General features: G+C 44.7%; 1 protein-coding gene and 1 long non-coding RNA gene across 3 annotated transcripts; one reads left to right on the top strand and one right to left on the bottom strand.

Moving 5' to 3' along the window:
- Positions 1-6,302: 6,302 nt before the first annotated feature.
- TSPAN5 (tetraspanin 5) lies at positions 6,303-150,705 on the bottom strand. 2 transcript variants are annotated; one of them, XM_083179062.1, is made up of 9 exons: positions 150,069-150,705; positions 132,341-132,464; positions 69,907-69,957; positions 50,379-50,525; positions 43,674-43,844; positions 34,015-34,140; positions 32,263-32,310; positions 27,122-27,238; positions 6,303-7,215 (listed from the first exon to the last, which is right to left on the bottom strand). In XM_083179062.1, exons 2-9 carry the CDS (start codon positions 132,392-132,394, stop codon positions 7,150-7,152), a joined length of 780 nt encoding a protein of 259 aa, XP_083035188.1. In that variant the 5' UTR covers positions 132,395-132,464; positions 150,069-150,705; the 3' UTR covers positions 6,303-7,149. The 2 variants fall into 2 exon arrangements, with proteins under 2 accessions (XP_083035188.1, XP_083035187.1); XM_083179061.1 differs by lacking the exon at positions 132,341-132,464 and having other exon boundaries at positions 150,069-150,704.
- Positions 117,487-118,707, top strand: LOC146026941 (uncharacterized). Its single transcript, XR_014454588.1, has 2 exons — positions 117,487-117,578; positions 118,530-118,707. It is a non-coding gene; the product is annotated as an uncharacterized LOC146026941 (long non-coding RNA).
- Positions 150,706-249,621: the final 98,916 nt, after the last annotated feature.

Below are 249,621 nucleotides of genomic sequence, written 5' to 3'. Positions count from 1 at the left end.
ATACTGATTAGACAAAAAGTTTCACAATTAGTAGATTCAGATCTTTGGCAAGCATTAGTTGGCAACACTGTGACATTTTAAATAATAGGCGTCAACTTGATGCTGCTGTGAGCTGATCTCAGAGCACTTATGGCACTGTGCCCAAGCTGGGCCGTCAATACTATCTGTGAGAATAACAGAAGTTTTTGATATGCTTATAAACGTAGAGAACAGTTTAATTCAACATGCAGCGCTAGAATTGTGCAGGATACTAATATATTTCTTTACCCATAAACAATGCTACTATAGGCTAATATATTTGTAGATTTTAAGCAGAATGTGCTGCAATCCTGTCACGGATTGATGACAAATATGTAGTTTAGAGTGCTACTGTGAGCTGATATAATTAACAACCCTGTGACAGGTTTTATGACAGATATTAGAGTGAAGCCTGTAGGGCTAAGCGATACAAAAATTGCTACTGTAAGCTGATGATCATAAAAATGCTAGGCAGATTAAATAACAATTTAAGCGATACAAGAATTACTACTGTAAGCTGATAATCATAAGAATGCTGGGCAAATTAAATAACAGTTTTAAGGTGATGCCTCTCTGGGCTGATACACTCACGATACTGGACCCCAGGCGGTTGTCACGCAAGCAGTAAAAGATCACGGCAATAGATCCAAGTGAGATAAAAAACACTTGAGGCAGGGAAAGAGACACTGATGTCTGGGCAATAAACGCTGGCAGTCAGAGCGTGTGTGGCTTTATATCCCAGGTGACGCGGTCCAGACACTGTGATGGATGAGGGGGTGCTGATATTCCGTGTATCGGCACCAAAAGTGGAAGTATGTATTGCCGTTCTGTCCCAGCGTTAGGGTCACACAGTTAGTACTGTGTGTTAAGCCTGGCCCGGCAGAGGTAATTGTAGGTGTAAATGCCGCGATCCCACGGGCAGCGCTGAGTGTCCAGCCAAAGCCGTCAGGAAATAACCTGGATACAGGGGCTCGTGCTGCAGGTGTCCTTGGGCGGAGATAGTTTTAGATGTAAGTGCCGCTGACCCACGGGCAGCGCTGAGTATCCAGGTGGAGCCGGCGGGAGGTAGCCGGACTGCAGAAACTAGTGCTGCGGGCGTCCTGGGGCAGAGATCGTGTAGGTATATTGGTGTTTATGCCGCGATCCCACGGACAGCACTGGATGTCCAGTCAGAGCCGGCGGGAAGTAATATGGAAGCAGGCGCTGGTGCTACGGGCGTCCTGAGGCAGCTGTAGTCCCTGTGAGGCTGTGACAGCTGGCAGTGAAAACCTGCAGTGTAGCAGAGAGCCGCTGATTAGGATGTCCGTGAGCTCTTAGGGTAGGTAGAGGATATACAGGGGAGCAAGGTAGCAGGTTAATGGGGCGAAGGAGGGTCCCGCTTGTACACAGCGGAGACCGGTCCGAGGTCCGAGACGTACGTTTCACCAAAAGGCTGATTGAGAAAGCCTTTTGGTGAAACGTACGTCTCGGACCTCGGACCGGTCTCCGCTGTGTACAAGCGGGACCCTCCTTCGCCCCATTAACCTGCTACCTTGCTCCCCTGTATATCCTCTACCTACCCTAAGAGCTCACGGACATCCTAATCAGCGGCTCTCTGCTACACTGCAGGTTTTCACTGCCAGCTGTCACAGCCTCACAGGGACTACAGCTGCCTCAGGACGCCCGTAGCACCAGCGCCTGCTTCCATATTACTTCCCGCCGGCTCTGACTGGACATCCAGTGCTGTCCGTGGGATTGCGGCATAAACACCAATATACCTACACGATCTCTGCCCCAGGACGCCCGCAGCACTAGTTTCTGCAGTCCGGCTACCTCCCGCCGGCTCCACCTGGATACTCAGCGCTGCCCGTGGGTCAGCGGCACTTACATCTAAAACTATCTCCGCCCAAGGACACCTGCAGCACGAGCCCCTGTATCCAGGTTATTTCCTGACGGCTTTGGCTGGACACTCAGCGCTGCCCGTGGGATCGCGGCATTTACACCTACAATTACCTCTGCCGGGCCAGGCTTAACACACAGTACTAACTGTGTGACCCTAACGCTGGGACAGAACGGCAATACATACTTCCACTTTTGGTGCCGATACACGGAATATCAGCACCCCCTCATCCATCACAGTGTCTGGACCGCGTCACCTGGGATATAAAGCCACACACGCTCTGACTGCCAGCGTTTATTGCCCAGACATCAGTGTCTCTTTCCCTGCCTCAAGTGTTTTTTATCTCACTTGGATCTATTGCCGTGATCTTTTACTGCTTGCGTGACAACCGCCTGGGGTCCAGTATCGTGAGTGTATCAGCCCAGAGAGGCATCACCTTAAAACTGTTATTTAATTTGCCCAGCATTCTTATGATTATCAGCTTACAGTAGTAATTCTTGTATCGCTTAAATTGTTATTTAATCTGCCTAGCATTTTTATGATCATCAGCTTACAGTAGCAATTTTTGTATCGCTTAGCCCTACAGGCTTCACTCTAATATCTGTCATAAAACCTGTCACAGGGTTGTTAATTATATCAGCTCACAGTAGCACTCTAAACTACATATTTGTCATCAATCCGTGACAGGATTGCAGCACATTCTGCTTAAAATCTACAAATATATTAGCCTATAGTAGCATTGTTTATGGGTAAAGAAATATATTAGTATCCTGCACAATTCTAGCGCTGCATGTTGAATTAAACTGTTCTCTACGTTTATAAGCATATCAAAAACTTCTGTTATTCTCACAGATAGTATTGACGGCCCAGCTTGGGCACAGTGCCATAAGTGCTCTGAGATCAGCTCACAGCAGCATCAAGCTGACGCCTATTATTTAAAATGTCACAGTGTTGCCAACTAATGCTTGCCAAAGATCTGAATCTACTAATTGTGAAACTTTTTGTCTAATCAGTATCTTCTTCTTTGCTACCTGCCTACTATTTCTTGCACGATACCACCAGCAGCGTATAGTGGGATCTCTAGGGTGTATTCCCTCTGGTTTGCCATTTATTTGACAACAGGAGAAAAACCTAGACAAACCCTGCCATCCCCAACCGGTGTGCAGTCTACACTTCTTTCCACACCTCACCAACCTGGGAAGTATCGCTCAACCTCTGTTCACTGCAGTCATCCCTGCACACAGAGGACAGCAGTATACACCAGGGATAGAGTGAGGGAGTACTCTTTACTTATTGCCTTACCCACTCAAGGTTCTCTCATTTCCAAGGGACCCGAGACCCGACTCTGCACTGTCTAACTGATAACAGAGCCAGGCAGGTCACCCTTGAAAACAGCAGAAACCATCTCACCTACATTCTGACACCTGTGACGCTCTCGGGGTCCGCTCAACTGTGCATTCACTGACATTTGTCACATGCACAGGCAGCAGCCACTCCCTTAGCACCCAAAAAGACTCAGGTACCTTTACCAATCTTTTCTATTTTTTCTACCCACCGATACCTTGGTGGCATCTCTCATCTCACCACCGTTTTTTACAGGGAGCATTTGTATTCATTCTCAATTTGAGAACATGTATGGTTAATGGAGGCGTTCTCTTGTCTGATAGGATCATTTAGAGAATTTATTTGCCGTTACTTGTATTTAGAGGTTATTTCCTCTCCCTATCCACAGACATAGAGAACATCAGATTTAAGGAACCCATTATATTTCACTACTTTCTCTTATATATTGGCTAAAGTGTTATTCGTTTGTCTGTCCTTGTCTTTTTGTCCATCCTGACCCAACTATAGGGTCATGTTTTAACTAATAAAATTTAGTCTTAACAGTTATAAATCTATAGAAGGCTGTGCCCCACCCGGGAGACTTCTTAGATATCCTCCCTTGGATATCTTACCCTTTTTTGTCGACAATGTAAATGTTGACAATTTGATTTGTCTGCATTTTAACTGTGGGTCAATATTAGTCAGTATTTTGACTAAGTAATATGACTGCGTACTCACAAAATGTAACCAAATAGTCTTAAATCCCTGGCAACAGATTAACTGTTCCCCAGTGTTATCAATCATTTTAGAAAACTGATACTGTCTCAGCTTGTAGCCTTTAGGATAGATAACACATTTATGTATTTTTAGGTTTCATATTTTATTAACCCCTTGTGTTGTAGTGACACCTTTATATTTTAATCGCATTATATCAGTACAAATACTGACAGTTAATTTTAATAAAATGTTCAGAAGAAATATATTCCATGGTTGGTTTGCACTGATGGAAGGGTGTAGTCCCAAGATACTGTAGATAAATATTTATATTTAAGAAGTAATTTAATGTTTGTGTATATTTCAGAAGCATAGAGAGAGAGAGAGATAATGAAAAGATTTCCCATTTATATACAAATCTTGATTTGTGATGTTAGGTTAGTCATCGTCTTGAATATATACCTATTTGTAGAAGGAAACTTGCGTCATTTGGCAATAAGTTCATATTAACACTTTGCAGTCCAAATTGTGGTCTACACTATCATGTACTTCCAAGGGGCGCAGTTGTGCTTAGCTCAATAATAAACAATATGTTTCAATAATAAAATTTAATAAAATAAATAATTTTTATTCATATTTCTTTTATTAAATTTTATTGAAACATATTGTTTATTATTGAGCTAAGTATAGCTGCGCCCCTTGGAAGTACATGATAGTGTAAGATCCATGTCCTTTTCCTTCCCCTTTGTCTTGCTTGAGGTGCACAACCTCTGACAAGGAGCTGCAGTAGTGTATAGCAATTGGGATCTTTTAAATACTTCGAACCAGCGGCCTCTATTAGCCCTAGGGCTTCTTTTTGTCAAATTGTGGTCTGGTTTAAATTAATTGTAATTTTTATTTATTTTTATTTAAAATTGTCTACATTGAATGGTGAACAATGTTAATGTTCTTATTTTAAAGTGGCTCGCCACTGAATCTACTAATAGCGCTAGGACTTTTGAGCCTGACTAGATGTTGGACCTGAAAGGGTTAATGAACGGTGTGCTTCAACTGGTGGCTGGGTTACGGGGTTTCTGATCCTGCGTGCAGGCAGCATACTTGCTGTCACTACTATGACTGCCACAGAAAGCAAAGGGTCAGGAGAGACATTTAAGGCTGACTTGTATTCATATTTTGCCTTGCTCTTTATTTCAAGGGGATATATTTATTATTTGGGCTGGGCGCCTTAAACCCCTAGGTAGGTCTCAGATTATCAGTAATTTGTTGGAATAAATAGGCTTGGATAGTCTAAGGGCGGGATTCTCTAACCCAGAAATGCTGTAAAAACCCTGTTAGCTGGGTTTTTACCACATTTCTATATTCTCTAACCCCCTCCGCAGCGTCAGCGCTGCAGAGGGAATCTCCAGCAAAAGCTGGGGTACTTGTGTAGTTTCACGGCGCCAGCATGGCGCCGTTCTACTTCCGGGTTGTACGCTCGCCACAACTATCTAAAATAAACCTCCACTATCCATGTTGGCATGGAGTTGATTATAGATAGCGTGATTATAGATAGCGTGGCGAGCCACCGAGCCCGCAGCGTGGGCGAGAGAAGCGAGCCCGCAGCGTGGGCGAGCGAAGCGAGCCCCGCAAGGGGACTCAGATGCACGGCGCCGTGAAACTACACAGGTACCAAAGCTGGTGATTCCCTGCAGAAGCCGGATCCCTCCCAGCATACCAGCGCCATGCTCTGTGCATGTGCAGACAGACCAGGAAGTCCAGCATCACAAGGGACAGCTCTTATCGCAAGAGATGTCCCTTGTGTTAATGATCGCATATGTTAGTGCATATGCGATCATTAACTATGCGAAGCCTGGCGGAGGGGGGCTGCGGATGTCAGAACATCCTGCCCTAAAACCTTCTCAGAGTTTAAGGGTATTAGAAATGGCTAATGTTCTGTAGCGAAGTCAGTGCTTGCTCATACGTACCATACTCTTTGATTAGCGCTGGTTACCAGCATTTTCACTGGTGATAGCTGAAAATTGCATAGTTGTTAAGTTGACCCTAAAGCTGTGACCTAGCCCTTATCCTTAAATAACTTCCAATGAAATTGGAATTTGTAAGAGATTTACCTCCTGAACAAAGTTGGCTTATAGGTCCTTTAGGGTTCTAGGTCCTGCCATCATAAAACTTTCAACTTTTTTAGGGACGTAATGGAAGAGGAAATGTGCAACAAATTATTTATTAGGATGTTTCTTAAATAACCAAGGACCCATTGATTATGGAATAAAAAGAGAAACTATTGTCATCTAAATGGTGGTTTGACAGCTAATACCAATACAACAGACTGTAGTGTCTGAGGATGTAACAGCATGACATCATTTCACACATAATAATCAAAGTTTTGCCTTTAATTCTTCTCTCAAACATGACGAGATCAAATAAGTATTTTTTTTGTTTCAATACATAGAAGACATTTTCAAAGTAGCAAAGAGACGTGATTGCAGGTGTGTACAACGTGGTACTGTACGTTCTAGGTCTGCTCTCTCCTTTGGTGATACACTACACTTAAAAGGAAAAAAAAATAGAGTTCTAAAATGAGCGAATGTGAACCGTGGAAACTGTTGTAAATAAGTTTCAGTTGGGCTTTCCGGTAGTCCGCCTCTGTCCATACTACAATGCTTCTCTTTGTCACTGCACAGTCTATTAAACTAGACTGAACCATATACTGTACAAGTAAGAACAATGTAACATTTTGGTGTAATATTTACAAAAAGTCATATTAAACATACCGAGCTGATACAAATACATGTGAGTGTTGTGCTATCAGTAGAAGAATAATGGATCTGCTGAAACATGTGCATTCAACTTGGTAGCTATCCCTGCATAAGAGAACACTGTCCAAGGACCTGTTCTGCGGAACAAAGAAAATTTCACAATGAAGCTGTGGCTTTTACATGCAATAAAAATGAAAAAACATACAGAAAAACTCCTGGATTGTCCATTTTCACATTAAATTCTCGGTAAGAAGGACCTGCGATCGTTCTTGCATAGAAGAGATACATGCTGCGAGCTTGTGCCATTAGTTCTGAGAAATCTGCCCAGGAAATCTTCTACATTGCTCGAGAAAACAAAACAAAAAGTCTTGAACATTCGTGTCTGGTCTACACTATCGCACTGCCAGGCTGAGGATCGGCTTCCAGTGTCTCACATAGAGCTTGCTCTCCAGGCCAATAGTATTACCAGCTGGCTCGGACAGCTTCAATGTCACTCACCAAGTTCTGGGCCAAGCATATGCCGAATATCTGGGAGGAAAAACAAATATGGGAGTGAATCTGTGGTATTAACCATTTCAGTGCCAACATCTCTGTGAGTGATGTTCAAATATCTGTAAGAAATGTCAGCGCCACTCACATTTGTAATATAAAAACATTTTTACACAATATTTTATTTGCATTTATATTTCCTATATAAGGTAAACATTACTGGTCATTATAATGAATAAAAAGGTTTTGCTTGACATATTCACTTGGCACTAAAAGGGTTAAGAAATCTTTATTCATCTCATCAGCCACAGCTGTAAACTAAAAATGAATGACGAATACATTTTAACATGTCATTTTAGAAACAGACAGGTCTGCAAAACAAGTGAGCTGTAGCTGACAGACAACAGATAAACAATTCAGGCTATCCCTGTCCAAAAAGATGTACATTTTATCTGAGGTAAATTCATGCACACCCAAACCACCAAGACATATATGCTGACTGAGAAGTTCTTTATACTTTAACTCATTGTGGAATTTCCTGTGCCGATGACAATGTACAGATATGTTCTCATATCTAGCCTCAATACGCCATGCAGCACAAGATGTCTTGCATGAGTGACAGCAAGTCCCATACAACTCTGCTATCACTGGGTGTGTTTTTTCCTTTTTTGATGAAAATGTATCTTAATCATCATGCAATGAGACTAGGATACTGGAGGGTCGATTAATGCAGCAGTAAAAATATCAGCATTTATATACTATACTTGCGAAATGTTACTTCAAAGCGGATTGGTTGCCATGGGCAACTTCACCACTGGCTCACTACTCCTTTCCTTTCACTGCTTCATGAATGCAGTGATTAATTTGATATGACACTTGTATATGGGCTAGACAAAAGGAATAAGATATTTTGAATATAATATAATAGCGCACACACTGGGAGCCTAATATATCAAATTAAGACAGAACATCAGTCTTCAGTACAATTGGAAAGCAACAATATGATATACATAGGTGCAAAATAGGGCCTTTAAGAGCAAAAAAAAAAAGCACACACATAATACCCATGAAATGGGATAAAGCATAGATTACCCGAATAATTGGGAAATAAACAGAAATCAATGACAAATGAGTATAGATCAGTGGATGGAATGGTAAAGGTGGTGGTTGCAATGGGTGTTAAAAAAACAAAAAGCACCGTAACAGGCTAGTCCAAATAAGGTGACGAATCAAGTCCCATCCACAGTCTGCATAATCCATGCAGATTATTTGGGTAATCTGTAATTTTTTATTATTATATTTGTGTGTTTCGCAGGACTGTACAAAGGGCATACAATAGAACTGTACAGTACAGGGAGACAGAATTTAACATGACAGTAAATAAATAACAGGTAACAAAGAGCACCACAATTCAATACACTATACAATTTAGATGTATTGTAAGTAGCGAGGGAGTTATCAGCATACGTCTAGAGGCTGACGATCAGTTCACAGGCAATATATGTGTGCTTTTATTAAATGTTCCTGTAATTTTGGTTAATTTTCTTGCACTTCGGGCTCTATTTTTATCCGAGTGAGTCTGTATATGGAGCACAGTGGAATTTATATATATTAAAAAAAAAAAAAAAAAACTGTAGCTGCTATATTGTAACACTTTGTGTACAGGATTATTATTATTATTATTATAATTTTATTTATAAGGCGCCACAAGTGTTTCGCAGCACCGTACAAAGGAACAATACAGGGAAACAAAACTTGGCATAACATTGAATAAATAACAAAAATACAGTACAAATAAAGAGCGCCACAGATCAATACACATTACAGCTTGGATATAAGTAGTGAGGACTCAATCAACATACAACTAGAGGCTTGAGGCCAATGGTGGAGAGGAGTATGCAGATGAAGATGGTCACTGAGTGTTGGAGTAAAGGAGAGCTGTGAGTGAAATGTGAAGAGAAGTGGGCTTTGACAACAGGAGGGAAGAGGGCCCTACTCGGAGGAGCTTACAATCTAGTAGGAAGGGGAGACAGACAGATTACAAGAGGTGCAAGCGAGGGGGTGGTGGTTAGATAGCAGGATGTAAACAGGAAACAGGCAAGGGGTCGGAGAACCAGCTGGTTTATGCAGTGGAAGGGTACGCTTTGATGAATAGGTGAGTTTTCAGTGCCCGTTTGAAGCTTTGCAAGGTCGGGGAGAGTCTAATGGAGCGAGGGAGTGCGTTCCACTGAAGGGGTGCAGCACGGGCAAAGTCCTGTACTCTAGCATGGGAAGCAGTGATCAGGGTGGAGGAGAGACGACAGTCGTCAGCTGACCGTAGAGGGCGGGAGGGTGTATGAATGGAGATGAGGTTAGAGATATATGGAGCAATGGAATTAGAGATGGCCCTGTATGTGAGTGTGAGGTGTTTGAAGAGGATTCTGTAGGGGAATGGAAGCCAGTGCAGATTTTGTTGAAGGGGAGTAGCAGAATTAGAGCGGCGGGAGAGGAAGATAAGCCTGGCTGCAGCATTGAGGACAGATTGGAGAGGAGCTAGTTGGGATTGAGCAAGGCCAGTGAGAAGAGCATTACAGTAGTCAAGCCGTGAGATGACCAATGAGTGGATGATCAGCTTAGTTGCACTCTGTGAGAGAAAGGGCCTGATGCGAGCAATGTTGCGTAACTGGAACCGGCAAGAATGGGCCAGCGTTTGGATGTGGGGTGCAAAGGAGAGGGAGGAGTCAAGAGTGACACCCAGGCAGCGGAGTTGGGGAACAGGGGAGATGATGGTGTTGTTAACAGTGATAGAGATATTAGTAGGGGGCATAGCTCTGGGTGGGGGAAAGATAATAAGTTTGGTTTTGTTCATATTCAGCTTCAGAAATCGCTCAGACATCCAGGTAGAGATGGCAGCGAGGCAGTTGGAAACTTGAGAGAAAACAGTGGGGGACAGATCAGGAGAGGAGAGGTAGATTTGGGTGTCATCTGCATAGAGGTGATATTGGAAGCGAAAGGAGTTAATGAGTGCACCCAGAGAGGAGGTGTACAGAGAGAACAGAATGGGGCCAAGGACGGAACCCTGAGGGACCCCGACAGGAAGGATAGAAGGTGGTGAGGTAGAGCCAGAGGCAGAGACTGAGAAGGAACGGTTGAAGAGGTAAGAGGAAAACCAGTTGAAGACTGTGCCAGAGAGGCCAATGTTTTGGAGTGTGTGGAGGAGGAGAGGGTGATCCACAGTGTCAAAGGCAGCAGATAGGTCCAAAAGGATAAGCAGGGAGAAGTGACCCTTGGATTTGGCTGACAGCAGGTCATTGGTGACTTTCACTAGGGCAGTCTCAGTGGAATGAAGTGGGCGAAAGCCAGATTGAAGGGGATCTAGGATGGAGTGGTCAGACAGGTAGCTGGTGAGACGCCTGTAAACCAGCTGTTCTAGTATTTTAGAGGCAAATGGGAGAAGAGAGATAGGGCGGTAGCGTGTGGGAGAAAAAGGGTCCAGGTTAGGTTTTTTAAGAATAGGCGAGACCAGAGCGTGTTTGAAGGGTGAAGGAAAGATGCCAGTAGAAAGAGATAGGTTAAAGAGGTGAGCAAGGTGGGAGCTGCCAGTGGGGGAGAGGGAACTGAGGAGACGGGAGGGGAGAGGGTCCAAGGGACAGGTAGATTGAGAGACTGATTGTGATTGAGCTTTGTGCTGAATCACTCAGATTGCTCAGCACATAAGGGGGTTATTCTGATCTGATCGCAGTACAAGTTTGTTTGGAAAATGGGCAATACCATGTGCACTGCAGGTGGAGCAGATATAACATGTGCAGAGAGAGTTACATTTTGGTGGGGTGTGTTGAAATTGAAATCTAAATTGCAGTGTAAAAATAATGCAGCCAGTATTTACCCTGCACACAAACAAAATAACTCACACAAATCTAATTCTCTCTGCATATGTTACATCTGCCCCACCTGCAGTGCACATGGTTTTGCCCATTTTCCAAACAAATTTGTACTGCGATCAGATCTGAATAAGGGCCATAGGGCTGCACCAGCAATGTGTGCTAAGCAATATATCACTGCCCGTGTTCTCAATAGAGTGAACATGGGTGATGATGATATTTCAAGCATGCTTAAAATATCTAGCCCGGCATACGCACAAAGTGATTTGGGCTTCATTTCTAAATGATCTAGTCTAGTGTGTATGCTCCATCAGTCGCACAAAGATATACAAGTGTCATAGATCAGCACAGTCTCCTAGGGCATCTTAGCCACATCTCGCTACTAAAATGCTTTTTGTGGAAAAAAGATGCCCATCGTTAGCAGAGTATCACAGGAGCTGGTACGCTGTTTGGCAGGACTGTAGCAATGATGAAGACACATCTGTACTGTCATTTTGTACATCCAGACCGTTCTTGCTTATTAACAATATGCTGTGGGAAACCTTGCAAAATGCCAAATATTACTTGCTCCTATAGGGTCAGATGCACTAAGCTTCAAAAGTGATAAAATGGAGAGTGATAACCAGCCAGCGAATCAGCTCCTACTTGCCATGTCATAGACTGTGTTTGAAAAATGTCAGGCAGGAGCTGATTTGTTGATTGTTTATAACTCTCCATTTTATCACTTTTTGGATATACAGTATGGAGACAATTTACCCAAACCACCCAACATTGTGACCAAGCTGGTCAGGATGCTTGTGCCAGAAAGGGAGGTGTGGCATCACATGGATGCCACGCTCACAAATCACACACCCTGTTTTCCATTACTTTGGGGGCAGGGCCAGCACTGTGTAAGCTACTGGCCATGCCTCCAGCCCATTTAACTGAATAGATGCTGTGTGACTATTGCTCTGCTGAGCAGCGGCAGGCAGGCGGGACTCCTAACTACCCCTTACCATGGGACACTGCCGGGTATGGGACAGTTCCAAACAACCGGGACTGTCATGTGAAAATCGGGCCAGTTGGGAGGTATGATTTACCTTGCTTAATATCAAAAGGTTTGCACATTTACAGAACATAAGGACCATTTGTCTTTTGCACAAGAAATTAATGACCATTGTTGCTATAGGGGAGATGTGTTAAAGGGGTAGGGTTGGAAAAAATGTGTTACTACATGAGCAGGCATACCATACTATCACTTTAAATTGAGAAAATCATGAATTATACAGGTTTTGTGACTGGTCTTGCAATACAACCTGGTGTCCTTTTTTGCCAGCATAAATCACAGGCGATCTCTCCAAAACCTACCCCTCTTCCTGCACAGTCTCCGCTGACGAGCTGCCCTCTTGCTAAAACAACAGTGCATGCAGTAACGAGAGCCAGCAACTCATTGAAGCAAACACCTACTGATCGGTGACTGAGGGGCAGATTTATTAAGCTTGGAGAAGAGATAAACTGGAGATAAAGCGGAGAAAAGGAAAAAGGAGATAAAGCACCAGCCAATCAACTCCCAACTGTCTTTTTCAAACACAGCTGATTGGCTGGTGCGTTATCTCCTTTTACCTTTTCTCCGCTTTATCTCCAGTTTATCTCTTCTCCAAGCTTAATAAATCTGCCCCTCAGCGGCTAATTTGGTTCCTGCTTTCCCCTCCAGCTGAGGCTGAGTGGCTGAACAGCGTTCTTGCTCCCCACAAATTGTGAATTTTGAACTGCCATTTTATTCTAAGTGCCATTTTAAATAAGTGCAGAGTTATATCCAAGAAGGAGTGGTGTGTTTAGTAGAATTTTGCTGAAGGTGGGAGTGGTTATCTGCTCAGGTGGGTAGCTGATTACTACCAGCAGTATAAGAACAGCAGGGGGCAAGTGAATGTAATGAACTTGTGAATTTTGAACTGCCATTTTATTCTAAGTGCCATTTTAAATAAGTGCAGAGTTATATCCAAGAAGGAGTGGTGTGTTTAGTAGAATTTTGCTGAAGGTGGGAGTGGTTATCTGCTCAGGTGGGTAGCTGATTACTACCAGCAGTATAAGAACAGCAGGGGGCAAGTGAATGTAATGAACTTGTGAATTTTGAACTGCCATTTTATTCTAAGTGCCATTTTAAATAAGTGCAGAGTTATATCCAAGAAGGAGTGGTGTGTTTAGTAGAATTTTGCTGAAGGTGGGAGTGGTTATCTGCTCAGAATTTTGCTGAAGGTGGGAGTGGTTATCTGCTCAGGTGGGTAGCTGATTACTACCAGCAGTATAAGAACAGCAGGGGGCAAGTGAATGTAATGAACTTGTGAATTTTGAACTGCCATTTTATTCTAAGTGCCATTTTAAATAAGTGCAGAGTTATATCCAAGAAGGAGTGGTGTGTTTAGTAGAATTTTGCTGAAGGTGGGAGTGGTTATCTGCTCAGAATTTTGCTGAAGGTGGGAGTGGTTATCTGCTCAGGTGGGTAGCTGATTACTACCAGCAGTATAAGAACAGCAGGGGGCAAGTGAATGTAATGAACTTGTGAATTTTGAACTGCCATTTTATTCTAAGTGCCATTTTAAATAAGTGCAGAGTTATATCCAAGAAGGAGTGGCATCCAGGAAGGGGTTAAACCAGGTTGCAAGAGGCTTCTGTCCCTTCTGTTTTTTTTTTTTTTTTTTTTTCTCTTGCTTGAAGCCCAGGTGCCTGACCTGTTAAAGGGTCCACAAAGTGCAGATAGTGTGCTGCATGATCTGAGAGTGGGGCCACTGAGGAAAAAGTGCAACTGGAAGAAATTACAGAGGAAGCGGACAGATACAGGTGTGAGGACACCAGGAGTGTGACACAGCTGCAGGAACAGATAAGTATCAACTTTCTTATATTTTGATAAAAATTAACTTGTAGTGTGTAATTGCATTGTAATTTAACTCTCTACTGTATACTAGGGGGTTAGTCGCAGGGAGGTAGATAAAATGGGTGGGGCCCTGATTGAGAATCTCACTCAGTGCATGTTGTGCAAGATGTATGCGCACCTGGAGCAAGAGTCCCAGTGCGAATAAATCTGCACGAGATGTGAGCGAACGTCCGCCCTGGAAGCCCAGGTCACTGATCTAGAGCGGACCGTTCAGCGACTGAGGGATATTTCCAATCTTGAGCAAAGCCTAAATAGAACGGTGGAGGAGTTGCAGATGGGGTCACTGGTAGAGGAGGAGGATCAGGTAGCCAGCTGGGTCACGGTTAGAAGGGGAAATAAGAGGGACAGGAGGGACAGGAACGACATCTCGGATCTATCACACCCGAACAAATTTGCCCGGTTGGACGAAGTTTCGGGGGAGGATGGAGACGAAATGACGGAGCTGGAGGAGACGGCTCCCTCTAGCAACCAGAGGAGCGGTCCCTCTAGCTCAAACGGGATGACAGTTAGTGAGGTACCAAGGCAGATAGTGGTGGTAGGGGATTCCATCATTAGGAGAACAGACAGGGCAATCTGCTATCGGGACTGCGATCGCCGCACGGTCTGTTGCCTCCCGGGTGCTCGGGTACGGCACATCGCGGATCGAGTCGACAGATTGTTGGGAGGGGCTGGGAGCAACCCGGCGGTCTTGGTGCACATCGGCACCAACGACAAAGTCAATGGTAGGTGGGATGTCCTCAAGAAAGAGTATAGGGAATTAGGTAAGAAATTAAAGGCGAGGACATCTAGGGTAATTTTCTCGGAAATATTACCAGTGCCACGCGCTAGCTCAGGGAGGCAGAGGGAGATCAGGGAGGTAAATGTGTGGCTTAAGGATTGGTGTAGGAAAGAGGGATTCGTGTTCATGGAACACTGGGCGGACTTCTCGGTCAGGCGCCATCTTTTTTGCCATGATGGATTGCACCTGAACGAGGAGGGGGCTGCGGTGCTGGGGGGAAGGATGGTTAGAGGGTTGGAGGAGATTTTAAACTAGGCGACGGGGGGGTGGGGGCAGCAAGACATTATGGGACCATCAGGGAGAGAAGCCGGACTGGGATCAGGAATCATATGGGGGAAGGAGATGGGGGGGGGGGGACGGAGACATAGACAAAGCCCTGGGACATAACAAGGGTATAATCGGGGGTAACTCTCAGGGTGCATCAGGAATGTCATGTAATAAAATGTTATGTTGTAACAGTCACGTTACCCCATTACAGTTCTTAGGTACAGATGATCTTAGTATACGGGAAGGAGGGAATGACAGAGGAAGAATTCCCGGAACTATGGAGAGGGCAGGCAGTGTGCATGGTGGGGAGGCCTGTAGAGAGTCTATTGAAGGGGAGAGGGGAAAGAGGAAGCTAGTAAAGAATTCAAATGGGTCCTGGGGTGAAAATAATCACAATATTAGAGCCATATCTAAAAATAAACATAAATTAAAATGCTTACTGGCTAATGCAAGAAGCTTAGTGAGTAAAATCAGGGAGCTTGAAACGGTGATCAGTAGGGATGACTACGACATCATTGGTATTACAGAAACATGGTGTAATGAGTCGCATGACTGGGCATTAAACATGGAGGGATATACACTCTACAGGAAAGACAGGGAAAATAGAAGGGGCGGGGGGGTGTGCCTATATGTAAATAATAACTTAACATCATGTGAGAAAAATATGAGCACAGACCTGGAAGACGACAACTCGGAGACAGTGTGGGCAGAGATAACCGACAATAATAAGAAACCAAAAAACAAATTTATAATAGGGGTATGCTATAGACCACCAAATATAAATGAAAGGGAAGAGTCTCTTCTTTTAAACCAAATCAAACAAGCATCAAATCAGGGTCAGGTATTAGTTATGGGGGATTTTAATTTACCCGACATTGATTGGGAAAACGAAACAGGTAAATCAGCAAGAAGCAATGGGTTCTTAAGCTTACTTAAAGACCAGTTTATTACACAAACGGTAGAAACTCCAACTCGTGATGAGGCGCTCTTGGACTTAGTATTAACAAATAACACAGACTTCGTTTCAAACACAAAAGTAATTGAACAATTAGGGAATAGTGATCACAATATGGTTTCACTGGAAATCAACTTCAGTAAATTACATCAAAAAGGATCTGCAAAAATACTAAACTTCAGAAAAGCAAACTTTGAATTATTCAGGGAAGCCCTTACAGGAATTGGGTGGGAAACGGTTATGGAGGGAAAAAATGCAGAGGAAATGTGGGATACTCTAAAAAAGGTGCTTGATTCACTAACTATTGAATACATTCCTAAAGTAATTAAAGGTAAATTCAACAAAAAAAAGCCACCATGGTTGGACAAAGAAGTAAGGTCAGCTATCAACAATAAAACCAGAGCCTTTAAATTCTATAAAAATAACTTGAATGAGGAGGCGTTCGCAAAATACAAAGAATCAAACAAAACTTGTAAAGGGGTAATCAAAGCAGCTAAAATATTATATGAAGAGTGCATAGCCACTGAAAGCAAAACCAACCCAAAGAAGTTTTTTAAATACATAAATAGTAAACGTTTAATTAAGGAAAACATAGGCCCACTAACTGATACTAGTGGAAAAAGTGTTACTGAGGACAAGGGAAAAGCAAAACTGTTAAATGAGTTCTTCTCATCAGTATTTACTAAGGGAGAGCAGACTGTGGAACGAACATTTACCACAAATGGGACAAATAAGCCAGATCTCATTGTGGATTTCACGCCAAAGGAAATAATACTGAGGCTAAGCAAACTCAAAACAAATAAGTCACCAGGGCCAGATGGGATTCATCCGAGGGTATTAATGGAATTAAGGGATGAACTAGCTACCCCCCTACATTATATTTTTAGCAAGTCACTATCGTCAGGTATAGTACCAAAAGATTGGAGAATAGCAGAGGTAGTGCCAATATTCAAAAAAGGAAAAAAGGAAAATCCCGCTAATTACAGACCCGTTAGTTTAACATCAATTGTGGGTAAACTATTTGAAGGATTTTTAAGGGATGGTATCCAGGAATATTTAGATAAGCACCGTCTACTCAGTACTAACCAACATGGGTTCGTGAAAAATCGTTCATGCCAAACTAATCTACTAGGGTTCTATGAAGAGGTGAGCAAAAACCTTGATAATGGAAATGCTGTAGATGTGATTTTCCTAGATTTCGCTAAAGCATTTGATACTGTCCCACACAAGAGATTGATTAATAAAATGGGGAACCTAGGATTGGGTGAAAATATCTGCAGATGGGTAGGGAATTGGCTATGTAATAGAGAACAAAGAGTGGTTGTGAAAGGTGCCGTATCAGATATGATACCGGTACTAAGTGGAGTGCCCCAGGGCTCGGTTTTGGGGCCCATTTTGTTTAACATTTTTATTAACGATATTGGGATAGGGTTACTCAGCAATGTATCCATCTTTGCGGACGATACAAAACTTAGCAAAGTCATCAAATCACCAGAAGATGTCACCATGCTTCAAAATGATCTTGCAATTCTAGATGAGTGGGCTAAAAAATGGAAGATGAGGTTCAATGTAGATAAATGTAAGGTTATGCACCTTGGGAGACACAACCAGTGTGCAAGTTACAACCTTAGCGGAGAGGAACTGGGTAATTCCATACTGAAAAGGATCTAGGAGTCCAAATAGACAGCAATCTAGGATGTAGTGCCCATTGTAATGTAGCTACAAAAAAGGCCAACAAAATTCTGGCATGTATTAAGAGGGGAATGGAAACTAGGGACTCAAGGGTAATTATGCCACTATATAAAGCATTGGTGAGACCTCACCTAGAGTATGGAGTACAGTTCTGGGCCCCACACTATAAACAGGACATCATAGAATTAGAAAAAGTCCAAAGGCGAGCAACAAAGCTTATTAGGGGAATGGAGAATTTAAGCTACGGGGAGAGATTAACCCCTTCCTGACAGAGCCAGTTTTTGCGTTCCTGACAGAGCCCTTTTTTTCAAATCTGACATGTCTCACTTAAGTGGGGATAACTTTTTTTTGCTTTTACTTATCCCAGTGGTTTTGAGATTGTTTTTTCGTGACACATTGTACTTCAAATTAGTGGTAAATTTGGGTCGATACAGTCTGTGTTTTTTTGTGAAAAATACCAAAATATCGTGAAAAAATGGAAAATTTAGCGATTTGCAAAATGTTAAATTTTCTGCTTGTGAGACAAATAATCTTACCACTCAAAATAGTGAATAACTAACATAGACCATATGTCTACTTTATGTTGACATCATTATTTCAACTTCCTTTTAATTTTTTGGGACACTAGGAGGCTTACAATATGAATAGCAAATTCTCAAATTTTCAAGAAAATTTCAAACACTGATTTTTTTAGGGACCAGTTCAGTTCTGATGTGACTTTGAGGGACTTGTATGTGAGACACCCCCATAAATGATGCCATTTCAAAAACTGCACCCCTCACAGTATTCAAAACAGCATTTTGGAAGTTTGTTAACCCTTTAGGTGTTTCACAGGAATTAAAACAAAGTGTAGGTGAAATTTCAAAATTTCTTTTTTTTGCAGATTTGCAATTTTAATACATTTTTATAAGGAACACAGTACATTTTACTAGAGAAATGTGACTAAAAATTGATTCCCCCAATTCTTTTGTTTTCATAAATATCCTATATGTGGCCCTAGTGTGCACGGTGACCAAACCACAGGCTTCATAATAGAAGGAGCACCTACTTGATTTTGGAGCCTCCTTTTTATGAGATTATTTTTTAGGCACCATGTAGGTTTCAAGGCACCATAAGATGCTAAAAGTTAGGAACCCCCCCACAAGTGACCCCATTTTGCAAACTACACCCCTCAGGGAATTCATCTAGGGGTATAGTGTACATTTCAAACCCCCAGGGGTTTCACCAATTGTGGTACAACTGGGCAGTGAAAATGAAAAATTATTTTTTTTACACAAAAATGCAGTTCTGGCTCCAAATTTGTCATTTTCAGAAGGTATGAAGGAGACAAAGCACCCCAAAATCTGTGCCCCAATTTCTCCCGAGTACGGCAATGCCTCACATGTGACCAAAAAATACCAGTTGGGTGCATGGCAGGACTCAGAAGGGAAGGAGTGATTTTTGGATTTTGCAGCTCAGATTCTGGTGGAATTTTGGTGGGTGCTATGTCGCATTAGCAAGACCCCCCAAGCACCAATACAGTGGAACCCCCCCACAAGTCACCCCATTTTGCAAACTACACCCCTCAGGGAATTCATCTAGGGGTATAGTGTACATTTCAAACCCCCAGGGGTTTCACCAATTTTGATACAAGTGGGCAGTGAAAATGAAAAATTACATTTTTTTACACAAAAATGCAGTTCTGGCTCAAAATTTTTCATTTTCAGAAGGTATGAAGGAGAAAAAGCACCCCAAAATCTGTGCCCCAATTTCTCCCGAGTACGGCAATGCCTCACATGTGACCAAAAAATACCAGTTGGGTGCATGGCAGGACTCAGAAGGGAAGGAGTGATTTTTGGATTTTGCAGCACAGATTCTGGTGGAATGAATGGTGGGTGCTATGTCGCATTAGCAAGACCCCCCAAGCACCAATACAGTGGAACCCCCCACAAGTCACCCCATTTTGAAAACTACACCCCTCAGGGAATTCATCTAGGGGTATAGTGTACATTTCAAACCCCCAGGGGTTTCACCAATTTTGATACAAGTGGGCAGTAAAAATGAAAAATTACATTTTTTTACACAAAAATGCAGTTCTGGCTCAAAATTTTTCATTTTCAGAAGGTATGAAGGAGAAAAAGCACCCCAAAATCTGTGCCCCAATTTCTCCCGAGTACGGCAATGCCTCACATGTGACCAAAAAATACCAGTTGGGTGCATGGCAGGACTCAGAACGGAAGGAGTGATTTTTGGATTTTGCAGCACAGATTTTGGTGGAATGAATGGTGGGTGCTATGTTGCACCAATACAGTGGAACCCCCCCACAAGTCACCCCATTTTGCAAAGTACACCCCTCAGGGAATTCATCTAGGGGTATAGTGTACATTTCAAACCCCCAGGGGTTTCACCAATTTTGATACAAGTGGGCAGTGAAAATGAAAAATTATTTTTTTTACACAAAAATGCAGTTCTGGCTCCAAATTTGTCATTTTCAGAAGGTATGAAGGAGACAAAGCACCCCAAAATCTGTGCCCCAATTTCTCCCGAGTACGGCAATGCCTCACATGTGACCAAAAAATACCAGTTGGGTGCATGGCAGGACTCAGAAGGGAAGGAGTGATTTTTGGATTTTGCAGCTCAGATTCTGGTGGAATTTTGGTGGGTGCTATGTCGCATTAGCAAGACCCCCCAAGCACCAATACAGTGGAACCCCCCCACAAGTCACCCCATTTTGCAAACTACACCCCTCAGGGAATTCATCTAGGGGTATAGTGTACATTTCAAACCCCCAGGGGTTTCACCAATTTTGATACAAGTGGGCAGTGAAAATGAAAAATTACATTTTTTACACAAAAATGCAGTTCTGGCTCGAAATTTTTCATTTTCAGAAGGTATGAAGGAGACAAAGCACCCCAAAATCTGTGCCCCAATTTCTCCCGAGTACGGCAATGCCTCACATGTGACCAAAAAATACCAGTTGGGTGCATGGCAGGACTCAGAACGGAAGGAGTGATTTTTGGATTTTGCAGCTCAGATTCTGGTGGAATTTTGGTGGGTGCTATGTCGCATTAGCAAGACCCCCCAAGCACCAATACAGTGGAACCCCCCCACAAGTCACCCCATTTTGCAAACTACACCCCTCAGGGAATTTATCTAGGGGTATAGTGTACATTTCAAACCCCCAGGGGTTTCACCAATTTTGATACAAGTGGGCAGTGAAAATGAAAAATTACATTTTTTTACACAAAAATGCAGTTCTGGCTCAAAATTTTTCATTTTCAGAAGGTATGAAGGAGAAAAAGCACCCCAAAATCTGTGCCCCAATTTCTCCCGAGTACGGCAATGCCTCACATGTGACCAAAAAATACCAGTTGGGTGCATGGCAGGACTCAGAAGGGAAGGAGTGATTTTTGGATTTTGCAGCTCAGATTCTGGTGGAATTTTGGTGGGTGCTATGTTGCATTAGCAAGACCCCCCAAGCACCAATACAGTGGAACCCCCCCACAAGTGACCCCATTTTGCAAACTACACCCCTCAGGGAATTCATCTAGGGGTATAGTGTACATTTCAAACCCCCAGGGGTTTCACCAATTTTGATACAAGTGGGCAGTGAACTTGAAAAATTACATTTTTTACACAAAAATGCAGTTCTGGCTCAAAATTTTTCATTTTCAGAAGGTATGAAGGAGAAAAAGCACCCCAAAATCTGTGCCCCAATTTCTCCCGAGTACGGCAATGCCTCACATGTGACCAAAAAATACCAGTTGGGTGCATGGCAGGACTCAGAAGGGAAGGAGTGATTTTTGGATTTTGCAGCACAGATTCTGGTGGAATGAATGGTGGGTGCTATGTTGCACCAATACAGTGGAACCCCCCCACAAGTCACCCCATTTTGCAAACTACACCCCTCAGGGAATTCATCTAGTGGTATAGTGTACATTTCAAACCCCCAGGGGTTTCACCAATTTTGATACAAGTGGGCAGTGAAAATGAAAAATTACATTTTTTTACACAAAAATGCAGTTCTGGCTCAAAATTTTTCATTTTCAGAAGGAATGAAGGAGACAAAGCACCCCAAAATCTGTGCCCCAATTTCTCCCGAGTACGGCAATGCCTCATGTGTGACCAAAAAGTGGCAGGACTCAGAAGGGAAGGAGTGATATTTGGATTTTGCAGCACAAATTCTGGTGGAATGATGGTGGGTGCTATGTCGCATTAGCAAGACCCCCAAAGCACCAATACAGTGGAACCCCCCCACAAGTGACCCCATTTTGCAAACTACACCCCTCAGGGAATTCATCTAGGGGTATAGTGTACATTTCAAACCCCCAGGGGTTTCACCAATTTTGATACAAGTGGGCAGTGAACATGAAAAATTACATTTTTTTACACAAAAATGCAGTTCTGGCTCAAAATTTTTCATTTTCACAAGGAATGAAGGAGACAAAGCACCCCAAAATCTGTGCCCCAATTTCTCCCGAGTACGGCAATGCCTCACATGTGACCAAAAAATACCAGTTGGGTGCATGGCAGGACTCAGAAGGGAAGGAGTGATTTTTGGATTTTGCGGCTCAGATTCTGGTGGAATGAATGGTGGGTGCTATGTGGCATTAGCAAGACCCCCGAAGCACGGTGAAATTATGAACCTAATATTCCATAGATGTGTGGTATATTTTAAAACACTCCTTTATACATAGGCCGGGTTTGTCGGGGCAAGTGTCACACTGGAAAATAGTTTGCTTTCTTATTCCCTTTTTATAGCAAACTTTGCACCTTTTTTGTGTCCTGCCCTTTTTTCCAGTGGAGGGGATTTCATCAGGAAAATGCTGCCCTGGTACAATACGGGGGCCAGTACTAGAAGTACTGGGGCCCTCTGCCTGCTGGTTCCCAAATATTAGGCCCTTTATGACTTCCTCTTGAAAGTGCATAAATGTCCCCCTCTGGCCGGTAGAACGGAATAGCACGTAAGCGTTATACAGTGCCATCTGGATGATATACACGGCCACCTTCTTGTACCAGATTTTTGTTTTCCGCAGGGCACTGTACGGCTTCAGTACCTGATCTGAAAGATCCACTCCGCCCATGTACCTATTGTAATCCAGGATACAATTAGGTTTTGAGGTGTGGGTACTGGTACCTCGTACAGGGACAGAGGTGGTACTGTCTCCGTGAATTGTTGTCAGTATAAGGACATCCCTCTTGTCCTTATATTTGACCAACAACATATTTTCGTTGCATATTCCCCTGCTTTCACCCCTTCTCATTACTTGGGCAATGTGCGTTTTTGGGAGGCCTCTTTGGTTCTTGCGCACAGTACCGCAAGCTGCTGTACCTCTTGAACCAAGGGCCTTAAACAGGGGGATGCTGGTGTAAAAGTTATCCACATAGAGGTGATAACCTTTATCCAGGAAGGGGTGCACTAAATCCCAGACAATTTTCCCACTAACACCTACGAGGGAGGGGGGGCATTCTGGCGGTTCAATTCTTGAATCCTTCCCTTCATATACCCTAAACCTGTGAGTGTACCCTGAGGTGCTTTCACACAGCTTATACATTTTTATGCCATACCTTGCCCTCTTATTGGGAAGGTACTGGCGGAATTTAACCCTTCCTTTAAAATGTATAAGGGACTCGTCGATACAAATAAATTTTTCAGGGATGTACACCTCTTCAAATTTGGCACTGAAATGATCAATGACCGGCCTGACTTTGAATAGCCGGTCAAAGGTGGGATCATCTCTGGGTGGGCACTGTGCATTATCGGTGTAATGTATGAATTTAAGAATTGTCTCAAATCGAGTCCGGGGCATGGCCATACGGTAAAATGGAGTACTGTACAGAACATCTGTACTCCAATATTGCCTAATTTCTGGCTTTTTTACTATGCCCATATGAAACACCAGACCCCAAAACGTCATCATCTCTACTGCATCTACAGGGGTCCACCTAGCAAATGATGACGTGGGGTTTTGAGCAATAAACTGCTGGGCATATAAATTAGTTTGGTCCACCATTAAATTTATAAAATCATCAGAGAAAAATAATTTGAAAAAGTCAATTTCTCTGAGACCTGTGGAATCAAATTGGATTCCTGGCATGCCCAAAAACTCAGGAACCTGGGGCTCAAAATTGTCTGGTGGTGGGGTCCATACTAGATCAATTATTGGGGGGGGAATCTCAGCTGATCTACGGGGGCGTCTTTGAGGGGGTCCCTCATCAGCAGAGGAGGAAGAGGAGCTTAAGGCAAATCCTTCAAATTCCCCGCTTGCATCACTGCCTGTGTCAGAGTCAGAAGCAAGCATGGCATATGCCTCCTCCACTGAATACATTCTCCTGGATGATTGGGAGGACATTTGGGAGGACATTTGGGAGGACATTTGGGATGCCATTTTTATTTTTGTGTTACCGGTAGTGAAATGTTTCAACACGTGTATAGTGTAGGGGGGGGCACAAACTTTATTTCAATCCGGGGGGTATGTAGTGTGTAGTGTGTATGTGGTGCAGAAAAAAAAAAAAATGCTTTATACCAATAAAAAAAAAAAAAATGAAGGGGTTAAAAAAAAAAAAAAATGAAGGGGTTAAAAAAAAAAAAAAGGAAGGGGTTAAAAAAAAAAAAGGTCCTGCGCCAAAAATTGAGCACAGATGTTGGTCAGTAACGTCTGTCACTGAACAGCGCTCAAAGGCAACAGGAATTTGATCAAAAAAAAAAAAAAAATAGATCAACCCTGTGCCGAAAAAGATGATCAGTGATGTACGTCACTGATCAGCGCACAGCGGCCACAGGACACCCACAAAATCACAGTGTGTGTAAAAAAAAAAATTAAAAAAATACCCCACAGCACACACACAAAAAAAAAAGGTGATCAGTGATGCGACACTGATTACCAGTGAGGTGCAGCAGGTGCACAACCTTTGGTGCAACTGACAGGTATATATAAAAAAAAAAAAACCTCTGTACCCCCAAAAAAGTTGCTGATCACCTCAGATATAGTGATCAGCACAAAAGGCGGGGACAGCAGACACAAAATTTAGCACTCTCTATCACTATCTCTCTCTATCTCTCTATCTCTCACTATCTAACACTATCTAACACTCTATGACACTGCAGCAGCAGCACTCACAGGTATATCTATATATAAAAAAAAACCTGCGCCCCCAAAAAGTTACTGATCAGTTAATTTATACTGATCAGCACAAAAGGAGGGGGCAGCAGTCAGTTATATAAAAAATATATAGCACAATCTGTCACTATCTCTCTCTATCTCTCTCTATCTCTCTCTCTCTATCTCTCTCTATCTCTCTATAACTATCACACTGCAGCAGCACAAAATATAGCACTCTGTCAGTAGGCCTCTCTCTCTATCTCTCTCTCTCTATCTCTCTCTCTCTATCTATAACTATATCACACTGCAGCAGCACAAAATATAGCACTCTCTGACACTATCTCTCTCTCTATCTCTCTCTATCTCTCTCTATCTCTCTCTATCTCTCTCTATCTCTCTCTATCTCTCTATCTCTCTCTATCTATCTCTATCTATCTCTCTATCTATCTAGCTAATACTAATACAGTGCAGCAGCACAATATCACAGTATGGCACAATTATTGCACAGGATCCAGGAAGCAATCAGCAGCGATCAGGTAAGTATTGCAGCAAGTATTTCTGGTCAGTATGGCGGCAGGGGGGTACGGTGACCGCACTGCACGCTTTCCAGACCGGAATGGCGTCTGCAGTGCAGTCACCGTTAGTTTAAATCTCCCTCCTTGGCTGTGATTGGTCCGTCGGTCCGACGGACCAATCACGGCCTTTGGGGGCGGGCGGGGTGAGGTGGGGTGACACCAGTGTCACCCTTACACCCCGCGGTGATTGGTGCTGTACTTTACAGCACCAATCACCTCTGATCCCGTGTCACCGGCGAACGTTATTCGCCGGTGACACAGGAAAACGCTGTGAATGGCTGTTCACACTGAACAGCCAATCACAGCGATCGCCGACGGGGGGGCGGCATCGCAGCCCCCCCGGGGCATGCACGGACATGTCTGCTGTCAGGGACAGCAGACATGTTGAAACTGTCACCGCGTCTATAGACGCGGTGACAGTTTAAATCCATGACGTACATTTACGCCATGTGTCGGGAAGTGCTTCCCGACCATGACGTAAATGTACGTCAAATGTCGGGAAGGGGTTAAGCAATTTGGGACTATTTACATTAGAAAAGAGACGTTTAAGGGGGGACATGCTCAACATGTACAAGTATATCAAGGGCCAATATAAGGAACTGTCACACGCCCTATTTTCTACTAGAAAGGAATCTAGGACGCGAGGGCATGAGTATAGATTAGAAGAAAAAAGATTTCATTCAGCTAGTAGAAAGAATTTCTTTACGGTCAGAACAGTCAAACTCTGGAACTCTCTTCCCAGAGAGGTGGTAATGGCTGGCTCATTAAATGCGTTCAAGGCAAAGTTGGACAAACATTTACTGGAGAAAAACATCCATGGGTACAAATAAGAAATATAATTTGTCTGTAAAATACCAGAACCTACCAAATCAGCAATGGATATCTATACCAGGTTAAACTAGATGGACGCAAGTCTTTTTTCAGCCTTACCTACTATGTAACTATGTAAATTCAGGTTTCACCTGTCTGTGACAGCACTACATGACATGGATTACAACATTACAGCTTCACCACTCCCTGCCAGATAACGTGCAAAAAAATGGCAATATAAGGTACTGTAATTGAGCCATACTAATTTATTCTAATATTGGTAGCAATATACGGCACTTGTCACCAGGAGCCACTTTGTATACAACAAGGAAAGTCCACGGGACATATGCATTCAACTTAAAAGGGAGATTTATTGGAGCGCTAGGGATGGCTCGTTGGAGCAAATTTTGCAGGCAATACCACACCAAATGAAACTGCTACTTGCGGACTTTATATTTCATTATAACAGTGTTGTATTTGTGACCAGTGTGTGTGGTTTTAAAGTGATATATCACAATTAGAAATAGTATTTATTTTTCAGTAATGTTGTGTATTTTTTATGTCTGATGTTTTATCACATGTTTTATTAATAAATTTAAAATAATCTACTAGTTTGAAGCACTCAGTGCTTAAATGTCTATGCTAGCTATGTATTGGTGACCAGGAAAACCATATGGGAGCTGCTCTTTGAAATTTTAGACATCTAAGTGGTAAATATGTTTATAATTTGTATTATCCATATACTAATTTGCGTCCGTTTGTTTCAATTTAATATTTATTAAAAAGAACTCATGAAATATGCAGATGTGAGGTCAGCCAGCCACAAAACCTGTATATCACCTATGCGTGTCCTAGTATAAAGGGATAGTATGATAAGCATATAAATGAGTGAGGGAAGGTAATAATTCAGCCTTAATGTACTGCTTTACCAGAGCAAATGTTTTATTAGTGTAAGTGCTTGGCATAGGTATTATTTCAGAGCTATCACTGTTCTTCCTATTATGAGTTCACTTACCTGTAGTAGGGCAATGCCTATGAAGACCCCGGCCACAATGGTTAGGTTGTCTTGTAGCCACTTCTCAAACTGCGGAACACAGCCCTTGGTGTGAATGGTTGCTTGCTGGTCTAGTTCCTTTATGTTGAGAAAACAACATTATGAGCACAAAGCAGCCAAGACTGAAAGCCTACATGGATACAGCACCCCCTCTGCCTCTATTCCTTGTGGTAAATGTTTCAAACCTAAACAGTGGAGAACTTGCGAATAGCAACCAATCATTTTGTACTTGATTTATGCTAGCTGGAAACTGATAGGTTACCGATAGACTTCTCCATCTCTCCACTTCTCCACTATTTAGAAGGTTTGATAGGTGTGGTGCTTGGTTCAGACATCATTGTTATGAGCAACACACTGATGGCGAGATGTAATAAGCCTTAAAAAGTGATAAAATGGAGAGTGATAAACCACCAACCAATCATCTCCTGTCACAGCCTGTAACATGGCCGTTTGGAGCTGATTGGCTGAAGGTTTATCACTCTCCATTTTATAACTTTTCAAGCATAGTACACCTGGCCCTGACTGAGATTGAGGAGCAGCAAAAGAAACCTTTACATGCAAGAAGCAGGCAGCATAAAAAATTCTTAAGGGTTTTTATTATGAAAATGGGGATCTGTTCAAGTTGGGATGTTGCCCATAGCAACCAATCAGAATCTAGTTATTTATTTAGCAACTTCTAGAAGATAATAGATCTGATTAGTTGTCCATACCAACATCCCATCTTCAAAAGATATATCAAGCTTCAAAAAGTGATAAAATGGAGTGATAAACAGGCAGTTAATCAGCCCCTAAATGCCATTTTACAGGCAGTAGATGCTCCAAAGCGAAAATGCGGAAACCCCTGTTATCTGTGTTTTTACCGCGTTTTCGCATGCTCTAGTGCCCGAACGCCACTCAGCGCTTTGGAGGGAATCACCAGCAACCTATAGGAGCCTATGGGCTTCTCTCGCAGTGCTGTGTGAGGGATCCATCACAGATCCCTCCCAGCATGCCCCCGGCCGGCGCTGTCACTGCGCATGCGTAGTGGGACTCCCGGGTCCCAGACCCAGAAGTCGAGGGACCGCGCCCCATCGCAAAGTGCAGCTCTTACCACAAGAACTGTCCTTTGCTTTACTAATCGCATATGATAGAGCATTATCGATTAGTATTGATGCGGTAGCCGGCGGAGGCGGTCAGCAGGAGTTAGAACATCCCGCCCTGGGTTTGAAAAATGACAGGAGTTGATTTGGTGGTGGGCAGAGCAAGCCAGCTATGGGGGCAGTCAGTAGACAACAGATGGGGAAGAGGCAGCAGTCTTCACCCCTTTTTCTTCCATCACCAGTCTCCTTACACAATCTTTTAATTTTTATGGAGAATTGAAACGTAAAGCTGAGCTTTCAGAGCTTCTATGAATTGCTCTACCCATAGTAGTGTATGGGGAAGTGTGATCTACACTAATCCTAGGCAGTGCTGGAGAAATCTGTGAATAGGAGGAAGCAATGATAACATGTTATTACTAATAGATGAATGTACCGCTAAATAATAATCCACTCCATGAAAACTAACCTTTGTACAAGGCTATAAATTACTCCAGACATGTCCAACTTCCTGTAAGTTGCGATCCAAAAGGCTAAATATACTGTAGTATTAACGGCACTATAATCTAAAGGAGTAGGTAAGGGATCTAGGAGTCACTATTTCAGGTGACTTAAAGGCAAGGAAGCAATGTAACAAAGGCTATGAAGAAGGCAAGTCAGATGCTTGGTGGCAAAGGGAGAGCTAATTCCCTCACACCAATACGCATGTATGAGGACACATTTGTATTGTACGGCAGAAGGGCCACAGCTTAGTAGGTTGTCCCAAAATGATTTTTAGGTGGAGTTATTTGGGACATACCGCCTGGTTGTAGGGTGTATGACACATCTGGTCCAGGTTTTAAGGTTGGCTGATATCAGCACCGAGGCATTAGCACCTAAAAGTTTTGCTTAAAGATTCACCGGGGGTAAGGTTCAGTGATTCTGAGCAAGTTGGCCAGGTGATAGGCTGGGTGAGAGTGGGTTTAGTGTCAGGGTGCCAAGGTTTTTCACTGTTCATGTGTACATTCACTGTGACTAGGGAGGCCAATCCCGGGATCGGGATTGGCGGGATCCCGGGATTTAGGCCTAAAATCGTCAGGATTTGAATCCCGGGATTGAACCTTTCAATCCCGGGATTTCGGGATTAGTATCCCAGTGCTAAATTTACTTTTTTTTTTTCAAAACCCGGCAGCGCTGAGCACTTTAGAATGGCTCAGATGCTGTCTGCTGCGTACTGAGGCGGGACCCCATGTGGCCGATTGGTCCGCTTTCACTGTGTGCAGGTGCTCTGTGAAGACAGGCATGACGGCGCCCAGGCTGTCACCCCTGACATCACGCCACGCTGCGCAGCCCGTCTGTCGCCATGCCTGTCAGTGCACTTCAGAACTAGCACACTCGCTCAGCCACATGCCCGCTGTACTGCTACCGCCTGCCTGCCCGGCCACTGAATGGATGGACATCGCTCCTGCTGCTGCCTGTCACCACTACCTCTGTAAGTGACAGTGCAGGGCAGGGGGATGGGGAAGAGTGCCGGGCAGGCAGGCGGGGAGGAGTAAGTGGGCATTTATATTGATATTTGGGGGCGGGTCATTTTTTTTTTTTATTAGGGAGGCCAATCCCGGGATTCCCGGAATCCCGGGATTGAGCATTTTTCAATCCCGAATCCCGGGATTGAAAAAATGCCCCAGGATTGGCCTCCCTAACTGTGACCATAGGCAATACACCACTGCTGTTATTTTAAGGAACATATTTATGACCTACTGTTGTTGAACACCTGATAATTGCTATGCAGTGGCTGCTGAGTTGCAATGAATACATTTCTACTGCCAGAGGCGTTTTAAGAGAGTAGGAGGCACATGTGCAGCCTCCTCTGGCCAGGCCTCCTCCTTTCTGCCGGGAGCAGTGCAGCATTGCAGTAGTCTGCGCACCCTACTGTGCATGCACAGATCACTGAAAAAAATGGCACAGAGGCCATTTTCCCATGGATTTTATCAGCGTTGTGGTCGGCGTCGCAGGACTCCGGAGGGTAATTATTTAAAAAATTGGGTGCAATGTGGGCCCCCCTGGGACTCAGGGGCCCGTGTGCACACTGCACCCATAATAAATATGCCACAGTCTACTGCACTTAACATACCTATTAGATGTCATTCTAACAAGTGTTGCAAAAGCTGTGATCTAGCACACCTTCCTAAAAAACATTCCTAATTTTAAACAAGTCTATCGGTCTGAGGATTTTTATTTTAAATGTAATAAATGTTCAGTTGTTGAAATATAAAGTGGCCCTAATAAATGTAAAATGAATGTGTGCCCATGACCCATATTAATGCCATACAGTCCACAGAATGTGGAATGGTGGGCATGTAATGCTGCTTACCACACTTGCTGCTAGGCTGGCTCCTCCACAATCTCCCACTGTCTGCAATGTTGTGCCACATAGTTTGGGCACTGTTCCTTGCAATACAATGTAGTGCAGGAATAATCTAACTCAGATAGGGTGGGATATACTAAGGGGGAAATGCGGTAAAATCCCTGTTTTACCGCATTTTTCTATGTATTAAAACCCCTCCGCCACGATATCGCATAGTAGGGTATCGCCACCTTTGGGTGGCGATATCCTGTAGAAGCCTATGGGCTTCTTTTTGCCGCCCGACGCCATCCGCCGCAAACCCGCCGACCCCCGTGTCCTCCTTCCTCTGGCTTACCTTAGTCCAGATCCTCCTGGACCCGGAAGGTGAGCCCTTCCTCCCCCTAGTAATGAAGACGGACGTCCTTCCGGCTGCAGGGCAGAGGAGGAGGAGGCGCTGGGGACAGCCTGCTTAGCTGTCCCCGACGTGAGGGGAGAAGCAGGTGGCAGGGAGATGACACAGACCCCCGCACACCACAGTACAGATATCGCTGGAGGTCTCCGTCTTAGCACCGCGATGCTAGCCGCATATGTTAGTACTTATGCGCTGGCATCGTGGCGGGCGGTGATGTATTTTAATACATCCCGCCCATAGTGCTGTGAGCGAAGCATTGGATATCCCTCACAGGCAGTTTAAAAGGAGTGTGCAACCTCCATACAGTCCCTTCCTCTCTGCGGCATAGAAACTCTGCACTGCACCTCAGTCTCCCGCACATGCCCCTGCCAGTGTCTCAGCCACATCATTTTCCGTGATTTGCACCACGCCAGTATGGACCTCCAGAGAGGTTTCACTAAATTAAGGTACAATCTCTGTATTACTCTGCGGGGGGGGGGGGTACTTGTGTACTAGCAAGGCGCCCGATTTTACTACGTACCCAAACGTAGTGAAATCGCATCGCATTGAATCCCATGCCGTTATGATATGGCATGCGATGCGATTTTGACGCTCATAATGGCATTTAATGTACTATAGCATTAAATGACATATAATATCATTTATTAAGGCCCCCCAGTATCGACGTGATCCCGAAGCGTGGCGAGCGCAGCGGTACGCGTCCGACCGACCTTTTCATACCCCCCACTATCCACGTCGGCGTGGAGTTGATTTTACATAGTGTGGCGAGCCACCGAGCCCGAAGCGTGACAAGCCCCGCGAGGGGACGTGTATTATATTACATGTATTACGCGTCCCCTCACGGGGCTCGCCACGCTTCGGGCTCACTGCGCTCGCCACACTATATAAAATCAACTCCGTGCCGACGTGGATAGTGGGGATATGAAAAGGTCGGTTGGACGCGTACCGCCACGTTTCGGGATGACGTGGATAGTGGGGGGGGGGGGGCAAAATAAATGACATTACATGTCATCTTACCATTAAATGGCATTATTCTAGGTTCCATCAGAACCGATCTCTCTCGCATCGCATGCCATACAATAATGGCATACGCTGCGATTTTTTTTCGCATACTATGTTTTTAATGGATTCACTGACACAGAGCAGTGAATAGCCCTCCATGCAAATGGAGTAGTGGGCGCCGTGATAATACACAAGTACCGAGGGGGTACTTTATTTATAGAAACATGCATAGTTCACTTTTTCAGATTCAATAAACACTTGTATATAAGCAATCACTGCTACTTACGGGCTTTTGTCTGACATCATAGCCACACTGAGTGTTAATAACATCTTCCTAGACATGAAAGAAAGTAAGAACAACAACATATTAATGTCATGAAAACAATACCACACAGTATACACAATCACCATTTGCCTGTCAGTATACAGTCTAACTACAGATGTGTCCATATACATCGATCTATAAATCAGGGGGATGAGGAGAAGTGTTAAGCCACCCATACAGAGTGCATTTTGGGCTGCCGACGCTCCCGCGCACATCACGTCCTACAGTCCAAAAAGTGCTGCATGTAGTTTTTGAACTAGATTGTATAGTATCTAGCACATCGCATGCGTTTTGAACAAGATGCGATGCAATTTACTTTAAAACACATGGTGCACATAGCAGCAGCATAAATCAGCTGGTGGCGAGTGCGGGTGTGCTAGAGTGCGCACCACTACACGGCAGACATTCAGCAAGCAAGTGTCCTGATGATGATGACTGAGATCCTGGAGGCTGTGACAATCGGAGCTGGTAGATCGCCGAGTATAAGTAAGGTGCTGCATAGTAGGGAGCTACAGCGGCGTGTGGGAGGGGTGTGCTATATGTAATTTATACATGGAAAGGGTCAAGCTCTGCAAGGGGGGAGGTGCTGCATAGTAGCGGGTTATAGGGTGGGGGGAGGCATGCTATAATGATAGCATGAGCAATTATTGGAGACTGTGCATGAGCACGCTGTCCGTACGTAGACAGCCTTTGCCGGCAGATCGCAGGGCGATATACACCCTGCGGCCGTAACCATGCATTTTCTAAGATTTACCCAGAAAACGCAGGCGTTCCCTGGCCTTTGATAGGGAGGGCTGATGGCATCAGGTTAGTGGCCTCCTCAGTGCTGAGTAAGTTCAGACTTACCTGGTGCTTGCAGGGTCTAAAGACTGATAGCATTGTTCTGACCCAACTACTTTAAAAAATGGACAGTTTGGGAGATATAGTATTGTCTTAAGGGTGTCTTGAAAAAGTCATGGAGACCCAAAGGGTGCCTTGGAAGGAAAAAGTAACTCAATATTTGTAAGCCGGCATGCAGTGTTAGGATTAGTATTTTTTTATCATTTTCAAAAGAATGAATAGAAAGCAGTAGATAAAGCGTAAATACACTATTAGCGAATTTAGTGCACAATCTGGGTAAAATGATAAAAGACAGAGGTAAACTATTAGTGAATTAAATCACAACATTTTTAGATCATTTCTATCCAATATGCAGGGCAGTGGAAGAGCATACTCCACTATATAACTTTGTAATATTTTTTGTTCGAAAATAAATATTGATAATATAATGCAGATTTAACCAATAATATTAATGCTTATAAGGGGGAATACAGCACATTTCCGCTTGACGCTACCCATAAATCATTTGGTCTTCTACAATCAGTTATTATTGTTGTTGAGCATCAGCGGCAATCTCAGCAAAAATAGAAATGAGGGGATGAGTGGACAAACACAAATGCAAATGGATGTCTTCAATTCATAGAAATAGCACACATAATGGTAATTGTCAAATGGTTTCTTTGTGTCTTTCTTCTCACCCTTTCCTTGTGTATAAATAATAGCTGCACCATCAATATGCATGATGGGTCAGAGATGATGACAAGAGGATTGACACCAGTTTTGAAGACTAAGACATCGCATCCCATAAGTGATTCAAGTAAACAGAGGTGGAAGTGAAGGACAAATACCTCAGCTATGCACTATATCGGTATAACAGAAAAAAAAACAACTTACAGCAGGGTCTTTAGTGCAGCAGGAGAAGGGGACTCCACACCTCTCCCGGCTAGCATTGGCATCCGTGCAGTTAAAGTAAATGTTCAGGTTCCAGTCATCGGCGCCAAATGCCCCACAGCACTGCCACTATGGAGAAGTAAAGAAAACAGCTTGGTAACTAACCAAATACTGCTTACCATTTCATTTCTATTCTATATAACACCTATTATACACTCATGTTATGTGCTTGCCTATAAATGTAGCTGATCTTGCTTTTTAGAGACTTTGTACTTTAGGAAAAAGTAAACGGTCTTCGCATTTCTGTGAGGTGACCGCAGATATTAGGACCTGAACAGCAGACAACAAATAAACCTAAAAGACATGCCTCATTTACAGCCTAACTCAGTGGTCCCCAAACTGTGTGCCGTGGCACCAGGGCCGGTGCCAGGTTTCTTGGTGCCCTAGGCAAAGCTAAATAATAGCACCCCTGCTCCTTTCAAACACTCCCTGGCCAATCCCTCACATACACATAAATGGTTTCCAGTAATTAGGTCGGGAGTGTCTAGATGGAAAGTCACTAGGTCGACAGACAGAAGGCCAACATATGAAAAAGGTCAACATGCATTAGGTTGACATAGTCAAAGGGTCAACACAATCAAAAGGTTGACATGGGAAAATGTTGACATGGAAAAAGGTTGACATCATTTTTCGTGATTTTTCTATTAAACAAAAGACTGGTCATACTTTACCCATCCCATTGGGCATAGCGTTAGATTATAATAGTGTGTTGAGCGCACACTAGATGGTGTCCATGTCGACTTATGTTGACATACTGTAGGCACCAAAAAAGTGAAACACTTATTCCATGCCGACCTTTTGTGCCACAGATTGGTAGTCTAGGACCAATTCAAACTATTTAATCATAACTATTTCATCATAAAATATGTGGACAAACAGAAGTGAAACCTGTCCCTCACCACATAACTGACCCTAATGATAACACAAACAAAATTTACTTCATTTAACATTTTTTTTCTGATTTAAAAATCTTTTGGACCAGGGGAGTCATGTAAAAAATTTCTGATACTCTTCGGCGCAAAACATTCAAAATAGTTTGGGAACCACCTGCCTATTTAATACTTATAGGCAGTGGTGGCTCCAGAGGGGCGCTGCAGTACAGATCAAGAATCAAATAGGGGAGAAACACCAACTGCACGAGTCAGTTAGAAATGACAGTTGGTGTGGCTCCCTTATTTGAATTTAGAACTGTGCTGCAACCCCTCCTCTGGAGTCGCCACTGGTTATACGTGAGCTTATACAACACTTATGAATCCTATAGAAAGACCAAAGTAAGTAGTAAAAATTCATTATGATATAAAATCCTCAAGGTAATAGAACTATTATAGCATGAGCTGAGAAAATAAAATTGGTTGTTAATAGTTCCTTGGGATCCTACTTGATGAAATGACTTCCAATCCCCCTTGAGCCATTCGGGAAGGTGGTGGATGTTAAACACATGCGATTTGGGCCCTGTTCATCCGAATGCTCAGCCCAATGCCTCCGAATCTGATGAAAGTGCCCCAAATCACACTAGTGGATGTACTCTTCTTACAAGATGGATGTGTAGAATTAAAATATAATATATATAATATGATACATAGATATCCCAAATCAACACAGATGCGTATGATACCTTTTAGTATGGTACATAGCAGACCTAACACTCTTCTTTATTGGATAAATCCCCTTCATGTACTGCATGCTTGGATTTAATGGTACACCATCTTCTAAAAGGTTCCTAATGAAACCAAAACATTGATGGACTTGTCTTCTTATTGAGGTATTAAAGCTAACATATACAAGATGTCTGGGATAGTCTCAGTGACTGGGAGACTGCAGAGTATATCAGGTGTGCCAGTGGAAGTGACCTGAAGATACTCTATATACAAAACCTCTTATACAGTATGCCTACATTTATCATCTTTGGGAATGATGTGTTTTATATATATACTCACTTAGAAGTATTACTTTGGCTTTAATTGTTGTCTTATCTAGCGTTTATTTGTAAATGTATTGTCTTTACTAGTTACCAGCCGATCAAAATGTCAGTGCCGGCAAGTGTGCTCATTCTAATGGTGTAACACTTGAATTACTCCTTTGGCAGCATCTAATCACTGCTAGCGCACAAACCAGTGAGGTAACACTATATAACTAACGTACAGTAAGTGGCAGCTGAATTTTTTCTGTGCACGACCATTCACTTTGAACTCACACCCAGAAGTGCACCACCCTCCATAGCCTCATTTCTAGGAATATTAACTACTGTAGCACCTTGTTTTCACTATGCCCATGACTGAGGGTTTCTCTTATTTTAGTTTTGCTCCGTCTATTTGCCTATATTATCCTTTCATACATTTATAACATTATATCAGTGATGTGGTTAAATAAGATGTTAATATAATGCGTATGAGGAAAAAATTCTCTAATATCCGGACATATCATTTTAAAGTTGGCTGATGAGATTAGAGGATTCTTTCTGATTGTGTCTGATGATGAAATGACCTCAATGTCTGTACAGTCATCACTTGCAGTATGACTCATGATGCCCTGTAAGGAAACTATTAGTATGCCATGATACCATGGCTGATTATAGCTCAGGGGTTATGGCTATTTACTGACCATTTTTAAAGAGCAGGAATTGCAATAGATGACCAGAGTATTCTGCATTTTCTTAGGCTGATGGCCAGGCATGTTCTGTACCAGGTCTTTTTATGGGAAATGGAAATATACTTTATGCTGGGAAAAATTAGGGAACGGCACAACAGATGGAAATCCCGTTTCCTGATACATAATCAGCTTAAACTTGGAACATTATCTGGTACTCTTTACCTAGAACGGCGCCCATCGCGGTGATCGTGACATCGCGGGCAGTACATAAACGGCCGCGACGCGATGCCCGCGATCACCGCGATTTTCCCATAGGGAACAATGTTAAAAAGCCAGATTGACCGCGATTTTGCATTCAATGCCTCAATGCCCGCGATTTTCACATAGGAATCAATGTTAAATGGGCTACAGAGCCCAAATAGGCAGAATTAACCCTTAAATGTCCCCCCAATTTTTGTACGCCACCCCACGATCCACGCGAACCCGAAGCGTGGCGAGCCCGCGAGGGGCGGCGGTACGCGTCCTCCGACCTTTTCATGCCCTACTATCCACGTCGGCGTGGAGTTGAGAATAGAATAGTGTGGCGAGCGCAGCGAGCCACCGAGCCCGAAGCGTGGCGAGCGCAGCGAGCCCCGCGAGGGGACGCAGATACCTTCACAGGTAAACGCGTCCCCTCGCGGGCTTCACAGGTGTCCGCTTTTCGCCACGGATACCTGTGAAGCCCGCGAGGGGACGCGTATAACTGTGAAGGTATCCGCGTCCGCTCGCCACGCTTCGGGCTCGGTGGCTCGCTGCGCTCGCCACACTATTCTATTCTCAACTCCACGCCGACGTGGATAGTAGGGCATGAAAAGGTCGGAGGACGCGTACCGCCGCCCCTCGCGGGCTCGCTGCGCTCGCCACGCTTCGGGTTGGCGTGGATCGTGGGGTGGCGTACAAAAATTGGGGTGACATTTAAGGGTTAATTGTGACTATTTGGGCTCTGTAGCCCATTTAACATTGATTCCTATGTGAAAATCGCGGGCATTGAGGCATTTTAAAGTAAAATCGCGGTCAATCAGGCTTTTTAACATTGTTCCCTATGGGAAAATCGCGGTGATCGCGGGTACACGATTTTTATGTACCCGCGATTTACCCGCGATGACCGCGATTTTTTACCCCCGACGCCCGCGATTCTAATCGCGGGCGCCGTTCTAGGTAAAGAGTACCCATTATCTAACAGAATGATTGATGACTGCAAGTACTGTAACTACTGTATCTGAAAACTTTGAGGAAACAGAAGGAGGACATCACTTTATCTCACATTACATAGCGTTTCTGCCCATACACAAGCACAAGAAAAACGCTGCAGTTTGGAGATATGTTCTTTAACTCCGGAGTCAAAAAAAATAAATAAATGGCACAGAAGGAAAGTTTGGTTCAACAGTTAATTTTTCCCCAGCAGATGTGACATCACAGGTCATGTGATGTGACATCACAGGTCATGTGATGTGAGCAGTGCACCACAGGTCATCTCTTTCTGCTCCGTAAGCACATGGTAATGACGCAAGAAAAAGACCTTCAGTTTATATCATTAAAACAATGAGATAGCAAATACATTAATAAATACAAGGGGTCAGTGCAGAGTTTTACACAAGTGTGATGTAACTGCACATTGCGTGCACAAAACCAAGGGCCTAATACAGCATGGATCACTAATGAGGAAATGTCAAAATCGAATGACGGCGCATGTATCCCGTACATAAGAGGGGAAATAGCAACTGAAAATGTGTATGGATCATAATCGCAATGTGGCCGGAGTTTGACTGACAGGAATTGGCGTTTAGGGGTGAGAACATGAAGTTTCTGGGTGTGGCTGAAAAACCGCAGGTGTGCCCAAGCATTTTTGAGTAGGGTCTGTGACATCAACGCTGATCACTTTCACCCTGTCTCAGTCACAGGTTAGTAGAAGCCTCAGACCTATTGCTTAAGTATTTAAATAGTATTCATAATTCGCTCTCAATTTTGCAAGGGGAGTTTTTCTTTCTGTCTGGGTGGTGGCTTTATCCTTGTAGTCCTCTGCAAATTCTCTGAGTAGCAATCCATGCTGAATTAGGCCCTACATTTTACCCAGATGCACAATTGTACATACAGTACCTCCACAGCCAGACCACCCTATCTGTATACTGACTGTTCTGTATATGCATGAACATCCCTGCATTTTACTCTCCTGAGTGCATCTCCAAAGGTCTATTGGCACCTACAGGCATGTTATTTAGCTGTAGATGGATTGGTGCTGATTTATTTAGCCTGGTGAAATTATAAAGTATTCATTGATAACAGCTCGTGTCTGCCAAGTTACAGGCTGGATTTGAAAAATGACAGATAGGAGCCAATTGGCTGCTGCGTTATCACCGGCCACTTTATCACTTTACCAAGCTTAAAAAAAATCGTCCCCATTATAATATACTCCAATGCTTATTTCACCATTGTTAGGTTATTGGGCTGTGCCAAGGAAGAACTTGTAGAGGGAATGTAAATTATTAATTTAGCATCTTAACTCAGTTTCTCAAACTCTGCCATTACAAACCAGGTTTAACCCTTTGAGTGCCAAGTGAATTTGTCAAAACTGGTGTGACAATTGCCAATCCAACATTTTTATTCATCATAATGACCTGTAATGTTTACCGGTACTTGTGTAGAATCACGGCTCCCACGATGGGCATCGTATACGGAAAAATCGCATCGCATGCGATCTGATGCGATGCGATGTCATTTTTCACTGAAATTATGGGCATGAGTTGAAATCATGTAAAATGCACCCCAAATGTCATTTTTCACACTGTACCACGCCCACTATCAATGCCAACCGGAAGCGTGGCGAGCGCAGCGAGCCCGCGAGGGGCGGCGGTACGCGTCCTACGACCTTTTCATACCCCCACTATCCACGTCGGCGTGGAGTTGAGAATAGAAAGTGTGGCGAGCGCAGCGAGCCCCATGAGGGGACGCAGATACCTGTGAAGCCCGCGAGGGGACACAGATACCTGTGAAGGTATCTGCGTCCCCTCGCCACGCTTCAGGCTCGGTGGCTCGGTGCGCTCGCCACACTTTCTATTCTCAACTCCACGCCGACGTGGATGGTTGGGGTATGAAAAGGTCGTAGGACACGTACCGCCGCCCCTCGCGGGCTCGCTGCGCTTGCCACGCTTCGGGTTGTCGTTGATAGTGGGGGTGGTACAGTGTGAAAAATGACATTTGGGGTGCATTTTACATGATTTCAACTCATGCCCATAATTCTGTGAAAAATGACATTGCATGCGATTTTTAACAAAAATGCATAAAAACAAGGTAAAATTGCATCGCATGCCATCGCATGCCACTACATATGGCATGCGATGGGAGCCGTGATTGTACACAAGTACCTGTTTACCTTATATAGGAAATATAATTTTTTTTCCCAAATTTTTATTTGCATGTATATAACAAATGTGAGCGACGCTGGCATTTTTAGCGGATATTTTGCATTTCTCTTACAGAGCTGTTGGCACTCATATTTTGCGCATCTTTCACAGAGATGTAGACATTTTTGCATATTTCTCACAGAGATGTTGGCACTCAAATGGTTAAGAATTGCTTGAGGGGTGCTGGACGGGGTCCCGACAGTCATTTACCCGATGTCGGGATCCTGATTGTTAAAATACCGACGCACGGGTTCACGATGGCCACCGGCTAGTCTCCCTCGTGGGGGTCCACAATCCCCAAAAAGGGAGAATAAAATAGGTGGCGAGCGCAGCGAGCCCGCAAGGGGCTTTGTTGCGCTCGCCATGCTGTCTGACTGCTGACCAGTCGGGATCCCGATGTCAGGCTAATGACTGTCGGAACCCTGTACCACATATCCTTAAAACCTGGACTACAATGGAGATGTTTGAGAAAATTTGTCATTGCTTCATGTCCAAAAGATTTTTTTATGAATCACACATAAGAATGTTATTTATTTATTTATTTATGTCTTTTATAATAAATATTAGAGACTGATAATGGGTTAGGAGCAAAAAGGAGCAATTTGCACCTCAGCAAAAAACACTTTTACTGCGGAAGGGGTAGATTCAAAATGCATGGAGATTTAAAGCTGGGAAGCCTGGCTAACTGGGCTTTGTTTTTGCACTTCAATTATACACATTTGTAAATGTGCAGCTTGAGGATCCAGGGGTTTCATACAGCTCACCAGAAGGAGAGTATGGAGGTACCGGGTAGTGGTGCAGGATGTAGGAACAATGGTTAAATCAGCAGGTACAGTCAGGTCTCACTGAAGTGAAATGGTAGATTACTGTATTCCATTTTGGCAATCTTGCACAGTCCCAAGACGGCTCAGAAGTACAGAGAATGAAGCTTCCACGGAGCAGTAATATGGGGTCTGCTCTCCATTATCAGCAGTAAAAGTACCACAGGATGCTAAGACGGGCTGAACCAAATTGAATTTCAATGCACTAGAGACAAGTAGGTATGAGGAAAAAAGTGAATTGATAGGTTACAACTAACCAAGCCCACTAAATAGCTGTCTGTACTTTGGGGTCGCACATATGGTGCGCAGTGAATAGCATCCGGAGCTCCTGCAGCTATTCTAATCAGCGTGCCACTGACTCCGTCAAGTGTTTCTGCTCGCACCGCTCCTACGTGTCCGCCGACTAACCGTATAGCCACACCAGGAGCCGCCGATGATCGTCAGCTCAGCATGTGCCACCCATTTGGGCTGTCGGTCCCGATGGATCAGGCAGTTTGTGTGGAGAACATGTTGACCATTCCATCTGTAGATATATCTGCAGATATATCTACCAGTGTGTACCCAGTTTAAGAGTTCCTCTGCAAGTGAGAATTTTTTCATCTTTGTTTGTTTGCATTCAACATTTAAAACATAACTTTTTTTCTTGTTGTACACCAGGCATGTCCAAACTATGGCCCTCCAGCTGTTGTGAAACTTATGCTGTGTACACACGGTCCGATTTCCTTTCCGATGTTGACGAGTCAACATCGGATCGGCATAGGATTGGAATTGAATGCAGATCGGAAGGGTTTAAACCCTGGCGATACCGATCCGATCTCGACGCGCGTTCACGTATCGGAAGACAGAAAGTCTTGGCTGCCTTGTCTATATAGTGCAGATCTGCACTATATAGTCAAGATAGGATGCAAATCAGATGTGCCTTAAGATCCTATCCACGATCTTATCTGATCGGATCGTGGATAGGATCTTAAGGCACATCTACCGTGTGTACACACCATAAGAGTCCCATCATGCCTTGCCACAGTGTTGCAGGCAAGACAATTTTGACTATATTGTTTATAGTCTTGTGTTAGTATAATCAAAATAAGCAAATATAGTCAAGATTGAACGGTTCTGGGATCCATGGAGTTCAAGGAAAATCGCTTAGTCAAAATCGTACATAGCCCAAATCTCATGGTGTGTATGCATTTTAGGTTGACCAGTCATCTGTCATAAATAATACATTTACCAGCTGCAGGAAAGGATACAAGCTATGTAAAATATTTCAATCTTATCAAAAGCAGTGCATTTTGCAATACTGAAACAAGGATCTCTCTCACATTCCTAAAGAGCTCTGCACCAAGCTCCGAAGTCATAAATCATGCATGTATGTTATCTGCATCCTGCAATGTCATATTATATGTTAAGCCATAGTATGCACCAGGAAAACAATTATGTTTTATGGCATAATTGTGTGTGGCTACTTTCTGTCGTTACACATTGTAAATACATATTGGGGAAAATCCTATAATTTATCATGACAATAATAAATTACTTCTAACCCGAATGCATCACAGCAAATACAAATCAAAGTTTATAAATGGCCTCAGCATAAGACCATGAACCATTATAGCAAAAGTAATAATTTAATAAACAGGAATATTTTTATACTATTCTAATCTTATTAAAAAAAATAAAAAATTTGTAGACATGATACAGAATTATTTTATGGCACCAATTGGCAATATTAAACAAATATACACTTGATGTTCCTGAAAATGGCTAAAAATAACTTAAAAATATCAAGTGAAATGTTAAATGTGTGGTGAGGTTACTAGTGAGGACAGTACAGGTCGGGTATCCAGTATCCGGGCATCCCGTATCCGAATTATTCCAAAAACCGTGGTTTTTTGGAATAATTCAAATTTTTTTTTTTTTTTTTTTCCCTAACCCTCTTTTAATACTTACCAAGTCCTCCGGCGTACACGGCAGGCCTTCAGCATCCTCTCCGGCGTCTCCAGCGGTCCCAGGAGTGCTTTGCGCGAGTGCGCGCGCGCCGGTGACGTCACCGGCGCGTCTGGGAACTTGCGCAAAGCACTCCTGGGACCGCTGGAGACGCCGGAGACGGTGCTGGTGGCCTGCCGTGGACGCCGAGGGACCATCGGGGACCCACCAGGGGCAGGTAAGTATGGAAAAAAAAAAATATTCCAAAAACCGGAATTTTCCCTTATCCGGAATGCTCGTGGTCCCGAGCATTTCGGATAAGGGATACTCAACCTGTACTACATTTAGATAAAATTAGAGTAAGTGTATGTATAGATAGAAGTTTTATAATATCATATTTGGACAGAATGTATTCGATCTTTTGGTGCCATCAAGATACAACAAAATTACATTGCTACATAAGTTGAAAGAGGAGGAGCAATAAAGGATCGTAGGCCAGATGTACTAAGCTTCAAAAGTTATAAAATAAAGAGTGATAAACAGCCAGCCAATCAGCTCCTACCTGCCATGTCACAGACTGTGTTTAAAGAACATCAGGCAGGAGCTGATTGGCTGGTTGTTTATCACTCTCCATTTTATCACTTTTCAAGCTTAGTGCATCTGGCCCCATGGGAGGGATAAGAAAATTTACCTCCCACCCTATACAGTTTTATAAAATTCTACCCAACTCACCAGTTTCTTAAAACTTCCATGGAAATAGCACTGGTATACTGTATCTACCCTATTGAAATGTGCACTAAAACCAACTGCATTTGTGCATTATACATACGTATTCTTGTGTGAAGTCAATGAGGTTCTGCAGGTCAATGTCGTCTCTATAGGCTTTGATGTTGCTATTGATAAAGAAATACAGCTGATCCTTAATCCAGTCTTTAAATACAAATGCTAGGACACCGGCGGTGAGTTCCAAGAAGAAAATTATTCCCAGGAACACAGAAAACTGTAAACCAAATAAGAATTAAACATACTCCATGCATATGTACTTTGTGTGTCTTATTACACAACATAACGAATATATTAATCGCATGTTCAACTGTATTAAATGGTGATTAATAGGCTAAACTTGTAGATCATTTAAATGCAACAGCCACTGTATCATAAAGAAGTATAGCATAGAAACATTTTTTTATAAACATGGTAGAACTGTGGTTGGCATTGCGGACTCATGCCAAGTCCATAGGTTTATATACAAACAGAGAGTTTACATGTGTCTCCATAGGTTTCATATCGTAAACAGCAAATTTTTGGACCACAGTGTAAAAACATACTAGCTGACATAAACAGACCATAGTATTTGTACAGTGTTACATAATATGGCGGTGCTATATAAATAATTGATCATTTAAATAGAATTCAAATATTTTAGGTTATTTGTGCCTGAAAAATCTTTGTGCTTAATGTGACTGCAGTAAATGAGAGTCCATGAGAGCAACAAAAGTAGGTACATATGTGCACTGGGACTGGTTCAGACCTGATCGCGCATCTTCTAATTTGCAGATGACTACGAGAAGAGAGCCGCCACCCAGTATCAGCAATTGGCAAATATATAAAATGCTTTACAGAAAAACCAATGGGCCTGATTTGGAGTTGACTACTGATGTGCACATTTGAAATCTGTCCGGGTACCGAATGACTGCGCACGCTCGCATAGCAACAGAAATTGCAAAAATAACTCATTACAATCCCCTCGCAATTTGACAGGAAGTCACCTTTTGGGAGTGGTAACCTCACATTTTCTGTGTCAGAAATAACGCAAGCATGCCCAGGCATTTTGAAGGAGGGTGTGTAAAGTCAGCACTGGCCTCGATCAGCTTGTCTCAGTCACAGAGTTCTGGAATGGTCACAGTTAATAACATTTGCACAGACTGGGAAAAACATTTATTGGTGAGGGAATATGAATAGGAATGGAGGAGTATGAATGTGCAACAGGAAACCGGACTGTAACATTTTCACATTCACTCGCACATTTACCAGGGCGGGTTTTCACTCTGGGCGGCGGCTTACCACTCACAGTTATGCAAATTTGCAGATGAGCGATGAGGTGTAAATCAAACCCAATGTACAATAGTTGTCTCTCTTCACAGAATAGGGACCTTTTTTTTTATAATCTTTTTTTATTGAGGCATAAAAGGGTACACATCTTATACAACAAAGAACAGTCGTTGTTATACATGGGTCATCCATTACTAAAGTTAAAATGTGCATCAATTTCAAGTCCAAAGTTCAAAATTGCAATAAAAAATATCGGTGCTTTAATGGTGTTGAAATTAATATCATTGATATTTAGTCTTATAAATAGATTATGTATATTCTGTATAATCTGTTGTGTCTTAAATTTTGTACAGTGACTACATCTACAAATTGTAATATAGTTATGCATACAGTATATTATGTACAGAAGATCATTATACAAAATATGTCTTTGAATATGCATATAAACAATAAAGTTGGCAACTGTAAACTAAAGAACATCTTACTTGGTTTTCTTTTTATTTTATTATATAGGGATATTGTAAGTGTCAAATATTATGTAAAGTGTAAATTGGGAAAGGAAGGTTAGGGTATAGATGTTTAAGTAGGGAGGATATAGACAAAGTGAGATAGTGGGGGGGATGGTGGTAAATAATAAGAAGTGGTGGGTTTATCGATTTGTAATTAAGACTAGTAGTATATGTATGTAAGAAAGAGAAGGATAAAAAGAGTTGAGGAAAAAAGGAAAGGAAGGAGAAGAAGAGTAAGAAGAGCACGAGTCTGGACTGCCCATCCGCAGTTCTCAGGTAAGAGAACATGGCAGAAGTATAGTAGTGCCTCTATATGCGATTAAAGCATATATTGATCTGTCTCATCATTTCGGGTGAGTGAGTGTTAATATAGTTATTTCAAAGGCGTAAGAATTTGGTTATGTGGGAACCTTTTTGTATAGAAGCTTCTATCCACGAAATAGAGGAAAAGGGTTTTCTTTAAACATATTTAAAGATGGTGGTAGGTGTGAGGCCCTTTGTTGTAATATGCATTTACGTGCACCATTAGATACAATAGTTATGAGATGTTTATTGTCAGATGAGAACTCCATTATGCCACAATTGGGACCTTTTAATGCAGAAAGAAAATGACCATACATAATAATGACCATCCAATTCGGATAATCTCCAGACCAAAATCATTAACGTGCCTGATAATGCAAAGGCTATAAACTGCAGCGTGTGGCCGGCTTAAGATTCTGAAAGTAATTTTTCCTTTACATAGGAACCTTTCACAGTAACATCTTATTCGAGAAGCCATTTATTCTACAAGCTATGAGGAAATTACTAGACCCCTTGAAAGCTATTCTCCCGCTGTTCAGTCAGTGTTCAGTCACTATAGTGCAAAAAAAGCAACATTGTATTAAATTGTACTCTTGCCATTCCATAGTTCTGTAAGTAACCATATATTACTTTCCCAGAGATGAGTTGCAGACAGACTTTTGTTTCTTGTAGAATAGAACCAAATGTCTCACGATTTGCCGTGAGCCTGAAAGTAGCCTGCAATCATTCCGGTCATACATCTGCCACAAGCCTCATTTATTCCTGCTACCCAAGATCAGCCACTAGCCTGCATTTATTCCTGCCACTCAGGTCTCCCACAAGCATGTATTTAGGGGTTATTCAGAACTGATTGCATGGCTGCAAATTCACAGGCCAGGCAATAATGGAACGATGGTACATACATGCAGCTAACAGTATACATGTGCGATGCCATCCTGCGATGAAATCCTGCTCATTTTATTTTTTATTGCTGGCCGTACACAAGTTGGTTGAAATAAAGCCAGCGTATGGTGTTGGTAACCGGACGTTTTCTTGAAGTGCCGGGGAAAATGCAGGTGTGGACAGGATTTTAATAAGAAGTCATGTGACGTCAGCTCTGGCCCCAATCAGCCTGCTTTTATCGCACCCGCTTCTTAGTAGGTACTTGAAAAATCATTAGATGGTGAGCAGCTTGCAAATGGATTTGCTGCTAATCACCAATCAGTGTAATTTTCATAAGTCATTTGCAAGCCATGCACATCAATTCGGCTTGCACAGGACAACATTTTACTCTGACTGGGCAGCATATTCTGATCATAGTGCTTGGCAAATTAGCAGCCCAGTGATCAAGTCTGAATAACCACTTTAATTTGGCCACAAGGAAAGCATTGGTTCCTGTCAGGCATGATCTGCCACAAGCCAACACTGAATCCTGCCACAAGGCATCATTGGATCCTACCACAAGCCTGTATTTATTCCTGCCTCACCAGTTCTACTAGCAGCCTGTATTTATTCCGGTCACAAAAGGCCTACCAAGTCTTTCTTCATATCTGATAAATACAGGCTAGTGGCAGATCGTGTGTGGCAGGATTAAATGAAGCTTGTGGCAGATCTTCCACAAGCTTCATTTAATCCTGCCACACACAATCTGCCACTAGCCTGTATTTATTCATGCCACTCAGATATACCACAATCTTGCAGTTAATCCTGCCACAAGGCAAGCATTGGTTCATGTCAGGCAAGATTTGCCACAAGCCTGCAGTTACTCCTGACAAAAGGCATGCATTGGTTCCTGTCAGGGAAGATCTGCCACAAGCCTGTATTTAATGCTGCCACACAAGGACTACCATAAGCATGTATTTATTTCTGCCATGCCAGGTCTACCACAATCCTGTATTTATTTCTTCCACACAAGATCTACCACAAGCCAGTATTTATTCCTGCCACACAAAAAGTACCCAAAGCCTGTATTTATTCCTGCCACACAAGATCTACCACAAGACTATATTAATTCAGGCCACAGAAGAACTATCACAAGCCTGTATATATTCCTGCCACGCAAGGTTTACACACAAGCCAATATTTATTCCTGCCACACAAGATCTACCACAAGCCTGTATTTATGGCTGCCAAGAAAGCATTACCATTCTTGCCATGCCTACCACCTTAAAAAAGCTGACAGAGTGCAGTGAAACGTGTTGGTGGCATAGTAAGCAGACCCATAAGTGAAGTTCTACTGGCACAAAAGACTGTTCCTCTACAAGGCTGCAAGAACACCATAAGTCCGGATTCCATTTTCCTTTTTCACAGCTAACCATCACCAATTCTCCACCCTGGGAAGCCCCACAAGCGGCCCTTTACCATCATTGAACAACCGCATTCTAGTGAGGACATAGGACCCAAGCCACAAAATCCCAACACAAAATTGGTGAGACGTTTAAAAGCTGTTGTTTCCAACCATCCAGCCAAAACATAGAGGACTAAACGTTGACCAGAAACCTCCCCTTGGGCTCACACAAAGCTGCTCTAATAGAATTAATTTGTTTTATTGTTTTAATTTTTATCTGTACTTTTAATAAATTTGTTACATTATTGCAGGCAATCCCATCCCATTATTGTAAGTGTTTAAATGTGTTAGCGCTGCTTCATGTATATTTTATATATTTTGTGACTTTGCTAATAACTCTACAGGTTTACTATAAACCTCACCAAAGCAGCTGCTTAGTAATGGAAGCAACTCATATCAGCGCCTAGTTCCCACTTCTTCTTTGCTACCACAAGCCTGTATATATTCCTACCACACAAGATCTACCACAAGCCTGTATATATTCCTACCACACAATATCTACCACAAGCCTGTATATATTCCTACCACTCAAGATCTACCACATGCCTGTATATATTCCTACCACAAGCCTGTATATATTCCTACCACACAAGATCTACCACAAGCCTGTATATATTCCTACCACACAAGATCTACCACAAGCCTGTATATATTCCTACCACACAAGATCTACCACATGCCTGTATATATTCCTACCACACAAGATCTACCACAAGCCTGTATATATTCCTTCCACACAAGATCTACCACATGCCTGTATATATTCCTACCACACAAGATCTACCACAAGCCTGTATATATTCCTACCACACAAGATCTACCACAAGCCTGTATATATTCCTACCACACAAGATCTACCACAAGCCTATATATATTCCTACCACACAAGATCTACCACAAGCCTGTATATATTCCTGCCATGCCAGGTCTACCACAAGCCTGTATAAATTCCTGCCATGCCAGGTCTACCACAAGCCTGTATATATTCCTACCACACAAGATCTACCACATGCCTGTATATATTCCTACCACACAAGATCTACCACAAGCCTGTATATATTCCTACCACACAAGATCTACCACAAGCCTGTATAGATTCCTACCACACAAGATCTACCACAAGCCTGTATTTATTTCTGCCATGCCAGGTCTACCACAAGCCTGTATATATTCCTACCACACAAGATCTACCACAAGCCTGTATATATTCCTACCACACAAGATCTACCACAAGCCTGTATTTATTTCTGCCATGCCAGGTCTACCACAAGCCTGTATTTATTCCTGCCACACAAGATCTACCTGCCACATAATATAACAGTTTGGACTGTGGAAATAACTGGTGGTCCTTGATTTGTTGTTATCTCAGATAAAAACACATAGTACCCACTAGTATTATTTGCACTTTTACCCAAAAGTAGTTTGTGCAAGGTAAATCTCCCACATATACGGTAATATAACCATTCCCATCTGATGCCATAAGTTACCAATAACATACTGTATAGTGTATATTATTTATTTATTTATGTCTCGGTCCTTTTTTGATGGCATACAGAACTTTATTTGACAGTACATAACATTAGTATCTTACATTCAAACGAATTAGAAGAATATTTGAGCTTTATAGAGATCCGTGGAAGAGTCTAATGGAGACTTAACAGTCTTTTTATTCTTACTTTAAGTCCCACTCCAAATATATACAAATGGAATATCCAAATGTAATCAAACTCATCTGAGGTACTGTATTGTAGATATGAGAAGGTTTGACCCTGCTTGTCTTAGCCCTCCTCCCATTTTGTTGTGGCCAGCTTTACATGGTGTCTTGTTCTCACAGTAGTAATTTACAGTAGGAAAGAGTGGCGGTGGCAATAGTGGTGGAATAGATGGTCAAATCTCCTTCACATTAAGGGCTTTGCCGATGGACCTTTCCAGGGATCATTGTCACTACCTGGGCACGTGGATCCTCATTTGATGCATGATATTGAGGACACTACCCAAGTGAATTTGTAGAGGTCATTGGTTAGTTGCATGGTTTGTCAGTTTTCCCTGATTGTTGCCAATAAAAATGATGATCATACCCATGACTCCTGTTCTTATAGTTTAGCATTAACTTAAAAGTTATTTCATAACCACTAAAGGTGTTTATCTGCCTTGATCTTCATGGATCTCTGGCTGTTGACAGATCTACTTGGAGAACTTGAGCGATATATGTTAGAGGGGAAGATTGTACAAAGTTTGGAGAGAGATAAAGTGGAAGCTGTGCTTGATAAAATTGAGCAAATATTAAAGAAGAAGGGTATCATAATTATGAAATAGTGTAACTACTGACAAATGTGATACTTACAAATTTCAGGAGGAAGGTGTTTTCTCGAAGAGCTCCAATGCATCCAGCAAAGCCAAGGATGAACATCACCCCTCCCACGACCAGGAACAGCCACACAGGATCAAAACCCCCAAGGTCAGTTATGGAGGAGATGTTGGACAGCACACCCTGAAGAGAAAGAGAAGACATACTGTAAGGCACATGTATGAAAGATACCTGCATTATAAATACCACTGTCCTCACTTTCCAGAAACAGTCCTTGAGTTCAAAGTAGAGTAACACCCAAAGCATAATTACTCTAATAGCCATCCAGTCTCAACACAAGTAAACACATAAGGGATTCATGCCAAGTGAACGCTCAAGAGCCTCATTCTGGTGTTACTCAAAATGACACCAGCCCTGTCAGGGGCGGGCTGGTGCCATGTGCCCCCCCGGGCCGCTCAATCGTATTGTGTGCCACCTGCTTGCTCTGAGGCTGCTGCTGCAGCCACAGCTGACCTGTCTGGTTTCTGGTCTCTAGAAACATGGCCGCTGGCCTCCTGCACTGAGGACATGCCTAGTGCAGGAGGCTGATACAGAGCGTGCACGGCCCTGGTCACTTGTATTACAGTGCAGGAGCAGAGTACCAGGCTGCCAGCCCAGCGGTAAGGACTTGGCCCTTTATTGCATACTGAGGCAGCCGCAGCCCCCCCCCCCACACACACACCCGGAGTAGTGACTGAATGAAGTCACTCACCACCCGGGGAAGGTGGTGTCAGACTAGTGAGACTGCGGAGGGCAGGGAGGGGGGTGTTTATATATACATATGGAGCAGTACTAATGTATTAATGGGGGTAGTTGGTGTTTGCAATTGTGTATTGTTGAGGAGGGGGATGGTGGTGTTATATATATATATATGTATGGATTTGAATGAGGTGTGTCAATGTATATATGATTGGATTGATATAAGAGAGCCAGTGTATGTATGTATGTATGTATGTATGAAAGCAGCAGTGTGTGTTTGTATGTATGTATGTATATATGTATGTACCGTATGTATAAGAGCAGCAGTGTGTGTGTGTGTGTGTGTGTGTGTGTGTGTGTGTGTGTGTGTGTGTGTGTGTGTGAGAGAGAGAATAGCAGTGTATGTATGTACAGTATGTATGCCAGAGTATGTACAGTATGTATGAAATTGCCAGAGTATGTATATATGTATGTATGTATGTATGTATGTATGTATGTATGAGAGTGCCAGAGTATGTATGTATGTATGTATGTATGAGAGTGCCGGAGTATGTATGTATGTATGTATGTATGTATGTATGTATGAGAATGCCGGAGTATGTATGTATGTATGAGAATGCCGGAGTATGTATGTATGAGAGTCGCAGAGTATGTATGTATGAATGAGAGTGGCAGAGTATGTATGTATGTATGAATGAGAGTGGCAGAGTATGTATGTATGTATGTATGAGAGTGCCAGAGTATGTATGCATGAGAGTGCCAGAGTATGTATGCATGAGAGTGCCAGAGTATGTATGTATGTATGTATGTATGTATGTATGTATGTATGTATGAATGAGAGGGCCGTGTATGTATGTATGTATGTATGAATGAGAGTGCCATAGTATGTATGTATGTATGAGAGTGCCAGAGTATGTATGTATGTATGTAAATATGTATGTATGTATGAGAGTGCCAGAGTATGTATGTATGTATGTATGTATGTATGAGAGGGCTGTGTATGTATGTATGTATGTATGTATGAATGAGAGTGCCATAGTATGTATGTATGTATGAGAGTGCCAGAGTATGTATGTATGTATGTATGTATGTATGTATGTATGTATGTAAATATGTATGTATGTATGAGAGTGCCAGAGTATGTATGTATGAATGAGAGTGACCCTAAAAAAAAAACATGCGTCAACCATTGCCATGACGACCTTTTGAACTGGATGACCATTTGTACCTGTTCGTCATATGGTGTCATTCTACTGACTGCCAACCAATACATTGTTGATCTATCATCCAGATACCTCATGGTATGTGTAGCTCTGGTCCCGAATGTGTACATCCATTTTCCACCAGGCCCCATATTGGCCGCTCTGCGTGCAGGTTGTGTCCTCCCACTAACCGTCAAAGCCGGATAAACTGCTGTGCTGGCACTGGGATCAGGTATCTGCACTAATAAACCAGGGTAGCTTGTAATGCACAATCTGCAGTTGAAGAACGGCAGCATGTGTTGCTATCTCAATGCATACACTTTAGTTGCATCAGGAGATTCTGCCATGCTAATAACGGTTTTATAGCAAATATCCTTAATTTCATGCTATTTATTAATGAATTATCCAATATAAAACCAAAGCTACAGTACAAGTTACTAATAATTATGTATGACCAAAAAAGTACTCCTAGAGGCTATGGGGATATGCAATCCAGGATCACGGCTGTCGATCCCTCCCGACAGCCGTGATCCTGGCCCGTTTGCGGTTTGCCCGACAGCAAATCGGCAGGCGGGATACAATATCCCAACTGCCAATCACCGAAAAGAGGGCATGGACGCAAAAGCGGCAGTGGATTGCCGATCTGCAGCCGAGATCCTGACAATCCACACCTTTTATCAGCAGAACGGGGTCGACAGCTTCTAAAGTCTGGCTCGTTCTGCCGAGATTTCCTATTTCCGCCATCGGGAATAGCGGTGGAAGATTGCATAACCCCCTATGGCTACATATATGTTTATACTTGAACAAAAATTACAAGAAACTATGCACCATTGATAAAGCTGCATAATAATGTAATATATATATATATATATATATATATATATATATATATATATATATATATATATATATATATATATATATATAGCATCCCTACTTGCTACCACTATTGGAATAGCCATGTGGACAGTAAATGCTGTGAATAAACATGTAGGTATCAAACCCTTTATTTCTTTCCCTATCTTCAAAATTCAGAAAAGTGCAGTCAGACAAAATTATATTCTGTATTTAACGCTTTAAGAAAAAAAGGAATAAGTCATCTGCAATCCTGACAGCTCCATAAATACATAAGCAGATGAGAAAAAAACCTGACGAGAGACAAGCTTTTCATCTTCTTATTTTGCAGGGATAGTTTTAAACTGAACTTCAAATGTAAGGAGTGCAAACCACATACTAAAAAGAGCCAGCAAAGAGGCAACAAATAAATGAAATGTCAAGATTAACTGTGATTCTATTAGATGTCCTGAACAAAGAGCCTGATTAAAACCTGATCGCACAGCAGCCAATCTGCCGCAAGCTTACAATCTATAGGGAAACATATCTGAGTTATATATGCACAGCCACATAGACACAGCCCTAGAATAATGACGATCCCTGAAATGAGGAATAGCTGGAATTGCTGGAGGTGTTGGGTGTTGCAGGATGTCTTTGTTCTTCTGCAGAGATCATCTAGGAGCAGATGTAGCGATTCATTTTTGCACAGTGTACACATTTGATTTAGATCAGTGGTTCCCAAACTCTGCGTCTAGGCTCCCTGGGGTGCCTCAGGTTGGTGGTCCAGAACCAATTCAAATTGTTTATGGTCAATGTAAAAGGCAAAATCAGTGCTTGTGGCTTTTAATTATAAAATATGTGGATAAACAGAAGTGAATCATGTTCCTCACCACATAACTGGACATAAGGATAACATTTAAGCACAACTTATTTAAAATTAATTATTATTATTTTTTATTCTTGGTAACAAACTTTTGCCCTAGGGGTGCCCAGAAAAATACTCTGATACTCTAAGGTGCCGTGATTCAAAAAAGTTTGGGAACCACTGATTTAGACTATAGGGGAGATTCTCTAAGCGAAAAATGCGGTAAAAACCCGTTATCTGGGTTTTTACCGCATTTTGGGATGCTGTAAGCATCCCTCGCCGGGTTACCGCGGCGGGGGGCATTGCCAGAAAAATCTGGTGATGCCCCATAGAAGCCAATGGGCTTCTACCGCAACCCTCCGCCGACCCCCCGCCGCCACGCACGGACCCCCGCCGCCCCGCATCGCCCCTCCCCCCTCACCTGTGTCTGGGCAGCACAGCGCAGTGCTGCCCGGACCTGTGACCTCCTCCCTGCGCTGATCCTCTTTCGGGTGCAGGGAGGAGGAGAGCCCAGCGCAGCAGCGCCGGGTGTGTGAGGGAGGGGGAGCCGCCGGTACCTGCTGGGACCCGGCGACTCTCACCGCAAAGGACAGCTCTTAACGCAAGAGCTGTCCTTTGCTATAATTATCGCATATGTTACAACATATGCGATAATTATAAATGCGATGGGCGGCGAAGATTCTTAGAGAATCTCCCCCTATATAGTAGATCTGTACTATAAGGTTTTGCCTGCACAGTCTATTTTTCTATTTGATTTTGGGGATCGAATCAGAATCAAATGCGGCTGAAAACCGTTCAATTTCATTTGGACTATATAAGCAAAATCGAATACAAAGTTAGTCGAAATCAAACCGTGTGGATGGTGCTTTAGTGTGTGTGGGAAAAGGTTTTCACAAGTTTATTGCTAGAGAGAGTTTATTTATCATTAAAGGCATTGTGGGAAAGTAAACTAAAACATTTTGTCACCAATTATATAGGCGCTAAATTAATTTTCATTGACTGTTTTATATTAAGTCTTCGCTGGAACAATGGGGCAGATGAATTAAGCCTGGTGAAGAGATAAAGTGGAGATAAATAGGAAGTAGATAACGCACCAGTCAATGAACTCCAAACTGCCATTTTCAAACACAGTTTATTGGCTGGTGCTTTATCTCTTCTCCAGGCTTAATACATCTGCCCCAATGGTTTAAAATTGTAATGTGTCTGGGAAATCAGGTGCACAGTAAATTTATCACTTTTGCACATCAGGTTGATGAGATTAAATTAAAGTTGGACAGACTTAGTAGTGTACGATGGAGGTTAATAAGTACAGTAACCCCACTTCCCCTCATGGCCTTTAGCCTGTGCCTCATATATGTGTATACCAAAATCTATACAAAGAATGCATTTGTGTGTCATATGCACAGCCTGAAGATAATTGGATACAATATTTGTAATTTTGTACACTAAAATAAGGTTTGTGCACATTGAACCATCACAAAACAAAAGTCTCACTCAGTTGTGATCAAAAATTTGGGGAATATTCCGTATTTCGGAATTTTTGATATGGAGACTCAACCTTTAAATATAAAAACAGTAGTTTAACACATCAAGACAATCCCTCTAAAATATATTTACCTTCTTGGTTCCAATTAAATAGAGTTTAACTTTTTTTGACATTGATATTCTCTCCCTCATAGTGGAATAGTATTACAGAACTAGTATATTCTTGAGCTTAAATGAACTCTTCTTAACAGATTGTGCTATTATCACTGATTGTATTGCATTCTTCAATGCATATTTTGGGGGGTACGCAATCTGGGATCACGGCTGTCAATGCCCGCTGACAGCCACGATCATGGCCCGTTTGCGGTCAGATCAACCGCATAACGACAGGCGGGATTCAATGTCCTGCCTGCCGATGGGAGCAAAGGGGGCGTTACCACGAAAACGGCCGTGGATTGTCGATCTGCGGCCTGGATAACGGCAATCCACGGCCATTATCGGCAGAACGGGCCCGACAGCTTCTGAAGTCGGGCCTGTTCTGCCGTGATCCCGCATCAATGCTGTCATTAATGACAGCATTGAATAGGGAGCCGCCACTATTTTCCACTTTGGAAATAGCGGCGGCACATTGCATAACCCCCACAGACTTTAGTGTCAGAGTGACGTCCACTCTGATGAGCAAACTTGGAGAGCTTCCTGTAGTTACATATACCTTTACTAACAGATTACCAGACTAATTGAAGACAGGAAGGGACACCTGAATCATTTGCCGCATACAAAGAATAAATAAGCCACAGATAGCAAATCCAATCCCAAAAAAATCTACAGTTTTAGAAAAGGGAAATGGTTACTGAAGGAAATAAGTAGGGTACCCTGGTAATAGAAGAAAAAGAGAAAGTGGATTATTAAATTAATATTTTGCTTCAGTATTTACAAGGGAAGAATCTTCCGAGGTTCTACCACAGATTGAATGCTCGGGTCTTGATTGCTTCCAAACTGGATGTTTCAGTGAGAAAATAGTAAAAAATTGATTACAGAACCTAAATAGTAAGAAATCTCGTGGCCAGAACGAAATACACCCAATGATACTAAAATAATTGAGTTCCGTCATAGCAATATGTACCATATAATGGAATATGCAGTTTAACGTTGATAAATGTAAAGTAATAAATTATGGAAACAAAAATTAACAAGCTAATTATAGGCTAAATGGAGTTATTATAGGGAATTCTGCTGTGGAGATGGATTTGGGGGTTATCACAGATATACAGAAAAATTGGGTAATAGTATACACTGCTCAAGTGCAGCAGCAAAAGTAAACAGGACACTGGCATGCATTCTTTCAATTCAAGAATAGATTCAAGGGACGCCAATGTGATAGTGCCTCTTTGCAAGGCATTGTGAGACCACACTTGGAATACTGTGTTCAGTTCTGGGCACCACACCTTAAAATGACATACTGTAAATGAATTGGAAGAGGTTTGTAAGCTTGCAGCAGGGCCCTCTAACCTCCAAGTCTGTCTGTTACCCAGTTTGTTTTATCACTGTCTACTATTGTAAAGCGCAATGGAATCTGCTGCGCTATATAAGAAACTGCAAATAAATAAATAAGAGGTACAGAGAAGGGCGACTTATCTAGTAAAAGGTTTTGAATCACTAGCAAACAAAGATTGGTTAACCAGGCTGAATATTTTTGTCACTGGAGAAACAGAGGTTGAGAGGAGATATGATTAGCATGTTCAAATATAGAATTGGGAATCATATGGAACTGGGAAGTGATTTGTTCACTAACAAGCCTATACTTAGGACACGCAGGCATGTACTGAGGCTCGAGGAAAAGAAATTCCGTAATGAGAGGATTCTTCACCCTTAGAGCAGCAAAATTCTGGAACTCATTGCCGGTGGGGGAGGTTACAGCAACTACTGTTAATGAATTTAAATCAAAACTGGATACATTTTTGGCCACTAAGGGAATCCTATAGATACAGTATGACTTATTAAAGTCAGTAGTTATAAGTTAGATAGGTTGAACTCAATGGACTTACATCTTTTTTCAACCTTAATTACTATATTACCTTTGTATAAAAAAAAAAAACAGAAATCCAAGTTGAAAATATAGGGGATATTTAATTCTGTCCGGTTTATTTTTTTCAGCTAGCCAAAAGAAATTAACAGTACTTACGGTATATGTTAGTTGGGCGCCCATTAAGCTATTTGCTTAGTTTTCCGCTACATTCGCCACGCTTCGGGCTCGTTGGCTCGCTGCGCTCGCCATACTATATAAAATCAACTCCATGCCGACATGGATAGTGGGGGTATGAGCGTACTAACTATAGTGGGCGCCCAACTAACATATAAGTACCAAATTAACTTTTCTATTCAATTGCTTCTGTTTAAGACCAGTCAAAACTGCATTGGCAAACCATGACTAAAAACAAATACTCAAAAATTGATGCAGTTTCAACAAAAACAAGTGGATCTGCTGACCCTTTCACCTTATCAACAATATGGGGTGGAATTCTCTGCAATATTCTACTGCCGTGTTGGTCTCTGATTGTAGTTTTCAGAGGTTTCACAGCATGTTTAAAATGTATACATCCAACCCAAAACCCACTAAATTATTATTTTATGTCATTTTTGTAACATGTTTTTTTTTCACCGAAATTTGATTTTAGGATGAAACAAAAGCTGACAGATGTATTTGTGCCATTCCCAGTTCTTTGTAATATTTTGTCACTTCAACCAAAGTAGATGATGATATTGATGACTATACTAGTAATACTAGGTAGTTACAGAGTTTGGCTTCCAGCGCAATAACAAATAAAAAAAAGAATATGTTTTATATACAGTTTGTCATTTTAAAAATCTCAAATAGCAATACTACCTGATTGCTAAATAAATATTAGAAACCTATACCATGCACTTGAAATAAATAGGTACACAGAGACATGATTACATGGCGTCTCAGAACTGAATTCAGTTACTACCATCTCCCCTCTCCCACTAGACTCATCTCCTCCTGGGCCCCTCTAGCAACTGTTTCAAAAACGTCACTTAATAACTTGTGCTCTGGGGTAAGATGACTTCATCTAAACACAATTTTTGAAGATCACATGAAAATCTCATGCAAAGTGCTGCAAAAACAGCCAATGCTTTCAAGTTTACATGCACTTATTGATGTGTTCTCAAATTATTCTTATTGATAAGGAATGTAATTAAATAAAACTTCATAATACTGCCGTCACTAATTTAACTGCATGTAGCCTTAAGCTTGTACCCAGGAAGTCAGCACCTCTTATTGGGCGAGATGTACTTAGCCTGTCATTTTTCATACAAAGTCTATAGCATGGCAGTTAGGAGCCGATTGCTTCTGGCCCATTAACTTCTAGTTGATGTTGGAGCTTGAAATCTATGAATCCTGAACCCCAATGTGGAACGCAGACAAGAGACAAACACATGTTCTTGCTACAGTATTACCAATCCCGAAATAAGATCAGTGTCAAATAATATTTGGATAACGTAATTGAATTACAGTACATTGCTCTGGTCCCTCATGTTAAAGTTTTAAGTAATCTTTTGATGTGTTCAACTTCGCAAGGAAATGAAGTTCAGTAATATTTTATAGTATAATAGTCTTATTATACTGCTGTTCAATACAATATTATTTAATTATCAGAGTTTCTCAAGGACCATTTAGGGACACAATTATACCATTCATTAATTTCAGTGTAAAGGGCCTTTTGATGATATATCTAAATCAGTGGGAAACAAAGCCCACAAAAAGTGCTCAGGACGTGCCCAGACTTCATCAGTATTATGTTAAAGAGAATTCATCTGACCGTGCTGCACTTCCCTGCACTACACTAAGTGCTGTCTCCCTCTGCCTCACTGGTCTAGCGATGTGATCTGCCAGCTGCGATAACAGCTTTCTGCACCACATGAAGGAAAGCACTTGAAAGACATTTTCTACACTCAGACAGAAAAGGTTCAATATTACGTTAAACATGCAGAAAACCAAGTAAAGTTAGATCAATGTTTTATTCTCAAAGTCGAAAAGTAAAAAAAAAAAAAAAAAAAATAGGTGTTAGTCTATAAAGCTGTAAAAAGAAAATAGCATAAAAGGGAATCAGACTGGGACTAAAAATGCAAAAGCATTTAAAATGGATGTTGCAAATGCACATTATTCAAGGTCATTGCTCCATGATGCTACTCTGAGCTAAAAATGATTTGTCGTATAGACACCACCTGGTGCCGACAGTACAAATCTCATCAAGGCCTTTAATTGTCACTTACTGTATCTCCATGGGGTACCAGTCTAATTGTATGCAGTATTACTGTATATGATGTGGCTAGTCTGCGAAGGTAACCATAGCACACTTTAGCTTTGGAAAAATCATTTCACTATCATTCATATGGTATACTGGGTTCTCAATACATTGGGGAAGAAGAGGTCCTACGCAGGAGACAGGCACATAGAACTCTGTACAGTGGGTGTACTGGCTCCTCCCCTCTACTTCCTGCTCCACATCTTCAGTTTAGAAAAATGTGCCCTTGGAGAGGCTGCACTTACAGAGCTCCTGAAGAGAGTTTTTCTTCATTTCATTTTGTTTGTTATTTTGGGGAGCCTGTTTTGGACTAAACTGCTCCCTGCTTCATGGGAAGCCAGGGGAGGGTTACAGTTGCTGGCCTTTCAAGGTACCGAACTGTCCCTGCTGTTATTGTCGTGGTGGGCATTGCACTGCAGCGCTTCACACCCCCAGCTTGCCGCATACACTCCTGGCTCAGTCCGAAGACGTCTGTGGTGAGTGTGACCTGGGGTCTCCTCTAGTGGGGAACCCCGGTTGATGTGCGGCATGATGGCGGCGGCAACGGTGGTGTCCCTGCATGGGAACCGCACAGCCCCCTGTCCACACTGGATGCTTTACACTGCTTCTGGACCATCAGGGCAGGTGTTAATGTGTTTGCTACGAATAGCAACAGTGCCAGTGTAATGATTAGTAAAAGCACCAGCACCATTGTGAGGTGAGGGGCTTAACATCAATTTCCTGCTTCTCTCTGTATGCTTCTGGCACCAATTTACAGCAGCAGACACCCCTCAGCTCCAGACAGAGTGGAAGAGAACTACAGCAGAGACAGCAAGTGAAATTCATCTTATAAAACGCTCATTACAGTGTTTATAGCCTTGCACATACTTATGCTGCTTTCCCACTGCCTACACGGGTAATGACCCGTTTTTTTTAAACGGGTCTTTAAACGGGTAAGAGCCATAAGACTCTTTCCCACTGCAGCTTTTAAACGGTAAATTACCGTTTAAAAGCTGTTTTTGTCACATTCCCACTTACCCGTTTAAAAACCCGTTTAAGCAGTGTAAAGATAGGGGGGGGGGGGAGAATTTTAAAAAAAAAAAACGGCGTGGGGTCCCCCCCACTGCCGTAACCAGCACCAGGCTGAAAGAGCCGGGGCTGGTAATAAAAAATCAGGAAACCCGACAAATAGGGGTTCCCTGATTTTTTACAACCAGCCCCAGGCTCCAGGTCCGGGGCTGGTTCCCAAAATACGGGGGACAAAATGACTAGGGGTCCCCCGTATTTTAAGAACCAGCCCCAGACCAAACAAGCCAGCAGGGTAATGTCACAGCCGGGGGACACTTATAATATAAGGTCCCGCGGCCAAAACATTCTCCCTACCGACCAGTCAGCCTGGCCAGGGGCCCTGGGGGAGTGGGGACCCCCCCAATAAAGGGGTCCCCCCCCTCCAGGACTTACCTGACCAGGCTGAAGCCTGGTGCTGTCCCCGATGCCCCTGGGCGGTGGGCATCGGGCTGATGGAATGGTGTAAAAAATAGAATAAAAACTATTGTCTTTTACTGGTGAACTATGAGTCCCAGCAAGCCTCCCCCGCAAGCTGGGACTTGGAGAACCACAAGTCCCAGCCTGCGGGGCATTAAAGGGCCCGCTGGGTCTTGTAGTGCCACAGTAAAAGAAAGAGTTAAATAAACACACTGACACACGTGAAAAATAAAAGTTTAATACATACATAACACATACATACTGATACTTACCTATCTTGAGCCCGTAGGTAGCCCTGGTCCTGATCCGTGTCGGCGTCTGTATCCATGTCGGCATCCCTGTCGGCGACGGCGTCGGCGGTCCGGAGTCCGAAGAAATCCATTTGGGAAGCTGTGGAAGGAAACCATACTCACCTGTCCCAGCGCGACGTAGTCCAGGTAAGGTCTTTGCAAAAAAAACGGTACTTATGTAGTATCTGGGCTGCCGATTTTTTGATTGTATGCCTTAAGTTAAGGCATACAATCAGATGCGATGCGATGCGATATCGCATCGCATCGCATACGACCATGCGATGCGATGCGATGCGATGACCCGATTTTTCCATAGGATTCAATGTTAAAATGGACTGAGTCCATTTTAACATGGAATTCAATGGGAAAAAGGGGTCCCTTTCATACCCCTACTATCCAAGTGGGCATGGAGTTGGATATAAACCTGTGGCGAGCGTAGCGAGCCACCGAGCCCGAAGCGTGGCGAGCGAAGCGAGCCCCGCGAGGGGACGGTATTCTGTGTACGCTCGCCACGCTTCGGGCTCGGTGGCTCGCTACGCTCGCCACAGGTTTATATCCAACTCCATGCCCACTTGGATAGTAGGGGTATGAAAAGGACCCCTTTTCCCATTGAATTCTATGTTAAAATGGACAGAGTCCATTTTAACATTGAATCCTATGGAAAAATCGGGTCCATCGCATCGCATCGCATCGCATCGCATGCGATATGGTCGGGTGCGATGCGATGCGATGGACCCGATTTCAAAATCGGCAGCCTAGTTACTACATAAGTACCAAAAAAACAAACCGACACCCGAACCAAGCGGACAGCTGAGAGACGCACGGTGTGTTTACATCGTGTGGCTCCGCCCCCGAATGCCGCTATTGGCCGCCTTGCGGCCTAGCGGCCAATCAGGAGCCGCTAGGCCACAAGGCGGCCAATAGCGGCATTCGGGAGGCGGAGCCGCACGATGTAAACAAACACACGTGCGTCTCCGTCAGTCCGGTCTGGTTTCGGGTGTCGGTTTGTTTTTTTTGCAAAGACCTTACCTGGACTACGTCGCGCTGGGACAGGTGAGTATGGTTTCCTTCCACAGCTTCCCAAATGGATTTCTTCGGACTCCGGACCGCCGACGCCGTCGCCGACAGGGATGCCGACATGGATACAGACGCCGACACGGACCAGGACATCAGGACCAGGGCTACCTACGGGCTCAAGATAGGTAAGTATCAGTATGTATGTGTTATGTATGTATTAAACTTTTATTTTTCACGTGTGTCAGTGTGTTTATTTAACTCTTTCTTTTACTGTGGCACTACAAGACCCAGCGGGCCCTTTAATGCCCCGCAGGCTGGGACTTGTGGTTCTCCAAGTCCCAGCTTGCGGGGGAGGCTTGCTGGGACTCATAGTTCACCAGTAAAAGACAATGGTTTTTATTCTATTTTTTACACCATACCATCAGCTCGATGCCCACCGCCCAGGGGCATCGAGGACAGCACCAGGCTTCAGCCTGGTCAGGTAAGTCCTGGAGGGGGGGGACCCCTTTATTGGGGGGGTCCCCACTCCCCCAGGGCCCCTGGCCAGGCTGACTGGTCGGTAGGGAGAATGTTTTGGCCGCGGGACCTTATATTATAAGTGTCCCCCGGCTGTGACATTACCCTGCTGGCTTGTTTGGTCTGGGGCTGGTTCTTAAAATACGGGGGACCCCTAGTCATTTTGTCCCCCGTATTTTGGGAACCAGCCCCGGACCTGGAGCCTGGGGCTGGTTGTAAAAAATCAGGGAACCCCTATTTGTCGGGTTTCCTGATTTTTTTAATACCAGCCCCGGCTCCTTCAGCCTGGTGCTGGTTACGGCAGTGGGGGGGGACCCCATGCCGTTTTTTTTTTAACGTGTAAGGGCTACCCCTTTCCCACTGCCGAAAAAACGGCTCTTACACGTTAAAAACACTGCTTTTTACACGGGTAACAAAAACCGGTATTTGTTACCCGTGTAAAGCAACCTGGAGCTTTCCCACTGCAGCTCTAGCCGTTTAAAAAGGCTAAAAAAACGGCATTTACACGTGTAAAGCCTGCAGTGGGAAAGGGGCATTATATAGATATTTACTCTGTATAATTGTATCTATTACTTCTAACAAGCTCCTCAATCTGGGAGCTCAGGTTGAGGGTTTGCTGGTTCCCCCAATATTTCTCAGTCCTTTCCCCAATTGCTTGTTAAGCATTTCTGAGCAGACATATAAGTGTTAGAGACTTCACATAGCTTCTATACACTTCACACTGACTCTGACTGGTGTTTTACTCTGTGTGTGTGTGTGTGTGTGTGTGTGTGTGTGTGTGTTTGCGTGTGTGTGTGTTGTGAGGTAATACCTATTCTAAAATGGTTAGAAAGTTAACCTGTATGATTTGCAGCACTAAGTTTGTGCCTGCATCCACTTCACAAGTCACTTGTGAACACTGTTTGTCACCCTAGACTAGTGGGGGGTCCCCAAAGCTCAGTCATATCCCCACACAATGGTGTGGAGTATCACAGGGGGGCTCTCAGGAATCTGCCTGGGCAAGCAGCATTAAAAGTCTGCTGGAATCTGTGTCCACTCAGATTACTGCAAATTACCTGCAGATACAGAGAGTACAGCAGGATTTAACTGTCCTTTCTGCAAGGGTGGACATCCTCACTCTGTGGGTGTCTTGTCACGCAAATGTGATTTAGCTGCTGTAGAGCCTGACTCTAAGGATGAGGCTGTTGAAGGTGGGGAGGATGTGGATGATACACAACCAGGTTCTCAGGGGTCTCGGTCGCAGTTACAGAGGTCTCAGTCTTTAATACTGGCCATAAGAGAAGTCCTTGATCTCCCTCTGGCTCTCAAAAAAGGCAGGATGGGGTATTCCTTGAACAGGCGGATTTGCTTTCAAAAGAGATTTTACCAAGAGACTTGGTGAAATAGGCGCTGATCCGAGGTGCTTCTCCTAAATGAAATGTAGCTGCTGCCTGAAAGTGATTATAGTAGATCACTGGAGGGGTACAACAAAACAAAAATACAATAGATGTATAGGCTGCGCTATTGAAAGGAACACATAGAGATTGAACTAATGGTACATTTATTCAATGATATTTAAAAAACATATAATAAAAACATATAATAAAACAATTGGTATGCCCTCTAATGGTCACTGATGGTATTGTGCACTTTTCCTTATTAGGCAGATGGAAATATAGGCAGTTCATGCAATAAGGTCACAGTCTCACCACTATGTTGGGATTTTTTCCAAGTATGGGTCCGTTGTCCTCACTATTGTGCGGAGATGGTATTTGAAGAAAATTTCTTTACATGCCGCTGGAGGAATATCGAGAACCTTGGTGGAGCTTCCAGGTGGTTGGTGTCCTTAATAGCAGTTTTGCAGATGATCAATACTGCAAGGAATAGACTGGTGCTGGTTTTGGTGGGCATCCAGTTCTGCCAAAGGGTCAGGATTTTAAAGTGCTTGTGCAGTGCCAAAAAGAGGTTGAGTTGAGCAGTGCCACCAACGCGTTTCACTGAGTTAATCAGCTTTTTCAAGGTGAGGTTGCTTTCAAATCAGCTTGGAAAAATCCTGAAAAGAGATTTCAAGTGTCCAAACGCTTCAAGTCCACTTTCCCCTTTGATGCCGCCGGCAGGCGGGTGTGGGAGGAGCCTCCAGTTGTAGATGCTTCCGTTTGTCAAAAAAGATGGTATTCCCAGTACCTGGGACTTCCACACTTAAGGATTCAGTGCACCCGGTACTTGCTAGTTTCTGGATGGCAAAGTCCATTCATACCTGGGTGACCCAAATCCCGGGCGACTGTTACATACAAGATTTGAAGAAGGTGCTTTGTGACGCACAAAAGGAGGTGGGCGCTATTAATGCGCATAACTCAGCCATGGCAGTTTCCGCCCGCAGGGCTCTGTGGCTGTGTCAGTGGGTTGCTGACGTTGACTCCAATCGTAGTGTGGAGAACCATCGGTCCACAGGAGAATGCCTGTTTGGTAAGGAACTAGATGAGTTGATTTCTAAGGCTACGGCTGGAAAATACACTTTTCTCCCAACTGCCTATAGCCAGCCCAGACGGCCCTTTTCAGGCCAGAGTCAGCAGTCCTTTCGGACCGGCAAATTTCTCCCTAAGGCGAGAGGTGGCTCTAACACTAACAGAGGCACGCATGGTAAATTCAGAAAGTCTGCGTCTCTGCACCTTCAGATCGCAGCTTAGGCACAGCGCCCCAAGAGCCGTCAGCATGACGGGCTACAGCCACCATGAGATCTACTCCTGGTGGGGGCATGGCTGTTGTTTTCTTAGCCAGGTGTAGGGGGATTCCTGCCATGGGTCAGGGGTCTTATTTCGTACGGCTACAAGCTGAAGTTCGACAGGTTGCCACCGCACAGATTCTTTCAGTCCGGACTCCCAGCTGTGGCAAGGGATCAGCTGGTCCTCAGGCAAGCTGTACAGAAGCTGCAGGACTCCCAGGTTATAATACCTGATCCGAAATAGGAACAGGGCAAAGGGTATTACTCCACCCTGTTCATAGCACCGAAGCTGGACAGCTCAGTGAGACCTAGCCTTAACCTGAAATCCTTGAACCCCTTTTTGAGGGTGTTCAAGTTCAGGATGGAGTTTCTGAGGTTGATGGTCACCGGCCTCCAAGAAGGGGAATTCCTAGCGTCCTTGGATGTGAAGGACGCATACCTTCACATTCCCATATGGCAAGCACACCAGGCTCACCTCAGGTTCGCAATCGGAAACGAGCATTTCCAGTTCCAAGCCCTGCCTTTTGGCCGGTCCACGGCTCCGCGCATCTTTACCAAGGTGATGGCGGAAATTATGTCCTTGCTAAGGGCTCAAGGGGTAAATGATATCCCAATACCTGGATGATCTGCTGATAAAGGCGAAAACAGAGAAACTGTTGAGAACGATTATCACCACCACAATGCAGGTACTGTATTCGCATGGGTGTATTTTGAACCTGCAAAAGTCCTCACTGACCCCATCCAGGCGTCTCCAGTTCTTGGGGATGATTCTGGATACAGTGGAACAGAAAGTGTTCCTGCCGGAGGAAAAGATGGTAGCCATTCAACTGCTGGTAGTGGCAGACTTTACACTGGTTCTGGTATCAGTCCATCAGTGCATCCAACTACTGGAAAAAATGGTGGCCTCCTTCGAGGCGCTTCAGTTCGGGAGGTTACACGCCCGGACTTTCCAGTTTAATCTTTTGGCCAAATGGTCGGGTTCCCACCTGCAGATGCACAGGCGGATAAGTCTGTCGGCAAAGGCAAGGCTGTCCTTGCAATGGTGGCTTCACCCGCAAAACCTCTTGGCGGGCAGACGCTTTGGGATCCGGGATTGGGGGCTTCTGACGACAGATGCCAGTCTCCTCGGCTGAGGAGCAGTGACACAGGGAAGGCGTTTTCAGGGAAAATGGTCTCTATGGAGTCCAAACTTCACATCAACTGTTTGGTACTCCGAGCTGTCTATTATGCCCTCCTGCAGGCAGCCCCCTTGTTGCAGAGCCTAGCAATCCAGGTTCAGTCGGACAATGCAATGTTTCGTACATCAACCGACAGGGGGGGACAAAGAGCAAGTCCTGCATGAGGGAGGTATCCAAGATCTTGGTTTGGGCTGAGGCTCACACCATGGCCTTGTCGGCCATATTCATTCCGGGTGTGGACAACTGGGAGGAGGACTTCCTCAGTCGTCACGAGTTGCACCCAGGAGAGTGGAGTTTCAGTCCCCAGGTGTTTGCACACATTGTGGATCGGTGGGGGTTACCACAGATCGACCTGATGGCATTTAGGATCAACAAAAAGGTGGACAAGTATTGGTCCAGGGACCCTCAGGCAGCGGCAGTCAATGCACTAATAACGATTTGGTAATTCAACCTGGTTTACCTATTTCCCCCATTCCCTTGATAAGTCACGTGCTAAAAAGAATACGAAGCCAAGGAGTGGTTGCAATTCTGGTGGCCCCGGACTGGCCTCGAAGGGCGTATTACACAGATCTTCAGGCCATGGTTGTGGGGATCCCATGGCATCTACCTCTCGTAGTTGACTTGCTCACTGAGGGGCCTTCGTTTGATGGCCTGGAAGATGAGTGGCAGATTTTAGCCAGAAAAGGCCTTCATGCTTCGGTCATTTCCAGCATGACCCAGGATAGAAAAACGGTGACGGCTTCCCATTACCATAAGATCTGGAGAAAGTATGTAGCTGGTGTGAAACTAATTTGTTTCCACCTGTGGATTTTAAACTGGATCGTTTTCTACGATTTCTGCAGTCAGGCTTGGACCTGGGCCTATGGCTAGGTTCCTTGAAGGTACAGATTTCGGCTCTTTCCATTTTCTTTCAAAGGAAATTGGCCAATATTCTGGAAGTACAGACTTTTCTCCAGAGGGTTTTGAGGATTCAACCCACTTTGTGCCACCTATGGCTCCCTGGGACCTTGATGTGGTCTTACAGTTCCTACAGTCATCCAGGTTTTAACCAATGGCATCAACTGATTTAAGTACCTCACATGGAAGACTGTGGTGCTTCTGGCTCTGGCGTTGGCTAGACACGTGTCAGAGTTCGGTGCTTTATCTTGCAGGAGTCCTTATCTGGTGTTTCACGCAGATAGGGCAGAACTGAGTACAATACAGCAGTTCTTGCCGAAGGTTGTTTGGCTTTCCATCTGAATTAGGCTATTGTGGTTCCATCTAGTGTGAGTCACTCTGGGATTCCTGGATGTGGTTCGAGCGCTTAAGGCCAATGTTGGTAGAATGGCCAGGCCACACAAGACTGATTGTCTTTTTGTGCCTTATGATGCCCAGAAAAAGGGTTTGCCAGCCTCAAAACAATCTATTACACGTTGGATTTGTGCTACTATTCGTCAGACTTATGGAGCAGCTGACTTACCGGTTCCACCTCTGTGAAGGCTCATTCCATGAGAGTGGTGGGCACATCCCGGGCGGCTGCTCGGGGTGTGTCGGCTCTGCAATTATGCAAAGCTGCTACTTGGTTGGCTCAACACACTTTTGTAAAGTTTTACAAATTTGACGCCCTGGCCAAATAGGATACCCAGTTTGGGCAGGCGGTGCTGCAGCAGTCTAAGCATGTACCCCCCTTTCTGGGAGCTTTGGGACATCCTCAGTGTATTGAGAACCCAGTATACCATATGATGATTTAATCCTTTTCAAGAAGTTCATATGGTATAATGGGAACCCGCCTCTTTGCGGAGTTCTGCATCTGGTTGTCACTTCAAGGTGTGACGTATTTTGGCTTGTTGCCTATGTTGTCACTTAGGTGATATTTGCTTGTAGTGTTCTACAAGTTAACGGTCTTATTTACTAGTTATAAATGTTTAAGGGTGTGCTGGTATGAATCTCACCGCACTCACATATACTTATATCCTTACCTCACATACGTTCATTCTCCTTGGGCACAGTTTTTCCTTAACTGAAGATGTGGAGCAGCAAGTAGAGTGGTTGTTTTTGTCTTGTGAATTGCATGGTAAGGCAAACACATTCAATTTGGACTATATAGTACATATCTGTACTACAGGGGTGGGCAGAGGCAGAACTCTGGGAGGCAATGGAGTCATCTGCCACCGGGCTCCTGCTCTCAAGGGGGCACCTCTCCTCCTTTGCAATTTTAAATCCATTAATTGAAAGCCATTGATATCACTTTGGAGTTCTGAAATATGTGTTCTATCTCTCTCTATTTCATAACAGACATACAGAATATACAGTATATACTTTATATAAGGTCTTGTGTGCGTGTATGGGGGTGGGGGGGGGGCAATACACATCTTGCCTCCGGGCAACTGAGACAAACTTATGCCACTGGGGGTGGGGAAACTTTTTTGTGCCAAGGGCCGTTTGTATGGGGAAAAAATCCTTCGGGGGGCCATATGTAAAAATTTCTCTTACAAATTGTCCTGCTGCAGCCGTCCCACGCTCCGGGGCTGCCGCTGAATAGGACTGACAGTCTCCAGCTGCTGTTGATTAAGAGGAATCTCGCGAGAACTACCGACCTCTTGCGAGAATTCCCCTGTACTTGACTCCCGGCAAAGCCACCGGACGGGTCACTCAGAACGGCTACGGGGGCCACATACGGCCCCCGGGCCTGAGGTTCCCCACCCCTGCTGTACTATATAGTCTTGCCTGCACAGTCAAATTTTCTATTCGAGTTTGATGCCGCGCATCGGGATCAACTCGAAAGCATTTGATTTCCAATCGATTTCGCTTATATAAGCAAAATTGAATAGAAAAATAGACCACATTGAACTGTGTATGGGGTATTAGTGTCCAGCTTCAACTCCTTTCCAGTGTGGAGTTTAAAATACAGGCAAGAGTGATTAATATAGATAAATACAGTATGACAGACAACAGACAATACAAACATACCTTTTCACTCCATGCCCAGAGTCCAACTCCAAGAAAGGCTATCCCCAAAAACTGAAAAAAAAAAAAATATCCATGGTTACTTTGTGTTGGAAATCAATACAAAATTAGACATAAACGTTATTCTACAAATCAATAATTTTGTAGTGTGTCCCTCCTACTATATACAGATAGACATATTTGTAGTACTGTACAATACCGTCAATTTACAAATTGACTATATGTTTTCTTCTCCCTTAATTATATGCCATCTATGCAAGGACAGGATAAGCAGTGACTAGCAGGAATATAGGCTGCATGACATAGAGCTGTTGAAGTTTGAAAGAAAATATCAGAGACAGGAGCAGACCCGTACACTGCAGGAATAACCCCAGCTACAGCTGAGACACAGAACCATGCTGTTGGTTTCATGTTTTAACACTTATGTTAATAAGTGCTCCAACATGTGATCTGTTGGATGGATAACATACTTTTAGGGGACAAACAAAGAGAAATGGTATCATGCTACAAAGAGAACACATCACAAAGAGCATGATACCATACGTATCATGCTAATTCAATGTACAATAATGTGTACATTGAATTACTGTACTAAAAAAAAATGTAAATAAAAGATCTCATGTAAGGGCTTCTATGCTGCTGTCAGTAAGGCACACGCATGCTCAGGGAGCCCCTCCACTACTAAAAGATCTTCAATTAAAGTTAAATGACTTTTTCTAGATCAGACAAAAGTTTTTGGTTAATGATAAATTACCTCAAGATACAGTTAAACATACACATTGGAATGAGAAGCCAATCTGATGCACATTTTTCAGATCATTAAAGAATGATGTGATACTTTTGCAAGGACACACCAGCAGCTTGGGGAGTCATTTCTGGAATTCATTTCTTTCAACAACAATGAGGTATTTCTTGGCCTTACTTGTTACACTTGCTAACAGACTGGATCATTGCTTCTAATATCATCATTGTATAATTTAAAATTTTACACTATTGTAGTTTAATTTTGTGCAAGTGACTAACAAAACAAATGTTCTAGAATGGTTTCCCAGATGTGCAGGCCTGTGCTGCAAGACATTAAGAGGAATTTCACTCAGCCATGACAGATGGGAGTGCGTTGTATATCCATGCAAAATAGAGAACATGGCAAACTTCTTCACATCGAAATTACAACTTGCAATTTAGAAAAGAAGAGTAGTATGCCACTTTTATTACCATTCATTGTAGTAGGGGGGTTGGGATTGGGTGGGAAGAGTCCAACTAATGAGTGCACATGCATTTAAAGATTATTACATAGGATGTGGGCCGTATAGGCTGTGTGCATGGTTTAGCTGTGTGCATAATAGTTTTGAAGTGCATCATTTTTAAAGTGAGGCATAATTTAAATATAACTGCAGCGTTATACTGGTGTTACACTGAAGTGAAACAGAAGAACAGAAAACAACAACTGAGAAAACCAAAGACTGCTTTGAATGAGATCAATTCATTCTCACAACATACTACTCCTGGCTGCTTAATCTTGGCCCTCTTCTTCTCTATCTCTATACGTCCTCTCTGGGTGATCTTATTTGCTCACTCGACTTCCACTATCACATCTATGCTGATAATACTGAAATCTACCTCTCCTTTCCTGATCTCTCTCCCTCTATCCTTACTCATATCTCCAAATGTCTCTCTTCTATCTACTCTTGGATGACCCAGCGCTTTTTTAGACTTAAAATATCAAAGACTAAACTGACCTCTTCTCACACTCCTGCATAAAACCCTACCATCTCATGCTAACCTGTTTATTCTCACTTCTTCCCCTGTCTGTCTAACCCTCCCCTTTAGAATGTACAGATAGAGCGGGTCTCGCTCTTGCAGGGGATGGCGGAAGATTCACTATTCGCCATCCCCCGCCAGCCGCCATAAGGGGATGCGCGCGCCGCCTTACAGCGGGGCTCCCCCCCCCCCGGGTCCCCGCCTCCTCGACGATGGTCGCCCCGGGTCCCCGCCGCCTCGCCGCACCCCCCCCCCCCTAACCCTGTCCATCTCCCTGAAGTGGAGATGGACAGGGTTCCCATCCTCCTGCCGACGGGAAACTGAGACACGAGTGCGTGTGAGACTCATACGCGTCTCAGTCAGATGGGGCGCCTCTCCGCCAGATTCTGGCGCATCGCCAGCAAAAATGAAAGGCGCTCCATCTGTAAGCTCTCACGAGCAGGGCCCTCTCTCCTCATGTGCCTTTCTTAGAATATATAAACCTCTGCCACCCTGATGATTGCTGCAGTGTCCTGTCCCCTGATGCAAATATCCATATTAACCATGTACTTGTCCTAAACGGTCTTGTGCTGTAATTCGTTTTGTGTTTTTGCCCATAACTATGCTTTGTAAAGGGCTGCGGAATATGTACTGTATGCGTTATATAAGAAACTGTTAATAAATAAATATGTACTTATATTATATTACATTACAACATTCTAGCCTACTTTTATCAACTCACTTCCCAGAAAACATCCAAATCTGAATTGTGCTAATTTTGTCATTACTTCCCTGCCCACTCAGGGTTCCCTGATATATTTCATGGTAAAAGATACACATTACATGGTCACAGTTCATCGCCTTCTGATTCACAGGCAGGTGAACAGCTAGCCAGGACAATTACCAGAAGTACTTATGCGGCCCACACAAGGTAAGATATTTAAAACGATAATGCAGTTTTCCACCAATTGGAACAACCATTCATTTAAAACGTTCTGTACGTGTGCATGATTACGATCCATTGCGCATACCTAAAGGTCCATACACACTGGGCGACTATGCCCAGCGTGTATGGACAGCGATGATGATGCATACACACTGAGCGGCTTTCCCCCTGCCCGGCGCCGATGGAGGGGGGGGGGGCGTTGCGTAGCGGAGCGCTATGCAAAGCCATCCTGAAAGCAGCTCATCTACTGGTTTAAACAGCAGATGAACGGCTTTCCCGTCTATGTTGCGCGAGCGTGCAGCAGCACTCACCGCTCATCGCCAGGCCAAACACACTGGGCGGCTTTGAGCTGAAACCCGCTCAAATCTGCTGTTTTGAGCGACTTTCAGCTCAAAGTCGCCGAGTGTGTATGGGCCTTTACAGTCATTTATCTAGCTCGCTGATCCCTTCAGCAGGCAGAAAGATGAACGACCTGCCGTGCAAGATTTGGCGCACATTGTTTCCTGTGTAAGCATGATGTACAATGTGGCAATGATGTGTTATGTAATTTGCAGTGTTTTAATGACCCACCTAATACTTTCATTGTATGGGCACCTTCACTCTATTTAGGGATAATTGGTACCACTGCGTTATCAGAAAGATCACACTCTGGACTCTTGCAAAGGAGCACTAGCAACTTACAAGTCTAATAAGACATACACTAGAATCAAAACTGGCAATATGCTGAGTTGTCAGAATGAGGCCAACACAATACACAGTGTGCTTACATTTTTTTTAAAAGCGAGTGTTATGATTAAGTTGTACCCTGGAAACAAAAGCACCATTGACTATGCTGCTGCTATCTGCTTTTTAATGATTAGTGCTGGAAACAGGCCAAGTTAGACAGAGCTTCCTATATTTTACAGATATGGCTCCGGGAAATATCCTTTGATCTCTTATTGCTGTTATGTATAGACTGAGGAAAGCGGCAATGCTTCATTCTTTTCTGTCACACAGAGAGATCAGTCACAGCCCTGTGCACTTTAAGATCCCTTTAAGTATTCCTGGATCAGTCACAGCCCTGTGCACTTTAAGATCCCTTTAAGTATTCCTGTTCTTCCACTCCTGAGAGATGACAGCCCAGGAATCTACAGTATAGCAGAAAGTGCACATTTATATATCTGTCATGGAGTAGATTGGGTGGCATCATACAGGAACTATCATTAAGTGAAAAACATTACATTTAATCAAAAAGAGACACCAATAAAAAAAACCACTGGGAGATTAAGTCCTGTTCTCACAGCACTCTTCTTGCATTTCAATTACAGCTCTCTTACTCGCCTACCATCTATACCTGCCTCTCGTCTCACTCACTTCCCTATGTCTCAGCTGTATTGTGTACTAAAAATTGTACTGTTAATTGTGCTCATTGATTTTGTTCTTCTGTTGCTGTTATGTCTTGTTCTGTGTACCCTGTACTGTTCTACGTGCTGCCTAGGATCTGTGCTGCTGGCCAAATATGTACCCCGTGTCACGCCCGTAGTGTTCTTTATCTGTACAGGTTTTACTTGCTACCTATCTGGCTGGTGCAATCACCAAGTGGCGCCGCTGAATGGCTGCCTGGGTACTGTACAGCTCAGTAAATATATGTTGTACATATATGTTGTCCATGTCCCTCATTAGAATGCATCTAGTGCAAATCTGTATGTGTGATGTATATCTGTACTGCCTTTGTTGCTCGTTCTGATAACCCTTTGTATTACAGTACAGTATGTGCATTATTTTTAATGTCTGTAAAGCGCCTTGAGTCCTGTTGGAGAAAGTGCGTTATATAAATAAAACTTACTTACTAAATTTAGGCATAAAAGGAACCTGCAATGTACTATATGTTAGTTAAATTAGTCTCCTAATCTTCATTGGCTGTAATACATTAATAGACAATTTCACCATTAGGATATCACCTAAATGGTGACATTGTTTATTATATTAATGAAATATATTAGCAGATTCCCTGGCTGTTTTCCAATGTGGGCACTTAGTAGGAACTTCTCTTTTTTAATCTATTTACTCTTTTAATGGCTCCCATGATGTTTGTATGAATAAATTCCACCCCCCCCCCCTTTTTTTTTTGAGACGCTCATATCTTTGACACAAATAGAAAGAAACTTTGATATACGTCATAAAGCACCTGACGACATAAACAGGGCTGTGGAGTCAAGGAGTCGGAGGAAATTTCAAATACCTGGAGTCGGAGTCGGCAAACAATGCACCGACTTCGAAAATTATAATTAATGACTTCTCTACTGTAAGAATAAAGACCAATGCATGCAGTGCCTCACGTAACCGCAAAACGAACACGTTAAGTGACCGTGAAAAAGCATGCTTTTCATGTGCTTCACTATATGGCACTATATGGCATGTTGCATGCCATATAGTGAAGCACAAGCACATTTATAAGTATTGGTGCTCCGAATTGTGCGTTGCGCACAATTCGGAGCACCAATACTTATAAATGTATTTTCCCTTGTAGTTTACAACTTATTTCCAACGTTCAATAAGGTTTTCAATACTTTGTTGGTAGAAATCACCTGGTGTAAAATTCATTCAACCAAGCTCTCCCACCATACGCACAACATCTTTTTACGCGGATGAAGATCTTGTTTCATGCGCGGGGTCGTTTGTTTACCTTGGCTAAGCTATTCCTTACGCTGGTTCATATTGACGTACAGGCACCATTTTTCATCGCCAGTAACGATTCGGTTATAGATAAGCTTTGTTTTTGTTCCCAAAACAACCAAATAATGTGTTTTTTATCTTTGAACTGGTAAAGTTCCTGTTCCTGATGTTTATGCCTACTGCTACTATCCAGCCATTTAATTAATTAATAACAAATTTTATAAAACTTTGTTTTCATTGTGTTTGTCCTTTGCTTAAACTGTTCAATACAGTAGACTGTTGAATTCCCAGCCTCTAGTTTCTGTAGTAATAATATGTATGTTGCCTTTCTTTCCTTCAAGGAATGTATCAAATACATTCGCATATTAATACAGAGGAGTCAGAGTCAGAAGTACGAGGAGTTTGAGTCGGGTCGGAGTCGGAACATTTATCTACCGACTCCACAGCCCTGGACATAAATACCGGTATGATATTGTTGCTTCAGAATTCAGCTAAAGATACCTTGATATGCTTAATTCATCATCTGTAAAGTGAGTGGGGTATGCATTTATCTTCAGAAGCTATTGAAAGATACCTTGATATGTTTTAATGACTCTCTATAGAAGTGAGTTGGGTACGCTTATATTTAATTGGAATACTGAAGCTTAGTGTGGAGTACCGGCTGGTACATCCACCAATTGACTTGGATTGAAGAATTCTCTATGTATATGAAATAGACAATCATACGTATATTATATCCTTTTGCTTTTTATGTGCTGCAGACTGAGACCACCAGACCTATTGACGTGAAGAACACACTGTATTGTTGACACCAGCAGAAACATAACGAATAAGAATATTAGAATATTTTGTTATTTATGTCTGCGCATTTATCTATATGAATCACATAACGTCAAAACAAATGCTTTTTTTATTGTGCATGTGCTTGTTGCGCACGGCCACGGCAAACAGATTGTTCGCCGGGTGCACACAAGCAACCTTGCGGGCGGGGAGCAGGGAGGGGCGTGGGGCAGCAGGCTGCACCATTACCATATGGGAACTCCCAGCGTATATCTACATAATAATGGTTTATAGCCTGTCCATGCAACTAATGGCTCACGCTGTACGGGACAGAATAAGGGGTCTAGACAGTGAGGAATGGGTATGTGTAGGAAAGAGTTGGAGAGAAGAGAGATTCCTCAACCCAGCACAGACCAGTTCCAAAACACTAGTAAGTATAAAATATATACTGAGTAAAAATTTGAAAAAGAGACTTTTGAAAAGTGAATTACATGGCTACTGATGTGCAGTCACATGGAGGGCTGTAGGAAAAAGGATTGTCCATTTAATGGTTAGTTGCAATAACACTATTACTTCCACATATACAGTATGTGGATCACCATGACATTAATGATTTCCAAATGTGAGGGACCGGACTAAATACTAATGTTTCAATTGGAATTATGTGGTTAATTAATTACTGCCTAATGTTTGTCAAACAGTAAAACTAGTAAGTTATGGTTAAAAATGTAGAAACAGAAGACGATTGAAGAGTTTGTGTATGGAAGTTATACTGTAGTGCTTAGATACCCAACTTCAGGATCATCATCCCCACAAACTAAAATAGCAAAATTACAACTTTTATGGTTCTAAACTTCATGATGCAAGGGTCTAGGTATGTACGTATGTAAGTTCTTAGTTCAGATATATCAAGTAAGGAGCCATTTTCATGTGGCTCCTTGATGGTTAATCGTAGACCCAGTTTAGGGTAACGGTGGCATGGGGTGCGGTGCCCCTGGACTGGTTGGGCTGGGTGGCTTCAGTGCTGCACGCCCTTACATTCTATTAACACTTTCCCCTCACTAACACTATCTCTCTCATTTTAATTACATTTCATTTTTTACTTTATCTCTCTATTTATATAGCTTCGGCTTCCTATCACTAATTTTTATTAACACTATAGTATCTCACTGGCGTGCCACACTGGGCTTCCTAGCTTATGATAGTTTTTGGGGTGCTGCACCTAGATATAGCGCTAGGGACCCCCAATATACAGATAAGCCTTGATGTGGCTTGGGGGCATATCATACACCTGCGCAAGTATATGTAACCAATATCTCTGAATTCTATTATCATGTAGTGTTCAAGATTGGTTACTAATACCATTCAGTGTGCTGGGGGAACCCATGTCTTGCTTTACTTAATCAGTATTAACCCCTCCCTTGCAGGCACCTGAATGGTATTACTGAACTAATTTGAGCATCTACCACTATCTGTACGTATGTAAGCAAGCCTTGGAGAGAAATACCATCCTGACCCTAACTGACATTTTTCAAACAGTGGGGAAGATGTATTAAGCATGGAGAAGAGATAAACTGGAGATAAAGTACCAGCCAATCAACTCCAAACTGTCATTTTTAAACACAGTTCATTGGCTGCTGCTTTGTCTCCTTTCACGTTATCTCCACTTTATCTCTTCAAGGCTTAATACATCTGCCCCAGTGTCTGTAAAATGGCAGTCAGGAGTTGACTGGCTGGTAAACTACTACATTAACTATTGTTTAAGTTGTCAAGTTCTATTAACTAATCTATCATTGTACTAAATTGTATTTTTGTAACAGTAAATGTTCAATGGTGACCATGCCTGATATTAACATAAACCCCCCCTTTTTATTGTCGCCAAGTTCTCGTAAAAAAAAAAGTATAAATAATATTAAGGGCAGGGCAATGAACCAGATATGATGATATCAGAGAAAAAGGCACCCCGTAAAGATACAAGTGTTGTTGTCTACACAGTGTTTCTAAAAGTTCATCTGAACAATGCAGCTAGTGTTGGCAGACAGCCATCAAAAGAGTCATTTGTCCAGCTGCAGCCTAGCATCAAAACCCAGTTATTGCCAGAGGATTTGTAAGAAGGCGTCCAAAGACTGTAAAGACCTTGCAAATAATAGATAAGGCTTGTGAAGCATGAAGGGCAAAGAATAAGCCTATTGATATAATTTTCTAAGACAATAAACAGAAAACTCAGTTTCTGACTACATAAGAGGACTTATTGTAAAGTATAGTAACATCATTGTCTTTGATATTCTAGAATACCAGATTGTGTAAAGCATCTTTAATATACTGTAGTATAACATTATATCTATGGCTACCAACTGTTGTTGAACTGCAAATTTCCATATGACCGATCGGTCACTTAGTAAGTAACGTATTATGTGAATTGTAGCTGACCTGTTGCTGGGAAGTCACAAATTGGCTACTTATTGAACAATAAAAGACTTTCTACGGCACGCAATGCTAAGAGGACAACGGAATCAGACCACATATGAAGTGGTTTGATGAAATTGTGCTTATTATCAAAATTAACATACACACGTTCCAGCATAAAAACTATTAGTACTGTATGTCAGGGCAATGGCTATAATTATTTAGCATTATCATGTTAAATAAGCATTTACTTTATATTGTAGGACAATATTATATATTACCATATGGAGGAAATTAAACATTTGGAAATTTAAATTTAAACCCTACTGCTAATAACGTTTCTTCACTCTTCCTTTACTTGTATGGTTGCAAAATGTACTGTACAAATCAGCTGATGGTTTGAATAGATGGTTTTGTACAGTGCATGTCTACTGTATTTCCGTGGATGCAGTAAACAATTGCAAATGTACACAACACGGAAACAAAATACCTCTCTCTACACATTACATCTGTCTCACCTGCAGTGCACATGGAGACCGATTCAGGTTGGCACCCTATTCCAAGTTGTGCATATGCAGAGCATGCAATATTAGTCACATCTACTGCACTAAGTATGGTTTTTGGGTGATGTTCCTTTAATAAGGATTTTGGATGATCTTGGAACAAGATGATTGGGAGCATCACAGTTACTGTACACAGATGTATCCATCTCAGAATACAGGTGGATACTCACATGGAAAATCCGATCCTTGATGACACCTGTAATTGTGACTGTATTACATGAGACAGCATCAGGCACTAAGGGCCTTATTCTAGTTCACTCCTTCTGACAAAATCCTTCTTAGATGGACACAACCATGTGCACTGCAGGTGGGGCAGATGTAATATGTGCAGAGAGAATTAGATTTGGGTGGGGTTTTACTTCAAAGTGAGAACTTTATTGCTGTGTAAAAATAAAGCAGCCAGTATTTACCCTGCACAGAAACAAAATAACTCACACATTTAATTCTCTTTGCACATTTTACAGCTGCCCCCTTGCAGTGCACATGGTTTTGTCCATATAAGAAGGATTTTGTCAGAAAGAGTGAACTAGAATAAGGCCCACAGTTTTTCATCAAGTCTTTGGGACGGTTTGTTTATGCTGTATATATAATGCTATGACACTTTAGACCAGGTAGAGCATATTTATATTTTTGTGATTTATATTTACCTCTTCATTGTACAGGTAGGATAAATTATTTGTTACACTTTAGATTGACTGATTCAGTCTAGTTTGCATTCCACTCTAGAACACACCGCTTTACTTCCTGTTTCAGTTCTAGGGTTACTGCTAGTATTAACCTGATCATAACAGCATAATATTTTTGTATTGAGAATATGATCTCATAAATTTAGTGGTTTATTTTGTATTGATAGGTAATAATAGTTCTATTTTCCCATCCAGACAGTTCTTACTGCTGACACATTTTGTCAGTTTTACAGGTTAAAATCCCTTAATAAGGGATTCTTCCGGTTTCGAATATATTTTTTTTAACATACTTACCTGGTCCCCCGATGCTCCCCCGGCATCCATGGTGGCCTTCAGGTTCTTCAGTGGTCCCAGGTGTGCATTGCATGAGTTTGCAGGCGCGCCGATGACGTCACGGCGCACCCGCGCAATGCACTCCTGGGACTGCTGAAGATCCTGAAGGCCCCCGTGGACATCGGGTGACTTGTTAAGTATGAAAAAGGGGCGGGGGGACAAAAAAAATCTGAAATAATGTAAAATAAAAACAGTTTTGGGAATATTTTTAAAATAGATCTCCTGATACGGGAGACGCGACCTGTAATTGCACCTGACACCTTATATAGTAAGATCTCTCTATGTGTGACTGAAACTCCTGTCCATGTTGCGTTTTGCTAACAAATTCTATTTACCATATTACAAGTCTCAAGATACTATCCTTGAATTTATCATTATCCCTGGGACATTCTGCTTCTACCTGGAGTACAGATATGTACAGGTCGAGTATCCCGTATCCGAATATCCGTTATCCGAATTATTCCGAAATACGGACATTCCAGAAAGTGAAAAAAATTATTTTTTTTGCTAAAAACACACTGGGGACATATGTAACAGCATCACTGGGGACATGATATGTAACTGGCACTATATATGTGCAAGACAATGATTGCTTGGCATTCAAATTCAGTGCTGAGATAGTACACACATTTTGTTTCACGTTTTGAAACCTTGTTTTTTGAACAATTAAAATATGTTTGTGTGTATTTTATGTGGTAATAAAATATATTTGTGTGTATATTATGTGTTTATACAGCATAAATGCAAGATACTTCAAAATACATCATTGAAATATTAAAATATTCCGAAATACGGAATAATCCGTTATCCAAAATTCTCCTGGTCCCAAGCATTTTGGATACGGGATACTCAACCTGTATAATCATTTATTTTCATAATAGGTTAATTTATTATTATTCTATGATTTTTTTGCAAGCTGCAGAGGAAACTCATTCCCAGTGACTCGGGGTGTATCCGTCCCCTCTTTCATGTGTTTTTCTCTGTAGATTACCATCTGTGTACGTGGAAAGTACAGTATTTTCATGGAAACATCATTATGTCCATATGTTATGTTAAACAGAGTACATCACTACATACAAATCCTTATGACTGATATTGAAACAGCATTTCTAAATGGGGTGGGGGGACTGTGATCACAGAAAAACAGGTGGAAACAATTATTCTTTCATACATCAAATGAAAGATTGGTAAACTTTAGCAATTCATTTACTGGGGGACTATTTCCCATCATTTGTAGGTAGCTACAGGTGCAATTCAAGGTCTAAGCTATCTTATTTTTAGCCCTATAAAAAATAATTCCCTCCGGCATTTTAACAGGCAAGGGGCGTGATGCAGTAACATCCGCGCCCCCGGTCCGCTGCACATTGCCGGCTACCACGGAGATAATGTTCGCATATGCTGTAACATATGCGATAATTATGGCAAAGGACAGCTCTTGCGTTAAGAGCTGTCCTTTGCGATCTGGTCGGCGATGTGCAGCGGGTCCAGGCGGCTCCCTCCCTTACCCGGCCTGGATGCTGCTGACGGGTGGCCTCTCCTCCTCCCTGCACCCAGAAGAGGATTACAGTGTAGGGAGGAGGAGGTCACAGGTCCGGGCAGCACAGTTCTGCGCTGCCCGGACACAGGTGAGGGGGGGTGTTTCGGTGCGGGGCGGCGGGGGTCGGTGCGGGGCAGCGGGGGGTCACGGTAGAAGCCCATAGCGGTAACTCGGCAGGGTTTCACCGCATTTTCCTTTAGAGAATCTCCCCCAAGGTGTCTAAAACACATCACCTGGGGACATACAAGAACGGTGCCAAGTAGATGTTTTCATTTCTGCATAGTTAGAATCACACAGAACCATATTATACATAACACTAACTAAAATCCCAGCAAAGTGACAGCTTTGTGAGCGGGAGGGTGGGTGCAAGGACAGGGGTGCGCACTGTGGCCGCTTCACTGTGCATAGTGACGTTTATAGGGGCGGGGCTGACATCAATGTAGCCCCTGCCGGTCCGCCGCAGCACTCGGTCTGAACCCAGCCGGGCAATTAATTCAGTCCTGTCCGCCGCCGGCCGGTAACCGGGTGCTGCTCTGCTGCCCGGGAATCAACATTTTAGCGTGCAATCGTGTGGGGTGTCGGCGGTGATTAGAGGTGCCTGTGCACCCCCATGTGCATGCCTATGATTGATCTATTTAGATCAGTCTCCCAGTTTGTGGTAAACTTTGGAAGAGTGGGGAAGTGATTTTCAAATATTTGTAGGTATTTGATAACAAGTGACATCAAATTCTGTGAAGATACATGTTGTTCAAACAACGTTAAGTCCCTAGGGCCTGCTGAACTCATAGATTTCAACTGTAGGAAATGTACCTCCAAATCTCCTTATTGGGGAGAGGCCATTTGGATTGGATAACTGGCAATGGCAACACACCTGAAGAATAATATAGTTGATCTATTCTTAAAATCCCTGCCTCGAACCATGACTTAAAGGCCAATTTGGAATAAATTCTGGGTTATCAAAAAATGGAATCAAGTGGGAGTATCTAGAGGAGATGTACTTCGTAATTTTGTTCTTTCTCCATATACCAAGAGTAGGACCTATGATTGGGTGGGAAGTAGCCAGGGCAGCATTTCCAGGGTGGGGTGGGGTATTAGAGAAAGAGTTTTCAATATATACCCATTGTTTTGTTGGATAAGGGTTTGCCTATTCATAAATTCTGCCGAGCATGATTGCTTCATAATAAATTCCAAAGTGGGGGAGTCGGATGCCTCCTGGGTCCCTCCTACTATACAAATACTTATGTCTAAATCAGGGGGACCTGCCATTACACACAAAGTTCCTCACCATCCGGTGAGGGGTTTTTTTTTTTTCCATCAATAAATTTTTATTGTGACAGGTTTTTAATATGGGGAACAGAAGAGAAAAAGGGGACATTTAGGGGGGGGGGGGGGGGAGGGGGGGGGATCGGGTAACAAGCATCTTCATTATACAGTGTGTTTCGCTACGCAGAGCGAATAATATATGTAAAGCCTGAATAGTACATAAACAGGGGAGAACAAGCAGACAATAGTATCTTCAAGTAACAATATCAGATAAAAAACAGAGCATTTAGCTAACTGGTATCAATACTCCGGTCATATCACATTTCCTGTGGGGGGGATATTAACTGGTAGGGTAAATTAGCCAGGCAGGTTAGGTTATTCTGAGCTCTCTGGGGTTTCATTTAGGTTAAGCTGACATGGTTCCGCCGGGTGGAAGGGGTGGAAATGTGTAGCACCTTCGCCTTCAGTTATGTATGTGTGCCACGGGAGCCAACGCATATGGGGGGAAGTGGATGAGGGGACAAATGGGACGAAGTTAGTTTCCATAAGGAAATGGTGATTCGTCTTCATAACTACTTGGAGCAGGGGTGGAGGGGAGGGTTGTTTCCAGTGTTGGGCCAGGTTGGCTCGGGCAGCTATAAGGATGTGACCTAGGACATACCTATCCCTAGGGGGGACAGTCTGCGGGTAGACATGAAACAAAGCAAGGGATGGGTCCGGAGTTAATGCCATCTTCAACACTTTAGAGATCAAGTCAAAGACCTCAGACCAATACTGGTGGATAACTGGGCAGGTCCAGAAAATGTGGTAAATGTTGCCTATGCATCCGCATAGCCTCCAACACTGGTTGGAGCAGGATGGCCAGAAGGTGTGCAAACGATCTGGAGTTAGGTATAATCTATTAATTAGTTTGATGTGCATTTCCGTATGATTTAAGCAACGGGACATTGTATAGGAAGTGTGAAAGATTTGGCGCCATTGCAGAGGGGAGAAAGTCACGCCTAGGTCTGATTCCCATTTCTCGTGGGGGGATGCTTTGGAAAAGGCAGAGGGGGTTACCAAAGTTCTGTACCAAAAGGAGATGTCGCCGTTAGTTCCTGTCGCGAAAGGTCTGGACAGATATGTCTGGGATGTAGCATCTGGGGGGGTATAGGAAGGGAAGTGGGCCTTCCACCAATGTGCTACTTGTAGGTAGTGGTAGTGTTCGGAGGGGGGAATGGAATATTGGCGTTGTAGGGTGGGGAATGGTAACAAAGAATGTGATTCTAGCAAGTCTCCTAGGGTGTTGATGCCCAATGTTTTCCATGAATTTAAATTGAGGTTTGGGATTAATTTTGCTACTGTTGTAATGGAGATGGTGGGTATGACGTTCGCCGAGCCAGATAGATTAGCTAGTAGTCCATCCCATGCTCGCAGAGAGGCCTTGGTGGATGGGAGTAATGGTAAATGATTAGGTCTGGCTTGTTTTGGAATTCTGATTAGATCTGCAAGAGGGATGTGAGGGGTCTTGGCTTGTTCAATGGACACCCATCCTGTAGCGGAAACAGTGTCCGTGTAATATTTAAGAGGGGCTAGGAGGCACGCTGTATGGTAGCTAGCTAGGTCGGGAAGGTCCAGGCCACCAAATGCCCTAGGTAAGGACATTTTGGAGCGGGCTATTGCTGGGGGTTTTGTCGACCACACGTACTTTAACAAAATGGATGTGCCAAGTCGTAAGAATTTTTTAGGGATTGTGTATGGTACGGTGCGAAACAAGTACATTAGTTTAGGGAGTAGTGTCATTTTAAAGGCAGCCATACGTCCCATCCAGGAGATATCGTAGGACACCCAGGATTTAGTTAGGGTGGACAGCGTTTCGAGGAGGGGGGTGAGGTTGACATTAAAGACATTGGAAGTATTCGATGGGATGTGAATGCCCAGGTACTTTATCGCTTCAGTTTGCCAGTTATATTTGTAGATTGATTTTAAATGGGGTAGGTGTCTTGAGAGGTTAATTGGAAGAGCATCTGTCTTAGTAGTATTTAGCTTGTAGTATGATGCTGCGCTGTAAGAGTCTAAAATCGTGTGGAGGTATGGGAGAGTTCTAACAGGGTTGGTCACGAAGAGCAAGACATCGTCGGCGAAGAGACTTAACTTATGACATTGCGAGCCTATCTGCAAACCGGGAAAATTGCAGTCATTGCGTATAGTGATGGCTAGGGGTTCTATTGAGAGAGCAAAAATCAAAGGAGATAGGGGGCAACCCTGTCTGGTGCCATTCGTAATACAAAAGGGATCAGATAAGAATCCGTTGCTGAGCACCCGGGCCGTGGGAGAACTATAGAGCGTCAGGATCAAATTGAGAATTCGGTCTCTGAAGCCAAAGCGTGTGAGCGCTTCTTGCATGTATTTCCAATTCAGCCTATCGAAAGCTTTTTCAGCATCGAGGGATAGGAGAAGAAGATCTTGCTTTCCAGTGAGGGAGTCGATCAGGTTGAATACTCTCCTTGTATTGTTAGAGGCCTGTCTCCCCGGGACAAAGCCCGTCTGGTCCGGGTGCACCAGCAACGGTAGATATTGGTTAATGCGGAGGGCCATTAGTTTGGCAAATAGTTTAATATCACAGTTTAACAGTGCTATAGGGCGATAATTCTGGCAAAGAGCCGGGTCCTTCCCTGGCTTGGGGATGGTCACTATGCAGGCTTCTAGTAGTTCCTTTGGAGAAGAGCCTAGGGAGGATAGTTCATTAAAGAGGTTTGTTAAGAGTGGGGTTAGCGGGTCTTTGAATGTGATATAGAAGTCAGTTGTGAAGCCGTCTGGGCCTGGCGCTTTGTTGCGAGGAGGGATCTTATGGCAGATTGTATCTCCGAATCAGACCATGGGGCATTGAGGGCTTCTAGTTGTTCCGGCTTTAAGGATGGGAGCTGTATATTGTCTAGGAAGGAGGATATTGTAATGTTGGTGGGTTGTGGTGTGGAGGTATCGGAGGAGAGATTGTAGAGCTGAGCGTAATACTTAGCAAACTGGTTAGCGATGTCCTTGGGGTTTAAAAGTTTTTCTTTGGTAGGGGTAATGATATGTCTGATTCTGTTTTTGGCTTGTTGAGCTCGCAGTTTGCGGGCAAGCATTCTGCCCGATCTATTACTAGACAGGTAGTATTTATGGCGCATTCTGTTCAGGGCTAGTTGTGTACGAGCTAAGAGGAGCTTTTGAAGTTGATTACGGATGCTTGATATTTCTAATTTCAGGGCTCTAGATGGGGCTGTTTTATTTTGGGTTTCTAGCTTCGATAGCTTGGTCTCTAGATCTTGTTGGGCCTTAGTAGAGCTGCGTTTGAGGTAGGAACCAGCCTGTATAGCTGCTCCTCTCGTAACTGCCTTAAGGGCACACCAGTGGTTGGTGATAGACGTTTCCTGTGGGGAATTATTAGAGAGATAAGAATTAATAGAGTTTAAAATTGTTGCTTTGGCCGTAGGGTCTTTTAACAGGTGGGGGAAGAGACGCCAAGGCCTCGGGGGGGTAGTTGATGGGTTGGGGCACCACTTCCATGTAACGGGAGCATGGTCAGACCATGTGATCGGGAGGATATCAACATCTGTGGTGTGCTGTAGGGACCACTTATCGCAGAGGATATAGTCTATTCTGGAATAGGAGTTATGTACCGAAGAGTGAAAGGTGTAGTCGCGGCCAGTCAGGTTTTTTGTCCTCCAAATATCGTATAAATCAAACTCTAATAGGAGGTTGCGGAAGGCTAGGGATGGGCCAGATGTCTGGGAGGGACGGGATATGGGTTGTTGGGACTTGTCTAACCTGGGATCTAGGACTATGTTGAAATCTCCTAAAAGTATCAAGGAGCCTCTGTATGATTTCCGGATAAGGAGAAATAGTTTACGTAAGAATGAGATTTGGTTGGTGTTTGGTGCATACAGGCATACAATGGTAGTGGGTTTGTCCTCTAATAGACCTGTCAGTATCAGATATCTACCGTTTTTGTCAGAGTTTTGGGATTGTAGGACAAAGGAGGTGTGCTTATTGAACAGAATGGCAACTCCGTTACGTTTGAACGGGCCATTTGCATAATAACCGGTCGGGTAGTTCCCATCTTTGAACAACGGGGGGTTAGTGGAGTTGAAGTGGGTCTCCTGTACAGCAACCACATCAGCTCTCTGCTTGTGAAAGTAGGAGAGAGCTAATCTTCTTTTATTAGGGGAGTTTAACCCCTTAACATTTAAGGATAGAAATTTAGGCATTGTGAAGTTAGTAGGGGATGCTGGGAGAATTTAGGTCTTAACCCTGAAGAGACATTATGCCATAGCATTGCTGCTGTTACTTTTGCCGTCACCCTGGGGGCAAGGTCGGCTGGGGAGGAGGGACATGGGGGGAGGGGAGATACAGGGTGAGAGGGATAAGCATAGGGAGAGGTAAAACAAAAGGGTCCGGTATATTGGACCCGCATGACTACTGCAGGGGAGAAAGGGTCATGCAGTAGTGTGAGAGAGGTTGGGGGGTGGCAAGGCTCGCTGAACTTAAGTCGCCACTCACTAATAACTCACAAACTATCCTATTATAGGGAAAATCTAGTAACTTGAAAATACAACATTCTAAACCTATAACACCTCTGGGTTCAGGAGATTTGAACTGGAGAGGAACATAGAATATACAGCAAAATAACAATTGCTAACCGGGTAAGCCGAGTGCCAGGAGTCCTGCATAATGAGGAATACAAACAAATATGATACTTAGCATTTTGGTCCCATCCCGGTGGAGGGGAGAACAGGAACTCGGGCATCGGAGGTCTGCAGTCTAAATTGGTTTTGACACGAGGCAGGGCGTTGGTAATCAGGTGGCCGACCATTCTTGTTGTAGAGCCTGTGGGCGTCTCGACTCTGGAGGTTTTGTGACTGATATGTCCCAGTCCATCAGAAGTTTCACTCCTGCGTCCAATGTAGATACGGAATATGAGGTGTCTTCATAGTATATAATTAGTTTGACCGGGAATCCCCAGCGGTACCTGATGTCATGGGATCTGAGAGCAGCGGTGATAGGTGCGAAAGCTCTTCTATTGGCGATGGTTGCCGGAGAAAAGTCCTGGAAGATTTGTAGACCACCTAGAGTGCCTGAGTTTTTTGATTCCCGGGCAGCTCTAAGTATGCGTTCCTTGACCGTGAAGAAATTGACTCGCAGGAGGGTGTCCTTGGGCAGGTCTGCGGAGACTGTTCTTGGTCTGGGGAGGCGGTGTATGCGGTCAATCAGGAACTCTTTGGGGTCCGTTGTAGGCAGCAGTTTACAGAACAGGGTGGTGGCGTAGTCTTCCAGCTCCGAATTAGCCACCGAATCTGGGATACCTCTAATTTTGATATTGTTGTGTCTAGACCTGTCCTCAAGGTCCGCTAGTTTAGATTGGAATTGGACTATGTCTTGTTGTTGGCGGTCATAGAAGGATATCAGATCGTTATGTGAGGCAACTAGCTCCTCCATTTTGCGTTCTAGGTGATCGGTTCTGTCCCCTATAGCCACCAGCTCTGTCTTGACTTCGCGGATAGCCGATTTTAGGTCTCGGGACATCTCGGCTTGGAATGCCGTGAAGACTTGGCACAAGGATTTCACCGTTACTGGTGCTTCTGACTCAGTGTCCACCCCAGCCATCTCGATGGGGGAGGGATATTCTGCCTGGTTTCCCAGTGCAAGGGGGAGTTGTTTCAGGGGGCTAGTGGTGGCTGGAGGGGGTTGTGAGGATTTCCTGGTGGGGAGGGAAATTTTGGACGGCCCTGCATCCTTGGGTTTCTTAGCCGGCATGTTTATGTATAGGATCCCCTGCTAGAAAGATTGAAGGCGCACAGACTCAGGTACCGGGGGAGGAGTAAAGGATTGTTATAGCATTTATGCAGCCCTGTTTACATCTGTAGTGAGTGGCAGCTATGGAGATGAGGTTTTCACATATTTATTCTTATTCTTAAGCTCCTGGAGGGTTAGTCAATGTGTTTCTTTAAATGTGAAATCCCGTTTTGTATAGTCCCAAATCTGTGACTGGCAGGGAGCTGTCACCTCTGAGGGTGGTAGAGAGTTGTGCTTGGCACAGTTAGTAGGCAGCTGCAGCACAGTGAGCTCAGGTGTTGGGCAGCAGAGGGTACTTGGCTCTATAGCAGAGATATCTGGGTTATAACTGCCCCCTGCCCCTGGTGGACAGAGCTAGGGGGACAGCTGGGGGGGAGGCCACAGATATGGATGCTGTGAAGGGGATCAATTAGACACAGGGCGTCTTGTGTAGTTTATGTGCTGCGCAGCAGCTTTCAAAATGGCGCCGGCAGGACAGTGGGGACAAGCAAGGCCTTTAAGTAGAGTGTTGGAGGGAGCTTTTAAGTTAGCTCTATTTGAGGGGTCACCAGCGGGCTGATTTCTGGCTGGCGTTCTCTCCCGGCTGTGTTAGCTGTCACTCACCGCCTCCTCCGTCCTCCGGCTGTAGCTCCGGTCCCGACAGCCGCTCGTGATCGCAGTCGGCGGCGGACGTCTGGTGGGAACTCTGGTGAGGCAGCAGGCTTGTGAGGGGTCGCCGCTGCTGCGCTATCCTCGGTCCCCTTCTCCTTTTCGGCGGGTGTCGCGATTTCCGGGCACCTCGCCGAACGTAGCGTCGCCTCCTGCTGGAAATTGAGGTCCCGGCTTCGGCCTTCCGTCTAGGCCGCAACCCGCGGGAGCGCTTAAAAGCACTCCCCGGCTCCGCGGTAGGGATCGGAGGCCGGCCGGAGACAAGGGGGACTGGATATGGGGTAAGAGGTGGTTTGGGATGGGGTGTAGAGCGGTTGGGATTGAAGTAGAAGGCTGGTATATCAGGAGCTTCAGGAGCTTCGCTAAAGCGTGGCTGCACAGGACGCTCGCCAAGCCACGCCCCCATCCGGTGAGGTTTTGAGAACCAAACTTTGGGGATTTAAACTGGTAGTGCCTGCAGCAAATAGAGGGTGGGGGGTAGGACATTCATTATTATTACATTTATCTTGCTTATCCATGATAAACCCTTGGAAGACCATGAGGATAGGTCTGATCAGATATTAGTAACTTCCGGGGCAAAATTCAAAGAGCAGACCGAATAAAGATGTTTCAGAAGGAAGACTCCAATATATCTGATGTGTGTGGGGTACATAAAAAAGGTTATGACTGTTGCAGATACATGTGAGTATCCGGGGGAGTGGTTAGATTAAGAGCCGTTGACTTGCTGTAACGGATTGAAGTAGGATAGCTTTGGATAAAGGTTTGGAACTCCTTCATTAAGTTTGGGCAGGAAATTTTCAGGTTAGTAATAATTGCTAAAAGATCATCAGCAAACAGCGCTAGTTTGTAGTTCGTGTTTGCAACCCATAGTCATCGGAGTTAGAATGGATGGCTCTTGCCAGAGCTTCCTTGCATAACACAAAAATCAAGGGGGACAGCGGGAATCCTTGATATGTCCCATTTGAAATAATAAATGGGTCTGACAGGCTTCCATTGACCTTAACCCTGGCGGATGGGGTTCTATAAAGCGCCAGTATCCTGTGTAGAGAGGTGGGATTTAGACCTATATATTCTAGTAATTTTTTTAGTATGGTTTTTTTTGTGCATTCTTCTGCAAGCTTCTTCCGTCCGGCTTTCGGCGTTCCCCTGCCCGGCTCCGTCTTCCTGCAGCACCCTGGAAGTTACATTCGAAAAATCACATGTGATTATTCACATATAAAAATATCGCACATCAAGTGCCAAATCATATGTGAGCCGTCCCGGGGAGCTACCATTGAAATCAGGTCCAACTTATGCTTAGAACAAATCAGCCTAGTGTATTCTAGTAAGTAGAGAATGCCTACTTAATATCTGTGGAAGATGATGTCCCAAAGCATCATTCCATAACACTCCAGAAAAGCTAGATTAGGGTTCGGATGGCTAATAAAGACGGTACTTGTGTAGTGTCACGGCGGCAGCTGGCCGCCCGCTGCTTCCGGATCAATGTCCACTCGCCCGTGTTTTGGGCTCACCACACTTTATGAAATCAACTCCAAGCCGATGTGGATAGTGGGGTATAAACTATCCACATTGGCGTGGAGTTGAATTTATAAAGTGTGGCGAACGCGAAGGGATAAGGACCTGGAAGCAGCGGGTGGCCAGCTGCCGCCGTGAAACTACATAAGTACCAGAAAGACATATTATAAGGACATTATCAGTGTAATGCTCATCTGAACACTGGGCAACCACATGTGTACTGTTGATGTGGATGTTGTCATCCTGGAAGACACCTCTTGTATGAGGAAACGTGCAGCAAGTGCGGCAAAAATTATCACTTAGTATCTTTAAGTAGAAACTTCTATCAAGCTTGTCAAGGAAGTGCTCCCAATATTACGGACCCTCCAGAATCCTTCCCTTTCGGAAACGAGCATGTTAGGCTGTCTTTAGTCACATCAATTTATATAGCACCAGCATTGCTGTTCAGTGGGCTGCATAAACAGTTCTTTATGTTTGCCACTGCATGTGCAGTCCTGGGAGACGGATGGTAACATTGAAGGGGGATTCATCACCACTACACAGTAGTCAATTTCCTGTGCTCTTTACCCCTCTAGAGCTACTAACACTATCAGCTGTGGTAAAATGTTGCACCCTGATTAATTGCCTTACCAGTACAGTTTGCCCAGTGCAGCACCAGTCCAGACACTGAAAGCTGTGATCACTGGCAGTTTAGAAAACTAAATAAAATAATTGAATGTGGATGTTTGATATGAATCTCTGCTGATATTTCCGACAGTGGAAATACCGTCAGTTCAGTATTCAATCCTGGATGGGACTCACCTACTACAGACCCGGCTCCCTATGGAAGAGAGTTTGTATTGTTGGAAATGGCCGTGGATTGTTGAATTTGTTGTTGTTTTTCACCAAAACCAGCACCGTTTTCGCTGTTCCACATACTTTCTGACACTCGACAGTCGAAACGTTACGACTGTGGAGTTAGTGTCGGATCCCATGAAACAAACGGCTGGGATTCCGACTGTCGGGAAGTTCTGAATCCTAAGTCTGAAAAACCCAAGGATACAATGAAGGCGGTGGGCCAAGCATTTTCTCCTTACCTATGTTGTACCCGTGCCAACTGCAACAGTAAATATAAATACACAATTTATTAATGTTAAGCATGTGATCAACTTTTTTTATAAAACGGTGAACAGGCTTCAAAAACTAAACTTCCGTTTCCTTGCATAACAATTAAAGGTTTTCAAAACATACAGAAATATTTCCTGTAAATGCTTTACTTCCAGAAGGGTTTTCATTTCTCTACTGATTGTATTATATTGGCACAGAAACAATACAAGGCCTAATCATGAGATTCTCTATATAATTTGAACTTAACTATAAGAGCACTTGTGGACTAAGGGCCTGATTCAGACTCAGTGGCAGTTTTGCGAAACTTCACAAAGCTCAACCATAATGCAGTGCAGTCTATGAGCAGCATTAATAGCTCAATCCATAATTTGTGGATATGGTGAAGCATGAGGAGAGTGGGTATAACAAAAGTAAGTAATATAGAAAAGTAAAATGGTTAGGTATGTTCTTCCATCTATTTTATCCCTATTATAGGTCTTATTTTTTACTTCAGACCAGCTAAGCCCTTAACATTAATGAGAGCGCACCTAGGGGGTTATTCTGAGTGATTCGCAAGGCTGTGAATGCGCAGCCTTGTGAGTCCCCCAAACCCTGCCTTGCGAATGGGTGGCTGGCGCCCCCCACCTGTCCATCATGCCCACATGGCCACACAGCAGATAGTGTCACCTCAGGCAGGGAAGAGGAACTGCACAGGTTTTAAAAGATGCAGGGTGCTAGAATGAACACTATCAATGCTAGCATTCTATTTGCCACCGTACATAGTATCTCAGCAGTAATAGTGGTACAGTATATATATATATATATATGCAAACAGATAGAGACTAAAACTCGAGGGTCTTGAAAAAAAAATTCTGTATTAAAGTATGGACAAACCAACCAACGTTTCGGGGCAGCGCCCCTTTGTCAAGGTGTGAGGTGAGAACTATATATATATATATATATATATATATATATATATATATATATATATATATATATATATATATATATATATATATATATATATATATATATATATATATATATATATATATATATATACACACACACTGTAGGATACAACAGTTTTATCTGTTTGTTGAATAATAGAAATGATTTAAGTGCGCTTCTAAACTTACAATAAAAACAATCTAACACACGGGTGTCAAACACAAGGCCCGCGGGCCAAATCCGGCCCGACAGACCTCGTCATGTGGCCCGCGCAGCCGCCGCCAGCCTTCACCTTTTATTCTCTTTTTTGAGAGGTTTTTTTTGCACTGCCGGCGGCCATGTTCCTGTGGTCTTTTAAGATGTCTGCGGCCACAGGAACATGGCCGCCGGCCTCCACGGCTACGTGGAGGAGGGCTCGGCAGCCTGTTCCCTCTTATCGAGGCAGTGGCAGACGCTGGGTGGGGTCGTCATGACGATGACGCCTCCCACCCACGCGTCTGCAGAAAGGAAGGAAGGCAGGCCGAGTCGGGGGGCCGCAGCAGGACAGGCCGCGGCGCAGAGAGTGGAATTGAAATTACTGGAGCCGCAGCAGTAGCAGCAGTAAAGGAGCCTGAGGGATAAAATACAGTAAGTTACATAAAAAAAAACAATATATCTGGTGGTGGTGTCATGGCATTACTTTTATATTATACAGGGGGAGCAGCCTGTGGTGTCATTATTGTACAGGGGGAGCAGCCTGTGGTGTCATGGCATTATGCCATGACACCACAGGCTGCTCCCCCTGTATAATATAAAAGTAATGCCATGACACCACAGGCTGCTCCCCCTGTATAATAATTTGTGTCATGGCATTACTATTGTTATATTATACAGTGGGAGCAGCCTGTGCTGTCATTGCATTATTATTATACAGCGGGAGCAGCCTGTGGTGTCATTGCATTATTATTATACAGCGGCCCTTTGAGGGGGACCAAACTGCTGATGCGGCCCCCGATGAATTTGAGTTTGACACCCCTGATCTAACACATAGGTGAGTATATAAAATGCTGAGAATATACTATACTACAAGGTACTATAAATTAGTATTTGCTTGGAACACAACTCAAGTAATTTTATGGACAAGCACTATTTCTTCCTAGGCCAGCCTGCTGAGCTAGGCATAATGTCTTGTTCAGACATTCCACACTCACTTGCTGCATGACATCACACAGTTTGTAGATGTAATAATGTGGCAACACTCACATACTGTAGATAGGAGAGGCACACCCACACAGGCCAAATAGGACTTTTTTTTACAGAGAGATAATTCAACCCAGGTTATTGCACCTGGAAAATAGAGCTGGAGAGCATTGGTAGAGAACCTCAACAAGAAAATTCATACAACAAACTGCCTTAGCGTCAACACTGCATTTAAGGGGTTATTCACACCTGATCGTGCCCAATTTAGCAGCGCCCTTCGATCAGCCTACGATTATAGAACCGCTGCCCAGTGACTTCCCACCCTGTGCAAGCTTGTGAATTGCTTAGCACAGCATGTGAAAATTAGCTGGATAGGCGATTAGCTGTAAATCATTCGCAAAACATTCACCCATCTAATGATTTTTTCCAGTGTGTGCAGTTGGGTGGCTGATATAGAAACAGTATGATCAGGGCTGGAGCTGATGTCACACGACTTCCATTCAAACACTCAGGCATGCCTGCCTTCTTCCTGGCACTCCCAGAAAACGTGCATTACCACCCACAAACGCCAGCTTTCTGTCCATCAATATGCGTATGGCCAATGATCAAAAGAGTGGCTGGATTTTAGCTAGCATTTTTGCCCTGATTTGGGAAAACTTGCCTGCCTGGACCTGGTCTATTTTTGTTTGAATTTTGGTAATGTTTAGGGTGTGATTTCAAAATTTTTATGTTTTCTATGAGAAAACATCTGAGTGCAAATTTGAATATGCATTTTTTGGGGGTCACAGCATAACGTGCAATTATCACCGCAAATCGCACACTACTACATGTAGTGATTTTTATAAAATTGCACATCTGTAAAAATTGCACCGTATTACATCTCACCCCAGGTGGGACATTTTACACAAAGCCACACCAGACAGCACTTAGGGGATAATTCAGCATGTGAGAATTCACAGTGGACCTCCAGGAGAAAGCTGCCACCCAAACACAAAGAGAAAATGCCCCTAGGCTAAATGTTGAGAGAATTGCTAATGGATCACTAATCGGTATCCACTCGCAAATCCATGCGCAATTTCTGGACCATCAAAGGTATTTTATTGTCTGTGCAAACGTAAGTAGATCTGAGGATTCCACTAATCTCCGACTGAGACAGGGTGGAAGAGGTCATCGCTGACATCACAAATCTCCCTCAAAAACACATGGGCACGCCAGCAGGCTTTGCCCCTGCCTGGCGCTGACAGAGGGTGGGGGGGGGGGGGGGGGTAGGACGATGTTGCATAGCGGAGCACTATGCAAAGCCATCCTGAAAGCCGCACATCTACTGGTATAACCAGCAGATGAACAGCTTTCCCGGCGATGTTGCGGGACATACACACTGGGCGGCTTTGAGCTGAAAGCCGCTCAAACAGGCTGTTTTGAGCGACTTTCAGCTCAAAGTCGCCCAGTGTGTATGGGCCTTTAGTCAGCTTGTCAAAAAAGTGCCTGTCCACAAAGGGCCTCGTCAAGCACACTAGACCATGATTAACATATCACTTCCTATGTGAGAATGTCTTAACTTGCTTCTAAATATCTATGCCTTTTAAAAACAAAATATCTTTCTTATAAGTGCCCATCCATGCATTTTAAACGTGCAATTCTATAACCATGTATAGAGCACTACATATAGCATGTTATTAGACATACATTTACACTAATTGGCGCCTAGTACTAAATCTTCAATGAGTTTATCTTGTGTGCCTCAATCCACAGCTCCAGACCTCAAAATGGGTTGTGAAAGAAGTGGTAATAACCCTCACCTGGAAGTTGTTGGGGACTCCCCACACCCTTGGAAGAAAGGCTCAAGCTTCCATAGTCTACCCACTTCCATAGTGTAGAAGGAATCCTTTGCTCCGTTTTGAGGGAGCACGGATAAATTATGCAAGTTTTGTAATTCAGCCTCATCCGTTCCTCACTGACCCAGGAATTGCCACATTTTGATGCTGCAGAGGAAGGGCAGAATCACCTGATATACCAGCCTGGCTCTTCCGAAGTTGCCTGCAGCATCAACTCTCTGGGCTTCTTCTAGGGAGGTGATACTGCAGACAACTGGAGAAATTTTAAAGCACAGCAAAATCTGCTGCAAATGAATACATTCTTCTGAAGTAATTATAAATTAAAGAATTTTATGCATATCATTGTACTTGCAGAATTATGGGTCAGTGATACCCCTTTCACACTGCAGCTCTTAACTGGTATATTGCCGATTTTTTAGCCTTTTAAAACAGTTAGAACTGCAGTGTGAAAGCACCAGTAACCGGTATTTGCAAACGGGTGAAAAGCAGAGTCCTGCACGGTTCAGAGCCGGTTTTTATGCAGTGTGAACGGCTCTGAACCAGTATATAGGACTCAGGCAGTCGCTATGAGAGCGCAGTGCATATGTAATGAGCCACTCATTACATATGTGCATACGCTGTCTTATAGCTACTGTCTGTCCTGCTTTCACACTGCATATTTATGGAGACCCGGTATTTATGTGCAATGTGTGAGAGGGAGAAAACTTGTGTCTATGGTCAGAGTTTGTTGTTGGTGTCTGGAATGTTGAACTGCAGTATCACTATGCACATTCTGTATTGCTGACACACAGTATATGCAGTGATACATGTTAATAACCACACTCACTGAACAACTGTTGATAAATCCCTTAAATAGAATATGGAAATGGAAGCTGGTTTTACACCTCTACAAAGTTGACATAAAATAAGTGGATGGCATGGTGTCCAATTATATATATATATTTTCCTCAAGACTAGTACAATAAAGTGCAAGTAGTGCTGTCACCAGCACAGCACTACTTGCACTTTATGGTACTAGTCTTGAGGAAAAGACCTGTTGGTCTTGAAACGTCGACCATGATGTTCTGTATCCCTTTAAACTTTGTCTGAGACCGTGGATTGCCGCTTGTTCCTATCTGGACCCTGCCAGGCCAGGAGGTATCGAGACATATATATATATATATATATATATATATATATATATATATATATATATATATATATATATAATCTATCCCTGGATTAGTTTGAATCTCAAACTAGCATATAGTACTAAATCAGGCTTCTGTGTCTGCTCGTAAATATAGCCACTTTGTGCCTGACTCAGAACCAGTCACAAAATGAGCAATTAGCCACCAATATGCTTCTTTGTACTCATTGACCTTAGGACATGTTGCACTTTTACTAATACATTTCCATTTAAAATGGGATCCCTGCAAATGTAATTAACTTTATTTTGATTTTCATAGTAAGGCAACACAGATTGCCAAGGACTGAAATAAGAGCACAATAAATATAGAAAGTATAATTTTGGCAACATTCCACACAAATTCTATATTTACAGCTGAAGACGGCAGAGTTTATTTCTACAAGGACATGTTTGGCAATACTGGAGAGTCTTCAGAAACTTTCAAAGTAAAGCTATTAAACAGACCTCACATATGTAGGATTCATTTGTTTGGGAAATACTGAGGAAAACCAATGGGCATAAGTATTGTTTAATTATATGAGAAGGGACTGGCATGTTTTCTCTGCTGAAGTAAATATTCTCCATAAAAGCAGGGTTAATAAGTCTTCCAATTATCATAGATCGTTATCAAAAAAATAAAAAGGGGTTTAAAACATTTATATAAGCTTACTAAGACAGAAGTGGGTAACTTATTGGGACACAAGGCCCATACACACAGGGCGATTTTTCCATGTTTTCTAAAGGATTCCATACACCAGAACGAGAATGGACCCAACCGTCCAATCTGGACTGATCGTGCGACAAACTGTGTGAACACAATTGCACAACGTGAACTATCATGCTGCACGCCTCATCCATCGGATCTCATTATGGTCGAAAGAGCAATCGTATATGCTTTTAAGCACATACAACTACTCGTTCGACCACTCCACGACCTGCATACAACCTGGTCATATGTAGGTCGTCCTGATGTATGGCCAGCTTAAGTGATCTGTCTAATTTGCTTGAAATTAAGCACAGATTGCTCCATGTGTACACCACCGAGTGCAGAGGCAGGCGCAGCAGTGAGGATGTCCCAGCAAGCATGCCCCCCCCCCCCCCCCCCCACGCTAGTTGTGCCGGAGCCACTGTGACAGGCAGGAGCTGACCCAGCACACCCACCCACAGATATAGAATGAGCAGGTATCGCTAGAGGGAATGTAAGGGGGACTGGGGGTCACTCCCCCTCTGAAGTTTAAAGGTCAGCGGCTCTGCTGGCTGGTTAGCACAAATTGCTCAGCACACATCACTACTTGTGTATAGGGCGATGTGTGCTAAGCGATCTGTGCTAAAAAGATTGCTCAGCACAACACATCACCCATGTTTACAGGGCTTAAGCTGTTCTGCAATAATGGCAGGCGGCATGCCACGGCTTGTGGTTCTCCAGGGTCAGCTGTGCTCGTGTCTAATTTATAGTTTGCTAATCATTAACATGTTTCATTTCTGTCAGCTGGTTGGGGAATTGGGGCATCCCAGGCAGTGATGTATGGGGTAATAACTCATAGGGAAAAAAAGGATTTGGTACTTGTTTCCTAGCACGGCACCCATTATTTGCCATCGCATACCACTAATTAAGGTATGCGATGGGACCCGATTTTCGGGTCCTAAGACCCGCACTGTACAATTTTAATATCGCATCGCATCGCATGCCATTACAATGGCATGCAATGCGTTTTTTTATTGTACAGGCAACCTGATGGGTGATTACTATGTTAAATGCACCCCCATTGTTAACATCACCCCCACTATCAACGCCAACCCGAAGCGTGGCGAGCACAGCGAGCCCACGAAGGGCGGCGGTATGCGTCGGGTTGGTGTTTATAGTGGGGGTGGTGTTAACAACAGGGGTGCATTTAACATAGTAATCACCCATCAGGGTGACTGTACAATTAAAAAATTGGGTCTGATCGCATCGCATGCGATGCAATGCGAACGAAACGATGGCATAAGATGAAAATCGTGGGCGCCGTGCTAGAAAACAAGTACCAAGGATTTCAATTTTGAGTGCTTAGACACTACTTTAAAAATGGGGCGTCAACAGCAACAGTGTGACACCAGCAACAGAACCAGATTTTAGTAGTCTGCAATAGTATTTTTTACTTGTATTTACTAAAATTGTACTTATTTTTTTTATATCAACCTCACCCAAAAGTAATAAGTATCTATAAGAATGGGTACACATTAGATAATGGTCAAACGACCTAAACAATATAGTTGACGATATCCTCAGATTGACCTGCACATTCAGCAGATGAGAAGATATGATAATAGAACCATGATATATCTCAAAACAACACATCGTCCAAAATATCATCTACTGTATTTTGTGTATACCCAGTTTATGGGCTTTATTTTCCAATCAATACCAACACCTTATGTAAAGTTTCTTGCATAATCAAATTAAGTTGATTACAGTTTCCTTTATGTTTAATGACAAAAAAGTAGAATATAACTAAAAGAATTGGAGTGTTTTGTTTGGAATATTTCTACCCAGGGTTACCAACAGGTGGATTAATGGAGTACCTGCCCCGATAGCATTTGTTTGGCTGACTTGATCATGCATAAGATCAAACATTTAATAAGAACGGAACCCTAGCCAGCACAAAATAGCACACATTAATAATGCATGTAGATGTTCTCATGCTTGCAGCTGCTGTGAGATACATGTGCAAAACAAAACAGAGAACCAGAATCATATAACAGAAGTTCAAAAGTGATTTGATAAGGTTTCAGATCGATGCATATGGTTTCAATCTTTTCACAAATGTCCCGCCCTAGACCAGCTTAACCTTCTGAGCTCATACACAATGATCGCAGAGTATCTAGGCTTGTAAGAGAAGAGTGGGGTTGTACTGGATTACACTGGTACCCTAGGATTTTAGGAGCCAATTCAAGATCATGTGATCTGAATTTGGCTCCAGACCGAATGGTCAGGGTTTGCGCATGTGCAAATCCCAGCACTAAACGGCTTTTATGAGTTACATACTCGCTGTGAGGTTCCATATGGGGACTAGGGCCAGGGGTGGAAACTGGGCTGGAGCAGGGGGAAAACATAGTGTTTTATGAGCGTCCACATGAAAACGCTGGAGGTTCATCTGGGAACGCAGACGGGCCGATGCCTGCTGGGGGCAGGCAGCTGACATCATAGGATGTCAGCGCCCGCCCCCTCTTCGGCGGACACCGAAGGAAATAAAAGTCAGTTCAGACTGACTTATTTCCAAAGGCAGGAGAAATCAGTCGATGGTTGGCGATATATCAGCTTAACTCTGTGCAGGTTACATCTGCCCCACCTACAGTGCAACATGGCTTTCCCCAGATGCACAGTTACTTCATTTAATCAAAGTCAAATGTAATCATAAAAACATTTATTTTTACCGTATTAACATACATCTGCAAACATCCCCCTTCATGCAGAGGCAGTTCTTCACAGACTGACATTGAATTGTACATGACCTCCATCATAAAATGGTCCCATAGGTGAGAATCAGCCAAAGCTCAAGGTAAGCAATATTGCAAAGAATGGGTGACAATTGCAGTGTCCAGATGTGAGAAGCTTGTAGAGACTTAGCCAAACAGCTGTAACTGCAGAGGAAAAGTATTAAACCACAGGGGTTATATTCTTACAAATTAAATACAATGTTCCAGTAACTATAAATGTGTTGAAATCTGTCAGTGACCAAAAAATGTCTTGTACCATAGCTCAGGTTCCTCCTGCACTATGTATAGTAAGTTAGCAGAATACTATGTTTACAATTTAAAGATGAGCCAGATATGCAAAGATAAACCAGATATTATCTTTTAGGACAATGGGGTGTATTCAATGCTCTGACAGCGTGCTATGATGGCGAGCAGCACCGATAGGTTCTTTTCAGCAGGGTGGAAACGGCTAGTGTGCCCATCAAAACAGCAGGCTTGCCACAAAATGCAGCGGCGAACCTTCAAGGGGATCTTCACCGTCCTCTGACGGCGGGGATTCCAGCAAAACATTGCATACAACGATGGGGGTTGGATGGCTTTTCCTCACTGGAAATAAGCTATCTTCACTGTACAAACCCCTCTCGTCGACACATTGAATACACCCCATTGTCAAAGAAGCTGAAATATATTAATTGCCAAATATTTGGAAAAAAGGGCTATGACTTTAATTGGGACAGAGCTATTTCAGGTCTGTTTTTGCAAGTTTGTTAGCCAACCTCTCCCATCACAGCTGCTACACATTACGATAGTTTTTCCTAATTTCCTCCTATTATCACTTCAAGACCAAACCCTTATTTTTCATGCAGAACAAATGTATTTCTAGTTACTGAAGAAAAAAATAAAACATTATGGCATATTTGTGTCCCAGTCAAGTGAATTCTGTATTAGCCAGATAAGTGGTTAAGGTGCCCATTTACTACAGCAACGCATATACAGTATAATGTGATCTGGGCAGGATCTGCCCTACCTATAGGCTATAATGGGCTACCGCCATCCTAGAATGGCTGTAGTACCGGAACCTGATGCAATGCCCGATATTGGTATATTGGGAAGAATCACATCCCCCATAGAAACCTATGGGGTATGCGGCTGCCGGCAGCAATGAAGGAATCGCAGCAGCTATCTCTGATGCAGTCGCTTCTACATACATGCCAGCGGTACTCAATATTTTGGCTAACCCCCAGAAACGTGTGTTTGAAGAATTAGTCGCAAATATTACTTGATAAGTGGGCCCCTAAGCCAACTAAAATTCACCAATCTTCTGGATGTTTGTTTTCACACATGCTCATAATCGGATATCTCATCTTGGAACAATGGCTTCCAAAACTGAAAACTGGAATTACGTTTACAAAAATGTGTCTGTTTTATTCATCTTTTGACTACAGAGAAGGAACGATCAGTCCTCCTGGTGGATTTAGATACTATGCTTAACCAAAATATTTTTATCTAAGCTTAAATTACATCAATTGGTTAATTGATTTAAACTTTGAAATATTTGGGGTTAAAACATTTGGGTGAGATTCAATTGTCCGAGCAGGCAACTGCTAGTAGATGGTGCCCAATGAAACTATTCAATGCTTGCTCCATTCGTGCATTATCAGCTGTAGGCGCCTACAGTTCAGCTCACTACCGCCGGGGGTGGTGAGATGAAATTAGCGAAAAGGGCCCAGGACTTTTTTTTCACGTCAGCCCCATTACTTTCATCGGGTATACGTTACCAGTCAATAAACTTTGCAAGGGTCAAAATACTCTTTGAAAAAACATACTGTTTTTTTAAAAAATGCCATTCACTACCTTGCATAGAAACTTAATAATACTTTGATCAACATTAGCTGTATACTCTGTCTCCATTAAGTGCATAGCACTGACATTTACCCTTGAAGATGCTGCGGCACAGGAAGTTGAGATTCTTCTGTTGTGTAGTTATAGACATCCTAAACAACAGAAAACGTGTTTCCCACTGTGTAGCTGCAAGGAACGGAGGTTGGAAAAATGATCTAGATTCTAGTGAGAGTAAGGACCCCTGACGTCACAAGCACGTAACATGGCATCATAGGGGGAGGGAAAATTCAGACCTGATCGCATTGAATTCACACAGTGGCCGATTATCGATAGACTGTGCATGCATATTTTCCAGAGTTGAAGTCCTGGTACTTTTTCTATTCACACGCCATTCGCAAAGTAATTGACAGGATGTAGGTATATGTGGGTTGTAATGGGCATGCCAGATAAAATACTGGGAGTGTCTGGGAAAACGTAGGCATTCCCAGTTTTTTTAGAGGAGTGTGTGTGATTTTAGCAAGTCTCTGGCTACTATGAGCCTGTGATGAGTGGGGTACAGTGGAAAAATAATTGAACAATGAGCCTCTTATGAAGGGTTGTGGACATATTCGCTCGGCTGCAAAGTTTTCACTAAGCGTACACATGAATTCGCAAGATGGGTTTTAACTATAGGAGGGTGGCCAAGCAATCAGATCTGAATTACACCCCCGCCCCCCTAATATTTAGGTTTTTTTTTGTTTTGTTTTGTTAAGTCGTGGATAAACCAAAACCCACACCAATCAATGGTATATATTTATTGTTTAGCATAATATAAAGTATGATTACTTCCAGTACAGCACTAATTAATGCAGTATGCATATTTGTGCCAGTAAACTATAACTGTGTCCTGCTTTACATCAGCTACAGTAATAAAGGTTTATAGAATGTACTTAAGATCTCCTAGCAGGCATATCTCACTGTTACAGGCATGCAACCCACTTGACAAATCTTACAAAACAGATATCCAAAGTCAGCAGCTCGTATTTTGAACTATACGGAGAAAAAGTACATTCTCATAATTTTGTTGGTAATGGCAAAGACTGAGGTTTTTTACTTTGATGTGCCGGTATAATTTATGATTTATCATCTACCATTATGTAGCATTTTGATCTTTCAGACATTGTGTCTGAACTTTAGTCAATTAAGAACAATGTACAGCAATAAACCTCTAAATAGTCCAATTTGTGATAAACAGCATAATACATTACAATACTTTTTTTCAAATAGGAAGAATGTATTCAATCCTGGCAGATATTGATAGATTTCTGAAAAATCGTCAGTTTTGTGTAGAATAGGTCAAAATTCGCATTTGATCTATTCAGTGTTCTTTTATATTTTTTTCTCTCGAAAAATCCATAACACCACATCTTTTTCCACGGAAACGGTCACTAATTCACAAATTTAGCATTCTTTCTGTGAATGCAGATTTGGCTTTTCAAAGAGCACAATGCGCAGCGGCGAGTCCTGGCTGAAAACGCCCAGGATTGAATAGGTCTTGGTTGAGAATAGGCAATCACAGCCATCACTGAACACCCTCCATAGAGTACAAGCTAAAGTAATGTCTGGGCATAAAAATGAGGAGGTATCCATGGATTCATATTTGTGGAGGTGTAATGGTTGCACATGGGGGAAAAGTAAGAAGCAGTGGAGAAGAGAGCCAGTAGGTACATTTTATATTGGGACTAAAGCTCTGCATTTATTATGAACTCAATACAATGTTATTGTAGTTTATATTACATTTTGAGAGAAGAAACCTTAAGGGTACCTTAACTAGGGGCCAGGGGCATTTTAGTGAAAAATGCTCAATCCCGAGATTCCCGGGATCCTGGAATTGGCATTCCTAATAAGAAAACATTAACTTACTTGGGGGGCGGCACAGACGGCAGCACTGCGGCGGAGCAGCCAGGAGAAGGTGAGCGGGTGCTACCCTGGGTGCATATGACATCCTATGTGCCATCAGGAGCAGCCATCTGGATGCGGAGGGTTCCAGCGGCAGAGGTGCGGCCTGCGCAGCGTGATCTATGATTTCAATTCCAATCCCGGGATTGATATCTCAGACATTTTGGGGCCAAATCCCAGGATCCTGCTGATCCCTGGAGTGGCCACCCTAGGTGTAACCATAATACTTCTATGAAGGCCTTGCCTTTGCCACATACCGTATATACTCGAGTATAAGTCGACCCGAATATAAGCCGAGGCACCTAATTTTACAACAAAAAACTGTGAAAACGTATTGACTCAAGTGGGACCCTCACTCGAGTATAAGCCATGGGGGGGCTTTTTCAGCATAAACAATGTTCTGAAATAGTAGGCTTATACTCGAGTATATGTATATGGTATGCCTTTTTTTCAACTGGATATGTTGTTGAGATTAAACAGAATCAATAAACACATATTAATGCTTTTTTTTATGCGTGTCTTTCCTTTCTTATTTGGGGAACATATGCAGCCACTATTAAATAAGCTTCTTCATGTGTAAAGGTCGCATTTAACTCCCAAAGGATACATTTTTCCAGGTCAACTAAACACAATCGATTTGCAGCACTATTGTGTTATTGGGGCAGGATAAGTGCTTCACTGTTAAACATGACAAACTACAGAGTACAGTGTTGGATCATAGACAGATAGGGTCATTGTTTTAGAAGGATCCAGGCTTATTATACTTGATTTTTAACACATGATTTGCTTATTTGTTTTATTATTATGTATACGTGTTTTATGAAGGTGTTATAACGGTTTATATTATTATATATATATATATATATATATATATATTTTTAAAACCAGCAGACGTTTCTGAGGGCTGCCATTAGTATTTATTGTATTACATGAAATGATATTTGGGACATAGCATACCTACAGTCAGTGAAAGGTTTGACCGGGGAGCAGGGTGGCATGAGGAGACTGGCTGTGAGAGCGCTGGGGGCCGGGAGAGTATCTCCCATCAGCAATAAGTTGAATTAAGTTTTGCAAATATATTAAAATGCATTAAATAAATATTGCTGCATAGTACTGCAGCTCCTTGGTATATAAAAGCCTTGTGCTGAAGGTCAATAGGTACATACTGTATAATCATTGCAATATGTTCGTGCGACTGGTTGTGTGCACATTGTGTGGAATTCTGCTTATATTTGTGGTCCCACGGGTCGAGAGGTCGACCCTCTACCTACACATATGATCTGTCATGATTGGGGGAAGATCGCGAGTTGTTGTTTTTTTGCACATGCAATTGGTTGTTCCATGGTTCATACAACCTGCTTCATTTGACTGGCAGTTTCCCGGACACTCCCACTCTGCAATGAGACGATGAATCGTATGCGGCAGCTGGATCACACAATGGATCGTTAGAACATAGTTGGTATATCGTGTGTCAAAAAGTGCCCCAAATCGTCCAGGACTGCCGGGAAGTTCAAGGAAAATTGTAACACAATTAGAATCGCAAGCAGGTCGCTCTAGTGTATGGACAACCAGCATCCAATCTGGATCGTGTCAAGATTTCTCTTGAACTCACCAGCAACTTCCCAGACACACGATCGATCTTATGTGTGTAATTTAACATAAGATCTACAGTATCGTAAGATCTGCAACTTCCAGCATACTCATCCTAATGGTGCCCATACACTTATGCGATCGGATGCGATGGGACATCGCAATGCGATGTCCCATCGCAATCCGATCGTATCGTATGGTGCAAAAATGAAATGCATAGTACAGTGATGTAGCGCTGGTGGGCGGTGAGAGTCAGCGCAGTGGCAGAAGGCCACCAGGTATTTTAAACATTTTTTTTTTTTCAAATTTAGCCTTTCAACACTTTTCAAAAGGGAAGCCGCCAGCTCTCCTTCTGGCCCCCTCTCCCTGAACCGACGCCATCAAAAGCGCTCCCTCTTGCATTGCATTCAAGCGATCGCATGTTGTTAAAAAACACATACGATCGCTCATGTAATTCAATAAATATTATGTGCAGCACATATCTATTGTTGCGACATCGACCAGAGGGCCTGCACGTCATGTCAAGGGACCTGTGTCATGTGCATACAATCCTTTACAATCCCATGAATGTGACACACGCAGTCCCTTTATCCACCTGCTCCGGGTTGTGCGCTGCCTCTCCAAGCTTCATCCTCTTCCAGCTACAATTGGTAGAACAAGGGATTCTCCTATTGGCCCAGGTCCCAAGGGACCCCAAACCAATCTGAACGCTTGATGCAGGCAGAAAGGCGCATCCGGTCACAAGCATGTTGTACAATAAATTCTAAATAAAGTCCTCAAACAGGAAAACATAGAACACAGAAATAATTCCCACAAGATCTGCTTTGTTAATAATTAAAAACTGCAGTTTAAAGCATATGTGTGCATTTTTTAACTTAGTGGTGATTAAAGACAAGACACTAATGGTCCACGCATGGCATCCAGATTAATATTGAGATTGGATACATTGATGCCAAATACAGTATAACCTAGTATTCTTAAAATACACATCAAAATTTGGTTACAGATAGCAGGGAGACATGCAGCACATGTAGCAAGGGATAATATTCTGAATTCACAGCATTGTCCACCAAACCCTGCTTTGCGAAGGGTTGACTGGCGCTACCCATTCGCAAGGGCGATTCACACGCAGCACATACAAATTGATGTTACACAGTAACATCCATTCACAGGCCAGAGGAACCTCCCACATCTTTCGACCATCAAAAGATGTGCAAGGTTGCCCATAGCAACTTTACATATGCGTGCATGTTCAGGGGGAGGTTGGCGAGCAGTAGACATCCGGTGATGTCAGATAACGCTCCCCCCCCCGTCCGTCCGTATTAGTATGAGAACGCCCAGCATTCTCATGGGCGTTCCCATATGTTAATAGGGCTGCCCGGAGCCCCACGCCCCTCTCTGCCCCCCGCACACTGTGTTGGGTGTTTACACAGAATGTTCGCCGAGGGTGCACGTGCATGCACACTAAAAAAACATTGGACCCGGTGCGAACGCAGGCAAAACTGCGAATGGACCAGAAAAAGGCCCCTGGAGTGGGCATGGTCTTATGCTGCCAAATAAACTTATGAAACTGATATTTCTAAAAGAGTGGTATAATAGAAGTCTCCTATGAAACAAAGTTACATTAATATCATAGTCACATTAGTTGAGCAATTCAGGGTCCCGTTTGAGAATCTGTATACATTACACTTTCTAGTAGCAAGTACACATGGCAGAGATTGTGCGTTCTAGCCATAAGTGTTAACCAAAAGCCACAAAGATCTTTATTTCAAATGAACAGAGCCCTTTGTGAAAGCTTTGTGAGAGGCTATTGTACAAAGAAGAATAAACACTAATTAGAGTAGATGTAATGCCATAATCAGTGAATAAAAATGCAGCTTGCATAAATGTTACTGCTGTGTACAACTTCATATTTACAAATGAGCTAGCTTAGCCATTTGTGCTTGGTAAGGTACAGTATGTCATGTTTAGGACAGCAAGAATGTGGAGATTCAGGCCAGTCACAAATCCCATACGGACAGGGATGGATTAAGGCTTGGTGGGGCCTGGGTAAATGACATTAGTTTGTGCATACCTCCCGACATGACCCATTCCAGGAGGGACAAAATGCTCTCAATCTGGACTTCCCTCCAGATTGAGAGCATCTTGTCCCTCCTGGAATGGGTCATGTTGGGAGGTATGACTTGTGCATATTTAAATTGTAACCACTGGAGTATATTCAATTTAATCTAATAATGTTTGGATACTGTTATAGTTCTACCTAATTCAGAGAGAACAATTTTATAAAGTTTTCTTGTAGTGTACCAAAAAAAAAAAAAAAACAACTTTAAAGTACACACCGAAAATTAAAATCTATAGTACAATAACTATTGTCACATGCAAGAATAGCAGGACCCTCTGTAATACTTACACACTAGGACAGGAATCAGGAGAGCTAGTGATATCACTGCTCTGACCAGGGGAAGGCAGGCTTAAGTACAGTATTCTCTGCGTCCCCTCCTTCTTTAAACTGACTATGTACACAGATGCGACCAATTCGGACTCATGCATAGTCCTAAGTGTCTTTAAGGAGGTGTAATTTATTGGGTTTCAAACTCTCCTTTGGCAAGTCACACCTGATCAGAGCAACAACTAAATAGCTCAAATGGAGGGCATCTATCACTTAGAGCCCTCATCGGTACTTGTTTCCTATCTGGGCGCCCGCTAAGTTAATTGCGCACCATGCTATTCTCCGTATAAAAATCGGATCGCAACGCATCGGATACCACAAATACACATACACGATATTGAACGATGCGATGCGATCCGATTCCCCATAGGAAACAATGTTAAATGGATCAATTTACTCAAATCAGCATAGGGAAGAATGGTAAATGGGCCAGAAACCCCCAAAAAACCCACAGAGCAGTGGAATGTCCCCCCAAAAGTAGTTGACGCCACCCCGCCATCAACGTGAACCCGAAGCGTGGCGAGCGCAGCGAGCCCGCGAGGGGCGGCGGTACGCGTCCTCCGACCTTTTCATGCCCTACTATCCACTAGGGCGTGGAGTGAGAATAGAATAGTGTGGCGAGCGCAGCGAGCCACCGAGCCCGAAGCGTGGCGAGCGCAGCGAGGGGACGCGGATACCTTCACAGGTAAACGCGTCCCTTCGCGGGCTTCCCAGGTGTCCGCGTCGCCATGGACACCTGGGAAGCCCGCGAAGGAAAGCGTTTACCTGTGAAGGTATCCGCGTCCGCTCGCCACGCTTCGGGCTCGGTGGCTCGCTGCGCTCGCCACACTATTCTATTCTCACTCCACGCCCTAGTGGATAGTAGGGCATGAAAAGGTCGGAGGACGCGTACCGCCGCCCCTCGCGGGCTCGCTGCGCTCGCCACGCTTCCGGTTCACGTTGATGGCGGGGTGGCGTCAACTACTTTTGGGGGGACATTTCAATGTTCAGGGGTGTTTTTGGCCCATTTACTATTGTTCCTATGATAATTTGGCTAAATTGAGCCATTTCACATTGTTTCCTATGGGAAATGGAATCGGATCGCATCGCATCGTATACCATCGTACATCATCGAGTACCGAATCCGATGCGATGCGATCCGATTTCATTACGGTGCCGTACGTAGAAAACCTGGGCGCCCAGATAGGAAACAAGTACCCCCTCATCAAAATACTGTAATTGAAATTCTGCCTAAATTAGGCCCTATGTTTCTGGCTACTGCACAAACCAGTGTGCAAATCAAAGCCCAATTGTGTGCAGATTTCAAAAACAGGTTGAGTCTCCTATATCCAAAATACTTCAGACCACAAGTATTTTTGGGGATCAGATCTTTCTGTGTTTTGGAATATCTGCATACATAAGTTATCCTGGGGACAGGACCCAAGTCTAAACACTGAATGTATTTGTTTCATATACATCTTACACGCATAACCTGAAGGTCATTTTATACAATATTTATGATAATTTTGTGCATTAAACAATGTTTGTGTACCCGGAGCCATCAGAAAGCAAAGGTGTCATTATATTTAAACAATTCTGTACTTTGGACTATTCTGTATTTTGGGATTTTGAATGAGACTCAACCAGTTCATCAAATACTGGAGATTATAACCACCTTACCACTGAGATATAATCAAATTAGCAAGGGATACAGAGAACTCACATGAACGCAATTCCAAACAGTGTTGCATTTATGCGTTACAAACAGAAGGTGTTTATTTTCAATAGACTTAATACACAGCACGGATGGTTTAATGCAGGGGTCCTCAAACTATTTTGCTCTGGGACCCCATCAGACAATAAAAATAATGACAGGACCCCAGCAAGTGACTGCAGAAGGTCATCACATCACATGTGTAGTCAGCAGACAGCCCATACATGGCAGCATTGTGGAGGCACAAAGTGATGGGAGGAGTCTAATATACCATAACCCATCACATGTGTAGTCAGCAGACAGCACATACATGGCAGCATTGTGGAGGCACAAAGTGATGGGAGGAGTCTAATATACCATAACCCATCACATGTGTAGTCAGCAGACAGCACATACATGGCAGCATTGTGGAGGCACAAAGTGATGGGAGGAGCCTAAAATAACAGAAAATTCAACAGATTTGTCAGACTCCTTGAATCACTGACAGATTAGAAAAGTCATCAGCCTGATGGTCAGCAACATGGAGTTGCGACCCCATGCTGAGCAGGTCGGGACCCACTTTGGGGTCAGGACCCACAGTGTGAGAACCACCGGTTTAATGGTTAGCATTACTGCCTCACAGGCACTAACTGTGCAGAGTTTGTATATTCTCCCCGTGTTTGCGTGGGTTTCCTCCGGGTACTCCGGTTTACTCCCACAATCCAAAAATATACAGGTAGGTAAATTGGCTTCCAACAAAATTAACCCTAGAATGTCTGTGTGTGCGTATACATGTGGTAGGGAATATAGGCCCTTATTCTGATTGACGCGGACTTTACCGCATACTTTCGGATCGCGTCTTTTCGGCGTCTGCGCATGCGTGGAGAACGCAACGCGCATGTGCCACGCCTTGACTCCGTACCAGTTCGGCCAAATCCCGTACAAAACTGTTCCCCGCAATCAGTCGGGAAATATGGGCGTATTATGGGCGTCATGCGGAATGTCACATGGGCGTAGTTTCAAAGTGGGCAAAACGGGCGGAAACATGGGCGGACACGGGGGAGTACACTTATGTTGGGGCGCGTACATTCGGATAGCACTCCGAATGCACGCGATCAAAAAGGGAAGAAATGTGCGGTGTCCACAAGTGTACTATTGCTTTGCGGACACCACTCGTTCATGCGGTAGGCGAACGTACCGCCTAATGACTACAAGCATTAACACCTGAACCCAATAGAATCTACTCCTTTACTCATTACTCACTAATAGGCCGCTTGTCAGTGCTTTAATTGAAACCATTGCTGCTTCAAGGAACCCTTACTAAACACCCACATATGCTGTACTTGTCAGACACTTTAAAACTGCTAACAATGGACATGACTGAATATTAATACTAGCAATACACATGTGTATTCGACATGTACTCATGAAACCACACATTTTTGGGTAAAGTAAACAAATTTATTTCTATACATGTCACAGTCAATGCCACTGTGATGCAATGACCAAAAAATACAAAATCCAAAAAAGAAACAACATGGCAGGAATGTAGCAAAATAAATAATAATACAAAACAAATATAATTGCACACAGATGGACTCCAGCACCTCCTATGTGCCACTGCACATGCAGCCAGTGGGAAATGAGGATGCTGCTGGCCCTTCTACAGCAGGGCAACCTGCACCTGACCATTCTACAGCAGGGCAACCTACACCTGGCCCTTCTGCAGCAGGCCAACCTGCAGCTGGCTCATATGCACCATCAGCAGAATCATTTTGAACACAACCGGGGACTTCACAAGATAGTACCATGGCCATCACTTCAAGTACAGCTGACAGTAATGGCAGGCAAAAGAGGGCAACAGGGGAACCAAAAAGGACATATGAAGCAAGGGCTCATCTGGTTACCCTCAGCACGTGATTGGACACAAGAAGCTGACACACACAGCACAATGGAAGATTTGGGACCACATAACAGTGGAGATTAATGCAGCCACAAGTTCATTTGCGACCACGTTTGGCCTTGGTAGGCTCCTTGGCCTGTGCAGCAGCTCTTCGGGGACGGCCAGATGCTGGGGCAGGTGGAGCAGATGATGTTGAGTGGTTGGCTGGTCTACCCCTCCTGCCAGCAGGGAGTGTTGCCGGTGGTAATGCACCAGAAACGGATGACATTAGGACCCTGTTGCTGGTAACCAGCTCCACCATAAGCTCATTATGGTGGAGGAGGAGATCATTTTGGCGGGTGGCTTGCTCGGCCAGCACCTGAGCACTTGCAGCCATGGCCTGATGTGACTCAGCCATGGCCTGCATGCTCGCAGCGATGGCCTGCTGGGTGCTGACCAAGCTCGCCAGGATCTCCTCGGTCCTATGCATCCGTTCTGATGCCAAGTCTCCCTGCTGGTTGATGTCCCCAAGCATCTGGGCCAAGGCGGCCAAATCGGCTTGGGCCGATGGCTGCTGCTGCACAGGCCTACCACTGGGGCCAGGTGGCACGGACTCCTCCACCTCCTGAGCAGAGTCGTCACCAAGCGGTGGGGTGTCTGTGGAAAAAGATAAACACAATTAGGAGACATTCTAAGATAATTACTTGCACAAGTTTATGGCATGACCAATATTTACCTTCCAGAAAAGACGCAAACACTTCAGCTGGGGCCTCGCTATCCATCGTGCTCACCCCCCTGATCTCCTCAACTGATATACAGCTCTCGGCCATCAACTCCAGGGGGGTGAGCTCTAGCCCTGATGGCATGGGCCCGGCCCCAGATGTCTGGCTGTGTTCCCACCGCTTGGTCATCTTCCTCTTCAGGTTGGTTTTGAAGTCCTGCCACCTGCAATGTAAGTTGACATATTAATACATGTCACTCCAGATGTTAGCTGTTGCAGCCATTGCTCTGTGCTACATATTACGACATGTGATTAATGTCCAAAAGATAATATTACATGCAACTATGATATCCACCGTTACAATACACATTCACAATCACCCTACTCTAACTCTCACCGAAATAACATGGCAATAATGTATGTGTATCGTAACAACCTCACGGGCCATTTGCAAAATCCATCTAAGCATGAATTCAATCATTACTTGGCTATTACTGGGCACATGTATCACAAAACAACTTGCCTCTTCTTCACATGGTCCGTCTCACGAACTTGTGGCGCTACTTCATTAATCTCTGCCGTTATCTGTTCCCAAATCTTCCATCTGCGTGTGTGTGTCAGCTTCTCCGATGGACACTCAATCCAATCACGTGCTCGGGGAACCAGGATGGCAAGCTCCTGTGCTTCATATGCCTTATTTCTTGTAGTTGGTTCCTCTGTTGCCCTGGCTCTCCCCTTGCCACGTCCTTGGCCACGCCCCCTGTCACGTGTCGCTGCACTTGAAGTGCTGGCCATGGTACTACCTTGTGAAGTCCCCGGTTGTGTTCCAAACAATTCTGCTGATGGTGCATATGAGCCAGCTGCAGGTTGGCCTGCTGCAGAAGGGCCAGGTGTAGGTTGCCCTGCTGTAGAATGGTCAGGTGCAGGTTGCCCTGCTGTAGAAGGGCCAGCAGCCTCCTCATTACCCACTGCCTGCATGTGCAGTGGCACATAGGTGGTGCTGGAGTCTAGATGCTCAAAAAGTTGCTGCAGCTCTGGGTCCACCTCTGGTTGTGATCCAGACATGTTAGCAACAACATTGTCACCTTCTAATACACCTTTATATACTGTTTGTGTATCCTGTTTGGCGGACATCAGCGGCAGCTGCGTTCCGTGCGTGAGCGTACGTCGCTGTTTTTTCGCGCCGCATACGGTGGCGGAAATTCCATTGTGTAAAACCTGGCGAAAGTTCTACATGAAATACTGGTCACCAATGCTAACATTGCATAGAATCTTCTGATACACCTGTGACTATTGCACAATACACATGCTATTTGCTAGCATGACATGACATTTGATTCATGACTACTGTGGTATTGTGGCGTTTGATTGCAAGCTAAAAGTAGCCCAATCCCTTAGATAATCCAGGCCACAAGTCATGCAATACTCATCTCTACTGTTATAGACCACACATGTGAGAGGCCTATAAATAGTGACTTGCTGCTAGAATCATTTGTCTCCAGATCTGGACTTGTCAGGGTCTAAGGTAAGCTCTTCCATGCTCCTTGTAGATATGATATCCATTAACAATGTAAGTGTATGAATGTATGCACCATTGCCTCACTGACTACAGATTGTTGGGCCAGCAAAGTGCGTGTAGCATTATTGCAACATGTCACATGTTCACTATTTCACTCACAGGTCTTAAACCTGTGTGGGTTCATCTATTGCAGGACAACATGTCCCAGCAATAGATGAAATGTCTCATAGTACATGATGTCGGCAAAAAATGCTGACACCTTTATCTGTGTGTTTTGGACGGTGTGTATTGAGTTCATATTATTGTGTCATCATTATAGAGTCAAATGGATCTGAGGGATTTCACGGGGCGGCCATCTATTGTACGTATTGAAGGCTACAAATCTATTTGTAGTGGGATATGGCCATTATGTGCATAGGTGCATCAGTATTTATGTTCATTTCTTTATAGGTTGCTGAAGCAATGATGCGCTACATGGAGAGGAGGCTAAGGGCACTTGCGGCTCTCCCCACTCGTCGGCCAAGGAGGCCAGGACGTGCTAGAATCTATCGCACACGGGTGACTCTGTTTGCTATGCCCGATGATGAGGTACTTACTAGGTACCGGTTACCGCCACATGTAATTCTGGATCTGCTCACCTTAATTCAGAGCGATCTGGAACCTCTACACGGGATCACGACAGCAATTCCGCCTCACACACAGCTGCTGGCGGTGTTGCATTTCTGCGCCTCAGGATCATTCCAACAAGTAGTGGCAGTACTTGCTGGAATATCTCAGCCGGCCTTCTGCCGAATCCTGAGGCGTGTGACGTCGGCCATGTTCAGGCGCAAGGGGCACTTCATGGCCATGACATTTGCCACCGAGACCCTGCGCAGAAGCCAGCAGGCCTTCCATCAAATTGCTGGCTTCCCTAATGTGATAGGGGCTGTGGATGGCACCCATGTACCATTTGTGCCTCCATCTCGAAGTGAGAAGATATATAGGAACCGCAAATTGTTCCACTCACTGAACGTGATGGTGGTATGTGGCCCATCCATGGAAATTCTCGCCTTCAACTCGAAGTTTCCCGGAAGTGGCCATGACTCTCATGTCATCCGACAAACCGGGATATGGCAAAGACTCCAAGAGCTGGAAGGCCGTGATGCGTGGGTTCTGGGTGACTCCGGTTACCCATGTACGCCCTGGCTACTTACGCCGTACAGCTCCCCAGCACCGGGCCCACAGGAGGCATTCAATCGGGCGCATGTTGCCACCAGGCAAGTGGTGGAGCGCTCAATTGGCCTTTTAAAAGGTCGATTTAGAGTGCTCCACCGCACTGGTGGTGACTTACAATATGCGCCTCAAATGGTGTCGAGGATCGTGGGCCTGTGTATATTTTTCCACAACATTGCTGTGCGGCGTGAGATACCCTTTGATGAGTGGGAGGTACCATCTGAGCCGCAAGATCCGCCCATCCCGCGCCCCTGAATGCCGGAGGGGATACCAGCTGCGGGACTCTGTGGCGCAAAGATACTTCAGGTACATGTTATCGAGTTGACAGAACACACCAATTTTAGTCAAAATCAGCCCTTCAAATAAGTACAGTGTGTTAGTTGTCAGTGTTACAAAACTAAAATTAGCCAGCCTGCCCTCCTAATGGCAAAGAAATAGGAGATATTTATCATATGTGCTTAGTTTTGGGGGAAGTTCAATATAGGTGCTAATTATTATACCTTGTACAAGGGATCTTATGTGTTTGTTATATCTTCATTATTGTAGTTGATACTATCCCTGATGACTGGTGAGTACATTGATTTATTCTCTAATGTGTTGGGGATTTTTTCCTGTGTTGATGTATGATTTGTTTGCAGATATATATATATATATATATATCTATCTATATATATGATATTTGAATTTATTCACATGTTTCAACATTTCAAGGAGCAGGCAGCCAGGCAGGCAGGCAGGCACCCAGGCAGGCAGGCAGGCAGGCAGGCAGGCAGGCAGGGCTGGTGTATAATGCTGGTCTCAGGATACCTGCAAGTATGTGTATGTGTCTTTTACACATAAATGTACGCATACACATAGATGCACAGAGTAAGTAATGCTAACTACAGCTATGCGTTGCTAAGCTATAGCACGCGTTGCTTGGCGGAGCGAGGCGTCATTGGATTTGCTAAGTGCATACACACTGTGTTTTATATATATCAGATTTGTTCATTGCCATACATCAGCACTACTGTTTTTAAGGCATGCGAATTTGTCACCATTTGTGTTGGCGCAGAGACGCTGTTCATGTAAAGATGAACAATAAAGTTATTAACACAAATAACTGTGATCAACCAATGCCACCACCTGATTGGTTGATAGATGCCATTGTTAACATGGCGGAGACACGAAGGGCAGACCCCTTCGGAGCTGAGGGTTCTGGTCTCCGTCATGGAGACAAGGCTGGGCCGTGCGGGGCCCTTTATCACTAACCGCCATAAGCGGAGGGCCTATGCTGCGGCAGGGCGCCGTATTTACGCCCGCACTCGGGTGCGGAGGTCCCTCGGGCAGCTCGAGAGGCGGTGGTCGGACCTCCGCAGGCGCCAGCCCCAGCTGTTGCAGCAAATCAGGGGCGAAATTGCTGATTGTGAGTATTTTAGCTATGAAATTTCGCACTTACAACATAGCATATATAAACAATAACAGGTGTCTCATGATAAGTGGGTGTCCATGGGTTTAAAAGTCCATAGACTGTTATGTGTGCTTCTTCCTGGTTAACATGCAGTCATGTGGCTTTTATATGTAATGACATAGCATTGAGGATTCTGATGCATACAATGTGCCAGATCTAATATGTGTTACACATTGATAAATGCCAGGGTTGTAATGTTTGAACAAATTACTAACAATCACATAATAATTTAAATGTCACATTTTTGAGTCCATTAACAGTAAGGAGCTACTTGCCTGCATCGTTTGCCATCATTATCACCCTTCCATGTATGTCTTGTTATGGATTAATACATGTGCCCCAATGACCCGACATTGACCATGATTTTTTTTTCTACCACACAGCACGAGCCCGAGCCCGACAGGCCCGTGAAGAGGCCGAGGCAGCCCTGGCCCAGGAGGAGGCCCAAGACCCTGAGGAGGAGGTGGCGGCAAGGGTGGAGGAGGAGGAAGTGGAGGAGGAAATGTTGGAGGAGATGGTGGAGGAGATGGTGGAGGAGGTGGTGGAGGAGGAGGAGGTGCCTGAGGAGGTGGTGGTGGAGGAGGTGGAAGAGGAGTTGGTGGCAGAGGAGGAGGTGTTGGTGGCGGAGGAGGAGGTGGTGGTGGAGGAGGAGGTGGAGGAGGAGGAGGTGGAGGAGGAGGAGGAGGTGGAGGAGGAGGTGCTTGTGGCGGAGGAGGTGGACGTGGTCATGGTGGCAGAGGAGCTGGCGGAGGAGGGGGCTGAGGAGGCCACGGTTGCCCCAGAGGATTCCGATTCCGAGGGGGAGGAGGCGTGCCAAGCCCCGGAGTCCCAGCAGATCGGTATGTTTACATAATGCATCATTCATGAAGTAGTTGTACTGGTATTTGTTATGTAGCACTGGTGATTAAAAATTTTGTTCCAATACTATTCATATAGACCCCAAAGTGGGTAGCTACAGATACAGGTACGGGTTAGATGGGGTGTCCAAGGCATCCCTTTCATCCAGGACACCTCTCAATTACACAGGTTTGTGGGATGGGTTGGAGCTCCATTTTGACTGCCACATAACCGTTGTAGTTAAACAGGATCCTGGAGTAAAGGGATGAGTGGATCATTTGTGGATTAAATTCACCTGCTGCAATCGTAGATTATGACCCATCAAATCGTGGAATCTATATTGTTGGTGAATGTTATTTATAAACTCTAGGATGTATGCTATAAATGGAGTATGGCCCGGCCTACCTTGGAATGGAGTCAGAAGTTGCCAGTGTCCCAGGAGCCTCCTCTACCTAAACACCCCCTGTAGTTCAGATTGTTTTTTTGCCCTCACAGAATTGTAGGTTGGTTTAGACAGAATTATGATTTTGAGGATGTGTACTGTGCATTCCTGACATTTGCATAACTCCCATGCCACGAACCATCACTGAACTTAGACTGAGCAGATTGTGACAAGTTCTTATTGACGGAGGCCATGACATGCTTGTCATTGGTTAGTCATGGGTGGGTTGTGACTGAGAAGAAACACTATGACTGTTATGTCTTCTGCAGAGTAAAGGGTAGAGGCAAAAAAAGACAGTATGTAGTAAATAAGTTTGCATGTATGTATATATGTATGTGTCATATCTATTTATCTATGTGTGTCTCTATCTCTCTACATAGATAGATATATATATATATATATATACACACACACACACATGTCACCTAGCATTTGTGCAATTTATGTCGCAGTATGTGAAATGTATGCATGAATAACATGACTAATTTTTGCCCCTTTGACATGCCCACAGATGACACCACACCGGCAGATGAGGGGGTGCGTGGGGCCCTCCTGCGGGCGGAGCACCATTTGAGGCTACTGCTAGCCGACCTGCAGGACCTCAGAGATCTCCTGATTTAATTTATTATTTGATATTTTTTTATTTATATGTTAATTGTGTTTTCAAATAAATTGTTTATGCAAGTTCACAGTTGTTGGTTTTCTTTGCACATTAAACAGTATATGTGTAGATTGTTTATAATCTTTTACACAGGGTCTAATACAAACCATTGCACTTAAATTGCTGTAAGGGTTAATGTGTGCAATGCATGTGTTAGGCATGCTTGTAAAGATATATTGGCATCTAATTGATTCCAATTCCAAATAAGCAGTTTTTTATGAGGATAGGTAATTGAATAAGTGGGTCATGTGATGTATTGCAGAAGATACTTAATAGTGGGTTGTTTGGCGTAAATACTCCGCTTACGGGCGGTAGCACCGCTTGGCTCCCGGTCGGATGCGGTATTTCCGAGCATACTCTGTAATACTCTGTAATACCGTGCAGAATCGGAGTGTTTCTCCCGCACACGCATGGTTTGTATGTCGTCCGTAAACACGCCCTGTTCTTAAAGAGTGAGTCCGTCCGAATGCGGAGGACACGTGGGCGTTTCTACGGATGATGGCCGCATGCGGCAAAACACCGTGGCGTGCGGACCGCTCCGTAAGAATGCGGGAATATCCGCACCGATCAGAATAAGGGCCATAGATTGTAAGCTCCATTGGGGCAGGGACTGATGTGAATGTTCAAATATTCTCTGTAAAGCGCTGCGGAATATGTATGCGCTATATAAGAAACTGTTAATAAATAAATACACAAAGGTGTGGTCTTTGCTTCTTGCATAAACCCAGAAGACATTTGCACTGATGTACAACATTCATCCCAGCAGTGCTTTCCAGAGAAAAGTGATAGTCTTGTAGTGCCAAGAACAATAAGGTGACTCATACATAATCAGCTATAAGGCCAGACCTTCCCATTACGGCTTCCCATACACTTGGGAAAGCTTTTATATCTGTGTTCCATTTGGAAGGGATCACTTTTCACATTGGTTCAAACAATAAGCGAACACTTAACTGATTAGAACACAGTTACGAGATTATGGATGAATACATACATTTTCAGTGAATTAAAGTATTTGTTTGACTGTGTGTATACATGGTCTTTTAAACATAAACATGTTATATTATACGTATGCATAACATTGAATTATAGTAAAATGCTGGCAAACTGAAATTCTCATATTGTTTATTACAGTTGCACTTTATTACAAGTAGTGTGCGGGAAAACAAAGACAACCATCAGCTCAAAATGTACTATACCTCAATCTTCCAACACAATCGTTGACATTCGGTACATACAATATATTGGCATAGTATCGGGATGCTGGAGGTCAGAATACAGGAGACAGTAGCATCCTGAAGCTTAGGATTCTCACACCTGGGTGGTAAGTATGCAAACCTTCCCCTCTGTATTTCTATAAAGCCCTGTGAACACTAAACGAGTCCCTGCAGACACCGATATTGGCGAGAGTGACCCTGCGAGTTGCCGGCGTCAGCAAGTGCATACACACACGGCATGTTGCTGATGCCGAGGGAAAAGGGATTTACAGCAGGGGAGCGACAGCATGGCTGTCCTTAACGAGGACTCCCTCACCTGAACATGTTCAGACGAGATAGGGGGTCCTTAACGATGTGCGGGAGAGCACACCATACCTCCCAACATGAGCCTCTCCAGGAGGGACACATTGCTCTGTTCCTGTACTTCCCTCTTTATGTGTGATTGCCCTCACCTTTGTACAACAAACTTTCAAACAAATTAACATGTTCAACACAGATGAAGGTAATCATGCATTAAGAGGGAAGTCCAGGAGCAGAGCATTGTGTCCCTCCTGGAGAGGCTCATGTTGGGAGGTATGGCACACTCTTAACGATATTGAGTGTACAAACTAGTCGATATTGTTCATAGCATTGCTCAGAAAGCCCTTAGTGGGATAAGTAATCAGGGTACTATATAGGTGGTATTTTACCATTCTTTTGGAAAACTATGTTATCAGACAGGAGTTTACACAACTGTACAATATTCTAGTATTTATATTTATATGTCTCCAGTTTGTGTATACAAGACTTCTGTCATATGTGCTGGACATACATTTTTAGGCTTAAACTGCTATGGGGGCCGCTTCACAACCAGCAACAATACGTTAACATTCAACAAGGGCCAAATGACCTGACCTTTTGTTATAAGAACAGAAGAGAGAGTAGAGCTCACAGTCCCCACACCTCCCTTACCCATGGGTGGCACCCGCAAAGGCTGCAGGCTGTCTGCGGGAACAGGTCAAGTATTTGGTATGGGGAGACAGTCTGCAGGCACCGAGCTCCCTGCCTGCAGGTCTTTAAGACTTATGATCATCGCCAGTACTTTCTGTTCATCACAAGTCATATATTCTCTGTAACCATCTCAGTGTGCCAGTATCCACATCAATTATCTCTGCACTGTATATGTCCCTCTACACCTGCTTCTCACACTATTTACCCTACCTGCTACCTCATGTCCTGACCATCCGTGCCATGCTCACTTCTTGCCTCAGGTCTCCTTATCTGCACCTCATGTCACCCCCTCCCTCTAGATTGTAAGCTCCTTAGAGCAGGGCCCTCCTCCCTCCTGTTCTCACAGCACTCTTCTTGCATTTCAATTACAGCTCTCTTATTCACCTACCATCTATACCTGCATCTCTTCTTACTCACTTCCCTATATCTCAGCAGTATTGTGTACTAAGAATTGTGCTCAGTTTTTGTTCTGCAGTCGGTTTTATGTCTAATTCTGTATACCTTGTACTGTTCTACATGTACGGCGCTGCGTACCACTTGTGGCGCCTTATAATAATAATAATAATAATAATAATAATAATAATAATAATAATGTGACAGGATGAGTTTTCCCAATGCCTTTAATGTCCACCTTTCACAGCACTTCCCCTTTCTGTAATGACCTAACAGAACCTCCACTTTGTAATCACCTCACAACATGGTCACCCCTTCAATAAACCTTCTGAAAGCAGAAACTTATGCACAATAGCAAAATATCCTTATTAGGATGCCTCCTTGTCCCTAGCTCCTTATTACTTTTAATAGCTCCCAGCGTTTTTCCAAGGATGGGCCTTCTTAGGGGTGTATTCAATGCTCTGACAGAGAGCTAAGATGGCAAGCAGTGCCTATAGCATGTCGTAGGAGTATTCAACTGCCCCCTTCACTCGCAGTTTCCACCTTGCTGGTTCCTTTCAGCAAGGTGGAAATGGCAAGCGTGGCCATCAAAATGGCGAGGCTCACCACAAAATACTGCGGGCTCCCTGCATTTGCGGAGAACCTCGCCATTTAAGGCAAATCATTGACTACAACGAGAGGATTGGATGGTGAGGATGGCTTTTCCTTGCCAAAAATAAGCCATCCTCACTGTACAAACTCCCCTCGTCGCTGCATTGAACACACCTCTTAGTCTCCTCCAATCCTGGGAATGTCATAAAAAGAAGAAGTTCTGCAGACTGCTATGAATTGGAGTTCAAAACAGATACACATATCATGCTATTTTCAGAACACAAAACTCCCAGCAGCTCCTTCAGTACTAAGTGATACACATACGAGCTACTGTAGAACAGGGGACCTCAAACTATTTTGCTCTGGGACCCCAACAAACAACAAAAATAATTACAGCACCCCAGCAAGTTACTGCAGAAGGTCATCACATCACATTTGTAGTCAGCAGACAGCACATACATGGCAACATCGTGGAGGCACAAATTGATGGGAGGAGCATGAAGTAACAGACAACTCAGATATTTGAAACTCCTTGAATCAGTGACTGAGATTAGAGAAGTCATCAGCCTGATGTCAGCAACATGGCATCATGACCCCATACTGCGAAGGCGAGGACTCACTTTGGGGTCAGGACCCAAAGTTTGAGAACCGCTGCTCTAGAAGATTGGTTGTCATGCTGTTATTGGGGGATGAGCTAGACCATACGGTACAGTACATAAAAACAAAAAGGTGAAATTCTGTTACTAAAACAACCTTATTTTAATAATACACACTTAAAAACTCCATTGATTTTCTTAACAAAAAATTCACTTCAGGGCACCTCTTGTATTACAGGCCCTGTAGCTTAAGCTTTATTAGATTCATAGTGGTTCTGCCCCAGGTCATATATCTACATTTTTTTTGTGACATCTTGGTGATTGCTTATTGTGTATTTCACATGTTTAGTCTTTTGGTACATGGAAAAGTCACTTTCGTAATAGGGTCATTCCATGAAAACAGGGACATAGAGGTGATTTTTTAAAAGTTGCCAGATTAATTCAAAGGATTGTTTCTTAAGAGACAACAATGTATGTAGTATACTCTAGTGTCATTAAGATACAATTCCTTTGAACGAAGATGGGGAAAGATTTGTATTTTGTCTATCCCCAAGCAGATGACGTGGATGAAGTTTCATTGTAATGGTTGTTGCAAAGTTAGCCAAACCAAGAGAAGTTAGAGGATAGTTTTATTTCTCACAAAAGCTACAGTACCTGTGACAATTGAGTATCCTTCATGTTCTTTACTACTCGATTTAGTTTACATGTATTTTTGGACACTCCCTACAATGATCTCCGTTATAAACATTTGACTGTGTAACGTTTGTTACTTTTCTGTATTCATTTTTTTTCTGGGCAAGAGACGAACAAGTCATCTCTTGCCCAGAAAATTGTATTAAACAGCTCATATCTATTATCTTCTAGATCAGTGGTAGCCAACCCTAGCCCTCGAGAGCTACCAACAGTTCACATTTTCCAGACAACCTAGCTGCTGCACTCATTAATCACTGACACATTACACAGATGGAGCTAATTAGCTCACTTGTGATTCTGTGAGGAGACCGGCAAAACATGCACTGTTGGTAGCTCTCGAGGTCTAGGGTTGGCTACCCCAGTTCTAGATGAACTAAATAAATAATAGATAGAATCTGATTGGTTGCTATGAGCAACATCCCATCTTCAATATAACTCCCATGTAATAAAATTTACTCCACTGAATCTATGTTGTTTAAATAAAAATCTCAAAAAGGAAGTATCATTAAACTGTAATTATTCTCCAATGCTGGCAGTGTATGGTCAGCAAATATACAGTGATGGAAGTCTCTTTACATATCCTCTTATCTCCACGAAAAGGTCAGTGTTGTATCACCCTGTAGGGACCTCGGTTAGAAGGACTTTTAAGGATTCATATTACTATAGGTTCCTAATTCGGTAAACCTATATTCCCCCAGGTTACTTCAATTGAGCTTGTTGTGGGGTATATATAATCTAGTGCAGAGTTTTTCAACCGCTGTACTGCGAGCGGTTGCCAGGTATACCATTGACCCTTAGAGAGGCCCACCGCATATGCCTGCACAGCTATCACCACTATCAGTAGCCGGCTCCTGCAGCACTGTGCTTTTCCATGGACCCGGTCGTAACCTTGGGGGACTAATTGGTCACACACGCCACATTGCCTACATGCATGGAGTGCCCAACCACCTGCCTATAGCTCCTCCATGCTGCTCCATTTATACCAGCAGGTCATTTGTAGAAAAAGCAGGGATTAGCAAAGTGTGGGGGCTATCAATGTGTTTGTACTACTGTGGGGGCCACTGTTTTTTATTTATTCACTGTGGGGTCCACAATGATGGTGTGCCTTAGCAATTTTAAAGTCTTGTTGGTGTGCCGCGAGTTTAAAAAGGTTGAAAATCACTGATCTAGTGGGTTGAATTCAGTATATTGTTGTGCAAACAAACAATGGTACTTGTTTCCTAGCACGGTGCCCACGATTTTAATCTTATTACATTGTTTTGATCGCATCACATGCGACCAGATCGCATGTGATGTGATCAAAATGATGATTTAATTGTACATGCATCCTGATGGGTGATTAGTATGTTATATGCACCCCCATCGTTAACGCCACCACCACTATTAACGCCAACCCGAAGCGTGGCGAGCGCAGCGAGCCCGCGAGGGGCGGCGGTACGCGTCCTCCGACTTTTTCATACCCCCACTATCCACGTCGGCATGGAGTTGATTTTATATAGTGTGGCGAGCGCAGCGAGCCACAAGCGAGGGGACGTGGATAACTATATAAAATCAACCCCACGCTGACGTGGATAGTGGGGGTATGAAAAGGTCGGAGGACGCGTACCGGCTGCGCTCGCCACACTTCGGGTTGCTGTTAATAGTGGCGGTGGCGTTAACAATGGTGGTGCATATAACATACTAATCACCCATCAGGGTGCATGTACAATTAAATCATCATTTTGATCGCATCACATTACATGCGATCTGGTCGCATGCGATGAGATCAAAAGGATGTAATAAGATTAAAATCATTGGCGCCATGCTAGGAAACAAGTACCATTGTTTGTTTGTACAACAATATACTGAATTCAACCCACTAGATCAGTGATTTTCAACCTTTTTAAACTCGCGGCACAGGGTACATGTACAATTAAATCATCGTTTTGATCGCATCGCATGACATTTTAATGGCATGCAATGCGATTTTAAAATTGTACAGTGCAGCTCTTAGGACCTGAAAATCGGGTCCCATCGCATACCACTAATTTAGGCATGCGATAGTATGCAATGGGCGCCGTGCTAGGAAACTAGTACCCAAATAATATGTCCGCATAAGCAGCTCAATAAAGTAAATGTGCTCAGTGGCGATGGCATTCGTTGCTCTCCCCTTGCCTGCACCTATGATAGGTAAGGACTGAATTTGTTTTGCGGTATCCATACTTGTATTGTCTGTCAACATACTGTGAAAACACAGCTTTATGATTTTTTATTTTATTTTAAAGATGTGCTACTAGAGCTCCGCTGCCAAAACAATGAATACAAAGACAGAAACAAATAATTTACGCATATAGTTGCTTGTGTGTTTGTCCTTGGCATTCACAGAACACCATGTAATAATTAGCATAATACAAAATAAAAACCAGACAAAATTTTGTATGAATAAGTGTCCAAGACATTTTCCCAACAAGTATTTTCCACCTCGTACTTATTAAGCACAAGATGTCCTGTCGTGTACATTTTTTCAATTTAATAAAAGTCTAGAAGGCCCCCATACACTACCGGGATTTGGGCGTTTTCACCCGTTCTCGTCGGATCGGAACTAAAAATTGGCCCAAATCAGATGCGTTTGATGTATCAGACCTTGTTACTTGCATGCAGGTCTGACCTCGGACCCTACCACAGTGGGAAACTGAGGTCGAATGCGATACGCCACATGCGGTGAAGATCGCGACGGACAAGCTTCACCCTGGTCACAATCTTTTTGACATTCTCCCATCACGTAGACGCTTCAGAGTGATCACTGCCAAGTGGTCCAGAACCGCGAGAAGCTTCTTCCCGATAGCTATCCACCAATTGAACAATGCACTGCAAACTAATGCTAAAATTGCGTCGCCAACTATGCTTACCATGCTTCTGAACAGTGTACTGCAAACTAATGCCAAATTGAGTTGCTTAACTATGCTTACCGTAAATATGCAAATTGTCTTCCATACGCACCAATGAAACGTAAAATATCCACTGTATGTATGCAAAAAAGTTGAAATGTCTTTGTAGGTGACCTACAGTACCCTTGTGTTCCCCTGCTTGTAGCTGGAATGAAATCTGAAAAAAATTCCTAGTATACGCGAGTATACATGGCCAATAAAGTTGATTCTGATGTGAAAGGACCACATACAATGTATCACATGCAATCCTGCCACCAGGGAAGGTCCCGGGCTTGCGGGGGATCGGATGGCCATACACTGCTGCAAGAGATCACAGTAGTGTATGGCCACCTTTAGAGCTATGCATGTGTTTGCAAATTATTATTACGTTATTTATAAAGGCACCACAAGTGATTCGCAGCTCAATACATATGGCATACATGAGAACAATATAGGGTACACAGAACTAAACATTAAAGTAACTGATAAACTTAAACAGAGCACAGGTAACAATAAGCACCATAAATCTCAGTACACAATACAGCTTCAGATATAAGGAAGCAAAGGAGTTGTCCACATACAACAATGGGCGGGTTGTCATTGGTAGAGATGAGCGATTAAGAGTGAGAAGAGCTGCAGTGATAGATGGTACTGTAGCTGAATGGGAGAGAGCTCCCTTGGTGAACATGTCCGTTTTCAGTGCCCATTTAAAGCTTTGCAAGGTCATAAAGGGGGGCAACAAGGGAAAAATCTTGGATACGCACATGGGATGCAGTGACCAGGTTAGGGAAGAGTCGACAGCCATTGGGAATGACACAGGTCACAGGAAATGAGGTTGGAGATGTAGGGAACAGTGGAGATAGAGAGGGCATTGTATCTGAGGTTGTGGAGTTTGAAGACTATTCTGTAGAATAATGGGAGCCAGTGCAGATTTTTTTGATGGGGCTTGGCAGAAGTGGAGCAGCAGGAGAGGAAGAAGTGTCTAGTTTCAGAGTTGAGATGAGATAGCAGGGAGTTTGGGAGGCCAGTTCAGTTGTCGAAATGTGAGATGACCAGTAAGAGAATAATACATTTAGTCGCACTCAGGGAGAGGAAAGGCCTGATGTGAAAGATGTTGCGTAGCTGGAACCGACAGGATTGGTCCAGAGATTGGACATGGGGGGACAAAGTAGAGGAGGGAGTCAAGAGCGACACAAGCAGCAGAGTTAGGGGACAGAGGAGATTATTTAATTACACCTATGTAATTGATAACAGTGATGGAGCTATTGTGGAAGAGCACTCTGGATGAAGGAAAGATGAGTTTGGCTTTGTTGAAATTGAGCTTTAGAGAGTGCTGAGACATCCAGGAAGAGATGGCAGAGAGGCAGCTAGATACCCAAGAGAGGACATAAAAGGATAGGTCAGGAGCGAAGATCACATCCATTTATTAATATTGAGAAATCTGTATTATTTTACGAAAAATCACCAGCTATTACCGTATATTTTATTTATATGGAGTCACAATGATTCTGCATTGCCGCACGTAGAAGCAATACATAACAATCTGCACAAGTCCAAATTTAGTGACGGGAACATTAACAAAAATATTTGCAGGGCTGAAAATACAGAACTACAGAAAAAGATTGTAAACTGTAGTCTTTTCTCCAGTGCTAACCTATTGCTCTAATTATTTTGTATAAATAAATACATAAATAAAATAAAAAAAACCTTCAGGTTTTACTAAACAGAAATTGGGGTAAAATCCAATTTTTTTGGGTGGATTTTTACTGCATTTTCTATATGTTCTAAGCCTGGCAATGCTATTGCTGGAATTACCTTCTAACAACCTATGGACTCTTTTCCGCATTGTGCTGTCAGAGGGATCCAATCAAGTTCATCCCAGCAACCCCTGCACCTGTTGGGTCGCTCTGTGCATACGTAGATGTACTCCCTGGTTATGTTCCGTAAGAGGTTTTTAAATTCCACCCTCTGGCTGTAACCAAAGTGCATTGGTGTGAAACTAGAAAAATTTGCTCTTTTCCGCAATAAAGGAATCTGTAAAAATGCACATCACACATTACAGACCTAGCAAAAGACACTGCTAAGGTCATGTTTGGGTCAGATTCCTTTTCATGGAAAGCCAGGCTCATCCATAGCTCCTAGAAGTCACATGACCCCACCATAATAAATAAATGAAAATGTAACCTTTAACTATTGTGAAATTCCTGAACTTCTATTATTGCGTTTATTGACATGGTGGGCAGTTAACAAATTACTGTGGTTAGCTGTGTTTTTAAGTGATGACACAGAATGGAATGTGACAGGATTCCATGTATTTCATCTTGCACTACCAGTCCAAGACTACACATAAATCCTGCAATGTCAGGCTCCAGAAATGGTTATCTGATGCACATGGGCGGTCGGGACATTGGGTTTACTCAAGCTGCCACTGCAAAGAGTATTAAAAAAGCCCTCAAGATCTCCAGAAATCACAATTAATTAACAATCCAGAGTTAATTGGCATTTGATGCATGTGTCGAAAAATGTAATAATGTACAATCTCCATGAACTATGTTCTCTCTTGGACGTACTGCCTCCATACCTCTCTGCACAATTGAAATACAAAAGCTACGAGACATAGGAAAGCAGGGTAGGGAGTAAGCATTGCATATTGTAAGCATAATAAGACTAGTATGGCTCATAGAGTCTACTAAATTAAGGTTGACATACATTGGGCCGACCACTGAAGGTCAACGGGGCTGAGGTCAACACAAGCATTAAGTCGGCAATGGGTTGAAAGTCATAAGGCTGACATGAGTTTTTCACAGTTTTTTATTCAAATGTCGACATAGTCAGCATGGATGCCGTCTAAGCATACCGCTGCGCTTGCCATGCTCCCGGCACAGTGGCTCGCTGCGCTATTTTATTCTCCCACCACACTGTAGTGGATGGTAGGGTATGAAATACCGCCTGTCAGCACATGTTGGCTCACTGTTGACCTTCATTGTCGATCAAATGCTTGTGTCAATCTTCCAACCATGTTGATCTATTTCAGGTGTCAAACTAAACCCTGTTGACCTTCAGTGGTCCACCTTAATGAAGTCAACCTAGAGATCATATACCAATAAGACATACCGCACTCAATTAAAAAAAAAAAACACTCAAAATGTCACCCTCTAGAGTCTAGCTGGATTTACTTCAGAATCTACAATTCTATATGTTCTCTAGAAAGAAAGGGCAATTCTCACACTGGTGTCAGGTTAGTGTTGTACAATTGAATAAAATTATGAATTTACAATACTTCTCACTACAGTATAAGTTATATGTAATCTTACACTTTTACAGGTTGACACAGAATACCTACAAATATCGGTCATGGAAAGATGGCTACATTATGTATACTGTAAATAACAATGGAGCTCTACAAGAAATGATTTTTTTCCTCTTTTTGGCTGGAAAACGTTCTTTCCCTGCAATATGATATAGGCAAAACCAGCTGTACAGTCTGATGCTGAGTAAGTATTCTCAACAGAAAACATGCAGCCTATGGTTAATGACATCAGTTTTGCTTATGCTAACAAAACTGTCACAATGTAATCAGTGTAGACTTTTATTGTACTATTTCAAAAATCTACGTAAAAACTACTAATGTAATAAGGTGAACATATGGTAATTACATTGAAATGTAGTTCATTTGCCACCAACATCTATGCGCTTATAGTTATACACAAACATGTAATACAGGTTTTTTTTTTTTTTAGATGTATAATTTTATTATATTGAGGCATCAGCCAAAAGTTTTACAGTAATGGAAAAACATAGACCAAGCATTCCCAACCATGGTCCTCAAGGCACACCAACAGCTCAGCTTTTAGTGATATCCAGGCTTGAGCACAGGTGACTTAATTATTACCTGAGTGATTCTGATTAAACCATCTGTGCTGAAGCCTGGATATTACTAAAACCTTCACTGCCTTGAGGACCGTGGTTGGGAATGCCTGACAGACAGCAGTCGCCGTAAAGTAATACAATCACAATAGATACATACAATTAGGATTGTCAGCTTAAAAATTTGTAAATTTGCTGCATTTCAACAGCAGAGTATGATGTCCCATATATTATTAATATTAAAAACCAAATCTTGGAGATAGGTGAAGTGTAAAGCCCCGTACACACTAGGTGATATAATGAGTGATATCGCATACGGCATTGACCAAGAAAATCAGCAGGAAAAAATGCAAATTGCTCAAATTAAAATAAATTGTGACAATGTTTGGTGCATCTCCACCTAGGTCCATTGGCGTAACTACAATTTTGCGACTGCCCCCGTCCCCCCCGCCATCGCTGGGGCTGCGGAGCGATACTTACGCCACTGCCTAGGTCCTCAGGACCACACACACAGTTCGTTTTCCAAGTCACCTGTCTATCGTTAAAATGTGACAGTTGGTGATACACCTGTGTCCAGCAAGGCAACATGGAAAACGTGATCTGTGTGGGGTCCTGAGGACAGAGTTTGAGAACCACTGCTTTACAAGATTTTTTAAATCTCCTTCAAAAGCCCCATTCCTGGGGAGCTGCAGGGGCAGGAGAATAAAAGCGTCCCGTGACACCTACCTGCTTAACCGTACCCAGACTGTGACGTCCTCTTGCTGACTTTCCTGCTGACCTCCCCTTTTCCCCACTGCCACATCCCCGCAGACTGCCCCCCTTTTTTACCCAAGGGACACAGGTCATTTCCAAGCTTGAATCCCCAAGCCCACCACCGGTCACCGGTTACCCCATCCTACCTACCTTGATCGATTAATAGAGTATTTTTACAATACCTCAACATCTAAGCACATTATTTGCAGGCAAAACAAATACCTTAGTGCAACATTCCCCTCTATTTTGACACACACTATTGTCATTTAGGGCCTTATTTTGGTTCATTCTTTCTGACAAAATCCTTCTTAGATGGACAAAACCATGTGCACTGCAGGGGGGGCAGATGTAACATGTGCAGAGAGAATTAGATTTGGGTGAGTAATTTTGTTTCTGTGCAGGAAAAATACTGACTGCTTTATTTTTACACTGCAATATAGATCTCACTTTGAAGTAAAACCCCACCCAAATCTAATTCTCTCTGCACATGTTACATCTGCCCCACCTGCAGTGCACATGGTTTTGCCCATCTAAGAAAGATTTTGTCAGAAAGAATGAACCAAAATAAGGCCCTTAGAGACCTCTGGGAGCGCAGGTTACTAACTATTCTCTGTACTAAATTAGTAAATTGTTGGTCAAACAAAAATGTTCTCCGTTAAGAAACTGATAGGGTTTCCTATTTGCTAGAAAAAATCAAAATAAATTAATCATTACTCAACACAGTGAAAAATATTTGAAACAATTTAATCTTGAATGTTTTCCAATTAGCAAATACAGACATTGCTCACTTAATGACCGGGTTCCGTTCCTACGACTTGTTAAACGAATGTGTATAAAAATACATAAAACAAGTACAGTACACTTCTAAATAAAGAAAAGTCATATTCCTTCTATCCTCTGACATGTCACGGAGACGCTGCAAAACATGCGCAGCACGGGTCACTAAACAGTCTGGGTGGGTCGTAAGCATGAATGGGTAGGCGGGCGGGTCGTAAGTCCGAGCAGGCAGGGTTGTAAGTCTGAGCAGTCGCAGTGTGGTCGATAAAAGAAGGCCGGGTCGTAAGTCTGAGCGGTCGATAAACAGGTAGGTCCTTAAGTGAGGAATGGCTCTACTTTAATACCATAAGCCATGGGTCCTCAAACTGCGGCCCTACAGATGTTGTGAAACTACAAATCCCAGCATGCCTTGCCACAGTTTTAACACTCCCTTATAGCAAAACTGTGGCAAAGCATGCTGGGATTTGTAGTTTCACAACATCTGGAGGGCCGCAGTTTAAGGACCCATGCCATAAGCATTTAAAAAAAAAAAAAACACCATTAATTAGTTCATAAATGTTTCTGGGTGAGACAAATTATTTCCCACTTAAATTATTAGCTATAGTCTGGTTCCATCACTTCAGAAGAAGTGTAAAAGTAGCAATATACTGTAATATCCTTGGATCAAAAGTGCAAAGGGTAAAAAAAAAAAAAAGTCAGAAAACATTATTTGCACATAACTTTGTGTAATGTAGAACTGCAGTTTTATACAAACAGAAATGATAGCATTAGTTAAAGTCACATCATTGTCCCCATTGTAAAGTAGAAAAATCACTTCTAACAAAAGTTTTTGGTGTATTTACATAAAGGAGTAAGAAATGCACAACGCATTCTGGTTATACTTCTGTATAATTACTGTAGCAGCAGGCGAGATGGGCAGGTGCCTGCTGTCTCATAGTGCGGTGGCATTGTTCTGACAATCTCCTGGTTATTGGTGTGGAGTATCTAAGTTCTCAAATTGCAGATCTATAATGGGTGAAAGAAAATGATATTTAGCGCTGATTGATATTAAACACTGCAGCTCGTACCTAAGGGGGATTACCAAACCCCTTAACCCCTTCCTGACAGAGCCAGTTTTTGCGTTCCTGACAGAGCCCTTTTTTTTCAAATCTGACATGTCTCACTTAAGTGGGGATAACTTTTTTTTGCTTTTACTTATCCCAGTGATTTTGAGATTGTTTTTTCGTGACACATTGTACTTCAAATTAGTGGTAAATTTGGGTCGATACAGTCTGTGTTTTTTTGTGAAAAATACCAAAATATCGTGAAAAAATGGAAAATTTAGCGATTTGCAAAATGTTAAATTTTCTGCTTGTGAGACAAATAATCTTACCACTCAAAATAGTGAATAACTAACATAGACCATATGTCTACTTTATGTTGACATCATTATTTCAACTTCCTTTTAATTTTTTGGGACACTAGGAGGCTTACAATATGAATAGCAAATTCTCAAATTTTCAAGAAAATTTCAAACACTGATTTTTTTAGGGACCAGTTCAGTTCTGATGTGACTTTGAGGGACTTGTATGTGAGACACCCCCATAAATGATGCCATTTCAAAAACTGCACCCCTCACAGTATTCAAAACAGCATTTTGGAAGTTTGTTAACCCTTTAGGTGTTTCACAGGAATTAAAACAAAGTGTAGGTGAAATTTCAAAATTTCTTTTTTTTTGCAGATTTGCAATTTTAATACATTTTTCTAAGGAACACAGTACATTTTACTAGAGAAATGTGACTGAAAATTGATTCCCCCAATTCTTTTGTTTTCATAAATATCCTATATGTGGCCCTAGTGTGCACGGTGACCAAACCACAGGCTTCATAATAGAAGGAGCACCTACTTGATTTTGGAGCCTCCTTTTTATGAGATTATTTTTTAGGCACCATGTAGGTTTCTAGGCACCATAAGATGCTAAAAGTTAGGAACCCCCCCACAAGTGACCCCATTTTGCAAACTACACCCCTCAGGGAATTCATCTAGGGGTATAGTGTACATTTCAAACCCCCAGGGGTTTCACCAATTGTGGTACAACTGGGCAGTGAAAATGAAAAATTATTTTTTTTACACAAAAATACAGTTCTGGCTCCAAATTTGTCATTTTCAGAAGGTATGAAGGAGACAAAGCACCCCAAAATCTGTGCCCCAATTTCTCCCGAGTACGGCAATGCCTCACATGTGACCAAAAAATACCAGTTGGGTGCATGGCAGGACTCAGAAGGGAAGGAGTGATTTTTGGATTTTGCAGCTCAGATTCTGGTGGAATTTTGGTGGGTGCTATGTCGCATTAGCAAGACCCCCAAAGCACCAATACAGTGGAACCCCCCACAAGTGACCCCATTTTGCAAAGTACACCCCTCAGGGAATTCATCTAGGGGTATAGTGTACATTTCAAACCCCCAGGGGTTTCACCAATTTTGATACAAGTGGGCAGTGAAAATGAAAAATTACATTTTTTTACACAAAAATGCAGTTCTGGCTCAAAATTTTTCATTTTCAGAAGGTATGAAGGAGAAAAAGCACCCCAAAATCTGTGCCCCAATTTCTCCCGAGTACGGCAATGCCTCACATGTGACCAAAAAATACCAGTTGGGTGCATGGCAGGACTCAGAAGGGAAGGAGTGATTTTTGGATTTTGCAGCACAGATTCTGGTGGAATGAATGGTGGGTGCTATGTTGCACCAATACAGTGGAACCCCCCCACAAGTCACCCCATTTTGCAAAGTACACCCCTCAGGGAATTCATCTAGGGGTATAGTGTACATTTCAAACCCCCAGGGGTTTCACCAATTTTGATACAAGTGGGCAGTGAAAATGAAAAATTACATTTTTTTACACAAAAATGCAGTTCTGGCTCAAAATTTTTCATTTTCAGAAGGTATGAAGGAGAAAAAGCACCCCAAAATATGTGCCCCAATTTCTCCCGAGTACGGCAATGCCTCACATGTGACCAAAAAATACCAGTTGGGTGCATGGCAGGACTCAGAAGGGAAGGAGTGATTTTTGGATTTTGCAGCTCAGATTCTGGTGGAATTTTGGTGGGTGCTATGTCGCATTAGCAAGACCCCCCAAGCACCAATACAGTGGAACCCCCCCACAAGTGACCCCATTTTGCAAACTACACCCCTCAGGGAATTCATCTAGGGGTATAGTGTACATTTCAAACCCCCAGGGGTTTCACCAATTTTGATACAAGTGGGCAGTGAACATGAAAAATTACATTTTTTACACAAAAATGCAGTTCTGGCTCAAAATTTTTCATTTTCAGAAGGTATGAAGGAGAAAAAGCACCCCAAAATCTGTGCCCCAATTTCTCCCGAGTACGGCAATGCCTCACATGTGACCAAAAAATACCAGTTGGGTGCATGGCAGGACTCAAAAGGGAAGGAGTGATTTTTGGATTTTGCAGCTCAGATTCTGGTGGAATTTTGGTGGGTGCTATGTCGCATTAGCAAGACCCCCCAAGCACCAATACAGTGGAACCCCCCCACAAGTGACCCCATTTTGCAAACTACACCCCTCAGGGAATTCATCTAGGGGTATAGTGTACATTTAAAACCCCCAGGGGTTTCACCAATTTTGATACAAGTGGGCAGTGAAAATGAAAAATTACATTTTTTACACAAAAATGCAGTTCTGGCTCAAAATTTTTCATTTTCAGAAGGTATGAAGGAGAAAAAGCACCCCAAAATCTGTGCCCCAATTTCTCCCGAGTACGGCAATGCCTCACATGTGACCAAAAAATACCAGTTGGGTGCATGGCAGGACTCAGAAGGGAAGGAGTGATTTTTGGATTTTGCAGCACAGATTCTGGTGGAATGAATGGTGGGTGCTATGTTGCACCAATACAGTGGAACCCCCCCACAAGTCACCCCATTTTGCAAACTACACCCCTCAGGGAATTCATCTAGGGGTATAGTGTACATTTCAAACCCCCAGGGGTTTCACCAATTTTGATACAAGTGGGCAGTGAAAATGAAAAATTACATTTTTTTACACAAAAATGCAGTTCTGGCTCAAAATTTTTCATTTTCAGAAGGAATGAAGGAGACAAAGCACCCCAAAATCTGTGCCCCAATTTCTCCCGAGTACGGCAATGCCTCATGTGTGACCAAAAAGTGGCAGGACTCAGAAGGGAAGGAGTGATATTTGGATTTTGCAGCACAAATTCTGGTGGAATGATGGTGGGTGCTATGTCGCATTAGCAAGACCCCCAAAGCACCAATACAGTGGAACCCCCCCACAAGTGACCCCATTTTGCAAACTACACCCCTCAGGGAATTCATCTAGGGGTATAGTGTACATTTCAAACCCCCAGGGGTTTCACCAATTTTGATAAAACTGGGCAGTGAACATGAAAAATTACATTTTTTTACACAAAAATGCAGTTCTGGCTCAAAATTTTTCATTTTCACAAGGAATGAAGGAGACAAAGCACCCCAAAATCTGTGCCCCAATTTCTCCCGAGTACGGCAATGCCTCACATGTGACCAAAAAATACCAGTTGGGTGCATGGCAGGACTCAGAAGGGAAGGAGTGATTTTTGGATTTTGCGGCTCAGATTCTGGTGGAATGAATGGTGGGTGCTATGTGGCATTAGCAAGACCCCCGAAGCACGGTGAAATTATGAACCTAATATTCCATAGATGTGTGGTATATTTTAAAACACTCCTTTATACATAGGCCGGGTTTGTCGGGGCAAGTGTCACACTGGAAAATAGTTTGCTTTCTTATTCCCTTTTTATAGCAAACTTTGCACCTTTTTTGTGTCCTGCCCTTTTTTCCAGTGGAGGGGATTTCATCAGGAAAATGCTGCCCTGGTACAATACGGGGGCCAGTACTAGAAGTACTGGGGCCCTCTGCCTGCTGGTTCCCAAATATTAGGCCCTTTATGACTTCCTCTTGAAAGTGCATAAATGTCCCCCTCTGGCCGGTAGAACGGAATAGCACGTAAGCGTTATACAGTGCCATCTGGATGATATACACGGCCACCTTCTTGTACCAGATTTTTGTTTTCCGCAGGGCACTGTACGGCTTCAGTACCTGATCTGAAAGATCCACTCCGCCCATGTACCTATTGTAATCCAGGATACAATTAGGTTTTGAGGTGTGGGTACTGGTACCTCGTACAGGGACGGAGGTGGTACTGTCTCCGTGAATTGTTGTCAGTATAAGGACATCCCTCTTGTCCTTATATTTGACCAACAACATATTTTCGTTGCATATTCCCCTGCTTTCACCCCTTCTCATTACTTGGGCAATGTGCGTTTTTGGGAGGCCTCTTTGGTTCTTGCGCACAGTACCGCAAGCTGCTGTACCTCTTGAACCAAGGGCCTTAAACAGGGGGATGCTAGTGTAAAAGTTATCCACATAGAGGTGATAACCTTTATCCAGGAAGGGGTGCACTAAATCCCAGACAATTTTCCCACTAACACCTACGAGGGAGGGGGGGCATTCTGGCGGTTGAATTCTTGAATCCTTCCCTTCATAAACCCTAAACCTGTGGGTGTACCCTGAGGTGCTTTCACACAGTTTATACATTTTTATGCCATACCTTGCCCTCTTACTGGGAAGGTACTGGCGGAATTTAACCCTTCCTTTAAAATGTATAAGGGACTCGTCGATACAAATAAATTTTTCAGGGATGTACACCTCTTCAAATTTGGCACTGAAATGATCAATGACCGGCCTGACTTTGAATAGCCGGTCAAAGGTGGGATCATCTCTGGGTGGGCACTGTGCATTATCGGTGTAATGTATAAATTTAAGAATTGTCTCAAATCGAGTCCGGGGCATGGCCATACGGTAAAATGGAGTACTGTACAGAACATCTGTACTCCAATATTGCCTAATTTCTGGCTTTTTTACTATGCCCATATGAAACACCAGACCCCAAAACGTCATCATCTCTACTGCATCTACAGGGGTCCACCTAGCAAATGATGACGTGGGGTTTTGAGCAATAAACTGCTGGGCATATAAATTAGTTTGGTCCACCATTAAATTTATAAAATCATCAGAGAAAAATAATTTGAAAAAGTCAATTTCTCTGAGACCTGTGGAATCAAATTGGATTCCTGGCATGGCCAAAAACTCAGGAACCTGGGGCTCAAAATTGTCTGGTGGTGGGGTCCATACTAGATCAATTATTGGGGGGGGAATCTCAGCTGATCTACGGGGGCGTCTTTGAGGGGGTCCCTCATCACCAGAGGAGGAAGAGGAGCTTAAGACAAATCCTTCAAATTCCCCGCTTGCATCACTGCCTGTGTCAGAGTCAGAGGCAAGCATGGCATATGCCTCCTCCACTGAATACATTCTCCTGGATGACTGGGAGGACATTTGGGAGGACATTTGGGAGGACATTTGGGAGGACATTTGGGATGCCATTTTTATTTTTGTGTTACTGGTAGTGAAATGTTTCAACACGTGTATAGTGTAGGGGGGGGTACAAACTTTATTTCAATCCGGGGGGTATGTAGTGTGTAGTGTGTATGTGGTGCAGAAAAAAAAAATACTTTATACCAATAAAAAAAAAAAAAAATGAAGGGGTTAAAAATAAAAAATTGAAGGGGTTAAAAAAAAAAAAAAAAGGTCCTGCGCCAAAAATTGAGCACAGATGTTGGTCAGTAACGTCTGTCACTGAACAGCGCTCAAAGGCAACAGGAATCTGATCAAAAAAAAATAAAAAATAGATCAACCCTGTGCCGAAAAAGCTGATCAGTGATGTACGTCACTGATCGGCGCACAGTGGCCACAGGACACCCACAAAATCAGTGTGTGTAAAAAAAAAATTAAAAAAAGACCCCACAGCACTCACAAAAAAAAAAAAAGGTGATCAGTGATGCGACACTGATTACCAGTGAGGGACAGCAGGTGCACAACCTTTGGTGCAACTGACAGTGCAACTGGCAGCAACTGACAGGTATATATATAAAAAAAAAACCTCTGCGCCCCCAAAAAGTTGCTGATCAGCACAGATATACTGATCAGCACAAAAGGGGGGGTAGCAGACACAAAATATACACTCTCTATCACTCTCTGTCACTATCTCTCTCTATCTCTCTATCTCTCACTATCTCTCACTATCTATCACTCTAGGACACTGCAGCAGCAGCACTGACAGTTATATGTATAAAAAAAAACTGCACCCCCAAAAAGGGGGGGTAGCAGACACAAAATATACACTCTCTATCACTCTCTGTCACTATCTCTCTCTATCTCTCTATCTCTCACTATCTCTCACTATCTATCACTCTATGACACTGCAGCAGCAGCACTGACAGTTATATATATAAAATAAAACCCCTGCACCCCCAAAAAGGGGGGGTAGCAGACACAAATCTCTCTATCTCTCTACCTCTCACTATCTATCACTATCTATCACTGTATGACACTGCAGCAGCAGCACTGACAGTTATTTATATATAGAAAACCCCTGCACCCCCAAAAAGGGGGGGTAGCAGACACAAAATATAGCTCTCTCTGTCACTATCTCTCTATCTCTCTCTATCTCTCTCTATCTCTCTCTCTATCTCTCTATCTCTCTATCACACTGCAGCAGCAGCAGGAAGTCTCAGGAAGTCAGATCCAGGAAGCGTCCAGCACGCTACAAGCAGTGATAAGGTGATCAGGTAAGGTATTTGCAAGGATCAGGTAAGTATTAGCAAGGATCAGGTCGGTATTCACGGCAGGCAGGCACGGTGACCGTTCTGCACGCTATTCCAGACCGGAATGGCGTCTGCAGCGCAGTCACCGTCAGTTTAAATGTCGCGCCTTGGCTGTGATTGGTCCGTGGGTCCCACGGACCAATCACAGCCTTGGGGGCAGGTGGGGTGAGGGTGGGGTGAGGTGTCATCGTCACCGATGACCCCCTCATGCCCCCTGACGCCCGGCGGTGATTGACACCTGTGTTACCGAGCGTCCGATTCGTTGGTAACACAGGAAAACGCTGTGAATGGCTGTTCACACTGAACAGCCAATCACAGCGATCGCCGACGGGGGGGCGGCATCGCAGCCCCCCCTGGGCATGCAGGGACATGTCTGCTGTCAGGGACAGCAGACATCGTCCCTCTGTCACTGCGTCTCGAGACGCAGTGACAGTTTAAACTCATGACGTACATTTATGCCATGTGTCGGGAAGTACCTCCCGGCCATGACGTAAATGTACGTCAAATGTCGGGAAGGGGTTAAAGAGATAGTACAAGAAAAACAAAAAGGATGGTACAGCGCTGTGCTTAATATTAAATTTATAATTTTATTAAAATAATTTCACAACATCAAATATATCAATGTGGCCAACATTGGGACAAACAAGACTTACAAACATGTAATGGACTCTCCCCTCAAAAATAGGATCCTTTGTACTCAGTCAATTGTTAGCAGCATGCAATTTTGTTATAATAAATGAGGGTTAGTATTGTTTAAAAAGTTAGTAGTTTTAGCCTCTGATTAATTACCGGTACTGATATTTATGAAAGTGCACATTCATTAAGTCAATACTTAAGTGGTATCCGGATGGGCAATAGGGGTCCAGTTTGCAGTCTCCAACCAAGCCTCTCCGACCGCTGATTGTGATGTTTGAAGCGGTCCTATCTGAGATGGTATGGTGGTTCTGTTAGGCGGCAGCCTCTCTCCCCAATCCTTAATCCTCTACGCGTTTCTCCGCCGTAGACTGTCAGCGGCTTCCTCAGGAGGTGTGTGCTCCCGAGGAAGCCGCTGACAGTCTAAGGCAGAGAAACGCGTAGAGGATTAAGGATTGGGGAGAGAGGCTGCCGCCTAACAGAACCACCATACCATCTCAGATAGGACAGCTTCAAACATCACAATCAGCGATCGGAGAGGCTTGGTTGGAGACTGCAAACTGGACCCCTATTGCCCATCCGGATACCACTTAAGTATTGACTTAATGAATGTGCACTTTCATAAATATCAGTACCGGTAATTAATCAGAGGCTAAAACTACTAACTTTTTAAACAATACTAACCCTCATTTATTATAACAAAATTGCATGCTGCTAACAATTGACTGAGTACAAAGGATCCTATTTTTGAGGGGAGAGTCCATTACATGTTTGTAAGTCTTGTTTGTCCCAATGTTGGCCACATTGATATATTTGATGTTGTGAAATTATTTTAATAAAATTATAAATTTAATATTAAGCACAGCGCTGTACCATCCTTTTTGTTTTTCTTGTACTATAATGGGTGAAGGTTGTGCAGTGCACATGGGATGCTGCAGGGCTTCCATCAGGAATTGCAGGGCCCATGACTAACAAAATGGGCACGCCGCCTCTCACACTTGTTTTATCTCGCACACCATATGACCTTAAATCTGCACAGCTTTAACCAATGCAGAATTTGGGATTGTGATTGGTTCTGGGTAAAGACTTCTGTGATGGGCTTAGGACATGGGATTACCATATCCAGGTTTCCAAGTAAATCAGTGGAGGGCACACTCTCTGTCCAGACTTAGTCCCAGCAGCACCCCCTCAATAGTGGCCCTTGGCCACTAAATCTGGGGGACCCATACTGCATTATGCTGTACTATATAATTTCACTTAGGCGACTCAGCGTACAAGAATCACCTAGAATATGGCGTAGTGGCCATTTTACCAATGATTTGAGCACATACAACAAATATACACCTGGGAAGATGCTCCCAGAGACGTGCGTATGCCAGAGAGGGGGGGGGGGGGGGGGCGCACTTAGCCACCAAATGAACCCTCTTTTCTTAATACACATCTGATTTATTTCCCTGAGTTTATGTGAATTTCCTCCAGGTACAATGTTCTCCCACACTAAACAAACATAATAACACAACAGTTGACTATGGATTCTACCAAATGTGTGGATTATATAGAATCTCATCTAAGAGGGCTGCCTCATCCTCTGCAATAATGTGAAGTCCTTTTTTGTCTTATTAAAAAAGGTGCTATATAGGCAATCAAAGAAACAATTGTTATGTTCTTATTGATAAAATACAAAAATCATCTCTTTTACTAACTTTTTGTATCCTTAGTGGTGACTTCATAAAAAAACATTTGAAAAAAATGTTTTGTTGTTTTTTTGGTACTTGTTTCCTAGCACGGCCACATATCTTGGCCATCGGGGGTAATTTGAGTGGCCTGCGACGCGACCGACGCGATGCCCCCGATTTTTCCATTGAAAATCATTGAAAACAGTGAAAAATCGCGTCGGTCGCGTCGTGTGCAGCTAAAAATGCTTAAATGGTCCAGACGCGATGCCCACGATTTCCCCATAGGGAACAATGTTAAATGCCTCAATTTACCCGCGATGACCACGATTTCCCATAGGAAACAATGTTAAATGGATCAATTTACCCAAATCAGCATAGGAACAATAGTAAATGGGCCAAAAAGACCCCTGAACATTGAAATGTCCCCCCAAAAGTAGTTGACGCCACCCCGCCATCAACGTGAACCCGAAGCGTGGCGAGCGCAGCGAGCCCGCGAGGGGCGGCGGTACGCGTCCTCCGACCTTTTCATGCCCTACTATCCACTAGGGCGTGGAGTGAGAATAGAATAGTGTGGCGAGCGCAGCGAGCCACCGAGCCCAAAGCGTGGCGAGCGCAGCGAGCCCCACGAGGGGACGCGGATACCTTCACAGGTAAACGCGTCCCTTCGCGGGCTTCCCAGGTGTCCGCGTCGCCATGGACACCTGGGAAGCCCGCAAGGGGCCGCGTATAACTGTGAAAGTATCCGCGTCCCCTCGCGGGGCTCGCCACGCTTCGGGCTCGGTGGCTCGCTGCGCTCGCCACACTATTCTATTCTCACTCCACGCCCTAGTGAATAGTAGGGCATGAAAAGGTCGGAGGATGCGTACCGCCGCCGCTCGCCACGCTTCGGGTTCACGTTGATGGCGGGGTGGCGTCAATAACTTTTGGGGGGACATTTCAATGTTCAGGGGTGGTTTGGGGCCATTTACCATTGTTCCCTATGATAATTTGGCTAAATTGAGCATTTTCACATTGTTTCCTATGGGAAATCGTGGTCATCGAGGGTAAATTGAGGCATTTAACATTGTTCTCTATGGGGAAATCGCGGGCATCGCGTCTGGCCATCGCACCCGATTTTTTTAGCAGCCGCGATGGCCCCGATTTTACCCCCGATGAGCGCGATTCTGATCGGTGTGGCCGTGCTAGGAAACAAGTACCGTTTTTTTTTTACAATTTACGGCAATGTCATCATTACTTGCTTAAGTAGATATCCACCAAGTTAATACACATCATATAATAACAATATAGGCATAGATCAAATCTCAAATTCTCATATGTTCTTAGCTATCTGTAAATTAAATGAAAGGATAACAGATTCATTTTATTTAATACCATTAATAAAAATGGTATCCTTTATCAATTGGTTATCCAAGGATCAAAATAAATCCTTTCAACACTTGATTTGACCTTTGGTTCATTTAAAACTTGTTGAGCAAGTATAGGCAAAAATGCTATCGACATATAAATGAATATCAGAATAGTTAGCATGAGGTACAGTAATAGTAGTTGTAATCATGAAAAGATACTCAGAAAACGTATGGCTTCAATCACCTCTCCCCAACACCATACCAAGAAAACACATAGTATGGAAATAATAAAGTGCAACATAACCACTAATTACTAAAAACAAACTAAAAAAAATACATTTTATGTGGCTGCACTGACCTTCTGAGCCAAGGACTACATTTTATAGCATTTAGGAAACTACGAGAAAGTCAGGCATGGTTTGGCCATATAGTAAGCTATAATTATAGAACCTTTGATCAAAACATTTTCTTAAGCACTTAAAACTATACAGTAAATAAACTTCAGAAACCACAACATCTTTCAGACCACTACTGCCACATATGGAGCTGGTCTTGCCTGAGCTGTTACCGCCCAAGGAGCCATAAAGTCTGCAGCCAAGATGAACATGCACTAGGTCTTTTAGGTGTAAAATGAACAAAACATAGTTATTGCTGTAAAATCATACTAATCTGCAAGTGCTTATAAATTTTTGTTTTAAGCGTTGACTATTTTAAAAGATGGAAGGGATAAAAAGTACATAGATCAAACAATTTCCACCCAAAAAAAAAAAAAAAGTATTTTCATAAAATAGATAATAAAGATATCAAACGAGAAAAATAAATAAAATACACAATATAGGAAATTAAACTAAGAAATGTTTAGAGAGGCATGGTTGGCACAAAAAAAATCCGATCATTCGACCAAAATATATTATTGGCAAATTAATTTGTACATCCGGCCGTAAATCTAGTCTCAGCTCTGCAAATTAGTTATCAAAACTCCTCCCAAGTTCGAGAAATCGTATGGAATACATGAAATATTGAATTTAATGTATAGATATATAGAAGGGGATTCTTTATGAATCCATTGGTGTAAAATGCAATTACAAACAACAGCTGATAACATTAAACATACATTGTTTGCTACCCTGCATAGTCCTGGTGGTTAGGGACAAAACCTAAAACCACCCACTCAGCTATCGATGGTTAAGAATGTAAGTCATTGCAAACTGCCTAATTTTCTTCAAAACTGCATGGATGTGGAGGGAATTTACAGTTTCTGATTGTGTAGGAGAGATAGAATATGTTGATTTGTCTATGACATGAATCCAAACTCAGATGTATCGGAAAACTGTAGCATGACTGTATAGTTTTAGGTCTGGAAGATTCACACCACCATTGCTGGTAATGAATTGTCTTGAATGTGTTTTTCATATGAAGATATATTATAAAAGTAACCCTTTCACATTGTGCCTGAATCCCGGGTTATTGTTCAGTGGTTGTCTGGTCAACCAAGGACTAGGTGCGGTGTGAAAGCACCAAACTGAATAACCGGATCGACCATCTCTGCAATTAAACCCTGTGTCGCCCAGTGAATAATGTTTAGTGTGAAAAAGTTGGACCAGGATCAAAATCCCGGGTCCGACCCTGCCTTTAGTCATGTGAAAGTGGTAAAATAACGCAAGTTAGAATATATAGGTATGAATGCTTGCATTGGCACTGTAATCAGGACTTCTGAAAGCAAGTGAAATCTAAAGAGAAATCGCATCGAAAATGTAACCCACGTTTTTTTTCTTTACTGAACTATTTAATGGCATCCAGGCAGACACAACCATGCAACTGAAAGAATGATGAAAAACCATACAAAAGCAAAAACTAAACTATACATTTTCGACCTTCTGTAAAGTTTTCGTAGTACCATTTATACCCTCAAAAGGAAAACATTGATAGCTTTTATATTATAAGGGAAGAGAAAAGCGGGATCGGAGACGTACAATAGGTTAATAGGCCAGATAAACAATAGGACAGGTGAAGTTGCAGCGCCAGGCCTCCACATAAAAAGAGGCCCACCATCATGACAGCATGATGATCGCCTGCTGGCCACATAGTTGGCCAGAAATCATAAGTATTAATATTCAAATTTTGCAAATTTACGCAAATTTTGTACAAAAAAATCTTTAGGAAGATCTTGCAGCTTTTAGTGTTCAGGTGCTACATATCGTCATGGCATTGGCCTCACCTCCTCCACTTCTCATAATAGGCCTTTGAACATTTTCAGCTCGAGACCCTAAATCTGGCCCTGGGTATTGCAGGGAGATGCTCCCAGAAGGTCTCCTCCGTGTAAGCTGTTGTGCCATTTGTAAAATAGAAGTCTTGCACAGTTACACTATAATACATGTTAAGATAATTGCTTGGATACATTTAATTTTTGGTATTTTGTAATTTTTGGTATAGTTGTAAATTTATCAGTTAAACAAAAATAGCAGAACTCTATAGAAATGACAGTATTGCAGCCATGTGAAGTGAAAAAACAAACAAACAAAGCCCTATAGAAAATTATGAATTTTAACCGGTACGCTCTCTCATGGGAAATGGCAGCGCGAAAGGATTAGCTGATTTACAAAAACTTTATGAACACGGCCAGTTATAACCTCTGCATATTGGAAGTAATTCAAGTTTGCACAGGGGAGCAATGATGAACTACTGCACATGCGCATAAGCATTTATGCGCATGTGCAGCCTCTTTGTGCAAGCAGGCAAGGCAAATGGAGTATTCGCCGGACCGTCCACATGCAGCAGTGCAGGTGGGGGATGTGGGGCGGCAGACATGGGAACGCCCAGAGTTTCATGGTAATTCACCAGTGATGCGGGTGCCAACAGATGACGTCACGGGATGTTAGCTGCCCGCCCTCTTCCCATACAAGGGCACCGAGGACCTAAGTCAGCAGAGACTGACCTAGATTTGCGAGCGATTGAGAAATCAAATGATTTCTGCCCGCATGCAAGCTGCTAATGGATGTTTATGAAAAACATCCATTCCCATGCGTGCGAGGGAATACGACGGGCAGGCGTTTGTGTGGGCAGAATTTAAATTACTCACAAAGCTGCAAAATCAGCAGCTTTACGAGTCAACCAGAATGAGGCCCATAATGTAATAATAGTACTTAAGTATTTAACCCTTTCAGTGGTGTTTTTTTTTTTTATTAGGGAGCGCTCCCCACTGGGCGAGTTTTTTCTGGAGAGCGCTCCCTAAAAAAAAAAAAACACCACTACAACCCCCGGCAATCCAACTGTGTGCGGCGTGACGATACAAGGTCACACCGCACACAGCCGGGGGAGGGAGGCAGGGCCGGGCAACAGGAGCTGGGCAGCTGCCGAAGAAGAGTGTGGCGCTGATCTCAGCGCTCAGTGGCGCTGCCCGGCAAGAGGGAGCGCAGGCAGTGGCACTCCAGAGAATTTTCCAGGTTTGCCAGTCTGCGCACTGGAGAAAATTCTTGGAAGTGCCACTGAAGGGGTTAAAATGTCCCTATACCCAAGAAACATTCATTGCATTCTTTTTTTGGTACTTATGTAATATCTGGGCTCCCGTTTTTCTTATGAGACCACGTCCGCTCGCCACGCTTCGGGCATGGTGGCTCGCTGCGCTCGCCACACTATATAAAATCAACTCCATGCGTAGTTGGATAGTAGGAGTATGAAAAAATGGGGTACATTTAACATGGGAGCCCAGATAATACATAAGTACCCTTTTTTTTTTTCCATATTAGATTTTTAAATCATAATTGTAACAAAGGACTAAAGCAAAACACCATCACTGGCTCTAAAACCAATATTATATAAAGGGATTTGCACACTTGGACAAATGCCCTGGTGTGTTTCTATGGAAACATGTCACAAACCGCACAAAATCATTAACAGAGAACTTATACTGAATATTTAATTTGTGTTCATTTTATATATTGTGCAAAACACAATATACTGTATAAGGAACGTCAATAATATTTAACGTCTAAAAAAATGTTCTACCCAATCACCTTCCCCTCTACACAGTTTACACAGACTTTACATGTGTCCTTTTACACTAATGGTAAATGTTTGAAAGTATGTTTAAAGATTTTATATAAATGTTATTGCCAGTTTAGTGATTGACATTCTGCTATAGGAAGTCAGGTGCTAAATATCCTGCCCTTGGGAAAAAGTCTCTTGGTAGTAGATTTAATAACTCCTGCTTTGTCAAAGTCATGATTGGTGACTTTAAAACAATGGATTCAAAGCTGGAATCAGCAGTTCTCAACCTTATTTCTCTCCCGTACTCCTTGATGAGGCTTTTTATTTACGAGTACCACCACTTCTCAATTTGAAATATCCACAGTACTTAAGAGTGGAGTGAGTGGTATGCGTAGACTTATGCATGTCCCTATATTAAAGGAGTAGTGGAGGGGTAGTGTGCGGTCAGGAATCTGTTCCCTCTGTGTACTGTCTGGGGTTCCTACTAACACCTGTAGGAATAATACCACTGCTTCTCACCACCAATTCTATTCTCCCTCTGGGGGGACCCCACGAGGGAGAATAGCCCATGTAAACCGGACTGTCAGGTTTTTAACAGTCGGGATTCAGAGGTGGGTGTAATGACTGTCGAAATCTCGACTGTCTGGAGGCCATCTCGCACTCACTACAAGGAGGGATGTTAGGCCTTCAGCAATACCTGAAGGAATTTCAGTGTGCATAAACGGTAAGGGAGACTTGGTAATTGGAGTTTGCACTCCCTAGTTTCCTCGTGGAACTATTATTTTCACCCACTAAAGTGAAAAGGGAAATAACTTTAAAAGGCTTCAAAGACATATGGCAACTGCTTTATGGTATTAATGCTGCTTTCAAACCGCAAAACTGGCTTTGGCCCTGTATTTAAAAAAGTTTCCAAAAATGGGTCTGCCAGGTAAAACCCCTTTCACACCGCATCTCTTAAACGGTATATTAACGTTTAAGTGCTTTTTTTTTTTACACTGGCAGACCCGTTTTTGGAAACTTTCCAAATACAGGGTCAAAGCTAGTCCTCAGCGCGCCGGGTCTGAAACGGGTAGGACCCTCCATTTTAACCGTTTTACAAAAAACGCTTTTGTAAAACGGTAAAGTGGTCCTGCACCTTTCAGACCGCAAAAAAAAAAAATCACCAAAATACCGGTTTTTAAGTGCAATCTGAAAGGGGCATAAGTGTACTCATTTGAGCCAATCACAGACGGAGGAGGCCAAAACAAAGTTAATGAATTATAGTAAGCAATCAGCTTCCACAAACACAACCGATATGAATACTAAATTCCAATTTTCAGGAAAAAAAGTGTGAAACGTCTGAATAATCAGTGTTCAGATGTACATGGATTAGCTATGCTGCATTTATAAAAGTTGTCCAGACTTCCAGTATAAGCAGATATCCATTCCACAAACACCATCTGCAAATCATGCAAACACCAGCTACTGTATACACTAATGTACCTGAACCAACTATGGACGGGATGCAGTTGAAATCCCGACCGCCGAAATACCGGCACTTTGTCCCTTTGTGGGTGCCTACGACACCCATAGAGGGAGAATAAATTAGTGTGCCAAGCATAGCGAGGCACTGGGCCCGCTGCGTGGCGAGCGCAGTGGGCCCGCAAGGGGGGCGATCCACGTCCCCCCCTTGCCGGGATTCCGGCGTCAGAATTTTGACCACCGGGATTTCAAACCAATCCCCTATGGACTGCTCACCAGACATAGGGGCACATTTATCAAGTAATATTTGCGGCTAAATCCCAGAAAACACCAGTTTTCGGGGGGTTAACCGCACATATTAAGTATCACCTAAATATATTAAAGGGGGACCGCAGCAGGACTCTCCGATCCCTGCTATGATACCCCCTGCAGTGCCGCCGGCCGCATCCCCCATAGGTTCCTACGGGGGATGCGTAGCTGCCCGATTTATCAACAACATTCTGGGATGGCGATAGCCCATTGTAGCCTATGGCTACACATCGCACTGCCCGATCGGCAGTGCGGTCAGCAGGGTCGCGGGGGGTCAGCACGTAACCGCGCATGCGCAGACCTCCGGCTTCCGGCTCTGGGCATCGCTGGGACAGTCTCCTTTCGGAGCCCTGTCCCTGCTCCCTCAAACTTGATACATTCAGGTGATATGATCGCATTTTACAATGCGATCCTGGGTGGTAATATTCCGCCCAGATCGCATTGTAAATGCGATCTTGATAAATGTGCCCCAAAAAAGCTTGTTTTAGTGCCATGTCCGTATTTTCTAGACCCCTGTGAGTTTCCTGTCAATTAAAGAAACTAGCCAGAGATCCACAGATGAATATAAAGAAATACAAACAAAAAAACAGAACCAAAAAGAAACTGAAGAATATTCAAACTAGTGTAGACAAAGCAGAGTATGAAATAGTACCTATTATAAACATTAAATGCACTTATTAAAACGCAAAGTAATAGCTGAGTATATAGTCGAATATGTGTGCACTATATAAGAAACTGTTAATTAAATAAATAAATAAATAAATAAATAAATAAATACAAAAGGGTTTTGGGGGAAATGCTAACAAACATGTAAAATGCAGCCCAGACACTTTAATATCATCATACAAAGAAATGTCAGCAGCAAAAATATAAAACTATATTTAAAGATTATTAAATATAATAGATTTGCTTACACAAAAATAATAGACATACTGTAGCATTCATTATTATTTGTGTCATAATGTATTTGAGCGCCACAAAAAACTCTGCTGTCATCAGGAGCTGCCCCAGCTATGTTGTTGTCTCCCTGTTGTCAGCCACAGGCAGGTGACCAGCAGTGTCTGTGTGTGTACCGTGCCTGGCTGCCATTCCCCCAGCACACACAGCTCCCCCTGCCAATGCCAAGGCTGGGAAATAAGAATGCAGAGAGGCTGGCTCATCCTGATGACGAAGTGGCATTATTCCCCACAGTGGGATGTGATGTTTATGAACAGTAATGAGAAGTTGAAAATAAAATACAATGTACATATACAAGTATTATCAATATCAGTTAGCGAAGATCCACATTTCCTGCACCATCATTGTATAAAGAGCAGGAAGAGACCAAAGACATGTCAGCATCTACACACCATTCCAAGGGAAATAAAGCAGAGCTGCTCCTATAATAACCTGCCTAATCCCAGCTCACTGCTACTGATCCCCGGAACGGTAACATTGATAAATAGCCCAGGTCAGGGTGACGGAACAGCACAGGACACTGTCACTCACCCAGAAGATGACATTGAAGGCGAATATAAAATACTTGATGCAGCAGCTGACCTCCGGTCCCTTGTAGTGCTTCCCGGACATGGTGCTGGTGCATGCAGCCAGGTCCCCGAGCTGCGTGCGGGGGAGGTCAGGACTCAGAGCCCGGGAGGGAGCCAGCGGTAGGCAGTGGTGCCAGGCCTGTAGCCCAGGGCCAGCAAATCACTGCCTGCGAGGGTGACCCTATATGCTGCCCGGCTGCAAGTGTGTGTGCACCTTCTGTCACAGGCTCAGCCCGGGCAGCATGGACGCAGCTTCCCGCATGCAAGGTGCCATTGCCACAGGACCGAGATAAAAAGAAATAAATTAAAAGATCCGTTTGTGCATTTTACAGAGACACAGAGTGCATGTATTTACAGTGAGTGTGATAGACAGCCAGGGACCTGGTCACAGTGCTGAATGTGAGACAGCTGCCACAAGCCTCAGCCATGCAGAGTGTCAGTGGATCTGAGATGCCCAATGATACATTCCGTGCAGATCCATCCAGACTGATAGCAGCAGACAGACAGAAGGAATAACCCGGCTTCTCACAGAAGGCACTCCTATAATCTGGTTATAGTACACACTCCTCCCTTCTCTCTGCTCCCCTGCTGGCTGCTGCTGCTACCTCCTCTTCCTCCTCCTCCCATCACTGGTTACTATGCTTCAGCCGTACAGTGGGAGGTTCACTTAAATTATATCCACATTTGTTCTCTGTCTGAGTTAAACTACTATAGTACATGTCAACTCACCCATAATAAACTCACTTTATTAGCAGAGCCACCAAGAGAAATTCTGGGACCCAGTACTACAAGTTCCATGGGGTCCCCCCTGGAGCCATTGTGTGCATTATTAGTTATACCCCTTTCACACCAGAAAATCCAGGGAATTACCTGGGAATATATTGCCGGGTTGGCCCCTGTCGCACCAGCCTAGTCCCTGCATTTTCTGGTGTAAGGGGGTTAGTGGATGCTGTGGACGATCCTGGACGCTCGCAGCTGCTGTTCGGCGACAGCACTCCCCGTCGGACCTGGGCTGCCTCCTCCAATTATCCCCCCATTCCAGAATGCAGCAGGGCGATGGGGTCGCCATAAAGGGAGGTGGGGACTGGCCAGCCGGGGGATGCCCCAGCAGCACGTCCATCAACACAGAGGCAGAGACCGGCCAGCGGTGTAGAGCATACGGCTCTCGCTTCTGGCACTGCGGCCAGGACAGGAAAACCCGGATAAGTACCTTTCACACCAGCCTGTATACCGGGCTGGTCCCGGGAGCAACCCTGCTAGCTAGCAGGGTTGAAATCCCAGGATATTGGTGCCAGGATTTTGGCCCAGGACCCTTTCACACAAGCGCTAGTCCCGGGTCATTCCAAGGACCAGCCTGGAAAAATAGGCTGGTGTGGGATGCTATGGAAAGCCATCCACTCCGTTGCTCATATGCTGGTATCGGGTAACAGAAGAGTGGCCTGGGCAGCGATGATATGGTAGCACGTATCACCGCTCATCAATGCCCCATACTCGCTGGGCAGCTTTCAAGCTGAAAGCTGCACAAATGATTAAACTGAGCGGCTTTCAGCTGAAAATCACCCAGTGTGTTTGGGTCTTTAAAGTAGATCTGTCCCTGGCAGACAGTGGGATAGTTGTATTAAAATGTACTTTAAGTTTTGCAATTATGGTGTCCCGTTTCTCCTGCATAACATAGAGAAGCGGGCACCCGTACCTCCTTAATGTATTAACATCCCCTTTGCCAATAAGTAGATCCACTGCTCTCCTTATCGGTGCCCCGTCAGGGCTGCGCATTTAAAAAAACCTCTCCCCCTCCCCAGCCGGCTCACTGGGCATGCGCAAGATCTCTCTATTATAGTGAGATCTCATGCGCAGCCCGGACCAGCAGCAGGTCTAGTGTTGTCCCTGCAGTGGGGATAGAAAAATTGGACCAATATACACACACACAATGTATATCGGGCGCAAAAAATAATGAATTCAATTAAAATTAAATATAGATGATCACAGCTCTAGAAAGCCAAATGTGCTGCTCCCAACGGTGATCAATTCAACCAAAAATCAGACTAAACAAGAATAAAAGAGCGCACTGTGTTGATCTATTGATTTTTAATAAAAACTTAATTACACATATAACCATACATATAAAATAATATCTCTAAAAACAATTGATATCCAGCAGTACAGTCACAATCCATCAATTATGTTGGCTCGCAATCATATAATTGAATCTCACAATCTCCTTTGAAGTGAAAGGTTCTGTATCCATCAAATTTATTGAACCAGTTCAAATTATCGCCAGCCAATAAATGAGTGACTTTTTAGCAGCTTTAATTATATAGTTCCTGTGCCTTTAAGGACCTCATAAGTTTCCAAGTGGCATGCAAAACATTCTAGGTTGGTATATTTACAATAGCCCGCATAGATATGTGACTTTACGTCCGTGAGGAGTAGATGTTAGTAGATGTTACTACTCCTAGCTTCTGAGGAAACCGTCAGCTAATGTGGACGGAGAAACGCGTCAAGCACTTTAAATTACTGCGTCTAACTCTACCTTCACTACCCCCAAAGCCAGCTCCTTCTTCCACTCGATCCAGCCTGGTCCTTGGATGCCCGCTTCTTCAGGCCGCATGCTGGGAGTGACCCGCGGCAATCTCCGCAGCAACTAACAGGCCGGTGAGTGACGTCCTTCCTCGGCACAGAGAGGTTAAGTGAGAGACGGGAGACTGATAGTCTGCTCCCGACGGAGGCTCCAAGCACAACAGAGCCCCGCTGGTTGTAGCGGACAAGGCTGCTTATCTCCCATTCAAGTAACATCTACTCCTCACGGACGTAAACTCACATATCCATGCGGGCTATGGTAAATATAACAACTAGAATGTTTTGCAGCCACTTGGAAACTTATATAGTTCCTCTGCCTTTAAGGACCTCATAATTAAAGCTGCTAAAAAGTCACTCATTTATTGGCTGGAGATAATTTGAACTGGTTCAATAAATTTGATGGATACAGGACCTTTCACTTCAAAGGAGATTGATTCAATTATATGATTGCGAGCCAACATTATTGATGGATTGTGACTGTACTGCTGGATATCACTTGTTTTTATAGATATTATTTTATATGTATGGTTATATGTTTAATTAATTTTTTATTAAAAATCAATAGATCAACACAGTGCGCTCTCTTTTATTCTTGGAATAGAAAAATGCTAGTCCTGGCCTGGGGAAGTGGACGGGGTGGCTTAACAGGCAATGTATGCCTAGGAGGCTGTTCATACATCACCTGTGCTGCTAATTACTGGGGTATTGAAGGGGATAGCTGCGCCAAGCATTAATGGGCAGGCTGTCCCTAGCGCACATTAGGTGCAGCCTATCCACTTACCACTAGTTCCTACATCTACAAAAGTGACCCCTCAGCCAAAACATCCTACTTATTCTAGTTACTGTATCTATTACTGTTATATAGGCTAAATTAACAAACCAATTATTATTATTATTATTATTATAATTGACAAATGCAGGATCCCTAAAGAGTTGAGAAGTTGCCCATGGGAACCAATCAGCTCCTACCCATAGTTTTATAGAATTTACTTGTTAAATGTCACTTTCAATCTGATTGGTTGCCACCTGCACATTTCACCATTCATTTCACTGCTTTATACATCTACCCCATCTATCTATTCGATATATATGCCTAAAATATATTTTATATACAGATAGATAGATGTAGAATGTCATTGCCACTCTATTTGTCATGCTTATTGCCACACAATTGGCCCACTCTCGGTCTAATATTATCACTCCATCCCAGCCACTTGTAAAAATATATTAAAAGGGGACCAGACACCACCGCTTGCTTACCCACCACCCCCCCAATCACACACACACACACACCCCCAGTAGGTACTGCACCGCTTATACAGTTTAATCTCTGTATGCTGGGTGCAGCCTGTTCTGAATTGGCCGGTGCACAGTGTGTTCTCTCCAGTGGTTTGTAGCTGCTCTCTACAGCCTGCAGTGCTGCAGAGGGAGTGATGTGCACAGTGAAAGGGGGAGCAGCGGGCACAGTGGAAGGGCAACAGGCAGGCTGCAGCAGCCCACACAGGACTCCTGCATCCAGGGTCCGGCTCAATGAAAGCGATGTGAGGCAGAACTAGCGAGTTGTGAGCCCAGGTGCAAAAATCTGCGGTACTTGTGGAGTATCACGGCTCCCATCGTATGCCATCGTATGCCATATGTAGTGGCATACGATGCGATACGATTTTTACCGATTTTTGAGCATTTTTGCTCAAAAATCGTATGCGATCGCATCGGATGCCATACGATGGCATACGATGCGATGCGATGGCACCCGATTACGATTTTTAAGCATTTTTGCTCAAAAATCGTTTGCGATCGCATCGGATGCCATACGATGGCATGCGATGCGATGGCACCCGATTTTGCACTGAAATGCATCGGAATGCATTGAAATGTGTATTAAACTAGTGAAATGCCCCCAAATGCCATTTTTCATAGTGCACCACCCCCACTATCAACGTCAACCCGAAGCGTGGCGAGAGCAGCGAGCCCGCGAGGGGCGGCGGTACGCGTCCTACGACCTTTTCATACCCCCACTATCCACGTCGGCGTGGAGTTGAGAATAGAATAGTGTGGCGAGCGCAGCGAGCCACCGAGCCCGAAGCGAGGGGACGCGGATACCTGTGAAGCCCGCGAGGGGACGCGTATAGCTGTGAAGGTATCTCAACTCCACGCCGACGTGGATAGTGGGGGTATGAAAAGGTCGTAGGACGCGTACCGCCGCCCCTCGCGGGCTCGCTGCGCTCGCCACGCTTCGGGTTGACATTGATAGTGGGGGTGGTGCACTATGAAAAATGGCATTTGGGGGCATTTCACAAGTTTAATACACATTTCAATGCATTTCGGTGCAAAATCGGGTGCGATTGTGGGAGCCGTGATACTCCACAAGTACCAAATCTGCTTTGGACCCCCCAAACACACAATAAAAAATAAATAAAATAAAAAAACACATTGGGCCAAATGTAATAGGGTGAGAGTTTCAGAAAGTGTGAGATTTTGGGAGAGTTTTCCCATGTTTTTTAAAGCAGCAATCAATTACACTGCAAAACCAGGTTGATTTTGCCATGTAATTGATGGCTGCTTTAAGAAACATGGGAAAACTCTCGCAAAATTTCTCACTTTCTGAAACTCTCACCCTATTACACCGACATCTTCCGTATATCAGAGCGTACGCCACAGTGCATGGACGGGTCTCGCCTTTTTTTTCAATGGAAAACTCAGCGTGTGTCACCAATCGTGAGAGTGCAGGGTGGCATACCCTTCACATATATGGCACTGCAAATCTTCCCTTTCAACTATAATTAAGACATTTAATTAATTATTCGAATTGTTATTCAATAATTGTTTTCTAATAACTCAATTGTCTACCTTAATAAACACCCTAATAAAACAACATTTTAACCCTCATTACATGTATATTTATTATGTTCTAAAGTTGCATTTTAATCACTATCTATGTGTCCCCACATTGGTTTACTTTTAAATAAAGTTATGTTGGTGTAACAGTGAAAAAGTTGACACATGTCGACTTCTGTGAATTGAGTGTCCTGCTTTTTAAAGTATACAAAAACACTTACTGAATGGGTGTAGATGGTTATAAAATAACTAACTTGAGATATATAAGCAGGTCTTAGAATAAATCTTACCTAAAATTAAAACAACCTTTACATATAGAGAAGTGTAGAAAGATATGTTTCCAATGTGTTTGAGGGCTGTGTGTGGCTTGCAGCACAGTGAAATCATGATTTTTACTTAATAGGCTGCAGCATTGCTTATTACATTCAGGTGTAGTCATCAGCATTAATTAGCAGACCCAGGCGTCCGCTCTCATGCGGTATCTCTAGGGGTGGTCTTGAGCTATCTTTGGCGTCCGCCTGTTTTCGGTCCAAAAAGCACGTTGCGTTCGCTGATCGAGCAGTTGTAGCACAGTACATTTTTTGTGCACACCCCCGTGTATGCCCATGTTTACGCCCAGTTTTCCTCATTATTCCGGCAACTCCCTTAAAAACGCCCCCATGCCGCCCACAATGACCATACTCTTGCGGACAGGTTTTTTTGCACGGAGAGACCCGTCCCTGAGCGGTGTGAGGTCACCGCACCTGCGCATAGCGAAAGCTACACATGCGCAGATGAAAAAAAACCCGATCCGCCCGTATATGGTCCCACCGTACCAAGCAGAATAAGGCCCTTAGTCCTAGCAAAACACTGTCTAACAGATTCCACGTTTAACTCGTCTAGAAGGCTTACGTCCTTCGAGTTTTCTACCGGAAGGGATTGTGACACAGTTGATCTATCAAAACGGGCATAGAAATTATTTAAAGTGTCCCCTAATGAGGAGTCACGATCATAATGCAGGGAATTTTTGTCTGTTTTTGTCTGGTTTTCTACTAGTAGGGAGCGGACTTTCCCATTTATCCAGGGTTTTCTACTTATAGGGAGCGGACTTTCCCATTTATCCAGGGTTTATCGTTAGCAAATGAACATATCTGCTTCCTGACAGTCACACTCTCAGTACTACAATTCAAATAACCTAGGACCATAGTTGTCAGAGTATCGATGTTCACTAAGTTGTTGATGTCCGTAGACTTCAACAAATAATTCCCAGTCAGTAAACTCCAACCTATCCTGCAGGATAGCCATGGCACCCTCGGGCCAGACAGTAATGACTGATTTTCTCGGCTTCAAACGCTGACCAATGGAAACATAAGTGGGAGTTAAGCCCCCAGTACTGCCCATTACCCACATTAGTGCATGGAGAGAAGAGGAGGAAAGCGCTCACCGCCACAACCCTGTGTGGTGTGCGCTCAGCTTCTATGCCGCTGAGCGGCTCATACCAGCGCTGACGCACATTTAAAATATAGCACTGGCTCATGAGCCAATCAGAGCTTGTGGTCTGCCGGGCAATCGCTAACTCTGGTTGGTGGTCCGCAAGTTCTGGCACCATATTCTAAATGTTCGTTGCTCAGGAGCCAAGGAGCTGAGCTGACACCACACAGGGCAATGGTGGTGGCAGGTGGAGAATAGCGATGAGCTGCGCCCTCCCCAGGATCCTTACGTCCAGGTACAGTGGCATAACCCAAGGGTTGCAGAGCCCTAGTTACTCCACTGTACCTGGACGCAAGTTGGAGTTTGGTGCCCCACATACACAATTTCCAGGCTACACGGACCAGAGTCCATAGTGAATTGGAAGGGCTCAGCTATGCTGTGATTTAGCCATCTGCAGCATGCAGAATCAGCATTCGGGGTACTTGTGTAGTTTCACGGCACCAGCATGGCGCCGTGCTTCTTCCGGGTTGTACGATCACCACAACTATCTAAAATAAACTAACTCATACACCCACTATCCATGTTGGCATGGAGTTTATTTTAGATAGCGTGGCGAGCGTAGCGAGCCACTGAGCCCGCAGCGTGGGCGAGCGAAGCAAGCCCCGCAAGGGGACAGACGCACGCTGAGCCCCGTGAAACTACACAAATTGTAGTTTCATGCTGGCGCCGTGAAACTACACAAGTACCGCATTTACCAAAGGGGATACATACAGATGACATGCGGTCAGAATCCTGACATGGGTCAGGTAAGTATACTAACCCTCCCCTTCGCCGCACCCATCACCCAGTCAATCTTCCTTTCTACAGCCTGAGCCTAATGCTTCAACCCTGCAGCCTGACCCTATCCCCCACCTAGTGCCTAAATCTAACCCCTCTTGATGTTTTTGGGGGTTTTACCGCATTTTCAAATGTGTTAAGACTCGCCCACCGCATCTTTGCCTGGCAGGGTATCGTCACCATTGGATGTCGATACCCTATAGAAGCCTATGGGCTTCTTATCACTGCCCGGCACAGACGCTGACCCAGTTCCATCCTCTGTCAAACTCCTCCTCCCCCTAGAAAAATGTCAAATCCTTTCAGCTCCCGGGTGGAGGAGGAGGTGCCGGCGACAGACGCTAAAGCCTGGGATGTGATGGAGACCCCCTGCACACCACATCACAGGTATCACGATGGGTGCAGCATTGATAGCTGGTTTTAAACTGTAATATTTTCCTTTACCAGTAGGACTACAGGTCCCGGCATGCCTGCCCCACATGCTGGTACATGGAAGAACTACAGGTATCAGCATGTGGACCATTAAAGGCCCGCTGGTACCTATAACCCACCACTGACAAAAGCTATGCGCTATGGACCTGGTCCTCACCTCCACAAAAGCTCCCGGCCTGGGCTGACTAGTTAGAGTGAGCTATGGCATAGCACGTTCTGCTAGTGGAGCCTGGTACTGGTCCCTAAAATACGGGGGACCCCACTAATCCCCCCCCCCCCCCTGTATTTTGGGATCCAGGGACAGCTCAGGAGCCTAGTGCTGGTACCTAAAATATGAGGGACCCTCACTCATGTTAGAGAAGTGAGGGGGTGGGGGAGGTTGCTGTGAAGTTGTTGTCACTGGTGTTACGGTGAGGGGGGGGGATGTATGCGGTATCTCTGTGTAGGAGTGGTCAGTAGGGGAAATGTGTTATTAAATGTAACAATAGGGACTTCAATACATGTCTGTATTAGAGATCACGCCCACTTTCCCGAAGAGATCACGTCCGTTTACAAAACCACACCCACTTTTCCGGAAGCACGTGCGCACATGAAGGTAGGGTGGGGGGAAATCTCCAGGAATCGAAGATGCCTGAGGTGGCAACCTTAGTTACACCCCTGTCACCCAAACACATTGACTCCTCCATCATGCCTCTTGCTGCCACACAATCCCTCACCTTCCTTTTTCTGACTTCCCTGTACATTCTCTATACTGTTAAAGAAAGCACAAACTTGACACTTCCTTTCTGAGCATTTTTTATTTGATTGACAAGTCAGAATTGCTGGATCATGTGCACAGCATTCTGGTACATCAGTCTGATTGTCAGTATCATAATCATAAGCAGCTTTCTGCTGCTGCTCACACAGACACTGCATAATGTGTGTCTCACCAGAGTGCTCAGACAACAGGAAGCCTGGTTATACTGAAGTAGGAAGATCGTTTGGGAGGAAATTATTTTGTGTCAGGCAGGTGAAAGGCTTCATGTAAGGCCAATAGTATTTGTCCGTTTCTATTAAACTCGAACAAACCAAACAGCGGCACTCAAGGAAAGTTCATGTTACCCACACCTTGGCAAAGAATCGTTGGATTTGGTTTTCTATAATACACGCTGAAAAAACTTTCCTTGACTGCCGCTGTTTGGTTTGTTGTTGAGTTTTCATACTGTTTCCAGAAGGCACCTGGGTTATCTGCACCCCGACGGGAGAGTGCCGGGCCGTTTCTAAAATATTCAGTTTCTATTAATAAATTATTTAACCATCTAAGACATGAGTGTCCAGAGATAGTCTAGAACGGTAACACTGGGCATGATTCAGATTTGTGGGGATGAAACTGGGATGATTCTACAAAATAAGGGAGAGGCATTCCTGTTTTGTAGGCACACAGACACAGATTACCTAGACTCGGCAGAGGGGTACAGGCGACCAGACTGAGTATATTTTGGCTAATACTGGCTGGCTAAGGTTGCAATGGTTATTCAATGCTGCATCTTTAGATGTAGTACCTACATCACAGATCCATGTAGGAGACATATTTATTTCCTGCAGCACCTATCATGGGTGCAGTGTGCGTGGTGCACATGGGCCCCTAAGTTCCAGGGGAGCCCACACGCTGCACCTATTATTTTAAAAAACGTACCCTCCAGAGTTCAGTGGTGGCAGCATGACCGCTGTCAAAATTGGTGATCTGCACATGTGCGGTGGAGTCTGAGAGCTCAGACTCCATTATACTGCACTGCTGTTGGCAGCACCAAAAATACAAAACAATTGCAGTGCGAATGGACCAGAATAAGGACCCATTTCTCTATTATGTTTTTGTATCCTAGCACTGTTAGAATGTCTTGTTGCATAACTCCCAAGTGTCCTGATGGTGGCAGAATAGTCCCACTTCTCATGTAATATTCTCACATCTCACCCATAGCCAACAGTGTCCAGTGGGGGAATAAGTTTGTGAGGTTCCACTTTCTCTCCGCAGCCCTGCATAGCAGAACTATGGTGAATGGATGCTGAATTCATGCATGCAGCATTTAAAAACTGAAGAGAGGCTGTGGGAAGCCCAACAGCTTAGTAAGAGCTCCTGAGTTCTTATCTGCAGGTGGATTGGGCCACCTGAAAAGCACGAAGGTTTGGCCGGTCCCATATTCCATAAAGGCTTACATTGCCTGTTGGGTTGGCTTACACTGCGTGCCGGCCTGGGCCAATTTGTTCAGCTTCCGCGATTTGTAGTCCATATGTGAAACAAACTGGTAGATGCTATTGGCCATTAAGAGAACAGTGTGTACAGTTACACGAGACTGCCGTGTCACACATGCTAGATATCATGCATCAACCAGCACTGTAATTCCACTGCCTCCTTGCTTCACAAAGTGGCTTTGCAATGCTGGGCTAAGGTCCTGCCATGAGAAGTCCTCAGGTAAGGAGAACTAGTGTGAAGCAATAAGTGGAGATGGATGGGAAAGCAATAGGTCTGGATGTGGACATGACAGGTCAGTCAAAGCAATATTATATGGCAGTCTCTGTGAAGCTCTGCATTATATGGAGGTAAATAGAATATTATATGGGATGTGCTCAGCATCCTGGCAGTCAAGATGCTGACATTCAATATACTGATGCCGGCATCCCAACTACCATCAGGAGACCGGCGCTGGAACCTAAAATACTATCAGGATGCCAACACTGGAATAACAACAGCAGGCATCCCGATGTGAATATGGGAGATGGGCTAGCAGGTGGCCAGGGAAGCAGGGGCTAGGTTTAGGCTGCAGGGAGGGGGAGGTTAGTTTTAGGCTGCAGGAAGGGAATTAGGTTTATTTACTTAGAAGGGGTATTAGTGTTAGACAGCTTGGGCATGGTTTGGACACCAAAGATAACAGCAGTATGGATTCACAGCTCTGTTCAAACTTACTTCACTTACTATTGCTTCAACTTGCTGAGCATCCTTAACCACCTGGACATGCCATGGAGACACCTTTTCTGCCCCCTCAGGTCAGTGATAGGGGCATTTGGTGGCTACTTACCTCAATCGTGCTGTGGGCAGTGTCTGCCCAGTGCTGCTGCAATCTCACACTGCTGGCAGTGGTAGCGTCCTGGAGCCCCCTGTGCTTTGTCCACACCAGACCAGCATTGATTTCCAGATCCCACGTAGATGCCGCTGGTCAGATCTCCACTGACCACTTTTGCTGCACCACACTCAAATCACGCTGGGGAAAGGGTCCAATGGGAGTCGCTGCAGCCTCATGCTGCTGATGGTAGTGGTTCCCTTGTGCCCTCTATATCACACGCATGCCTGTCTAAACCAAATTGGACCACTGGATCACATGGTGATGCCGCTGGTTGGGTACCGGCTGACCGCTTTTGCAGCCCCACATTTCTGCTCACACTTGGACTCACTACAAAGAGCAGATTTATCTTGCACAGGATTATAAATTAATTGATGTAAAGTTAATTAAACCAGCAGATCTAATATCTTAGTTGGTAAATAATACAATTTAAAAGGTGGCCATAAACTAGTGCAATTTGGTCACTTTTCATCCGATTCCAACAGATCGGGCCAAGAAATCGAATGAAGAGTGACAAATCGTATGTGTTTTGTCTCCAATCTGATGGGATGTCCTGTGTGCATTAGTTCAGAGATTGGATGAATTCTGATGGAGTGGACAGCCTCCGGCAGCGGTGAATAGTATTGCATATGATATATCGCCTTCGCTGTCACACTATTCAATGCCGCAGGGGCTTGCTGCCCCTGGCGGCGATTCTTAACCCCTGTGGTGGATGCCGCAGAGAGCCAGGGGCGGCGGCAGGCAGGGAGATGGAAGTCTCTCTGCCTGCCCCAGAATGTATGTGGGGGGAAGAGGGCTCCCCCCCCCAAGAAGATGGCGATGGCTACAGGGTGACACACGGCGAAAATCACTTCGAAAGCAATTCGCCATCTTTTTATTGAATACACTCACGGTGAATCACATTGAAAAACCACAGCAAATTGCAGAGACTATCAGACGGCGAATTGTCCGTCATTCACTGTTCGCCATCAGGGAATATTGCACGTTGAATAGGGTGATTCACTTTTTCAGTAAAAAGATTCACCTTAGAGCACGAAAATAGCACACATTCGCCGTAGAACATGGCGAATCAGCCTCAATGAATACTGCCCTGAAGCTTAAGGTGACAGGTGGTGGAGGAGCACTTTCAGGGCTATGTACCCAGTGGCAAGAATCTCCATTATCTCTGGGAGTTTTGAGACTGCTGGATGCAGAGAAAACTTTAGTGACTTTGGCTGCTCACATAGATATTATACTCTAATCGCACATACAAAATCCTCTCTAATGGCTATTAACCTTGCCCTCTCATAATTCAGAGAGGTAATCCAGAACAAAAAATTACATTATTAGTAGATGACATGATGTTATTGGCAGGGCCAGTGCTAGGGCGTCCGGCGCCCTCCTGCAAACCATAAATTTTGCGCCCTTTCACATTTCCATTGCAACAAGCTGCAGCCCGATTGTGGGAGCGGATGCAACATGCAATCCTATGGAGGATCTCGGGTGCATGTACATGTATGCATACACCATCTCAGTGCTGTGTCCGCAAAATGTTGCAGGCACTAAAAGGTGCCCATACACACTGCGAGAATCGCATACGTTATGGGCTAGATCGCATCGCACGGCATGTATGTGATGCGATCCGAAAGCAGTACAAAAAGTATGTGCAGCACATACTTTTTGTACTGTGCCATGCCCGCAGGAGCACACATCGCATCGCACGCTGCTATTGCAGTGTGTATGGCCACCTTTAGGCACATAACCCAGCCCATTATTTAAAAAGTGTCTAAATTAATATAAAAAAAATCTACAATTATTAAAAAAATTGTTATAAACAGGTATAATAAAAAAAGACTCACTGTTCTTTTGCTGTTTATCTCTTGTGCAGTCCCTCCTCTTCTATCTGCGTAGGCAGGACGCGGAGGACGCCATTACACCCCTCTCGTGACTGAGGGGGAAAGGAGGGGAGAGAAGGAGGAGATAGAAGAAGAGGGGAGGAGATAGAGGGGGCGGAGTGTTGAGGACTGGCAGCGGCACTGGTACAGCACACTGAGAAGAGAGAAGGAATGGGAGGCAGCGCTGCTGCCTGTTCGTCATTTGATTGACAGCTAACAGGCACAGGGAGCAATGGGTAGGGGGCGGATCTGGACAAGACATGTCATCCAGGCATTCACAGACAGGGCTACATGCCTCAGTGCAAATGTCCGTGAGGAAGAGGGGGCAGGTCACAGGAGGAGGACAGTGTGTGCGCGGTGCAGGGAGCTGCTCAGCCTCTCCATACTGCCGCCCGATGTCAGGCAGGCACTGCGGGCGGCGTGCAGGCTGTGTGCACTCTCAGTGCAGGGAGCAGCTCTTTATACTGCCGCCCTCCCGCTGTCAGACAGGCGCTGCAGGCGGCGTGCAGGAGGCAGTGACAGTGAGGGCTGAGGCAGCTTTAGCAGAGCAGGGAGGGAGGGAGCACCTTTTCAGCATGGCGCCTCCCTGCTTTGCAGTAGCTGCTGAGTGGGTAGCGCCGGCCCTGGTTATTGGGTTGTAATCCCATCTAAAGGAGAAGTCTTGCCAAGATCATCTCATTAGGCAGTATTTAACGTGGCCGGCGAGGGGGCTAAACGGCGGGGATCGCCGAAAACCAGTGACCCCTGCTCACCATATTCAATATTCCAGGGGAACCCGCGGAGAGGATTCTAATGTTCATTTTAGCACCCTGCACCTTTCAAAACCCGTGCAGTTCCTCCTTCCACCTGGGGTGTCACTCTCTGATATGGTATTTCTAGAAAAGTTGGTTCTGTACCTCAATACAGACCAGACTGTACTAAAAGCACCAAAGCAGACAGTGATACCCTAGGTAGGAAGGAAGAACTGCACAGGTTTTGAAAGGTGCAAAAACCTAGCAACATCGAAACGGCGTGGGCAGGGGTTCAGTTGAATACTGACCGTATGGGCTGTGACAGCAAGCCGTCAGCACCAGGGGCGTAGGGAGGACGGAGCCAGTGGAGCATGAGCTCCGGGCGCCGAGGGGGTGCAGGGTGGCGGCGCGCACTGCAAATGAACCCTGGGACTCACTCACTGTGCTCGTCTGATTGTGTGTGTCAGTGTGTGATGCCCGGCACCTGCTCACCCGGCTGCAGCCACCTGCTACCCGATGATGTCTTACTGCTCCTGTCACCTGTGTCCTCCCTGCAGCTGCTGCTCGGCTCAGTCGGCTGTGAAGAGGAGCTGGCCGGGCAGTGCAGAAATCAGGAGGACACTCCCCGTGCTGTCCCTCCTCCTTCAGCAGTGTCATCAGCATCACTCCATCCCAAGCTTATAACGCTGGCTGTGGAGGAGGCTGATGAGAAAGAGAGGGACGAAGCCATGTTATTAATACACACTGTGTAAGTGCTGTGCTGCTGCTTGCTGCCTGCCTATCAAGGTGCATTTTACATTTCAGTAAAAGCATTGTACATACATTTAATAAATAACAATAATCATTGATGGGGTGGGGGTTTGGTGGGGGTCCTGCTACAAATTTGGTTGGGAGAGGGTGTTAAAGACTTATATAATTAATAACATTATTTATTAATATAATAAAGCCATCCTCAAATCCCGGCGGTGCTGCAGGATCGTGCAGCAACGCTCATCGCCGGGCCGTACATACAACAAGCTGCAGCCCGATTGTGGGAGCGGATGCAACATGCAATCCTATGGAGGATCTCGGGTGCATGTACATGTATGCATACACCATCTCAGTGCTGTGTCCGCAAAATGTTGCAGGCACTAAAAGGTGCCCATACACGCTGCGAGAATCGCATACGTTATGGGCTAGATCGCATCGCACGGCATGTATGTGATGCGATCCGAAAGCAGTACAAAAAGTATGTGCAGCACATACTTTTTGTACTGTGCCATGCCCGCAGGAGCACACATCGCATCGCACGCTGCTATTGCAGTGTGTATGGCCACCTTTAGGCACATAACCCAGCCCATTATTTAAAAAGTGTCTAAATTAATATAAAAAAAATCTACAATTATTAAAAAAATTGTTATAAACAGGTATAATAAAAAAAGACTCACTGTTCTTTTGCTGTTTATCTCTTGTGCAGTCCCTCCTCTTCTATCTGCGTAGGCAGGACGCGGAGGACGCCATTACACCCCTCTCGTGACTGAGGGGGAAAGGAGGGGAGAGAAGGAGGAGATAGAAGAAGAGGGGAGGAGATAGAGGGGGCGGAGTGTTGAGGACTGGCAGCGGCACTGGTACAGCACACTGAGAAGAGAGAAGGAATGGGAGGCAGCGCTGCTGCCTGTTCGTCATTTGATTGACAGCTAACAGGCACAGGGAGCAATGGGTAGGGGGCGGATCTGGACAAGACATGTCATCCAGGCATTCACAGACAGGGCTACATGCCTCAGTGCAAATGTCCGTGAGGAAGAGGGGGCAGGTCACAGGAGGAGGACAGTGTGTGCGCGGTGCAGGGAGCTGCTCAGCCTCTCCATACTGCCGCCCGATGTCAGGCAGGCACTGCGGGCGGCGTGCAGGCTGTGTGCACTCTCAGTGCAGGGAGCAGCTCTTTATACTGTCGCCCTCCCGCTGTCAGACAGGCGCTGCAGGCGGCGTGCAGGAGGCAGTGACAGTGAGGGCTGAGGCAGCTTTAGCAGAGCAGGGAGGGAGGGAGCACCTTTTCAGCATGGCGCCTCCCTGCTTTGCAGTAGCTGCTGAGTGGGTAGCGCCGGCCCTGGTTATTGGGTTGTAATCCCATCTAAAGGAGAAGTCTTGCCAAGATCATCTCATTAGGCAGTATTTAACGTGGCCGGCGAGGGGGCTAAACGGCGGGGATCGCCGAAAACCAGTGACCCCTGCTCACCATATTCAATATTCCAGGGGAACCCGCGGAGAGGATTCTAATGTTCATTTTAGCACCCTGCACCTTTCAAAACCCGTGCAGTTCCTCCTTCCACCTGGGGTGTCACTCTCTGATATGGTATTTCTAGAAAAGTTGGTTCTGTACCTCAATACAGACCAGACTGTACTAAAAGCACCAAAGCAGACAGTGATACCCTAGGTAGGAAGGAAGAACTGCACAGGTTTTGAAAGGTGCAAAAACCTAGCAACATCGAAACGGCGTGGGCAGGGGTTCAGTTGAATACTGACCGTATGGGCTGTGACAGCAAGCCGTCAGCACCAGGGGCGTAGGGAGGACGGAGCCAGTGGAGCATGAGCTCCGGGCGCCGAGGGGGTGCAGGGTGGCGGCGCGCACTGCAAATGAACCCTGGGACTCACTCACTGTGCTCGTCTGATTGTGTGTGTCAGTGTGTGATGCCCGGCACCTGCTCACCCGGCTGCAGCCACCTGCTACCCGATGATGTCTTACTGCTCCTGTCACCTGTGTCCTCCCTGCAGCTGCTGCTCGGCTCAGTCGGCTGTGAAGAGGAGCTGGCCGGGCAGTGCAGAAATCAGGAGGACACTCCCCGTGCTGTCCCTCCTCCTTCAGCAGTGTCATCAGCATCACTCCATCCCAAGCTTATAACGCTGGCTGTGGAGGAGGCTGATGAGAAAGAGAGGGACGAAGCCATGTTATTAATACACACTGTGTAAGTGCTGTGCTGCTGCTTGCTGCCTGCCTATCAAGGTGCATTTTACATTTCAGTAAAAGCATTGTACATACATTTAATAAATAACAATAATCATTGATGGGGTGGGGGTTTGGTGGGGGTCCTGCTACAAATTTGGTTGGGAGAGGGTGTTAAAGACTTATATAATTAATAACATTATTTATTAATATAATAAAGCCATCCTCAAATCCCGGCGGTGCTGCAGGATCGTGCAGCAACGCTCATCGCCGGGCCGTACATACAACAAGCTGCAGCCCGATTGTGGGAGCGGATGCAACATGCAATCCTATGGAGGATCTCGGGTGCATGTACATGTATGCATACACCATCTCAGTGCTGTGTCCGCAAAATGTTGCAGGCACTAAAAGGTGCCCATACACGCTGCGAGAATCGCATACGTTATGGGCTAGATCGCATCGCACGGCATGTATGTGATGCGATCCGAAAGCAGTACAAAAAGTATGTGCAGCACATACTTTTTGTACTGTGCCATGCCCGCAGGAGCACACATCGCATCGCACGCTGCTATTGCAGTGTGTATGGCCACCTTTAGGCACATAACCCAGCCCATTATTTAAAAAGTGTCTAAATTAATATAAAAAAAATCTACAATTATTAAAAAAATTGTTATAAACAGGTATAATAAAAAAAGACTCACTGTTCTTTTGCTGTTTATCTCTTGTGCAGTCCCTCCTCTTCTATCTGCGTAGGCAGGACGCGGAGGACGCCATTACACCCCTCTCGTGACTGAGGGGGAAAGGAGGGGAGAGAAGGAGGAGATGGAAGAAGAGGGGAGGAGATAGAGGGGGCGGAGTGTTGAGGACTGGCAGCGGCACTGGTACAGCACACTGAGAAGAGAGAAGGAATGGGAGGCAGCTCTGCTGCCTGTTCGTCATTTGATTGACAGCTAACAGGCACAGGGAGCAATGGGTAGGGGGCGGATCTGGACAAGACATGTCATCCAGGCATTCACAGACAGGGCTACATGCCTCAGTGCAAATGTCCGTGAGGAAGAGGGGGCAGGTCACAGGAGGAGGACAGTGTGTGCGCGGTGCAGGGAGCTGCTCAGCCTCTCCATACTGCCGCCCGATGTCAGGCAGGCACTGCGGGCGGCGTGCAGGCTGTGTGCACTCGCAGTGCAGGGAGCAGCTCTTTATACTGCCGCCCGCCCGCTGTCAGACAGGCGCTGCAGGCGGCGTGCAGGAGGCAGTGACAGTGAGGGCTGAGGCAGCTTTAGCAGAGCAGGGAGGGAGGGAGCACCTTTTCAGCATGGCGCCTCCCTGCTTTGCAGTAGCTGCTGAGTGGGTAGCGCCGGCCCTGGTTATTGGGTTGTAATCCCATCTAAAGGAGAAGTCTTGCCAAGATCATCTCATTAGGCAGTATTTAACGTGGCCGGCGAGGGGGCTAAACGGCGGGGATCGCCGAAAACCAGTGACCCCTGCTCACCATATTCAATATTCCAGGGGAACCCTCGGAGAGGATTCTAATGTTCATTTTAGCACCCTGCACCTTTCAAAACCCGTGCAGTTCCTCCTTCCACCTGGGGTGTCACTCTCTGATATGGTATTTCTAGAAAAGTTGGTTCTGTACCTCAATACAGACCAGACTGTACTAAAAGCACCAAAGCAGACAGTGATACCCTAGGTAGGAAGGAAGAACTGCACAGGTTTTGAAAGGTGCAAAAACCTAGCAACATCGAAACGGCGTGGGCAGGGGTTCAGTTGAATACTGACCGTATGGGCTGTGACAGCAAGCCGTCAGCACCAGGGGCGTAGGGAGGACGGAGCCAGTGGAGCATGAGCTCCGGGCGCCAAGGGGGTGCAGGGTGGCGGCGCGCACTGCAAATGAACCCTGGGACTCACTCACTGTGCTCGTCTGATTGTGTGTGTCAGTGTGTGATGCCCGGCGCCTGCTCACCCGGCTGCAGCCACCTGCTACCCGATGATGTCTTACTGCTCCTGTCACCTGTGTCCTCCCTGCAGCTGCTGCTCGGCTCAGTCGGCTGTGAAGAGGAGCTGGCCGGGCAGTGCAGAAATCAGGAGGACACTCCCCGTGCTGTCCCTCCTCCTTCAGCAGTGTCATCAGCATCACTCCATCCCAAGCTTATAACGCTGGCTGTGGAGGAGGCTGATGAGAAAGAGAGGGACGAAGCCATGTTATTAATACACACTGTGTAAGTGCTGTGCTGCTGCTTGCTGCCTGCCTATCAAGGTGCATTTTACATTTCAGTAAAAGCATTGTACATACATTTAATAAATAACAATAATCATTGATGGGGTGGGGGTTTGGTGGGGGTCCTGCTACAAATTTGGTTGGGAGAGGGTGTTAAAGACTTATATAATTAATAACATTATTTATTAATATAATAAAGCCGTCCTCAAATCCCGGCGGTGATGCAGGATCGTGCAGCAACGCTCATCGCCGGGCCGTACATACTGGGCGGCTTTGAGCTGAAAGCCACTCAAACTTGGTGTTTTGAGCGATTTTTAGCTCAAAATCGCCCAGTGTGTATGGGCCTTAAGGAATATCTAGAAGAAATTTTATTTCAACACTCCTACACCATACCTTCCAACATGACCCTCTCCAGGAGGGACAGATTGCTCTGTTTCTGGACTTCCCTCTTAATTTATTATTGCCATCACCTATGTTGAAATACCTTTCTTATCCATTAACCTGTTTAAAACAGGTGATGACAATCATACATTAAGAAGTAAGTCCAGAAACAGAGCATGGTGTCCCTCCTGTAGAGGGTCATGTTCGGAGGTACAGTATGCTACACTTCCATACATCACAAATACCTAAACACCCATATAACCACCTCCTCTTCCAGGATACTTACAATGCCTACAAAGCCATTTCTAAATGACTTTCACTAAAGAACAGTGTATCCGATTATATATCTTTAGGCAAACTGTGGCCCTCCAGCTGTTGTGATCAGAGCCGTGGCACATGTTTAGGGGCGGCACTTGGATACCTGTGATAGTACTGTCAGCCCAAAATGTACCAATAACTGCAAAATATCCTCTGTACTGTACTATATTCCATCTTAAATAGAGTGTAAATGGATAGGACATGCAGATACTGCCCCTATAAACTGTCCTACTTAGTAAACATTATTGTTGTGCCTAGGGGCGCCCCCATCCCTAAATCTGCCCCTGGTTGTGATACTACACATCCCAGCATGCCTTGCCATAGTTTTAACATTCCCTAATAACAAAACTGTGGCAAGGCATGATGGGACTTGTAGTTTCACATCAGCTGGCGGGCTAGTTTGGACATTCCTGCTTTATGGTGTAACCCTGACTTTCCTTCTCCATTACAAAATATATGGGATCATACATGGAAATGTAAACGGTATATTTTATATTTTCATCAAAATGGGGGGTGTATTCAATTAGTCCCTGTCATGATCCTGTCTTTTCTCATAATGATCTAACAGACTGCTCAGCTCATACCTTCAAATTGCAAGGTTGTCAGAGTTTTCCAAGCCTTGCTCTGTTCTGTCTGCCATATCTTCAGTGTGGGTTGGATTGCTGTGATTACACACCTGTGGAATCTCAGTCCACTGCAAACACTACAGACTTCAGACTGTTAACCACTCAAGTGCCTGGTTGTTAAGTTATGCAGCACCTTTAGTTTTCCACTACTGTCTCCTGCAGAGTTCTTTCCATTACACTATTGTGTCCCGATGTGACATCCGGCTCATCTGTCCTGCAGTAGTACTTGCAGTAATCATTCATCCCTGTTGGTATTTTGCTCCAGAACCGATATCTGGTATTGCAGCCATCCATCAGGGCAAAGTGCTTAAAGGTCCAGCTCCAGGACTAGAAAGTTGTGTAGACACCTGAAGAGGGTTACCTTTTTGGATGCGGTGAGGTCGTGCTTCCCCGATCTGTCGGGTTCCAGTCGGGAGTCTTCTCGGGATACAGGATGATGACACAGAGCAGTCGACACAGAGTTAGGTTGACCTTTTATTCTACAACGGCCACATAAAGCATCAACCTCTTTTACGTAGTGATGTAACAGTAATTTCACAATACAACAAATGCAATATAACCTATGCTAGGCAAAAACAGCATTATCACATTCAATACTATGCGGCCCACAGTGATGTACCATAAAAGGGCTATGGAGCTACTGGTAACTCTAAGTTACTCCGTACCCGGCTCCTCACTGTACTTCAAGGAACCAATACTAATCTCTACTGGACCGGCGAGCGGATCCACCATTACCGCTGAACACGGCAATAGGACCGAATGCGAGTGAACCTCACCACAAACTGTGACAGTAATGTTTAGTTTTAACAGATTACCATATGATCGATACACAACCTACTCTGGGTACCCGGGTACACTCTCTATTACCTAAGACCGGTCAGTCCAGATGAGGGGCCTATGCATAGGGCTTGAAGCACTTGATTGCGGTTCCGGGGTATTCTACAGGAGATCGCTATTTGGTTCTCTAACCACTGGGTGGCAGTATTGTTCCAAGCAAGATCCCTCTCATTCATTGGTAAAGTTAGTTTAGCAATATGGCAAGGAGGCCTCCGTGGCCCTTATAGTGGCTTGTGTTTCCTTGCCTAGGTAAAAAGAGCGAGAAGGGCCTTACTAGGGATATGTTCTCAACAACAGTATATAGCTAGGCCAGTTCGAGTTGCCTGACAGATTCCTAGTATGTAGAGTTGAATGGCTAGATGGCCTAACGGGCTACTCAGTCAGTACCACAAGGGAAAAGTCTATCTGCACGTGTCCCCCCTTCTCTCTGCACAGAGATGTCAGTATTATTTGCCCCAGGGGCAGACTTACACTTTTAGCCGACGTGGACTTTGGGCTGATTCAGCTGGCTTGAGGAGATGGCTTCTCTCTTCTTTTCTCTCCCTCAAACCAGTGCCTGTCATGCTGAGGCTCTCAGGCTCGCTCTCCCTGTGTTGCTGGTGTGGCTGGTAAGCAGGGAGGTCGGCGGGGGTCACAGCCTCCCCGTGTGTCTTTCTGCAGCTCTTGGGCAGTGGGGTCAGCGGGGGTCGCCATTCCCCCACACTAAGGATGCGGCTAATGAGTGGCTGCCGCTGTGGGAATTCTCCCTTACTGTGCGTGGCCGGCGCGGCTAACAGGCAGGAAGGTCAGCGGGGGTCACGATCCTCTCCGCGCTCCCTCTCTTGCCTGGCTCCTGCGTCCCCGGGTGCCGCGTCTCACTGTACCTGCTGCTGGAGGTCGGCGGGGGTCACGCTGACGTCAGCTGACTCCTCGGTCTCTTCTCCGGCGGGCGCTTCTTCCTCTCTCCTCCATTCACGTTCCACGCTGCTGCACACTTCACCCGCGTTTTCCTCCTGGGACCCTTCCTTCTCCCCGTCGGCCTGCCTCTTCCTCCTGCTCCCCTCCAATCAGGTTAGTCTTTCTCCCTGTCCATCACGCAGCGCCGGACCAGGGGGTATTAACCCCGCGCGCGCTGGAGTGTGCCTGCCGGGTCTCCAATTAACCCCTTCCTCTTCTGGGGCTTACATCCGCCCGTACTTTTTCGTGGTCGTGTCCTCACGCCACGTTACCGAAGAAACAAGCCCGAACTGTTCGAAGTTCCGAATAAGTAAAGTCTCTTTCCCAGTCCAACTTTTTCAGTAGAACAAGCAACTTGCAAACAGTTACAACCGTGCCATTGTAAACGAACAATCCACATATATATACACACAATAACATGAGGAATGACACAATTCGATTACATTTATCTGAGTATGACTACGCTCTATACCACAACGGCAGCACCCCTGTTGGGAGGAATGTTGCCCACCCCCCATTCGGTGACAGCTCCACTGTACTCTGCAACATGCTCAGGACGAGATTCTGGCCACCATTATCGCTCACTTTGCTGCTTGACTTGAGGGGCAACTGGATTCGGTTGGGGTGTGACTTATGATGGTTGCGATGGATCCGCTGCTGTTGGGTTCCATCTGGATCTCCCACCTGGTAGCTCCTGGTTGTCGACGTAGGTCCCTTAGTGGCCATATAAGGGCGGGTTTTCCATTTAGGGTGTACTTCGCCTTGTGACGGGTCCTCTGTCATCAGCCCGTTCTGCGCTCGGGTATGAGAGTAGCGCTGGCTACATACATACGGCCCCTCCTTTGTGTCTCCTGCCACGTGTGCTGTTTTCTTGGAGTGCATACCATTCCCCTGAGGTTGGTCTTGGGGATGGCTGAGGTGACGTGGGTGGCTCCCATGCCGCTTGTTTCTTGACGCGTATCTGTTGCCTCGAACAGGAGTACCACCAGGGCCAGTGACATTTGCTGCTTGGAGGCCCTTCTCGCCTCTGACGATGTCAAATTCTACCATCTCGCCAGCCCTCAGGCTTCGGTATAATTTCCACGGGTCACTCTTCTGGATGGCGGTGTAGTGGACGAAGATGTCTCGCTTTGGGTCAACACACTCAACGAACCCATATCCACGTTGGACATGGAACCAGATAACTTTCCCTCGACTTTTCATGCGAACGGGAGGGTCACGGCCTAACCTGGCAGATAATTCGCTTACATTTATATGGCTCTGTCTGCCATAGTAGGTCTGCCCGTCTTCACCTGGACCTTCTCTTCCTGTTCTCCCCGAGGTTCGGCCCTCACCCTCGGGGCATTGGAGTTTAAAGGATCAGTTGGACAGGCCCTTTCAACGTGCTCCACTTCTTGACACCGCTGGCAAATGGGTCGGTCTTGGTAGTCAAACGGATTGGTTGCCCCTCGACCAGACTCCCGAGGTGGCTCCCATTGGTTTCGGTTTGACTGCTGTCGTTCTGCCTTCCATCTGGCTCCCTCGCTGTCCGACGCAGTTTGCCGTGCTACCTGGCGCATCTCTCGCTGCATCGCGGCCATCTCAATGGCTAGGTCTTCTACCTGGCGCTGGAGGGACTGACCGGGGTCTCCCGATGACTGCTGGCTATGCTGTATGGCCCGGTCCCTTGGCTTCCCAGGCTGTTCTGGGTTTGTTGCCGCTGGTCCTCGAAACCCCACCATCTCCGGATACTCCACCTCAGGGTCGGAGTGGTTCCCGATGGTGACAATGGCGGTGTTTTTAAAATCGGCAAAGGATTTACCCGGCATTTGCATCTTCAGGAGCCGTAGCTGGGTCTTAATGGTGGGGTTTGATACTCCTTCGATGAACTGTATGGTAAGGGCTTCGTCGCCATTGCGAATTTCATCTTTGTCAGCCGCTTGTATGAGTTTCAGGGTCGCCTGTAGACTCAGGGCGAAATCCCGGAGGGTTTCGCCCGGCCTTTGTTTCCGACCGTAGAGTTGCACCTTCAGCTCCGGGAGGGTGGCGGTCTCGAAGATCGTGGCCAGCCGATTCAGAATCTCGTCGGTGCCTGTCTTTTGGTCGTCGGCCCACGATTCGACCTCACTGAGGGCGGAGCCCTGAGTTGGCCGATTAGAATTTGTACCCTCTGTTCTTCACTCGGGGTGTAGAGCTGGTGTATGGCCTTCAGTTGGTTCTTAAACGCTGTGAACGTGGCGCCCTTGTTGGGGTCCCCACTGTAGGTCAGCATCCATGGGGCCCCGAAGTAGTAGGGTAGGGTGATGGGAGCATGAGGGGTCGCTGCTGGAGCAGGTACTGCCAATGCAGGGGCAGCCTGTTGGTCGCCGTTGGAGGCCACGACGGGTGGCTGTCCACCCCCGACCTGTACTGCGTCCATCCTGGTATCAGATTATACTCCGCGTCGACTATATCCTGTTCGTGACGCCAGAGAACTGTAGACACCTGAAGAGGGTTACCTTTTTGGATGCGGTGAGGTCGTGCTTCCCCGATCTGTCGGGTTCCAGTCGGGAGTCTTCTCGGGATACAGGATGATGACACAGAGCAGTCGACACAGAGTTAGGTTGACCTTTTATTCTACAACGGCCACATAAAGCATCAACCTCTTTTACGTAGTGATGTAACAGTAATTTCACAATACAACAAATGCAATATAACCTATGCTAGGCAAAAACAGCATTATCACATTCAATACTATGCGGCCCACAGTGATGTACCATAAAAGGGCTATGGAGCTACTGGTAACTCTAAGTTACTCCGTACCCGGCTCCTCACTGTACTTCAAGGAACCAATACTAATCTCTACTGGACCGGCGAGCGGATCCACCATTACCGCTGAACACGGCAATAGGACCGAATGCGAGTGAACCTCACCACAAACTGTGACAGTAATGTTTAGTTTTAACAGATTACCATATGATCGATACACAACCTACTCTGGGTACCCGGGTACACTCTCTATTACCTAAGACCGGTCAGTCCAGATGAGGGGCCTATGCATAGGGCTTGAAGCACTTGATTGCGGTTCCGGGGTATTCTACAGGAGATCGCTATTTAGTTCTCTAACCACTGGGTGGCAGTATTGTTCCAAGCAAGATCCCTCTCATTCATTGGTAAAGTTAGTTTAGCAATATGGCAAGGAGGCCTCCGTGGCCCTTATAGTGGCTTGTGTTTCCTTGCCTAGGTAAAAAGAGCGAGAAGGGCCTTACTAGGGATATGTTCTCAACAACAGTATATAGCTAGGCCAGTTCGAGTTGCCTGACAGATTCCTAGTATGTAGAGTTGAATGGCTAGATGGCCTAACGGGCTACTCAGTCAGTACCACAAGGGAAAAGTCTATCTGCACGTGTCCCCCCTTCTCTCTGCACAGAGATGTCAGTATTATTTGCCCCAGGGGCAGACTTACACTTTTAGCCGACGTGGACTTTGGGCTGATTCAGCTGGCTTGAGGAGATGGCTTCTCTCTTCTTTTCTCTCCCTCAAACCAGTGCCTGTCATGCTGAGGCTCTCAGGCTCGCTCTCCCTGTGTTGCTGGTGTGGCTGGTAAGCAGGGAGGTCGGCGGGGGTCACAGCCTCCCCGTGTGTCTTTCTGCAGCTCTTGGGCAGTGGGGTCAGCGGGGGTCGCCATTCCCCCACACTAAGGATGCGGCTAATGAGTGGCTGCCGCTGTGGGAATTCTCCCTTACTGTGCGTGGCCGGCGCGGCTAACAGGCAGGGAGGTCAGCGGGGGTCACGATCCTCTCCGCGCTCCCTCTCTTGCCTGGCTCCTGCGTCCCCGGGTGCTGCGTCTCACTGTACCTGCTGCTGGAGGTCGGCGGGGGTCACGCTGACGTCAGCTGACTCCTCGGTCTCTTCTCCGGCGGGCGCTTCTTCCTCTCTCCTCCATTCACGTTCCACGCTGCTGCACACTTCACCCGCGTTTTCCTCCTGGGACCCTTCCTTCTCCCCGTCGGCCTGCCTCTTCCTCCTGCTCCCCTCCAATCAGGTTAGTCTTTCTCCCTGTCCATCACGCAGCGCCGGACCAGGGGGTATTAACCCCGCGCGCGCTGGAGTGTGCCTGCCGGGTCTCCAATTAACCCCTTCCTCTTCTGGGGCTTACATCCGCCCGTACTTTTTCGTGGTCGTGTCCTCACGCCACGTTACCGAAGAAACAAGCCCGAACTGTTCGAAGTTCCGAATAAGTAAAGTCTCTTTCCCAGTCCAACTTTTTCAGTAGAACAAGCAACTTGCAAACAGTTACAACCGTGCCATTGTAAACGAACAATCCACATATATATACACACAATAACATGAGGAATGACACAATTCGATTACATTTATCTGAGTATGACTACGCTCTATACCACAACGGCAGCACCCCTGTTGGGAGGAATGTTGCCCACCCCCCATTCGGTGACAGCTCCACTGTACTCTGCAACATGCTCAGGACGAGATTCTGGCCACCATTATCGCTCACTTTGCTGCTTGACTTGAGGGGCAACTGGATTCGGTTGGGGTGTGACTTATGATGGTTGCGATGGATCCGCTGCTGTTGGGTTCCATCTGGATCTCCCACCTGGTAGCTCCTGGTTGTCGACGTAGGTCCCTTAGTGGCCATATAAGGGCGGGTTTTCCATTTAGGGTGTACTTCGCCTTGTGACGGGTCCTCTGTCATCAGCCCGTTCTGCGCTCGGGTATGAGAGTAGCGCTGGCTACATACATACGGCCCCTCCTTTGTGTCTCCTGCCACGTGTGCTGTTTTCTTGGAGTGCATACCATTCCCCTGAGGTTGGTCTTGGGGATGGCTGAGGTGACGTGGGTGGCTCCCATGCCGCTTGTTTCTTGACGCGTATCTGTTGCCTCGAACAGGAGTACCACCAGGGCCAGTGACATTTGCTGCTTGGAGGCCCTTCTCGCCTCTGACGATGTCAAATTCTACCATCTCGCCAGCCCTCAGGCTTCGGTATAATTTCCACGGGTCACTCTTCTGGATGGCGGTGTAGTGGACGAAGATGTCTCGCTTTGGGTCAACACACTCAACGAACCCATATCCACGTTGGACATGGAACCAGATAACTTTCCCTCGACTTTTCATGCGAACGGGAGGGTCACGGCCTAACCTGGCAGATAATTCGCTTACATTTATATGGCTCTGTCTGCCATAGTAGGTCTGCCCGTCTTCACCTGGACCTTCTCTTCCTGTTCTCCCCGAGGTTCGGCCCTCACCCTCGGGGCATTGGAGTTTAAAGGATCAGTTGGACAGGCCCTTTCAACGTGCTCCACTTCTTGACACCGCTGGCAAATGGGTCGGTCTTGGTAGTCAAACGGATTGGTTGCCCCTCGACCAGACTCCCGAGGTGGCTCCCATTGGTTTCGGTTTGACTGCTGTCGTTCTGCCTTCCATCTGGCTCCCTCGCTGTCCGACGCAGTTTGCCGTGCTACCTGGCGCATCTCTCGCTGCATCGCGGCCATCTCAATGGCTAGGTCTTCTACCTGGCGCTGGAGGGACTGACCGGGGACTCCCGATGACTGCTGGCTATGCTGTATGGCCCGGTCCCTTGGCTTCCCAGGCTGTTCTGGGTTTGTTGCCGCTGGTCCTCGAAACCCCACCATCTCCGGATACTCCACCTCAGGGTCGGAGTGGTTCCCGATGGTGACAATGGCGGTGTTTTTAAAATCGGCAAAGGATTTACCCGGCATTTGCATCTTCAGGAGCCGTAGCTGGGTCTTAATGGTGGGGTTCGATACTCCTTCGATGAACTGTATGGTAAGGGCTTCGTCGCCATTGCGAATTTCATCTTTGTCAGCCGCTTGTATGAGTTTCAGGGTCGCCTGTAGACTCAGGGCGAAATCCCGGAGGGTTTCGCCCGGCCTTTGTTTCCGACCGTAGAGTTGCACCTTCAGCTCCGGGAGGGTGGCGGTCTCGAAGATCGTGGCCAGCCGATTCAGAATCTCGTCGGTGCCTGTCTTTTGGTCGTCGGCCCACGATTCGACCTCACTGAGGGCGGAGCCCGTGAGTTGGCCGATTAGAATTTGTACCCTCTGTTCTTCACTCGGGGTGTAGAGCTGGTGTATGGCCTTCAGTTGGTTCTTAAACGCTGTGAACGTGGCGCCCTTGTTGGGGTCCCCACTGTAGGTCAGCATCCATGGGGCCCCGAAGTAGTAGGGTAGGGTGATGGGAGCATGAGGGGTCGCTGCTGGAGCAGGTACTGCCAATGCAGGGGCAGCCTGTTGGTCGCCGTTGGAGGCCACGACGGGTGGCTGTCCACCCCCGACCTGTACTGCGTCCATCCTGGTATCAGATTATACTCCGCGTCGACTATATCCTGTTCGTGACGCCAGAGAACTGTAGACACCTGAAGAGGGTTACCTTTTTGGATGCGGTGAGGTCGTGCTTCCCCGATCTGTCGGGTTCCAGTCGGGAGTCTTCTCGGGATACAGGATGATGACACAGAGCAGTCGACACAGAGTTAGGTTGACCTTTTATTCTACAACGGCCACATAAAGCATCAACCTCTTTTACGTAGTGATGTAACAGTAATTTCACAATACAACAAATGCAATATAACCTATGCTAGGCAAAAACAGCATTATCACATTCAATACTATGCGGCCCACAGTGATGTACCATAAAAGGGCTATGGAGCTACTGGTAACTCTAAGTTACTCCGTACCCGGCTCCTCACTGTACTTCAAGGAACCAATACTAATCTCTACTGGACCGGCGAGCGGATCCACCATTACCGCTGAACACGGCAACAGGACCGAATGCGAGTGAACCTCACCACAAACTGTGACAGTAATGTTTAGTTTTAACAGATTACCATATGATCGATACACAACCTACTCTGGGTACCCGGGTACACTCTCTATTACCTAAGACCGGTCAGTCCAGATGAGGGGCCTATGCATAGGGCTTGAAGCACTTGATTGCGGTTCCGGGGTATTCTACAGGAGATCGCTATTTGGTTCTCTAACCACTGGGTGGCAGTATTGTTCCAAGCAAGATCCCTCTCATTCATTGGTAAAGTTAGTTTAGCAATATGGCAAGGAGGCCTCCGTGGCCCTTATAGTGGCTTGTGTTTCCTTGCCTAGGTAAAAAGAGCGAGAAGGGCCTTACTAGGGATATGTTCTCAACAACAGTATATAGCTAGGCCAGTTCGAGTTGCCTGACAGATTCCTAGTATGTAGAGTTGAATGGCTAGATGGCCTAACGGGCTACTCAGTCAGTACCACAAGGGAAAAGTCTATCTGCACGTGTCCCCCCTTCTCTCTGCACAGAGATGTCAGTATTATTTGCCCCAGGGGCAGACTTACACTTTTAGCCGACGTGGACTTTGGGCTGATTCAGCTGGCTTGAGGAGATGGCTTCTCTCTTCTTTTCTCTCCCTCAAACCAGTGCCTGTCATGCTGAGGCTCTCAGGCTCGCTCTCCCTGTGTTGCTGGTGTGGCTGGTAAGCAGGGAGGTCGGCGGGGGTCACAGCCTCCCCGTGTGTCTTTCTGCAGCTCTTGGGCAGTGGGGTCAGCGGGGGTCGCCATTCCCCCACACTAAGGATGCGGCTAATGAGTGGCTGCCGCTGTGGGAATTCTCCCTTACTGTGCGTGGCCGGCGCGGCTAACAGGCAGGGAGGTCAGCGGGGGTCACGATCCTCTCCGCGCTCCCTCTCTTGCCTGGCTCCTGCGTCCCCGGGTGCCGTGTCTCACTGTACCTGCTGCTGGAGGTCGGCGGGGGTCACGCTGACGTCAGCTGACTCCTCGGTCTCTTCTCCGGCGGGCGCTTCTTCCTCTCTCCTCCATTCACGTTCCACGCTGCTGCACACTTCACCCGCGTTTTCCTCCTGGGACCCTTCCTTCTCCCCGTCGGCCTGCCTCTTCCTCCTGCTCCCCTCCAATCAGGTTAGTCTTTCTCCCTGTCCATCACGCAGCGCCGGACCAGGGGGTATTAACCCCGCGCGCGCTGGAGTGTGCCTGCCGGGTCTCCAATTAACCCCTTCCTCTTCTGGGGCTTACAGTTGCCTTTAGGAACATTGCTACCTGACACCAGTTCCAGATGCTTGTCATTATTACACTTTGTTATCTGGCACCCTGTTCTGTAACTCTGTTGCTTCTACACCAGGGTTGCCGACTTTAAGATTCTCCTCTCCGGGAGAAGCCAGGAAAGGAAAGTTTCAGCAGCCGTTCAGGGGGGCGGGGCTTATGAGTGACATCACTAAGCCCGCGCCCCCATGCTGTTAAAGCGGCGAATTCACGGATCTCCGTGGAGGGGGCGGGGCTAAAATGACGCGATTGTGCCGTTTTAGCTCCGCCCCCTCCGCTGAGACCCGAGGATTGCGGCATTTTAATGCCGCGATCCGGGAGGGTTGCCCACCCTTCCGGGGGGCCGGGAGGGGGACCCGATTTTCGGGAGACTCCCGGAAATTCCGGGAGGGTCAGCAACCCTGTTCTACACTCTGTGACCTGGCTTCTGTTTCCGAATGCTACCCAGTTTCCTGTTATTCCCTGTCACCAAGACTACCAACTACAGTTTTGCAACAGTCTAATGCTGGGTACACACCAGGACGACTAGGGCCCGATCCCCTCAATCTAGATCCAATTCCGACCAATTGGATGTAGATTGTGTGGTGATTGGGCCCTTTTCTGTCCTGGTGTGGACCGTTCCCGATCCGATGCGCGGTCAGCGGGTCGGTCGGTCGTTATTGAGATCCTACCTGCTGCAGGTAGGATCTGAATGACGACCATACAGCCGGGTGCGGGTCGCCATCGGATCGGACCCGCTCACGGTGCACATCGTGAGCGGGTCGTGCCCCCCCGCGTCACCGTGAGCGGGTCGGACGAGACACTGACGACCCGCTCACGATGTGCATCGTGAGCGGGTCGTCGTGGTGTGTACCCTGCATAACCATCCACTACCTACTACAGCAGGCTTTCCCAACCACGGTCCTCAAGGCACACCAACAGTGCAGGTTTTAGTGATAGCCAGGCTTCAGCACAGGTGACTTAATTAGTACCTGAGTGATTCTGATTAAACCATTTGAGCTGAAGCCTGGATATCACTAAAACCTGCACTGTTGGTGTGCCTTGAGGACCGTGGTTGGTGAAGCCTGTACTACAGTGTCACATATCTCCCTCTCCAGGAGGGACGCTCTGCTCCTAGACTTTCCTCTTAATTTATGATTGCCCACACCTGTGGTGAAAGCCTTTGTTAGCAATTACCTAGCTCACCACAAGTGATGGCATTCATATATTACCTGGGAAGTCCAGGTACAGAGCATTGTGTCGCTCCTGGCATGGGTCACGTTGGGAGGTATGGCTCACTGTGGGCTAACAAAGCCGCTAATACAAACTTGCCTACCTGACCCTCTCCATGAGGGAGAACATGCTCTGTTCCTGGACTTCCCTTGTTAAGGTGCGTACGTGTGATTTTCTGTCTGATCTATCTGGTAGGAACAAAAACCTGGAAATGTATGGGAGCAAATGACAATCAAAAAATTGTTCCCAAACACTTGAAAACAGACAGTGATCCGTCAGACAAATTGTTTAATCGTTCTGACATAACAAATTTATCAAACATGTATTTTTTCCTGTTTTCCTGCATTTGGGTGGAAATTTTTGATTGTCATATGCTCCCATACATTTCCAGGTTTTTGTTCCCACCAGATAGATCAGACAGAAAATCTGTACGTGTGTACGCACCTTAATGTAGGATTGCCATCAACTGTAGTGAAACGCCTTTCTTATCAATTAACTAGCTCACCACAGGTGATGCCAATCCTACATTACAAGGGAATTCCAGGAACATTGGGGCAGATGTATTAAGCCTTATCAAGAGATAAATTCAAGTGTGATAAGGAGAGATAAACGTCCAGCCAATCAGCTCCTTACTGACTTCTTTCAAACACAGCCTGTGACATGGCAGTTGGCAGGTGATTGGCTGGACGTTTATCTCTCCTTATCACACTTGCATTTATCTCTTGTTAAGGCTTAATACATCTGCCCCAGAGCATGTTCTCCCTATTGTAGAGGGTCAGGTAGGCAAGTACGCGCTAATAGCTTCAAAATATCCCCCACTGCCTTCCTGAGTTTGTTGCATGCAGTACCTCCCAACATGACCCATTCCTGGATGGACAGAATGCTCTCTTTCTGGACTTCCTTCTAAATTTATGATTGCCATCAACTGTTTTAAACAAGTTAATTGATAAGACAGGTGTTTTAACACAGGTGATGGTAATCATAAATTAAGAGGGAAGTCCGGAAACAGAGTCTTGTGTACCTCCTGGAGAGGGTCATGTTGAGAGGTATGCTATTTCTACCACTCCTCCGGAATTGAAGTTATGCTATCTGGTCCTTCCTCACTAGTCAGTGAGTCTACAGTGGCATATGGTCGAATTGTCGAATGCATCTAGGTCGACACCGTTGGGTCGACAGGTTTCTCGGTCAACATGGGTCAAGGTCGACATGGGTTTATGTTGACATATGTGTTAGGTTGACATGGGTTAGGTGGACAGGTCTTTAGGTCGATATGGGACTGTGAATGGCGACACAGTCGACATGGACACAGTTGGAAGTCAACCACAGCTCCTCGCATCACTCGCTTCGCTCGCCCTGCTTTGGGCACGGTGCCTCGCTGTGCTCGGCACACAATTTTTTTCTCCGACCACGCCCTAGTGCAGGGGTGGGGAACCTTTTTTGTGCCGGTAAAGCTGCTGGGTAGGTGGGTGGGTAGGTGTGCCACTTCGACTGGCTACAGGGGCCGCATACAGTGAAAAAAACCATGTCGACACATGTGTCAAGGACGACGGGTGTCTAGGTTGACATTAGACAAGGTCAACATGGGTTTATGTCGACCTATGCGTTAGGTCGACATGGTTTTTTTCACTGTATGCGGCCCCTGTAGCCAGTCGGAGTGGCCCACCCACCTACCCAGCAGCTTTACCGGGAGTCAAGTCCAGGGGAATTCTCTGAGAGGTCGGTAATTCTTGCGAGATTCCTCTTAACCAACAGAAGCCAGGGACTATCAGTCCTATTCAGCAGCAGCTGCTGGAGCGTGGGACGGCTGCAGCAGGACAATTTGTAAGATACATTTTTATATATGGCCCCCAAAGGATTTTTGGTACTTGTTTCCTAGCACGGCCACACCGATTCTAATCTGGGGCATCGCAGGTAAAAAAAATCTCATCGGTCGCATCGCATGCGTGCTAAAAAATCGCATGCGATGGTCCCAACGTGATGCCCCCGATTTCCCATAGGGAACAATGTTAAATGCCTCAATTTACCCAAATGAACAGGGAACAATGTTAAATGGTCCAGAAACCCCCCAAAACACCCCAGAACAGTGAAATGGCACCCCAAAATTAGTTAACGCCACCACACGATCAACGTGAACCCAAAGCGTGGCGAGCGCAGCGAGCCCGCGAGGGGCGGCTATACGCGTCCTCCGACCTTTTCATACCCCCACTATCCACGTCGGCGTGGAGTTGAGAATAGAATAGTGTGGCAAGCGCAGCGAGCCACCGAGCCCGAAGCGTGGCGAGCGCGGACACCTGTGAAGCCCGCGAGGGGACGCGTTTACCTGTGAAGGTATCCGCGTCCCCTCGCGGGGCTCAGCACGCTTCGGGCTCGGTGGCTCGCTGCGCTCGCCACACTATTCTATTCTCAACTCCACGCCGACGTGGATAGTGGGGGTATGAAAAGGTCGGAGGACGCGTACCGCCGCCGCTCGCCACGCTTCGGGTTCACGTTGATCGTGGGGTGGCGTTAACTAATTTTGGGGGGCCATTTCACTGTTCAGTGGTGTTTTGGGGGGTTTCTGGACCATTTAACATTGTTCCCTGTTCATTTGGGTAAATTGAGGCATTTAACATTGTTCCCTATGGGAAATCGGGGGCATCGCGTCGGGACCATTTAATGCTTATTTAGCCGCATGCGACGCGACCGACGCAATTTTTTAACTTTTCAATGCATTTCAATGGGAAATCGGGTCCATCGCGTCGGGGGCCATCGCATACCACTATTAAGGGCACAAGATCAATGCGATTGTGGCCGTGCTAGGAAACAAGTACCAGATTTTTTACCCATACAAACGGCCCTTGGCACAAAAAAGGTTCCCCACCCCTGCACTAGGGCGTGGTCGGAGAAAAAAGTTGTGTGCCAAGCATAGCGAGGCACCGTGCCCAAAGCATGGCGAGTGATGCGAGGAGCTGTGGTTGACTTCCAACTTTGCCCATGTTGACTGTGTCGACATTCACAGTCCCATATCGACCTAACGACCTGTCCACCTAACCCATGTCAACCTAACACATATGTCGACATAAACCCATGTCGACCTAGACACCTGTCGACCTTGACCCATGTTGACCGAGAAACCTGTTGACCTTCCCACCTGTCGATCCAATGGTGTCGACCTAATGACCGTTGACCTAACTATGGTCGATAAAACCATCCACACCCGTCTACAGCATGCAGTGGCATTTATCATCCAGCCTCCAGTGATTCATCACAGTTTTTCTGGCAACCACAGGTCATGTTACTGCCAAGTTGGCACATTTCTGTTATTCCTGTAACCCTGAACTCCTGTATAGCAAAAGTGGCATTCCTCTTTGACTATACGGGAATGGGAACAAAAAAATGGTCCACTTGGTGCACGCTCAGACGGCTACAATAGATTCATTAGTAATAATAATATTGATGTTGGTGTTACTGTTATTATTTTATTATGAGAAGGCTGTTTTTTTTTCCTGTTCCCTATCCTCTCCCCCCCCCCTTTCCACTCCTCTTGAAATGTTCTAAATTTTTATTATTGCTATTTTTAAAACTGTGCAGTACTGCCTACAGTGAAGCCCACCGAAATGTTCTTGACTGTAATTGTTTAATTTCTTATCTGTTTTAAAAGCATGTTATTGTTCCAATTACTGTATGACATAATATGTATCATGTTACCTTTAAGCAATTTAATAAGATGTTCTTCAAAACAAAACAAAAAGGGTAAAGGTTATGTTCTGGTGGATTTATGTTCCTGTAACTACAGTTACAAATGATATTAATACCCCTTTCACACCACACCTCAGGGTTGCTGACGTGACGACCCAAGTCCAGGCTCTGTGTGAAAGCACCAAAGCTTATAACCTGGGATGAGCCACCTGGCAATTCGACCCGGCTTATATAAAGGGTCACCCTCTGTATAATGGTTGACCTGGGTTTAATGTGGAAGCACCAGACTCAGGTCGAACCTAGGATCACAAATGCTGCATTGCACCTGGGATTTTCACTTGGGTAAGTCCCAGGAGCGACCTGGCATTTGCGAGGTTCGGCCCCCCACAATCTAGAGAGTGTAAACAGGATGATGATGAGAATGGTACGAAAAAGCTAAACTTTAAAACCATTAAAAAGATGCGCTCTGAGGGCAAGGAATGTTGTCAGTGTCTTATTGCATCAGCTGATGCTTTTGTGAGTGACAGTGGTCTCCATGGCCCTTATTCTGATCGGTGCGGTCGGATCCGATTATGCGGCCAGGACCGTGCGTGCGAAACCCCGCCTTCCATACGGATCGCCAACTCCGTCCGTATGCGGTAAGAAGCTGGCCGAACGGACCGCACGTGTATTTTTCACGGAATACGCCTCCTCCATCTCAGGGAACCTCCCCCATCATTCGATGGTCGCAGACCCTAGAATGCAGGACCAAGTGCTCCACCAGCTCCCGCAACCTCAGACCACACGGACATTTTTCCGTGAAAAAGCAGGGATCTGGGCGGGCAGCTGACATCCGGCGATGTCATATGTCCGCCCCCTACACGTGCGTCACGGCCGCATTACCATACATACGCCCAGCGTTTGCATGGGAACGCCCATGAACCACGGGGGGCGTATGCATATGGTAATGAGCCCAAATAGCCCTTCACGCCCCTCTCCACCCCCTGTTCGGAGTGTTCACATTTCATGCGGGATTTGGCCGTACGCCCCGCTCGCACATGCGCAGAGATGCCTCTGCACATGCGCAGACACAAAACATCGGCGGCACGAACGCACGCGGATATTACCGCACCGACCAGAATAAGGGCCCATGTAACATAAAAAAAAAAAAAAAACACAGATAAAAGGAGCCAGGTATTGTAAACCAACTTTGTTTAAAATATTCAATATGTAACAATATTAAATCAACATTCCTAAATTGATACTATTGTATGAACAATCCTAAAAAGAAACATAAATACTCAGTTATACACCAAGTAGTATTCAGAATTTAACTTCAGCTCGAAAAATGTGTTCATATGATTAGCATAGTAGTTTTCTTTAGACAGGTGAACTCCACTTTTGAAACAACAGCATAAACAAAATCCATACTGGAATTTGCTGAAATACATATAGGCATATATTCAATGCCGTGGGTGAGCGGTGACTGCGAGCAGGACTTTTTGCTCGCAGTCACCGCTCACCCTGTCAGTATTCAACTGACCCCCCCTCATTCGCAAATTCCCCCTCGCTCCGTTTTTTGAGCGAGGGGGAATTTGCGAATGTGCCTCCAAAAGCTGCGAGAGCCGAGGCTAATTACAGCGAGTTTGCTGCACTAGCCGCGGCTCTCGCAGTTTAGGGGAATCCTCGCAGTTCTGTGACTGCGAGGATTCCCCCGGAACGTTGCATAGTGCGAGCGGCCGGCGTGGGGGTTAAACTGCGAGGATCACTGGTTTTCTGTGATCCTCGCAGTTTAACCCCCTCGCCGGCCGCTCGCACCGGCATTGAATACTGCACATTGAATGCTCGGATAATATCCTTTGGACAACTGGAGCTTTTTGGCAAGTAACATTAGCTCTATATTAACAGATGGAAAATTAAGCTAAAATAAAAATAATCCTCTAATACAGTAAAATATGGAGTAGGCTTGGTTATGTTTTGAAACTGCTGTGCTGCACGTGGAAAGGGGTGTATCCCACCATGTCAAACTAAACATTCTCACAAAGTAAAGTACAAGATGGTCCTGCACTTGTAGTGGTCTCAGTGGCCATCTGAGTATAGGCCATGAAGTCCCCCCAGAGAACAGGAAAAGTGGAGTCACACAGTAGTGCAATTGAGCACTACTCTTTTAACACTTTATTGGCTACAAGCTCCAGCATGTTACACAAATATTTAATCTTAAGGCATTTCTGTGGTAACCTGTAAAATAAATTGGGTTAAAAACATAAAAAGGCTTCAATATATTAAGTGACTTTCTTGCAGGGGCGGTTTGGCCCGCCAGGAAACCAGGCCATTTCCTGGTGGGGTGGTCGAGATTTTCACCTGCCTGGGCCACCGACCATGCTGCCAATGCCAGTGCTGGCATAATCCTATATGCGGTAGCCGCCGTCATGCGGCGGCCATATTTATTTTGCGGTAAGCTGCACTTCTATGTGTCCAGGCTGTGGCCGCGAGCGGATGTCAGCGTGGAGGCGGATGGAAGTGGCTGCAGCGTGGAACCTGGTCAGTAACCCCACCCAGAAAGTAGCGTTGACACCCCCCCCCCCCACAGGCACTAGCGTGACCTCCCTGCCGACAAACACCCCCCCCCCCCGGCAGTAGGCCGGATTTGGTTACCGATCGGCCCCTGCCTTCTTCGAAGATACATACATAAAAGCTCCTTTACTGACAGCTTGGGCACATGCACCCTGCACCAGCATTTTAACCCCCGTGCTTGTGATATCACTGGCCTATTTGATGAGATTTATTCCATTCAATAGTTATACCCCTTTCACAACAGAAAATGCAGGGACATTCCCAGGTTAGCAGCATGCCACCTGATGGGTGCTTACAATGTTAAATGCACCCCCATTGTCAACACCACCCCCAATATCAACATCAACCCGAAGCGTGGCGAGCCGGCGAGGGGTGGCGGTAAGTGTCCTCCAACCTTTTCATACCCCCTCTATCCACGTCGGCGTGGAGTTGAATTCAGATAGTGTGGCAAGCGCAGCGAGCCACGGAGCCCGAAGCATGGCGAGGGGACGCGGAATACGAGGCCGAAGCATGGCGACCGAAAAGTGGCGAGTGAATGCGCAATACATGTAAAGTAATCCGTGTCCGCTCGCCACGCTTTGGGCTCGTTGGCTCGCTATGCTCGCCACACTATCTGACATCAACTCCACGCCAATGTGGATAGTGGGGATATGAAAAGGTCGGAGGACGCGTACCGCCGCCCCTCGCGGGCTCGCCACGCTTCGGGTTGGCGTTGATAGTGGGGGTGGCGTTGCCAATGGGGGCGCATTTAACATTAAAAGCACCCATCAGGGTGCTTGTACAATTAAAAAACGGATCGCATTGCATCACATGCCGCTATATTGCATGCGATGCAATGCGATTGTATAAGATGTAATACAATCAAACTCGGGGGGGGGGGGCGCCGTGCAAGGAAACAAGTACCGACAGGACTGATGGCAGCGATATAGCTACATGCTCCATCTGTTTTACTTACTGTATGTTTAAAAAAAGTAATTTCAAGGAAAATAAATGTGTACGTTCTCTATCTCTAAGAATGACCAGTAGCACTAGCACTCCTGCCTAGGTTGGAAGTGTCAACATTTTAGGAACAGAGAACATTGGCCCCCCATTTTTTAATATCAGCACTGTGCTTGACCAGCAAAGGATAGTGCAATCATAGAGGGGAAACCCACAATGCAAAGTTTTAATCTAACTGGGGCAGCACGGATGGTGTAATGGTTAGCATTACTGCCTCACAGCACTGAGGTCATGGGTTCGATTCCCACCATGGCTCTAACTGTGCAGAGTTTGTATATTCTCCCCATACTTGCGTGGGTTTCCACCGGGTACTCCGGTTTCCTCCCACAATCCAAAAATATACTGGTAGGTTATTTGGCTCCTAAAAATTAAGCCAAGAATAAATGGGTGTACTTGTACATGTGGTGGGGAATATAGATTGTAAGCTCCACTGGGGCAGGGACTGATGTGTATGTTTAAATATTCTCTGTAAAGCGCTGCTGAATATGTGTGCTGCTTGGCGGGTATGTGTTCCCTGCATGTAACGTCTCATTGTAATGTATGTAATGCCCCCCCTTCATCCCTGCTTGATGCTGCACTGTATATCCACAAAAAATTCCTAGTGTGCGCAAGCATACATGGCCAATAAAGTTGATTCCATTCTATTCTATATAAGAAACTGTTAATTAATAAATAATAAATAATAACTGGAAAGGTGTAAAATTCAGTTTGACCATGATAAATTTAAAGTAATTCATTATGGGAACAAAAATAGACAAGCTACTTATAGGCTACAAGCAGTTATTATATGGAATTCTGCTGTAGAGAAGGACTTTGGGTCATCATAGATGACAAATTGGGTAATACTGTAGTGCCCACTGCTCAAGCTCAGCAGCAAAAGCAAACAGGACACTGGCATGCATTAAAAATGTATGGATTCAAGGGATGCCAATGTTCTAGTGCTCTTTACAAGGCATTGATGAGACCATACTTGGAATACTGTGTTCAGTTCTGGGCACAGCACCTTAAAAAGGACATTAATTTATTGGAACAGGTACAGAAAAGGGCGACTAAGCTAGTAAAAGGTCTAGAATCACTAGAATACAAAGATAAGTTAACCAGGCTGAATATGTTTAGAGGTGATATGATTAGTATGTTCAATTACAGGATTGGGAATCATAAGGAACGGGGAGATGATTTGTTCACTAACAGGTCACTATAGGTCAACTATAGGCATGTACTGAGGCCCGAGGAAAGTAAATCCCGTACTGAATTAAGTAAGGGATTCTTCACCATTAGAGCAGAAAAATCATGTAACTCATTGCCGGTGGGGGTGATTACAGCAACTACTGTTAATGAATTTAATCAAAACAGGATACATTTTTGGGCACTAGGGAAATACTATCGATATGACTTACTCAAGTCAGTAGTTACAAGTCAAATAGGTTACTAATGTCTTTTTTCAACCTTAATTACTATGTAATTATGTTTCCCCCCATCATTATACCACCATCCTTTGGTCAGTTGTTGGTTCGTGAAGCAACTCTTCTCCATACCCATGGGGGTTTTGGGTACAAAGGTAGAGCATAAAGAATATTATAAATAATCTTGTTCTTTACCAGACCCAGTAAGGCTGCCACGATGGCACTTATATATTACATAAACTTTAACCATAACAGTTTTAAAAAGTCCAATTCCTGAAGCTCAGTACTTAATCTATGTTTAATATGTTGTTAAATGGAGTGTTAAATGGTTTATATACACATACATACACTCTATCTCAATAAATAAATGACACAATAAATAAATGATATGAAGAATATGAATTATGGATTTCATATACTATATGCACACAGAATTGACCACTGAAATATTTAGTTCACGTCTGTACCTGCAGAGCTCAGTAAGCTCCCATCCTCCCCATGTGCTGGGTGGCATGAAGAGAAACTGGGTATCTGTGATGGTTAACAACTAGGAATCCAAAAATCCCAAGACAAAACGATTTTATTGTGTAATAAAAAAAAACCGAAGGAAACATTTTCATATTTTTAAATATATTATTTTTATTTGCTCACAAGAAAATAGGGCCTTTTATTGGACCTTATTCCATGCAGATAATGATCTCTGGGTTGAGAAAATTACAGTTTCCCTATTATGCTACAAAGCCCCTGCTTAACTCTAATGTTTTCTTAAGGTGTTGACTCATTGCCCCAAAACCCTATTAGCTGTAATGATGTACCACGGTTACAAGGCTAAGGAGACAAAGGGGATGGAGATTAAGGCCCTTATTCAGATCTGATCGCAGTTCCAATTTGTTCTCAAAATGGGCAAAACCATGTGCACTGCAGGGGGGCAGATGTAACATGTATAGAGAGAGCTAGATTTGTGTGAGTTATTTTGTTTCTGTGCAGGGTAAATACTGACTCCATTATTTTTACACTGCAATTTAGATTTCAGTTTCAACACATCCCACTCAAATTTAACTCTCTCTGCACATGTTACATCCGGCCCACCTGCAGTGCACACGGTTTTGCCCATTTTGAGAACAAATATGCACTGCGATCAGATCTGAATAAGTACCAGCTAATAAATCTCCTAACTACCAAGGTACAGGCTGTGCTAAATAGACACCACGGGTGACATTTATTAGAGATCGTTGTTGGGTTTTTGGCGATTTATATCGCAAAAACGGCCGTTTTTTTTTTCCCCCCAAATCGACAACTTAATGGGTGGCGAATCGTGGCATAAATCACACTTTTTGCCGCTAATTCGCACTTTCTGAAGTGGCGATTTCCAACATCGCATCCAGATGTTTTCCCATTGAAAAAGATACAAATCGCTCATTTAATGTCTGCCGCATTTGGAAATCGCCAGCAAAATGCGATTTTTGCCCAAAAAAAAAAAACAGACCAAGTACAGGGTGGCGATTTGCTTAAAATCGCCAGCGTTTGAGCGTAGAAACGGTTAAATCTCTCACAGGTGACCCACATACCACTTACTAACTCCCCTACTTATACTCCCACATGATTATGGACACCTGTGAGGCTGTTTGAGATGGACATTTTGCAGTTTGGAGGAGCTACGCAGGAGGGATGCTGCTGCTGCCCACCAGATCCAGGTACCCCGACCACTCCGTGCTTCTCGTCGGTACCGTGCTAGGGTGTACCTGGACTCCCTCTCTGATCAACAGGTGGTGGACATGTTTAGGTTGAACCGACAGAACCTGTTGAACTTATATGAGCAGGTGAGAGATGATTTGGACCCTTGTGGGGGGGGGGGCAACTATGCAGTGTCTGGGCTGCAGAAATTAATGTGCGCCCTCCACTTGTTTGCCACAGGCTCCACTCTGTCTGTGAGCTCATGGGCCTTGGGGGTGTCACAAGCCACTTTCTCTAAACATTTTTCTCAAGTGTTAAATGCATTAAAGAAGCTGTGGCGCACATATATCACATTCCCACGTTGTGAGTCCGAGTGGCAGGACCTGAAGGTGGAATTCTATCGGCTCTCAGCATTTCCAAATGTGCTGGGAGCCATAGACTGCACCCACATTGGGATTCGGGCCCCGCACGTGAGGGAGCATGTCTATGTCAATCGCAGGGGCAGACATTCCCTCAATGTGCAGGTGGTCTGTGATGCCAACCTCAGAATTCTCAGTGTGGTTGCAGGCTACCCCGGGAACTGCCATGATGCCTATATCCTGCGGCACTCAGCTCTCTGGGACCGTTTCCACAACAACACCATGCCAGAGGGCTGGCTACTTGGTAAGTCACTTACCACTGTTTACATGCTGTTTGCTTACCTATGTCTTTCCCTTTAACATCCATGTGTGTAACCTTCTAATCAAGAGTCATTTCTGTTGTAATTGTTTATACCAGCCCAAACAAGTAGTAGTCTACTATTATGTACCAATTACCCACATGATATGTGACCACACAAATCCCTTTACATGTTAGGTGACTCAGGATATGGGTGTCATTCGTGGCTCATGACACCTCTGCGGAACCCACAAAGCCCTGCACAGCACCGCTACAATGCTGCACATATTGCTACCCGCAATGTAGTGGAACGCACCTTTGGGGTGCTGAAAAGCCGATTTCGGTGTTTAAACAGGTCAGCAGGTACACTGCTATACCACCCTGCCAAAGTGGTTTTGGTTGTCCAGGCTTGCTGCATGCTGCATAACATAGCTTTGGGTCAACCAAATTATGTCGATGTGGCCCCTGCAGCAGTCGTGCAGGAAGCTCAAACTACTGATGTTGTAAGCGAAGTACACGAGGGGGGATGTGGTTCGTACACGGATGATCCTGCAGCATTTCACAGGTAATTTGTGTGTGTACAATGAATAGTAATGGGGAACCTGTAACACACATACATTGGTAACATTACATTTTTCCCTGTCCATGTTAATTGCCCAGAAGCAGACCAACACTAATGGCCCACACCTGAAAGCTACCCCACCACAGCATACTTTATGGCTGGCAACATGATAACACCTATAACAATGTCAAGTAAGTACTGTAGTTTTCAGTGTGTGCAAATGTTGGCAACTACAAATTAACATAGGCTTCATGGATGGAGGTGACATGGATCATTGATCTCAGGTGCTTGAAATGGTGCAAAACAATTGGTGCCTACATACAGTATGCAATTCCCAAAGCTTATCCCCTTCAAATGTGACTATTTCCTTAAAATCCCATTACTAATAAGCACACCCAACCCAAAGTCCCATGGCTGCTAAAATGTCACTAGTTGACAATACATAATAGAACCGTGTGGGTAATCATTTGGAAAAAATGACAACAAGTTTGCTGGATGCAAATAATTTTTACTTGCAGAAACATTTAGCCATAGGCCATAGCATATGAAACATTTGCAGGAACAATCACTGCAACAGTGAATGCAAAAAAGAATAAACATGATACACATGTAAATGCAAAGAAGATTATTCATGTTTAAATACTGCCCCGGGTATTAGCACCCTTACCAGTAGTGGCACCACCACCCCTAGTACGGACACTATGCCGTGGGGGAGTAGTGGGGGACCCACTCATGAGTGTGGAGGATACACTACTGCTTTGGGTAGATGTGGTTTGGTGCTGACCTAACAAAGTAGTTGCACTGAGGCTGATTTGCGTTTGTAGGGACATCAACGCAGTTGTTTGCCCATTAATTGCTTGGGTGTGTTCAACCATATTGGTATTTAGACCTCTAAAACTAGTAGTTTGACCCTGAATGGCTTGGCCAATTTCTGCTAAGCGTGTGTCTAATGTAGAGACAAGACAAATTTGTGTCCCTACATTAGCCCGCACACTTTGCGAAATTCTTCTCATTTGCAGAGCTATGTTCCGCACATACCCCTTCACCATTTCTAGTTGGGTGGTCTGCACCTCCATAAAAATATGGATGGATTGCGCCAACTCCTCCGCACTAGTGGGGGTGTTGGTGGCTGCAGTGATTGTGGGCTGCTGCCTATGTGACTGCGTATAGGGGGCTTCATTGACTGGGTGTGCTTGGTTTTGTGCAGGCTTCAACGATGTCACCGTCTCCAGTATGATTTCATTCATGTCGTCCATATTTTGCATGGGATCCGTTGGTTCAGGCATCGGTTGTGAAGGACCTACACATGAGAAAAGAGTGGTAAGTATGCTATGCAGATTGGTGTATGGTGGGTCATGTTACCTTAGTTGGAATGGTTAGGTGTTGCTCATGCATTATGCATTGGCACAGGCTACTGTGGTGGGGACAGGCATGTGCGATTTGTGCAATGTGTGTGTGTGTAACACTATGATATCTCACCTGCAGACTGGACAGTGTCACCAATCGGATGTGGCTGATGTTGGTCAACAGCAGGCTGGACTCCAGAGCTGGAGCTGTTTGAAAGAAGAAGACATTTTCTATTATTATCATTTGCACCTAACTGGCATTTTTCACATTATGCAGATAAAAACTTTTCCTCAATCAAACTTTTTCACCCTGATATGATTACATAAGGAATTTGAAGACTTTGACCTAAAGTGGCTATTTGAGTATTATGACTGTGACCGATATTTTGAATCCACTTGCTACTAACAGGAAAGACCAGCAGATTACACATGTAAAAGTGACTGTAAAGTGCTTTTCCAACTACCCAGAGGATTGATATGGATTAACAATCAAGTACACTGCAGGACTACAGTGTTTAGGACAGCACACATTAATTGGATCTGTGGAACTACATAACCCAGCAAAATGCACAGTCCATTATTTAGCAATGCAAGGTAGCAAAATGTGATTTTGCTGGGATATGTAGTTCCACACACAGCAATCTTTTGGACACAAAGCATAGCAGCATAATAGCATGCGCACATGACATAGCAAAATGTGTAGTTGACATGTGTGGACACTTACCAGTTGGCGGTGGAGTGGGTGGCCTGTCTGTGTCGGCAATGTGGATGCCGGGAAGCACCTCCGGTGGGATGATTCGGCGTAGCAGCCTCTCATAGGCCTTAAAGCGGACCTCCTGCCTAGGGCCACCTCCTGTGCGACAGGCCTCTTTCTTCTCCAGGGCAAGCTTGGCTTTGAGGAGGCGCTTGATGTCATTGTATCGCTTTTTGACGTTGCGCACACTACTCTTGTGTGTGCTAACTGCATTTACCGCGGAGGTGATACTGTCCCACATCCCCTTCTTCCTTGCCACACTTGTGCGATGATGGTGAGGACCAAGTAGGCGGTCATACAGGGGCAGGAGTGCACGCACAAGGGCCATATTCTCCTCATATGAGAACCTGACTTTCCTCCCACTAGCTGTACGAGCTGCATCATCCTCCTCCACATTTCCAGCCTCACCCTCTTCCTCCTCCTCCTCCTGTCCTGGTTCTTCACCCAGCACCTCCAATTCAGCTTCCTCTGCCTCCTGCACAGGCCAGTCCACCTCCGAGAAATCCCCCTCTTGCAGCTCCTCCTCTGTGTGCCTGGCACTCTGTTCCTCCTGTGAGGACACCTGACTTGTGCCTGCTTCCTCCTCATTCTCCATAGCCACCTGCTCAGCTTCCACCATGTGGCCTCTCCCTGGCGCAGCTCTTGCTGGGAGCATGCTGGCTCTCCCTGTCCTGCCTCTGCCAGTGCTGGTTCTCACTCCCCTACCTCTCCCAGTGGTTGGGGTGTTTGGGCCCAAGCTGGCTGTCCCTCTGCCTCCTCTGCACCTTACAAAACCTCCTCCTCTCCTCTCCATCTCAAACGCCTTACTCCCTTTCAAAGGGTAAAATGGCGTCTGCGCCCCTTTATATAGGGGGTGTGATGCGTATTGCAAGGGACTAAGGTGGGCCAATAGGTTAGCATGTTGTATGGGCTGTTCAGGTGTATTGCTGTAAATCGCATTCCGGTTGGCCGCAAATACGCACATGACCTAACCCGGAAATCACACTTTTATGGCGTATTACATCGACTCAATTCGCACCTTATCGCCGTCTATCGCCATGTATCGCACTTTTCAGGCGGCTTTGCGCCAGCCATTCAATACGCGATTTCTGGGGAAAAATGCGATATAAAAAAATGGAGATACACGGCGATTTGAGTTTAAATTGCATTTTGACAAAAACGGTAAACACAATAAATCTCGCCCCACATTTCCATAAGTCTGATCAAGGGTGAGATGTAATAGAGTGAGATTTTTTTGTCAAAAAATGTCGAAATCACACATGCAGTAATGTGCAAATTGCGGTAAAATTTGCACATTTTAACTGTCTAAAAAATTGCGGTACTTCTTTACTTTCACGGCGCCACTAGAAATCGCGGGCATCGCGGCCATTGAATGCACTAAAAATCGGGTGCGACGCGACCGACGCGATTTTCCATAGGGAACAATGTTAAATTTCTCATTTGACCCGATTTTACTGTTCAATGCCTCAATTGACAAGATTTTTCCATAGGAAACAATGTTAAATGGCCCACAGAGGCCAAATAGGCACCCTCAAGTGTGAAATGGCCCCCACAATTGTTAACGCCACCCCACGATCAACGTCAACCCGAAGCGTGGCGAGCGCAGCGAGCACGCGAGGGGCGGAGGTACGCGTCCTCCGACCTTTTCATACCACCACTATCCACGTCGGCGTGGAGTTGAGAATAGAATAGTGTGGGGAGCGCAGCGAGCCACCGAGCCCGAAGCGTGGCGAGCGCACGCGGATACCTTCACAGGTAAACGCGTCCCTTCGCGGGCTTCACAGGTATCCTCGTCCGCTCGCCACGCTTCGGGCTCGGTGGCTCGCTGCGCTCGCCACACTATTCTATTCTCAACTCCACGCCGACGTGGATAGTGGGGGTATGAAAAGGTCGTAGGACGCGTACCGCTGCGCTCGCCACGCTTCGGGTTCATGTTGATCGTGGGGTGGCGTTAACAATTGTGGGGGCCATTTCACACTTCAGGGTGTCTATTTGGCCTCTGTGGGCCATTTAACAGTGATTCCTATGGAAAAATCGTGTCAATTGAGGCATTGAACAGAAAAATCGGGTCAATTGAGAAATTTAACATTGGTCCCTATGGGAAATCGCGGGCATCGCGTCGCACCCGATTTTTTAGTGCATTCAATGCCCGCGATGACCGCGATATCCTATCTGTCCTATCTAGTGGCGCCGTGAAAGTAAAGAAGTACCAAAATTGCACATTAAAAATCGCATAAAAAGATCTAGATTGCAAATGTAATAGGGTGCGAATTTTCAATTACCAAAAATCACAAAACAAATAGACCAGGTCCAGCCTGAAGAGTCTGACAGAACCATGCACAAATCAGTGAGATATGTGCATGGTCCTGTACAAAAAAGTGTCCTAAAGTTAAAATAAGTACAAAATGTAAAAAATAGCATGGGGATTGCATAACTGAGGGACGGTCCTGGTTCCCAAGATACAGGGGAAAAAACTTTGAGATCCCCTGTATTGCACTGTGATGGCTCCAGACAGACTGGTAAGTATAACGGTCTCTGAATTCTGGACTTTTAAGGTGCCGTTTGGCTGGTATGTTATCTCTCTGTACTTTATCTCTCAAAGTCTTCATAAATAGACTAAGGGGGATATTCAATCTCAATGCTGTCGGGGAAGACAGCATTGAATAGGGCCCGTCGGGGAGATGCCCGCCGGGTCCTATTCAATGCTGTCTTCCCCGACAGCATTGAGCAGGGTATCTCGGCAGAACGAGCCCGACATCACTAGCTGTCGTGCTTGTTCTGCCGAGAACAGCCGGGAAGTGACGAGCTGCCGGCTGCAGCTTGCCTCTTCCCGGCCGCAACATCGCGACCACGCCCCCTTTTCGTTCTCCGGCAGGCGGGACATTGAATCATGTTCTCGGTCGAGCTGACCGAGAACGAGACTGGGTCACGGAGGTCGAGCAAGCTCGACTGCCGTGACCCTGACATTGAATACCCCCCTAAGAGTCAGACTTCATGCACTTCCAGGTAAATAACAGGTACCTATTTGTGGACCCAGACAGAGGTACCCACACACAGCATATACATTTATTCATCTGTCCATAACACTTTTTATCAATCTTCCTCTGTCCAATGTCTGTGTTCTTTTGCCCATATTAATTTGTACCTATTATTGGCCAGTCTCAGATATGGCTTTTTCTTTGCCACTCTGCCTAGAAGGCCAGCATCCTGGAGTTGCCTCTTTACTGTAGACGTTGACACTGGCATTTGCAGGTACCATTTAATGAAGCTACCAGTTGAAGACCTGTGATGTGTCCATTTCTCAAACTAGAGACTCTAATGTACTTCTGTCCAGTTTTGCAATGGGGCCTTCCACTTCTCTTTATACTCTGGTTAGAGCCTGTTTTTTTTCTCTGAAGGGAGTAGTACACACCGTTGTAGGAAATATTCTGTTTCTTGGCAATTTCTTGCATTCAAACAAGAATAGACTGTCGAGTTTCATATAGTTACATAGTAGGTAAGGCTGAAAAAAGACTTGCGTCCATCCAGTTCAACCTGGTATAGATATCCATTGCTGATTTGGTAGGTTCTGGTATTTTACAGACAAATTATATTTCTTATTTGTACCCATGGATGTTTTTCACATGAAAGTTCTCTTTTTCTGGCCATTTTGAGAGTATTTTGAATCATTGGGCAGACCGGATGGTGTAATGGTTAGCATTACTTCCTCACAGCACTGAGGTCATGGGTTCCATTCCCACCATGGCTCTACTGTGTGGAGTTTGTATATTTTCCCCATGCTTGCATGGTTTTCCTCCAGGTATTCAGGTTTCCTTCCACAATATAATTATTATCATTGTTTATTTATATGGTGCCACAAGGGCTTCGCAGCACCTGACAGTACATAGATGAGCAGAAAAAACAAAAACAACAAAATAGTAATTTACACTACAAATGCAAATTAGGGTACTGCTTTCCTAGCACGGCGCCCACGATCTAGATTTTATGTGTGGGGCTGATATCTCAAGCATCTCATGCATCTTATGTGTTTGTGCGGAATAAGATGCATGAGATGATGCAATCGCCGCGATCGGCGAGATTTTTACATTGGAATCAATGTGAAATGGTCCCTGAGACCCAATGTTACATTTATTCTAATGTAAAAAGCCCCCAAAACCCCAATTTTAATTGCTAACCCCCCCCCTCATGGGTGAAATGGCCCAACCATTGTTAACGCCACTCCACTATTGACGCCAACCCGAAGCGTGGCGAGCACAGCTAGCCCGCGAGGGGCGGCGGTACGCATCCTCCGACCTTTTCATACCCCCACTATCCACGTCGGCGTGGAGTTGATTTTCTATAGTGTGGCGAGCGCAGCGAGCCACCGCGCCCGAAGCGCGGCGCGCCCCGCGAGGGGCCGCGTAATACATGTGAAGTAGTCCGCGTCCGCTCGCCACGCCGACATGGATAGTGGGGGTATGAAAAGGTCAGAGGACGCGTACCGCTGCGCTCGCCACGCTTCGGGTTGGCATTGAAAGTGCTGGTGGCGTTAACAATGGTTATTGGGGGCTCAAGATATTTTTATCTCATGGATCTCATGCATCTTATGGATGCATAAGATCCATGAGATGCATAAGATGAGATCCATACGATTAAAATATCTTTCAATTGTATTGATTGTATGCCTTAAGTAAAGGTGCCCATACACGTACCAATTAATCAGTACTTTTTGTGCTAAAATAGCATCGCATCCCATGCACAACGATGCTATTTTAGCACAAAAAGTACCGGGTAATTGGTACGTGTATGGGCACCTTTAGGCATAAATCAGTGAGATGGGCGCCATGCTAGGAAAGCAGTACCCAAATTAGGACAAGAACATGGTAAATAAAAGACCATTGCAGCAGTGGGTACTGATGCAATTATAACAGTGGCAGAGATTTAATGGGATGCTATTTTTGTTTTTTGGTGATATTTTCAACAAAAAATTCTGTTTTCGCACTTTTTCCCGAAATCGCATACTTTGCCGCAAAATCGCTTATTTGGAAGTGCCGATTTTTGTAACACCGGAACTCGAATACAGATGTTTTCCCATTATAACATATACAAATCGCATATTTAATGAGATGCGAATTCTGGAAAATGTTACTAAGGTTTATGTGTAATATCACGGCACCCGGCTACGCTACGTTTTCAGCGTAGGCTAAGCTATGTTGTCAGTGTAGCCCAATGGCTACCTAGCGTAGTCAGAGTAGCGCGCCTGCCAACGGCTGCCTAGCATAGTCAGTGTAGCGCCCCTGCAAGCTTTCCCCAGGGGGCAGCTTGTGCTGCCTGTGTCCCCAGGAGTCCTCCTACCCCCCACACAGCCTCTGGCACAGGCAGGGAGGCTTCCATCTCCCTGCCTGCTGCCGTTCCCCGCCTACCTGCGGCATGCAAATTTATACCAAGTTTTGTGTACTTATTCCCAATAAGCAGAAGGGTTTACAGGAAATTATACCTGGTGTATTTAAGTGTGTTTAAGCGTGGGGTCCCCCGTATTTCTGAAACCACCCGGACTCTTGGATCGGTCCTGGTTCCAAAAATACGGGGACAAAATATTTTGAAACCAGCTCCGGGCTCCAACATCCCGCGTGTCATGCCACAGCTGGGGGACACTTTTTACATAATGTCCCCTGGCCATACCATGAGCACCATGGCTGGTCAGCCTTGGACGGGGTACCTGGGGCATTGGGGACCCCCCAATAAAGGGGTCCCCCCAGGCTTCACCCGCCCAGGGCTATCACCGGCGTCCGTGGGCTATGGACGCTGGCCTGATAGGGTTAAATCATCCGGTACTTGTGTACTAGCACGGCGCCCATGATATTAGGTCGCACAACATATAATCACATCGCATGGCATACACCCGATGCAGTGCGATGCGATTTTAAAATGTATGAGCCCCCCTAAACGATGTTTAATTGTATAAGCACCCTAATGGGGGCTTACAATGTTAAATGCATCCCCATGCCACCCCCACTATGAATGCCAACCCGGAGAGCGGGAGCGCAGCGAGCCCGCGAGGAGCGGCGGTACGCCTCCTACGACCTTTTCATACCCCCACTATCCATGTCGGCGTGGAGTTGACTTTATATAGTGTGGCGAGCGCAGCGACCCACCGAGCCCGAAGCATGGTGAGCGCTGCGCTCGCCACACTATATAAAGTCAACTCCACGCCGATGTGGATAGTGGGGGTATGAAAAGGTCGTAGGACGCGTACCGCCGCCCCTCACGGGCTCGCTGCGCTCGCCATGCTTCGGGTTGCCATTGATAGTGGGGGTGCCGTTGGGAGGTGCTTTTAACATAGTAAGGACCCAACACGTTTAATTAACTTATAGCGGCCACTTTTAACATGGGAAAACCCTTTAGGGTGCTTATACAATTTAAAATCGCATACCATTGTATATGCGATGGAATGGCATACAATTCGATGGTATATAATTTAAAATTGCATCGCATACCATCGCATGCCCTATGGTCTGCGTTGCGATGGGCGCCGTGCTAGTACACAAATACCAATCATCCATACCAAACTGTAACGATCAGATCAGGTGATCGATCAAATTAACGTATGCCTCCTGTTATGATTATCTGTCCGGTCAATGTATGTCTGATATTGGTGTAATAGTTATGTCTCCTGTGAGTATTGGAATCAGGACATGTCTTGTATGTAAACTGTAGGTGACCCTGGTTTGAGTTTGAGGCCTGTATTTCCTCAGTGTGACATCTGTGGACTCCTCCGGAGTTAGGATGTAAGATAAGATCTGAGCCCCTCATAAACCATGGTCCAGAAGAAGAGGTTAGAGTTTGTCCCCTTCCTCCACATCTCTTATCAGTGGGTCTGCTATGCAAGGAAGGAGGATCAATCACTTTGAAAACAGCAGACTGTAGATTGCCAGGGACCTTCCACACTCCTTCAGCATGGAAAGAGTGGAATCCCAAGGGTGGGAGGGATGAGGGAGTCTGCAAGGTATAACTAAGACCTTTCTCCCTATAGTCAGTGTCACTACCTGGGGGTCTAGCAATCAGGCTGTAGGCGACGAGAGATTTCTTGTGGAGAACCCCCCCACTTCAGGATTGTAAGATACGGTTCTGTCTTTTTTACCTTTTTATTTTATTTCTGAAATTTGCATTTAATTGTTGTGTGTACTTTTAAAATCACTGTAAAATCTTGTAACTATTTTCTAAAGCTCTGTAGTATTTCTAGGAATAAATAATACATATTCCCAGTTCTGGTTCTGTGTTCTTAAGACTCATTAGCCTCAGGAGAGAAAGGCTGGAAAACGTTACCATTGTTATCTTGTATTGTGTGGTCAGGGGCGAGCCAAGCCGCCCCTTGCGCAGTTTCAGGCGCTAAAATCAGGTTTTGGCTGGTGGCAGTGTACCTCAAGGAAAGGACCCGAGTGTCCTGAGTGAACCCCAGTCACGGCCGGCGCTGCTCAGATTGACGTATCGGAGCAGGCGACCGGTGGGTCCGTGACATTTGGTGGCAAGCGGTGGGGTGGAGAATTCATTTTTCTCTTTAAGAACTTAAGTGAGTGTGGGTAGAATTTTGTGAGAAATACCCACATCACCAGAATCAGAACTCAGAGCTTTACTATAGTTTTAAAAGTCACACAGTGGATGCAATTTCTGTTCCCTCCCTTCTCTTGTTTTTCTTTCCTATCATTTTATTTGACAAGTGTGAGACTCCGGATGGCTGATTACCAGCAGATGAGGAGAGATGACCTGGCGGTCGTGTGTGTGCAGAGGAATATCCCTTGGTCTGGCCAGAGTAGAAAACGTATGATTCAGGCACTAGTGGATGCTGATCGGACTCTAGCTGCTGGAGGAAACCAGTCCATGGACAATCCTACCCCAGGGGCTCAGTCAGCACTGGACAGTACAAACGATGCCGCGCCAGGGTCAAACACTTCTGCTGGACCCAGCAAGTCTACACTGCAGAGCGACCTTCTAGCTGCTAGCAGGCAAATGAAGAATGTGAACCCCGTATTCGCTTTGCAGCTGGTGCAGTTCTGCCAAGGCATTGTCGACAGAGAGGCTGCGGAGCGCAAAGCCATTGTCGACAGAGAGGCTGCGGAGCGCAAAGCCATTGTCGACAGAGAGGCTGCGGAGTGCAAAGCCGTACGAGAGGCTGAGGAGCGCAAAGCTGTACGTGAGGCTGCAGAGCGTCAGGCCCAGCGTGAGTACCAGTTGGAACTGGTGAGGCTCAGGGGGCTGATCGCTGTTGGTGAACCAGTGGAGGATGATACAGGGCATCATGATGGCGAACCTTTACGTGAGACTTTATCTGCCGTGGCTACTGAGTTAGCAGGAGATGGGCTTCGTACTGAACTTTTACTGTCTGCGGAAGTAAATAATGTGTTGGATCATGATGTGGACTCTGTTATCAATCATGGGGAGCCTAACAAGGGACAGAGGTCCCAAATCACCGCTGACGCGAATTTCACCGGACCGCGTCATGCACAGTTCCCTGTCTTGGAAGCAGACAGAGGAAGCCAAGTGAGTGTCAGCTTGGTTGTGAGTAATGAGCTGGCCCTGGACACTACAACCGATGCTCAGAGAGGTGACATCTCTGCTAGCACCAGGGAGATTGTAGGATGTGTGGCAGTCAGGGAGACTGCAGAGTACCAATCCCCTACAGCACCAGAAGAGCCCAGTGGGTATATTGACCCAGTGGAGGATGATGATATGTTTACCCTACTGAGCACAGAGGAACTAACGGAAGAATGCCAGCTGCAAGGTATCTCCTGCCACAACCATACTCGTGGGGAGATGATCACGCAGCTCACCCAGGCCAGGGACGATGAGTGCAATGCCTTCAGCCAGTATCGTGCAGCATTTCGTTTTTGGGGTCCATCCGCGTCTCCTTGGGTGCTGCTGAGAGAACTGGGACAATGTTACAAATTTGCGCAGCAGGAGGTCGATGCTTGGAGAAAGCTGGATACCCCATTTTGGGGAGATCAGTGCCGCCGGATAGGTGTGGAGTGGCGTCGCCTAGAACAGCTGTTGTTACCAGCTCTGGAAGCAGAGTTCCAGTTTAAACGGTTGAGAGAAGCAGAAGCTGAGGATGTCAGCAGCTTGCTCTCACCAGGGGTGCCCCACCAGGGCAAGGTGCCTTTGCCTACTACAGCAGTCATGGAACCTGCTCAGGAGACCTCACATCACAAGGCCCAGTTTAAACTGCTGGAAGATGTGAGCAGCATGTTCCCACCCGTTGCTCCAGATTTGTTGCCGGAAGAGGCTGGCTGCATAGTGAAAGTATGCAGGGGAGAGACTATGTCGGAAATAGGAATGGGACTTTCTGACTGTATGCACACAAGTATGTGTGGGACTACTGATGTGGGACTTTTATTAACTCCACACATATCTGTCGCTAACCCTTCTGAACCATATGATGCATCTCAGGTAGTATGTAACCATGCTGAACATTGCAATGTTGTTATTTTGTGTGAAGCCCCTGGGATGATCTGTGATAGTGCCGTACCTTCGGTAGAGGTGGAGGGTGAGTTAGAGACAGGTATAGTGGGTAATCCTTGCCAGTTTGTGGGGTTAAATGAATGCCCTAATCTAGTTGGGAATGAGACACCCTCACTCACCAGTGGTAGGAGTGCTGCTGGTGATGTCATTAAGGTTGCTGTGCTAGACGTTAACCCTGTTCCTCCAGTGATGTCTGGTTGTGACATGGTGCCCGGGGACGCTAACTACACAAATGGGACCGATCTGAGTTGGTTGCAGGCAGCGCATGTACCTGCCAATAAGTTACTGGTGACAACATGCTCAGATAACCCCATTCCTGCTCAGAGACAATGGGACCCAGATATAGAGTTTTTGCCACGGTGCAATTGTAAGCCAGCAGGATGGGCCCCATGTGTTGTGGAAGATGCACAGGCTAATTTGCAGGTATTGCAGGATGTCTCCCCAGGTTATGATATTGATGTTACTGTTGATAATGTGATGTCTTGCGCTACTGTGGGAAATGTGGTACCAGGTATAATAAGTGACCCGGTGGGTCCTGTGTGCACTGTAGAACTGTCAGATAGGGAGAGAGTGTCCCTTACTGCAGCTTTCCCCCCAAACCCCCCTCCTTACTGTAGCCACACAAGAATAGATACAGGAACACAGCAGGGGTTTCCTCCAGACACTGAGAATCCTCCAGAGAGTGCATTTTTCCAGCGTCACTGGATAACGGATGCCTCTCCTGAGAACCTCAGTGGCACCACCCCAGCCACAGAACCTGCGGGTCTGGGAGGGAAGGTCAGGCTCAGGAAGGTGTCCTGGACTGCCATGGAAAGCTTGGCTTTCCACGCAGAACTGAGAATCAACCCTGCACAGGCTGCCCCATACCTGGGAAGTGGGAAAGATACCCCTGGGTACAGTGAAAGGGTGGTTTCAGGAATAGAGCAAGTGGCTAGTAGGGAAGCTGCTGTGTGTAACCAGAAGGGTGGGAGGGCCCGCGAAGCACAGGTAAACTCAGCTCCATTAACCTCAGAAAGGCTGAGCTGGGATGTTCCCAAGACAGGGGACAAGGACCTGCTGGTATTCCCCCTTGCAGAAACATGCCCCCCTTCACAATTCACACACACAGACACAGAGGGCAAATCTCCTCACAAAAGGATGAGGTGTGAGGTGTTGAGTGAGTGGACCTTCCCCCCAGTGAAGGAGAGGGGGGGTCAGTCAGCTCAGGAGAGGTGCTGGGAAGACATGTTTAAGTCTGTATATAGTGCTGGGAGAATGCCCCACACCTGTGGTATAGTTAAACGTGCCGAGTTACGAGTCCCAGGGGGATGGCCGTTTGGGGTGTGGCGGAATGGTCTGGTACTGATCTCAGTGAGTAAGGCCAAACTGCCAGCTGCAGGGGAGAATCCGTGTCCAGGAGTCCGACGCACAGCTGTGGTGGGCTGTGTCAATACCAGCCGGGATGGACACAGCTCCCCCTATATCAGTGTGCTCACAGACTATGGGTTCGAGGACACCTGTGTGCTTTTAGTTTGCCATCTCCTGCGAGAGGGACAGGGACTATGCCCATTGCCCACCCTAGCCACGGCTATGGCGTCCGGTGGTCCCATGACAGACGTCAAGTATAAGAAAGTGTTTGTACAAATTCAGCAGAATCAGTGGCAGTCTGTCTCAGCACAGAGACCACTGCTACCTGTCCAGGTGATGTAGTTAATAGCGCACTGATGAGACAGTGACGTGGGTCACCGCCTCTGTGCGCCATTTTAAAAGGGGGAGGTGTAACGATCAGATCAGGTGATCGATCAAATTAACGTATGCCTCCTGTTATGATTATCTGTCCGGTCAATGTATGTCTGATATTGGTGTAATAGTTATGTCTCCTGTGAGTATTGGAATCAGGACATGTCTTGTATGTAAACTGTAGGTGACCCTGGTTTGAGTTTGAGGCCTGTATTTCCTCAGTGTGACATCTGTGGACTCCTCCGGAGTTAGGATGTAAGATAAGATCTGAGCCCCTCATAAACCATGGTCCAGAAGAAGAGGTTAGAGTTTGTCCCCTTCCTCCACATCTCTTATCAGTGGGTCTGCTATGCAAGGAAGGAGGATCAATCACTTTGAAAACAGCAGACTGTAGATTGCCAGGGACCTTCCACACTCCTTCAGCATGGAAAGAGTGGAATCCCAAGGGTGGGAGGGATGAGGGAGTCTGCAAGGTATAACTAAGACCTTTCTCCCTATAGTCAGTGTCACTACCTGGGGGTCTAGCAATCAGGCTGTAGGCGACGAGAGATTTCTTGTGGAGAACCCCCCCACTTCAGGATTGTAAGATACGGTTCTGTCTTTTTTACCTTTTTATTTTATTTCTGAAATTTGCATTTAATTGTTGTGTGTACTTTTAAAATCACTGTAAAATCTTGTAACTATTTTCTAAAGCTCTGTAGTATTTCTAGGAATAAATAATACATATTCCCAGTTCTGGTTCTGTGTTCTTAAGACTCATTAGCCTCAGGAGAGAAAGGCTGGAAAACGTTACCATTGTTATCTTGTATTGTGTGGTCAGGGGCGAGCCAAGCCGCCCCTTGCGCAGTTTCAGGCGCTAAAATCAGGTTTTGGCTGGTGGCAGTGTACCTCAAGGAAAGGACCCGAGTGTCCTGAGTGAACCCCAGTCACGGCCGGAGCTGCTCAGATTGACGTATCGGAGCAGGCGACCGGTGGGTCCGTGACATTTGGTGGCTTTATACAGGTGAACTACAAGTGCCATACGGGGAGGCCTGCTGGCATTTATGTAGTTCACCTGTATAAAGCGAACCACAAGTCCCACCATGAAAGGCATTATTGGGCCAGCTGGGACTTGTAGTCCACCTGTAAAAAAGAATGTTAAAAAGAAAAGACATACAGACAGAGAAAAGTACAAGTTTATTACAGACGCACCTCAAATTTTACAACAATGTACTTACAGCACCAGGGTCCAGCGCTGACTCCCTCCTCCACTGCAAGCTCACTCTGCACTGACAACGGGGTGAGCCGGATTCCGCTTCTATAGTGCTGTCACATCGCTATAGAGGCTGTTAGCATGATTGGCTCTATGTGTCTCCATGGAGACGCATAGCTCAGCCCTGATTGGCTGAAAGCATCTCCATGGAGACGCATAGAGCCAACCATGCTAACAGCCTCTATAGCGCTGTGAACCCAAGGAGTAGTCTTTGGCGCTCGGGACAAAGGGGGTGTAACTTGTCCCCCTGCAGCCACCACGTTAGAGGATTGCTAGCCTCTAAAATATACAAGAACAAAAAAAAGGAACGTAGGGCGCTTGGGTATGACAAGGAATACACAATTTATTAAAAAAACATATATAAACCACAACAATACATACAATATTACAATTAAAACCAAGGTATCACTTATAGTGCTATTGAAATAAGCATTGGACAATCTAACCCCTTATGGTAGAAAAAAGGGGGATTAATTTGGATGGTGAAAGTCCAATTAATTTCCAAGGTGCAATATCCTTTAAGAACAGGGTAGTTCACATGGGTGATTCACCACGTTGGGCAAATTAGTGTGCACACTTTTTTGTTTTTTTGCAGCACAGATATCCTGCTCATAAGGGTAGTAGCAGTCACAGTTTAAGCACAGGACTTCTGTCACACAGAGTGCAGTGACAGTGTCCGTCCTGTACTTTTAAAACAGATCTTACCGCTCTGTAGCGTTGACAGGTATCGACAATGATGAATTAGTGCAACTGCACTGTAGCGTCTGCCTGCTTGTGCCTCTCGGCTGGCTCAGCTGTTAGGTGAGAGCGCACAGCCGGTTGTTTGCATTTGGCCGGTGCCGTCTCCTCGCCGCAGTAGATGTTACCTCCGGGTTACGCTCTGCCACAGCGAAATTGTTGGAGTCAAGGGTCGGCGGCTGGAAGCGGAGGTTTCTCCGGTTATGTAGGGCAGCAATGGGCAGGTACCTTCAGCGGGGATCTGGATACTCTGTAGGACGCGTTTCGCCGCGCACTGGGCGGCTTTATCAACCAAGTATGGTACTCAGTCTCCATACCACGCTTAAGTAGCTGTGCTATTTGCATATACAGGTGTCCTTCATTTGGGTAATCACCAGGCTTTCCATTATTGCCTGTCTCATTCAAAGAACATTTAGGTTTCCAATGTCCTGAGTTTATTGCACTTTTAAGATTGGTAGTCGGTATTTATGCTTATTTCTAAAGTGGTCACATCACACATTCTTAAAGTAAAATAAAAATAAAGATAAACGTAAAATTACTAATAATAATAATAAAGACAAATATAGAAAATATTTTTTTAAAATATATTTGTTTTTCATGTCATGCGGACAGATTCACAATATCCAGAAGGGAATATAAACGCACTCAGGTGCACTACACATTTAGTTGAAATATTTCAAATTGTGTTCATTGGGATTATTGTTTTAATACTAAATACATTACATCAGATAATAGCACACTAGAGGGTTAGAAAATTCATTTAAAGGTGCAGATTACATTTTCCATAGTAGAGCAGCACAGTACGTTTTCTATTTAATTAATGCAGAAATGCTATACAGCGCTACTCCACCATATTGCTTACAAACATGCATAATCACTTATACTGTATGGTATACTTCTTACATAAATAAGTCTCTAATTATACTAAGTATATACATAATTATTAACTTTTATTTTATGGTTATTTATTTTGATTCATTTTTTATTTATTATTTTTTATTTTTTATTATTTATTATTATCGTAGTAAAGTTTATATCTAGAGCATAAAGGGAGAGGAATCAGCGTGTTCACATGCAGATGACAGAACAGCATTGTTCACATAGCTAGAGTGAGGAGAATCTTTTTGTATGTACACGGAGAGCATACTCAACTGTATATGGTCCCAAAATGTATGTGGGTCCATCAGATATGGGAGTATCTATTATTCAAATACATTAATATAGGACATAAGGGAGGGGGGGGGGAAAGGGGGGGGGGGGGAAACAAAGAGGGAATAGGGAAGGCTAAGGTGGTAAGGGTGAACAATTGGGAAAGGGGGGTATGGGAAGAAGAATGGAAGCAGATGGAACCGACAGACTGAACGGCTAAGCTCAAACTGAACTAGCACACTTTTTTTGTTATATAGGGGGCCCCAAATTCCCCTGATGCAACAGTAATATTAGATAAACTCAAGATCTATATTGTCATTAAGACCCTGGGGTTTTAGGGATTGCAACCTCAGGATCCATGCTGCTTCTTGTTTACACAAGGTCCTGAAGCGATCCCCACCCCGGCTTGTTGTTTTAATTTGTTCGAGTCCAACAACTAGCATCCCTTTTGGGTCACTACTGTGTGCCTCATAGTAATGCCTGGGAACACTGTGATTCATACATTTTTTCACAATGTTTCTCCTATGTTCTGTTATCCGATTTTTAAGTTGACGTGTTGTCCGTCCCACATAGTATTTTTGGCACGGGCAGATAAGGAGATAAATAACATAACTTGTTGAACAGTTGATAAATGACCCTATCTCAAAGGATTTCCCTGAGACAGAGGCCTCGACTGTCTGTCTCTTGTTACTCACAAATTCACAAGTTATGCATCTTGTATGGTTGCATCTAAAAAAACCACAAACCTCTGGACCTATCAGGGTTCTTTGTGTTGAGTTTTTATTGCTCCTTTCTCTGTCTTTGAGCATACTTGGGGCTAAAATATTCTTAAAGTTGCGTGCCTTTTTAAAGATTATAGGAGGATTTTTTTCAAGGTTAGATTTTAAGACTGGGTCTGTACTAAGGAGTTTATAATTCCGTTTAATGATAGAGCTGATTTTATTGGCCGCTACATTATATGTGGACACAAAAAAAGGGGTCTTATTATCATAGGTATTCTTTTTGATTCGAGTTTCTTTATTAGCATTCTCATTTTTGTGTTTAGTTTGATTCCTATTAAGCATCTCTCTTCTGTCAAGATTTTCAGAGTAGTGTGCAGCTTCATCCAATACTTTTTGTGGGTACCCGCGTTTTTTAAAGTCACCTAATAGTGACTCTGCTTGTTCTCTGAATTTCACATCTGAAGAACAATTCCTCCGGACCCTATGTAGCTGGCTTTTAGGCACGTTATTTAGCCAGCTTTTCTTGTGATTACTAGTGTATGGGATGAAGCTACACACATCCACAGGTTTTTTGTAGCTGGTAACTGTCACTATTCCCTCCACCGCCTCCACCAAAATATCAAGGAAATTAATCTGTGTAGGGTGGTGTGTGCAAGTGAAGGTCAAACCAAAATTATTAGTGTTCAAATAATTAACAAAATTTGTAACTGAAGAAGTGTCTCCGTGCCAAATAAAGAACAGGTCGTCGATATAGCGACCATACAGGACCAGGTTCGACGCATAGCTTCCTTCCCAAATAAATTGATTTTCAAACGCCCCCATATACAAATTAGCGAAGCTAGGCGCGAACCTGGTCCCCATCGCTGTACCGAGGACCTGTAGATAGTGACAGTGATCAAACAAAAAGTTATTGTGAGTGAGAATAAATTTAATTGCATCCAAGATGAATTTCCGCCTCTCCCCTGAAATGTCCTCATCTGTCATGAGGTATCCTGAGACTGCCTCCACACCTTTGTGGTGGGGGATGTTGGTATATAAAGCCTGGACATCACAGGTCACAAATTGGTACCCCGGATTCCATTCTAGGCCCTCAACCATCTGGATAAATCCAGTGGTGTCGCGTATATGTGATTTCAGGGAAGAGGCGTGTGGCTGCAAAAAGCTATCTACAAATTGTGACAAATTAGACGTTAAACCCCCAATCCCCGAAATAATAGGTCGCCCTGGTGGATCATGCAGTGTTTTGTGAATCTTGGGGAGGTGGTAAAAAATGGGGGTGACAGGGTGGGGTGAGTGCAAGAAATCAAATTCATCACGGTTAATTGCACCAGTTTCTAGTGCCTCTTGTAATAGCTCTAACATTTCTGTTTTAAATCTAAGTGTGGGATCATTTTGAAGGACCCTATAAAAGGACTCATCCGACAGTTGGCGTTTAGCCTCCCTTATATAATCCTCATAATCTTGGACTACAACTCCCCCACCCTTGTCAGCCGACTTGATGACAAGGGTGGGGTCGTTTGACAATCTTTTTAAGGCTTGTCTTTCGTCTATTCCCAAGTTAAACTGCCAGGGTTGGGTTTTTGTTTCACACAAGGTTTTAAATTCTTCCAGGGTAGTCTGGTAGAATGTGTCTATGGCGCTGGATTTGTACTGGGTTGGAAAAAATTGGGATTTCCTTTTAAAGATCTTTCTGTTTGTATCGTAAATCTGCGTTTCTAGTACACTATCTGGAAGGGTAGCATCAATATTTTCCAATAATAAATCGTTAAGCATTCGTATCCCTATCTCATCTGACTCCTCCAGCTCATTTTTATCTTTGTCATATTTACCATTTTTATTTATGGCAAAAAATCGGGTTCGACACAGGGCCCTTACAAATCTGTTAAGCTCTATAAATAGCTCAAAATAATTGGGTGCTGACGTGGGGGCAAATTTCATACCTTTAGACAATACTCTTAGTTCAGTATCTGTAAGTATTTTTGAGGAGAGGTTAAACACTCCTACTGGTTCTATTTGAACCTCTGATTTTTGTGGAGGTTTCCTCTTTCCTCCCCGTTTGCCTCTTGGTCTGAATCCCTTGCTCTTTTTGGTGTTTTTGCCAGGGTTTCGTATCGATTGGGGTGCTGATATTGACTGTAAGGGGCATCTGGGGGTCTCTCCATCCTCTTTCCTCTCTCTAAAAAATGTTTTTGTTGAGTTGGCTCATTCTGGTAGTTACGGATGTTAGGGCTCCCCCTCCTATTCCTGTGATATGAAACTCGCCTCCAATTTGGGGTATTCTCTCCTTGATTTCTCCTTGGGGAATCGATTGATTCATCCCTATAATTATGGACCTCATTGTGGTATCTCCTATTTCTGGATGGTACACGTGATCTAGGGTGTTCTCTTACCGTGTCTCGTCTCTCTTTAGTATTTCTATTTTGATTCCAATTATATTCTCCCTCCCGTCTTTTTTTGTTATAATCTCTCACTTGATTAGTATTATAGTCATTTAAATCCCTACTGAATTTTTTCTCTTTTCTAGCCACTATCTCACTCTCATATTGCTCTAGTCTAGTGTTAACAATTGACTCTTTCTCTTTATAGTAGGGCTCATCCTTGAATTTAGATATAGCATCCTGTGTAGTTTTAATTTCCCTCTCGATTTCTCTCAATTTATTCTCTCTATAATCAACCAACAATTGCATCAATGAAAAAGAACATTTGTCCAGGATTTCTTCCCATTTCTCTAAAAGCTTTGGGTCATCCTGAAAAGATAAGGATTTGGATATTCTCAGGCCGCGTGGGATTTTACCATTCTCAATGTATTTGGTTAAGGATGTCTTATCCCACCAGTGTCTACATTCTGATTTCATTAATTCCTCCAAGCGGCCTAATCCCCCTTTTTTCTACCATAAGGGGTTAGATTGTCCAATGCTTATTTCAATAGCACTATAAGTGATACCTTGGTTTTAATTGTAATATTGTATGTATTGTTGTGGTTTATATATGTTTTTTTAATAAATTGTGTATTCCTTGTCATACCCAAGCGCCCTACGTTCCTTTTTTTTGTTCTTGTATATTTTAGAGGCTAGCAATCCTCTAACGTGGTGGCTGCAGGGGGACAAGTTACACCCCCTTTGTCCCGAGCGCCAAAGACTACTCCTTGGGTTCTAGTACGTTTTTCTGCTTAAGTCTTGGCAGCTGGGACAACCGTGGTGTAAATATGAATGTTTCATGCTATGCGGACAGATTACAGAGGAGACAGGATTTGTTACGTAATTATGAGAGTGGAAAGCCCACTATAAATACCCCACACGATGAATTTTTGGAATACTCAGGCCGCTTGGAGGAATTAATGAAATCAGAATGTAGACACTGGTGGGATAAGACATCCTTAACCAAATACATTGAGAATGGTAAAATCCCACGCGGCCTGAGAATATCCAAATCCTTATCTTTTCAGGATGACCCAAAGCTTTTAGAGAAATGGGAAGAAATCCTGGACAAATGTTCTTTTTCATTGATGCAATTGTTGGTTGATTATAGAGAGAATAAATTGAGAGAAATCGAGAGGGAAATTAAAACTACACAGGATGCTATATCTAAATTCAAGGATGAGCCCTACTATAAAGAGAAAGAGTCAATTGTTAACACTAGACTAGAGCAATATGAGAGTGAGATAGTGGCTAGAAAAGAGAAAAAATTCAGTAGGGATTTAAATGACTATAATACTAATCAAGTGAGAGATTATAACAAAAAAAGACGGGAGGGAGAATATAATTGGAATCAAAATAGAAATACTAAAGAGAGACGAGACACGGTAAGAGAACACCCTAGATCACGTGTACCATCCAGAAATAGGAGATACCACAATGAGGTCCATAATTATAGGGATGAATCAATCGATTCCCCAAGGAGAAATCAAGGAGAGAATACCCCAAATTGGAGGCGAGTTTCATATCACAGGAATAGGAGGGGGAGCCCTAACATCCGTAACTACCAGAATGAGCCAACTCAACAAAAACATTTTTTAGAGAGAGGAAAGAGGATGGAGAGACCCCCAGATGCCCCTTACAGTCAATATCAGCACCCCAATCAATACGAAACCCTGGCAAAAACACCAAAAAGAGCAAGGGATTCAGACCAAGAGGCAAACGGGGAGGAAAGAGGAAACCTCCACAAAAATCAGAGGTTCAAATAGAACCAGTAGGAGTGTTTAACCTCTCCTCAAAAATACTTACAGATACTGAACTAAGAGTATTGTCTAAAGGTATGAAATTTGCCCCCACGTCAGCACCCAATTATTTTGAGCTATTTATAGAGCTTAACAGATTTGTAAGGGCCCTGTGTCGAACCCGATTTTTTGCCATAAATAAAAATGGTAAATATGACAAAGATAAAAATGAGCTGGAGGAGTCAGATGAGATAGGGATACGAATGCTTAACGATTTATTATTGGAAAATATTGATGCTACCCTTCCAGATAGTGTACTAGAAACGCAGATTTACGATACAAACAGAAAGATCTTTAAAAGGAAATCCCAATTTTTTCCAACCCAGTACAAATCCAGCGCCATAGACACATTCTACCAGACTACCCTGGAAGAATTTAAAACCTTGTGTGAAACAAAAACCCAACCCTGGCAGTTTAACTTGGGAATAGACGAAAGACAAGCCTTAAAAAGATTGTCAAACGACCCCACCCTTGTCATCAAGTCGGCTGACAAGGGTGGGGGAGTTGTAGTCCAAGATTATGAGGATTATATAAGGGAGGCTAAACGCCAACTGTCGGATGAGTCCTTTTATAGGGTCCTTCAAAATGATCCCACACTTAGATTTAAAACAGAAATGTTAGAGCTATTACAAGAGGCACTAGAAACTGGTGCAATTAACCGTGATGAATTTGATTTCTTGCACTCACCCCACCCTGTCACCCCCATTTTTTACCACCTCCCCAAGATTCACAAAACACTGCATGATCCACCAGGGCGACCTATTATTTCGGGGATTGGGGGTTTAACGTCTAATTTGTCACAATTTGTAGATAGCTTTTTGCAGCCACACGCCTCTTCCCTGAAATCACATATACGCGACACCACTGGATTTATCCAGATGGTTGAGGGCCTAGAATGGAATCCGGGGTACCAATTTGTGACCTGTGATGTCCAGGCTTTATATACCAACATCCCCCACCACAAAGGTGTGGAGGCAGTCTCAGGATACCTCATGACAGATGAGGACATTTCAGGGGAGAGGCGGAAATTCATCTTGGATGCAATTAAATTTATTCTCACTCACAATAACTTTTTGTTTGATCACTGTCACTATCTACAGGTCCTCGGTACAGCGATGGGGACCAGGTTCGCGCCTAGCTTCGCTAATTTGTATATGGGGGCGTTTGAAAATCAATTTATTTGGGAAGGAAGCTATGCGTCGAACCTGGTCCTGTATGGTCGCTATATCGACGACCTGTTCTTTATTTGGCACGGAGACACTTCTTCAGTTACAAATTTTGTTAATTATTTGAACACTAATAATTTTGGTTTGACCTTCACTTGCACACACCACCCTACACAGATTAATTTCCTTGATATTTTGGTGGAGGCGGTGGAGGGAATAGTGACAGTTACCAGCTACAAAAAACCTGTGGATGTGTGTAGCTTCATCCCATACACTAGTAATCACAAGAAAAGCTGGCTAAATAACGTGCCTAAAAGCCAGCTACATAGGGTCCGGAGGAATTGTTCTTCAGATGTGAAATTCAGAGAACAAGCAGAGTCACTATTAGGTGACTTTAAAAAACGCGGGTACCCACAAAAAGTATTGGATGAAGCTGCACACTACTCTGAAAATCTTGACAGAAGAGAGATGCTTAATAGGAATCAAACTAAACACAAAAATGAGAATGCTAATAAAGAAACTCGAATCAAAAAGAATACCTATGATAATAAGACCCCTTTTTTTGTGTCCACATATAATGTAGCGGCCAATAAAATCAGCTCTATCATTAAACGGAATTATAAACTCCTTAGTACAGACCCAGTCTTAAAATCTAACCTTGAAAAAAATCCTCCTATAATCTTTAAAAAGGCACGCAACTTTAAGAATATTTTAGCCCCAAGTATGCTCAAAGACAGAGAAAGGAGCAATAAAAACTCAACACAAAGAACCCTGATAGGTCCAGAGGTTTGTGGTTTTTTTAGATGCAACCATACAAGATGCATAACTTGTGAATTTGTGAGTAACAAGAGACAGACAGTCGAGGCCTCTGTCTCAGGGAAATCCTTTGAGATAGGGTCATTTATCAACTGTTCAACAAGTTATGTTATTTATCTCCTTATCTGCCCGTGCCAAAAATACTATGTGGGACGGACAACACGTCAACTTAAAAATCGGATAACAGAACATAGGAGAAACATTGTGAAAAAATGTATGAATCACAGTGTTCCCAGGCATTACTATGAGGCACACAGTAGTGACCCAAAAGGGATGCTAGTTGTTGGACTCGAACAAATTAAAACAACAAGCCGGGGTGGGGATCGCTTCAGGACCTTGTGTAAACAAGAAGCAGCATGGATCCTGAGGTTGCAATCCCTAAAACCCCAGGGTCTTAATGACAATATAGATCTTGAGTTTATCTAATATTACTGTTGCATCAGGGGAATTTGGGGCCCCCTATATAACAAAAAAAGTGTGCTAGTTCAGTTTGAGCTTAGCCGTTCAGTCTGTCGGTTCCATCTGCTTCCATTCTTCTTCCCATACCCCCCTTTCCCAATTGTTCACCCTTACCACCTTAGCCTTCCCTATTCCCTCTTTGTTTCCCCCCCCCCCCTTTCCCCCCCCCCTCCCTTATGTCCTATATTAATGTATTTGAATAATAGATACTCCCATATCTGATGGACCCACATACATTTTGGGACCATATACAGTTGAGTATGCTCTCCGTGTACATACAAAAAGATTCTCCTCACTCTAGCTATGTGAACAATGCTGTTCTGTCATCTGCATGTGAACACGCTGATTCCTCTCCCTTTATGCTCTAGATATAAACTTTACTACGATAATAATAAATAATAAAAAATAAAAAATAATAAATAAAAAATGAATCAAAATAAATAACCATAAAATAAAAGTTAATAATTATGTATATACTTAGTATAATTAGAGACTTATTTATGTAAGAAGTATACCATACAGTATAAGTGATTATGCATGTTTGTAAGCAATATGGTGGAGTAGCGCTGTATAGCATTTCTGCATTAATTAAATAGAAAACGTACTGTGCTGCTCTACTATGGAAAATGTAATCTGCACCTTTAAATGAATTTTCTAACCCTCTAGTGTGCTATTATCTGATGTAATGTATTTAGTATTAAAACAATAATCCCAATGAACACAATTTGAAATATTTCAACTAAATGTGTAGTGCACCTGAGTGCGTTTATATTCCCTTCTGGATATTGTGAATCTGTCCGCATGACATGAAAAACAAATATATTTTTAAAAAATATTTTCTATATTTGTCTTTATTATTATTATTAGTAATTTTACGTTTATCTTTATTTTTATTTTACTTTAAGAATGTGTGATGTGACCACTTTAGAAATAAGCATAAATACCGACTACCAATCTTAAAAGTGCAATAAACTCAGGACATTGGAAACCTAAATGTTCTTTGAATGAGACAGGCAATAATGGAAAGCCTGGTGATTACCCAAATGAAGGACACCTGTATATGCAAATAGCACAGCTACTTAAGCGTGGTATGGAGACTGAGTACCATACTTGGTTGATAAAGCCGCCCAGTGCGCGGCGAAACGCGTCCTACAGAGTATCCAGATCCCCGCTGAAGGTACCTGCCCATTGCTGCCCTACATAACCGGAGAAACCTCCGCTTCCAGCCGCCGACCCTTGACTCCAACAATTTCGCTGTGGCAGAGCGTAACCCGGAGGTAACATCTACTGCGGCGAGGAGACGGCACCGGCCAAATGCAAACAACCGGCTGTGCGCTCTCACCTAACAGCTGAGCCAGCCGAGAGGCACAAGCAGGCAGACGCTACAGTGCAGTTGCACTAATTCATCATTGTCGATACCTGTCAACGCTACAGAGCGGTAAGATCTGTTTTAAAAGTACAGGACGGACACTGTCACTGCACTCTGTGTGACAGAAGTCCTGTGCTTAAACTGTGACTGCTACTACCCTTATGAGCAGGATATCTGTGCTGCAAAAAAACAAAAAAGTGTGCACACTAATTTGCCCAACGTGGTGAATCACCCATGTGAACTACCCTGTTCTTAAAGGATATTGCACCTTGGAAATTAATTGGACTTTCACCATCCAAATTAATCCCCCTTTTTTCTACCATAAGGGGTTAGATTGTCCAATGCTTATTTCAATAGCACTATAAGTGATACCTTGGTTTTAATTGTAATATTGTATGTATTGTTGTGGTTTATATATGTTTCTCTATAGCGCTGTGACAGCGCTGTAGTAGCTGTTAGCAAAATCACACATTTCTTCAAATTCGCACATTTTCATGACAAAAAAATCGCACATTATTGCCGCAAATTCGCATCTCATTAAAAATGCTCATTCCGGAAAAAAAATGTGATTTTAAAAAGTGCGATAATGTGCGATTTTGGAAAGTGACTAAAAATCTCATCCCATTAAATGTCACCCCGAGTCTTAGAAAAACAGATGAGGGGAGAGTTCAAATATTCTCTGTAAAGCCCTGCAGAATATGTGCGCACTCCAGGGGTGTATTCAGAAGGGAAACGGTCATCTGTCAGACCAGACTTAGGTCGACAGTCATTAGGTCGACCCCGGAAGGTTGACTGTCCCCAAGGTCGACAGGGTTAAAGGTTGACATGGCTCAAGGTTGACATGGCTCAAGGTTGACATGGCTCAAGGTTGACATGGCTCAAGGTTGACATGGGCCAAGGTCGACATGGGCCAAGGTCGACATGGGCCAAGGTCGACATGGTTTTATGTCGACAGTCATTAGGTCGACATGAGTTTTTCACTGTTTTTTAAGCCAACATGTGCCGACAGGCGGTATTTCATGCCCTACCATCCACTAGGGCGCGGTGGGAGAATAAAATAGTGTGCCGAGCGCAGCGAGGCACCGTGCCCGAAGCATCGTGAGCGATGCGAGGGGCTGCGGTTCGACTCAAACTGTGTCCATTCGGGTAAAAAAAACAGTGAAAAACTCATGTCGACCTAATGACTGTCGACCTAAAACCAAGTCAACTTTGGCCCATGTTGACCTTAAGTCATGTCGACATTGAGCCATGTCGGCCTTTAACCCTGTCGACCTTGGGGACAGTCGAAATTCCGGGGTCGACCTAATGACTGTAGACCTAAGTCTGTTCTGACAGATGTACCGCTTCCATTCAGAATAGACAGCGACCTCGGTGCCTTTCTGTGTGCTCCTGCACACTAATTAGATAGTGAAAGGACAGGCACTCGCAGGCTTTGTGATCAGAAATGATGCAAGACACGTAAGTCTTTACAGCAACGTTTCGGTGTATTACCGTTATCAAGCTTGATGCTTGATAACGGTAATACACCGAAACTTTGCTGTAAAGACTTACGTGTCTTGCATCATTTCTGATCACAAAGCCTGCGAGTGCCTGTCCTTTCACTATCTATCTATCTAAAATATATATATATATAAAATATCTGCTTGATGTCACAACTGGGTAAGCATTTAAATGAGCCGCTGTGGATGAAACCCTAGGATCCTGGGCCAAAATTGACTTTGGGATTGTGTATTGTATTCAATCAGCTCCTGTCTGCCATGTCACAGACTGTGTTTGAAAAATGTCAGACAGGAGCTGATTGGCTGGCTGTTTATCACTCTCCATTTTATCACTTTTGAAGCTTAGAGAATCTCGCCCTATAACTTTACAATATTCCTTGGTCATGATGATAATGGGGGTCATGATGACAATGGGGGCTTGGGCAAGAATTTTTTTTTTTCTTTCCTCTGAGCCTGTGTTGGTCCATGAATGTAACTTATTAAATATGTGTAGTATTGTGGCCCCAGCTGAGCCCTAACAGCACGCATATAAAACAGCATTCATGGTGAAGCAGCACAGACCCTTAGGAAAAAGAGTTATGTAGAAAAAGTACAGAATAAATATTTTCATTGACCAACTCAATCCCAGGGATCCGGGAATTGAGCATTTTTCAATCCCAAATCTTGAGATTGAAAAAATGCCCGGTATTGTCATCCCTATTTACCAGTGGTACTGCAGATAGTCTACAGGCAGTTGGAGGACTGTTTGTATACACAGCCAGATTCACCAGTATACAGTGAAGTAGCTGTAGATGTATTGGACATCAGCTGTGCTGCAGGGCTGATGTAATATGTCTGTCATTGGGCAGTATTCAATGCCACTTTTTGGGCGAACAGGGCTGTTTTTTGTCGAATCGGCAAATTATTTTGCCGAAAATGATGTTCACCGTATTCAACACTCACTGTTCACTGAAAGTGAACAGTGAATGTTGGCCAATTCACGGTTTTGTAGTGGCCGCTATTCGCTGTTGTATTTCTTTGGGGATTTTTGCCATAGTTTGCCGAAAGTGTATTCAATGCTCAAATGGAGGACTGTGGTCACTTTTTTTTTATGGGTGAAGTTCGCCTTTCTGCTCTCGACATCTTTTTTAGTTGAACTGAAATTTGGACTTTTAATTAAATGTTTTTTTTTATTTTTTTTTTATTTTTTAGGTGTCTACAAGTCAGTTTATTTTTTCATTTGAAGGATCTTGATTATTTTAATTCTATTCAAGCCCCACATTAATATATTTTTAATTTGTTGTAATTTTTTTACACCTTGTTGAGCCTGCTGTGCATGTTGGTTCCTGCAGCCAGCCCTAAGCCGTGAAGCGGGGGAACATGCTCCATTAGGAGTCTGAAGTTCCCTTGACCAGTGGCTGCAGTGGGATTCTGAGGAAACCTGAGAGAGGAGGGCGAGTGATCAAAGCTTCTAATAAGGGGGTGATGTGGGGGACGTCAGCTCACGGGCAGGCAAAGATATTGGCGGCAGGGTTAACCTGACATCCAGCTCTTAGGTCTCTGCAGCCCCAGCGCTGACATCTACAGCACCCACATCAGCGCTGGGGATTCCGAGAGCAGGAGCCAGAGGTTTGCGGGAAGCTCAGCTGCTGGATCCTGCGCCGTCTGCTCTCCCTCCCTGCCACCGCCATCCTGCCTGCTGCCGTCCCCTCTGCTGCTGTGTGCCGGAATATACAAGTTTCGCCATCAGGGGCAGCGAGCCCCTGACAAGCTGAATAAGGGGAGAGGGAGGGCTGGCGGTGGACAGGGAAGAAGGGTGAATTACGGCGAGTGCACAGCGAATCCAAAACAGGATTCGCTGCCGTGCGCTCGCCATGCAGTTGAAAACTGCCCATTGACTTTATCTGTACATACTGACTGATGGACTATAAATATATAATCCGTTCAATGGAACGGGTAATTTATCTGTCAGTCTGTACCTAGCATCACATTTACCATTACACACAACTATTGCTATTAAAATAAATGCTCTTTCTTATTGTAATAGATGAAAAGTAACAGATAATACAAATAAAATGTTGCAACCCCCCTCCAAAAACAACAAAAAACATTTGTGCACAAGTCAGCAATTGTTTTTCTGCCTTAAGTAGGTGTATTCAAAAGGGTGAGGGAATGCAATCAGGAAGATAAATAACACTAAGGAATAAATCAGCTTAGTAGGCTTGTCTATCTAATTAAACCAGGTTAGAGCAGGACTGCCAGGTCAAACCCATGACTCACACATGTAAGATATTTATTCTAGCCCCCTCTAACACAGCATTACACAATTAAATTAATAATTTTCATACCTCTTGCTGCTTGAAATGTAGCACAACATTGCTTAACCCTTTAATCTTAACATATTTGTATGCATTTATTTTCATTTATTGCATTCCGTAATTAGCTTTGAACATACTCTTATAACCCTTTCACACAGAAAATGAAATTCCCGGGTGAAGCAGTTTGAAGAAAACTGTAAGTGTTCATCAAGTCTATGCATATACATAAATACACGCAGCACGCATATAAATGCCTGTGAGGTACAGAAAACACTAGATAAATCTATTAGATAGCAATGAAAGTACATACAATCTAAATAAGTCCTGAACAAAAAGACATGAGCACAATTATGTACTGATGTATAAGAAAGAGGGTATAAGAAAGCCACTGACTCAGTGCAACAGTTCCATAGGAGTAATACAACGGGTAAGGCAAGTGATAGTACAGTGATAATAGGACGTACTGAGCCTAAAGTTAGTTCAATAAATTCGACAGCAAATCGAAGCAGGTTAAATAGACAAGTCTACACCCAGTAACAATGTATTCCATATGTCCCATTTAATAAAGTATTGTGGTAATGTGCCTCTAATTTTAAATGTCAATCTCTCATGTACAAAGATCAATAACCAGAGCTTTCCAATGAAAAATATTAGGTGGCTCAGAGGAAAGACACTTTCTTGCAATGAGAACCTTGGCTTAGGTGGTAAGACATAGAACATATCGCTAGATCACCAGGGAATGCGTTTCTTCAAGACCTAATTCAAACATACATAAAAGGAGGCGTCATTACTGTGAGAGAGGGCTCGATACAAAAATCGTATACCCTTGGGCAATTCCATAATAAATGCCAAAAAATCAGCCCCATCAAACCCGCACTTTGGACAGTAAGGGTGAAATTTACGAAGATGTAAAATGCACTTCACAGGTCATGTTGCTATGGGCAACCAATTACATCCTGTCTACTATCTTCTAAAGGGTGGTAAATAAATAAGAAGTAGCTTCTGATTGGTTGCCCATAGCAACATGACCTGTGAAGTGTATTTCACATCTTAGTAAATTTCACCCTCAGTATCAGAGCATAAGTGAGCTCTATGAATAGAAAAGGGGGTACTATAAACCCTATTCATAATATAAAAATACGGTACTTATGTATTATCTGGACTCCCATGTTAAATGCACCCCATTTTTTCATACCCCTACTATCCAACTACGCATGGAGTTGATTTTATATAGTGTGGCGAGCGCAGCGAGCCACCGCGCCCGAAGCGTGGTGAGCGCAGCGAGCCCCGCGAGGGGACGCGGTCTCATAAGAAAAACGGGAGTCCAGATATTACATAAGTACCAAAAATACATTTGCTGGTACCGAATTCAGGTGGTAGTAAACTTAACTGAGCCTAAGTCCCATTCCCATTTACTTCAAAGGGGATCAAATGCATGAACGTTAATATGGCCATTCAGTGGAGCATACAACTTAGATATTGGCAGCGACGGTAAGTTCCACCACCTCTCCATGACCACTTTAAGCCCTGATTGCTCCTAATGCAGGTTACCTATTGAAGACAGTGATGTGCTTCCCTCTAGTGGTCAAAGAAAAAAATTTTTTGGTGAAGTACAACCAGAGAATACAATTTAGTAAATACTTAGTCAAAAACAGTTGTCTTAATTGTAAACAGACAAAAATGCACAAAGAGATTAAGAGATAATGGGTGACATTCTATGGGCTGAGAGAAAAGCGCATATATTTTTCGCACTCCACATCGCCGCTCTTTGCATTTTCAGAAATTGCATTTTTTAGTCTTAATTCGCATATTTAATGGGATGCGCATTCGAGGCTAAAAAGTGCGATGTAGTGCGATTTGCGGCGAATTGATGCGAAATTATGTCACTAAAAAGTGCGATTTCTTCCGCAGGTCATGTGCGAATTTTAGACCAACCGGAGTGCGATTTACAAGACTTTAACCCCCTAACCTATTGGCCCACCTAGGTCCACTCCATTATGCATCACACCCCCTATATAAAGGGGCATTGGCGCCATTTCACTCTTTGATAGGAAGCAAGGAGCATGGAGAGGAGCAGTGGCAGTGTGAGAAGAGGAAGAGGTGTTGGTGGCAGAGTGAGGAGTGGCAGAGGGCAGTGACGTGCGGTGAGATCCGTGGCTAGTGAGGCACTGGTTTGTAAGCAGTGGTGCAAGTAGTAATTTTATCTTACATGGTACCAAAAATGGTCGTGGTCAAGTGTGATGAGGGGGTGTGGTCACACGCAACTGAGGGAGTGGCAACATAACAACAGAGACATGGTCACATTATTCCACACTCTGTAATGCCCCTTAAACATTATGACACACACCGTAATGCCCATGACACATTATGCCACACACTGTATAGCTCATAACACCCATGACACATTGTGCCACAAATAGTAATGCCCATTGCATATAATACCATACTATGTAATGCCCATATTACACCACACACTGTAATGCCCATTACATAATATACAATGCAACATAATGCTCATTACATATTATGCCACACACCACAATGCACATTACATATTATTCTGCAAACAGTAATTCCAATGTCACATTATGCCATGAACCGTAATGCTAAACATTATGCCACACACCATGATACCATTTGCACATTATGCCACACAAAATTATACGGTTGACACCTTTTTATGTCCCACACCCATGGAATATTAGTGTCGCTTAAATGCAGTACAGCATTGATGCATACTGCACCATGTGGTGTGGCAAAGACTTATAATGCCCCTTGCAGTGTGGCACAGATGCCTAATGCCCCCTGCAGTGTGACGTAGACATATAAGGCCCCCTGGCGTAGACATATAAGGCCCCCTGCAGTGAGGTGTAGTTGTATAATACTTATGTCCATACTTACTGTCCTACATGCTTGTTTCCATGGGGTTTAAATTCTCGTTGCGATGAGGGTTATATGCTCATTTGCATGGGGGTTACATGCTCATTGCCATTGGGGTTACATGCTCATCATCATAGGGGTTACATGCTCATTGCCATGGTGGTTACATGCTCATCGCTATGGGGGTTACATGCTCATTCCTATGGGGTGTACATGTTCAATGCCATGGGGGGTTACATACTCACTGCTATGGGGGTTTACATGCTCACTGTCATGGGGGTTATGGCTGGCTGGCACTGAGTATGATTGATGACGACAAGCGACATGAGTGTATACTCACCCTGTCCCCCGCAGCTCACAGCTCCAGCATGTTGCTGACACACAGTTTGATTTGTTGACAGGCAAAGACATTCCTCCTCAGCTGCCCGGACTGCGGCCTCTCCACCATGTCCTGCAAGGCAGCGAGCCAGGCGGTTGGAGGGCTTCAGGACGACGCTGCTCCCGGCCAAGGACTACTCTCCTCCTCCCCGCAGCAGCAGTGCTCCAGCCGGGACTCCTAAAAGCCCCAGTAACGGAGCTTGTCGGGAAGGAGAGGACACATCTCCCCAGCAGCCGCACCTTCCCGGCGCCCAGAAACCCAGCGATCGCCACAACATGCCAGGTCCCTGGTGTAAGGTAGCGCCCACATTGATGAGCAGGCTCCGCCAGGCACAGCCGCTCCTACGCCCCGACCCTCCTGGTCCGCTCCCCGTTCTGGCATTGGACAAGGTTTCTGGTGCTGCCGCTGGCTGCTAAAGATGGGTGAGGGTGCAGTGAAGGGCAGCCACCGACGGCAGAGGGGACGGGCTTTCCACAGGCTTCAGTGACAGGGGCATGCCTTCATATTGGCTGAAAGCGCACCCCTGTCACTGAGGCACTTGGAAGGGTGCCGCTTCTACTACTTTTACAAATGGAATTTTACAGCCCTCTGCTAGTCCCCACCCCCTGCCCTCCGTCGGCTTCCAGCTTTTTATAAGGGGCAGCTGGAGGCACCGCTATTGGTGCCTCCAAATTACACATTATGCAACAATGAGAAGGATCAAATTAATATAAAGAAAATACTTATGACACAGATTTTGTGTCATATGTATCTTCTTTGTATTATTTTAATCATTAATGACAGGGGAGGCACTGCCTCCCCTGACTGCACGTCCCTGGCAGAGGGAGCAGTGGCAGTGAGACCAGAGGAAGAGGGGCCAGTGGCAGCAGCCAGGCAAGAGGAGCCAGTGGGAGAGGCAGCAGAGGACTGGTGAGGTCGACCTCCATTACAGGGAGTGGCAGCAGTGTGGCAGCCACCATGGCCACTGCAAGGGCAGCCCCAGACCAGGCCCTGGCGGACCAGGCCCAGCAGGAGGAGGTGGAGGATCCGCTGGCATCCCCATCCTGTAGCCAGGACCTTGCCCATACCCCACAGCAGCTGCAGGAGGGCCACATGTCCAAGATGGAGGAAGATGGAGGTGAGGAGGAGGAAGACACTGGCATGGAGGAGGATTTTGACATGTATGTGGAAGATATAGAGGATGAGGAGGAGGGTGAAGCTGGCCGCACCAAAAGTGGAAGAAAGGTCCGATTCAATTATGAGGAGAATTTGGCGCTTGTCCGGGCCATCATACCCCTGTATGACCGCTTACTGGGGAAAAACCAGCACAAGACCACCTCACATCATAAACGTGGTATGTGGAAGGACATCACCCAGGCGGTCAACACTGTCAGTCACCGCAAGAGGCTAATCAAAAACATTAAAAAGCGGTTTAACGACATCAAGCGGCAGCTGAAAAAGAAAATGGCCATGGAGATGGAGGAGGCCACCAAGACTGGCGGAGGAAGCCCCACCACAATATCCTACACATCATATGAGGTGAAGCTCCAAAGAATTATCCCCCCTGAGGTCCTGCCTGGGATGCACATTGCGGATACCGATAGGCCGGCAAGCCTACCCCGAGCTGGTAAGTGTCACCACATGCAATATGAACATACATGCCAATGTATTTAAACTGCAATGTTATTTTGTATTGTTATACTACTTAATGTGGTGCTGTGGAACTACATAGCCCAGCAAGGTCTGTCAATGGCAATAGTTTACACCTACTTTAAAAATGATCAGAATGCTGGGCCTTGTAGTTCCACAACTGCACATCTATTTTTCCACACTGTAACATTTTTTCTAGCAGCTTCATATGTATGTGGCCCAAAAACATTGGTGTACTGGTGGTTTAGCAGTCACGCCTACATACCACAGATTTGCCAACAGTTGTAATGTGTCAAGCAGTGTTTTCATTTTTTTGCCTGACTACAGGTGCAAAATATCAATGTAAAAATATGAATAGTAAATAATATAGCCCTAAACCAAAGGTAAATTTGTCCATTTACATGAAAGGGGGATGGGAGTAAGCGGTGTTAGTAGTGCCAGTGTGCATTCTCAGAGAGTGAAGCGAGATAGAAAGGAGGAGAGCAGAGAGAGAGGGAAGGAATGGGATTAGAAATAGGCCCTGACATTTTAAGTCCATAGGCCCACTGTGGAATGAAAAGTGAAGGATGCAGTGGTGTGCGCGCCGAAGGCGCGTCAGTTTTTTTTAAAAGGGGCGTGGTCATTCCAAAGGGGGCGTGCCCTTGCGTGTAGTGTACCACACCATATACCACTTTTACACATTATGCAACAAAATAGTGGACCCTATTATACTTGCCGTTTACACATGATGCCAAAAAGAATGAGACAAAATTTCCATAATGCCACATGGATTAAGCCAAAATTCAGATAACGCCACATGGATTAAGCCATAGTATAGATAATGATGTATAAATAGGGACACTGCGCGCCGTCGGCGAGCCAAAAATTTACACAGTAATGCCCATTACACATAATGTCACACACCGTAATACCAATTAAATATAATGTCACACACTGTAATGGCCATTACACACAATGCCATACGTTGTGATGCCCATTAAACATAATGCCAATACCAAAATGCCCATTAAACATAATAATGCCTATTACATATTATACCATTTAATTGCTGCTTACCTACATACTTATTGTCAGAGGAATATCACTTGTTGCCAGGGGTTACATGCTTCTTGCCAGGGGTTTTATTCTTGTTGCCATGCCATGGGATTGATATATTTTTTTTTGCCAGGGGGGAGCCAGGGTGCATGCTTGTGAAGGGTTCCATTTAAATAGCGCGCCAGCGCTACCCAAATCCACACTTCCGGGTAGCGCTGACCGCACTCTTCTGTTCTGACAAACACTAGAGGTATAGCAGTACCTCTAGTGTCTGTCTCCTATAAGGCGGCGGCAGTGGTGTAGCTGGGTGCCACGGTGCCCGGAGCAAGGGCATGTTTTGCGCCCCCCCCTCCCTCTCAATTTGTAGTAGGTGAGGCTCCTGCTCAGTTAAAAGTGGGCATGGACCAACATTATACCACACACCGTAATGCCCATTGCACATTTTAGTGAACTTTGTAATTCCAATTACACATAAGCCCACACATGATGTCTATTACATACTATATAACACACTGCAATGCCCATGACATACTATATAACACCGTAATCCCCATAACATACTATATAACACACTGTAATGCCCATGACATACTATATAACACCGTAATCCCCATAACATACTATATAACACACTGTAATGCCCATGACATACTATATAACACACCGTAATGCCCATGACATACTATATAACACACCGCAATGCCCATTACATACTATATAACACTCCGCAATGCCCATGACATACTATATAACACACCATAATGCCCATGACATACTATATAACACACCATAATGCCCATGACATACTATATAACACACCGCAATGCCCATTACATACTATATAACACACCGTAATGCCCATAACATACTATATAACACACCATAATGCCCATGACATACTATATAACATACCGTAATGCCCATTACATACTATATAACACACCGTAATGCCCATTACATACTATATAACACACCGTACTGCCCATTACACATTTGACACATAAGTGCCACTTACCTTCATGCTCAATGCCAAGGGGCTTCCTGCTCGACTGAATCTGCTTGGGTGCAGCAGGGTGGGAGGGTGCTTGCAGCAGGGTGGGTGCAGTAGGGTGGGAGGGTTGTGTGTGCACCCCCCCCGCCTGTGCTGACAGCCAGCCAGCCAGCCGGGGCAGGGGGGGGTGTGCACCCCCCCCCTGCCCCGCTCCACTCGCCCGCGTCTCCCCGCTCGCCCGCTGTGCCCGCTCCACAGTGTGCCCGGCCGGGAGAGAAATGTGCTATCCTATGTAAAATTCATATCTCCCGCTGGACCGCTAGCCAATAGGCGCTCGCGGTCCAGCAGCCGCCAGTTGATTGGCTGCTGGACTGCAAGCACCCATTGGCTAGCGGTCCAGCAGGAGAAGTGAATTTTATACAGTAGCACATCTCTCTCCCGGCCAGGCACAGCAGGGGAGCGGGATAGTGGGCACCAGAAAAAAGTCTGAAATGACAGGGGGGCACGTGCCCCCCCCCCCCTGAATCCGCCAGTGCACATACAGTACACACACCCATGTCACATCAAATAATAAATCACATTAGAGTCATCTCCAGCTGCTACATTGCAACACACCGTAATGCCCATTACCAGGGGCGGAGATACCGTAAGGCAGCCCCCGCTGCTGCTTGGGGGAGCGGGGGCTGCGTGGGCGCCGGACATGTGAGTGTGACAGACAATCGGTGAGTCTGTCACACTACACTAGTGTAGAGATGTCGTGCGGCTGCTTGTGCCCATTACGTACTGTATAACACAGCGTAATGCCCATTACATACTATATAACACACCGTAATGCCCATTACATACTATATAACACACCGTAATGCCCATAAAATACTATATAACACACCGTACTGCCCATTACACATTTGACACATAAGTGCCACTTACCTTCATGCTCAATGCCAAGGGGCTTCCTGCTCGACTGAATCTGCTTGGGTGCAGCAGGGTGGGAGGGTGCTTGCAGCAGGGTGGGTGCAGTAGGGTGGGAGGGTTGTGTGTGCACCCCCCCCGCCTGTGCTGACAGCCAGCCAGCCATCCCCCCCCCTGCCCCGCTCCACTCGCCCGCGTCTCCCCGCTCGCCCGCTGTGCCCGCTCCACAGTGTGCCCGGCCGGGAGAGAAATGTGCTATCCTATGTAAAATTCATATCTCCCGCTGGACCGCTAGCCAATAGGCGCTCGCGGTCCAGCAGCCGCCAGTTGATTGGCTGCTGGACTGCAAGCACCCATTGGCTAGCGGTCCAGCAGGAGAAGTGAATTTTATACAGTAGCACATCTCTCTCCCGGCCAGGCACAGCAGGGGAGCGGGATAGTGGGCACCAGAAAAAAGTCTGAAATGACAGGGGGGCACGTGCCCCCCCCCCCCCCCTGAATCCGCCAGTGCACATACAGTACACACACCCATGTCACATCAAATAATAAATCACATTAGAGTCATCTCCAGCTGCTACATTGCAACGGACATGAATGTAATGTGGCCTAGCCATGTCAATGAAGATTATTGTCAATGTTTCATGCAGGATCGGGGTCCATTTGTAAGTACATAGTACCCCTAGGTATGGGCGTCTACCATCTCAGACCCTTTCCAAAACAGTACTGATGACAGAAAGGACAATACAGTATATGCATCTGTACTTACCTCTTCCTCTGTATCCACAGGTACTGTATAACTAGGACAACAATCCACAGAATCCTCTGATATGCCGGAGGATGACCTAGAGATAATTCTGGAACCAGTGGACACGTTTGCAGCTGAGGAGGAAATAAACATCACAGAGTGATCTTCCACCAAGTGGTGTGACTCCAAACCCACCCCCACCCAGAAATACTCCCCCTACAGCTGCTTCTGCTGCCAAAGTAGCTACCTCCTTGGTACATTTCAAGGACAAACAACTAGAATTTATGGCCTCCCAAAGTCTGGAAATGGGCAACATTAAGGGGTACATGCGTGACACCTTTCTACAGTTGAGAAAATTGTCTAGGAGTGTACGGGTTGTACTAGGCACTCAGGTGCGTATGGCAAACAGCATAGACACCCGTCTTGCTGAACTTAGTTCTGCTGTAAGGGAGCAGAATATCCATATTGGCAGCCTTGCACAAAGTATTCATTCAATTAGTCAATCGTGTACTGCGCAGACCAATGCGTTGATCGCTATGCAGGCACAAATCCATCAAATGGAGGTGTCAGGTGCAACTACATCTACAATTAGAAGTGTATCTAGCACACCAGTAAGTGGCTCACCAACTTCCCCACCCCGTCGGAGTATTAGGACCCGGGGTGGCGTGTGCGTAGGGTCAAGAGGTGGTAGTGCGCGGCCTGATGGAGGGAAAAAAATTATTATTTTACATAAAATAAATTGATAATGCATGTACTATGCTTGAATTTTTGTTACATTAATACACATTTCTATTGTTTGCGACTGACAAATGCAGGTTATGTATGACATAATATACTGTAGTAAAAATGTCACAACGCATACCATTTTGTCTGTGTGTTAAGCTGGGTACACATATGTACAATCGTCGGGCCGTTCTTCCGATCTGCGGACGAACGGCCGTTCGATTGTATATATGTGTACGCTGTCCCGATCCCTTCGTTGCGATCGATAAACGGCCAAAAACGCTCTTGGCCGTCCACGGTCGGTCGGTCGCAGGTTCTTTGCTGCTTAATATTCTTCCGACAGGACGGCTCCATATCGAAAGAAAAGTGACATGTGTACGCACGTTCGATCGATATGCAGCCCGTTCCTGCGATCATTCCTCCCAAAAGCAGCACGCCCATGTGGGTGTTGACTAGCTGCGTCATCCCTCCATCAGCGCAGCATGTAAACAACAGGAAGTCTTCTCCCACGTACCTTCCGCGCCATGCCGAGTCTTCTTCCGCGCCATGCTGTTAAAGAATATTCGTTGTGTGTGCATTCCTTTTGAAATAAATAATCGTGTGTGCATTCCTGACAGATATAGTTATAGAAGATAGGTGATAGATAGATAGATAGATAGATAGATATGTGATGTTCATTGTTCTGCATAAACACTTAACATTTATTAAGAAATACTGACAAAAAATACTGTGAACACTTTGTTTATTTGGGTGGTCGGACCTGAACAGAGTATCACATACAGGTGCTTGCGTGAAGGTGTAGCAGGAACGCCCACCCACCCAAAAAACATAAAAACACATTTGAACATGGTGGTGTATGTAGTGGAAAGCGGTCCCACGGCAGCAACGCATCACATGGGAACATCCCGGCCTGCTCACATGTGATGCATTGCTGCCGTGGGACTGCTTGCCATGACATAAGTGCCACGTGTGAAGGTGTAGCAGGAACGCCCACCCACCCAAAAAACATAAAAACACATTTGAACATGGTGGTGTATGTAGTGGAAAGCGGTCCCACGGCAGCAACGCATCACATGGGAACATCCCGGCCTGCTCACATGTGATGCATTGCTGCCGTGGGACTGCTTGCCATGACATAAGTGCCACGTGTGAAGGTGTAGCAGGAACGCCCACCCACAAAACATAAAAACACATTTGAACATGGTGGTGTATGTAGTGGAAATCGGTCCCACGGCAGCAACGCATCACATGGGAACATCCCGGCCTGCTCACATGTGATGCATTGCTGCAGTGGGACTGCTTGCCATGACATAAGTGCCACGTGTGAAGGTGTAGCAGGAACGCCCACCCACCCAAAAAACATAAAAACACATTTGAACATGGTGGTGTATGTAGTGGAAAGCGGTCCCACGGCAGCAACGCATCACATGGGAACATCCCGGCCTGCTCACATGTGATGCATTGCTGCCGTGGGACTGCTTGCCATGACATAAGTGCCACGTGTGAAGGTGTAGCAGGAACGCCCACCCACCCAAAAAACATAAAAACACATTTGAACATGGTGGTGTATGTAGTGGAAAGCGGTCCCACGGCAGCAACGCATCACATGGGAACATCCCGGCCTGCTCACATGTGATGCATTGCTGCCGTGGGACTGCTTGCCATGACATAAGTGCCACGTGTGAAGGTGTAGCAGGAACGCCCACCCACCCAAAAAACATAAAAACACATTTGAACATGGTGGTGTATGTAGTGGAAAGCGGTCCCACGGCAGCAACGCATCACATGGGAACATCCCGGCCTGCTCACATGTGATGCATTGCTGCCGTGGGACTGCTTGCCATGACATGCACCATTTTAAGGTGCATGCTGCTGGCCTCCAAATAAACAAGAAGGAGAAAAAAAGTAAAATAAAGTAGACAAACTATTTTTTGACTTTATAATGCAAACCGTTATAAATTTTTTCATATAAAGAGTGTACTACTGCTACGCCTTTTTGGATTTTCGTAATTTTTTGGGCTACGGTATGGACTTTTCCGCTTAGTTCTTGTAGACATTTATGGACTTGTGTCATGTTTTCTTGCATTGTGCTTTCGTCGCTGGACGTGTCAGGTGATGGTGTGTTCTTCTCCCCCTCTGCACTGACATCTGAAATCTCGATGATATCTATAATAAGTACAGATAAAGAAATGTTTACCTTTCCACAAATGATACGTCACTATCCCATAAAGATGATTTGCAGTATACACTCACCATCTACACTGCTGGTGATCGCAATCACTTGGTGGCCCTCTGTGGTCCCTTCCATCGGCTGCGCAGCCTGGATATCATCTATAGTGACAAGGTAAAGTGACATATTACTACCCCTTGTTTTGTGTATAAAACATGTGTTGTTCTGTTGGTGTGCTGGTACAAAACCTTACCTGTTGTACTCTCCTTCTTTATTTTCAGGTTGGAGGCCCTGTCTCTGCCTTCCTCATGTCTTCTCCTGGATTGGATTTCCTCTGAGTAAAAACAAGCAACATGTCAGCAAAACACACAAAATGTAATGGATCAAGACAGTATATTAATAAAGCCACCTAGGGCATTGTACTCACTTCTTTTAATAATTCCACGAATTTTCTTGAGCTTGGCCTGCTCCTTGTGCTTCAGGTCCGACCACCGTTTTTGTAGCTGGTATTTGGACCTTCTTTTCCCAAACTTCTCCTTTATCTCCTTGCATACACGCTGCATAATAATTTCTTTTCTATAATTTGTCTTGGGGTATGTTTTTCGCGAACAATCGTAGTCCCTTCTATCCAGCATTTTGACCATCAGTTCCACCTCTGCAGATGACATGGCGGAGGCGCGCGTCACTTTTTTCTCCTTGTTGTCCTGTCTCTCAGCGATTTCTTTATCTGTTGTTATCAGTGCTGAATTGGAAAACAAAGGTGCTGTACTGGCCTCCCCCATATGCGGTGGCGCCAGACCCTCCGACATGGCTCCTCGATGTCCCGTGTCTGTGTGACGCGAAGCACGTGAGTGGGGCGGAGATTCCTGCGCTCATCCAATCACTGTGTTTCAAGCCACGTTCAGCACGAAAGAATATTCCGTCGTTGCTGTTCGAGTGATCGGAGCTGCGCTGCGAATTTTCCGGACTATTTATCGACATTTCTTTCGGTGAGTATTAAAACAAAATGTGTAGTTTTCTATGACAGGGACTTCAATCTGTGGGCCATGGGTATGCTGGGGCTTGTAGTGACCGTGTATCCTATGTCCCACAGAGTTTCAACTCCTGTACTATAGCTACAGTATATCTAGTGGCCCACAGACTGAACACCTGTACATTAAATGGTTTATGGTGTGCTTTGTGTATCAAGAAAATAATATGCCTTTTTATTTTATTTTTTGGAACAGAAATTCAACCATGGCAGAAAAAAATGTCGAATTTATGAAGGACTTCATTGAGGCCTACAGGGATCAGAATTGTCTCTGGAATACCAAATCCAAAGACCATTCGAATCGGCAGAAGAGGCTATCTGCTCTGGAGGAGCTGGTGAGGGTGAGCCAGATCTACTACCCCACAGCAAATGTAGAGTGGGTCCGGACTCGGATCGCTAATATGAGGACCGTATTTAAAAAGGAACTAAATAAGGTGGAGTCCTCAAAGCGGTCTGGGGCAGGGGCAGACCAAGTCTATGTGCCCAGGCTGTGGTACTACGACCTGCTGGCCTTCACGGTGGACCAGGAGCTGCCCAGGGATTCGGTCAGCAACACTACAAGGAACCAGCCTGCCCCCTCCACCTCCGCGTGCAACCAAGAGCTTTCTGATGACACCATTTGCGGCACAGTAAGTAGACGGATTTTATTTTAAATTTTTTTTTTTTAAACCAGATAAATATAACAGCAAGTACAGTATAAAAATTGTGAACATGTAAAATGAAAAGGGGGGGTATCGCCCCCTGCAACTGACCTCTCTGTTGGGCACAACAGAGAGGTCAGTTGCAGGGGGCGATACCCCCCCTTTTGGTTATACATCGTCAATTTGACCTTCTCTGTGGCCCTAATTCTGGTTCTTCTCAGTGGTGGAGGTATACTGTTATCCGCCTGAGAACACAGTGATCAATATTCAGACATCGCAAGTGCATTTACCACATTTTTTGTATTTGGAACTTTTGGTTGGCATTGGTAATCCCTGGTATCTACACTGTTGTAGTCTTTCTGGCGCGGATTATTGTAATATTTTTTTGTTGTCTAAAATTAACGAAATAATATCATTCTGCCAATCCACAGTGCCAACACCAATAAAATACTGCAAGTATTCATCACTGGTTAATTTAGCACGCATAGATGCATTTCTGGTATTTAAATTAGTATTTGGTATGTCTGGTATCTAAATAATTAGTTTCCAGAGATGCCAGTCATAACGCCTCTTCAACTAGCTCACTTTCATCCATGGCAGCAACATGGTGGTGTGTGGGCTGCGTTCTTCTGCGTAGATATAAAAATATATGGAAGTCTTAAAAATCGATAGTGATACATCATCTTGTTTTGTTACAGCCATCGCTATTTGCCGAGGAGGAATCTTCGGCATCGCTGGAGGTGGCATCACAGCTGCCTTCACCGGCCCTCTGCTCCACCCCCACACCAACCGCCACGACCAGCGGTGAACCTCTAGCAAGCGCTCAAACTACAGCAGAAGCACCATCAAGAAGAGGGCGCAAAAGGCCGAGGCAGACTCCAGATGCTGCGGACGTGGCAACCACCAAGATCCTGGAGTCTGCCAACAGATTGATGACCATGGAGGAGGATGATGCGGACCGGGTGGGGAGTGTATTGGCTGACAATTTGCGAAAGTTGGACCCGGCTACAAGGGTGGAGGTAGAGCGCATATTTTATGAGACGCTGTACCGGGCCCGTGTGGGGACTCTGTCCCGGCACACACGGCTCACCGATGAGACCCCTCTGCCTAGGGTTGAATTTCAACCCATCAGCCCAGCTCCTATACCCCAACAAGCGGTATTTCACCCGGTGCAATATCCCCAGTACCAACATTTCCAGCCACCAACTGGGCAAAGGCAGCACCAACCGGCAACGTCGGCTAATACGCTCCCACAGGTCCACCTGGTGGCCCCTTCCAGAGTTTAGTGGAAAGTCCATCTCCCTCCCAACCACCGATGGATACAGGGGATTATGGGGTGGGACAAGTTTACCACCATATGTAAATATTTTATATAGTTTATTTAAGTGCATTATTGTTTTAATAATATAGTTTAAATATTTTTATGTTTAAGTATTTCTTTATTATTTATTTACTTGTTATTTATGTTATATTTGTTATAAGTTTATAAGTTAATAATTTATATAAAAATTAAAAATTCTCTAATCTAGTTGGTGTCCGTGTGAAAATATCATTTACCATGCAGGGTGACTATAGGGCACAGATATACATATGGGGTACATGCATATTGTTTCAATATTTACCTTCATGTATTGCTCCTGGAGACTGTACAAAAGTACCAGGAGAAATTGGCATAGAAATAGGTGTGGTGGAGCAACTACTTGCTAGTACATAAACACCAGTACTGGGTACAGTCTGCACTCCCGGTGTCGTGGCATTGTGCCCTCCAGGAATGCCTGGCACCTGAGTACTACCACTCACTTGCCGTGATTCGGCCTCCACCTCCCCCTCCTTGCTGCAAGAAGACGCAGAGGACAACTTGTGCGGAACTGTGAGTATACAAATTTTATTGGCAAAATATTGATTAGTACACACCAAAAAACAATATATTTACAATGACAAAAACGTATATTTTCAAGCAATCATGTCATTCTGCCACTCCACAGCCCCAACACCATTGAAATAATTCAAGTACTCGTCTCTTGACAACTTTGCTTGCGTTGATGCATTTCTGGTGTTTAAATTATTTGCCAAAGCTGTCAGACCAATAGGCTCGTCAACAACTTGGCTGTCGTCCACTGTAGCCCCCAGTTGTTGTGTGTGCACCGCTTTTCTGCGCATGTAGTTGTGCAGCACACAACAGGCCAGCACCACTTTGTCAATCTTATCTAGGCGCAGATTGATGGCACTGTGAAAAATTCTGAATTTATTACTCAGCATCCCAAACGCATTTTCAACCACTCGCCTGGCACGTGACAGGCGATAGTTAAAAATGCGCCGTTCCCTGTTCAGTGCCCTTTGTGGGTAGGGTTTAAGGACATTAGGGTGCAATGCAAAGGCCTCATCCGCCACAAAAACAAAGTTCAAACCGTGCTCATTTTCAGTCCGCTCTGGCAGATTCAGTTCATTTTTTTTCAGTTTGTCATGGAAAAATGTATTCTCCAGGGCTCCTCCATCTGAAACTCTACCATTTTTCCCAATGTCCACAAATACAAACTCATATCGAGCATTAGCGATGGCCATTAGAACAATGCTGAAGAACCCCTTATAGTTATAATAAAAAGAGCCACTCTTTGCAGGGGGCATGATTCTGACGTGTTTGCCATCGATAGCTCCACCACAATTAGGGAAATTCCAAAGATCACGGAAATCACGTGCAATATTTTGCCACTCCTCCTTGGTCGATGGAAACTGCAATATAAAAGTATATGCGTATTAATAATCTGTTGGGTTGATTTTAGACCCATCAGCCCTCCCCCATTGCAGCCTCAAAGCTATTACCCGCCTTATCAAAATGACCCCCCACCCACTGGTGTAAAAGATTAAATTAACAGGCATTGTAAAGATATACATATAGGGTACAGGTATGTGCACAGCTATACATATGGGGGACATGTATGTAATTTCCATATTTACCTTCATGTATTTGTCCTGTAGAACTTGGACGATGGCATCACAGGTGTCTGGTATTATCAACCCCAGCGCTTGAGATGATATTGCGGTGGTGAATCTCAGGTCGGCAAGGGTCCTGCCTGTTGCCAGGTAACGCAGCGTTGCCACCAGTCTCTGCTCTGCAGAAATAGGCCTCCTGAAATAGGTGTCCTCTCTCTCTATTAAAGGGGTAACCAGTGTCAGCAGCTCCATGAAGGTAGCGTCATCCATACGGAGATAATTCCTGAAATCATCAGGATTGTTCTCCCGTATCTCCTGTAGCAATGGCATGTGGGAGAAGGTGTCTCTCCTCAGAAGCCAGTCTCTGGTCCAGCAGCTCCGATTCTTGGTCCTTTTTCTTTTTTTAATAGCCTGCAATCTAATGGCCATAGCAGCCAAAATGCACGCACGAGCCTTCCTTCTCCTCAAGCTCATAATTAAAAAGGCCCAAATGCACCGATAGACGAACGAACGTACGTATATCCTGTACAGCTAGCAATGGATCTGAATAGTCACGGCTCTATTCACTGTACTACACGAACGATTCTTTGTTCCGTGATCACGCCTCGTTTTGGTATGCTCTTTTAAATCCAGCCCATTATGATAATGTTGTGTACATTTTTATTGTGCGAATAGCAAGAACGGGAGAGTGTGTACGGTGGTACAATCTTTTTCTTGCGATTGTTTGGACGGGTGTACATCGGACGTCGCAAGTAAAATTGTACATATGTGTACGCGCAGATCGGTCGTATGTTTCGGACGGCCGAACGTGTATTCGGTCGATCGAACGGTCGCAAGAAAAATGAAATTGTACATATGTGTACCCAGCTTTATTCTTCAAACATTTGTTGTGTGATCTGTTCCATAATGTAATGATATATGGGCAAGGTATTGGTGGAAGATGCTGTTGTCTCAAATCTGGACCGTCCGAGGTTGTGGAACTACATATTTCAGCAAGCTGTGGCAGTCATGTTTTGAGCTGTCATGTTTACAGTGTGTCAGGGCATGCTGGCCCATGTAGTTCCACAACAACAGGTGAGCCATACTTGATTGCACAAAAATCACATACATGTTGTTAATATACTTACAAGGTTTTTTACAGCAAGGAATAGGTCTGCACCACCAACCTTACCCTTGGACTGTGTCTATTGGGCTAAATGTGGGGGCAAAAAGATGTTAGTGATAAATGTAATGTAGGTGAGTTCACTTCCAGCAAAGGTACATGTAGGAATAGAGGGCACATGTGCTTACCAGCAAACGTACATGTAGGAATAGAGGGCACATGTGCTTACCAGAAAAGTAGTGCCTGATGTTGTCTGTACGCACCAGATTTCCCCTCTGCGTACCCCTCACTACCCGAGGTGTGGTAGGTTGGGCTTCCTGCACGACTGCTGCATGATCCTCCTCCACATAGTCTGGTTGGTATAGGGCTATGTTGTGTAACATGCAGCAAGCCTGGACGATCATCACTACTTTTGCAGGGTGGTAAAGCAACAAACCAGATGACTGGTCCAAACACCGGAATCTACTTTTCAACACTCCAAACGTACGCTCCACCACATTGCGGGTTGCAATATGGGCTTCATTATACCGGTGCTGTGCAGGGCCATCGGGGGTGCGCAAAGGTGTCATGAGCCAGGAAAGACACCCATATCCTGAGTCACCTAAACCAAAGAAAGGAAGTTATTGCCTTATATGGTAAGGTATGTGCAGTGGGCAAATAGTATTTACTTGGACAAGAGTAGTAGGCTGGTGAAAATTGAAACACACACATTTCAGCAGGTACAAATACGAATAGAGAGGGTAATATGTAAAAATGTACTTACCAAGTAGCCAGCCCTCTGGCATTTGTTGTTGGGTAAATCGGTTCCAGAGGCCGGAGTGTCTCAGAATATAGGCGTCATGGCAGTTCCCAGGGAAGCCTGCAACCACAGGATTTTGAGATGAGCATCACATACAACCTGCACGTTCAGGGAGTGCCGCCCACGCCTATTGACATAGACGTGGCCCCGCACGTGCGGTGCCCTAATCCCAATGTGTGTGCAGTCTATAGCTCCCAGCACGTGAGGGAATGCTGAGAGTCTATAGAAAGCAACCTTGTGGTCCTGCCACTCTGACTCTGAACTGGGGAATCTGATGTATGTCCGCCACAACTTCTTTAAAGCAAGTAACACTTGAGTAAAATGCTTTGAGAAAGTGGTTTGTGATACCCCCAAGGACCATGAGGTCACGGACTGAGTGGAGCCAGTGGCCAAATAGTAGAGGGTACACATTAATTTCTGCAGCCCAGACACTGCATAGTTGCCCCCCCCCCCCCCCCCAAAGGGTCCAAATCATCTCTCACCTGCTCATATAAGTTCAATAAGTTATTGCGGTTTAGCCTAAACATCCCCACAACCTGTTGATCCGAGAGGGAGTCCAGGTACAGCCTAGCACGATACAGACGTGGGGTACGCACTATTTGGGGTGGTACCTGGTTCTGGTGCGCAGCTTCCTCCCTCCTGCCCAGCTCCTCCAAATGGGCCAAATCCAAAATGAGCAACTCAAATCCACTCTGCACAATCTCCATGTCTCAACCCCTCACAGGTGTCCTTAATGATGTGGGGGTATATGTAGGGGTGTTTGTGAGTGAAATTAAGGACACCTGTGATGACATTAACCATGTGTGCACTTGACCAAATTGAGTTCTGGGCCAAATCGCCCAACAGAACCTGGTCTGAAAAAATGGCGATTATTAGACACCTTAAAAGTGCGATTTGCGAAATCCCATTCCATTAAATAAGCGATTTGTATACTTTTCTATTGGAAAACATCTGGATGCGATAAAAGTGCGAATTTTTACCGCACTTTCAGTACGCATGACTTATCGCACAAAATATGCGATTTAGGGACCTTTTCACATCAGATTAAATATGCGATTTCACTAAAAAATGCGAATTAGCCGTTTCTTGGCGTAAAATTCGCCAAAAAACACAACTCTCATTCCATAGAATGTCACCCAAAGTCTAAATTGCAGATATCTTTAATATCAAATCCAGGAGTAACAAACAAAATCCCATACCCAAATTGTAATAATTGCATTTAGATCAAACTAGTTAAAAGCCTGTCAAAATGATGGCTATGACATTCTTGAGCCCCAAAACTTTCCACCCCACCCCCAGTCCCTATCTGCTCCTACCTCCAATCTGTCCTCACAGCTCTCTTTCCATATCCAGCAAGTTTGAAACAGACCAGTGCCCCTGCAAAAAATTGGTTTTACTTTCTGTTATGACATCTTTTAGCACACATAGGAGTAATTTGGTCGGTCTAGTTGTCGTCGATTTATCGCATGTAAAAGAACTCCCTGGGGAGTTAAAGGGAAAAAGCACCTGCAATGTGCCTTTAATGGTCCGATTCAAACACCTTAGATTTGGGCAAATTTTACTCGATATATCAGCTCAATCCATCAGAATCGGGTGAAATCGGGCCAAATCAGACCTGGGTACTTGTTTCCTAGAACGGCCACACCGATTTTGATTGGGTCGGAAAAATCGTCTCGATCGCATCGCATGGACCCGATTTTTACATTGATTGAAATGTGAATAGGCTCCCTGGGACCCTATTTTACATTGGATTCAATGTAAAATTGTCCCCAGACCCCAATTTTAACCCCACGATTGACGCCAACCCAAAGCGTGGTGAGGCGCGGCAGTACGCGTCCTCCGACCTTTTCATACCCTACTATCCACGTCAGCGTGGAGTTGAGAACATAAAGTGTGGCGAGCGCAGCGATCCCAAAGCGTGGCGAGCCCCGCGAGGGGACGCGCATAACTTCACAGGTATACGCGATCGCTCGCCACACTTTATATTCTCAACTCCACGCCGACGTGGATAGTAGGGGTATGAAAAGGTCGGAGGACGCGTACCGCCGCCCCTCGCGGGCTTGCTACGCTCGTCACGCTTCGGGTTGGCGTCAATCGTGGGGTGACGTTCACAATGGGGGGGGGGGGGGGGCATGTACAATGAGAAATGGCCCATATTGGGCCATTTCCCATTTTTTGCTATGTAAAATGTGCTTAATCACGTCCATTGCATCTTGTGCCATTATAATGGCACTAGACCATCATTAAAGAAATCATTCATGTGTATGCACCTTAATTGTCAAATAGATGTTTTCAGAATGTCTTATTATGCACAGGTGAGTTATTCTATTTTGCTGGGCCAGTAATAAGGTCTCCTGTTTCCCGACAGAAATCCATTAAATATGACATGGGATCATAGGTGTGTGCACATTGAGTGTTAGGGGTGCACGGGCACCCCCTAATACTGTGCCCACCCTTATTAACACCTCCCTGCCGCTAGCAATACCAGCAATACCTTTTACCAAAGACTTTTGCTTCTTATGCAGCCCACACACGCGCCGATGGCGGCGGTGCGATGCTGTACGATGGGGTGCGCGCTCCCGCGGCACCTCATCGCACAGTACAAAAAGTATGTGCTGCACATACTTTTTGTACCTGCTTTTTCTAGCACAGCATCGTATCGCATGCACATCGTATGCACAAGGCATACGATGCGATGCTGTGTGTGCTAGTTCAGCCCACAACACACGCTGGAATCGGTGCGTGTGTGGGCTGCATAAGAACTGTATTCCATGTAAAGAAGCGCCCATCAATCAATTATGTGTGTTTTGCATTGGTAATTGTACTAGACCGTTGTCATATCACTACTTACATGCGTCATCCATATATGTTTGTGATTTTATTTGCATGTACTGTTACACAGAGTAATTAGAAGAGGAAAACTGAAATAGGCAGGAGATTATGTTGTGGCTGAGAGACGTTTTATATTGTAGTGAGTGCCAATAGATGATGGTAGACACGCCTGATTGGCAATGTTAGACACACCCAATGGGTGGTGTTAGACATGCCCTTTGACGGTGCACCCCCTAATAAAATGTGCTGTGCAAGCCTAAGCATGGGATGCTGCTTTCATGTGACCTGAGAATTTGCCAGGTCTAGCATGCTGGCAAAATTTCAGGTCTCAGCTTCATGACCCTGGATAGGAACAATGTCATGCACCTGGGGTTGTGCCCTTTCACACATGCAGAGATGCCAGGTTAATGCATGCGATGCGATATTGGCCGATGTTTTACAATGTCATACAATTTTAAAATTGTATGGCATTGTATATGGCATACAATGCCATACAATGCGATGGGATGAGATTATAAATTGTATAAGCACCCTAATGGGTGCTTACAATGCTTAAATGCACCCCCACGCCACCCCCCAAGTATGAACGTGAACCCGAAGCATGGCAAGCGCAGCGAGGGGCGGCGGTACGTGTCCTACGACCTTTTCATACCCCCACTATCCACGTCGGCGTGGAGTTGATTTTATAAAGTGTGGCGAGCGCAGCGAGACACCTAGCCCGAAGCGTGGCGAATGCCGCGAGGGGATGCGGATACCTTCACAGGTATCCGCGTCCGCTCGCCACACTTCGGGCTCAGTGGCTTGCTGCGCTCGCCACACTTTATAAAAACAACTTCACGCCGACGTGGATAGTGGGGGTATGAAAAGGTCGTAGGACGCGTACCCCCACGCTTCGGGTTCACATTTATACTTGGGGGGTGGCGTGGGGGTGCATTTAAGCATTGTATATGGGTCAAAATCGCATCGCATGCCATGCGATGCGATAAAAAAAATCGGGCGACTAATTATCGTGGCTACCGTGCTAGTACACAAGTACCTAATTGAATGTGTACATGCACTGTATTGTTTGTCAGAGTGAACAATCAGTTCAAGGGAAATAGTACACAGTTTTAGAATCTTACTCACAAAAATGCAAACATATTACATTCCTCATTATGCAGCAACTGAAGTATTGAACTACCAGGTCCATTACCTTCTATTAACATCTTATTTGTTACCAGGGATTGGTTAGAAAGCATGATGGTCTTTTATGAAATATCTGGAAGAGACCAATAATAAATTCTCTATCCATAAAAAGAAATTAATGGAGATTGTAAAAAAATTTTTTGGGGCATAAAGCTCCTAAAGGTATTTACTAAGGGTAGGTACACATTACACCAGGGGTGGCCAAACCTGTCCTCAAGATCTACCAACGGTGCATGTTTTCCAGGCAACCTGTGGATCTATAGTAAGAATGAATGCAGCATGTTTTAAAATGTGACAGTTAGTAATACAGATCTACCGTTGGTAGATCTCAAGGACCGGTTTGGCCACCCCTGCATTACACATATATTGACATGCTTTGTCATATTGGACAACAAATCATACATAACGCTTAATGTGTACACAATTGTGCACTCCAGCAGGTCGTATGCATTATCTGGGTGACCGAAGGTGTCATGTGACCGAGTACAGAATGTCATTCCATCAATCTCCGGTAGCCCGAGTGAATTTAGCCAGCATGGCGCCGTGCGTCTGAGTCCCCTTTGCGGGGCTCGCTTCGCTCGCCCACGCTGCAGGCTCGGTGGCTCGCTACGCTAGCTAAAATCAACTCCATGCCAACATGGATAGTGGGGGTATGAACTAATCATGTTGGCATGGAGCTAAGTGACTTTATTTTAGATAGTTTGTGGCGAGCGTAGAACCCGGAAGTAGCACAGCGCCATGAAACTACACAAGTACCTTCAATTCTCCTATAATAGTGACTCTCTTAATAGGTGTTTATCTCCTGTCCAACATATGTGTATGAAGTTGAGCAGCTCATTAGTGTACCAAAGTTCATTTTTTTCTTCAATACAAACCTATTAGCTTTGTAAGCCCAGCACTTATTTGGGATGATGCTGTGAATACCAGAGGCCTTGATAAGCAGCCTCAGGCGACCTGTTTTTGCGGCAATAACACATGGTCAAGAAATGTATTTATTTCAGAGCTATCGCCCAATAACTGTAATTTACTGCTCAGCAAGAACGGGTTAATATTGCCAATGTTAAACTGATGGTATTATTGGACTATCCTATTATAGCCCGTTTTTATAACCATGCGGTAAACTACAGCCAGCTATAGGATACCCCATTAATATTTTAAGTGACAGGTCATGTTTTTCTTGATTTGTAAATGCTTTGTTTAATAGATGGTAACTAAAACCTACAAATGAAGGTGCCTCAGTGGGATACGGTCATATTGTCTACAGCATTTAGGTCTACAAGCATTAGGTCTACACCACTAGGTGGACCTGCATTTATGTCGACATGACTTAGGTCGACAGGGTCATTAGGTCGACTTTTATAAGGTTGACAGGGTCATTAGGTCGACATGGGGAAGGTCGACAGGCAACAGGTCGAAATGGGGTCATTTGACAGGCGGTATTTCATGCCCTAACATCCACTAGGGCATGGTGGGAGAATAAAATAGTGTGCCGAGTGTAGCGGGGCACCGTACCCGAAACATGGCGAGCGCAGCGAGCCACCCGAGGGGACGCGGTGCTATGTTGACTCTTGAAAAAAAAAAAAAAAGTTGACTTTTTCACTGTCGACCTAATGACCCTGTTGACCTAACACCTGTCAACCTAATGACCCTGTTGACCTAACCCATGTCGACCTTCAGTCAGGTCGACCTAAATGCAAGTCGACCTAATGGTGTAGACCTAATGCTTGTAGACCTAAATGCAGTCTGACGAATGATCCCATTCCACCACAGCATGCTTTACACCAAAGGGGCTCACCACACCAAATGTGCCATTCCCGATCACATGAGTCTAACAAGATACATAACATCTCTATATTATACACAATACAGTCAAGTGTCCTTAGAGTCATACCATTTAGAAACATGACCCACAACAGGTCTTCAAACATACAGTATTTATCTGACCTTGAGCTACACATCACACTTAAAATGGGTGTGGAGGGGGATGACAAAACATTGGAAATAAACTATTTGTTTGCTAAAGACAAGAAGAACATGATACGCATTACTTTATATTTTTGGGCAGAAATTTAATGTAGGCAGCAAGAACACCTACTTGGTACAACTGGTATCACCGGATGTCAGCTTACCAATGAGTGGTTAGACTGGAAAGGCTATTTTATACTCTGTTCTGGCTGACCTTAAAAGGTTTCTGGAGATGCAGAAAGCAGGCAGTGACACGTCGGTCTTGTTAAACATACTTTGGGAGATATCAAGTCACATTCTATACAGATACAAGCAGAAATGAATTGTTAAATTGCCATTATACATAAGGTCATGCTCTCATAACATTTACAAAATATGTATTTTAGCAATAATATGGGATGCTTAAGATAAATGATGGGACAGAAACACTGACATAGGGGATGATTCTGGTTGGTTTGCAAAAGTAAACTCCTTTAATGGTCAAAACCATGTGCACTGAGGTGGGGCAGATGTAACATGTGCAGAGAGACTTAGATTTGGGTGGGGTGTGTTCAAACTGAAATCTAAATTGCAGTGTAAGAATAAAGCAGCCAGTATTTACTCTGCACAAAAACAAAATAACTCTAAATAACTAATAAACATCTGCCCCACCTTCAGTGCACATGGTTTTGTCCATTAAAGAAGGAATTTGCTTTTAAAAACCAACCAGAATCTTACCCATAGTTTCAGGACTGAGGGGTAGATATATTAAGCTCGGTGAAGTGATAAAGTGTCTCCTACCTGTCATTTTTCAAACCAAGTCTGTAACTTCACAGTTAGGATCTGATAGGTCTTTTTTCACTGGCCAATCAGCTCCTAACTGTGAAGTTACAGGTTTGGTTTGAAAAATGACAGGTAGGAGCTGATTGGTTGGTGATAAAGACCAGACACTCTATCACTTCACCAAGCTTAATAAAATCTGCCCCTCAATCTCTTGTAATCATAAGTAATGCAACACCAACTAATTCAAAGTTGTCAAAAATGAGATGCCAATGATGATAATACTGTACAAGACATAGAAACATAGAATTTGACGGCAGAGAAGAACCATTTGGCCCATCTAGTCTGCCCCTTTTTGATCCTTATTGCTTTGTAAGGATATTCATATGCCTATCTCAATCATGTTTAAATTGTTCTACTGTCTTAGCCGCTACCACTTATCCACTACCCTTTCTGTGAAGTAAGTTTTTCCATTAACATTTCCCCTGAACCTACCTCCCTCCAGTTTCAGTGCATGTCCTCGTGTTCTATTACTTCTTTTCCTTTGAAGAAAATTTCCCTCCTGTACTATGTTAAAACCCTTAATATATTTGAATATTTCTATTATGTCCCCCCTTTCCCTTCTCTGCTCCAAACTATACATATTAAGATATTTTAGGCTTTCCAGGTAAGTTTTGTGATGTAGGTCATGCACCATTTTAGTCGCCCTTCTTTGTACACTCTCGAATGTATTTATATCCTTCTGAAGATATGGTCTCCAGAACTGGACACAGTATTCCAGATGAGGCCGCAACAATGACCTATAAAGTGGCATTATTACTTAATTTTTTCTGCTACCGATTCCTCTCCCTATGCAACCAAGCATCTGACTAGCCTTCCTCATTGCTTTGCGGCCTTTAAGTCACTTGAAATAGTGACTCCTAGATCCCTTTCCATTATAGTACCCTTCATACTATATTGAGCTTTTGGGTTTTTGAGTCCCAAGTGCATACTTTTGCATTTTTTTGCATTAAACTGTAGTTGCCATGCTCTTGACCAATTCTCAAGTTTACCTAGATCATCAGTCATTTGATTTACCCCTCCTGGTGTGTCTACTCTGTTGCATATCTTTGTGTCATCTGCAAAAAGGCATACTTTCCCTTTAATACCATTTGCAATGTCACTAAGGGGGTTATTCTAGTTCATTCTTTCTGACAAAATCCTTCTTAGATGGACAAAACCATGTGCACTGCGGGTGGGGCAGATGTAACTTGTGCAGAGAGAATTAGATTTGGGTGGGGTTTTTCTTAAAAGTGAGATCTATATTGCAGTGTAAAATAAAGCAGTCAGTATTTTCCCTGCACAGAAACAAAATAACTCACCCAAATCTAATTCTATCTGCACATGTTACATCTGCCCCCCCTGCAGTGCACATGGTTTTGTCCATCTAAGAAGGATTTTGTCAGAAAGAATGAACTAGAATAAACCCCCCACAAAGATATTAAAGAGCACTGGTCCAAGTACTGATCCCAGGGGTACTCCACTGGTAACATGTCGCTCCATAGAATGCACTCCATTTACTACAACGGTCTGTTTCCTATCCTGCAACCAGGTGCTTATCCATTTAATGGTTTTATAATCCAATCCCACACTTTCAAGCTTATTTAGCAGTCAGCTATGTGGGACAGTTTCAAATGCCTTACTAAAGTGTAGATATGCCACATCTAAAGCCCCCCCTTAGTCTATTATTTTGGTCACGGAGTAAAAAAAAAAAAAGTCAATAAGATTTGTTTGGCATGATCTCTCTGTAGTAAAACAGTGCTGTTTTGGATCCTGTAAATTGTTTAATTTAAGATTTTCCACTATTTTCTTTTAATAGTGTTTCCATTAATTTCCCTACTACTGATGTAAGGCTCACAGGTCTGTAGTTACTTGCTTCTTCTTTGCTTCCGCTTTTTGTGCAGTGGAACTACATTTGCTCTTTTCCAGTCCTCTGGAACTGCACCTGTATCTAGTGACTGGTTGAATAAATCTGTTAATGGCACTACCAGCACATCTTTTAGTATCCTTTCCTTGGATGGATTCCATCTGTCCCCATTGATTTATCAACTTTCAGTCTTGAGAGTTCTGTAATGTACTTACATCTACATTATTTTTATGAATGTCCTTGCAACTTAACTGTGGTCCCTTCCCTCCTCCTTCTATAGTGAATACAGAGCAAAAATAATGTTGCTGGTATTATACATTGTAAATGGTAGAATATATGGACAGTTACATATTTACGTAAACCCACAAAAGAGGTTATACTTTTGCGGATTGAAAAACTGCTTCATGAAGTTCAGTGTACCAGGTTTTAAATATAATAGAGTACCTGGAATGACCGGGAGGATCCCAAAAATCGGGTACACCTCCCGTCCCCCCGGGAAGGTGGATAAGTCACCTGCAATCATTCCTCAGAAAGGATCCGAGGGGACCCGATGACGTAAATGGTATCATCATGGCCCCACCCATCGCTTTAAAATGCCTGTAATACTGGCCCCCAAACATGACTCAAAAGGATAGCCCCACCTCCACCCCTTTCTCAGCACAGCCACCTGCCCCGCCCGTCTCTTATAAATATATATCAAACATATTTAATCATACAAATTATATATAGTAACACATACATAAGCAAATTTTTTAATGATCAACAATGACTTGCCACTACAAGTGAGCAATTGTTATACAGTGTGCAAGGCTTCAAATACAGATACTTGATGGAACTGAATGTTCATCTAATTGATCTTCACATACCCACCCACATACATACACAGGAGTATATTAAATGCTCTTCCACAACCAGTGTTCAGTCTGTTTTGGGCTGCTAATTTAAGGCTCCATATCTATTTATATAAAAGGCAAAAAAGGAGATTGACTCATCATGAAATCTCTTAAACCCCAAGGCCTACAAGCTTGATACTTGGCAGGTAGCTTCTCCTGATGTCTCAGGTGCTTGCAAAACAAGCGAATTATACTTACCGATAATTCCATTTCTTCGT

This window comes from Crinia signifera, chromosome 1 (genome assembly GCF_055691185.1).
Source record: "Crinia signifera chromosome 1, ASM5569118v1, whole genome shotgun sequence".
NCBI classification, from domain to species: Eukaryota; Metazoa; Chordata; class Amphibia; order Anura; family Myobatrachidae; genus Crinia; species Crinia signifera.
The sequence above is the reverse complement of the archived record's forward strand: the minus strand, read 5'-3'. Positions and strand labels throughout refer to the sequence as shown.

What these genes read in the sequence shown, in the direction of transcription:
- TSPAN5 (XM_083179061.1), bottom strand. Translation starts at nt 150,149, where the DNA reads ATGTCCGGGAAGCACTACAAGGGACCGGAGGTCAGCTGCTGCATCAAG. An exon ending in TCTGGGCATGGAGTGAAAAG is followed by an intron (nt 50,526 to 69,906) that starts GTATGTTTGTAT and finishes CTTTCTCTTCAG; the next exon opens with GGTGTGCTGTCCAACATCTC. An exon ending in TAGGCATTGCCCTACTACAG is followed by an intron (nt 7,216 to 27,121) that starts GTAAGTGAACTC and finishes TTTTCCTCCCAG; the next exon opens with ATATTCGGCATATGCTTGGC.